The following is a 239,243-nucleotide window of genomic DNA, read 5'->3' as shown; positions in this document are numbered from 1 at the left end:
GATGTGCACAATTTCAACCTATCCATCCACTCTGTGTGCATTTGTGCTACAGCTCAGGGCACAGGAACAGAAAGAAGCTAAAGTTGAGTGAGTTGAGTGACTTTAGAAAGGATTTCAGCAGGAGTTTGGATGGAATGGTAGTGTCCTGCATACTGGAATCTCGCAATAAATACAATATGGTGAGATGTGTTTTCACGCCTGTGATGGAGATGCCAACTAGGTTCCAAATCCTAGGGGTGGAGAGTGTGGTGGGCTCAGCAGGAGCAACCTTCTAAAGAACAGAGGTCCATGCAATCACAGCTGCTCAAAAAGTTGACTCCACAGGCTGTAAAGAAAGTCCTTGCCAGGTGCAATGGCACATGGCTAATCCCAGCAGCTCAGGAGGCTGAGGCAGAAGGATCATAAGTTCAAGGTCAGCCTCAGCAACTTATCAAGACCCTGTCTCAAAATTTACAAATGGACTGGGGATGTGGTTTGGGTTGAGCGCCCTTAGGTTCAATCCCTGGTACAAAAAAAAAAAAAAAAAGAGTCCTCGTCTTTGAGGTTAAACCTTCCTTCCTCATTGTAGGAAAGGCTAGCGGTGGTGAATGTTTACTTGCTGAGCATGTACCTCCCACCTGACCAATTAGAACATGTCATTTAATTCTCATGGCCCTATGAGGTATCTTTATGCCTGTTTTGCAAATGAGAAAACAAGCTCAGGAACAAAATAAGTTGCCTATGTGCACACTATAATATAAAGTTTGTTGTGAAACTTCTGAATCCAGCACCTTAGGTTTATGTGGCCTGGGGCTGGCACTCTGTTACACTTGGCTATAGCTAGATTTGCTCTCATGGGTATTTGTTTTGAAGTTAAAAATGTCCAAACTGAATAATTCCTGGAATTATATTAAAGGATTTAGATAGAATATATTCCTTTTTTTTTTTTTTTTTTTTTTTTCGGTGCTGGGGATCAAACCCAGGGCCTTGTGCTTGCAAGGCAAGCACTGTACCAACTGAGCTATCTCCCCAGCCCCTAGAATATATTCTTGGTAAAAGGAACTATGCCATGCATTTTAGTTTCAGAATACCTACTAACAGGCCTGGTGCCCAGGGGTCCCTGCTCAGGATCAGCTGTTTGATGACTGCTTGCTTATCATGCACACATTGGAATTCAGGAGATCTATCCAGATTCCTCATTTTCCAGTGAGCAAACCTTGGCAGTATGGACTCTGCATTCAACTGCCAAGGACTGAATGTCTCAGTTGGGCATATGGAAGTGCAATGCCCCTGCCCACAAGAGACCCACTTTCCAGAAAGAAACAGTCACACACTGCTGGTGCTGTCTATCTAGATGGCTGAGAGCTTTAATGGAGGGAGAGGTAAAGTGAGGGTGAGAACAGTAACCCCTGACCAAGACCTGAGGGGTCAGGGAGGCATCTGGGGAGATGACAGTGGGCTGAGCACGGAAGAACAAGTGGGAACTCAGTAGCCGAGGAGTGTGGACCAAAGCTTTCCAGGTGGAGGGACCACCAAGAGGAGCATGGGAGGAAGACATGGCATGGGGATGCCAGCATCTGAAGAGGGAGGAGAGTCTACCCTCTAAGCCCTGCTGGGGAATTTGAAAGTACCAGGAAGCAATTTTTACCTTTACTTAAAAATTTCAAGGACTGGGGATGTAGTTCAGTGGTAGAGTGCCTAGAAAGTTGAAGGCCCTGGGTTCAATCACCAGCACTACAAAACAAACAAAATATGAAAAAATGCTTGTATGTTTATTTCAGAAAACACACACGCACACGCACACGCACCCAGTCCCCCAAACACGCACACCTTCCTCACCCAGAGTTGGGAGGAAACTTCCTTGGGGAGACTTTGGGCATTTCAGGCCCATATGGTGACTAGTTGGATTTGGATACTAGAAAATGCCCCTGGTAGCAGGTGAATAAGGTGATCCCCTGGCCTCCAGAACCCTCAGGAATGTGTTCTAGTTCTGTCTGTCTCTCTCCTGCACTTTTGTAAAACTAGAGATAAGCCCAAGTGTTCAGAATGTCCCCATTCAGTTTGTGAAGGGGAGGGGGCAGAGAAGAGGGTCATGGTTTAGTTGATGTATCCAAGTGATGGAGGGAGGCCACTCCAAATAGGCAATTGAAGAAGTAAAGATGGGGCAGAATGGATTGAAGCCTCTGGCACATGGGTGATGGGAGGGCCCTTGGATACCTCCAGAGTTCTCTTGTTGCTAGGGATTAAAATCATTGTCTATTTCCCTGGAGGTTGTTGGAGTCGGGCATTCACCTTGGCTCAGGGTTGAAGTTCCAGGGTTCACCAGCAGGTGGGGCCCTGTGCCCACCCTTGGAAGCACTATGGTAACCAGTTATGACCTCCAGAGCCGCAGGGCGGAAGTTGGGAAAAAAGGGAAGGAAATCATTCTGACTTCTTGGGCACCCTGCCAGGTACTTGGTGTTGTCTGCCTCAATTTCCCCAAAGAGTATCGAGAGAGGGTTGGTAGTATCTTCATTTTACAGATGGAGAACTTAAGGTTCAGAGCACACAGATCATGGTCATCCGCAGGCATGGGTTAAAGTAGGAGTTCGTACCTGTCCCTGATGTGTTGGAGTGTGAACCACATAGGCAGCTCCTGACTCAGGCTGTTGCCCCATCTGCTCTAGAGTCAGAGAGTGTTCTGGATTTTGGTCTTTTTCTGATTTCTCTCTTACTCAGTTTCCTACCCCTTATGCTGCCATCACTGGTCCCTTTGTGGTAGGTGGGGCTAAGTATTAAGTCTGTATACCTAGGCCAGGTCAAGGCCAGGGAGCTCTTCACGGACCCTTGCACTCACTGCTTGGGCACACGGTTCCCAAGAGGAAGTGCAGGTGAGATGCCAGAGGCAGGCGCCCAGTAGAAGGGAACCTCCCAGCCTGACCGCCTTGGCTCCTGCCACATCCCACCGCCTTCTCACTCCTGCAGCTCTGTGCAGCCTGTCTTCCCTCACCCCGGACACTGTCCCCGTCTACTCCTCTGGGCCATTCACAGCAGCATTCAAACTTGCCAATATTCTCACTGTAATGGAAGACAAAGAAGCCAGGCACAGTGCAGCACACCTGTAACCCGGCAACAGGGAAGGCTGAGGCAGGAGGAGCAGAAGCTCGAGGTCGGCCTCTAGAAACTAAAAAGGACCAGGGCTGGAGGTGTGGCTCAGTGGTAGAGCGCTTGTCTGGCATGCATGAGGCCCTGGGTTGGATCCTTAGTGCTGCAAAAATAAATAAAAAGACCCAGCATAGTACTCTGGGTCACAGTGGTCTGGCAGCAGCTGTACTCTGGAACCAGAACCCCCAAAGGTGGAGACAGCAACCTGGCCCAGGGACTCAAACCTCTGAGGCTGTTATGGAGGGTCACTAGAGAAAATCCAAGCCAGTGTCACCATTGCATGCTCCAGCAGGACTCCAGGGCAAGCGGTTCAGTTTTGTCACAGTAACCCCAACCACCCCCGCCCCTCAGACTCTGGCCCAGATGAGGGGTGAGCACCTTCACCCAGGTCTGTGGGCTCAGCTCTGCCTCCCACATGCCTCTCCCACCTCTCATTGCCACAGGCTGGGCCCCATCCCGCCCCCTCCCTGCCCTGCCGCACCAGACCCTTCTACACCTGGACCAGAATCTTGGGAAAAGGCAATTCACATCACATCACTCTCATCTCCAAAATTTCCAGGACAAAGGCCAAGCTCATTTCTGAGCCCCGCATGACTGGTTCCTCCCTGCCTCCCACTCGATTTCTTTCACTTCCGCAACTTGCTCTCTGTGTCTCTGCCCTTTGTCACTCAGTCACCCAGCACTTCCTCTGGGCAGCCTTCACTGGTTCCCAGGCTGCAGAAGGAAGGGCCCCCTTGAGTAATTCTCACCTACTGCCTGTTTCCTGGCAGCCTCATGCAGGCCCTAAGCATGTGGGCATGTTTGAGATGGTTCCTCCTTCTCCCCCACAGGCCCCTGGACCTCTCCCACCAGTGGGCAGCTAACACCACCCTCCCTCCAGCCAGAAGGAGCAGCCTGCGTCCTGAGCTGTGGCCCTTCACCTGCACCACCATATGACCGCAGCCCTGAACTGGGGCTCAGGAGTGCTGGAGAAGACACCATGGAACTGAAGTTTCAGAGAAAGTCTGAAACCCTCAGGGGAGGTAGAAGCTATGAGGAGACAGAGCAAGGGGTTTCTGTGGGGAGGGCTTGGAGATCTGAGAAGGGGAACTTGCCAGAAGGGCCTTTCTGCTCCCAGCTACATGCGCGGAGCTGTTCTCGTCCTTCTCCTGGCTGTGGGCTTCAGGCACATGGCTTACCTCTCCAGGTGGCAGTCTTCCTGTCTGTGAAATGGAAAGAAGGAGAAAGCTTGCATCTCAGGATGTTATGAGCTTAGAGCCAGCAAGGTTTCCCTCCCAGGGTGCCAGGCCCCCCTCACCAACCCCATATGCAGGAAGATTCAAGTTTATGTCATGTCCGGGCTGGGGAATGGTCAGAACAGACATAGCTAGAGGGGACAGAGGACATCGGGGCAGGCATGCTGCCTGTGGGCAGTAAGGCAGGGTCTTGGGACTGGGAAGTTCTAAGGAACAGAGGAAGAAGGACCGAAGATCTTCAACTTCAATCTTGTCCCTTTGCAGCTGGGAAAACTAAGACTTGAGAGAGGGTCACAGCTATTGCCTGAGTGTTACCTGGATACTAATTTGTCCTGCAGTCCTGGGAAGGGACTGTGACTAAGATGAGTCAGGTACTCAGGCTCTGAACTTCCCAGGGAATGTCCCTCTCCCCTGGGGGAGGGGGTCCCTCTCATGGACCTGGAGGATATATGGCTGAAGGAGTTGGTGAGAGCCCACATTCCAGAATCCTCCAGTCAACTATTCAACAAATGCCAAGCTCTGTGGATACATGTGAGAAAAAGACATGCCTGGCCATCGTGAGACTCAGGCTGACTAGGAAGAGATATTAAGAAGAGAAACCGTAGAGCCAGGCATGGTGACACACACCTATAATTCCAGCAATTGGGAGGTTGAGGCAGGAGGATCGAAAGTTCGAGGCCAGCCTCAGCAATTTAGCAAGACCCTGTCTCAGAAATTAAAAGGACTGGGGATGTAACTCAGTGGTAAAGTGCCCCTGGGTTCAATTCCCAGTACTGAGAGAGAGAGAGAGAGAGAATGTGAAAGAGCATTTTATGCACTATGCTTTCTGTGTGTAAGAGTGCAACAGAGAGGTACTCTGCCTGGGAGTGCAGGGGAGTCTTTTAGAGTGTGTGATGCTTAAATTGACACTAACGGTGAGAGTCACCCAGAGAGGTTGCGTATATTCCAGTGGAGGAAGGGCCTGTGAAACGTCCCAGGATGGGAAACGCACAGCCCAGTCTAGAAGGCCCTGAGTTCGCCTTTTCAAGAGAGCAGAGTACAGGCTTCTTTCCATTTTTTCCCTCCAAAATCACCATCCAAGGAGGAAAACAAGAAATAGGAGCTCCATTTTCTAGGAAGACTTTTTGTTCCGCCTTGTTTTTTGTTTTTATGACGTGGAGACCACGACGAACTCCAGGCTGGCCTTGAATTCTTGGGCTCCAGTGATCCTCCACCTCGGCCTCCCCAAGCTCTGGGACTGTACACGAGCTCCCCTGCACCCAGCCACACCCAAGGAGAGAGATGCTTCTGGCCTTAAACTACAATATTACAGAAAATGTCAAATGCTCCTGATTCCTGTGTGACATTATTAAATAATGCGGTCTTTTATTGGGTTCTAAACCTTGAGGCCTTCTCTTCAGGCCTGCTCTTCTTTGTTGTTGTTGTTGTTGTTAGTTGTACATGACAGTAGAATGTACTTCCATACATCATACATACGTGGAGTATAACTTCCCATTCTTGTGGTTGTACCTGATGTAGTTTCTCTGGTCGCGCGTTCATGTATGAACACAGGAAAGTGATGTCCCATTCATTCTACTGTCTCATGCCCACACCCCTTTATCCCCCTTATCTAATCCAGAGAACTTCTTCCCTCCCCTGGCCCTTATTGTGTGTTAGCATCCAAATGTCAGAGAGAACATTAGCAGGCCTTCTCTTTCTTATAGTGCGAACAGATGCAAGGCCAATTCCTGGCTCTAGGAATGAAAATATTTCTTGTTAACAGCTATTTCAAAAGTCAACCTCATAAAGATGAAATGAAACTGTCCTTTCTCCTCTGAAGTCACAGAAACAGAAATATTTGCTGTTCCTATCCCCAAATTGAGTTTAATGGAGCAGGGGTGCAGGGCAGGGGTAGCTCAGTGGTAGAGTGTTTGCCCAGCATAGAGGAGGCCTTGGGATCAATCTCAACAGCAGAAAAAAAAGAAAAGAGAAAGATAGCTGGGCATAGTGGTGCACACCTGTAATCCCAGTGGCTTAGGAGTCTGAGGCAGCAGGATCTCAAGTTCAAGCCTCAGCCTCAGCAACTCAGTGAGGCCCTAAGCAACTCAGCAAGGCCCTAAGCAACTCAGCAAGACCCTATCCCTAATCAAAAAAGGGCTGGAGATGTGGCTCAGTGGTTAAGTACCCCTGGGTTCAATCCCCAGTGCCAAAAAAAAAAAAAAAAAGAAAAAGAATGATAGCCGTTTAAAAATCAGATATAAGGGTCAAACAGGAACTTTCACAAGAGCATCAGTCTTGTTTTCCTGATCAACATGGCCATTTGCAAGATGATTGGTTTAAAAAATAAATTAGCCCTGTTACTATAAATCTGTTCCAGAAAGATCTGTTTATACAAGCCCTGAAAGACAACCAGATTCTGGATTCCACATTGCTCTGCTCCCTGTGGAAGGAACTGTTACGTACCAAAAATTGAGTCTGCGACGGCAATTGGCTATCTTAAGCAGCTGAGCCATGAGAATTTGAGCCATGTTAAATTGACATCCCATAGTAACTCCTAAGCTTTTTCCTTTGGAAGGGTGAGTCAAAGCAGGTTTTTGGCAACTCCCTACTCCTACTTGATCTATGACAAACATGAAATAACAGGATGCAGCTAATAGAGGGACTTTAAAGAAATTTCTGGAAATAAAATATAGAAAAATCAGGATATTTTTAAAATGGTAGAATTTTAACAGTGATCCACATCGTGCTTTGAACATAACCCTTGCTGCTCTGCCACCGTGGCTTGTTTTACTTATTTTTATTTTATTATTTTTTTATTTTTGGTGCCAGGGGTGCTTAACTACTGAGTCACATCCCCAGCCCTTTTTTATGTTTTATTTAGAGACAGGGTCTCGCTAAGTTTGCTTGAGGCTGACTTTGAACTTGTGATCCTCCTGCCTCAGCCTCCCAAGTTGCTGGGTTTACAGGCGTTTGGCATTGTGCCTGACTCACCGTGGCTTGTTTTAAGACTACCCCCCGTTTCTCTTCTCCTCTACTACTTCCCAATCATGAGGAAAGCAAGATTGACCTTCTTCCCATCCTAGGCTGAGTTATCCATCCTTGAATTCACAGACCTCAGGAATGAAGGACTCCAGTCTTGGGAGTTGGCACCTGTGGATCCAAGAAATAACCATCTCGTGAGAACACAAATGAATTACCTACTCCTACCCAGCAGAGCTGGAGTGTAGCCTTTGAATCCCTCTTGAAAAACCTTCTCTTCCCCCTGACAGAATCACAGCCTCTGGGACAGGAGTCCCCTGTGTTTCTCCTTTGCTAGCAAAGCAATAAAACATCTTTTTCCGTTTTCTCAAAACCTTGTCCTTCTTATTGGATTGGCATCAGGGACAAGGACCAAGCTTGATGAAGTCTAGTCAGGTCCAGGAAGACAAACACTACATGTTCTCACTTACACATGGAAGCTAAAGCTGATCACAAAGAAGCAGAGAATAGAGTAGCGGTGACCGGAGCCTGGGAAGGGTACGGGACAGCCAGGGACCACCACGAAGACAGCAGTGGCACCCTGAGGCCTCCACCTATTACCCATTGCAAGTACGGTGCGTGTTCTTCCCTCCCAGTTCTCTCTCCCGAACCATCTTCCCAACCCCAGAAACCAGCTGTACCATGAAAGTCAGGATGACTTCACCAGCATGTCTCCAAGAATAAACTAAATAAGAAAATGAAACTATTGGGGGTCACCACAAAAGGCAGAAGGCAGACTCCTGGGCCTGTGATTCATTAAAGCATGGTACGAGCTGAGCACAGTGGCATGCACCTGCAACCCCAGTGACTCAGGAGGCTCAGGCAGGAGACATGTCCCAGGCCAGACTCAATAACTTAGTGAGAGACCCTGTCTCAAAATAAAAAATAAAAATAAAAACAGACTTGGAATGTGGTTCAGTGGTTGAACACCCCTGGGTTCAATCCCTGGTATAAAAAAATAATAAATAAATAAATAAATGTGCTCTCTGGGCAGCTACCACAGCCCAACCTAACACAAGACGGAGACAGTGCTCGATGGCAGTTCCTGGGACAAATTAACTGCCCATTCCTCAAGGTCAGGAGCCAGGATGTTTGCACAAGAAAAAACAAAACATCTTTTGAAGCCCGAACCCCGGACAATGAAAATTACCAAATCAGTCCACCCAGAGAATCAATAAAAGCTTACATCTCCCTGTGTCCTTTGACTGAAGCTCCAATTAAGGCCTGGCCTCTATGTGTCCCAAAACTTGGTTCAGTCTCTTTTCTGTCATTGACATACCAAAGATCCCCTCTCCGTCAACAACTGTGGTGTGGGAAGGATGGAGAGAAGATGGTCAGTGGGTGCTACGGAGTGGGCGCTGGAAAAATAACTTCTGCCCTCTGGCACAGTAGGGTAACTAGGGTGGCAATAATTACTTGACTGTTTTTTTTTTTTTTTTTATTTCTAAATCCTGGTACTGGGGATTAAACCCAGGGGTGCTTTACCACTCAACTATGTCCCCAGTCCTTTTCAGTATTTATTTTGAGATAGTATCTCCCTGAGTTCTGAAGCAGGCCTCAAAGCTTTGATACTCCTGCCTCAGCCTCTTGAGTAGCTGGGATTACAGGTTACTGTGCCTGTGTTAATTGACTATTTCAAAACAGCAGAGAGGATTTTGAATATTCCCAACTCAAGGAAATAATATTTGTCTGAAGTGATAGATATACCTGTTACCCTAAATCTGATCATTAAACATTGCATACTTGTATCGAAATGCCACACTATTCCATAAATATGTGCGATTACTATGTGCCAATTAAAAATATATTAACATAAAAAGAAGATAAAAATCTACAAAATCTTCTAGAAAGTAGAACAAAAGGGTAACGAGATTAAAAAAAAAATGGGTCCAGAAGATCCAACATTTGACTTAAAGGAGCCCCTGAAAGAAAAAATAAAACAAAAAACCACAGAATTTTCCAGAACTGAGAAGCACGAATCTCCAGATTTTAAAAATCCACAGAATCCCAGAAGCAAGAATGAAAGCTCCTCCTTTTATTTATTTTTATTTTTTGGTACCAGGAATCAAACCTAAGTCATGTCCCCAGTCCTTTTTATTTTTTACTTGGAGGCAGGGTCTTGAAAGGTTACTCCGGGCTTTGCTAAATTGTGGAGGCTGGCTTTGAACTTGGTGCTCCTCCAGCCTCAGCCTCCCCAGCCACTGGGATTGCACATGTGCCACTGTCCCCAGCTTCCCCCTCCTCTTAGTAGCAGGATTATATTCCATTGTCTATATTTCACTACATTTTGTTTATTCATGCATCCATCCGTGGACATGGGTTAGTTCTATTGGCTCCTGTGAACGCAGGGTACATAACTGCTTTGAACATCTCCTGCAGACACTATTTTCAATTCTTTTGGGTATCCACCCAGGAATGGATACGCTGAATCATAATGGTAATTGCATTTTTGTTCATTCAGAAGTTTTTAATAAGGGCTGGAGTTGTGGTTCAGTGGTAGCACGCTCGCCTAGCATATGTGAAGCCCTGGGTTCCATCCTCAGCACCACATAAAAATAAAGGTATTGTGTGCACCTACAACTAAAAAATTTATATATAAAAAAAGTTTTTAATGAAAAAACCCACCATTTTTAAAATCTTGACAACTTTTTAACTTTTTTTTTTACCTTGAATTGAACTCAGGTCACATCCCCAGTCCTACTTTGTATTTTATTTAGAGACAGGGTTTCACTAAGTTGCTTGAGACAGGGTCTCACTGAGTTGCTTAGCGCCTCACTTTCGCTGAGGCTGGCTTTGAACTCACGATCCTGCCTCAGCCTCCCGAGCCGCTGGGTCTACAGGCGTGCGCCACCGGTGGCGCCCGGCTACTTTACTTAACTTTTTACTTAACTTTTGCTGAAAGGAGACAACGGCCCAGCTGCTGCCTAGTTGTCGGAAATCGCACGGAAGTTTTTGTAGCGTTTTTAGAACAAAGCCCGACCCCGCTCTCTGAGCCTGGCCCAAGTCTCCGCTCTCAGGCTCAGGGCTGGGATCCCATCGAGAGATGCACCTGGCACGGTGAGCAGGGCTCAGCTGCCAGTCACTCCCAGGGAGGAAGCCACAGGGGCCAAATGCCCTTTGGGGTGGCTGCGGTTGTCGCTTAGCGGCTGAGCACTTGTCTAGCCCGAGGAGACCCTGGGTTCCATCCTGGCATCTCCAAAAAATGGGAAGGAAAAGAAAGAAAGAAAGTGGCTCTGCGCCGCTTCCGCGTGCAGGTTTCGCTCGCGCTGCGTTCTGGCCCTGCCCTCCACCGGCCGCTCGCCCGGCTCAGCCCCTGCCTCCCAATTCCTGCTCCTGCGACATCTGTCTCCGGACCCCAGGGTTGCTGAACCAGGCCTGCTCTGCAGGCTGCACGGTACACCAACCTCTGAAAGCACCCGTTTTGCAAAAGAGAGCGTTGATTCACCAGGCGAACGAGTGCAGAAATAGCATAGTTCAGATCCACCTCCCGGAGGGGACTTGGGGACATTTCTGCTGGACAGGTGGTTGGAAGTTAGGAAGAAACCCGCGGTTTGAGCGAGTTCGATCAGACTTCATCAGCTGTCACCTTCCTGGCCCACAGGAGGGAGGTGTTACCCTTACCTCTAACATTGGAGATTTTCCCCTGTTGGTATGGGGGATTGAACCCAGAGGTGCTTACCACTGAACCACATTGCCAGCCCTTTATATATGTGTGTGTAATATATATATTGTTGTTGTTTGTTGTTGTTGTTGTTGTAGATGGGCACAAAACCTTTTTATTTCATTTATATTATATATGGTGCTGAGAATTGAACCCAGGGCCTCACATGTGCTAGGCAAGCACTCTACCACTGAGCGACAGTCACAGCCCCTTTATTTTATTTTGACACAGGGTCCCACTATGTTGCTTAGGGCCTACCTAAGTTGCTGAAGCTGGACTTGAACTTTCAATCCTCCTCTACCTCAGCCTCCTGAGTCCATGGGATTACAGGTACGCAGCAGCATGCCTGACTAACTGGTGATTTTTAAATTTTATTTATTTATTTTGGTACCAGGGATTGAACGCAGGGGTTTTAACCACTGAGTAACATCCCCCGCCCTTTTTAAATGTTTTATTTAGGGACAGGGTCGTGCTGAGTTGTGAAATGCCTCACTAAATTGCTGAGGCTGGGTTTGAACTCAAAATCCTCCTACCTCAGTCTCCCAAGCCACCGGATTAAAGGCATGCGCCACCGCAACTGGCTAACGCTGGTGATTTTTGAAAGTCAACTAAAAGCAAGAAATGACTGGGTGTAGCAAGCTCAGCAGTAGGGTACATGGTTAGCATGTGTCACTCCCTGGGTTCCACTCCAGTACTGCAAAAGTACATTTTTTTTTAAAGCAAGTCATGCTAGGCACAGTGGCACATGCCTGTAATCCAGTGACTTGAGAGGCTGAGGCAGGAGGATCACAAATTCAAGTCCACTCTAACACCCTAGTGAGACCCTAAGCAGTTTAGTGAGACCCTACACAAAATAAAAAATAAAAAGGGCTGGGGAGATGTGGCTCAGTGGTTAAGTGTCCCTGGGTTCAATTCCTGGTACCAAAAATAAAAAATAATTTTAAAAAATCCAAGTCATGGGGGTGGGGATGTGGCTCAGTTGGTAGAGTGCCTGCCTCGCATGCACAAGGCCCTGGGTTCAATCCCCAGCACCGCAAAAAAAAAAAAAAAAAAAAAAAAAAAAAAATGACCCAAGTCATTAAGGGCAGGCAAAGTGAGTTGAGAGGGTTTACTCCAGTTTTCCCTCCTTTTCGCCATCGCCTTAGGGCTCCTCCTCCCTCTCTTTCCCCTCCCCTCCTGTCTTCTCTCCCACCTCCTCTCACCTTCCTCCCTGCACAAAGGCTCTGAAGGTCCTTGTCTGTCTCCTGTTCATATAGTCAAGGCACCAGGAGAGCTTGGGTCACCTTGGGGCGCAGCTAGTCCCTCCTGGTGAGCACCCGTGGGTGGGGGGACATACCCACAGCTAAGCATCTCTTTCCAAAAGTGGTTCCTGGGGAGCATCTGTGAGGGGAGGGAGCCCCATCCCCAGACCTTCCCCAGGATGTCCCCGTGGGGAGCTGTTCTTATTACCTTGGTTAATATCAAAGTACTCAAGGCATGTTATGGAGAAATCTAGGAAACAGATAAAAGGTTACAGATGACCTTTGTCACCATTGTTCCCAACCTTTGTGTTTCTGTTCCTCCATGGACATATTGTGCAACCGCAAGAAAAGTTTCCCACTCGGTCCCATTTTCTAAATTAGGAAGTGAGGTGACTGAAGAAGTGAGGTGAGACTTTGAGATGTGTCAGAGGAACAGGAAGCTTTTGGGAAATGATATCAAGTGCTTGGCATGTGCCCAGGAACCTGTCTTGCAATGTCATTTTTGCCAACACCCCAGCTCCTGACAGTCCCTATTGTACAGAGGAGACTGAGGCTCAGAGAGGCTAAGGAACTTCAAGGTCATTCAGCTAAGGAGTGGTATGGCCAAGATTTGAGCCCAGTTGTCTCCAAAACCCTTTAAAAAAAAAAATCTTCATCTTCTACTGCAATTCTGGGCAAAACTGGACCAAGCAGAAATCCATGAGGCTTCCACAGTTGACTGAAACATGTGGAAAAGACAAGAGAAATTGCTATTTTCTTTGGTCTGCAGGAAGAAGCCTGGACAGTTGGGCTGAAATCCTAGCATCTTGACTTTGCATGACTTTATACAAATGCCTTTACTTTTATTTTTTCTTTCTTTTCTTTTTTGATGCTGGGGATTGAACCCAGAAACTCTTTTTATTTTTAAAATTTTTGCGGGGGAGATACTAGAGATTGAATTCAGGGCACTCAACCACTGAGCCACATCCCCAGCCCTATTTTGTATTTTATTTAGAGACAGAGTCTCACTGACTTGCTTAGCACCTCACCATTGCTGAGGCTGGCTTTGATCCTCCTGCATCAGCCTCCTGAGCTGCTGGGATTATAGGCATGTGCCACTGCTCCTGGCTCCCTTTTATTTTTTTATTTTGAGACAAGGCCTCATTAAGTTGCTGAGCCTCCTGCCTCAGCCTCCCAAGTCACTAGGACTACAGGTGTGCAACCCCATGCCCAGTCAAACCCCTTCACTTTTCAGTCTCCCCATCTGTAAGTAATGTTTGCCTTGCCTGAGTGTGGGGAGGAGTAAGTGAGAGAACGTCTGCATAGGGCTTGCTCTGTACAGGTGCTATGGGAATCCACCTATTGGTGTTGCTGGAAACAGACAAGTGGTCCCCTCCCTGTCCCCTCTGGTCAGCTGACCCTCCTGGGCCCAGGCCTCCTGTATTCCTCTGTGTGTCCTTCCTCTCAGCTCTTACAAAGTCCTTCTCTTCTATGTCATCTGATCCAGCAGAGGCCCGGCAGACTGTCTTCATTACTAAAACACGCCCTCGGGGCGGCTGGGGTTGTGGCTCAGTGGCAGAGCCCTTGCCTAGCGTGTGTGAGGACCTGGGTTCGATTCTCAGCACCCACATATAAATAAATAAATAAAATAAAGGTCCCCCTTTGGCTTACTGTGTGTGAGGCCTGTGACCCATGATGGGGTAGGGGCAAGGCAGGTGTATAGCCAGGCCTCTGCCTTTTAGGAGCCAACTGTCTGACTGCTGAGGAAACAGGAAGCAAATAGTTGCACAAATAAATATATAACTAACATTACTTTTATTATTTTTGTGGCACTAAGGACAGAACCCAGGGGTGCTTGACCACAGAATTATATCTCCAGCCCTTTTTTAATTTTTAATTCTTGAGTCGGAGCCTCCTTGTATTGAGGGCCTTGCTAAGTTGCTGAAGCTGGCCTCGAACTCATGATCCTTCGGCCTCAGCCTCCCAAATAACTGGGATTACAGGTGTGCGTCATCATGTCTTACAAAGTCCTTTTCTTCTATGTCATCTGATCCAGCAGAGGCACGGCAGACTGTCTTCATTACTAAAACACGCCCTCAACTAAAACATGCCAACAACTGTGTTTCCTAGAACCTGGAAAAATGCTCATGAGATGAAGGCAAGACACAATAGGGAATCTGGAATTTTCTGTTGAATGTTATCAGCCAGGAGCATCTCCTTGAAGGTTAGGACTGGATTTGATTTCAGCCGAGTCCTGGGGTAAGCCGTGGTGTCCATAAATGTTTATTCAAGGAAAGAAAAAGACAAACAAAAGTAATAGAGAACCCAGTGGCCTGGGACACTCCCAGAACCCAGATCTTGGTTTTTCCAATCGAAAGAATGAGGCCCTGGGAAGAAATGACGGATCCTGGGGCAGGGGCAGGCCCAGAGCAAGACCAGCCTGGAGCACCCTGCGTCACCCACAGGAGCAGGTGCTCCGCAGGCAGAACAGGGCTGGGGTCGTGGCCCCGTGGTAGAGCACTCACCTCGCATGTGTGAGGCTCTGCATTCAATTCTCAGCACCACATAAAAATAAAATAAAGGTATGGTGTTCACCTAAAGCTAAAAAATATTTTTTAGAAAGACAAAACATTTATCTAACTCCAATTAGAATGGCTATTATCAAGAACACAAGCAATAAGTGTTGGCATGGATGTGGGGGGAAAAGGTACACTCATACATTGCTGGTGGAGTTGCAAATTGGTGCAGCCACTCTGCAAAGCAGTATGGAGATTCCTCAGAAAGCTTGGCATGGAACCACCATTTGACCCAGCTATCCCACTCCTTGGTTTCTACCCAAAGGTCTTAAAATCAGCATACTACAGTGATGCAGCCACATCAATGTTCATAGCAGCTCAATTCACAATAGCTAGATTGTGGAACCAAACTAGATGCCCTTCAATTGATGACTGGATAAAGAAACTGTGGTATATATACACAATGGAATATTACTAAGTCATAAAGAAGAATAAAGTTATGGCATTTGCTGGTAAATGGATGGAGTTGGAGAATATCATGCTAAGTGAAATAAGCCAAGCCCAAAAATCCAAAGGCTGAATGTTTTTTTCTGATAAGTGGATGACAATACATTATGAGGGAGATTGTGGGGGGCAAGAGAAGAATGAAGGAACTTTGGATAGTGTAGAGGAAAATGGAGCAGGGGGGGAAGGAAAGATAGACTGAGACAGACAACAGTACCCTATGTATATGTATGGTTACATGAATGGTATGAATCTACATTGTGTACAACCACAGAAATGAAAAGTTGTTCCAAATTTGTGTACAATGAATCAAAATGCAGTCTGTAAAAATTAAAAATTTTAATTAAAAAAAAGACAAAACAATGCTGCAGGTCGAAGAGAGGCAGGGGCCACCCAGAGGGAACTCCCAAAGCTGGGAATTAGAGCAACAAAGTGAATAATACAGTATTGAATTATTAGTCTAGCCATAAAATAAATGTTCGTGAGTCTGTACTGACATAAGTAAATGATTGAGTGAATAAATGAATGGAGAAATAAATAATGAGGAAGAGGAGACAAGTCTTCCTTAGAGAATTCCAAATAACTTACCTGGATGCTTCCCCTCTAGCTTTCCCCTGAGGGTGAGCAGATTTAGCGACTTGTTTCCAAAGGACAGGGGTCAGAAAGGGAAAGCAGAGATTTTAATGTGGAGAAATCTGAAAACAGCAGTTCAACCAAACCATTGAGGTCACCATCATCAGTGACATCAATGGATATGTCACCTGCTCCCCAATAATGATGTCATGCGAAGGGCACTTCAGCTCTGCAGTATTCTCCCCAAAATCCATAACCCTAAGGTCAAAAGTGGAACAAGGGAAGACAAACATTCATGACAGGAGCCGTGGTGACTAAATTTCTGCAGCAGGAGAAGGACGTTAATAGGAAAACAGATAAAATCCCCGTAAGTCTGCAGCTTAGTTACAGCCACGTAATGCTATTTGTTTTCACAAACACACCGTGGTAATGTGAAATGGAAAGGGAAATGAGTTGTGTGATATTTAAGAGAGTTGTGCTATTTTTGCAAATTTTACAATAAATCAAAAATTGAGGGGGTGGGGGTGTAGATCAGTCGCCTAGCATGCATGAGGCCCTGGATTCATTTCCAGGACTGCAAAAAAATTAAAAACAAAAGCAACTGAGACATCAGGTGTGGTGACACATGCCTGTAACTCCAGAAACTAGGGAAGCAGAGGCAGGAGAATTGCAAGTTTGCGGTGAGCCCAGCAAGTTAGTCAGACCCTGTCTCAAAATAAAAAATAAAATATAATAGAGGCCTGGGGATTTATCTCAGTGGTAGAGTGCCCCTGGGTTCAATCCCCAGCACTGTAAATAATAATAATAATAATAATAATAATAATAATAATAATAATAACAATAATAATAATAATGGTAATAATAATAAGAAAAGGCTGGGAATGTGGCTCAGTGGTAGAGCACTTGCCTAGCATGCATGAAACCCTGGGTTTAATCCCCAGTATCTACCCACTAAAGCAATTTGAAAATAATTGAAAAGTTCTTTACAGGCAGAATGAAGACTAGGAAAGAAATCAAAAACAGTAAAATGTTGCTATGCTGGGCAAAGAATGCCCCGTTTTTGTCAAATGATCCTTAATTCAGACTTATTCCTTGTATTTAAAATGTTTATTACCTCTGATTGGAAGTCTTCTATTAGGCCGAGAGTGATAGTGCACACCTGTAATTCCAGCTCCTGGGAGACTAAGGCAGGAGGACCACAGGTTCCGGGCCAACCTTAGCAACTTAGTGAGACCTTGTCTCAAAAACTGTAAAGGGTTGGGGATGCAACTCAGTGGTAGAGTGAGTCCCTGCGTTCCATCCCTAGTACCGAAAAAAAAAAAAATCTCCTATTAGTTTTATAGTAATAAAAAAACTAAATAAAGCATTTTACACAATACTTTTGTCAATCATCTCATTGAATCCTCACAAACAGCTAAGAAAAGATTATTTCCCTGTCTTCTAGGTGAGGATATTGAGGTTCAAAAAATCAGTATGATTTGCCTAAGGACTTATAACAAACCAGAGGATCATCTGGGATTTGAACCTATGTTGGTCTGGATGCAGAAATGGCAAAGCTTTAGGCCATTCATGGAGTCAGAAGTGGGTGGTCTGTCTCCCAGGCACATTCCTCTTTAGTCCAAGGAAGAATATTTTTGGGGGGAGAGGGAGTTGAACTCAGGGGCAACCGACTTCTGAGCCACATCCCCAGCCCTATTTTGTATTGTATTTAGAGACAGGGTCTTGCTGAGTTGCTTAGCATCACCTCCCTTTTGCTGAGGCTGGCTTTGAACTTGCAATCCTCCTGCCTCAGCCTCCCTGAGCTGCTGGGAATAGAGGCATGCCCCACCTTTCCCAGCCCAAGGGAGAATTTTTAACTTGAATTGGCCAAAGGGTATGGGCATCCTGAAAAAGTAGTGAGTTCCCTATCACTAAGGATGTCCAAACAGAGAACCACTGAGTGTCCTGGAGGGGGATCCAGGAGAACTGACAGTGTACCTTCTTCCTCCGACCTAACTGGCAGGACTGTCCCTACTAGGAGATGCAGAACTACACAAGGCGGGCTGTGTTGCCTCATTGGAATCGCTGGCACCGTGGAGGGACCTCTTCTTAGTCTTCAGTATTGCCCCTACCCAGCGGGGCACATCACTGTCACACTGGAGAGGAGGGGACAGCCTTTATTCCTTAAACCCCTTAAGTGTCCTGATCCAAATGCTCTAAATCTCACATTGGACCAATGTGAGAGATAAGTATTATGACAGCATTTTGTTTAATTTATTCATTTATTTTGGTACTGGGGATTAAACAGAGGGGAGCTTTACCACTGAACTACATCCCTAGTTCTTTATTTAAAAAATCATTTTAAACCGGGCGCAGTGGCACACGCCTGTAATTCCAGCGACTTGGCAGGCTGGGTCAGGAAGATCCCAAGTTCAAAATCAGCCTCAGCAACTTAGCCAGGCTCTCAGCAACTTACCGAGACCCTGTCTCAAAATGAAAAATAGAAAGGGCTGAGGATGTGGCTCAGTGGTTAAGCGCCCCTGGGTTCAATCCCTGGCTCCAAAAAATATGTACATATGTATACCGTGTGTATATGTGTAATTCACACACACTTGTAACACACATGGATTTACAGACGTGCACCGTGGCGTCTGGCTCAAGGCGCCAGGTCCCACCTCTCAGACCCGGATCCCTGCAAGCCCTTGGAGAGTCGGGGCGGAGCTTCGAGTGGGCGTGGCTGTGGGCTTCCGTGGGGCAGCGCTTCTGTGGGCGGGGCGCCCGGTTCTCCCGGGTGGGTGGGCTGGGCCACTAGGTCTGCGCCCAGAGCCGCGGGGACCATGGAGCCGGTGCCGCTGCAGGACTTCGTGCGCGCGGTGGACCCCGCCTCCCTCCCGCGCGTGCTGCGGGTCTACTCCGGAGTCTACTTGGAGGGTGAGTGGGCCCGGCTCTCTCTAGGTGTGGGGCGAGGGCGTTATAACCCAGGGAGCAGCAAACCAGGCTCGAGCGCTGACGCCGCCGCTGCTCATTTGGCGCCACAATCAACCCCTGTGCGCCTCAGCTTTTGCTTCCGTGGAATGGGGGACCGCTGACCTGTCTCGCAGGGTGGGGATGCGAAGTCAGTGAGTTCGGCTCGGAAGGTGGGTGGAAGCGAGCCAAGACCTGGTGGAACCAGGACTGCAGACTTGCCCTTCCATGAGCCGGACTGTGCGTGCCCAGGGAGAGGCGTTAGGGCGCTCTTGAGTGTTGCTGTGGCTTGGCGGTGGTGCTGGAGTCTGCACTCAAGGGCTTGAACATGCCCGGCCAGTGCTTCTGTTACCGAGCTACATCCCAGCCCCCACTGCTTACGTGACAGGTCCGTTCTTCCACCTGTGTGCCCTCTCACACCTCCCACTGTCTTCCCTCTGTGCTCCCTCTCATCTTGGCCGTTCGCTGGATGATGGGCAGTACCTGATCTGACGGTTCTCCAGTTTTCAACTTTAATGGCTCTTACTCCGGGAAGACGTGCCTGCTCTTCGCGTCTTGGCACACCTGTACAGTGCTCCCTGCCCACAGACCCCTGTTCACAGCAGAGGCACAGTGACTAGTTATTGCCTGGAAAAACTAGAGGGATTGACAGACAGCAGAAGGAGAGGAGACAGGGCAGCGAATGGGAAGTCAGCTGCTCCGTGGGGAGGGAGAAACTCTCCAAAGTGCGAGAAAGGGCGGTGGAGGAGAGGGAGCCGGGAGATGCAGGGGCGGCGCGGGCTCCTAACTGCTGCACAGTACTTGGCAGGAGTGCCTGCCCCATCCTGCTCCCGCTCTGGAGGAGCTCTTGCTCTGCCACAGTCATTTCCTGCAGTGTTCTGAGGGCCCAAATGGGATCCCAGCCTAAGGCTGAGACACATGGAGGACCGCATGTCTTGGGGGGCACACCTCACCATGGGTCTCTCCAGGTCCTTTTGGAGGATCTGAAGGATTTGGGTTCAAGTTCTGACTCCACTTCTGGGGGCTTCTTGCAGACAGGCACCTGGGATCTGTTTGTTTGCCCCCCCCAGCCTGGGACCAAGCTCCTCTGTCCCCCCTGCTTTCTCCCTTGCCCATGTCACAATACTTGTTTCCTCATTCTGCCGGACCTGGGGTGGGAAGTGGCGGAAGCTGGAGTGACGTGATTAGAGAAGAGCCTGACAGGGTGTGCGTGTGCATGGATGGGGTGAGTGTGGAGGAGGGGCAGTTGGTGATACCATAGGGGCAGGCACAGGGCAGGGGACTCCGGACTGGTTGACCACGTGGTCAGGAGCGCTGATTTTGGAGGCAACTACCTTGGCCTTGACCCCCAGTTCTGCCTCCTGTTACTTGATCATCTAAGTCATTACTCAGAAGGAGGAACTGCTCATCTCCCCAGGGCACTCACAAGTTTAATATACAGTGAGGCACCTGCAGCACTTAGAGAGGGTTGGGTATGCGTAGCTGCACAACTGCTGCTCTTGCCAGCCAGGAGGGCCCACACCCTCACATTGCTGACAGAACTGGGGCGAGCCAGGGTGCAACTTCCTGGGGTAAGAATAAGGTTCTCACTGAAGAAGACCTTAGAAGATGGGACGCTTGCCCATGTTCTTGGATAGGCAGAATGAATACTGTCAAATTGGCCTTATTATCGAAAGTGCTATTCAGATTTAATGCCATTTCTATTAAAATTCCAATGATGTTCTTCAAAGAAATAGAAAAAGCAGTCATGAAATTCATTTGAAAAAAATAAGAGGCCCAGAATAGCCAAAGCAATCCTTAGCAAGAAAAGTGACACAGGAGGCATCACAGTAACAGACTTTAGCTATAGTAACAAAACCCACATGGAATTGGCACCAAAGGAGACAGACATGAAGACCAATGGTACAGAATAGAAGACACTGAGGCAAACCCACATAAACCCACATAAATCTCATACTAGACAAAGGCACCATAACATACATTGGAGAAAAGATAGCCGCTTCAACAAATGGTGCTGGGAAAATTGGAAATTCATATGTAGTAGATTGAAATTGAACCCCCATATCTCATCCTGCATAAAACTCTACTCAAAGTGGATCAAGGACCTAGGCATTAAACCAGAGACCCTCTGCTTAATAGAAGAAAATGTAGGCCCAACTCTTGATCATGTCAGCTTAGGAGCCAAATTCCTCAATAAGACTCCTAAAGCACAAGAAGTAAAATAAAGGATCAATAAATGGGATGGTATCAAACTAAAACTCTTCTTCACAGCAAAGGAATGTGAAGAGAGAGTCTACAGAATGGGAGAAAATCCTTGCCACCTGTACTTCAGATAGAGTATTAATCTCCAGGATATACAAAGAACTCAAAAGACTTAACACCAAAAAAAAAAAAAAAAAAAAAAAAAAACCAAAAACCCAAATAACCCAATCAATAAATGGGCAAAGGAACTGAACAGGTACTTCACAGGAGAAGAAATACAAGTAGACAACAAACATATGAAAAATGTCCAATATCTCTAGCATTTGGAGAAATGCAAATTAAAATTACACTGAGATTCCATCTCACTCCAGTCAGAATGGCAATTATCAAGAAAACAAGTAACAATAAATGGTGGCAAGGATGTGGGGGAAAATGTTCACTCATACATTGCTGGTGGGACTGCAAATTGGTGCAATTACTATGGAAAGCAGTATGGAAATACCTCAGAAAACTTGAAATGGAACCACCATTTGACCCAAATATCCCACTTTTCTTATACCCAAGGGCCTTAAAATCAGCATATTACAGTGATGCAGTCACATCAATGTTTATAGCAGTTCAATTCACATAAACTAAGCTATGGAACCAACCTAGCTTCATTCCAAATGGGAATGAAGGGAAGGGAGGGAGGATGGGAATAGGAAAGACTGTAGAATGAATCAGACATCACTTTCCTATGTTCATATATGAATACATGACCAGTGAAACTCCACATCACGTCCAGTCACAAGCATGGGATCCTAATTAGAGTAAGTTATGCTCCATGTATGTATAATGTTCAAATACACTCTACTGTCACGTGTCTCTAAAAAGAACAAATTAAAAAATGAATCAAAAAAAAAAAAAAAAAAGCAAGGCTCTCTGGGCCAGTGTGGGGGATTCTACTGAGGCTGCCTTGGGAGTGGGGTGGGGTCAGGTGGCCTCAAGGCCTCCCACCTGCAGCTTCCTGTCTGCCATTAGTTGGACAGGGAGCCTATGCATTCTATATGGTGAGAGATCTTTATTGTGCGTCTTCTAAATTCTCTGCATGACTTCAGCGATTTAAACCAGGAAAGTAGAGCTGCCAAACCTGCAGGTGGCACCTGGAACTTGGCCACTGCCTTACCCAGTCAGTGTCCTCCGCTGTCTACTGTGCTTCCTTTAGAAACCACTCATCGGCCTCAGCCTTAGGAGGCTGAGGCAGGAGGATCGTGAGTTCAAAGCCAACCTAAGCAACTCAGCGAGACCCTGTCTTTAAATAAAACATTTTTAAAAAGGGCTGGAAATGTGGCTCAGTGATTAAGTGCTCCTGGGTTCAATCCCCAGTAGCGCCCCCCCACCCCCCCAAAAAAATTTAAGGAATAAAAGCAACTCATCTGGCCTGGAGTGGTGGTGCATGTGCAATCCCATGATTCAGGAGGCTGAGACAGGAGAATTGCAAGCTTGAGGCCAGTCTCATCAACTTAGCAAGGCCTAAGGAAGACTCTGTCTCAAAAATAAAAAATAAAAAGGGTAGAGGATATGGCTCAGTGGTAAAGCATCCTTGGGTTAAATCCCTGATACCAAAAAAAAAAAAAAAAAATGCATTTGAAGGAGAAAGCAAGGTGTTAGAAGGATGGGGTGCTTACCTGTGTGAACTGCAGGAACCCCTGACCCTCTCTGAGCCCCTACAGTCAGGGAGTTGAGGTTCACTGGGTTCTCTACTCCTTCCTGGCTTTAACATATACCGCCCAGTGCAGCCAAACTCGGTACCAGTGAGGGACCAAGGGGGATTAGAAAAGAAAGACTCATACATGCAGATTATGAAGAAAATAGCTGGGATCAGGTGGAATACTGCTCTCTGATGGAGAAGCAGCTCTAAAGAGTCATACCAGCAATCTTTATTTATATATGTCTTTTTTTTTTTGATACGAAGGATGTTTGTATTTTATTTAAAGACAGGATCTTACTGAGTTGCTTAGCACCTCACTTTTGCTGAGGCTGCCTTTGAATTTTTGATCCTTGTGCCTCAGCCTCCCCTTCTGCCTCAGCCTCCTGAGCCCCTGGGATTACAGGCAGGCACCATGGTGCCCAGTAAGCATTATTCTCTGTACTCAGAACTAGTAACAGCTGTGCAGCTTTTCCACAGTTGCAAGGTGTAATGTTAGGAGCTTTGTGTAGCACTCAAGGCACTGTTTAAAGTTACTGGGAAGCGGGCGGGCTCAGGAGTAGCTGAGCCCGTGAAACACTGTGGTTGTCTAGCATAAGAATTCCTCTATGCCCAGGAACTGTGTGCCTCAGATCAAGGTTGGAGCTCATAAGACTGTTGCACGGAGCCTCCTCGGTAGGGGCGTGACCATAGCAGCGAGGCATCCTGTGTCCTTGCTCAGACGTTCCCATGGCCATGAGGTCACCAGAGACACCTGTTCTCAGTCCTGTTCTCCCATTCTCTGTCACCTCTCTCCACAGTCTACTCAGAGGCCAGGCCCTGTGCTGGCTGCAGTGATGCTGAGCTGGTCAGTCCTACCTGTGAGCTCACGCTAGGAGGCCTGGCCATGTGAGAAGGCCAGAGAAGGCACCGCAGGGGGTGTATGCAATGCTAAAAGAAAGCGACCACAGGGCTATGCTGCCTGCGGGTGGCTGAGCCAGCTGGCCGTAGGAGGGGTGGGCTAGGGAATTTTGTGCAATTTGTGCGAAGACAGCAGAGCAGAGCTCGTAGGGAACAGGCCACAGGCCACCCAGGGGTTGGCCCTTGCTAAATGGGGAAACTGAGTCCATGTCTCCACAGGCTCCATCTATGAGATTGCTGGGAATGAATGCTGCCTCTCCACAGGGGACCTGATCAAGGTCACCCAGGTTCGCCTCCAGAAGGTGGTCTGTGAGGACCCAAGAACAGGTCAGATCTTGGAGCTCGCCCCCGACTTTCAAGGTAAGGAGGACACCTGAGCCTCCCCGGCACCCTCCAGGCATGCCCGTGGGTCACTCGGGGTGTGCCTGCTGATCCCAGTACCCACTCCCACCCCTCTGGCTTTACACATGAGGTCTCAAGGCCAAGGATGAATGACCTCAGGGCGGTCTGATACTCTGATCACATCAGCTTCTGTTCCGGGTCTTTGCCGGGTGCCAGTCTGTGTTCACTCACACATTCACCCATCAAACACCAGCCAACACCCACATGTGCCAGGCCCTCCCAGGGGCAGGAGTGTGGAACTCAGGATGAGAGGTGACAACAGTTGAAGTAGGCATACTTTAGAGAGGACTCTGGGTGCAGAAACCTGCCCTGCCAGTGCTCTGGAAGGCCTCCTGGGAGAGGATCTCAGCTCAAGGGAGTGGCACATGGACATTTGGTGTTCAGGAAACCCCAGGGCACTCAGTGATCACAGGAGACGTGCAGCATGGCAGATGTGGGCCCAGACCTTGCAAGTGAGCATTAGGCTTGATGTGAGGATTAGAGCTGAATGTGTGTAGTGAACAGGGCTGGCACGAGCAGGCATACTCTGGGGACTTCTCTGGGCTGATGGAAAGGGCGTGGCTTGCCGGTGAGAAGTTGAGGGAGATGAGCCTGTGAGGTGGTCACACAATTTGATCTCTCTCTTTTTTTTTTTTTTTTGGTACCAGGGATTGAACTTGGGGCCACTTTACCACAGAGTCACATCCTCAGCCCTTTTTATTTTTTATTTTGAAACAGAGTCTCACTAAGTTGCTTAGAGTCTTGCTGAATTGCTGGGGCTGGTCTTGAACTTGGGATCCTCCTGCCTCCTGAATTTCTGGGGTGGGTCAACCCACCCAGCTTGGACTCTATTTTGAAGGTACTGAGGAGTCAATGAGTTTTTTTTTTTTTTTTTTTAAGGAATTAATTTTTTTTTAATTTTTAGTTTTACAGACTTCATTTTGGTTTATTATACACAAATGGGGTACAACCTTTTATTTCTATGGTTGTACACAATGTAGATTCACACCATTCTTGTAATAATACATATACATAGGGTAATACTGTCTGTCTCAGTCTACTATCTTTCCTTCCCCTCCCCCCTCCCCCCTCCCCCCTCCCGCCCCATTTTCCTCTACACCATCCAGAGTTCCTTCATTCTTCTCTCCGCACTCCCCAGTCCCCCTCGTTATGTGTTGTCATCCACTTATCAGAGAAAACATTTAGCCTTTGGTTTTTTGGGCTTGGCCTATTTCACTTAGCATGATATTCTCCAACTTCATCCATTTACCAGCAAATGCCATAACTTTATTCTTCTTTATGACTGAGTAATATTCCATTGTGCATATATACCACAGTTTCTTTATCCATTCATCAATTGAAGAGCATCTCAGCAAGATTTTTAAATATGCAAGTGACTTTTGTTTGTTTGTTTCTGGTGCTGGGAATTGAACTTCCCAGGCCCTCTTTAGTTTTTATTTTGAGGCAGGGCCTTGCTACATGGCCCAGGCTGGCCTGCAACTTGCCGTTCTTCTGCCTCAGCTTCCCAAGTAGCTGGAATTACAGGCCTGTGCCTCGCCTGTTCTATTTCTTTCGTCTCCTTCAGGCTGGACTGTTTCCTCAGCCTTTCTTTGTCTTGATGTGGACATTTTGAAGACTTCAGGTCAGAATTTTTTTTTTCTTTCTGGTGCTGGGGATGAAACGCATGGATGGAACCCAACGCCTTGCCCATACATGCTAAGTACACACTCTCCCACTGGCCCTGGACCAGTACTTTGGTAGACTGCCCCTCAGTCCGGGGTTCATGATGTTTCCTTGATTGAAGTTGTGGGTTTGGGCTGGAAACCATCGTTTGGCAGTGGGCGTTTGGGTCACTCTGGCAGATGCCTGGTTGCTGGCCGGTGGTGTGGCGGAAGAGCAGTCAGACGTGCTGGCAGACAGGACGAGGGGTAGAGTGGAGGCCTGAGAACACTTTGGTCAGTAATTCCTGGAGTTCTAGTTTGGGAGAGGGACTGTGGCACTACCCCGGGTGTGGGGTTGGAGCTGTGGTGAAGCTTCAGGTGGAAATGTCAAGTTGGCAAACAGGCAGATAGGGGCCTTGAAGCGGGAGAACGTGGACGTCGCCAGTGTCTTCTGGGGAAGGGGGCGCTGTTCTGTTCTCTGCCTCTGGTGACAGTCCCTTGTGTCACCACTTCTGACCCTCACTGTCCATTCACACACTGTCACTGTGCCTTCTGTCCTTCAGTTCTGCAGCCTGGATGTCCAGATGGAGGCCCACCTCAGGGGATGGGTATCCTCGGGGGATTCTGGCTGGGTTATCTGCAGGGCCCAACCGGGACCTGGACCCAGTGAGACCTGCACCGCCCCCCGACTTTCCCTCCTTCTGAATCCCACAGGCCACTTCAGCCCCCTCACCAGCCCCCAGAGCTACACAACCCTGGAGGAGCTTGTCTCTGCTGCAACTCAGCACTCCCTGCACCTGCCCATCTACTTCACATCAACCCACAGCATTGCCACAAAGGACAGGGTGGTGACTGAGGACCAGCCCCTCATGCTTGAGGCTGTGGAAATGCACCTTGGGACCCACTGTGCACGCTGTGTCTTGGGCTCAGGGGCCCAGCGGGTTGTCCTGCACCTGCCCCTGTCCCAGAAGGGGACCTTCTGGAGGTGGAAGTCTGGTACCCCCCAAACCCTGCTCCAGGTCCTGCAGGACCCAGCCTATAAGGATGGCATGTTCACCTGCCCAAGCATTCCCTGGCACTCCCTGATCCTAAGGCCCCAGTATGAGGTTCAAGCCATCATGCACAGTGAGTTGCCTGGGCAGGGGGAGGGGTGGGCGGGGGATCGAGGGCCCTGGGGAGTGGGTGTGATGGAAGACATCATCCCTCCATGGGGGGATGTCTCCCGTACTCTTAGGGGTAACAGGTGGCTTGCCCAGTATATGCAATGTAACAAATTAAAGTGCCCAATTAAGTGGGGAATTTGGTGTAAAAGGAGATAAGAAAATGGGATAAACATGAGTGAGGCCCCATGAGCTTTCTAGAATTGGCAGAAGTTGGGTTCTGAGCGTGCAGCAGCTAGTACAGAGACAGTACTGCCAAGCGAAAAGCTGACCAGTTGTTTGGGAAGAACATTTCCTGACTTGGGAAGAGCAGGACTGCTCCTGAAGGTCCCCTCTCTTGAGTGACAGAGGATGCTATCCGAGCGAACCCCCAGCTGTTTCGCCTTGTCTCTCAGAGCAGGCTGGTGGCGGCATGCAGATCAGGGCTGAGGAAACAGGCAGAAGCTGGCTGGGGCTGGTTGGGGAGAGGCCAAGGGGGAGCGAGGTGGAGTGGGGCTGGCCTTCTTTCCTGGAGCAGATTGTCTGCAGCTCTGCTCGCTGGCATTTACCTGCACAGCAGTTAGGGCTGCCTGCAAACCATAGTGCCAAGTGTGATTCTTCAGCCTTTCTTTTTAAGAAGGTGGTGCTGGAGATGGAACCCAGGGCCTTGCACAGAGTGGGCAAGCACTCGAACACTGAGCTGCACCCAGGTCCTAAATTTTTTTCTGATGGAAAAATTCAAACGTATCAAAGCAGGGGGAAGTGAAAGGAGCCCCATGACCTGCCATCCAGCATTACGGTGACCACTCATAATCCGTTTGGTTTCATTTCTGCTCAACCCCACTCTGCCTGCCTACCTGATTATTTCAAGGCAGACCCCAGATATATATATTTTTTTGGTACTGGAAATTGAACTCATGAACTCTACCACTGAGCCACATCCCCAGCTCTTTTCGAGACAGGCTCTCATTAAATTGCCAAGGCTGGCCTCAAACTTGTAATCCTCTTGCCTCAGCCTCCCGAGTTGCTGGGATTACAGGTGCTTGCCACTGCTTCAGGCTCCTGAATCTTTTGACAGACCTGTATGGGGTCAAACAGATTTTCTTGCTTTCTGGTATAAGGTGTTCTTAATTTTTTTCCCTTTCTTTTCTTTCTTTTCTTTTTGTGGTGCTGGGGATTGAACCCAGGGCCTTGTGCAGCCACTCTACCAATTGAGCTACATCCCCAGCCCTGGTATAAGGTGTTCTAGGCTTTCTTGAATACTTCCTCTCCAGGAACTGAAATTCTTGCCAGGATGCCCTGAACCCACTCTGGGAAATGGTAGTGAGACCACAGTCTGGGGATCCAGGGACTGAGTGGCGGCTGAGGCTTGGCAGTTGTCCTGAATAATGAGGCAGCTCAGGTTACTATTTCGAAGAAAAAACAAAACAGTATAATGAACCCTCCACATGAACATCTCCCAGCTTCAACCAATAATCAGCTCATCTGGCATGGAGCAAAAGTATCAACCATATGACCTGAGGGAAGTGCCACCCTCTAAGCCTCAGTGTCCTCATCTCTAAAACAGAGAGAGTATCCTATGCCCTGTTTTTCATTGTGTGATCAAACCACACAGTGGATGGACCAGTTTTCTTCATGGTCTTTGCGAGCCACCTCTTGAGTTTACTGAAAATTAGTGTCTGAAGAAGAAATAAGTCACCCAAAGACACATTTAAAGTGTTTTTTTTTCAATTGTTTTATCTTTCTGTTTAAATGCAGAAAGGATTTGGAAAGGCAGTTTATAAAATTATATTCAAAATTAAATTAAAATTTAAAAAGTGCTTGAACTGATTAGATATTGGCTGGTATTGAGGAATTATCAATTATTTAGAGGCAGTGGTGGCATTTAAAAAATTTTTAATTATCCCTTTTAGAGAGAACACTGAAATAGCCACTTGTGGCATGATGTCATTATTCTGATTCGGAACCTACTATAGGGGGAGTAGCCAGGGACACAGATGGAAGCAAATGGGCCACGAGTTAAAGTTGAAGCTGGATGTTGGGTACATGGGGTGCCCTATACTATTCTATTAATGTTCAAAATAGTGATTTTGTTAAAAAAAAAATAGGTTGAAGGAAAAGAGAGGGCAAAGAATCTAGAATAATAGGAAAATGCTGGTAGGAAAGAAAAGATACAAACAGGAAGGAGAGCCGCAAGCGTGACGAAGCTCCTTGCCTGGGGTGGGGTCCATCACTGGGGCTGTGTGGTGCGCCCCTGAACTGACCTCCCCCCACAGTGCGCAGAACCATTGTCAAGATCCCCTCCACGCTGGAGGTCGAAGTACAGGATGTCACTGCCTCCTCCCAGCATGTCCACTTCATCAAACCACTGCTGCTGAGTGAGGCCCTGGCCCAGGGAGGCCCCTTCCCCCTGTCCACGGAGATCCTGGAAGTTCCAGAGGGGCCCCCCATCTTTCTCAGCCCGTGGGTGGGCTCTCTGTGTAAAGGCCAGAAGCTTTGCATCTATGGCCTGGCCTCACCACCATGGCGGGTCCTGGCCTCAAGCAAGGGCCGGAAGGTGCCCAGACACTTTATGATCTCTGCGGACTACAAGGGCAAGCTGCGGCTCCGGCCAAGGGAGTTCCCTACAGCCTATGACCTCCTGGGTGCTCTCCAGCCAGGCCAGCCCCTCCGGGTGGTGGCCACAAGAGACTGTGAAGGGGACGAGGAGGAGAATCCTGAGTTCTCTTCCCTGGCTGTGGGAGACCGGCTGGAGGTGCTAGGGTCTGGCCAAGTCTATGGGGCCCAAGGCCAGGATGTTGGAGTCTTGGTTTGTCAGCGGCTGAGTGACCAGACTGGGGAGGAAAAGGAAGAAGACTATGAAGAGGTGGAAGAGCGAGAACGGATTCTGCTGCCCCTCTACACCCCTGGTGGTTTCGTGGAGGAGATGAATGACAGCCGGCGCTATAGCCTGGCGGATCTAGCTGCCCAGTTCTCACTGCCCTGTGAGGTCAAGGTGGTGGCCAAGGACTCCAGCAACCCTGCCGACCCTCTGGTCTCCTTCCCTGGTCTGCGGCTGGAGGAGAAGATCACAGAGCCGTTCTTGGTGGTGGGCCTGGACTCCCAGCCTGGGAGGTACTTCGAGATCCCTCCCCGCTGGATGGACCTGACTGTGGTGGAGGCCAAGAGGCAGCCAGACCAGCTGGCTGGGCCACTGCCCGTGGCTACAGTGGAGGAGCTGGCGAATGCTTTCTACTACAACCTTCGGAAATTACCAGCCTGTGAGAACCAAGCACCCCCTCCCAGGCCCCCGAAAAGTCAGGGCCTCAGTGAGCAGAGAACAAGCGGCAAGGAGGGAGGCATCAAGGTACCGATTTAACTGAAATGGGCAGGGAGGGGTCGCCTCGCGGGCTCACGGGGGTGCTTCTGTTCCTTCTTTGCCAGATTTCTCTTATGGTGTAGAACTCACAGTTTGCACCCACATGCTTTGCACCCATTGTCTCATTCAGTCCTCACCATCCTGGGGCTGTTGTGATTATTCCTATTTTACACTTGAGGACACAAGGACCTAGGCCCTGAGATTCGCCCCAAGTCCAGTTAGTAAGTGGGAGGCCGGAACTTGAGCATGAACATTCTGATTCCAAGTTTGCAGTTCTTTTCCTTTCTCTGCCACCTGCTGTCACTCTGGAGTTTGAGCCTCAGCCTTGTTCAGACACTGTTCCAGCAGCCTCGCTGAGCCCTCCTCCATGGCTCCGAGAATGGCCTCCCCAATCCTTCTTTGGTCATTGCTGGGCCTTGGCTCCATGTGCTGAAACCTTCAGTGGCTCCACATGGCATCAGTGTCCTGAGTGAACTCCAGCCTGGCCTTCCCGGGCCATTTCCCAACACCCATCCGCAGTCCCCTCTCCAGCCACCGAAGGGCTCCTGAAGCCTCCCACAAGGTGCCAGGACTCCCATGTGCAGTCCTTTGGCCAGCACTGTCCTTCTGTGGCGTGAGGCGAGGCTCACGTTCCCCGGGGCAGAGCTGCCCTGCTGGGGCGGGGGCACGTTTTCAGTTTCGCTCATCCCTCTGGCTAGAGAGTTGGTGGCAGGGGCCAGGGGCCGGGGACAGGAACTGCAGCTGCTGCAAGGCCAGTGAGCTCCACTGAGCCGAACCACAGGGAATCACAGGTGTGAGGAAAGACCCAGGCAGAGTCAGGAGGCCAATTCACATCCCAGACACGCTCCATGGCCAGCACAAGCTGCTCCTCCAAGCATGCTTTCCCAAGGGCAGGCCTGAGGTGTCCTCACCAGCACTGCTGCTAGCTGCCTTCCCAGGGGCGCTCACTCCCGGCAGGTCCTCTACAGCACCAGCCCACCCCACTCTGTATGCCTCGGGCAGGAACCAGTTCCTTTCCCTCCCCGCTGTGGTGCTGGGTGTGTTTATGTTTTTCATCACTATGACCAAAATACCTGTGTGAACAACCTAAGATGGGGAAAAGTTTGTTTTGGGCTCATGGTTTCAGAGAGTTAAGTCCATAGCCGGCTAACTCATTGCTCTGGGCTCGAGGTGAGGCAGAACATCATGGCGGGAGGGCTTGGTGGAGAGCTACTCAGTTCATGGTAGCCAGGAATCAGAGATCAAGGAACCAGGGACAAAATATAATCCATAAGGCCACACTCCACTGACCTACTTCCTCAGAGTAGCTGGGACTATAGGCGTGTGCCACCATGCCCAGCAGAAACCGATATTCTTTTTTTTTCCATTGAGAAAACAGGCACAGAGAGGCAAGTTCACCCTGAGCTCATAGTTAGGAAGTGGTAGGGCTGGGTTTGAAGTCAGGTCTGACTGTACAGCCTGTGCACCTAACTTCTGTGCTTGGCCTAGAAAAGGAGCAGAGAGCTATAAAACAAATGCTTTGTAAACTGTAACAAGCATGCTGTTTGTCGGGACCTTGGGACTTGTGCTTTGTCAGTAGCCATACAGCCGTGGAAGTTAGGAAGATCAGTCCTGAATGGTCTCGTCCCCAGCAGGGTCTCATATCTCTGGGGCAGGGGTGAGGAGTCATTTTTTGACAGGCTAGACTGGGGTCCCTGAAACATAGGCCTGTGACAGTGCTGGCAAACACAGCACAAAGCACTGAGAGCCTCTGCTCGCAGGGAGTGACCAACCAAGTCACTGCTGTTACCCAGAAACTTTCCTCTCCAGACATCGGCTCTCCCTTGCTGATCTGGGGACTGGGACTGTTCACTCTCTAAAGCAAGGTATGGTGAAAAGGCTACTGGCTTCAGAGGTCACAGATGTGGTTTGGTGGCCCGTGGGGAGAGCTGACAAGGCACGCTCTCCCTTCATTCGTAAATGGAGAACTGAAACAGAGCCTGTTCAGAGGGTCACTTGAGGACTGTGTGCACACATGCATGGCCCGTGGTAGTTTATAAAAGTCCTCTTCCCCCTGGGAGCCCTGGCCCAGCAGCTTTGTCCTGAAGCTGTGATTATCTTCTTGCGGTATCTCCACTTTGCTTCCCCCCAACCACAGATATAAAGGACATTCACTTGCCCCCTATATGGACAATCCTAGGTATAGATAACCCTGTATTTAGTCCCCAACCCTATATTTTCTACCCTGCTAAGTATTTCATGTGCTTGTACCAAAACCAAGCTTCCTGGGAAGTCCTATCCTGAAAAGAAGTAATAGAGAGAAGTGACACTGTAGGTTAATTATATAGACTCCGCTGCCATTCCTTGGGACCTTGTTAATTTCTGCTTTTTTTCTCCCAGTCTTCTAAAGTCTTAGAACCAAAGTGTCCTAAGACCCCTCTGCTGCCCAAAGCTAAGGCGAAGACCTTGCCAGAGTTTTACAAGGACAAATCAGATATGTACAGCAAGACTACCGCCCACAAGGGCCTTAGACCCACTAAGTTCCAAACACAGGATCCAGGTGAGTCCCTTCAAGTCCCTGCCCATCTTGTCCTTGCTTCTCCCCTTCCCACCCTGTTCCTCTGCTGCTCAGTACATCAGGCAAATACACTGTTCTCGCTCCTGTGGTCCCAATTTGAGGACCGAGCCAGGAAGATCCTTCGTCTTTCTCCTGTTAGGCTGCAGAGCCCCGGCAAAGAACCAAGTTCAGTCCCCAATACACTACCCTTCCCATGGTACACAGGACAAATGAAGTGGCTGTGGTGTTCAGAGAACAAATTGTGGTTTCTGGGCTACCAAGGACCTTAGAACATTCAGGCCAACCCCTTCCCTAGTTAAGGGAGGAAACTAAAGAGGGGAAGGAACTTGCCTAATGCCAGAGTCTCACTGACTTGAACGCTTTTGCAGATATGGATGAACATGATTATGAAGAAATAGTCGAACACTTTCGGAAAACCATGTAGGTGCTGAAGGAGCTGAGCTTCCTAACTGCTGCATCTTGGGGATTAAGGACACCCGCCCACCCGTGCAAGCCTCTGAAACCTGGCACAAGGTTTCACAGCAATCAGACCCAGGCAGGGAAGGGAATGAACAGCAGATTGCAACAGCTCCTCACACGTGGCTCCCTCCACCTGAGCTTTGGCATCCAGAAGAGCTACCTAGGTTCTACTCAGTCTTGCGTCTGTCCCTATCAGTTGTCCCACTGGTGGTGCAGGGAAGTCAGAAAGGCCACCACCCTTCTCTGGGTAAAGGGGACTGTCTTGACCATGCTGCATTGAGAGCCCTTCATGTTTGCCACCCCTCCCAGGTTCTTAGCCCCTCAGAGACAAAGACTGTGTCACCCTCATCTTGGTAGCACCTAGCACATGATCAGCACTTGCTTAATGGGGCTTATATTAATATATGTGGCATTTGGCTTCAAGAACAAAATCTTAGGGCCTTGGTTCTCAAAAGCTGGTGCTGGAACTATGGCAGCCAATTCAAAAAGAACCTTATGAGGGGCTGGGGATGTAGCTCGGTTGGTAGAGCACTCCCTAGCATGCATGAAGCCCTGGGTTCGATTCCCAGCAAAACACACACACAAACTTTATGGGGACCCAAAGCTGTGGAAGACTGGCAGGTTTCAACAGGTGGTTCTAAGATATTGTAAAAGTTGTGACTATTCAAGATTGTTTCTTCTAAAACCTTACAATAAAAGTGACATCTGGACTTTTTCTTTTGGTGCTGGGATTGAACTCAGGAACACTTTAATTTTTTGAGACAGGGTCTAAATTGCTTAGGATATCACTAAGTTGCTGAGGCTGGCCTCAAACTTGTGATCCTTCTATCTCAGCCTCTGGAGTTGCTGGAATTACAGGCATGTGCCACCACACCTGGCTGGACTTTTGTATGAATGATCTTTTCTTAAGTTCTGCCCATGTGCCAGGCCCTTTACAAACCATATCCAAATCCATAATTCCTGGAGGCAGACAATGGCTTGATTTTCAAGATTAGGAAAAAGATCGAGGGATCAAGTGCCTCAGGAGGAAGATTAGTGCAGTGATAAAGGGTGAGTTCCCCAAAAGCAAGAGCCTAGGTTAGATTCCCATCTTGCCATCTACCAGCTGTAACTATGAGCAAGTTGTTTTAACTGGGGATTGAACCCAGGGGTGTTCTACCACTAAGCGATATCCCCTACCCTTTTTAAAAATTTTGAGACATGGTTTTGCTAAGTTGCTGAGGTTGGCCTCAATTAGTAATCCTCCTGCCTCAGCCTCCAGTGTTACCAGGATTACAGACATGCAACATCACACCCAGCTAAGCTTGTTTCTTGACACATAAAACTAACAGTTACCTACCTAACAATACTGTTTTAAGGATCAAATAAGATAATCTTTATAAAGCATTTAGCCCAGTACCTGGCACACAGTACTCAGTAAACATGTCAGTAGTAGCACTGTTGACCAATTGTCATGTAGCTGTGTCTGTCTCTAGTCTGTGTTCTTCCCACACCAGTACACAGTCTTCTAGTCATGAAATTCATACCATGTTCAAAATATGCCATACCCAACTAGGTACTATGGTATGTGCCTGTAATCCCAGTGAACTGGAAAGCAGAGGGTCAAAAGCTTGAGGTCAGCCTCAGCAACTCAGTGAGACTCTGTCTCAAAATAAGATGGAAGATGGCGGCCTAGAGGGCGGCTGCGTTTCACGTTGCTCCAGGACGCAAGATTCAAAAGAGGAGATAGTGAGAGACTTGGGACCAACTCAAAGCCGCCGGGGGAGTCTCTCCCATTGGGGAGGCGTCCCGGATGGGGCGGTAGCCCCGGAACGCAGGGAATTTGTGAAGTAGAGTTGCTCGGCGAGACGCCCCTCCCCCCACTGGAGCGGTAAACACGGACAACTGGGATCATCGTAGAGGAGGCGGCTCAGCACAGCGCTTGGACTCCGAGCAACCACTGGGGCTCCGGGCGGCTGCCTGAGGAGGAGCTGCGTGGCGAGCTGTTTGGACTCAGAACGATCGCTTCTGAACACCGGGGGGCTGCCCGGAGAAAGAGGAGGAACGTGGCGGGTCGCTTGGTCTAGGAGTGACTGCACCAGAGCCACAGGCGGTTGCCAGAGGAGGAGGCGAGTGGTGAGTTGATTGGACTAAAAGCGACTGCTCCTGAACACCGGTGGCCTGCCTGGAGGAGGAGCGCGGTGGGTCACTTGGTCTGGAGCCACTGCTCCTGAACACCCGGGGGGCTACCCCGAGGAGGAGGAGGAGGAACAGGGCGGGTCACTTGGACTCGGAGTGACTGCCTAGGGCTATGGGCGGTTGGCGGGAGGAGGAGACGCAAAGTGAGTTGCTTGAACTCCTAGTGACTGCGTCGGAAACCGGGCCGCTGTCCGGAGGAGGAGGTGTGTGGCAGGTCTCTGGGTCTCGGAGCTATTGTACGGGGCTCCAGGTGGCGACTCAGAGGAGGGGCCGCATAGCCAGGCGATTAGGTGCAGAGCAGGGTCCCAGGAGCTAGGTGGCTTCTTGCTGGAAGAGCCGTACAGAGACACGCCTAGGGGCGGAGCGAAGTTTCCAGGACTGCAGGCAGCTTCTCTGGGAGAGGCAGCCTAAGGAGACTTGCCTGCGAAGGGTGAGGCTCCCGGGCCCAGGAGGTAGGTCCGGGCCCCTGGGAACATTGCAGAGGAAGACAGCCCAGCCCAGGTGGTAGTTGTAGATTGAGGGGAACCTCTAGGAGGGGAACTGATCAGCAAGACGTCCCCACCGAGTGAGTCTTCCCTGCCGGGGGAGGTTTTCCCACAGGGACGGTAAAACCAGAGACACAGGCACAAACAAGACTTGCCTCAGCCCGCAGCCTAGTTCCCCATTGGATGACCATTGGTCAACAAGTGGAGGCACCTCTGCCCACTAGCAGGGAATATACGCCACCTGAGGGTCACCATCCCTAGAGAGGCAGCTTCTTCGTGGAGCTCCGCATTATCAACTTCCTCCAAGACTTCAGGCTACTGAAGGATAAGAGGGGATATACTAGCAATCTTCAGGGACATTACAAGTCGATAGAGGAAATCTGCAATATCTTAATGACCCACTGATTCCTGAACAATATGAGAAAACAAGGGAAGAAAATGCCCCAAACAAATCTAGATGTTACATCAATAAAATCCAACGACAGCATGGCAGAAGAAATGACAGAAAGGGACTTCAGAATGTACATAATTAAAATGATCAGGGAAGCAAACGATGAGATGAAAGAGCAAATGCAGGCATTGAATGATAGCACCAATCGACAGTTAACAGAGCAAATTCAGGAAGCAAAAGATCATTTCAATAAAGAGTTAGAGATATTGAAAAAGAACCAAACGGAAATCCTTGAAATGAAGGAAACAATAAACCAAATTAAGAACTCCATAGAAAGCATAACCAATAGGATAGAACACCTGGAAGACAGAACTTCAGATATTGAAGACAAAATGTTTAACCTCGAAAACAAAGTTGAACAAACAGAGAAGATGGTAAGAAATCATGAACAGAATCTCCAAGAACTATGGGATATCATGAAAAGGCCAAATTTGAGAATTATTGGGATTGAGGAAGGCTTAGAGAAATAAACCAAAGGAATGAACAATCTATTCAATGAAATAATATCAGAAAATTTCCCAAATCTGAAGAATGAAATGGAAAATCAAGTCCAAGAGGCTTATAGGACTCCAAATACACAAAATTACAACAGACCCACACCAAGGCACATTATAATGAAAATACCTAACATACAAAATAAAGACAGAATTTTAAAGGCTGTGAGAGAAAAGAACCAAATTACATTCAGGGGGAAACCAATACGGATATCAGCAGATTTTTCAATCCAGACCCTAAAAGCTAGAAGGGCCTGGAACAACATTTTTCAAGCTCTGAAAGAAAATGGATGCCAACCAAGAATCTTATACCCAGCAAAACTTACCTTCGAATTTGACAATGAAATAAAATCATTCCATGATAAACAAAAGCTAAAAGAATTTACAAAAAGAAAGCCAGCATTACAGAACATTCTCAGCAAAATATTTCATGAGGAAGAGATAAAAAACAAAGAAGCAAATCAGCAAAGGGAGGAATTATCCTAAAGGAACTGTCAAATAAAGGAGGAACCAAGATGTGTCAAAAATTTTAAATATGAACCAAATGACCGGGAATACAAATCATATCTCAATAATAACCCTGAATGTCAATGGCCTGAATTCATCAATCAAAAGACATAGACTGGCAGATTGGATTAAAAAGAAAGATCCAACAATATGTTGCCTGCAAGAGACTCACCTCATAGAAAGAGATACCCATAGACTAAAGGTGAAAGGATGGGGAAAAACATACCATGCATATGGACTCAGCAAAAAAGCTGGAGTATCCATCCTCATTTCAGATAATGTGGACTTTAAGCCAAAGTTAGTCAGAAGGGATAAAGAAGGACATTTCATATTGCTTAAGGGAAGCATAAATCAGCAAGATATAACAATCATAAACATCTATGCCCCAAACAGTGGCTCATCCATGTATGTCAAACAAATCCTTCTCAATTTTAGAAACCAAATAGACCATAACACAATAATACTAGGTGATTTTAACACGCCTCTTTCACCACTGGACAGATCTTCCAAACAAAAATTGAACAAAGAAACCATAGATCTCAATAACACAATCAATAATTTAGACTTAACAGACATTTATAGAATATACCATCCAACCAAGAGCGAATACACTTTCTTCTCAGCAGCACATGGATCCTTCTCTAAAATAGACCATATATTATGCCACAAAGCTAATGTCAGCAAATACAAGAAGATAGAGACACTACCTTGTATTCTATCAGATCATGATGGATTGAAGTTAGAAATAAATGAAAGAGTAAAAAACAGAAACTACTCCAACACCTGGAGATTAAACAATATGCTATTATATGATGAATGGATAACAGAAGATATTAGGAAGGAAATTAAAAAATTCTTAGAGGTAAACGAGAACAAAGAAACATCATATCAAAATCTCTGGGACACTATGAAAGCAGTACTTAGAGGAAGATTTATTTCATGGAGCGCATTTAATAAAAGAAGTAAAACTCAAAAAATAAATGACCTGACACTACAGCTCAAAGCCCTAGAAAAAGAAGAACTGACCAACACCAAAAGTAGTAGAAGACAGGAAATAGTTAAACTGAGAGCTGAAATCAACGAAATTGAAACAAAAGAAACAATACAAAAAATTGACAAAATAAATAGTTGGTTCTTCGAAAAATAAACAAAATTGATAAACCTTTAGCCACACTAACAAAGAGAAGATGAGAAAAAACCCAAATCACTAAAATTTGGAATGAACAAGGAAATATCACAACAGACACGACTGAAATACAAAACATAATTAGAAGCTATTTTGAAAACCTATACTCCAACAAAATAGAAAATTTCGAAGACATCAACAGGTTTCTAGAAACATATGAATTGCCTAAACTGAACGAGAAGGACATACACAATTTAAATAGACCAATTTCAAGTAATGAAATAGAAGAAGTCATCAAAAGCCTACCAACAAAGAAAAGTCCAGGACCAGATGGGTTCTCAGCCGAGTTCTACAAAACCTTTAAAGAAGAGCTCATTCCAATACTTCTCAAAGTATTCCATAAAATAGAAGAGGAGGGAACCCTCCCAAACTCATTCTATGAAGCCAATATTACCCTGATACCTAACCCAGACAGAGACACATCGAGGAAAGAAAATTTCAGACCAATATCCTTAATGAACATCGACGCAAAAATTCTCAACAAAATTTTAGCAAATGGCATACAAAAACATATTAAAAAGATAGTGCACCATGATCAAGTGGGTTTCATCCCAGGGATGCAAGGTTGGTTCAACATCAGGAAATCAATAAATGTAATTCACCATATCAATAGACTTAAAGTCAAGAATCACATGATTATTTCAATAGATGCAGAAAAAGCATTCGATAAAAGACAGCACCCCTTCATGCTCAAAACACTAGAAAAAATAGGGATAGTGGGAACATTCCTTAACATTGTAAAGGTCATCTACGCTAAGCCCATGGCTAATATCATTCTAAATGGTGAAAAACTGAAAGCATTCCCTCTAAAAACTGGAACAAGGCAGGGATGCCCTCTTTCACCACTTCTATTCAATATTGTCCTTGAAACTCTAGCCAGAGCAATTAGACAGACCAAAGAAATTAAAGGGATACGAATAGGAAAAGAAGAACTCAAACTATTCCTATTTGCTGATGATATGATTGTATACTTAGAGGAACCAGGAAATTCCACCAGAAAACTTTTAGACTCATAAATGAATTCAGTAAAGTAGCGGGATATAAGATCAATGCACATAAATCTAAGGCATTTCTATATATAAGCGATGAATCTTCAGAAAGAGAAATTAGGAAAACTACCCCATTCACGATAGCTTCGAAAAAAATAAAATACTTGGGAATCAATCTCACAAAAGAGGTGAAAGACCTCTACAATGAGAACTACAGAACACTAAAGAAAGAAATTAAAGAAAACCTCAGAAGATGGAAAGATCTCCCATGTTCTTGGATAGGAAGAATTAATATTGTCAAAATGGCCATACTACCAAAAGTGCTATACAGATTCAATGCAATTCCAATTAAAATCCCAATGATGTACCTTACAGAAATAGAGCAAGCAATTATGAAATTCATCTGGAAGAATAAAAAGCTCAGAATAGCTAAAGCAATCCTTGGCAGAAAGAGTGAAGCAGGGGGTATCGCTATACCAGATCTTCAACTCTACTACAAAGCAATAGTAACAAAAACAGCATGGTATTGGTACCAAAATAGAAAGGTGGATCAATGGTACAGAATAGAGGACACGGACACAAACCCAAATAAATACAATTTTCTCATACTAGACAAAGGGGTCAAAAATATGCAATGGAGAAAAGATAGCCTCTTCAACAAATGGTGCTGGGAGAATTGGAAATCCATATGCAACAGAATGAAACTAAACCCATATCTCTCACCATGCACGAAACTAAACTCAAAATGGATTAAGGACCTCGGAATCAGACCAGAGACCCTGCATCTTATAGAAGAAAAAGTAGGTCCAGAGCTTCAACATGTCGGCTTAGGACCAGACTTCCTCAACAGGTCTCCCATAGCACAAGAAATAAAAGCAAGAATCAATAACTGGGATAGATTCAAACTAAAAAGCTTTCTCTCAGCAAAGGAAACTATCAGCAATGCGAAGAAAGAGCCTACAGAGTGGGAGAAAATCTTTGCCAATCATACTTCAGATAGAGCACTAATCTCCAGGATCTATAAAGAACTCAAAAAACTCTACACCAAGAATGCAAATAATCCAATCGACAAATGGGCTAAGGAAATGAATAGACACTTCACAGAAGAAGATCTACAAGCAATCAACAAACATATGGAAAAACGTTCAACATCTCTAGTAATAAGAGAAATGCAAATCAAAACCACCCTAAGATTCCATCTCACCCCAATTAGAATGGCGATTATCAAGAATACAAGCAACAACAGGTATTGGCGAGGATGTGGGGAGAAAGGTACACTCATACATTGCTGGTGGGGCTGCAAACTAGTGCAGCCACTCTGGAAAGCAGTGTGGAGACTCCTTAGAAAACTTGGAATGGAACCACCATTTGACCCAGCTATCCCACTCCTTGGCCTATACCCAAAGGACTTAAAATCAGCATATTACAGAGATACAGCCACATCAATGTTCATAGCTGCTCAGTTCACAATAGCCAGATTGTGGAACCAATCTAGATGTCCTTCAATTGATAAATGGATAAAGAAAATGTGGTATACCTTGTAAGCACAAGGCCCTGAGCTCGATCCCCAGCACCCAAAAAAAAAAAAAAAAAAAAAAAAGAAAATGTGGTATATATATATACAATGGAATATTACTCACCCATAAAGAATGATAAAATTATGGCATTTGCAGGCAAATGGATGAAACTGGAGAATATCATGCTAAGTGAGATAAGCCAATCTCAAAAAACTAAAGGAAGAATGATACTGCTAATAAGTGGATGATGACACATAATGGGGGTGGGAAGGGTTAGTGTTGGGGTTGGAGTTGGGTTTAGGGAGGGGGGCAGGAATGGAGGAAGGAAGGACTGTATAGAGGGTGGGGAAGGGTGGGAGGGGTGGGGGGTAAGGGAAAAAAATGGCAGAACGAATCAAACAACATTACCCTATGTAAATTTATGATTACACAAACGGTATGCCTTTATGCCATGTACAGGCAGAGAAACATGTATCCCATTTGTTTACAATTAAAAAAAAAAAAAAAAGATGTAGGTCATGGTAGGGCACCCCTGGCTCAATACCCAGTTCCAAGAAAAAAAGGGGCCCTACACTACAGAGACGGTATGCTGGCTGCAGAGTCTCCCCTGTACAGTGCAGGAGAGATAAGGAAACAAATACAAACTCGTTTTTGCAGAGATAACCTCAGCTTTGAAGGTCACCATTTTCAGAAGGTGCTGGGACTTTGGTTTGTCAGCTGATAGTCACGGAATTAAACATCAGGTCAGCAGTGAAGACAAAACATAAAAGATATTCTGAATCTCCAACCGAGGGAGGAGTTGAGGGTGAGTTCCACCTCCTGGGTTCCAGGCACTGTGCTTCATGTGTCCTCCTTTGCCTGCTCCTCTCTGGGCTGTGGACCTCTTTTGCTTCCCAGGTCTTCCAGCCACTACACTCCCGTATGAGTTCTCTAGGTGACTTCTGACTGGCTCTCAGGGGTTGCAGCAATCCTAGTGTTGGCATCCCACCCTCAATGGCCCATCAGTTCCCATGCCCTCCTCCAGAGAGATCAATCCACACTGCACAGGACCCTCAGGAAGACAGTACTATGGGAGAAGTAGTAAGACTGAGATAGAAAGTTTCTCCTTTGCCTTGAACCCCTGGGGCCTGGAGGCCAAATGCCAGTTTTCATTTCCATGTTTGCATTCAATATTGGCACAAAATTGAGCAAGATAAATATCAAAGCCACAAGAGGAGGGCAGACAGTTCCTACAAACGGACTTCTGAGTAACCAAATGCTCAGTGTGGAGAAAAGCAGCAATTTCCCAGGAGCACAAGCAGGGCTTAAAAGGAAAACATACCTAAAAACCACAACTGTTGACTGTTTTCTTATTGGAGCAAAGAGGGTTGGCAGGGAACTGGAGGCAGATACTGGTGTGTGGATGCTTTTGCCTTTTTACCTCTTGAATAAGCTCCTGGGGGAGGTTGGGAGGGTGTTACAAAGGGTCTGGGGACTCCCCCCATGAGCCGTGGTCTCCCGAGTGAGTGCCTACAGGAGTTCACAGGACATCCAATGCAAACACAAAATTGGAAAATAGGTACTAGTAGATCCCTTCATATTTACCCCCCCTTTTTTTTTGGTACCAGGGATTGAACCCAGGGGCACTTAACTACTGAACTACATCCCCAAACCTTGTTTCTATTTTTTAATGCTTTACAAGGTATAATATATTAATAGAATAATATATGTAGGGGAGATAGCTCAGTTGGTAGAGTGCCTGCCTTGTAAGCACAAGGCCCTGGGTTCGATCCCCAGCACCCCCCCCCCCCCAAAAAAAGTAAATAATTGCTAAATAAATTCATATAAAAATAAAATAAATACAAAAATCTTTTCTCCTCGGTACTAGGTGTTAAACCCAGGGGTACTCTACAACTGAGCTACATCACCAGCCCTTTTTATTATTTATTCTGAGACAGGGTGGTTAAGTTGCCCTGTCTGGCCTCAAATTTGCAATCCTCCTGCCTCAGCTTCCCAAGTTGCTAGGATTATAGGATGTGTTAATGTGCCCACCTGGTTCAAAAATTTTTCATTACTGAGTTTTTAAATGTCGCCCCAACTGTGTTTTATCTTTTTTCTTCATGGGGCCTCATTTCCCACCGGTAGACCTGGGAGATTCTCCCAAGAGTAGGCTGGACACACTGTGCTAGGCTGACACTGGGGGTTTCTAAGAACTTGGGTTATACTGCTGTCTTAATGTGCCAAAAGCATTCTGTACATCAGACATTGTCAGGTGACCACAGATGCCCAAGATGCAAATTCTTCCTGCCTGCACAGAGCAGAAGCTCTACAAAGGCCTAAGTTCCACTTGGCCAAGGAATGGCCTGGCTTGCTCTCCAGACTGCTTGGCCCCACAGGCCCCTGCAGTGCTCAGAAATCCCACAACTCCCGGGAGACCATGAAATGCCAATGTGGCAGGGAGGTCAGTATCACTGAGTCTATTCTATGCTCTAGGGAATGCTGCCCCAGCAAGTACCATGACACCAATCTCTCTTCTTTTTTTTTTCTTTTTTGGAGGAGGGAGAAGGGTACTGAGGATTGAATCCAGGGCCATTTACCATTGAGCAACATCCCCACCACCCCCTTTTTTTTATTAAAATCTTTTTTATTTTTACAGACTGCATTTTGATTCATTGTACACAAATGGGGTACAACTTTTCATTTCGATGGTTGTACACAATGTAGATTCACACCATTCATAAAAATATGGAACACATCACGAATTTGTGTGTCATCCTTGCCCAGGGGTCATGCTAATCTTCTCTGTATCGTTCCAATTTTAGTATATGTGCTGCCGAAGCGAAAACTCCTTTATTTTTTACTTTGAGACAGGGTCTTGCTAAGTTTCCCAGGCTGGTCTTAAACTTGTGATCATCCTGATTTAGCCTTCCAAGTCACTGAGATAACAGGCCTGCACCACTATGCCCAGCTTATTCCAATCTCTTCTTGTGCTTTATATCCCTAGTACTGGACCAATGAGTTGCCACAGTTGGTATCCAACACTTAATCAATTAATGAACAAGTTCTGTTAATTGATAAGTCATCATCTGAATTCTATGAAAAGAATAAAGACTTAAACCTAGGCCAGGCATGGCAGCCCAATGACTTTAGGTTGAGGCAGGAGTACCACAAGTTTGATGTCAGCCCAGGAAACTTAGCAAGACACTGAAAATAAAAAATGAAAAAAGTAGGGCTGGGGATATAGCTCAATGGGTAGAGTGCTTGCCTTGAATGCATAAGGCCATGGGTTCAATCCCTGGCACAACAACAAAAAAAAAGCAGGAGATACAGCTCAGTGGTAGAGTACCCCTGAGTTCAATCCCCAGTACCAAAAACAAACAAAAAAACACCCCCAAAATAACAACAAAAACCTGAACATAGTCCTAGAATCACTGCTACAGCTTTGCCATCTGAAAGGGAAGCCTGATAGTCTGATAACTAGAAAGAGAAGTTGTTCACCCATTAAAGTAGCCTATCACACACTCCAAATTCAAATTTTTTTTTAACCTGCTTTTAGCCACAGTTCTTTCTTCTTTGTCCAGGAACGGGCATATGTGCAAATAACATAGTGGTTGACCAAGCTTTAAGCATTTGCATAACAACTCAGACAGGAACTACTGTGCATATACAGAAAATAAGTGGATGCTCACTGTGGGCAGACAAAGAACCCACTGCCCTGTCTGGGCAGGGGTAGAGCCTTCTTCAGACAGTTATTAGATCTCATTTAGAAAGAGTTAAAGCAGGTATAAAGTTCTTATTTGCATGTTATACTTCATTAACTTTGTCTTAACATTATGTCTTTCATTCAAGATGTAGTTTATTTTCTGGAGTTGTCAAAAACATCTTTGAACTACTTTTCTCTCCCACAAGAAATAACTGAATAAGTTGGCTAAAAAAAAGTCATAGGCCTTTGGAAAGTCTCACCTTGAGAACAAATCAGAGGTAATTCAAGTCAGTTACAGGATCATATAGTGCTAGAGTTAAAGTTAAGGTCTAGTTTATAACCCCTACTAATGAAAGTGTCACAAATTTTACGGATCTTATTCAATCTGCACAATAAACCTCTAAGGAAATAAGTTTTCTCTCCATAAAAGGGGAAATGAATGTTTTTTGAAATGACATGGTTTTTTCAGGCACAGTGGCTCACGCCTGTAATCCCAGCAGTTCCAGAGGCTGAAGCAGGAAGATTGTGAGTTCAAGGTTAGCCTCAGCAACTTAGTGAGGCCCTAAGCAACTCAGCGAGACCTTGTCTCTAAGTAAATTATAAAAAAGGGCTGGAGATGTGCCTCAGTGGTTAAGCATCCCTAGGTTCAATCCATGGTACCAAAGTGGGGGTGATGGAAGAAATGACACAGATGACCTACTCAAGATCCTAACTAAAATGTGGGAGCCAAGACTGAAATACAAGTTTCACTATGCTATACTGCCATCAATGATAAAGTAGCATCATAGCAGCTTAGAAAGAAAAATAACATTTTCATAAGCTACAATAACAGAACTTTTTTATTTAACATTTCTTCCCCTCCTCCATCCTATGATGCCAGCATGCTAAACCTCATGTTTACATAAACCCACCTTCAGCAGCAGACAAGGCAAGAAGGGGAAGGAAAGTGCAATTTTGAAAGTAACACCACAGAACCAGAGTGGGAAACAAACAGAGGGCAGTGGGTTCCTTGGCTGGTGCTCTGCCCACAGACCCTCATCCTGCTCATAGTCTTTGAACAGGAAACATTCAAGAACAGAAACTCCCAGGTGTTAACTCTCTTGGTAGCCTCCCTCTTCTAATCTCATTTATCCTGGTGTCCTAATGAGCTAACTTGAAACTTAAGAAATGCCACCCTGGTTTACATCCCTGTCAATTGTCCATCTCCCTTTGAGCTTCAAATCCACAAAATACAAAAACAGAAAAGCAGTCGGTAAGTTTCAAGAGAGCTGAAACTCTTTACAGATGAATTTCCTTCCTGGAAGTCACCTGTCCAAAACATATGCACAGCTGGAGGCAACAGACTGTGCAGACAGATCCATCTGGAAATATCTCAGGTACCCAATGAGATCCAGTTATTCTGCATCTGTGGATTTAAAGTGATCATCATCCACAGTAGAATAGATGTGCCCCTCGTTGCTAAGAAAATCCACAGCTTGCCTAGAAAGAAAAAAAACGGGGGGAGGGCGGTCATTTTAAAACCAGTGTACTAGAAAGGAACCTGCCTGGCTGGGTGTGGTGCTGCACACCTGTAATCCAGGTAATTCCAGCTTGGGAGCCTGAAGTAGTAGGATTGCAAATTTAAAGTCAGCCTCAGTAACAGCGATGCCCTAAGCAAAGAAAGGAAGGAAGGAAACTGCCTTTTGAATATGGCCAAATATGTAAACATTACCTACTTCTGCACTTTGTATCTTTGCTAAGAATAAGTCACGTAAGCCAGTCTGCTCATACAAGGCTCTTGCAGGGAGAATGTCACTAATACTGTATAACAGGTCATCTAGACAAAGGTTACTAGGGTTGCCTTGGATTGCTCTCCCAAATTGTGAAAAGGCAAGAAAATACAGCCTCACTTAAATACCAGTCTAAGCAAAGTGGAACAAGATTCTAAAGCTGTAGTATAGCTTGCACATTAAATCTTATAGCATACACAGAAGTCTCTCTCTCTCTCTCTCTCTTTTTTTTTTTTGGTATTAGGGACAGAAGCCAGGAGCACTTTACCACTGAGCTACATCCCCAGACCTTTTTATTTGGAGACAGGGTCTTGCTAAGTTGCTTGGGGCCTTGATAAATGGCTGTGGCTAATCTCAAACTTGTGATCCTACTGCCTCAGCCTCCTGAATAGCTGAGATTACAAATAAGGACCACCCAAATTTTATAGGCTGTCAATATGTGATGGAGATTCTGTAGCTCTACATCACAATAATTCTGAGATAGGAACTATTATCGTCATTTTATAGGACAGGAGCTGAAAACACACCTCAGCAATTTTTTCCCTTTTCTTTGGTACTAGGGACTGAACTAAGCAGTGCTCAGGAGCTACCTTTCAATTCTTTCTATTTTCTATTGTGAGACAGGGTCTTACTACGTTGCTAGGGCTGGCCTCAACTTGCAATCCTCTTGCCTCAGTCACCAAATGGCTGGGATTACAGGCATGGGCCATCATGCCCTGTACATCAGCATTTTTAACCTTGGCCTAGAATATCAATTGATCTATAGTAACGACTATTACAAGCACCATCACACTCAATTTGTTCTATTAACTTATTATGCTGGAGTCAAGAGACTGCTTATCTAAAATGGAATCAGGTCAAGAATATAGGAAGGACTGTCTAATGGCTTCAGGTTCAGATAGCTTAATCACTCATATGTCTACAGGGGGGACAGGAACACCAAAGGCATTGAATGTGTACCTGATGACCAGGAGCTAGGACTCCTTCAGAGTAAACCCCAGGAAACATTAGATTAATTTTTGCTCAGAATTATATCCTTCACACATAATACACCTTAGTGTTTGCAGAATGAGCAAATGAATCAGTGATGATGGGCAGTGCTATCTTTGTGAGTTCTTTTTTAGTTCTTCCTGGGTTGAGTCATTTCCCTTCTTTCAATAGGAACAGCTCTACTTTTTTTAAACTCACTTCTCATTACCAGGAAATACTAGAGAGGTGAAATGGTATAATTCTGGAGCCCTAGCTCATGGTAACCAACACTTACTTGATTGAAGCTACAGGCATGTGTTGGAGCTGGGTCCTGAGATCCTGAAAATTCAATCCTTCAGGTCTTGGGCAAGCCTTAATCAAATTCAGCACCTAACAATTCACATTAAAAAGATTTTACCAAAAACTCAAGTTCCCCTTTATCTATTTATAACAGGAAAAACAAAACAAAACAAAACAAAACCAGGCACTAAGTTAACCTTAGTATATTAACAAAGTAATTAATTTAGGATTGTCTGTTTTTCAAATTTTTGGAGCCACTAGGGAGATTACCTGGTTTTGGGCCACAGTGAGGCCATTTGTTGGCATGAAGCTATTCCCACTGAAGTTTCCTGCTTCCCCCATTCCTGGATTGCTGATAGGTGCTCTCCCTACTGAGGGCTGAATTAAGAAATAAGTTCACAACATTAGAAAATTCACAAAGTTAAACATGGTCTTTGCTACCTCACATAACTTGTTTTTAAGTAGCAAGAAGCACTTTAAAAGTTTTCCTAGTTAACAACTGCTTACGTGGGAAGGGACAGTTATTATCTAATGAACACTTCATAGAATGGGAAGGTCATTCTCTACTGCACATAATATTTAAAAAAAAGGAAGAAATTCCTGGCTCTTCCTTTTCCCTCTCATGTGAGAGGAACCAGAGAAAAAGAAACACCAAGAACAAAATTACCCAGAGATTTGGCATAATGAGTTCCTCAGGGCTCAATCATTCAAACATTTACGGGTTGTCATAAAGCAGGGAGAGAAAAGGAGACCCAGTCCCCATCATCTTCTCTTTCCTTCCGCGCCCCCCCCTTTTTTATCCATCGAACTTCTCAAATGAGTAGTCTACAACCACTACTTTAATTTCCCTTCTCCTTAGTTACTCCTCTGCCCATCACTATTTGGGTTCTCCCAAATACAATACCTCTGAAACCATTCCCACCAAAGTCACCAATGACTTTTCAACCAACTAGCCACACCTTAGTCCTCACAACACGTGACCTCTCAGAAGCAAAGCCTGTTGACCTTAGTTCTCTTGAAATGTTTTCTTCCCTAGGCTGCTGGACACCACATTCTTCTGGGTCTCCGTTTACCTCTTAAACTGAACCTACTCAGTATTGCTCATCAGCTTCCTCTTCTACTTCTCTCCCCAAAAGGCTAACAATTCCCCAAGAGTTTCATCTCAGGCCTCCTAAAGTCTTAAATCCTCACTGCCAACCACCTACAAATCTCAGACATTACCAAAAAATAAAAATAAAAAATAATTATTACATTCCTCCCCAAATCTGCTTGCCCTGCTATATGCCACCTCTACTGCAAACATAAGCCCAAATCCAATCCTGTGGATCTGAGCCATCTGTAAGTGGCCATGCTTTTACCTTCTACAAAGTCATAAGAGCCTAGTAATCAAGCCGATCCTCCTTAGCCTAGACTCCTGACTGGAACTTCAGCCTCTATCTAGTCTCTCAAACTCCAATCAACCTTCCCCATTGCTACAAGTCATAGGTTTCTATGATCAATTCATTCCTCCACTTAAAAGCGTTCAAGTAGCTCCCTCTGCCTGTGAAAATACAAAACATCTATACATTCAAGATACCACAAAAGAAATCAAAATCTGTATTTAATTCTTATCCATGCCTTCTCAACACCTTTTACTCCCCAGCTGCACCTGGACTTCTTACCATCCTGAAACATAACTCTGACCTAAACATGTTGTGTCCTGTCCTGGATGCTCTTCCCCTGGGTCCGCCTGGTAAACACTCTCCTCATTCTTCAAAGTCCAACTAACTTAATTCCTGTCTCTGCAGAGCCTTCACTGATGTTCCCCAAGCCAGTTAGCTATTTTCTTCCTTCTTGGCTTCAACCCTTGGTTCCTTTCCTATGACAAAACCCCATGCACTCTTTGCATGTCACTTTCCTATATAAGCTGGTAGACATGTATCTGCCATCAATATTTCATCTATTGAACTGAATAAATAAGACTGACAAAGGATCAAAAATAGTATATACTCACAGCAGATACAAGAATAATGTGGAAGCACATCATAAGAAATCCTATTCAGTCAGGAGGTTTATTAATACAACAGACGTCTATTAAATGCCCACCATATATTTGTTATTTTAAGCAAAATTCAATCATCATCCCTTGTTTTTAAGCTAGATGCCTTTACGCTGCCTCCTGGTAAAACAGGAGGCTTACATTTTACAAACCAGCAATACTAAATTGCATGCTATTTCTTAACCAAATACCTTTGCTGAAAAGATCTCACTTTCTGCTTCAGATGGTTCGCCTTTCTGTTTATTCATTTGTGGTGCTGGGGATCAAACCCAGGGCCTCATGCAAGTGCTTTACCACTGAGCTACATCCCTAATCCTAGGGGGGCTTTCTTAATGTCCACATCCAGATCTGAAATCCTTCTCTGTGGTCTCATGCACTTGCCACTTATCAATGCTTTCATGGGGATAAGGGATCTGAACCCCCCCCACTCTGTAATATAATCCTCAATATTATTGTTATACTCATAGTTTTTATCCCTAACCACTCATTCTCACTTTAAAACCATTTTTACCATATATGACAGTTAGACTTTCTACCCAATCCCACTTTCTTTAACCCACTCCCTGCATCATCTACCAAAGCTCCTTACCTGGCTGTTGGATTTGCTCAGCACCATGTGTGCGTTGACTACTTCCAGGATATGTGTGGTGAATTCGTTCATATCCTCCAGGGGCATGATCTTAAAGGCTACCAGACTCTTTTTGTTCTATTAGAATAAAGAGGAAAATGTAGTAAAGGATGAGCAAATTCAACTTAATTTCTGGTCAAAACATTGTAGCTTTTTTCTTGCTTATATTTTGCCGATATGAGGAAAATATCTGTTATATCCTTAAAATTTTTAACTTGGGGCAACCCAAATATAGTCAATAATGAAGAAACAAACAAAACTAGCTCAGAGATGTTCATGCCTTGCTCAAGGTACTAAACCAAGCAGAGTCTAGTTTCCTGACTAAATCCAGTATATTCCCTTCTACACTAACGGACACCACAACTGGCGATTATAGACAAAGTCTATTCCCTACCATTCTGCTACTTTTATATTAAGGTGAAAAACATTTCCTCTTGAAAAAGAGAATAATAAAATAATTCTCATTAATCATGAAGACTTAATTATTAAGTGTCATGTATTAACCCATACATGAATCCAAAAATTATTTCATGCAAATACATTTAAATTGCCATTTTATTCTGACCTTACCTGAAAGGACCTCAGGTGGCCAGCCACTTTCACATATGTTTCTGGAGGAACTACAGTATTTTCACCACTGGTGTCCTAGCAGAGAAAATACAAATCACCAAGTTTTAGTGATGCTGGTGAAAGCCTCTCTTTCTCTTTCTATACATAAGTTACATTTCTAACTTTCTATACATAAGTTACATTTCTAACTTATGTAAAGAAAGAGAAAGTTATAAATGAAATGGCATTAACTAGTTGTCTTGCCTTTTAGAACTTACATTTTTGTAAAACTCAAAAACTTGAATAAAATATCTAAGGGTAATTTCCAGTCTCAAAGTTCTGTCATACACATCACGAAAAGCAAATAGTTGCAGGGCATGGTGGTGCATGCCTACAATCCCAGAGACTCAGGAGGCTGAGGCAGGAAGATAGCAAGTTCAAAGCTAGCCTCAGCAACTTAGCAAGACCCTGTCTCAAAATAAAAAATGAAAAGGATTGGGGATGTGGCTCAGGGGTAGAGCATGCCTGGGTTCAATCCCTGGCACCAAAACAAACCAGATACAATACTCTTCTGGTACTCGATGCTCTCAGGCACATACTTTTCTGGTGGATAGTTCTCAGCAAAGCATTCTACTTTTAGGAGCTTAAGGAAATAATTAAAAACATGCAGTAAGATTTAAATCCATCATAGTATAATTTAAAATACTGAAAAATTTAAGGCATTCTTTTTATTTTGAATTTCAAACCATCCTTTTAATTTGCTACCAGGCTAAAAGGCAGGAATGGCAACTACAGCAGTTTCAGGAAATTACATACTTCATATTATTATTATTATTATTTTTTTTTTCCGTGCTACTGGGGATTGAACCCAGGGCCTTGTGCTTGCCAGGCAAGCACTCTACCACTGAGCTATATCCCCAGCCCCATACTTCACATTATTGATAGCAATAAGGCAGACTCCTATTCACTGTTGAGGAAGAAGGGTCTCAAGTAGAGGAAAATAAACACTAAAATGTTAACAATGGTCAACTGGGATAATGACAAATGATTGTACTATCTCTTCTTTCTTTCTTTGGTACTAGGAATTGAGCCCAGGGGCATTCTACCAATGAGCTACATCTCCAGTCCTTTTCATTTTTTGAGACACGGTATCAGTAAGTTGCTGAGGCTAGCCTCGAACTTGCAATTCTCCTGCCTTAGCATTCCAAGTCATCGGGATCAGAGGCATTGCCACCAGGCCTGCCTATTTCTTTTTTTGAGTTTCCTAGAACATGTACATATTACTTATATTAGCTGACTTTTAAATTTCTTTCTTTCTTTAAAGCATTTTATTTAGTTTTAGTTTTAGTTTTTTGGTGGTACTGGGGATTGAACCCGGGGCCTTGTATATGCTAGGCAAATGCTCAATTGCTTAGTTACATTGCCAACTAAATTTCTTTTCTGATTTATTTAAATATACGACTTTAGAAAACTGCTGGGAGTGATGGTAGATGCCTGTAATCTCAGATACTTGTGAAGCTAAAACAGAAGGATTGTAAATTTGAGGCCAGCCAAATTTGGCTGAGGATGTAGCTCAGGGGTAGAGTACCTGTCTAACACGTGAGAGGTCCTGAGTTTAATTCCTAGAATGTCAGGGGGTGGAGGGGGGACCCAGAAACACTTATAATCCTGGGCTATCAACTTTTCTTCTTCTAAGCCTTTGTAGTTCCACATATAGTTGTTTGTTTGTTTGTTTGTACTGGGGACTGAACCCGGGGTACTTAACCACTGAGCCAAATCCCCTGCCCTTTTTTGTATTTTATTTAGAGACAGGGTCTCACTGAATTGCTTAGGGCCTTGCTAAGAGATGCTGAGACTGGCTTTGAACTTGTGACCTTCCTATCTCCAGTCTCCCAAGACATTGGGATTATAGGCATGCACCACTGTGCTCAGCTCCACATAGGGCATTTTAAAACCATGTAGGAAAAGGACAACTGGATCTCTACATATCTCCTTTTACCAAAATGTATTCCAAACAGATTTAAATCTAATTATAAAAAGAAACCACAGAAATTGAAGGAAATAAGGATAATTAAAATATAATACTCTGGCGCTATAGTTCAGTGGCAGAATGTTTGCCTAATCTCCAGCACTACCAAAAATCAAAAAACAAAATGAAAAAAACACTACAGAAGTGGTTTGCAATTATGCTAAGAGGCTACTGTTTTTCAAGCTTTTATAGACAAAAATAAACACTCCTGAGGGTGGGGGAATCAAATGACTTAAGAGAAAATTTATAGGTAGTATCTCTGTTTTTTTGCATTTACAAAGGGCTGCTTTGTGGCATAATATATGGTCTATTTTCAAGAAGGTTCCATGTGCTGCTGAGAAGTGTATTCGCTTGTTGATGGATGTAATATTCTACATATGTCTGTTGAGTTTAAGTTATTGATTGTGTTATTGAGTTCTATGATTTATTTGTTTAGTTTTTGTTTGGAAGATCTATCCAGTGGTGACAGCAGTGTGTTAAAGTCACCCAGAATTCTTGTGTTGTGGTCTATTTGATTCCTGGAATTGAGAAGGATTTGTCTGATGTAAATGAATGCACCATTGTTTGGGGCATAAATATTTACGATTGTTATGTCTTCCTGATTTATGGTTTCCTTAAGCAGTATGAAATGTCCTTTATCCCTTCTGACTAACTCTGGCTTGAAGTCTACTTTATCTGAAATAAGGATGGAAACCCTCGCTTTTTTACTGAGTTCATGAGCGTGGTAGGTTTTTCCCATCCTTTAGTCTGTGGATGTCCTTATTTATAAGATGAATCTCTTGAAAGTAGCATATTGTTGGGTCTTTCCTTTTAATCCAATCTGCCAGTCTATATCTTTTGACTGATAAGTTTAGGCCATTAATGTTCAGGGTTATTACTGAGATATGATTTGTATTCCCAGTCATTTGGGGAGAAAATTTATAAAATCCACAAATTAACATTAAACACTAAAAAATAATAAATAAATTTAATCTTGGGCTGCAGATGAGGCTCAGCAGTAGAGTGCTTGCCTAGCATGCAAAAGATCCTGAGTTTAATCCCTAACGCCACAAAAAAGAACAAAAAAACCTCACAAAAAGTCCTTCTAAAACCAAAGAAATACAAATAAAAATGAGCAAATTCTCACAGAAAAGACAATTTTTAAAAACTATCATACCAGGGGCTGGGGCTATAGCTCAGTGGCCAAAGGGCTTGCCTAGCATGTGTAAGGCACTGGGTTCGATCCTTAGCACCACAGAAAAATAAATAAATAAAGGTATGCTGTTCATCTACAACTACCAAAATATAAAAAAATAAAAACCAAACTATCATACCAGTAAAAAATGTAAGATTCACAAAACTATTAGAAAAGTTATGGAGGTGTAGCCTTTTCCCCCATAGGCTTCTAAAAAAGGCTGCAACTTCCAAGAAACCAACAGCTGAGAAGAAAATAGCAGAAAAGAAACCTGTTGCAGAAAAGAAAAAGTCTGTTGTGTAAACTCTTAAAATCTGTTTTATTCCATAAGTTCAAATAATTTGGGATAGTTTATTTTGAATAAAGAGCTGATCAAGTATGCAGTGACAAACAAACAAAAAAAAGGGTGTGGAGGAAAAAAAAGGGTGTGGAGACTAGCTGGGTGCTCTCACGCACTACTGAAGAATAAACTTGTACATTTATGGAAGGCAGTAAAAAAGTAAAATTATTATTTCCCCCCAGAAATCCTGATTTTAGGAATTCATCTTAAGGAGAATACTTTTGTTATCATGAAGAAATGTATTTAAAAATACTCATGGGGGGCTGGGGACATAACTCAGTTATAAGCATTTCCCTAGTACATGTGAGGGCCCTGGGTTCAGATCTCCACCACCACAAAAACAAAACAAAACAAACAAAAAACCTGCCGGGGCACTGTCTACTTAGAAACAAGTTAAATGTTTCCTAATAGGGTCTACTGTTACTATGGGTCTATCTTACTTATGATATAAGAAGTAACAAAAAATAATGATTAAAGTCTACATTTATTATTAAAAAATCAGTTCTACAACATACTTTTGCATGAAAAGAGAAGATTACAAAACAGTTGCATAACGTATCACCCTTTTTTGGTAAAAATGTATGCATACAACGCTATGTACAGATGTTCAAGACAGATATATGAAAGGCTAGTTACCAAAATGTGTTATAATAGTCAGTTCTGGGAAATGAGATTCCAGGTGATTTTTAAAATGTTTTTATTTTGTGTGTGTGGTGCCAGGAATCACATATGCTAAGCAAGCACTCTACTACCAAGCTATGTCCCCAGCCCTTAAAATGTTATAAGCAAGCATGGCATGTTTTGTATGAGCATGTAGTATTACGTATCTGTAGTAACCCCCCCGCCCGGACTTGATGGCAGGGACTGTATCTTTTCATCTTTGTATACCTGGAACCAAGCTCAGTTTGGTTCACCACTGGCACTTGAATAATAACTATTAAATGAACTGTCCTCTATTTTTCTGGTAAGCAAAAGATAAACCATAACTACCAAGTTATTTATCCACAGATGACTTGTGGTTTTTGAAGTAAAAATAGCTTTTAAAATGTCTATATCCAAATTTTCTATAATGAATACATTTTAAAACCCACAAAACTGGGTGAGGTGGCACACACCTATAGTCCCAGTTATTGAAGAGGTTAAGGCAGGAGAATCACTTGACCTCAGGAGTTTGGCCATCCTGTGCAACACAGCAAGATCCCCATCTCACAAAACATGAGACAATAAAAAAAATATATAAAATAAAAAGGATAAAAAAGCTTGTACTCAGGCTGGGATTGTAGCTCAGTGGTAGAGTGCTCGCCATGCTAGCACATGTGAGGCACTGAGTTCAATCCTCAGCACCACATATAAATAAATAAATAAATAATATTGTGTTTACCTACAACTTAAAAGAAAAAAACATGAATTCTTTTTTATTCTCTTTTCTCCATTTTTATATGCTCATATTATTTTATAAGAATACAGCTAAGCAATGCATACTATCTTGTAACATATTTTTCTCTCTCAACAATTTATGGAAAACAATTCTTTTTGACAACATACATTTCTAAATCATTTGCAGAATTTTTTTTTTTTTTTCTGGTACCAGGGATTGAGTACAGGGGCACTTTACCATTGAGCTACATCCCAGCATCCCAGTTCTCTTCATCTTTTTTTTTTTTTTTAACATATTTTTTAATTGTAGGTGGAAACAATACCTTTATTTTTTATTTTTATGTGGTGCTAAGTATCAAACCCAAGGCCTCATGTGTGCTAGATGAGCATGCTACCACTGAGCCACAACCCCAGCACTCATTTTTTTTTTTTTTAACTTTGTAGTTGTAGATGGACAGCATGTTTTATTTTGTTTACTTTTCTGTGGTGCTGAGAATCGAACCCAGTACCTCACACATGCTAGGCAAGCATTCTGCCACTGAGCTACAGCCCCAGTCCAAGCCCTCATTTTTTTTATTTTAAAAAAGGCTTAGTTGCCAAGGCTGGTCTCAAACTCATGATCCTCCTGCCTCAGTTTCCCAAGCAGCTGAGATTACACGCATATAACACCATGCCAAGATCAACATTCTTAAACTGAATCTTTGTATGTCTTGAATTATTTCCTTAATGGAAATATGGTATTCAAGTTCAACATTTTTTGACTGATTATTCTGATACAGACCAATTTTTGAGAAAAGTTATACCAATTTATACTCATACTCTCAAGGTTTTATGGCATCAATTTCCTTAGAAAAACGATGACAAATCATTCATTGTTTAAGTGCCTCTAAGTAGCAGAGGTATTGTGCTAGTTGCTATTCTCATGAGAACTGGATAATGTTGGGTTTTTTCCCCCTTTGCCAGCCTATAAATTAAAAATGGTATTTTAATGTTTACTAAATCTGCGTTTGTTACTGCTGTCACCATTTGTGCTTTGTCTTTCATGAATTATCAGTGCATCTTTTGTTGTTCACTTCTGTAAGGTGCAGTTGCTTTTTTTTCCTTTTCTTTCTTTTTTTTTGTGGTGCTGGGGATTGAACCCAAGGCCTCACATAAGTTAGGCAAGCACTCTACCACTGAGCTATATCCCTAACCCCTAACCCCTAGAGAGTTGTATTTTTGGTGTATGTGTGTGTATTTTTTTTTTTTTTTTTAGTTGTAGGTAGACACAATGCCTTTATTTATGTGATGCTGAGGCTCGAACCCAGGGCCTCACACGTGCTAGGCAAGTGCTCTACCATTGATCTACAGCCCCAGCCCCCTTGTAGAGTTTTTTATTAATTAAAAATTTAGGGCTGGGGTTGTAGCTCAGTGGTAGAGCACTTGCCTAGTATGTGTGAGGCACTGGGTTTGATACTCAGCACCACACAAAAATAAAATAAATAAATAAATAAAATAAAGGTCCACTGACAACTAAAAAAATGTTTAAAAAAATTTTTTAAGATGTTTGTTAAATGTGTAAATATTCTTCCCATTCATCTACACAATATTTACTCAAGGCCTGGGAATACAGTAGTAACCAAGATAAAAATCCTCATGAAATTTACATTCTACTATCTTTTGCACTTCCCTTTTAATTTTATTTACAGTATTTTGGGAAATTTAGATTTTAAACTTTCATGTAGTCAAATGTTTTTTCACTTTAGGATTTCTGCCTTTCTTATTTTGCTTATGTATTATTTTTATAAGAAAAGCCTTTAAAAGGTAAGACTAAAAAAAGACCTCAACATCTCCAAAGTAACCCCACCCTAATCCCAAAACAGTCACTTACATCTGTGTCCACCCACTGGCGAACATCCATGGGTGCAGCTGTCATGTCATCTATTTTGTAAACAATATTGGTTGGAGCCTTCTCTGCATGTCTGATTATTCCCACAATAGTGACCTAGGTAGGTTAGGAGTGAAAAATACAAGAGTTCAATTTTTCTGGAAACCAAAGCAACATTTATATACTTTTAAAAGAAGTCTTATTTCATTTTTTTCATGATTTTTTTTTTTTTTTTTTTTTTTTTGTGGTGCTGGGGATTGAACCCAGGGCCTTGTGCTTGCAAGGCAAGCACCCTACCGACTGAGCTATCTCCCCAGTCCTTTTTTCATGATTAAGTGACTTTTCTACAAATTCTTTTACACACCTGTGAAATTTCAACATTCCCAATTTTGAACACTTCATCAACCAGAGTAGCAGAAAGTAGCTGAGATATGGTACAGGGTACAATCTGCTGGGCTCGGGCTCTCTGAAGAGAAAAAGAATACATAAATTAAACAGAGAATAACAACTACAGCTGATTTAATATTCACCATGTGCCAGGTAGTTTAAGTATATCGGAACACGTAACTTTCAAAATGAACCACATTATCCTTGTTTTACAGACAGAAAGTAACTAAGGGCATAAAGCTAACAAATGCTTTGGAATTTAAACACATTTATCTAACTCCAAAGTTCTTACACAGTGAGTCTGTTGCACTGTGGATTCTCCTAAATGTGCAGACCCAAAGGGAGATAAGATGGTTTGCTGCCAGAACAGACCTTTAAGAAGACCACAGCTTTAGGGTAGAAGGCAGGCTGTTCAGGACACTGATGAGATGACATGGTATTGGGAAAGGGTTTGAGAAATAACCAGCAGAGAGAGGACTTTAGAGTTCTTCTACTCTCCTAATAAAATGTAACAAAAGTTGGAAGTATAGCTTTCTTTAGGACAGATGTTCCAACAATCAGATGGAACTTCTGAGGAAAATGAGGTAAGAGTTTAGCCATGCTGGACATTTTAATGGGGAGAAGACAGGATGGACAGAAGATTCTACTTAGGACACTCAAATCATATCCTGAAGCAGTGTGCCTGACAACAGTATAAACTCTTATCTTTGCCTATTGCTGAGAAGAGGTAGTCTGGGTGACATAAAGATAAGTAAGACAGGATTTGCCAGATATATGTGTATATATTTTTTTTAATCTTTTTTTTTTTTTTTTTGGTGGTTCTGGGGAGTGTACTCGGAGGTACTTTATCACTAAGCTACATCTCCTGCCCTTTATTTTTAAATTTGAGACAGGATTTCCCTAAGTTACTGAGGCTAGCCTCAAACTTAAGAGTCTTCTTGAGAGGTAGTAGCATATGGGTTAATTTTTATTTTTTTATTATTTTTTATTTTTGTGGTACTGGGTCAAACCAGGTGGTGGTGGCACATCCAGAGTTATGGAGCTGGAATTTGAGTACAGGTCTAGAGGACTTTTTGACTCCACAACCCACATCCTTGCTGCTTTTCTGTGTTGGTCCCTAGTTTATGCTGAAAATACTATGAAGATCTCAGTTATGAAAGGTAAAAACAGAAATAGAGTTTGAGACATAAATCCTAGAACCTCTGCAAATAATATAAATATTTTTTAATGAACACAATGCAAGTTATTTTTTTATTTTTATGTGGTGCTGAGGATCAAACCCAGTGCCTCACACATGCTAGGCAAGTGCTCTACCACAGAGCTACAGCCTCAGCCCTAAATATTAATATAGTATATAATACCACCTATACAATGGTGGTATAGGAGATAGCAGTATAGATGGATGCAGAGGAGACAGAAGTTTTGCATGACAGGTCTGACCTGACCCTCCAGAGCCCTGCCTCCCTTGGCACTCCTCTCCTCTCCACTCCCCTCCTAAGGTCTGAGTTCTGTCCCAGTTCCTAACTTCCCTCTGGAGCTCATTTTTTTTGGAGTCCAGTGAGGTGGTGTGGGGAAGAGGGGGATCAGTGCAGCAGAGGAGGTGGTACCAGGAAGGTCTGGAAAGAAAGCTATGTACCCTCCTGGGGGCACCTCCTCAGCTTCCCTTTCCTGCCCCCAGAGTGCTTGGACAGATGTGGAGATACTCAGCTTGAAGCTGTGGCCACTTTGCTGAAAATGAGTATATCTACCTTTCAAGTCCTAAACAAAACATACAATGTATATAAAGTGCTAATACCAATCTCTGTACATAGTGGGTATTCAATAAATATTAATACTCCTCTGATTTAAAAAAAGTTACACATGGGTAATTGTTGAGGTGTTAATGTCTTCAAATTCATCTGAAATCAGATATTTCTTGTCTTTTTTTAGCATGTGTTGTATGTCCGGCATTGATCAGAAGCGTCTTTCGTTTGCTCAATGACAGTACCTGCGCAAGCGTGTTTAATTTTTTAAAAAATTAAATATTCAAAACATTATGAACCACAGGCTACTCTAACAGTACTGTATGAAAATCACCATTTTTATAGGTAAGAAATGGTCAGTATTGGAAATTTCAATAAAATATAACGAATTTATACTCCATAGGAAACATCTTAGAGACGGCTTTTATTTAACTTACTAACCATCATTCTTTTCTGAAAAGCTGTCTTAATATCTAGCCCGAGCTGAGATTTTAAGATTAAAAATTCTAATAACTGGAAGGGAGATAAATAGTTAAGTTTGAGAAGAAAAGATGAGAACTAGTAATCTATCTCCTGTTTTCTCTTTCAAGAAAGACAAAATTGGAGAAGTGAAATCCCAGGGGCTGGGAACATAGCTCAGTGGTAAAGCACTTATTGCACAAGGCCCTGGGTTCCATCCCCAGCACTGCAAAACATTTTTTTTTTTTGAAATTTTAAAAATAGAGACAGTTAATTCCTCTCTCATTTTCCAGAAAAAGGAAGCAACAACAAAGAGAAGCTGTTGCTCACCAGATTTTTAATCTGCCCAGCATATGTGCATTCTCTGCTTCCAATTACTCTCTAGCTATGTCCTTAAATACAACTGAATCTCTGCTGTACACTGGAATAAACACCTTACACAACTATATGAAATAATTCATATTAAAAATATAAAGCATTGACCAAATGTATAGGAATTATCAGTGAAATTTGCCCCCTCCACACAGACTCCTGAATTAAAAGTTTTAGGTAAAGGCTTATCATTCTGTACACCAAACATGCAACCTGTTCATAATGAATTTTAACACATCTGACACCTACAGAGAAGTCAAATCAACTCTGTATTTATATGATGAAATCAATGGCATGTGGTTTAAAGAGTGAATAAACATTTAGATAGCTCTACATGTTCTCTTATCAATTTTCGGATCCATCCTGTGATATCACCATCATCAGACGTGAAAAATGAAGGGTCACAGGCTTCAAGTTGCTTCACCAAAGTCACACTGCCACTTAAAATGCAAAATTAATTCTGTAGCCTACGTATACTGGCTCTAAAACCCATGTTCTTTTTAATAATAACATCTGGGACCGTTTATTCAAAGTGACAACGGGGCAGGCACTTTGTATTTAAGTCTCACTACAATCTTTTAAGGAATGCATTAACCTCATTCAGTGGGTGCCAAACTAACTCCCAAGAAGGTTAATAATATTCCACTGTCTCATTGTTCTTTATGTAGGACATCTATACAAACTTAAATTGAGTGATTTTACAGATGTCCTATAAATTTTATCAGTTTTTATAGGTGTTCTGTATCTAAGACAATGGGACACAATGGGTTAAGAAATGTATGTAATGCCACCCTGCAAGTAAAATTATAGAGAACCATGCTCTTTCCACTGCAGTCTGTCACCGCCCCACATTTAATTAGAAAACGCCTCTGAATACAGAAACAATGTAAAACAAGTTATTAACTCCAAGTTCAGAGCTTTTCCACAAGACTGATTCACTAGCTATGATAAAGTTCAAAACAAAGCCTTAGAAACAGCGGATGCGAAATTAGGGAAAATGTCATGTTTAAAGTTCACAGCACCTAATTAATTACAAGAGACACGGGAAATAATCAGTTCGTGTTTAACACCCTTCCTTCGCCTCAAAATTCTCTCTTACGGACAGTGCAGAGCTTCAGAAGGGAAGGGAATAAAACAAAACAAAGTCCTTCGACTTACGGATTTCTTTTCCGCCTGAGAAGCCGTCGGCGATCCGAAGCCCCCCGGGGACTGAGTGTAGCTGCTGGCTCCCCCAAAGGCGGAGGAGCTGCTGTAGCTTTCAAATCCACCTGGTTTTGAACAACAGCGTTAGTACCTGTGCTGCCTGCCGGCTCTGAAAGCCCCGCGATTCCCAGAAACTGCTGGCCTCCCGGATGCTGTCCCCTCGCCCGCGTCTGCTCCTCCACACTCCCCGCGCCACCCGCCGCCACCCGCCTCTCCGAGGCTCGGCCTCTGGCTAAATCCTCCAGCGACTCTCCTCCCCCCGTCCGACCCGTCATTACTATTCCACATATTGGTCGCGATTTCTTTGGGAAAGAAGTCCAGAACGTTCCGGTCCGCTGAGCTCGCCGAACACCTCAGAACCCTGTTGCTGCGACAGCGTTGTTTCTACTTTTCTCTGGCGCCACAAACTCCTTCCCGCGAATGACGGAGCCAGTGAGCGCCCAGGGCGTTTCTCGCTTGGGCCAATCAACGCTCACGAATCCTACGCTTTTTCCTGCCTCCTCTTGCCAGGATTCCAAACACGCGCACGGCGCAAGTGGAACCCGAAGCCTCTGCGGCCATCTTTACCAAGGGCACAACCTGCCGCGACGGCAAAAGAAAGGAGGCGCGAGATGCTGATAGGACGGTGTCTAAAGAAAACAACCAATCAAAACAACACTTCCGCAATACGTGACTTCCTCCCTCGTCAGGTGTGCGACCCCTTACGTCACTTCCTTAGCGCGCTGTCCTGGAGTTCCCGCCAAACTATCGCTAGGCAGACGACGCTTGGTTCAAATTGCTATTTGTACAATTCCAGATTTGATGGCCTGGCCCCGTGGTCATGTGGCATTTGCACCGTGCTAGCCTCACAGCATCTCGTGAGGTTGCTTGTTCTTTATCAAATTCTCTTCCTGTAACGCTGTCCACCTGCTGGTCCTGATTCTCCCCAGTGAGGCTGTAGGAAACCAACACCCTCCTACCTAGGACTGCCTTTTTCTTTTTTCTCTTTCTTTTCTCTCTCTCTCTTTTTTTTTTTTTTTTGTATAAGGGATTGAATCCAGGGGCGTTTAACCACTGAGCCACATCCCCAGCCCTTTTTTAATGTTTTATTAGAGACACGGTCTCACTCAGTTGCTAAGTGCCTGGTTAAATTGCTGAGGCTGGCTTTGAACTCGCAATCCTCCTGCCTTAGCCTCCCAAGCCCCTGGGATTACAGGCAGGCAGGCGCCAGGGCGCCCAGCTTTTTTTTTTTTTTTTTTTTTTTTTTTTTTAAACCGTGTTAGGGATAGAACCCAGTGCCTCACACATGCTAAGCAACCGCTCTACCACTGAGCTACAATCCCAGTCCCCCTAACCCCTTTTAAGACAGGGTCTTGCTAAGTTCCTGATGCTGGCCTCAAAGTTTTGATCCTTCTGCCTCAGCCTCCGAGTAGCTAGGATTAGGGGTGTGGGCTACCACACCCAGGCACGCTCCAGTGACCTTTGACCTTTAAGATCTCACCAATGTACCTGACCATCCTGGTGAGACTGAGTCGTCAGCCTCAGTTACAACTACTAAATAGAGGAGCTGGGAGCAGTCTCAACTCTACATGACTTCTAAACCCAAGTCTTTCCCACAATGCTTTGTCTTTTCTTACGCATTTTTTTTCTTTTTCTTTCTTTCTTTTTTTTTTTTTTTTTTTTTTTTTTTTTGTCCATTCCCTCAACCTTGTTAGCACTTGGGCCCTCAAACACTCAGTACTTTGGCACTGTTGTCAATCAAACAGTAACATAAAGGGGCTTCTAGTCACCTTTTCTAAAAAGTGTTTGCAATTTGTGTGTGGTGCTGGGCATGGAACCCAAGGGGCTCTCATGCTCTGCAAATGCTCTACCACTGAGCTACAAACCCAACCATTGCGGTTTTAGACTATCTCAGGGAAGAGTGTACCCAGGAAGACTGATGTGAAGAGAGAAATCTACAAAGGGGTGATAGTGCCCAATCTGGTTCTATGAATGCATATCTTGTACCAAGAGATGTGTTAACCCTGCACTGACTGTCATTGTGAACTTGGGTGACAAGGAGCTATCTAGGTGAAGAACCAGAAACAGAAGCATGTTTCCTCAGTGAATATTTGTGCCCATATTGTCAGCTGTGGCCAAATTCAGAATTTCTCTATGAGATTTTTGTTTGTTGTTGTTTTGTTTTTATTTTGGCACTGGGTATTGAGCACAGGGATGCTCTATCTCTGAGATACATCCCTAGCTCTCCTTTGTTTTTAAGACAGGGTCTCGCTAAGTTGTTGAGGCTGACCTCGAACTTAGGATCCTTCTGCTTCACCTTTCTGAGTAGCTGGGATTACAGGCATGCACCTCTGCACCTGGCTGTCTTTGAGATCTTTTTTTTTTTTTTTTTTTTTTTTTGTGGTACTGGGGATCGAACTCAGGGCCTTGTGCTTGCGAGGCAAGCACTCTACCAGCTGAGCTATCTCCCCAGCCCAGTCTTTGAGATCTTTAAAGAGCACCATTACAAAAAACTTAGAAGAAACAACTATATGGTAGAATTTGAGGCATCCCAGGTTCCATCATCCAGTATTTATTCTTTTGGATCAGTCACTGCTTCAGAAGAAATATTTTGAATAATTATTCTATGATTTTTTTCATTCCCCTGCTCCAAAACTTTCAGTGGCTCCCTATGACCTATAGGAAAAAGTTCAAGGTTCTTACAATGGCATCCAAACTGGGTACCATCACAGTTATGATTTTACATTTATCTGTATGAATCTGCCTAGCCTCTTTCTCTCACTAAACTGTAAACTTCTTTGTTCGTGATATTTTCACCATCTCCTGGCTCTGTATCTGGCCGCTTATTAAACATTTGTTTGAAGAATGAGTAGATGGATGTATGAGGGCAAAAGAGCAACGTGCCTTTGCTTTCGACTGCTTGAGCCCATGTCAGCCTTCGTAGAGTCTGTCCTGACCCCATTCCTGACCTTCTTGAACTAAGGTCTCTGTGAACTTGAACCCAATATCTACCAGAGCTACAGCCTGCTTTCCCAGAGGTTCTGAGGCCAGAAATGGACAAAGTTCATTGGCACCTGAGAGGGCCCCCCGCCCCACACACTCCTCTGAGGGTTTTGCCACCAGGGTGTGTGTTTTATGTACACTGTTGAGTTGACAGGATTGAAAGGGCTATACGAAAATGAATGTGAAGAATGCTTGCCTCTAGTCAGTGGTATCCCAACACACATTTACCTTAGGTGATGGGAATTTTCTGGAAATTACAGTTGCCAAGAGTCAAATAAGTGCTTTGGGTTATTTGAAGAAGGGGATGCTTTGTACTTAAGAAAGCAAAGTCCAAATCATTAAGATTTCTTTATCTGTTTACTTTCCCAGCAAACCTAGCACAGGCTGGGCCAGCTGCCCACTACCATTTTGGTAACAGGCTCCCGGCAGAGGGCTGAGTGGGACAGAAACCCCCTCTGACTCCACTCTGCAGACTGTGTTCATCAGGGATAAGAGCATCTTTTCCTTTCCCTCCTCCCTGCCTTTCTTCTTTCCATTTTGTTTGCTTATGTTTTTATCTTTGTGGTGCTGGGAATCCAACCTGAGCCTCAGTCTAGGCAAGGGGCCTACCACTGAGAATCTTTTGCTAATTCACACAGAGGCCTAGAGGAGTGCTTTTTAAAACTTTCACAAAGATGTCTTATAGGTTAATGGTGGTGATGGTGATGGGGCTTTTGGGAATACTGACCAAAAAGCTGAGTGTTTAAAGGAAGCCCCTGCACCCAGCCACAAGCGACTGGGATTCTGGTACGCCTCGGATGAGTTTATGAGAAACTCTTATGTCCCCTGTTCTCCCCATCATTCCAATTTTGAGCCTCATTGCTGCCAATTCCCTGCTCAGCCCTGGGGAGGTGGCGGCCCTAGACTCCTCACCTGCCCTCCCCCACCAGTCCCATTGGTTACCTTCCAAGAGGACCTCAGGGTGCCCTAGAAGCCTTCCAGCAGTTGTGAATCAGGCCACAGATTTGCATAAAAGAAAATTCAAGCAACTTTATTTTTGTTAAATCAATGGTAATTGACCTCTGGACCCCCTGCACTCTGGACTGACTGGCAGAAAATTCAGTCTCTATGATTATTTTGATGGTTCCTTTCTGCTTGGGGTGACCCATGGCCCTGAAGAGGGACGGAGCTTTAGTTTTTAGTGGCTCATAGGCACTGCTGATATAGGCTGTGCTGTTCCTGGGGGCCACGGTTCTGCTGCAGCCCTGCCCTGGCGCTTTGTGGATTCATCGGTGTGGTGTCCATTCCTCTGCTGAATGCAAGCGGAACGAGGACAGAGGCTTTCATTACTCACCACAGTGTCTATGGGGCCTAGAGCCTAATCCACACTCAGTATTTACTATAAAGGTCACCCCGTCCCCTTAGGTGACAACATGGTGCTGGCTGAGCTTCTCTTCCTGATTTTACTCCTCATAACTTCTTCCGCTGGCACGAACTGGCACCCAATCGGTGCTTAACACCCCGCCCAGACCCCTAGCAACAAGGCTCACCCAATCAACCATCACCCTGTCCCCTAGCAACATGACTCACCCAATCAGTCATTGCCCCGCCCCCCAGCAACAAGGCTCTCCCAATCAACTCTCACCCCATTTCATGCCCCAACCAATCAGTCTCTTCCCAGCCCTATATAAGTGTGTGCATTTTAAAAATAAAGCAGGACTTCTCCAGTGATTAGCTTTGGACTGTGGCCCGTGCGCTTCTTTCATTTACTGAACTCAAGTAAATGTCCAAGGATCTGGATCTGCTTTCTCCTAGAGACAACCTGGACTCTTCTGTCTGCCACCCTGACTGGTTCCCCACCGCCCTATTTTCACTATCCTCTCCAAGAGATCAGAGAACAAAAGCCCGGAGCTGGCTATCTGCAAGGAGCTATGGCTTTCCACCCTGCCCTGTCCCCTATCCCCCACAAAGGATCCTGGCTACCTATTTGGAACAGAGTTTTAAAATATAGCTGTAGAACTGGGAATGTAGCTCAGTGGTAGAATGTAGCCTGCCCAGCGTATGTGAGTCTCTGGGTTCAACCCCTAGCACTGGAACAGGGGAGGTGAGAACACAAATTACCCAACTGATCATAGTCATAGATCATAGTCATAGTCTAGGTAATTCCTCCCTACCAGTACTTATTAGTTTCTTAATGTAGACTCTCACCACTCTTCATGAGGATTTCTGCTATGGTTTGAATTTTTTTTTTTTTTTAAATTTTAGTTGTAGATGGACACAATACTTTTATTTATTTATTTTTATGTGGTGCGAAGGATCGAACCCAGTGCCTCACACATGCTGGGCAAGTGCTCTACCACTGAACTGCAACTCCAGCCTGGTTTGAATGTTTGTCTGATCCAAAACTCATGTTGATCCAAGTGGCTCAGGAGGCTGAGGCAGAAGGATTGCAGGTTTGAAGCCAGCCTCAGTAACTTAGTGAGGCCCTAAGCAACCTAGAGAAATCCTGTCTTAACATAAAAAGGGCTGAGAATGTGGCTTAGTGGTTAAGCACTCCTTGGTTCAATTCATGGTACCAAAACAAACCAAAACCAAAACCAAAAATCTCATGTTGAAATTTGGTTGCTATTGTGGAAGTTTTGAGAGGAGAAGTTAATATCCTTATTTATAAAAGAGCAAGTTTAACCTTTTGTCCCTTGGCCCTTTGGACTTCTGCCCTGTGAGGATCCAACATCTCCCCCTCAAGGATGGGTGTAGTGGATGTAGTGTGCAAAGTACCATCTTGGCAGACAGAATGGTCTCACTAGACACCAATCATGCCAGCACTTTGACCTGAGACTTCGTAGCTTCTAGGCATGTGCACCAATAAGTTTCTGCTCTTCATAAATTATCCAGACTCAGGTGTTCTGTTATAGCAGCACAAAATGGACTAAGAATTTTTCTGCCTCAGGCTCTTTGCTGTTCTCCCCTAAAATCCATCTTCTACAGTCAGTCAATCTTTCTTAAATGCAAATTGGTTTGTGTCCAGTTCCTAATTAAGACTCTTCCATGGCTCCCATAGCTCTTAGCTCAAACAGCTGAGCATATCTGGTTCCTGCCTGCTTTCTCTTTCCTTTCTCTTTCTCTTGCCCCAGGAGCCCAAGCCCAACAATATCCGATAATACTCCCTGCAATGCTTCATTATCTCACTGCTTTTTTTTTTTTTTTTTATCTTTTTTCTTTTTCTTTTGCAGTACTGCACATACTAGGCTGGTGCTGTACTACTGAAGTACATGCCTAGCCATGGAAATATTTTTTATGACAGAGACTCATTAAATTGCCCCGGGGCCAACCTCAAACTTGTAATCCTCCTGCTCCAGTCTCTGAAGTAGCTGAGAGTACAGGCATAATCCTGTCTGGCTATATTGCTGCCTTACTAGATATAAGTATCAGAACTGGGAAAAAAAAAAAAAAAAAAAAAAAAAAAAAAGGCAGAGATGCTGAAGCATCCCAGGGTGTGCTCATCTGTTTGGGCTCAGAGCTGGGGGAGACACAGAAGAGTCTCAAGATCAAGAAGTAACACAATTTGTGTTTTAGAAAAGTGGCTCCTTCTTCCTGGGTCACCCTCCTCCCTAGTTTTCCCCTTCTGCTAACTCCTGCTTGTGCATTAAGATTAAGCTGGTTGCTGGGCTGGGGTTTGGCTCAGTGGTAGAGTGCTTGCCTTGCACGGGTGAGGCACTGGGTTCAATCCTCAGCACCACTTAAAAAAATAAACAAGTCAATAAAGATATTGTGTATATCTAAAAAAAAAAAAAAATATATATATATATATATATATATATATATATATATGAAAGAAGATTAAGCTGGTTGGGGTTGTTGGTGTAGCTCAGTAGTAGAGTGCTTGTCTAGCAAGAGTGAGGCGCCCTGGGTTTGATCCTCAGCATGCGAACAACAAAGCAGAGGGATTAATCCTGTGTTACCTCCTCCCTGAAGATTCTCACCTTCCTCTGTCTGAGTCAGATCCCTCCGCTGGGCTTGTCATTTTACTTAACCTGCTCAACTGTGATCCAGTGGTTTACGCGTGGCCTCTGCAGGTCAGGCGCTAACCAGTCCCACCATTTCCTAACTACACGATCCTGGCAGTGGATGGATGACAGTAAGTTTTGGTTCAATTGTGTTTGAGCATCTTCTATTAGCAGTTAAGTTCCTTTGATGGCCAAAGCCAGCCATTTCATATAGTTTTGTCAGTTCTACTGGGATGGGGTAATGTAACTCAGAAAGTGGATATTTGCATCCCAGTGACTGAGGTTAGGCGAATTTCCTGGAGATTGCAGTTGTGGGTTGGATTGAAACATCTCCAATCCTACTGAATTATTTTAAAATTACAGAGATTATACACTCTTGCCCATAATACCTCCGTATATCTCTAAAAGATATGGACCCTTTCTAACACGCATGACCTGGCAAGATACCTTGCAAGAGTGCAAAGGCCGGCCCTTCTGCCCAGACCGGTACAGCTCCTCCGCCCAGCCCAGCTCACACCCTGCTGGGCAAAGGAGGAAAAGCAAGAGGAGACTGCCGCCCTGGGTCACTTGGAACACAGGTACAGGGCAGGCAGTTCAGCTCAGGCACATGGCCTGCAACAACTAGCTGGGAAGTCTGCCTGAGCAGTTCTGGAGGACCCACGGCTGCTGTGAGGGGGCTGCCGAGCATGAGGCTGCTCAGCTGGCTGTTTTTCCTGGCCCCCTGGGGAGCTGCCAGGGCTGAACCAGGTAGGGCGTCAGGAATGCCTGCGATGTCTTTGTTTTGTACTGTGAACTTGGGTTCCTGTAGGTGCTGGAAGTTGCTCACAGGAAACAAAGTGCTGCTAAAAATAGCAAGGTAGGGAGGCGGGTGGAGAGTGGCAGAGCCAAGGAGGGTGCTATTGGAAGCCTGAAGGTTTTAAATGGGGCCAGGGATAGGACACTGACTTTGGTAATGGCCCGTGTGTATAAGAGCCGGTGGATTGGTAGAGTAGAAGGTGGCTGGAAAGATTCATAAACTCATTCAGAAAACCCTGGGGGAGGACTGGGGGCAGCTTAGTGGTAGAGTGCTTGCCCAACATGTGCAAGATCCTGGATTTGATTCCCAGCTCCGCCGAACAGAACAAAGCAATAAAAGCCTTGGTGGTGGGCCTGCTCTATGCATCCATTATTCCAGGAGCCAGGAAGAAGGCAGAGAGGAAGGCAAAGTCCTGGTTCTCCTGGATCAGTCCTTCACCTGGGAAGAATCAAACAGAAACCCAGATAAACAAATGCATAGTATTCCAGGAGATGATAAGCATTATGGAGAATAAGAAAATATAATAGGGAATGCAGGAAAGGGGAGCAGGTACAGAGTGGTCAGAGAAGAGCTGTCTAAGTGACATTTGAATAGATTCCTGAGACTGTGAGGGAGAGAACCACGTGGATGTCAGGAGAACATTCCAGTAAGAGGCCAGAGGGTGCACAAGCCCCAAAGCGGATGCACAGGTGATGTGCACGAGGAGCAACAAGGAAGCCATTGTGGGTGGAGCACAGTGGACAAAGGGATGACAGTGTGGAGCTGGGACCAGCTCACGGGTAACCTTGCAGACAATTTTAAGGACTAGGCCATTGCTCAAAGTGAAATGGAATTCATTCCAAGGTTTTAGGCATAGTGTGAACTGACTTGGACTATTGTATTGAGAAGAGACTGTAAGGGGTCAGGGAGTGTAACTAACTTGTTCACCTGAGACTTTCCTCCTTAAAGTCCACTGCTTTGGGCACTTTCTTTGTCCTAGGCAAACTGAATGGTTGGTCTCCTGCTAAAGGAGAAGAGACAAGAGAGGGTGGAGCTGGGAGCAGGTAGTAGGAGCAGGGGTGGAGGGAAATGCTCCAATCTGTATAAGATTGGCTGTGGGGTGCCTGGTGCGGTGGCACATGCCTGTAATCCCAGTGACTTGGAGGTTGAGGCAAGAGGATTGCAAGTTTGAGTTCAGGCTCAGCAATTTAGGGAGTCCCTGTCTCAAAATAAAAAAATAAAAAGAGCTGGGGATGTGGCTCAGTGGTTAAGCATCCCTGGGTTAAACCCCAGTACAAAAAAAAAAAAAGAGGGAGAGAAGAAGGATCAAAGGTGAAGGGTGATGCCAATGTTTTGGGTCTCAGCAAATGGAAGGAATAACAGTCCTTTGTAAGGTGAGGACAACTGAGTTTCAGGACTCAGTTCTCCTTGGCTGGAGTCCAAAGGGTCAGCGTCTCCTAAGGAGCTCCTCTGGTCAGTTCACTTTCTTAGACGCTACCTAACAATAAAGGGGACCCTGCTAGTGTGACCAGGCATCCCCAGAGGCCAGCAAGGAAGAACCAGTGTTAGGTGGTCAGGAGTTCAGAGCAAAATGCCTGGGAAGGACTGACCTTCAGAAACTGAGACTCAAAGGTGGAAAGTACCTTTGGGAAAAGCCCTGAGAGGACTGGGTGGTTCCCTGAGAGGGCAGCCTGCTCAGGAGAAGGCTGAGAATGGCAGTCCTTCTTCTGCCCTAGAGACAGAGACCCGGACACCTCCCGGGGACTTGACACTGCAGTCCCAGACTTTGTGGTCTGGGAATGATAGGAAGAATCTTCCTCCCCTTCCCTCTTTCATTTTGAAATATTTTCTTAGAAGTCCAAATGCCAATGAGCACTTTCACTCCAGCCTAGGGAATCTCCTTCCTCCCCAAATGCACAAAGATGTTCATTGTAGCATTTTTTACAATAATAAAAAATTGTCAGCAAGAATGAAATAGCTGAGCCTGGCACGGTGGTGCACCCCTGTAATCCCAGCAGCTTGGGAGGCTGAGGCAGGAGGATTTCGAGTTCAAAGCCAGCCTCAGAAATGGGGAGGCGCTAAGCAACTCAGTGAGACCCTGACTCTAAATAAAATACAAAATAGGGCTGGGGATGTGGCTCAGTGGTCAAGTGCCCCTGAGTTCAATCCTTGGTACCAAAAAAAAAAAAAAAAAAAAAAAAAAAAAGAATAAAGAATGAAATAGCTGAATAGATCACAGTATAACCATCTGGTGGAAAGATTTCAAGACAACGCAGCGAGACTAAAAACAAGTAATATTTAGTAAGTACTTATGTGCCAGTCACCATTAAAGTTTCTACATATATTATTTTTCCATAATACCCTAATGACAGCTTTGGGAAGTATTATCATTCCCATTTTATAGACAAGGAAACTGAACTTTAGAGAAAAAACAAGCCCAGGGTTACACATCTACTAAGTGTCTGAGTCTGGACATAAACCCAGGCTGTCCAGTTACACTCTGTTTATAATATAATGCTATATAAATACAAACAAACCACTAAGGAAAATAGCAAGGTTTAACACTCAAGACTTACGATGGGGTCAGACTTGGTATTAGGCACTTGGCATATGCTGTCCTTTTGAAACTTATTTGAAAAATAAAAGAAAAAAAACGTATTTATTAATTTTATTATTGAGTCAGGGTTTCACTATATTGCCCAGGATGGCTTTGAACTCCTGGGGCTGAAGTAATCCTCCTGCTTTGGCCTCCTGAGGAGCTGGAATTCAGGTGCACACCACCCTGCCTAACTTCATTTGATTTGGATAGCCTCTGTAAAGTAGGTACTGTTATTTTTATTTTATTTTATTTTATTTCATGGTGCTGGGGATTGAACCCAGGGACTCATGCTTGTGAGGCAAGCACTCTGCCAACTGAGCTATATCCCCAGCCCCAACTGTTACCCTTACAATCATTTTGCAGATAAGGAGTCCTGGGGGGACAGAGCACTTGCCTGAAATCAGCCGCAGTAAGCTTTGTATCTGTGCACACATCCTTTTGGAATTTTTTTTTTTTTTAAAGATGGGGGTCTTACTAAGTTGCCCAGGCTGGCCTGGAACTTGGCTATTCTCTTACCTCAGCCTCCAGAATAACTGGTATTAGAGATGCATGCCACCATATGTGGCTAGAATGGTAGGTTTTCTTCAAACTTGCGGGAATATACAATCTAATTTTTTTTTTTTAAATGGTGGTGCAGGGGATTGAACCCAGGGCACCGTGCTTTCGAGGCAAGCACTCTACCAACTGAGCTATATCCCCAGCCCATACACATCTAATTTTAAAACGAAAGTAATTTTAAAATAATTCCACAGCACCTGCCAGACTTTCTTTTTTTTCTTCAGATCCCATGTCTTCCTGAAGTCCAGGAGAACACTGAGACACCCAATCAGAGAGCAGTCTTCTCTGCTTTGCATGAAGTCGAGGGGCTTCTACCTCTGCCTTCCTTGGCCAAGAGTTCGGGTGGGGGGCAACTGCTGGCTCCTTCTCTCCACCACAAACCTGTCCTGTGCTTCAAATTGCAGAAAAACAGAAAAGTTCTCCCAGGGCAAGTTAGCATGGTAGGAAAACAGCCTCTCAAGGCCAAGGGAGCAGGACCAGCCAGGCAAGGGGACTGATGGCCCCCTGTAGTATCTGGCGGAGCCTCTGCCTCCTTATCTAACTTGGGGAGCTGCGGTGAGGGGAGTAGTCCATGTAGATAGCGCAGGGACAGCCAGTGTTGGCTTCAACAAAAGAACCCTGTATGCCTTCTTTCACAGAGCACGAGTTACAATCCAAGTGCTTTGGGGTTATTGCTGAGCCTCAATAGCCGAGCACTGAAATGAGGATCAGGATCCTTTTGTGCTGTGGCTTATGATACAATAACAGCCAAAAGTCATGGTATCACAGAGAGTTAGAACTGGGAGGGCCCACAGAGAACCTTGTTCAATGCTCTCCTCTCACGCAAGAGAGAGCGGGGACGGGGAGGGGGAAGGAGGAGGAGGAGGAAGAGAGAGAGAGAAGAGAAGAGAAGCGAAGAGAAGTGGAGAAGAGAAAAGGAGAGAGGGAAAAAGGGAGAGTGAGAGAGAAGAAACTAAGGCCCAAAGGCTAATTGGCCCAGGGAATGCGCCCCAGCTAGCTTGCTCATCCCATAGCCAGGTGCTCTATAGGAGATAACTCTCAACCACACGATCTACCTTTGCTGAGGGCATTCTTGCTCTCATCTTCCAGATGAGGAAACTGAGGCTCAGCTAGGGAACTACCTGGCTCAGGTCACCATTGCCTATGTGGAGGAGGCAGGATTCAAAATAAGATTTCCATGATTGCAAATTTCATGCATGCTCTTGCAAAAACAACCCACTGCCCTAAGCCAGTGGGTTGGATCCTGCTCTGGTCCTGCCTTGAATACCTATGTGATTTTGAGACTCTCTTTTGCTGTCTGTAAAGGAGGGACAATAATGGAGGAGAGATTAAGTGTTATAGTTAAGTGAGATCATGTACGCGCATATGATAAACTGCTGTAAAAGTTTAAAGGACCACATATGCAGCGTTCCTAAAGATAGATACAGATAGATATAGATGTAGGTAGATAGATAGAGAGATACAGATATAAATATAGATATCTCCAAGGTCATATTGACAGCTCATGGCAGAGGACAGTGCACTGTGATCATTTCTGTTCTTGAGAGGTTGAGGCAGGAGGATCACAGGTTTGAAGCCAGCCTGGGCAATTTAGCAAGACCCTCCCTAAAGATAAAAAATAAAAATACTTGAGGATGTAGCTCAGTGATAGAGTACCCTGGGTTCAATCCCCACTATTGCAAATAAAAATAAAAAATAAAAACTCAGTATGTGAGTTTACTGTAAAAGATTTAAGCAGTACAAGTTTGTATAAAGCCTCCTCATTTTAACAAGATACCCAGGTGAGGCATCTTCAGAGTGAAGTTTGGGAAGCTCTGGTCTAAAAGGTAGTGCTAGAATACAAAATTCCTTATACCCTGCCAGCCTTGCTCCTGGGATGGTATGTTGGAATTTTTCTCCACAAGCTATTTCTTGATCATTATTTTATTTGATGCTCTGGGAACAGGCCAGATGTCAACAATCTTGGGCTCAACAAAGCCAAATGGCTTGCCCAAAGTCCCTTGGGCAATACATGAAAGAGCTTGGATTAGAAACCAGATGACCAGAACTCAGTGATAGAGCTTTGTTTAACACGCAAGGCCCGGGTTAGAACCCCAGCACCACAAAAACAAGCAAAGAAAATAACTTAAACACCAGAAAGAAATCAGTTGGCTCCCTCCTGTCTGGGTGCTCCCACCCTGGGTCCTGAGGCCCAGAATTTCTCCAACACATGCTAATTAGGGCTTCCTTCCTTTGGAGTAGGGCCTGAACCCTTACCACCTGTGGACAGTTCCAAAGAAACCCTTGGTTCCCATTCTCTTATGGATATGAGTATTGTGACAGCCTCCTTCTTCCCCCTGGGCTCAAGTCAGCCAGCACGACCTTAGCCAGATGCTGTGACATGCACCTGTAGCCCCAGCTGCTCGGGAGACTGAGGCAGAAGGATCACTTGAGCCTAGGAGTTGAAGGTCAGCCTGGGCAACATAGTGAGAACCCATCTCACGAAAAAAGAAAAAAAAAAAGGTGGGATGGGGGTGGGGGCTGAGGGTGAAGGTGTAACTCCGTGGAAAAGCACTTGTCTGGCAAGTGCAGGGCCCTGGGTTTGATCCCCAGCAACACACACACACACACACACAGGAAAAGAAAGAAGAAAAGAAGAAAATCCCCACCACACAAATAGTTGCAAGGATGCAGTGATGCAAGCATTTGAAGGGCCAGGAGCCTAGCTAATGTTCTCCATGTACTTCCTGTTGGAATCATCCCGCCCATGGTCCGAGAACATATTGGCACTGTTCTAGGTGCTCAGGACCCAGAAGGGAACAAGACAGGCTCTGTGCTCTCATGAGCTGACACTGTGCCCTGGGAGAAGGGATGATGAGCAAGGCAGCCAGATAACTTCATACGTGAGAGCGCTCCAAAGAAACTAAAAGTGGGGGAGGCTTAGCTAGGATTGTGTGGGGAGTGCGGCCTGGGCTGAAGTGGTCAGGGAAGGCTTCTTTGAGGAGGTCACCTTTGGGTTGAGGCCTGACTGAGGAGGAACAAGCAACCACATGAGGACTGGGGAAGGCGAGGCGAGGCTGGGAAGCCAGGAAAGAGGCCCTGTGAGGAGCATGAGCCAGGACTGAGTGGACAGAGCCGGGCTTAGCAGCAGAGGAGGTCACTGAGATTCCTGCTTCCACAACAAGGTGACTGGAGCCCAAGAAGGCACTCTGCTATTCTTTCCACAGTCCTGGCTGCCTCTGAAGTCAGGCCTTGGGGGCTACGTGCACACACACATACCCAACAGTAGGGGGTGCCGTGGAGGCTGGAATAAGTTTCCGGTCTACACAGACAACACATGAGTCTTTGTCATCAGACAGGAGTTTTGGGGTTGGGGAAATGTCCACCGTGGGCTGATGTCAAATGGGCCCCATTGCTCAATTTCTGTGGCTAATTGAGAAACAACCTACTTGAAGCAGGTAGCTTCTGTCATGGTCAGGGAAGTGAGGGAGCCACGCCCCTGAGAGAAGGACCAGGACCTCTTGTTGCATCAGCCTGGCCAGCCTAACCTGAGACTTGGACGCAGGTGTGACCCACTCAGCTTAGGTCCAGGGGCTTGGAAAGCTACCACCTGTGCCCACCTACTAATTAGAACAGGGCAGTTTGATGCTTTACTCTGGCTTGGGTTTTGCCCCCACCATAGGAATGATTTCAAATATATTAGAGATCACAGTATGTGTGAAAGGGCTATCTTCCCCCCATGATTAACAACAATGCAGTTTCAAAATGCCGACATACGTTGTCCACAAAAAAGCACATCTAAAATAAAATGACAGGAGGCTCCCCTGTGTGAGGCACTGGGTTCGATCCTCAGCACCACATAAAAATAAAGAAATAAAATAAAGGTATTGTGGTCCATCTACAACTAAAAAAATATATGAAATGGCAATATTTTTACTCCCTTAGCAATCACATCTCCCTGGGAGGGAATCTGAGCCATACGCCCCCCCGACCATTGACCATAGGATCTCCGGCACGTTGGCCTGAGTCTTAGCTTCTCTATCTAAAATAGGATAATGATCAAAACCTCCCAGGGCTGTGGTGAAGATGCTGTGCAGTGCACAAGGGAGGGGTAATGACTTGCTTAATCAGTCATTTACACCTTAGTGTGAATAAGTTTCGGATCCTTTTCTGAGGCTAGGTTTAGATCAGTAGAGTTGGGCAAGAGCTCAAGAATATCCAGGAGGAAAATCAAGGAGTGAGAGTCAGGGACCTGTCCTGGAGTCACACCAAATGTCCTGTGGCTTGGGTGAGGCCCTGACTGTCAAGCCGTGAAATCAACAGAAGCAGCCCAGACTCAAAGGCCCAGGTTCAGCTTCCTGGGATGAGGGATGTTGACCGTGTGCTGTAAGTGACCAGAAAGTGGAGGAGGAAGGGACAGTAGTGGCGGAAAGTGAGGCTATCTCAGCCTTTGCCCTAATCTTAGCTAGAAACACAGGATTCAGGGGACAGGTCAGACCTGGTCAACCCTCCTTAAATAAGCAGTCGTTAAAGCTGCTTATGCCGGGTACACAGGAGAAACCCACTTTCTTTGGCCTGCTTCTTTGGATTCTTTTCTCCATATTTCCCCAAGAGGGTTTCGGCACTTCAGCTTCCCTTGGTTTGGAGCTGGGTGCAGTCAGCCATGTTAGAGAAGGGATCGCTCCCAGCTGCTTGAGTTGCCACCCTGAATCCGGGTTTACAGTGGGTTCGCCTGCGCTGGAAACAGCCCAAGCCAAAATCACCTTCCTCTTCTCTGATCTAGGACTCTTAGACTTAGATATGCTGTACATATCCCATGGGTTTTTTTTTTTTGCTGGTATTCATTAGTAAGATCTTCCAATTCACTGGGGTATAAGCCTTCTCCAGTTCAGATTTTTGTATATATTCCACTGGCAAATGACAGGATCTGGCCATAACGATGGGCTCAGAGAGTGACCTTGCTTGCCTGGGAGTCACACAGTCCATATGTGGCTCCAGAGCCTAAGCACTAACCTCTTTTTTCTCTTGCTTTTGCTTGAAAACCAGCACCCTACTCTGAGCACCTTGAGGGTCATGTAGCCCGACCCCCCATATGGCCACTCTGGATGCTGGGGTGAGCAATAGAAAGGGTCTTGTCAAGGGGCACAGGTCAGGGAGGGAGCAAGCATGTTCTCTGCACCACTCAGTGCCATCCTGGGCAAAGCCAGGTTGTTGGGCCCTCTTTATCAAACCTGGGTACCCAGAGAAGGCCTCCATCCACCTGTGCAGCACATCCACCTCAGTCCAGGTTCCTCTGAACTTCTGTCCTGTTCAAGCTCAAAGAGGGACCAACATTGAGGGAAGGTCTCTTTTCCCCTGCAGGAAAGTTCTGGCACATCTCTGACCTGCACCTTGACCCCAACTACACGGTATCCGAAGACCCCCTCCAGGTGTGCCCATCAGCGGGCTCCCAGCCGGTGCCCATTGCAGGCCCCTGGGGTGACTACCTCTGTGATTCTCCTTGGGCCCTCATCAATTCCTCCATCTACGCCATGAAGGAGATAGAGCCGGAGCCAGACTTCATTCTCTGGACGGGGTAAGAACGGTCACGACAGCAGCTCCCTTTCCTTGGACCCCTGCCAACTGGGTCTCTTACCCACATTGGCTCCTTTAGTTCTCACATCGGTCCTGTTTCAAGGACTTATGTAATTTGGCCAAGGGACCCTGGCTGATTCCAGACTGCCCTCAACCTCCGTATTCTGGCCCCAGTGGAACATAGTCTTCACTGGAGCCGGGGACATGCGGGTGGCCTGTCTGGGCACCCAAAGAACTCCCAGGTTTTAAGCTAGGGAGGGACACAAGAGCCACTCCCCTTGTGTTTTAGTGACTCTAAGCCTGAGAGATTCAAATCCAGGGAGGGAAGAGGAGACAAGAATTGAAAGTGGTCCGGCATTGGGGCCAAGTGTTCTGGTCAGCTGCATGCCACCCTGGGCTTTCCAGTGGCCCTAGAGAGTACTCACAGGTCGGGGTACTGCTTGTTATGGGGCAGCTTGAGGGGTGATTCCCCTCAGCCACAGAGACTCAATTCCTGCTCCTCCTGCAAGGATGCAGCTGCAAGACCTTCAGCTTCCCTGGGCACTTGTCTTCTCCTCACTCAAGAGTCGCACATGCCTTCACCTGCTCCCTTGTTTGGTAGGTCAACCTGTCACATGACCTGGGGTAGACACTGGGGGTCGGGGATGACAAGCACAGATTTGCCTTCAAGGAGCTCACAGTCTTGCAGGCCATGCAGAAAAGCCCCCATTGACCATGACACCTCAGGGAGGAGAGAGGGTCACCTGGGGCATATGGGAGCTTCACAGGACACGTGACCCATCTGGCAGAATTGGAGAGGACATCCTCCAACAAGTGGTGAACCAGGGGAGCTGGTGAGAAGGGCTGGAGGGACCTCAGACTTGGTGTCCCTTTGCCAACTTCCATGGACACTTGTAGAAGGCAGGATGAAGCCCACAATGCCCCTAGCTCTCTCTCACTGTGACGTGGCAGTGGCCAGGAATGACCCTCAGATGGACCCTGTAGTTGGCAGGGAAAAAGGAAAGGCTAGACATTCAAGAAATGTGGCGGTGCCAGGTACAGTGACTCACGCCTGTGGCTTCATCTACAGGAGAGGCCAAGCAGGAGGTTCACAAGTTCAAGGGCAGCCTGGGTAACTTAGTGAGACCCTGTCTCAAAATAAAATATAGAAAGGGCTGGGGATGTAGCTCAGTGGTAGAGCACCCTGAGTTCAGTCTCTCGTACCACAAGAATGAGTAAATAAATAAATAAATAAATAAATAAATAAATAAATAAGTAAATATTTTTAAAATGTGACGGTGTCTCAGGAGAGGCCTAGCTGCCTGGGTCCTGACTTCCTTGCACTCAGGAATCAATCTAAATAAGAGTGAGCTTGAGTTCATGACCTTGGACACAGGATCCCTTGAGAGGTCTTGCTAGAGGAGCTTCTGATTTTTCTGAGAGGGGCCTTTGGGGAAATGCATAACATTCTGAACGACTTGATCCCTCTGGAAAAGGCTTTGGGAAATTCATGATCTTTCACAGAGGCACTTTTTTTTTTTTCTTTTCTGGGAATCCTCTAGGACCTTACAGAGGTAAGTGATATGGCATGATAGAGATGATCTCTAGGACCCTTTAGAAATCTTTATTTATAAAGAAGTTTCCTTCGCCAAGAAAGTTGCAATCCCTTGCAGAATAACCCATGGAAACTGGATTTGTTTTCTGTGAGACAGATTAAATTCTCCAAACTAGAAAAAGAAAAAAAAGTGGAATTTTGATTCCATGTCTTTCCTGGCCTGTCCCCAAGGGTCTGTCAGGACTAAACAGCAACTTTTACTGTCTTCACAAGAGTATCAGAGACATGGTAGAATGTGAGCACAGGCCCTGGGGCCAGGATGACTGCATTAAAATCTTGACTCCTCACTTTCTAATTTATCCATTTAGGTGCAATTTCTTACCTTTTTGTTCCTTCCGTGTTTCTTTTTTTTTTCTTTTTCTTTCTTTCTTTTTTTTTTTTTTCTTTTTTTTTTTTGTGATGCTGGGGATTGAACCCAGGGCCTCATGCTTGCGAGACAAGCCACTCTACCAACTGAGCTATATCCCCAGCCCTGTTCTGTGTTTCTTTTTTTTATTTATTTATTTATATTTTTTTATTGTAAACAAATGGTATGCATGTTGTTTCTCTGTTTGTACATGGCGTAAAGGCATATCATTTGTGTAATCATAAATTTACATAGGGTGATGTTGTTTGATTCATTCTGTTATTTTTTCCCTTCCCTCCCACCCCTCCCACCCCTCTTTTCCCTCTATACAGTCCTTCCTTCCTCCATTCTTGCCCCCCTCACTAACCCTAACTCTAACCCTAACACTAACCCCTCCCACCCCCCATTATGTGTCATCATCCACTTATCAGTGAGATCATTCGTCCTTTGGTTTTTTGAGATTGGCTTATCTCACTTAGCATGATATTCTCCAATTTCATCCATTTGCCTGCAAATGCCATAATTTTATCATTCTTTATGGCTGAGTAATATTCCATTGTATATATATATATATACCACAGTTTCTTTATCCATTCATCAATTGAAGGATATCTAGGTTGGTTCCACAATCTGGCTATTGTGAACTGAGCAGCTATGAACATTGATGTGGCTGTATCTCTGTAGTATGCTGATTTTAAGTCCTTTGGGTATAGGCCAAGGAGTGGGATAGCTGGGTCAAATGGTGGGTCCATTCCAAGTTTTCTAAGGAGTCTCCACACTGCTTTCCAGAGTGGCTGCACTAGTTTGCAGCCCCACCAGCAATGTATGAGTGTACCTTTCTCCCCACATCCTCGCCAATACCTGTTGTTGCTTGTATTCTTGATAATCGCCATTCTAATTGGGGTGAGATGGAATCTTAGGGTGGTTTTGATTTGCATTTCTCTTATTACTAGAGATGTTGAACATTTTTCCATATGTTTGTTGATTGCTTGTAGATCTTCTGTGAAGTGTCTATTCATTTCCTTAGCCCATTTGTCGATTGGATTATTTGCATTCTTGGTGTAGAGTTTTTTGAGTTCTTTATAGATTCTGGAGATTAGTGCTCTATCTGAAGTATGATTGGCAAAGATTTTCTCCCACTCTGTAGGCTCTTTCTTTGCATTGCTGATAGTTTCCTTTGCTGGGAGAAAGTTTTTTAGTTTGAATCTATCCCAGTTATTGATTCTTGCTTTTATTTCTTGTGCTATGGGAGTCCTGTTGAGGAAGTCTGGTCCTAAGCCAACATGTTGAAGCTCTGGACCTACTTTTTCTTCTATAAGATGCAAGGTCTCTGGTCTGATTCTGAGATCCTTAATCCATTTTGAGTTTAGTTTCGTGCATGGTGAGAGATATGGGTTTAGTTTCATTCTGTTGCGTATGGATTTCCAATTCTCCAAGCACCATTTGTTGAAGAGGCTATCTTTTCTCCATTGCATATTTTTGGCACCTTTGTCTAGTATGAGAAAATTGTATTTATTTGGGTTTGTGTCCGTGTCCTCTATTCTGTACCATTGATCCACCTTTCTATTTTGGTACCAATACCATGCCGTTTTTGTTACTATTGCTTTGTAGTAGAGTTGAAGATCTGGTATTGCGATACCCCCTGCTTCACTCTTTCTGCTAAGGATTGCTTTAGTTATTCTGGGTTTTTTATTCTTCCAGATGAATTTCATAATTGCTTGTTCTATTTCTGTAAGGTACATCATTGGGATTTTAATTGGAATTGCATTGAATCTGTATAGCACTTTTGTTAGTATGGCCATTTTGACAATATTAATTCTTCCTATCCAAGAACATGGGAGATCTTTCCATCTTCTAAGGTTTTCTTTAATTTCTTTCTTTAGTGTTCTGTAGTTCTCATTGTAGAGGTCTTTCACCTCTTTTGTGAGATTGATTCCCAAGTATTTTATTCTTTTCGATGCTATTGTGAATGGGGTAGTTTTCCTAATTTCTCTTTCTGAAGATTCATCTCTTATGTATAAAAATGCCTTAGATTTATGTGCATTGATCTTATATCCCACTACTTTACTGAATTCACTTATGAAATCTAAAAGTTTTCTGGTGGAATTTCCTGGTTCCTCTAAGTATACAATCATATCATCAGCAAATAGGGATAGTTTGAGTTCTTCTTTTCCTATTCGTATTCCTTTAATTTCTTTGGTCTGTCTAATTGCTCTGGCTAGAGTTTCAAGGACAATATTGAATAGAAGTGGTGAAAGAGGGCATCCCTGCCTTGTTACAGTTTTTAGGGGGAATGCTTTCAGTTTTTCACCATTTACAATGATATTAGCCATGGGCTTAGCATAGATGGCCTTTACAATGTTAAGGAATGTTCCCACTATCCCTATTTTTTCTAGTGTTTTGAGCATGAAGGGGTGCTGTCTTTTATCGAATGCTTTTTCTGCATCTATTGAAATAATCATGTGATTCTTGACTTTAAGTCTATTGATATGGTGAATTACATTTATTGATTTCCTGATGTTGAACCAACCTTGCATCCCTGGGATGAAACTCACTTGATCATGGTGCACTATCTTTTTAATATGTTTTTGTATGCCATTTGCTAAAATTTTGTTGAGAATTTTTGCGTCGATGTTCATTAAGGATATTGGTCTGAAATTTTCTTTCCTCGATGTGTCTCTGTCTGGGTTAGGTATCAGGGTAATATTGGCTTCATAGAATGAGTTTGGGAGGGTTCCCTCCTCTTCTATTTTATGGAATACTTTGAGAAGTATTGGAATGAGCTCTTCTTTAAAGATTTTGTAGAACTCGGCTGAGAACCCATCTGGTCCTGGACTTTTCTTTATTGGTAGGCTTTTGATGACCTCTTCTATTTCATTACTTGAAATTGGTCTATTTAAATTGTGTATGTCCTCCTCGTTCAGTTTAGGCAATTCATATGTCTCTAGAAACCTGTTGATGTCTTCGAAATTTTCTATTTTGTTGGAGTATAGATTTTCAAAATAGCTTCTAATTATGTTTTGTATTTCAGTCGTGTCTGTTGTGATATTTCCTTGTTCATTCCAAATTTTAGTGAGGTGAGTCTCTTGCAGGCAACATATTGTTGGATCTTTCTTTTTAATCCAATCTGCCAGTCTATGTCTTTTGATTGATGAATTCAGGCCGTTGACATTCAGGATTATTATTGAGATATGATTTATATTCCCGGTCATTTGGTTCATTTTTAAAATTTTATTTATTTATTTATTTATTTTTTTGACACACCTCGGTTCCTCCTTTATTTGACAGTTCCTTTAGGATAATTCCTCCCTTTGCTGATTTGCTTCTTTATTTTTTATCTCTTCCTCATGGAATATTTTGCTGAGAATGTTCTGTAATGCTGGCTTTCTTTTTGTAAATTCTTTTAGCTTTTGTTTATCATGGAATGATTTTATTTCATCGTCAAATTTGAAGGTAAGTTTTGCTGGGTATAAGATTCTTGGTTGGCATCCATTTTCTTTCAGAGCTTGAAAAATGTTGTTCCAGGCCCTTCTAGCTTTTAGGGTCTGGATTGAAAAATCTGCTGATATCCGTATTGGTTTCCCCCTGAATGTAATTTGGTTCTTTTCTCTCACAGCCTTTAAAATTCTGTCTTTGTTTTGTATGTTAGGTATTTTCATTATAATGTGCCTTGGTGTGGGTCTGTTGTAATTTTGTGTATTTGGAGTCCTATAAGCCTCTTGGACTTGATTTTCCATTTCATTCTTCAGATTTGGGAAATTTTCTGATATTATTTCATTGAATAGATTGTTCATTCCTTTGGTTTGTTTCTCTAAGCCTTCCTCAATCCCAATAATTCTCAAATTTGGCCTTTTCATGATATCCCATAGTTCTTGGAGATTCTGTTCATGATTTCTTACCATCTTCTCTGTTTGTTCAACTTTGTTTTCAAGGTTAAATATTTTGTCTTCAATATCTGAGGTTCTGTCTTCCAGGTGTTCTATCCTATTGGTTATGCTTTCTATGGAGTTCTTAATTTGGTTTATTGTTTCCTTCATTTCAAGGATTTCTGTTTGGTTTTTTTTCAATATCTCTAACTCTTGAAATGATCTTTTGCTTCCTGCATTTGCTCTTTTAACTGTCGATTGATGCTATCATTCAATGCCTGCATTTGCTCTTTCATCTCATCATTCAATGCCTGCATTTGGTCTTTCATCTCATCGTTTGCTTCCCTGATCATTTTAATTATGTACATTCTGAAGTCCCTTTCTGTCATTTCTTCTGCCATGCTGTCATTGGATTTTATTGATGTAACATCTAGATTTGTTTGGGGCATTTTCTTCCCTTGTTTTCTCATATTGTTCAGGAATCAGTGGGTCATTAAGATATTGCAGATTTCCTCTATTGACTTATAATGTCCCTAAAGATTGCTAGTATATCCCCTCTTATCCTTCAGTAGCCTGCAGTCTTGGAGGAAGTTGATAATGCGGTGCTCCACAAGGAAGCTGCCTCTCTAGGGTTGGTGACCCTCAGGTGGGGTATATTCCCTGCTAGTGGGCAGAGGTGCCTCCACTTGTTGACCAATGGTCATCCAAAGGGGAACTAGGCTGCGGGCTGAGGCAAGACCTGTTTGAGCCTGTGTCTCTGGTTTTACTGTCCTTGTGGGAAAACCTCACCCGGCAGGGAAGACTCACCCGTTGGGGAGGTCTCGCTGGTCAGTTCCCCTCCTAGAGGTTCCCCTCAATCTACAACTACCACCTGGGCTGGGCTGTCTTCCTTTGCAACGTTCCCAGGGGCCCGGACCTACCTCCTGGGCCTGGGAGCCTCACCCTTCGCAGACGAGTCTCCTTAGGCTGCCTCTCCTCAGAGAATCTGCCCGCAGTCCTGGAACCTTCGCTCCGCCCCTAGGTGTGTCTCTGTGCGGCTCTTCCAGCAAGAAGCCACCTAGCTCCTGGGACCCTGCTCTGCACCTAATCACCTGGCTATGCAGCCCCTCCTCTGAGTCGCCACCTGGAGCCCCGTACAATAGCTCCGAGACCCAGAGACCCGCCACACACCTCCTCCTCCGGACAGCGGCCCGGTTTCCGACGCAGTCACTAGGAGTCCAAGCAACTCGCTCCGCATCTCCTCCTCCCGCCAACTGCCCATAGCCCTAGGCAGTCACTCCAAGTCCAAGTGACGCCCCCCGCTCCTCCTCCTCCTCGGGGTAGCCCCCCGCTTGTTCAGGAGTGGTCGCTGGGAGACCAAGCGACCCACCATGCTCCTCCTACGGGCAGGCCACCGGTGTTCAGGAGCGGTCGCCTTGAGTCCAAACAACTCACCACTGGCCTCCTACCCTGGCAACTGCCTGTGGCTCCAATGCAGTCACTCCCAGACCAAGCGACTCGCCGCGCTTCTCCTCTTCCTCCGAGCAACCCTCCCCCGGTGTTCAGAAGCGGTCGCTCTGAGTCCAAACAGCTCGCCATGCAGCTCCTCCTTTGGCAACTGCCTGCAGCTCTGATCTGTTCTGTGTTTCTTTATCTGTCAAATGGACCTAGCAATAGAACCTATGTTGTAGGGTTATTGTTAGTGAATACAGCTATTGTATTAGTCTGTTTTATGTTGTTGTAACAAAATACCTGAGACTTGGTACTTTATAATGAAAAAAAGTTTATTTAGCTCACAGTTGTGAAGATTCAAGAGCATAATACTGGTATCTGCTCATCTCCAGTGAGGGCCTTCTGGCTGCATTACAACACAGTGATGGCATCATGGTGGGAGCACAAAGAGGGGGTAATTGCATGGCAAGGTAGGAAGCCAGAGAGACCAGAAGCCAAGCTCACCTTCTTTTTTTTTTCTGCTTGGGGGACTGAACCCAGCGCAGTTATAACTGAGCTACATCCCCAGACCTTTTTATTCTGCATTTTGCTAAGTTGCTGAAGCTGGCCTCGAACTTGCTATTCTCCCTTTGTCTCCCCAGATGATGAAATTCTAGGCATGAGCCACCAACTTGCAAGCTTGCTGTTTTTATAACAACCCACTTGGCAGGAACTAACTGGGGTCCTGTGAGAACTACATTAATACTTCCTGAGGGCACACACACACCCACTAGGGCCCCCAACCTCTTAAAGGTTCTACTACCTCCCAACATTACCCCACTGGGGACCAAGCTTCCAGTGCATGAACCTCTGGGGGACACACTCAAACCATATCCAAACTAAGCACAAGCCTGGTATGGTAGAGCATTCCTATAATCCCAGAGCCTCACAAGGCTGAGTCAGGAGGATCACAAGTTTGAGGCCAAGCTCAGCAACTTAGTGAGACCCTAAGCAACTTAGTGAGACCCTGTGTCAAAATTAAAAAATAAGAAGGGTTGGGGATGTGGCTCAGTGGTTAAGTGCCCCTGGATCAATCTCCAGTACCAAAAAAAAAAAAAAAGAGAGAAGAAAGGAAAGTATCCAGCACAAAATAAGCCTGCATGAGCCCTTAGTGGCAGCAGTAGCCCTAATAATTAGCATTAAGCTAATGAACTTCCCTGGGTGAGAACCTGGGCAGCCGCTGCCTCCCTCAGTCTGGTTGAGCAGAGGCCTTAGGACGTAGATTCTCTGGATGACCCCACCTGCTCCTACCCTTCCAAACTCTGCCTGTCACCGTTCTCCTTCTCTCTCCCCATTTTTAGGTGAACCCAAGAATTTAGGCCAGTTGAGTGGGGGACAAAATGGCCCTGGGCCTGCCCCAGAGAAGATCTGAACCTCGTGATTGGAAGCCAGCTCCAGCTTCCTTAGAGCTCTTTAGGGAGAGTAATAGAATTCAGAGATGCCTCTCAACCCTGAGCTCCTAGGGCTTGAGGTGGGACTGAAACTCCTGAGTTTTCGTCCTGAAATGATAATATAGAGATACAAAATGCTGCTGCAACAATGGGATTCAGTCAATGGAGGCCCTCACCAGAACCTGCACCAGACAGTTTGGACTGCCAGTCTCCAAAACTGTGAGCTAAATAAACCTCTTTTCTTTAGAAAGTAATAATGCTAATAACTAATATTAATGGCAACCTATCAGATGCTATTAATACATTATGTATATGTATGTGTGTATATATATATATAAGCTCATGCAGGCTTATTTTGTGCTGGATACTTTCCTTTCTTCTTTTTTTTTTTTTTTTTTTTGGTACTGGAGATTGATCCAGGGGCACTTAACCACTGAGCCACATCCCCATCCCTTCTTATTTTTTAATTTTGACACAGGGTCTCATCAATACTCTGAATTGGTACCTATTATCCCCTATTTTATAGATGAGCTAATAGAGGCTCAGAGAGGTTAAGAGCCAGCCAGGGACCCACAGCAGGCAAATGGCAGAGCCCATGTTGGAACTCTTCTGTCTCTGCTCCAGCCTGACTATTCCCCTTCATGTGGACATCTGAGGCCCAGTTCCACAGCTTTCTTCTCATTGCAGAGTTGTCCCTTCCTCCTCTTGTGTCCCTGCCCCAGTTCCTGACCCCAAACCGGCTCCGTGGTGTTTTTCAGGGATGACACGCCTCACGTGCCTGATGAGAAGCTGGGAGAGGCAGCTGTGCTGGAAATCGTGGGGCGCCTGACCAGCCTCCTCAGGGAGGTCTTTCCAGGTAAGACCCTGCCATTGATTGGTCCCCACAGTGTCGTTTCTTGAGCCCCAGCTGGTGCCTGGCACAGGGCATAACAGCAGGTGAGGCCTAAAGTTAATGCTTTTATCCTTTGACCATGATGGCTGCTGGCCAGGTCCTGTGCCAGGTGCTTCGCAGTGACCACTTCTTACCTTCTGCACAATCCTGCAAGGGACGTGGAAGGAGATGCCTGGCATTCACTCCCTCTGCTCCTTCTTGTTTGAACATTAGACTCACAATCCTTTCTCATTATGTCTACACTTAAATGATGCAGGTGTCTTGGAGAAGCATCATGTGGGCTCACACACATGTCCTGCTGTGTCCCTGGAGTTGGCATCTGCTGTCCTCAAACCTCCAGGGTGCCAGGGCTTCTAGGAGAAGCTGATTTCTAGCCAAGGGACTGTCTCTGTGCTTTCGAGGCCTTGTGATCCTGGCAGAGCAGACAGGGATGGAGAGGGAATGAGGCAGTGGCCTTAGGGGATACAACAGGGAGAAGAGGGGCTGTGTGCCCCATCTCCGTTGCATATGTGTGTAAGCAGGCTCTGCCAAGTACAAGGTCCTGAGGCCTGAACTGGGCCCACAGGCTGCCAGCTGGGGACTTGAGAGAGCTGCCCACTAGCTGCCAGCCCCCTCCTCCTTCAGTTCTGGTACTGCTGCTCCTTCTAAGGGTCTTAGTCATGGGTCCCCAGAACCCAGTCGTGGAATAATGATAATAAGAATAAAAAACACCTGCATTAATAACTGAGGTAAGTGTCCACACTGAGAATTTCACATCTTAGCTCATTCATTGTCATCATGGTCCCAGAGAGGTAAGCTGTCACCTGCTTACCTTTACTGCTGGGGTCAAGTCCACTGGTCAAGGTCATGTGGCAAGGGTGAGGCCCCAAGTCCTCCCCTTAACATACAACAACCAGGTCAAGGAGATGCCTGGATGCTTCCAGCTTATTTACCTCAACCCAGCATGCCCAACCCAGGTGTGCTTGGGCTTGTTCATCCTCCAGCAGAGGTCACTACTTAGGGTCAAACCAGGACATCCCCCTCACCTGGCAATAGGTACTGTTACTCCCAATGCATACACAGGGAACTGTGACTCCAAGTCACTTTCTAGGGAAGGCTTCGAACTCAGATCCAACTTCGAGCCTCTTTCCTCTGCTCCACATGGAGCTTCTACGATGGAAGTGAAATAATGAATACGAAAATGTTTTACTGACTATGATTTAATACACAAATATAAATGGTAAGATTTTGTAATCTGTGTCATCCTGGCACATTTATTAAATGTCTTAATATCCAAGATGCCACTGACTATATGATGTGTCATTATTTTATGTTATGGTCAAGAAGACAATGCTGCCAGTTAAGAATGACACTGTGCTTTCTCATGGTCACCAGGGGAAAGACACAACTCACCTTTAGAGATGTTAAAATGAGACCAAAATGGAAGAGAAAAAAAATGGGGCGTCATCTTATTGGAGAATTATAACAACACAGGCCAAGCGCCAAGCAGAACACCTCCCATTTTATAAATAAGTCAAGCAGCTTGCTTGAGAGAAGTCAGGGTTCTGGGGCTGTAGCTCAGTGCTAAGGCACTTGCCTAGCATGCACCCAGCCCTGGGAGTGACCTCCAGCAGCACAAAAGAATTTTTAAAAATTAAAAAAAAGAGGAGGAAGGAACCCAGCTTGAGATTCCGTGTTCCACATCCCATCTTCTTCCAGCCGTGTTCCATCTGCATTACCCACCAGCCACTGAGAACACTGGTCCTGCAGCGCACAGGGTTATAAAGTTAACAACAACAACAGAACGGGCAGCAGTTCTCACTGCCACATCCTGACTGACAGTCTCATCTAGCCTCTGTTTTCTCCATGTGAAAAAAGGAGAACAATGGGGCCTGTCCCTGCCCCTGGGTTGTTATGAGGGTGAAATCAGGTAACCCATTCACTCATCTGGTCAATCAACAAATATTTATTGAGCACGTACTATGGGTGAAACACCCTTCTAGGGGCTGGGGATATGGCAGTAAACAGGATACCGGGTCATGCCTTGACAGAGCTGACATGTCCACAGTCCAGTTGTGCCAGGGCAGTGGGGTAGGTTGCTAAAAGGCCAAACGAAGGGCCCAGAGGCCATGTACAAGACACGTGGTTTGTTGGGGAAAGTTCCCAAGAGATCAGTGACTGCTCCAAGGGGGGGGTCCAGTGTCCACAGGCTGACAGCCTCTCTTCCCTCAGGGCCTCTGTCACCCAGTGCCTCCTCTCCCCCACGACGTTTGTCTAGTGGCAACTGACTGGCTGAATGGCGCGGATCCTTCCCGTGGTGCTCTTGGTTCTGCACCTGTCCCCACATAGAGGAGTTCCGTATGTTGGGCTGCAGAAGCAGAGACACTAGCTTCGTTCAGCACTAGCTTCCTTCGCCTGTCCTGGCGCATGTGCATGAAAGTAGCTTTCTACAGCTTTCTCCGGACCGCCCTAGTCCCCGGGTCGCATAAGAGAGAGCCAGAGCCCTTCAGGATAAAGTGTATCTGGAGCTTCTGGCCCAGGCTTCCTGTCATGGTTCCCTTAACTTGGCTAGGTCTTGGGCACAGAAAGGGGCCATTCAGGGACATATGTTTTACTGTTCCCCCTTTCTTTAGGGATGATACAGGAGCTTACATTTGCACGGAGTCTGGCACACGGCAGTAGTTAAAAAAAATTGGAGTGATTCCTTCCCTTCTTATCTGCCTCTGGGACTTGTGCTTTTTCTTAAAATAATTCTTGCTTTTATTTTTCCTTCATTTTTTTTTTTGCAGAGTTGGGGATTGAATCCAGTGCCTTGTGCACAATAGGCAAAGGCTGTACCACTGAGCTACGCCCCCAGCCTTCCGAGGATTCTTAGTGGCTGTTGGCATGTACTTTTGAGAGGCGCTTCCAGGCAGTTACAGTAAAGTTCTCAACAACCTCCTACTGAGGCAGAGCTCTGTGCGTTTCCAGATCCTGTAGGTTATACATGGCAAAGGGCTTGTCAGAGGTATTTCCCAGCCTGGAATTGGAGGCTGCTGCCTCTCATGGTTGTTCAGGATCACTCCCAGATTTATATATGAGCAAGGCCTGTGTCTCTGAGCACAGGAGGGTTCCCACCCCCACACTCAGGGTTTTTATTTATTATCAAATATTTGTTGTGCACCTACTATGTGTTAGACATAGAACCTAAAATAAAATAAAAGCTGTAATAATAAGGCTGTTAAAAAGGAGGGAATACGTCTGCTAGGCTCCCCTGTACCTCCTGTTCTTATTCATAGGCCACTTCCTCAGGGAGACGTCCCCTAACCCCCACTTCCAAGTCACTGTTATCACTCCTATAGCAAGTGCCCCCCTCTTTTTTTAACAGCGCTCACACCTCTACTCAATATCTGTAGGTCCTCTGGGATGGGGCGTGGGAACCTGGTTCCCAGTTCCATGTATTGACATATAGTTAGTGTTCAATAAAAAATTGTTGACTTCATGAATGAGGGAAACTCCTAAGGCCTCCCAGAGTGAATGAGGCTGCTTCCCTAAAAGTAAGATGGATCTGGAATTGACAAGAACAGGGAACACTAAGGTATCAAGTGGCTGATGATGCTAATGAATTACTTAGACCCTGTAACTCTCCCCTTATCATCCGGGGCCTCCTTTCTGACCAGAAAATTTTCCGCTGGGAATGGGATTAGGATTAGGTAATTCATTGCTCTTCCTTCTCAGACCTGAGCAAAGTTCAGGCAGATTCTATCAAATGTGGTTTTCTACTATTTATCTTTGTGGTTTCTTCATCCGTGTTATCACTTGTCCCCATCAGCTCTGATGGCCAGTGGTTGACTGAAAATGGCTAACTCCATCAAGTCTTTTGCATATTTTAAAAATATTTCTTCTTTTCCTCCCAGACACTAAAGTCTACGCAGCTTTGGGAAATCATGACTTTCACCCTAAAAACCAGTTCCCAGCAGGGAGCAACAACATCTACAATCATGTAGCAGAATTATGGAGACCATGGCTTAGTAACGAATCCATAACTCTCTTCAAAGAAGGTATGAACACCATTTGCTGCCACGAAGAGCACTTACTGTTCGCTAGGACCTGATCTAATTTCATCTTCACAACAACCCCTTGAAATAGGTCCTGATTTTGTCCCTATTTTACAGATTAGGAGACTGAGGCCTGAAGATACCAAGTCACTTGGTTGAGGTCACGAGGCTTAGCAAAGGCAGGCTTGAGAGCAGAATCCAGGACAGACTCTAAAGTCTGTGCTCTTAACCTCACAGCATTACTAATGATCATAAGCCAAGATGTATTCAGCATCTACAGTTTGCCAGACTGTGTCTTTAGCATGGCTCTAGAATCTTTGCAGCAACCCTAGGAAAGAGCAGAGCCCTCCAGCTCAAGCTGCTATCATGGACATTGTGGGCTGGATACTTCTTTCTTATAGAGGGCCATCCTCTATAAGAGTATTATAGGATGTTTAGCCTCAACCCTGGCTTCTATCCACTAGATGCCACTAACACACCAGTTGTGACAACCAACAATGTCTCTGGACATTGTCAAATGTTCCCTGGGGTCAAAAATTTCCTGGTTGAGAACCTCTGGTCTAGAGACCCAGCCGACCCCAGGGGTGCCTGACCCTTCTCTTCCTTTTCCTCTGTCTCCTGCTGCTGGGACTCCCCACGGGTCAAAACCAAACAAGTCAGCAGCATAGACGCCGGTTGCTTTAGTCTGAACAGGTCCGCTCCTCGGACAGACAGCCGAGTGGAGGAGGGTGGACGGCCGATCTAGATGGGCAAGCACACATCACTGTTACTCCATATAATCGAGGAATTACAGCATAGAGAGTGACGTAACTTCCTCAAGTTGCACAGCTAATGAGTGACAGAGCCTTTGCTCTTACTCCTCGATGCCACCCGGAGGGCAAAGGTGGGAAGGAGAGGGTGGGAGAGTGAGGTGGAGCTGGGCAGAAGCCCCCTTCAGGTTCTCCCTGGCTGTGACATCCTAGGTGCCTTCTATTCTGAGAAGTTGCCAGGTGGGAGCAGGGCAGGGCGAATCGTGGTCCTCAACACCAACCTGTACTACAGCAACAACGAGCAGACAGCCGGCCTGGCCGACCCGGGCCTGCAGTTCCAGTGGCTGGAGGACGTGCTGACCAACGCGTCCCGGGCTGGGGAGATGGTAAGGGCTCGTGCTTCTTCCTCTTTCCCCTCGGGGTTACTTCCTGAACACGCTTCCCTCTTGGCACAAACTCATCCGCCCACCCTGAGATGCTCACATCATGGAGGGGGCTGCTTCTACTCTCACGGCAGCCCTGTGGGCTAGGGTCCCAGAGCTGGTGCAGATGAAGACCCCGAGGCCCACAGGAGCAGCGATGATGCCAAGTCACACAGTAGGTGAGAGTAGGAGGTAGGACCCCAGTCTCCAGACCCCAAGTTCTGAGCTCTTTCCACTGCTGCCACACCACAGCGGCACCTGGACTGCGCACGAGATCTCAGGGGGATGCCCCAGCCTTGAGCCGTGCCCATCTAATCTGCTGGGTTGGCCGCTCGAGGCCTGGCAGTGTCTCGTGTGCCTGAGTTCTGGCACTGCCCAGCATGTTCCAGGAGGGCATCTCGGCTGGTGCTTGTGGGCACTCATGATGCCAAGTTCAGGACTTTTAAAGGACTTTTAATAGCACCAGGTAGATGCTATTCCTGATGAGAAAGCTGAGACTCGGAGAGTGACACACAACTGATGTCCAAGCAGCAGTTTGACTCCAAAGCTCATATTCTTAATCCTGTCCCCTGTTCTATCTCCTGCAAAGGTGGCCAGGTGGCCAGGGATTATCAGCTGAGCGACTCAGGGAGTGTAAGACATGAGCAGACATGACCACATAGCATAGGCTATATAAGAACGCCCAAGCTCCCTGAGAAGACGGGTCTCGGAAGGATCCGAAAGGCTTCATGGAGGAGGCGGTCTTGGAGCAATGTTCGGAAGTAGGGGCAGGATTTATAGAACTGAAAACAAGAAGGGTCCTCCAGTGGGCAGGCAAGGCATGGACAAAGACACAGAGGTGGGAAGGCACGTGACACACTTGTTTTGGGAGGTAGAGATAATGCCCGAACCTGCCCAGGAGAGAGAACGGGAGGAATGTCAGGGAGGAGATGCTTTTGAGCTGCCCACCTGCCTCTGGGGGTTGTAAGAGGCAGAACTGAGGATCTGGAGAGAACGCCTCTGTCCCGGGGCACCCCTTCCTCACAGGTGTACATTATTGGCCATGTGCCCCCGGGCTTCTTTGAGAAGACACAGAACAAGGCCTGGTTCCGGGAGGGCTTCAACGAGGAGTACGTGAAGGTGGTCCAGAAGCACCATCGAGTCATAGCAGGGCAGTTTTTTGGGCACCACCACACCGACAGCTTCCGGATGTTCTATGATGACACAGGTACTCAGTCTGGAGGGCGGATGCAGCATGCCCACCTCCTCCTCTCACCAACCTCTCTCAGTCCCACTTTCTCTCTCCTACAAGGTGCCCCCATAAGTGTCATGTTCCTCACACCTGGGGTCACCCCCTGGAAAACCACATTACCCGGAGTCGTCAATGGGGCCAACAATCCAGGCATCCGAGTGTTGGAGTACGACAGAGCCACCCTGAGCCTGCAGGTCAGGGGCTCTGGGACTGCTGGGGCCAGAGGAGGAGGGTGGGAGGGACTTCCCTAACTCTGAGCTAGCCAGCTACCTGCTACAGACCCGCGAGCTTCAGGAAGGTCAAATTACTTCCACTCTTCTCAAACTCAGGTTCAGAACCCCGGAGCTGCCTGCCATTAAGGCAGGTCAATTCTTCCCCAAATCTCCCTTTGGTTGGGTCGTTGCCATAGCCTCCTTCTCTGTTTTCCCGCCTCCCACCCTGTCCTGTGATAAGCCACCCGCTACACACAAAGAAGGGATTCATCTTTCTAAAGCACCGCTTGCTTCTCTCCTCAAAAACCTCCACATGAGTGGGATGCCTTGGCACCTGCCTGGCATCCCAGCGACTTGGAGGGCTGAGAGAGGAGGATGGAAAATTCGAGGTCAGCCTTGGCAACTTAGTGAGGCCCTAAGTAACTTAGCAAGACCCTATCTCAAAAATAAAAAGGGTTGGATGTAGCTCAGTGGTAAAGTACCTCTGGATCCAAGTAATCCCAGTTAAAAAAAAAAAAAAAAGAAAAGAAAAGAAAAACAAGCAAACAAGAAACCCTCCAAATGTCACCCCAATGCCCTTGAGATAAAGTTGGATCTCCTTGGCTTGGTATTTGAGGCTTCCCACAGTCTGGCCTCAGCCCCATTGCCCACCTCTTCCCAAATACTGAGTAGGCTCCAGGCCCCAACTTGTCAAGCAAGCCCGCCTTCCAAGATGTGTTGTGATTGTTGAAATGCCAAAGAAACTCTAGTCCTTCATCTGTTCAGCCAAGTGTTGGACATGAAGCCTCTGCCACGTGCCCTGTTTTGGCTCAGGAGATGCATAGGAGAGCAAAACAAGCTCACTGCTCTCCTAGACCTGATGTTCTGACAGGAGAGGGACAATGAATGAATAGGTTAAATCAAGAAGGAACAGAGAGAAGAGCTAGGAAGAAAAAACAGGATGAGGAGAGGGTAGCAATGGTTAAGGGGTTTGTGTGCTGTTAGAACAGGGAAAGCGTCACAGGCAAGGTGACATTTGGGTTCTGAGTCAATTGACAGACTGAGCCAGGTGGGGATCTTGGGAAGGTGGAGGGAACAGTCAGTGAGAGACCCTGGCTGGGAACATGCTGGGGCATTAGGGGAAGAACAAGGAGGCCAGAGTGGAAGGCAAAAGGGAAGAGTGGAAGGGGCGGGTCAGGTCATGGGGGCCACAAGGAGGTCTTGGAATTGGTAGGGTTTGGGACACAGCATGAAATATTCTGACTTACAGTTTTACAGAATCACCATGTGTGCTTGCCAAGAACAGGTTCCCAGGGCCACGGGGAGAGGCAGAGGGGCGGTTAGGATGTAAGTGTCATAGAAACCAACTGCGAGATGATGGTGGCGTGGGCCAGGGTGGTGGCGGGGCGCTGGTGAGAAGGATCTGATCCCAGAGGTATTCTGGAAGCAGAGTAGCTAGGATGTGCTAGTGAACTGGTGTGGGATATAGGGCATGACAGAGAAATGAAGGAGGATTCTGAGGCTTTTGGCTTGAGCATGGAAGGATGAGGTTGCTGGGTAGTGAGACAGGATGACTGCAGGAAGATGAGGTTTCAGAGAGAAGATCAGAGGGAAGATCCAGTTTGGCATCCAAGTAAAAATAGCCAGGGGAAGCCAGGCATGGAGGCAACCACCTGTAATCCCAGTGACTTGGGAGGCTGAGGCAGGAGGATCACAAGTTTGAGGCCAGATTGGGCAACTTGGTGAGACCCTGTCTCAAAAATAAAAAAAATAAAATGGGTTGGGGAGGAACACAGTGGTAGAATACCCCTGGGTTCAATCCCTCATACAAAAGAAGAAAGAAAAAAAGAAAAAGAAGCCAGGAAGAGGTAAGTTGGAGAAGGGTATTTAAGGTCAGGGACAGGAAGAGATCATTTAGGTTCTTTTTTTTTTTTTTTTTTTTTTTTTAAGATAATGCTTGCTTGCTTTATGTATGTATGTATGTATGGTGCTGAGGATCAAACCCAGGGCCTCACACATGCCAGGCAAGCAGTCTACCACTGAGCCACAACCTCAACCCCTGATTCTTGGTTCTAGTGCAGAACAAGAAGCCTGAGGATTTTTAGAATGTGGCTTGGGGCTGAGGATGTGGCTTGGGGTGAGGATGTAGCATGGTGAGGCCCTGGGTTCCATCCCCAGCAGTGTAGCCTGGCCTCCAGGTTGACACTCAGCTGCTCCTTTTGTACATGCAAGTGATACTGTAATGTGCCCAGCGTGTCAGCAGCCATCTGTACATGGCAGATCTTCATAACAATCTCCAGTGGTCACAAATGTAGCTGGAAAGTGTTAGACCAATTAACCCTTCAGATACTAGACCTGAAGATGCTTCTGGGCCCTCGGGAGTCTTGCTTGCGTGTATTCTACATCCCCATCAACGACAGTTCTATAAGCTCTGTCAACTAGGTACTCCCTCATGGAACAGAAAATACAGGCAGTGGGGCAAACAACCGGGGTCCTAATTCCACCCGTGCCACTGTATTCCCCTGCTCAAGTGAATTAACTTCTTCAGGCTTTCCGTTGCCTCATCAGTGAAATGGGGTAAAAAGCAGGTTACCTCATCAGACCCAATCAGAGGATGTCTGCCAAGCATACCTGGTAGGTTGTTAAACGTGCACTAATAGCAGTTACTATTACGACTGTAAAGAATCTGGGGGCAAATGCAAAGTATAGGATTGGGGGTGCAAGTAAACAACTGCTCACGCTCACCTGAACCCGTACCCCTCTCCAGGACATGGTGACCTACTTCATGAACCTAAGCCAGGCGAACTTACAGGAGAGCCCACGCTGGGAGCTGGAGTACCGGCTGACCGAGGCCTACGGGGTGCCAGATGCGGGCGCTGGCTCCATGCACACTGCGCTGACTGGCATCGCCACTGACCAGGGCACGTTGCAGCGTTACTACGTATACAACTCGGTCAGCTACGACTTGTCGGCCTGTGGTGAGGCTTGCCGGGCGGAGCACGTGTGTGCCATCCAACAGGTTGCCTTCGATGCCTACGCCACCTGCCTAAATGCTTTTGGCATTGCACTCACGCCCTTGCTGACGCTCCTGCTGGCGTCGTTTCTGGGCCTGCACGTGCTATTAGCACAGTGACCTTGGTTGCCCCTTGCTGAGCTCATCTTCCTCCAGATAAATTGGAGCAGACTCACCCACCGGAGACCTGAACTTCACCGCCATTTCCCCACATCCGAGGGGAGTAAACTAGAACGGGCCACCGGATCAGGAAATGAAGCCCCAAAGACTCCTCCAGAAGCACATTTCTTTCAAGTTTCATGTTTTATCCACGAAAGAATGCTCCTGGTGCATTTTATTCCGTACATTATTCCTTTTAGTACATAAATGTTTAAAGTGACTCACTTGCAGCTACTAAACATGGTTCCCACCTCGCACTCAAACACCTAATGAAATGAGCCACCATGAAGATGCGCCCTGTCGCTCCTGTGCTGCTGATGGATCCCCCCTCGAGTCTAAACTGAGCACGCGTAGTTTGCAAAATCCCGCCTTTAGGGGTCAGAATGTGCCTTTGCTTCCTCGTTTGGGTTTGCAACAATGCAGGCATGAAGGATCACAGCTGTAGCCTGGGCTCTAGGCTCTCGTTTTCCCGCCATTCTCTCCTTCTGGAGCCTTGAGGCTCCCGAAATGTAAAAGTAGGCAATTAGAAGCCCGCCGAGCCAAAGGCGTAGGTCTTCCAGGCCCTAGCGGCTCCACTGGGCTGGTCCGGGAAACCCCAAGGGCTGACCACAGGACCAGATCCGGGGGCGCCGTACGGGCTGCGGAAGGACTGGCCCGAGGGCCCGGCCACTCCACCGGCTTCGCTCCTCCCCGGACGGGGCGGGACGGGGAAGTCCCGCCCAATCGGCCCTGGCCCGGGGCCGCCCGTAGGGCTGCTCGCGCCTCCTTGCTGCGACTGCGACCCCGGGATCGAGCTTGGGTCCCAGGGGCCAAGGGAAGCGAGGGGGCGGAGGCAGGCGGGACATGCCCTGGTCGTCCCGCGCCGCTCTCCTCCGGGACCTGGTCTTGGGCGTGTTGGGCACCGCTGCCTTCCTGCTCGACCTGGGCGCGGACTTGTGGGCCGCCGGCCAGTATGCGCTCAGCGGCCGCTACCTGTGGGCCGCGCTGGTGCTGGCGCTGCTGGTCCTCGCCTCGGTGGCGCTGCAGCTCTTCAGCTGGATCTGGCTGCGCGCCGACCCCGCCGGCCTGCACGAGTCGCAGCCTCCCCGCCGCTGCCTGGCGCTGCTGCACTTCCTGCAGCTGGGCTACCTGTACAGGTGAGCGCCGCGCTCTCGGAAAGGGGAGGGAGATCGGTACTTCCTGCAGCTGGGCTACTAGGACAGGCGAGACCCCGACACCCTGAAGGGGGTGGCAGGAGAGGATGGGCTCCCAGAAGAGGAACCAGACTCTGCACACCTCCTCAGCAGGTGAGCCTCCAGACCCCAGGAAGGAGAATCCGGGCCGGGAGCCCCCAGAGCTCATCTAGCCCTACCCTTCAGGCGCAGGTGAAGAAACCGATGTTCAGAGAAGAGGGAAAGAGGGCTTGGCAGCCAGATTTCTCTGGGGTCCGTGTCTGGCTGTGCCACCTGGGACCTTTCTGCGTTTCTCTGAGCCTCGGTTTTCTCCTCTAAGGAAAGTGGCAGTTGCGGAGAGAGGTCGGGCAGGCAGGTGAGTTGTGAGGAGTCAGTGGAAGAGAGTGGTACCTCAGGCTGAGCTGGCGCTGTTCAGGACCAATGATCCTTTCAGCCCTGCAGGGCCATGGGCAGGTCACTGACCTTTCCAGGCCTGTTTACTCGTTGTTGCCGTGGGGACCATAATAGTGTCCACTTCTCTTTTGTGAGGATTAAATGAAATGACACCTGTAAATTGTCCTGGCACAGAGTAAGCATCCCACAAATGACTCAGCTAGCTTCATGAGTACCTGTGAGTTTTGGTAGCCCTGACCCGCTAGAGCATACCCATTCCCTCTCCCCCTCTCTCCCAGTTGTGTGCTGTCCCTCAACACTGGCTTCCCATCCCCAGACAGGCAGAGGTGCGCTGGGCGCCATGGTGAACTCCTATAATCCCAGTGACTCTGGCGGCTGAGGCAGAAATATCAAAAGTTGAGGCCAGCCTCAGCAACTAAGAGAGGCCTAAAGCAACTTAGTTAGACAAACAAACAAACAAGAAAAGGACTGGGAATGTGGCTCAGGGGTAAAGTGCCTCTGACTCAATCCCCAGTACCATTAAAAAAAAAAAATAGGGAGAGATGATGCAGTTTGTCCCATCCAATGTCCCTGGAGCCGGCCAGGGCTGGGCACAGACAGGCTGGGTCTCAGAAAATATGTGCAGACTATGCTCCTTTTCAGAATTAGCAGCGCCCTGTAGGAAAGGGGAGACTGAAAACAAGGGTCGGAGCCGTGCCATGAAGTCAGGACTTCATTATGTGGTCTAGGTTAGGATGGCTGGAGGCGGAATTCGCCTTGGAGTCCAGTTTTCACAATTCTGTTCGGATCTTGCCTTGACGAAGCTCAGTCTCCAGAAGGAGAGAGCGGAGGGACTGCAGAGACGCCAGTAAAACCCAGGCGCCGGGGAGGGGCACTGAGTACAGTCTCGGAGGCCTCCCGGGGCCTGCGTTCGTGAGTGCTTGGTGCATCTTGCCTTCTCCTGTTTCTGCTGAGCTTTGGCTTGAAAATGGGGTCTCTGTTCCTGCCTGTGACAAGGCTGAAGTGGGGGCTCCTGTTGAGGCATGGGAGGACCCAGGGCTGAAGCTCCTGTGAGGGAGAGCCTCAGCAGAGCCCCGCCTGCCTGTTGCTCAGTGTGTTTCAGGTCTATACAGGCAAGTGGCAGCGGCTGTCTGAAGGATGAATTTGCTCAGAGGGAGTGGGCTCTCTTCCCAGAGCCAAGGGAGATCAGTTCTAGGTGCAGAACTATTTCTCCCCTCGTGCCAGTTGCTCCCTGAGGCCTGTCTGCCCATCCTCGGGACACCTTAACTCTGTCTCCGTCTCTATCCCCACCCCACCGAGCCAGCCTCCCACCATTCCTCCCTGGGGATTGAACCCAGGGCACTTTGTCATTGAGCTATATCCCCAGCCCTTTTTATTTTGAGACAGGGTCTTGCTAAGTTGCTTAGGGCCTCTCCAAGTTGTTGAGGCTGGCCTCAAACTTGGAATCCTCCTGTCTCAACCTCCCAAGTCACGAGGATTTTAGGTGCGTACCACTGTGCCTGGCTCCAGCAGCCTCTTAACTGGGATTGCTGCTCCACTGTAACCCTTCTAACCCTTCCTGCTCTTCCCAGCTAGTGTCTTTCTAAAGCACAGTGTGATCCCATCTTGCCCATGCTCAGAAGCTCTCCATAGTCCCCTTTGCCCACAGGATCCAGGACATTCTTAGGCATAGTGAAATTGAGACCTATGTCTTGGACAGTTTTACAGCATGCCTTTCAAATCCAAAAGTTTTGGGTCCAATTCTGATTCCCCTCTATTAGCTTCTTGATACCATTTCCCCAAATGTAAAATGGGGCTCTTGTGAGGGGTAAGTAGGACAAGGGTTGTGATGTTCTGACCAGCAGGAGTAGAGGTTGTGTTTAATCCCAATTTACAGATGAGGTTCAGAGAAGTCAGGTCGCTTACCCAAGTCCCCCTACCATGTAAGTGGACAAGCCAGGAATGGAGCCTGTCTGCATCCACCAGACGGGTAGAAGACCGGGGAATTCACAGGACACTGACCTGGCCCTGTGGGCATCTATGTGTGTGTGTTGCCTAGGTGTCTGCAGGGGCTGCGGCAGGGCCTGTCAGTGTGGCAGCAGGAGGTGCCCTCTGAGTTTGACCTGGCTTATGCCGACTTCCTGTCCTTGGACATCAGCATGCTGCGGCTCTTTGAGACCTTCCTGGAGACGACACCACAGCTCACACTGGTGTTGGCCATCATGCTGCAGAGTGGCCGGGCTGAATACTACCAGTGTGAGTGCCAGGCCAGCAGCTGGCCCCCCTTTTGTGGCTTAGCAGAATTTCCCTCCCATGTCAGCAGTATTTTCGCTTTTTTTAAATGACCATTGAGAAAATAGGAGACCAAGCTTTAGACAGTGGATCTGGGTTCAAATCTAAAGTTAATCTTTAGCTGCATGAGTTTGAAAGAATGCCCAACCTCTCCGAGTATCAATTTGTTCTCATACTCGGATGCAGTGGCACCTGCCTGTAATCCCAGTTACTTAGGAGGCTGAGGCAGGAGGATTGCAAGTTCAAGACCAATCTTGGCAACTTAGCAAGACCCTGTCTCAAAATGAAAAATAAAAATGACCAGGGATATAACTCAGTGGTAAAGTGTCCCTGGGTTGACTCTGCAGTACCAAAAAAAAAAAAAAAAGAAAGAAAAAAAAATCCTACCTCATAGAGCTGATGAAAGGATTAAATGGGGTGCTACATGTAATATTCAGTGCCTGGCATAGAATAAATCTTAATTATAATTTTTACTATTTTGATGATATTAGATAAAGCATGTATGGTGCCTGATACAAAATAAGCAACTTGAGATTCAATTTATTGAGTACCTTTGTACATTCAAGTTTTTAGTGAGCATCTCTTCTGTACCCATAACTGCTGGAGACAGAGTAGTGAGTATAATTCATGGAGCCTCTGCCCTGCCAGGATGTGTGACTATAAAACAAATAGTCACAATAAATGTGCTGAGTGACTGGAAGACGGAGAGGTAGGCTGGGCTTCATTAATCACTGGGAGAGTTGTGCAGTAAGGAGCCTTGGGAGGGTTTCTCGTAAAGGGGAAGTAATTTGCTCAAGGTCAAGGGTGGCCACGCTGGAGTCCACCTCACAGCTCATTCAGAGTCCAGGGCCTCCCCTTTGCCTTTGCCACCCCTGCAGATCTCAAAGACCCCTGCTAAAAATACCACCGCCTCCCAAGGAACCCAGTCTCCACCCTGCCATCAATTCAGTGTGACCCAGGAGAGGCTGTCTCCACTTTATATGAGAGGAAAGAGGTACAAAAAGGTGAAGTGCCAGCCTGGGCCGGTCGGCTCTCACTGGGCACTTTTTTTTTTTTTTTTTTTTTTTTTTTCCTGTTTGAGGGTGTTAAACTATCTAGGAGCAGAGCCAAGTGGAGACAGCCTATACCATATATTGGATGGGGGAGACTGATCTTCTCAACTTTTTATTTAGCAAACATTTATTATCCCAAAGGAACAGATCTGCCTGCCAGTCCTTTTTTCTTTCTTTTTTTTTTTTTTTTTTTTTTTTGGTACCAGGGATTAAACTCAGGGGCACTCGACCACTGAGCCACATCCCCAACCCTATTTTGTATTTTATTTAGAGACAGGGTTTCACTGAGTTGCTTAGTACCTCACCGTTGCTGAGGCTGGCTTTGAACTCGAAATCCTCCTGTCTCAGCCTCCGAGCCGCTGGGATTACAGGCATGTGCCACTGTGCCCTGCCTGCCTGCCTTTGGCAGTTCTGGGGATCAAACCCAGGACCTTATACCTGCTACACAAGTGCTTTACCACTGAGCTACATTTCCAGCACTTTTTATTTAATTTTGAGACAGGGTCTTGCTAAGTTGCCCAGGCTGGCCTTAAACTTTCAAGCCTCCTGTCCCAATCTCTCCAGTAGCTGGGATTATGGATGTGAGCCCCTGTGGCCAGCCAGAAGGTTTTCTACCCTCCAGGAACTTAGAAATAAGGAAATAGATAGTTACTGTGTGATCAGACTCCAGGCAGAAGTGGGTGGGGTACAATAAGGACGCCTGACACACAGTGTGTGGGGTGGGGTTGAGATGGGTGACCCTAGTGGATATTTAGGCAGGGCTTGTAGGGTGAGGAGGGGTCAAGGGATGTGGGGCATGTTCTTCTGGCTAACCTAATGACCTGGAAAAGCTTGTCAAAGTCACAGACTGTGGCATGCTGGAAAAACTGGCAAAACATCAGCTCTGCTCAGACCCAGGAGGTGGGTGGTTAGAGAGAGGGATGACCACAGATCTGATGGTAACAGTAGATACCCAGTAAACATCAATTGATTGAATGAGGTGGATGGGGACAGGGGAAGAAGCATTCTAGATATTCCACTTCTTCCATCTCTGCTCAGAGGTCCTAGTGCTTCCAGTCCAGGTTGGGTAATCAGGATGTGGGATAAGACCCTCATTTGCCAACTTGTTGATCTTGGGAAAGCAAGAACAGGGTGAGGCTGTGTGTGGAGGGGAGCCGAGGGGAATGAGGAGAACTTCTGCCATGCAGCAGGGACATCTCTTGTAGCCTGAGGACAGCTGCAGGCAGAGGCCATGGAATATCCTGCCTCACTTTCTGACATGGAGAAATCAGCCTCTTTCTGATGGCCGATTTTCAGACCCAAGAAAAACTTAGGCTCTTCCGGGAAAGGGAGGGTTATGGGGTCCTAGAAGATGCCTTAGGGTACAGCTGAGGCCCAAGGGTACCAAATGCTGGGTGTCTCTTTTTAAGTTTCATACCGTCTCATCCTTGAAAGATGTCCCCAGGATAGCACCTGAAAGTAAAGCCTTCTGGTGAGCCCTCTGGTAGTGTGAACTTCTGGAATGATCTGGCCCTGCAGTTTCCCTGTCTCTAAGTGGGGGCATTCTAATACAGTTGCTAGGAGGGCATCCAGGGTACCTTTGTGCCAGGGGAGGGGGATGCCAGGCAGGCTGCCCACAGAACTCACTGTCTCCTCTTGTTCTCCGTAGGGGTCAGCATCTGCACGTCCTTCTTGGGCATCTCGTGGGCACTGCTGGACTACCACCGGGCCTTGCGCACCTGCCTTCCCTCCAAGCCCCTCCTGAGCCTGGGCTCCTCTGTCATCTACTTCCTGTGGAACCTGCTGCTGCTGTGGCCCCGAGTCCTGGCCGTGGCCCTGTTCTCAGCCCTTTTCCCCCACTACGTGGCCCTGCACTTTCTGGGCTTGTGGCTGGTGCTGCTGCTCTGGATCTGGCTCCAGGGCACAGACTTTATGCCAGACCCTGTCTCCGAGTGGCTGTACCGGGCGACGGTGGCCACCATCCTGTATTTCGCCTGGTTCAATGTATCTGAGGGCCATACCCGCGGCCGGGCCACCATTCACCTGGCATTCCTCCTAAGTGACAGTGTTCTGCTGGCAATCACTTGGGTGACTCATAGCACCTGGCTGCCAGGCGAGATCCCTCTGCAGATGTGGCTTCCTGTGGGAGGCGTCTGCTTACTTTTGGGTCTGGCTCTGCGCCTCATCTATTACCGCTGGCTCCACCCTAGCTGCCGCTGGGAGCCTGACCGGGTGGATGGGGCCCGAAGTCTATTTCCTTTGGCCCAGGGTCAGCTGCCTCAGAATAGGCGCATGACTCATTTGGCTCGAAACTTTTTCCCCAAGGCTAAGGATCAGGCTGCTCTGCCAAGGAAGGGAGAGGTGAATGGGGTCCTTTGAGGCAGGGTCAGACCAGCCACGGGAGAGTTCACAGTGTGATAAAAGGAGAAGGCCAAGGCCCTGGAAGGCCAAGGGTGCTAATCATTATGTACGAGACACTTTGGGAGGAAAGAAGGGAACTCCTTTTCTCCTTCTCCCCAACCAGTATAGCTGGTGTCCCCAGAGCTTCCCATTGCTGGTCTTCAAAGCACTTGGTGGAAGTGCAAGGCCAGCTTGGGTTTCCCTGTCCTGCCTAGAAGCCCCCAGGACACCTGGGGAAGTTTTCCCTGCACCACCCCATTTGTTCAATTCATTCAGCACATGTTTACTGAGAGCACTTTATGTGCTGGGAACATTTTTCTAACTGTGGAACCAGCTGCTGCTCTTTAGCTTCACCCCTTCCTGCTCCAGCCAATCCTGGGTAGGAACTCAAAGGCTGGAGGCCAGGGACGCCCAACTCCGCGCGGCCCCTGCCAGCCCCTGCAGGGTCTTAGCGCAGCTGTTCCGACCTCAGATGGGGCTGCCTTTCACTCAAGTGCCTTGTGGACCTGTGGTCTGGACCATGCACAGCCGTGGAGTATTTTTATTTGTTAACCAGTGCACCTCCTACCTCAGAGTTGATGTGAGAGAAAGAGAATGTGTACAAACGTGTTGCTGCCAGTGAGGAAACACGTGTTATTTTTGTTTAACAGTATTATTAGGTTATTATTAAAACCTCGTGAAATCCTCTAACGCCTGTGTCATTAAACTAATGCCTCCTGGAAAAAAGGGATCAGGGATGTGAAATCCCTTAAAATTGGGACAGAGTAGCAAGCTGACTTAAGTCCACTTCTCAAACTTGTTCTCCAAATTTTAGGAGCTGGCGAGCCACATGGGCTTGCAGATTCAGTGGGGCGTCAGAACCTAGATCTGGGTGGACTTGGTGCTTTCTCTTACCATCGGCTCTGCTGCCAGGCCTGGCGGGAGCAGCTGGAAGCATCTTTAGGGTTAGGAAGTGAGTGTGAGAAGCCAGGTGCAGGAGGCTCTTTGTTGGGAACTCTTCAAGGTTAAGTGGGAAGATGGCTTTGGGAATATAGAGGTGAGCAATGGTCTCAGGAAGGTGAAACCTTTAGCTGCTCTGAGAAGTCTGGGTTGGAAAAATAAGGAACAGGAAGAGGACACTGGAGTCAGAAGAAAAATTTCATTACCACCATGATGGCATCTGGGATCGTTTAGTTCTGTTATTCATTTATTGTAGTGGAGACACAATAAACAGGATTATTAAAACATTTAATATTTGAGATAGTGTTAAGTGCTGAAAGAAACCAGAGCAGGGTGGGGAAGGTTAGAGGGAGCCTGTGTTCGTAGGTTGGGAATGGGAGTTAACAACTTTAGAAAGAATGGCCAAGGGAGAACCTTCAGCAGTGACGAGCCTGCTGCTTATAAGTGCGATCACGAGCAGGACCTGGAGTCACTGCTGAGGGAAGGAGTGTTGCAGACACTGTTTCTGAGGACCGCTCTCCCACTGGGTGAAGGAGTACTTGTGGTGGTGTTGGCCTGGAGCTGAGGATCACCCAGAGCTGAAGGCCTGGCACCAGGAAGAGGATCCGGGAAGATGATACCTGGGACTTTGACTTACATACAATGCAGAAAGGATCCTGCAAATCCTTCAGTCCTCCAGACTTCTGAATTTCACAGACCAGTAAAAAGGCTAACATGAGAATGGGCATGGAGGTGTACATCTGCAATTCCAGTGACTAGGGAGACTGAGGCCAGAGAGTTCAAAGTTTGAGGCCAGCCTAGGCAAACACTAGGTCTCAAAATTAAAAATAAAGGGCTGGTCATACTATAGTGATGTGACCACATCAGTGTTCATAGCAGCTCAATTCACAATAGCTAAGCTATGGAACCAACCTAGGTGCCCTTCAACAGATGAATGGATATAGAATATGTGGTACATATACCCAATGGAATATTATTCAGCCATAAAGAATAAAATTATGGCATTTGCCAGTAAATGGATGGAACTGGAGACTCACGCTTAGTGAAATAAGCCAATCCCAAAAAACCAAAGGCCAAATATTCTCTCTGCTATGCAGATGGAGTGGGGGAGGAGTGGAGGTTCACTGGATTGGATGGGGAATGAGGGGAATGGGAATAGGAAAGACTGTAGAATGAATGAGATGTAACTTTCCTATGTTCATATATGAATACCTGACCAGTGCAACTCCACATCACGAGAATGGGAAGTCATACACCATGTAGGTGTGACATATCAAAATACACTCTACTATCATGTATAACTAAAAGGAACAAAAAAAATTAAAAAAATAAAGGGCTGGAAATGTAGCTCAGTGGGAGTACTTGCTTAGAATGCACAAGGCCCTGGTTTCAATCTCTAGCAACTTGTGTGGGCGCATGCACACACACAGGCAAAAAAAAAAAAAAAAAAGGCTAACATGGTTGCCAATTTAACATCAGCAAAAAAGGGCATTAAAAACAAACCCCATCTTTTATCTTCATCATCTCATAAAGGACATAATCATTTCAGAATGAAGGGTCATTCTGTTAATTGAATACATCTAACCACACACACATAAATTAAGTCACTGTCATTTTCTTTCAGTCATTCAAAGGCTTAAGACCTAGAGAAGGCAGAGGCTTGGTCAAGGTTTAGTGCCCAACCTCACCCTAGAATAGGCTTTAGGAATTTCCACCAAAATAGTAAAATACTACTTTACTTTTCTTTTCTTTCTTTCTTTCTTTCTTTCTTTTGTTTATTAAAACATTCTTTTTTCTAATTGGTTATTCATGACAGTGGAATGCATTTTCACACACTGTACACAAATGGAGCATAACTTCTCATTCCACTGACTGTACATGGTGCTTAGTCATACCAGTAGTGTAATCATACATGTAATAATGTCTGTCTGAATCCACCATCCTTCCCATCCCCACTACCCTACTCCTCCCCTCATTCCCCTCTGCACGACCCAAAGTTCCTTCATTCTTCCCTATCCACCCACAACTATGGATCACCTTCCGCTTATCAGAGAAAACATTTGGCCTTTGGTTTTTAGGGTTTGACTTATTTCACTTCGTGTGATATTCTCTAGTTCCATCCATTTACCTGCAAATGCCATAATTTCATTCTTCTTTAAGACTGAGTAATATTCCATTATGTATATGTACCACATTTTCTTTATCCATTCTTCTGTTGAAGGGCATCTATGTTGGTTCTATATTTTAGCTATAATGAGTTGAGCTGCTGTAAACATTGATGTGACTGCGTCACTATAGTATGCTGATTTTAATTTTGGGGGCTATAAACTGAGGAGTGGGGTAGCTGGGTCAAATGGTGGTTCCATTCCAAGTTTTCTGAGGAATCTCCATACTGCTTTCTATAGTAGTTGCACCAATCTGCAGTTCCACCGGCAGTGTATAAGTGTACCTTTTCCCCTACATCCTCACCAATACTTATTATTGTTTGTATTCTTGATAACTGCCATTCTACCTGGAGTGAAATGAAATCTTGTAGCTTTAATTTTGCATTTCTCTAATTGCTAGAGATGATGAACATATTTTCATATGTTTGTTGATCGATTGTATTTCTTCTGTGAAGTGTCTGTTCAGTTCCTTAGCCCATTGATTGATTGGGTTATTTGTTTTGTGTGTGTGTGTTAAGTTTTTTAAGTTCTTTATCCTGGAGATTAGTGCTCCATCTGAGGTGCATGTGGTAAAGATTTTCTCCCAATCTGTAGACTCCCCTTTCATGTTATTGTTTCCTTTGCTGAGAAGATTTTTAGTTTGAATCCATCCCATTTATTGATTCTTAATTTTACTTCTTGCACTTTAGGAGTCTTGTTAAGGAAGTTAGGTCCTAAACTGATCTGATGAAGATATGGGCCTACTTTTTCTTTCATTAGGTGCAGGGTCTCTGTTCTAGTGCCTAAGTCTTTGATTCATTTTGAGTTGATTTTTGTTTTGTGCAGGGTGAGAAATAGAGGTTTAATTTATTTCACTTTGTTACACATGGATTTCCAGTTTTCTCAACATCATTTGTTGAATAGTCTATCTTTTCTCCAATGTATGTTTATGGCACCTTTGTCTCGTATGAGACAACTGTATTTATGTGGGTTTGTCTCTGTGTTTTCTATTTTGTACCATTGGTCTACATGTCTATTTTGGTGCCAATACCATGCTTGTTTTGATACTATAGCTCTGTAGTATAGTTTAAGGTCTGGTAGCGTGATGCCTCTTGCTTCATTCTTTTTGCTAAGGATTGCCTTGGCTATTCTGGGATTCTTATTTTTCCAAATGAATTTCATGATTGCTCTTTCTAGTTGTATGAAGAATGTTATTGGGATTTTAATAGGAATTGCATTGAATCTGTATGACACTTTTGGTAGTATGGCCATTTTGACAATATTAATTCTGCCTATCCAAGAACAAGGGAGATCTTTCCATCTTCTAAGGTCTTCTTTAATTTCTTTCTTTAGTGTTCTGTAGTTTTCATTGTAGAGGTCTTTCACCTCTTTTGTTAGATTGATTCCCAAGTTTTTTTTTTTTTTAGGCTATTGTGAATGGGGTAGTTTTCCTAATTTCTCTTGCAGTGGATTCATTGCTTATGTATAGAAATGCATTTGATTTATGGGTATTGATTTTATATCCTGCTACTTTACTGAATTCATTTATGAGTTCTACAAGTTTTCTGGTGGATTTTTTTTGATCTTCTAAATATAGAATCATGTCATCAGCAAATAGTGATAGTTTGAGTTCTTATCCTATCCCTTTAATTTCTTTCTGATTGCTCTGGTTAGAGTTTCAAGAACAGTGTTGAATAGAAGTGGTGAAAAAGGGCATCCCTGTCTTGTTCCAATTTTTAAAGCGAATGCTTTCAGTTTCTCTCTGTTTAGAATGATTTTGGTCATGGACTTAGCAAGATGGCTTTTACAATGTTGTGGTTTGTTCCTACTATCCCTAGTTTTCTAGTGTTTTGAACATGAAGAGGTGCTGTATTTCATCAAGTGCTTTTTCTGCATCTATTGAGATAATCATATGATTCTTGTCTTTAAGTCTACTGATGTGATGAATTACATTTATTGATTTCCATATGTTGAACCAACCTTGCATTCCAGGGATAAACCCCACTTGATCGTGGTGCACTATCTTTTAAGTGTTTTTGTATGTGATTTGCCAGAATTTTATTGAGAATTTTTGCATCTGTATTCATCAGGGATATTGGTCTTAAGTTTTCTTTCCTTGATGTGTCTTTGTCCAGTTTTGGTATCAGGGTGATACTAGCCTCATAGAATGAGTTTGGAAGAGTGCCCTACTTTTCTATTTCCTGGAATAATTTGAGAAGTACTGGTGTTAATTCTTCTTTGAAGGTGTTGTAGAACTCAGCTGAGAATCTGGTACTGGGCTTTTTTTTTTTTTTTTGATTCATAGGCTTTTGATGGCATCTTCTGTTTCACAGTTTGAAATTGGTCTGTTTAAATTGTTTATGTCCTCTGGCTTCAATTTTGGCAGATCATATGTTTCTAGAAATTTGTTGATGTCTTTGAGATTGTCTATTTTCTTTGAGTATAAATTTTCAAAATTGTTTCTCATTATCTTCTGTATTTCAGTAGTGTCCATCATGATATTTCCTTTTCAACATGAATTTTAGTAATTTGAATTTTCTCTCCTTATATTTGTTAGTGTGGTTAAGGGTTTATCAATTTTATTTATATTTTCAAAGAACCAACTTTTTGCTTTGTCAATTTTTTCTTTTATTTCAATTTCACTGATTTCAGCTCTGATTTTAATTATTTCCTGTCTTCTGCTGGTTTTGGTGTTGATTTGTTCTTCTTTTTCTAGGACTTTGAGATGTAATGTTAGGTCATTTTTTGTTCAATTTTTATTCTTTTAATGTATGAGCTCAATGCAATGAACTTTCCTCTTAGCACTGCCTTCTTGGTGTCGCAGAGATTTTAATATATCAGAATCAGTGTTCCCATTTACCTTTAAGTATTTTTTTATTTCCTCCCTGATTTCTTTTTTTATCCATTCATCATTCAATAGCATGCCATTTAGTCTCCAGGTGTTGGAGTAGCTTTTTTTTAATTTTATCATTGATTTCTAGTTTCATTCCATTATGATCTGATAGAATGCAGGGTAGTATTTCTATTTTTTTTGTAGTTGCTAAGAGTTGCTTTGTGGCATAACATATGGTCTATTTTAGAGAAGGATCCATGTGTTGCTGAGAAGAAATTGTATTCACTCAATGATGGATAAAATATTCTATATATGTCTGTTAAGTATAAAAAATTGATTGTATTATTTAATTCTATAGTTTGTTTAGTGTTTGTTTGGAAGATCTACCCGGTGGTGAGGTGTGTTAAAGTCTCCTCATATTATTGTGTTGTGGTCTATTTAATTCTTGAAATTGAGAAGGGTTTGTTTGATGTACGTAGATACTCCATTGTTTGGGGCATATATATTTATGATTGTTATATCTTGTTGATTTATGATTCCCTTAAGCAGTATGAAATGTCTTTCTTCGTCTCTTCTAACTTTGGTTTGAAGTCCACTTTTTCTGATATGAGAATGCTTGTTTATGCAGTCCACATGAGTGATGTTTTTTCCCAACCTTTTACCTTTGGTCTGTGGATGTCCTTTCCAAGGAGGTGAGTCTCTTGAAGATAGCATATTGTTGGGTCTTTTTTAAAAAATCCAATCTGTCAGTCTGTCTTTTGATTGATGAGTTTAGGCCACTAACATTCAATGTTATTATTGAGATGTGATTTGTTGTTCCAGGTCATTTTGGCTTATTTTTGGTTTTTAACTTGACTTAATTTCTCCTTTGATTGATCTTTCCTTTAGTGTAGTTCCTCCCTTTGCTGGTTTTCATTTTTTTTTTTTCATTTCCTCTTCATGGAATATTTTGCTGAGAATGTTCTATAGTGCAGGCTTCCTAGTTGTGAATTCTTTTGTTTATCATGGAAGGTTTTTATTTCATCTTCAAATCTGAAGCTTAATTTTGCTGGATACAAAATTCTCAGTTGAAATTCATTTTCTTTCAGAGCTTGATATATATTATTCCAGGACCTCCTGATGTTGAGGGTCTGGGCTGAGAAATCATTAAATCCAAATTGGTTTCCCCCTATATATAATTTGATTTTTTTCTCTCACAGCCTTTAAAATTCTATCCTTATTCTGTATGTTAGTCATTCTCATTATAATGTGCCTTGGTGTGAGTCTGCTATTAATTTTGTACATTTAATTTGGGGTCCTGTAAGTCTTTTGTAGTTGATTTTCCATTTCATTCTTTAGATTTGGTAAGTTTTCTGATGTCATTGAAAAGATTGTGCATTCCTTTGGTTTGTATCTCCATACCATCATCTATTCTGATAAATCTTAAATTTGGTCTTTTCATGTTATCCCATATTTCTTGGAAGTTCTGTTCATGGTTTCTTACCATCTTCTCTGTGTGGTCGACTTTATTTTGTAGAGTATATATTTTGTCTTCATTGTCTGAGGTTCTGTATTCCAAGTGGTCTAGTCTGTTGGAGATACTTTCCATTGAATTTTTAATTTGGTTTATTCTTTTCTTCATTTTGAGGATTTCTGCTTGATTCCTTTAAAAAACTTTTTTATAGTTGTAGAGGGACAGCATGCCTTTATTTATTTTTATGTGGTGCTGAGAATCAAACCCAGTGCCTCACACATGCTAGGTAAGCGCTCTGCCAATGAGCTACAGCCCCAGTCCTCTGCTTGATTCCTTTTTATGATCTCTGCCTCTTTATTGATCTTTCACTTCCTGTATTTTCTCTCCAATACTATCCTGTATTTCGAAGATCAATCTATGTATTTTCTAAACTCCTTCTCTGACATTCCTTCTACTATGTTGTCTGTGGATTCTATTGCTGAAACATCTTGGTTTGTTTGAGGCACTTTGTTCCCTAGTTTTTTCATGTTGTGTGTCTTCCATCTAGTGGTGTGGAGCAGAGGCAGTAGAGATTCTACCCTGTAGTCTTATAGTGTCCCTGAAGGCTTCCAGTATCTCACCTTTAAGGGGGAAACCAATATTAACAGTACCCAATACAAACAATGTACCACCTTAAACCAATGGCTTCTATTAAGGCATTTACAGTTTTGTTGCAATAAACAGAAAAAGTGTTCAACTATCATCTACAATATAAACAGTAAGTTTGCTAAAAGGGTTTACCATTTCAAATGATGGACAATGAAGGAACACAATTAACGTAAGATGTGATGTTTACGAGGGAGAAGGAGAGAAGATAGAGGTAAAAGTTTATAGTAAGAGTGAGTCAGGTATTAATAGAGGTTAGCTGTTAGTATGGGAGGAGAAAGAGAATCCAGGGAGACAGGTTGGTAAGAGAAAAAATATATACTAATTTTAAAAAAAGTAAAAATATAAGAACACACAACAAAACTGCAACATACTATTCAGACGTCCCATTCTTCAATACGTTGATGCATGAAAAATATTTGGATTCAAAGATGGCAGAGGTGTGAGAGAAAGGGTGGGGAAAAAAAAAAAAAAAAAGGAAAGTCTCAATGGAAAACTGAATGATTGCTTCCACTGGCTTTCAAAAGTTTTCTCAGCTTCCTTTCTCTGCCAATAGTGGGTGCTGGACTGGTTGGGTGGGTGAGCCAATAGCAAGATGCCCTCACACCCTCTTCCAGTCTTCCCACCTGGGGTAGCTGGCCCCTTCCATCTCTGCACACTTCAGGACTCACTGAGGTGGACAGAGCCCAGATGTTTCTCCAACCTGTGCTCTCCCTGGGGAACTGCCCTCAGTCTCTGGCTTTCCACAACTTGCCAGACCTAGACCGGCCCCACACACCCAGCTGCAACCTGATGGACCTGGGCTTCAGCTTCCCCAGGCCCTGTCTTGCTGCAGTCCCAAGATCTCAATGCCCTTTCAACTTGCAGAGAGACCACCAGGGTCACGCTCACAAAGGAGCAACCCTGCAAAGAGGCAGCCAGATGGCGGCCACTTATCACACCGAGCAGAAAGACCTCAGGTGCAACAGACCTGCAGGGACCCAATATATTTCCAGGTCCTGGCCTGTGTCCCCAGACTGAGGTGGCTGTGCCCCAAGATGGTGGCAGTGGCAGCGGCAAACTTGCAGGTCCAGATCGGTGTCCCAAGATGGCTGTGACCGCATGTAACCAAACCTGCGGGTACTGTGACAATGGACTTCCAGGCAACAACAGCAGGCAACAGGCGATTCGCTGGCGGTCTGCAGGTTAACACTACTTTTCCACCATAATTATCCTTGTCATGCAAAGATGAGGCCCAGGGAATCGGTCATCTTTCCCAATAAAAGACCTAGTGTTTTAGGCAACTCCCCATTTCTCCACACCAAATCCCAAAGATGTGCTTCAAACTTTATTTGGGGGTAAGCTCTCATTTATACTGTCTAGATGAAACTGTCATATGATGGATGTATTATAATGTACTACTGTAAAAGCTATGGAACTCGGCAGTTGATTCATTTTTGTGAGTGTATACTTCTTTTTTTTTTTGGTAATGCTGGACATCTAACCAGAACCTGGTGCAGGCTAGGCAAGTAGTACCACTGAACTGCATCCCCAGCCCCATTTGTGTATATTTGTAAACTTTATAGCATCAAGAATTTTAAGCAGGGTGCAGTAGCACACACCTGTAATCCCAGCAGCTCAGGAGGCTGAAGCAGGAGGAGCAGGTCGCAGACCAGCCTCAGCAACTTAGTAAGGCTCTAAGCAATGTAGTGAGACCCTGTCTCAAAATAAAGGGGCTGGGGATGTGGCTCAGTGGTTAAGTGCTCCGGGGTTCAATCCCCAGTATCAGTGGGGAGGGAGGAGTTTTCACATTACTTGCAAATATTTTCCTTGAAGATTTTTTTTTTATTTTTTTTTGCGGTGCTGGGGATCGAACCCAGGGCCTTGTGCTTACAAGGCAAGCACTCTACCGACTGAGCTATCTCCCCAGCCCTTCCTTGAAGATTTCTAACAAGAATCTTTTCAAATTTGAAGAAACTTGCTGATTTTTACCTGTCATTAAACAGCTTTCAAGAGAAATGTGTATGCTTTATTAGTTTTATTAGGGTGAGATGGAGATGTTCATTTACTCTATGGGCAAAGAAACTGAATAACACCTCTAACGTACACTTATAACTGAGAAGGAATATAAGCAACTATCAGGTTTTCAACTCTGGTTCAAAATTGGCACTTAATAATGAATAATAAAAAGATTCAATAAATAGAATAAAACGCAGCTTCCTATTTTCTGGGCACATTGATTTGGGGGAAAATACAATTTACAGTCTGACATGTATGGTACTTGGAAACAGAATCTAATTCTAATTTCCTTCATTGAAAATAAAAGGGAAAAAAGTTTTGTGCCTGTTTTCTAGACCAGTGGGGGACAAACAGACCTGAATCTGAAGAAATGAAATGAGAAAAGTAGTTGATATGACATGAAATCAGGCCAAATCACAGGAGGTTTGATATCAGTTTGTCAGTTTTATTGCTTTTATTAAGCTCAACACAGCAAATATTGATTTCTCTCTTTAATAATTAAAGTTCAGCACATTTGACAGCAAATGAAATTTCTTATTCCAGTTCTAAACCTTAAAAAGCAATGTCATTTAGAAACATTTCAGAAATAAATGCTCCCTTGCGAATTACTTAAAAATATTTATTTTACTTTTCCCATGTATGCTTATTTATACTAAGTGGTTAGTTTTTTACTTTTACTTTCTTGGTGAAATTAATGACCCAGTTATTGAAAAGGTGACACCTTTCTAATGACTTCTTCAGAATACTTATGAAGCCCTGATTAGGAGCCTGCATGGTTGGCCAACTGAGCTGATCCTATTTAGAAAAGACACAGGAGAAAACTGTATAGAAAATAAAAACTTTATTTTTTTCAAGTTTATAAGATAGTTCCCATTACATATAACATTATGGTCAAGGATTCTACAGCCACGAATGCCCGCAGTCACATAAATATATCCAATCCAATCCATGTCTTTCCAGCTAAAAGAGGCATCTGAAGTCCAGAAAGTCATGTGTGGAGTAGAGGTCGTCCTTAATGGGATGGCTCCTGTCAGTGCACTACGAAGCAGCCAAGGAGCCTTGCTTGCTAGAGCTGACTCAACAGAGGAAGGGACAGACACCCGTTTTCAGGGCTGGGATACAACTCAATTTTCCCTCTTGTGATTAAGATGTTCTAGAATCTCAGAATTCTGGCTTCTATAGTATATACCTGGGGAGTTCTAACTTCCAGATGAAAAAGGAAACCAATTTAGTGGTAAGAAATAGAAGCTTGCTAAAGGAGGGGCCCTAATTGCTGCCTGCAGAGGAGTGAGGAGAGGTAGGCCCCACGCTCACCGCTCACTGGCCTAGGCATGGCTCTCCCAGAAGAGGGGGCCGTGCTGGGCCCTGTGCTCCTCTGTCAGTCAGTGGCACTGACACCCATTCAAGGCAGTGAGCATCTAGAAGCTCCATGTGCTGCAGTTGGAGTCTGCTAATCAGATCCTACATGGAGCTGTGGAGTTTGTATAAACTGCGAACAAGCTGTGGCAAGTCTCTTGGGACACTAGCTCTGTCCCCCAACTTGTGGAGCAGAAGACAGGAACACCCCCAAATCAAACAAAAGCCCAAATAGGCATCTAAAATCTGCAGTAGGCGTCCATTCTCCTGGACACCACCAGCTGCCCCAGGGGCAATGGACAGGGTGATGCTAAGGCACGGTCAGTTTTACATTCGAAAGTCAAGCCACCTCTTATCCCAGGGCACACCAACACCTCCAGAGTCACTAATAGACAGTCCTCTCCATGAGACGTCCAGACCATCTTACAGAGCCATAATGCCTGGTTGTGGGAGGACTTCTCAACCGGTTAATCTCACACGCACTCTTTCCAGTGAAGAGGGCTTCCCCTTGATCAAAGGACCCACCAGCATCCTTTGGCCTCAGCTTCCAACTCTCTTGATATTACACACTTATTTTCCTTTCCAGGTCTTTGTGCCAAGGAGGAGAAGACAGTAAGAAGGGTAGTGTTCCCTGGATGATTTCTCTTGGTGGAGATAGCTAAGAAGTTCTTGCTTTCTGTCTGCCCCCTGAATGAGGGTAGGAGCCACCAGAAAGGTATAGAGGCTGTTCTCATCTCTTGGCCAAGTTCAAGGTCCTTTTGGAAAGAGCTAAGCATGGGCAGTCAGATCAAGAGGAAAAAGGCCATTAAAAAGGGGAGTCCAAGTCATATTCTAAGAATAAAGAGCCTGCCATAGGTGGGGAAAAGGAACATTTGTGTTACCTGTATGTGTGAGAGGGTGCCACTGTGCAACTTCATAAACCTTAAGCACAGCACAGCAGGTGGTCTTTGTCCAGGGCAAAAAACCAATACCTAAACTGGCAATGTGGCATGAAAGTAAAATCCACCCTAGAGTTTTCTAAGATGGGCCATCAAGCAAGGCAGAGCAGTATCTGGCCAGTTGTGCTGAACACAGACCCAGAAGGGTCTGCCTCAGACTCCATCTCCCTCTTCCCACACCCACCTGGAAACAAGGCCAAGAAGTGGCCAAGTGATGAGCACCAACTTCAGCTCCTTTCCCTAAACTTCCTTCCTAAACTCTGAGGCATGAGGCACTGTCCATCAGTTCTGAAGGAATGTGTGCCAGCCTTGCTGTTGCTCTCTGGGTGACTTGGCACTCCTTGTGCTACAATATCTCTTAAAATGGGTGCACAGCATCTCTGCGGATAAGCAGTTACAGCTGGGGTTGGTCACAGATCTCCTCCCGAGGACCAAGCTGCTTCTTTGAGGTGCTTATTCAACCACCTCTTTCAGTTCTAACAGAAGTTTCTCACATCTGAGCAGGTGCCCAGCTTGGTCCTGGAGAGATGGGGCATCCAATAAACATGGCTGGGCTAGAAGGCTGGGACTAGGGCCTGAAGTAAGGGAGACAGCACCCTCATTTAAATCAGGAAAGTCTTTCTGATCTCCTGGCTTCCCGTTTTAGAATGGGATTTGAGAAACAGGGTATTCCATGGGAAACTGAGTTGGATTACAGTCATCTGATCTCCAGCTCCAGGCAGAGATCTGGGTACACACATGCCTGGGATACCCTGCATGTGGCTGAAGGGTTTCCTTGAAGAAGTAGTTATAAGCCTGTTCTTTGTCTTGATTTGAATTGAGTCCAATGGGCAGGGACTGGCTGACGCACTGAAGTGGATGTGAAGCGCAGAGGGCAGGAAGGGGTCAGAGCCCAGCATCTGATGACTAATACAGAAGAGGCTGCAGGTTGTGCATCTGGTGGGAAAGGGTGCTTCTCTGCAGAAGGAAGAGGTGGAATCTTCCTGTCTCAAGAGCCAAGGAAGGTGAAATTCCAATAAGCCCAAGTCCCTTCCCTCCAGTTTGGAGGCTAAACCTCTTGGGATGTAGCCTCTGAATTAAGTTGAAGGCTTAGGATTTACTTCTAAGGGAAGGAGATTCCAGGGTTGTGCCATATGGTTAAAAAGAAGAGGGACTGGCAAGGGGGCTGAGGCTTGCATGATGGGAAATGCCAAAGGCCAGGCTCCACAGATGGAAAGGAACCATCCTAGAGAGCAGAACACTGGAGCAGCTGAGGAGGTGGTGCCGACACAGAGAGGTATTTTAGATATTTCAATTACTATATTCATGAAAACATTACATGTCCCTTTCTTGCTAGAAAAAGAAAAGGGGGGGGGGCGGAATCCTGCTTCAGAGACCAGACCCTTACCTATAAAAATAACGTACAGATTCACTGGAAAGAAGTTCTACAGCTAAGAAGATCCTAAAGACTGCAAGAGATGTTCTTATAAAACTGCTGCATTTATGCTATCACAAGAGAAGCTCTCAGTCTGGTCATGGAATAAGAGTACAACTCTGCCCCAAGAATTTCCTTTTCTTTTTTTTCTTTCTTTGAAACAAAACAGAAGAAATAAAAGTAACTGTAGCTGCAGCGGGTCCACTGTGCTCTCATCCGACTGTCTGCAAGGATGAACACGGGGCTGCAGCTCACTCGGAGCGAAAATGGTTGGTTCTGATTGTGTTCTCGCCAGCATTCCATGGAGAGAGAAAAAGAGAGGGAGAGAGAGGAGGATGGGAAGGAAGTTCCCAGTTGGTTCTGGTCTCTGGCTCCCTTCAGGAATGAAAAGGAGCCCATGAGGAAGACTCCTCATTTCAGTTCTTAGAGAAAATCAAGCTCCAAAGCCTGGTGAAGGGACACTAGGTCTCCATGGTTTGTGATCCTCCAGAACGGCATGTTGTGCTGGAAGAGAGGGAGGACACCTGGTTAACCCAACTCCTTTTGGGAGCTTCTACTTACCCATATGCCTTCCTCCACATCCCTTTCTCTCAGGTGCTTGGTAACCCACCCCACAGGGCTGCCATTAGGGTGAAATAAGTCATGTGTACAAAAACCCTGTACATCACAGGATACTTTACAAATGAGAGGAATTTTTATTAGGCTTCAGTAGTAACTGTGCTTTCATGCTCCAATTATTATATGAGGTCTTCAGGATCATATAAAATAACCCAGAAAATAAATCAGAATTAAGATAACACTGATCAGAAATAAGATAACATTATCAAGACAATTTCCTACAAGTTTCAGAACTATAGGGCCCAAATTTTGTCCATGTCCAAGAGGTAGAATATATAGATCCAGAAAATAATAATCCCGTATCATGTGGTCAGAATAAGGTCAAGATACTGTGTGCTTTTCTGGAAGTCACAAACTCAAAGGAGGGTTTAGATATACCCAAGTACTGGATATACCCACGTACCATGAAGTTGAAGGCAATTATTTTTACTGATTGTTTTATTCAAATTGGACACAGTTCTTTTGACACATAGCTGTTTTTTTCAGGTCAGTGGCTCCTGCATAATATTTAAAAGGGTATAGTACAAAGAAAAGGAAGTAGATTTGTTATACTACATTCAGGAAAGCCAGGCTAGGACCAATAAGTGAAAGGTAAGAGACAGGAACTTTTTCTGGGTGTGGTGGCGCATGCCTGTAATCTCCGTGGCTTGGGAGGCTGAAGCAGGAGGATCGAGAAGAGTTCAAAGCCAGACTCAGCAAAAGCGAAGCACTAAGCAACCCAATGAGACCCTGTCTCTAAATAAAATACAAAATAGGGCTGGGGATGTGGTTCGGTGACTGAGTGCCCCTGAATTCAAACCCCTGTATCCTCCCCCACCAAAAAATAGAAACTTTTGTCCAATGGAAGGAGGAACACCCTAACAGCTTCAATGACCCCACAATGGAACAGACTACCTGGGAATCGGTGTCTTCACCCTTGGGTATTTATGCATGCAGGGACCAGAGTTTTCTGTCAGGCTGTGGTAAAGATCATTTACAGGGTAGAGGTTGGATTGGGTGAAGCACTAAAGCATTTCCAGTGGGTATATCTAATTTTATTTTATTCTTTTTTTGTGGTGCTGGGGATGAACTTGAAGCCTTGTGCATGCTAGGCAAGCACTCTAACATTGAGCTACATCCCCAGCTCCTACATTTTATGGTAGATGATTACAGACACGAGCCTTGAGATTTCAGCTCTGCTAATGACTCGTCCTTCTCCCCAGCTCTCTTTTACAGACTGAGAAGTACTGACACTTTCACTCAGTGGTGTCTTCCCCAAAGAGGGGAACAAGAAGTACTTTAGAATGAAAGCTTCAGTGACAACATATGCGAAAAAGCAAAGGTTCCTGAATAGCTAATAATGTGTCAAGTGAAAACATAATGAAGCCAGCGGCACAAGCCTGTAATCCTAGTGACTTGAGAACTGAGGCAGGAGGATCACAAGTTCAATACCAGTCTAGATGACTTAGTGGGACCCCGTCTCAAATTAAAAAAAAAAAAAAAAAGGGTTGAGGACGTAGCTTGGAGGTAGAGCACCCCTGGGTTCAATCTCCTGTAACTGGAAAAACCCAAAACAAAACCAAAAACTAAAGAAAAAAGAAGGATGACATGGCGTTGGGACCTGTACTGTAAAGTTTGTGAATACAAACTTTTTGGGGCTTAAAAGCAGGAAGGACTTTCTCTACAAAAGCAACTCCAAATTGATTGTACCATTTTTGTTTGTTTATTTTTTGAGATTCTGAAGTCTGGAGAAGTCAGAATGATTTGCCTTTTTGCAATCAAGTCTGATGTGCCTTCTCAGATGAAGATGGAAGATGGGGCCCATCTCAGGTTTAGTGATGGGATCCCTGTAACAGGTCTGGAAGCTTTTAAAATTCTTGTGTGGCAGGAAGGAGTGGGAAGAAGATCTACCAATTTAGAGGGAAAATTCCCTTTGAGGAAAAAAATGATTGTCTTTCTCTTTCTTTAGAGTAAAGTACTAATACACAATAGATTGCTACAGTTTTATAGTTTTTTAAAAATATTTTTTAGTTATAGATGGACATAATATATTTATTTTATTTATTTATTTTTATGTGGTGCTGAGGATAGAACCCAGGGCCTCACACATGCCAGGCAAGCACTCTACCACTGAGCCACAACCCAGCCCCAATTCTGTAGTTTTACCATTTTTCTAATTGTTCCATGCATAACTATGTAGACTATTTTTTTTAATCAGTTACCTGTTTGGCTGCAATCTCTTCATCTCGTCCATCTCCAATCACTACATATGTGACTTTCTTTCCAAATCTTGACACAATTCTCTCAAAGCAACTCTCCTTACCTGATGAGAAGAAGAAATTTCCTATTAGGATATTTTTTCCTATCTTTTTTTCCCGTACCAAAGGACAGAATTTGCTGCTCCATTCACCTGTCAGTGCTTAGACAGACTAAGCAGCAGTGCAGTTTGTTTGGTGGGAGTTAGGGGTAGAAGCCAGAGATCTAGTAGGCCCCTCTGTCCAAAGAATGTGAAACTGGCATTACAACCACCAGCACCATCACAACAGCAACTTATTTTAACCTTTACATTGAGGGTGAAGGTCCTAAGATCTTAATGTAAAGGACTTTATAAAAACGGGAAGAGATGGGTCTAGGCTGTGTGATTGCTGTGAATACCACAACTCTCTTCCTGTACATCTCCTGTACGATGGGTATCATTCCCTACTTTTCAGGTAATCATGGAACTTTGTAGGTTTGGTGACTTGCCTCAGATTACAAACAAGCTAGTAGCTAGAATTGGGATTTGAAATCCAACTCCCAGTTCTGGTTATTGTGCCATGATGAATGACACATGTATGTATGTTTTTTTTTTTTTTTTTTGGGTACTGGGATTGAACCCAGGGGCGCTTTATCTCTGAGCTATATACCCAGTGCTCTTTTTTCAATTTAATTTTTAAAAATTTTTACAGACTGCATTTTGATTCACTGTACACAAATGGGACACAACATTTCATTTCTATGGTTGACCACAATGTAGATCCACACCACTCATGTAATCATACATATACATAGAGGAATACTGTCTCATTCTACTATCCTTCCCCCACTCCCTCCTGCCCTTTTCCTCTACACCATCCAAAGTGTAATTCTGAGACACGGTTTCGCTAAGTTGCTGAGGCTGGCCTTGAACTTGTGATCCTCCTGCCTCAGGATCCTGTGCTGCTGGGATTACATGTGTGTACTACTGCACCCAGCATGATGAATGGTTTTTTATAAGAAATAAAAGTTAAATCATAAGGCCTTGATTTCTTTAAAAATAAATGACAGACAAAAAAGTCATTTCCTTCCAACTCTTAATTTTTCAGAAATGGTCCTGGTCATAGATCTTGTCAGAGGAGCTCCAGAGTAAAACAGAAAAGTTAACAAGTAACATGACAGCTACATTTGCCACATCCGGAATTTCCTCACTTACTATACTTTCTGGCTGCAACTGAGATATTGCATCACTATAATTGACCTTGGGAAGTAAGTGATAGAAATCTACTGCAGATAGTTCTAAGAAACAATTGGGTGTATCGAAATTCAAATTCCATCTGGAACCAACATCTAAAACATGCACACATGATAACACCGTGGGAAAGATATTTTCTGTGTATAAATGAAAGGAAATTAAATCCCTTCTTGCTCTTTCTTTATTATCTCTTGTACTTTATTTCTGTGCTTCTGCCTGCTTCAGTTAAGTAAGGTCCTAACTTTGCTTCCTTCATCATCCTACTCCATTAGCCTTCTCATTCTTTGTTCTTGCCAGATTCAGAAACACTTAGCACCAGGATTCCTGTCAAAAGATAAAGGGGCTTCCTCCTCAAGACATGTGACTGCCACCTGCTGGAAAATGACTGTAATACGTAACAAAGACTGATTTAAGAATATATACCTCTGTACTCAGAAGTCCTGATTGCTTCATCTGAGCATCTACAAGCCTATGTGGCACCTCAAAACAGATGGATGGTCTCCTGGACAAGACACTAATACACTCTGGGTTTCAGCCTTTATAATATAAGTCTTGTTTTAGAGCACTTACGTGCTTTTAGTGCTAATATTTCATTATAGCCCAGTCATGTCTTACATTCCGCAGAAACATTCAATTGTTGTTTGTTGAGTAAATGCATATTAATTTCACACATGATTCATGGAGGACTGTAGTCCATGTATTGAGCCGTGATTTAGTTGAAACAGTAAACAATCCAACTAATAATGAATACTTATCACAGTCAATGTGTTGAACAGAACCATTACACCTTTACAAATCAGGGACTGGTCAAGTCTCCAGACCCATGATCTAATGCAATCTGTCTATAGAAGAGAACTTGAGTCCGATTTCAGATTTTCTCCTAAGAACTAGTAAAACAAACCTCATATTTAGGGTTAAGGACCCAGAGACATTTTCACAGTCCTGGCATGCACTGATGAAGGATGAAATATCCTCTTGAAAGTTCCCTCTAAAAGGATTATGAGACTAAGAGACTTATTAACTCCACGTAAAGTATGTAGCTACATACATGAATAAAACGACTCCAACAAAGTTGGTAAAATACTTGTGTTTTCATTCTCAGAACAATCCTGGGCATGAGCTTTTCTGTCCAGGAGGAAAGAGGCTAGTCAGTTTAACACAAGTCCAGTAACTGAACATGGTGAACTGTAAGATCAACCAAACTGTTGGAGAATATTAGTTCCTGGGTTTTCTCTATCAAAAACACTTTGGCATTTCCAGAATGAATCTGAGAATTCTCCATAATGTCCAAGATCACAGAATGACCATTAAGAGAATCATAATTTTCTAATCATTTTGGAGATACTGAAAAAACATCTTGCTCCCATTTCATAGTTCTGTGAAGGAAAGCCTTGAACCTCCCACTGCAGTTACCATGGTAATAGATTCCACTGCAGCTCTGTAAGTTAGCTGGGGGTGAACTGAGACTGAGGAAAACCACCAAATAAGAACAGTTACTGTCATAGAGAATAAAATTGTTTCCATTAGTCTGATGAGCCTGTGGGTGTCAGGATTCAGTGTAATAAGGACTACAGAAAATCTACCTTTCAGGCATGAGAGGTCACAATGAATGCTCTGGGTTCTTATGAAGTGCACAATCAAGTAGCAGCAACATTGGCTATATCTGAAGGGAGCCTTCAGGTCCATTTCCCCACTACCCAGTCCCTTATAAATAGAATATTCAACCATATGAAAAAGTATGGAGAATTAAAAAACCATAGTAGTGGGTGTAGGCAGTAACTAAACTACCTACTAAAAACTCAGTTTGGTCAAATATTTTTTTTAATTTAAAAAATATTTTTTAAGTTGTAGATGGACACAATACCTTTATTTATTTATATATGATGCTGAGGATTGAACCCAGTGCCTCACACACGCAAGGCAAGGGTTCTACCACTGAGCCACGATCCCAGCCCAGCTTTGTCAAATCTTAACACTTCAACAACACCTGCAATCCAAGTGAGTTGGGAGGATGAAGCAGAAGAATCGAAAGTTTGAGGCAAGACCTTTAGCAACGCAGCAAGAACTTGTCTCAAAAAAATACAAAGGACTGGTAGTTCAGTGTCCTTGGGTTCAATCCCCAGTACCAAAACCAAAAGCCTGGCATGGTGGCGTAAGCCTGTAACTCCAATAATTTACAAGGCCAAGGCAGGAGGATTGCATGTTCCAGGTCAGCCTCAGCAACTTAGTGACAGTTTGTTTCAAAATGGACTGGGACTTAGCTAAACAGTAAAATGCTCCTGGGTTTAATCCCCAGTATAAAAAAAAAAAAAACAAAAAAACAAAAAAACAAACAAACAAAAACCCACCACAACAAAAGCCCTTAACATCCCACAGTTGCTTTAGATTAGAATAAGATATTATAGATTTACTTAGAATTTACATTGCACCACTAAAATGCAAACATTTAAAAACCTTGATATAAATGTCACATACTCTACATTATCTGTCTGCAATGTGTTTTTTGTGTTCAACAATGTTTTTCACACTAATCTTGTCATACTTCACAGGTGTTATTGAAGTTCTAATTCAGTTCATTCACCAAACTCTGGGAACTAAATCTAGAGCCTCACTTGTGCTAGGCAAGGGGGGCCTACCGCTGAACCACATCTCCAGCCCTAGTTCATTTACTTTTGCAAAATACTATTTATTGTTTGAATATTTCTATTTACCTATTTTCTGTATATGGACAGGTTCAAAATTAATTATTTTCCATTATAAATAAGGCTGAATAATCCTTGCAAATATCTCATTATGCATGTGAGAATTACTTAAGTCCAAGGGTCAGGAAACTTTCTGCAGAGTCAGGATAAATATTTCAGATTTTGCAGGTCATATGGTCTCTGTTACAACTATTCAACTCTGCTTGCAGTGTGAAAACAGTTATATAAGTGAAATCGCATAGTCATATGATCATGCACATCTCAAACTGTACTAGATATTAACAAACTGTTCTCCAAAAGAGATTATATACATTTTTAATCACACCTGCAGAGTAAGACTTACATTACTTTCACAAAGCTTGTCATTTAAATTTTTGTCTGACAGATGAGAAATGCACCACATTTTAAATTACATTTCCTTAATCTGTAGCTTAATTGGTGAGGCTAAGGAATTTTTCATAAGTTTACTGACAGCTTGTTTTTCTTTTACTACAAACTATCTGTTTTAAGAGTTTTGCCTATTTTTGTACAGGCAAAATTATTTGTCATTTATTGATTTGCAGGAGTTCCTTATGGATTTTATGTATCAATTGCCAATTAAATGTGTTACAAATATCTTCTCTCCCAGTCTGTGACTTGTCTGGTTGTCTCACTGTATAAAAAATTAAAAGCTTCATGCAGTCAAAATGTTCTTCTTTTTCCCCCTTTTGTACCTCTTGACTTTTGTAAAAGATATTACAGATACTCTTCTATATTTCTTCCTGAAAAATCAAGTTTTGCTTTCCATTTTTTTTTTTTTTTTTTGGTGGGGGGTACTGGGCACTGAACCCAGGAGCACCACTGAGCTACATCCCTAACCCTTTTTATTTTTTTATTTGACACAGGGTCTCACTAAATTACTTCGGGTCTTGCTAAATCCCTGAGGCTGGATTTGAACTTGGGATCCTCCTGCCTTAGCCTCCTGAGTTATTGGGATTACAGGCATGAGTTACCACACCATGCTCATGTTAAATTTTGTTTTTGGTACAGGACATTGAACTCAGGGGTGCTCAACCACTGAGCCACATCCCCAGTCCTATTTTTGTATTTTTGAGAGACAGGGTCTCACTGAGTTGCTTAGCATGTCGCCATTGCTAAGGCTGGCTTTGAGCTCCCAATCCTCCTGTTTCAGCCTCCCGAGCCACTGGGATTACAGGTGTGAGCCACCACACTCAGCTCATGTTAAATTTTAATCTATCTGGAATTGAACTGACTCGTTCTCAGCCTCCATTGCTATCACCTGGTCCAAGCCAAACATGATCACAGGCAGAATTATTATAGTAACCTCCTAACTTGTCTCCTAGCTATTTGTCTCAAGACCCTGCACAGCAGCAAGACTAATCTGTTTAAAGTACGAGTCCAATCATGTCACTCTTCTCAAAACCTTACAACAGCATTTTATTCAACAAGGCCCTACAGAATCTCCCTGCTGTTTCCTTCAACTTCTCTGATCTATTTCTTACTATTCTTTTCTCCCTTGCACTTCTTTGAACATGTTGCCAACCTTTTCCACTTTTCATTTCCTCTTCTTGGTTGGCTGTTCTCTAAAACATCATCTCTTTCAGGTCTCTGTTCAAAAGATATCTACCTGTTGACAGGCCTTCCCTAGTATTATTTAAAATATGGCCCTTGGCCTGGGAATGTAGGTCAGTGGTAGAGCACTGGGTTTGATCCCCAGCACCACAAAAAAATAAATGACAACTAAAACAAAATTATAACCCTACCTTCTTTCTTAATTTTTTTCCCCATAGTATTCATTACTATCTGTTATGTTTTACTTACTTGTTTCCTGACTGCCTCCTCCCAATACACCAGGAATTTTCTCCCCCCATACTCCCTCATTGTTGTATTCCCCCTAGGTCTAGAACAATGCCTGGCATGTAAAAGGTGATCGTATTTTTTTTTTTTTTTTTTTGCGGTGCTGGGGATTGAACTCAGGGCCTGAAGCTTGGAAGGCAAGCATTCTACCAACTGAGCTATATCCCCAGCCTGTGATCATACATTTTTGAAGGAGAGGCAGAAGAAATGTCAATAGGATTTGATAAGATTTACTTATAGCTTTCAGATTCTGTAATATTAAAAAAATTAGATTTTTTTTTAATGGAGAAAGTTGATCCACAGGTGTGTAGTAGATTAAAAAATAAATCACCACAACTCATCTTTTTTTTTTTTTTAGGAACTGGGGATTGAACCCAGGGGGGCTTAACCACTGAGCCACATCCCCTGTCCTTTTATATTTTATTTAGAGACAGAGTCTTGCTAAGTTGCTTAGGGTCTCACTGAGTTGTTGAGGCTGGTTTTGAACTCTCCATCCTCCTGCCTCAGTCTCCTAAACCTCTTGGATTACAGGCATGTGCCACCACCCCACCCAGCTTCACAACTCATCTTTAAACTCCTGAGACTTTTCCTTTACTATAATAGGGAAGAAGGAATCACATACAAAGACCAAAAGGGATGGGGAAATGGGATGGTTGTCACTACTCTTTCCACAGACCATGTGCAACACACAAGTGGAGTGGGAAGGTCTGCTACCCTCTCAGCTGCACAAGCTGATTTATGTAAACATAGTGTCAATTCCTTCAGTAAGTACTTACTGAAAATCTAGCATTTCATTTTTATTACTTCCCTTATAAATTCTCATTTTATATGAGAAAATAATATCTAGAAATATGACAATTTGCTTATAGTAAAAGCTAGTAAGTGGAGGAACCAGACTTGAATCCTAGTCCTTCTTTTTCACTTTCTTTTTAAAAAACTGTAGTAAAATATGTGCAACATAGTGAGAACCCATCTCTTAAAAAAAAATAATAACCTAAAATTTCTCCCTTGGCTCAATCCTCAGTATTGCCAAAAACCAAAACACAAAAACACCATAGAATTTACTAATTTAACCTTTAACACTTTTTTAGATTGCAGCACACAAACACATAAAATTCACAACTTAGTCATTTTTTAAAGGTAGTTAGTGCACATTGTTGTGCAACAGACCTCCAGAACTTTCCATCATGCAAAACTAAAATTCTATTCTACTCTAAAATTCTATTCTACTCCCTATTTCCTTCCTCCCCCAATCCCTAATAATAACAATGTTTTACTGTTTTAAGAATTTTACTACCCTAGGTACCACATATAAATGGAATTTATATATATATTATATATATATAATTTTTTTTTTTCCTTGTGGTGCTGGGGATTGAACCTAGGGCCTTGTGCATGCAAGGCAGGCACCCTATCAACTGAGCTATATCCCCAGCCCTATATTTTCTTTTTGTGACTGTCTTATTTTACTTAACATAATAGCTTCAAGATTTATCCAAATTGCAGCATGTGACAGGATTCCTTTTCCTTTTAGGCTGAGTAATAGTTCAATTATTACAGTCACAACACATTTTGCCTATCTATTCATCCACTGATGGAACACTGGTTTGCTTCTTCTTCTTGGCTATTATGAATAATGCTGCCATGAAAATGAGTTTGTAAATATCTTTTTGAGACCCTGCTTCTGGATATTTGGACACAACTCAAGAAGCTTAGCATCAATTCTTTTGCATATTTACCCAGAAGTGGGACTGCTGCCTCACATGTTAGTCCTATTTTTAATTTTTTTGAGGAACCATCATACTGCTTTCCACAGTAGTTGAATCATTTTACAGTCTCACCAAGAGTGCACCCCAGTTTAAATTTTTCCACATACTTTTCAAGACTTGTTATTTTCTGTTTTTTGGTAACAGTCATCCTACTGGGTGTGAGGGATTTTAACCATATTTAAGTATACACTTTAGTCCTTGATTTTTAATCCAGTGCTTCTTCTATTGTACTGTATACTCCCTGTGAAAAAGAGAAACTTGAAACGATGGATGGATAAAAAAATACATAATTTGTAAGCTAGAAATTATGTTCTTTCAAATATGACAAAAGAAAGAAGCATATTCACGTAAATTATTAGCTGTGAGTTCTTGAGTAAGCAATATAACTGACAAGCCTCAACTTCCTCACTGAAAATGCCAGACAACTGCTGTATGGATATTATATACAAAGTTTCTCACAAAGGAGTTGGTAAATAATATACAAATAGTAGAAAGTTTTATTGTAAGGCCAGTGACGAGAAAGAGAATAGAAACCATACCAATTTTGGTAGCACTATAGATGTTTTCAATAGGAAATATTTCTCCTAGTCCATATAGGAGAACCTTGGCCAGGGCTGGAACCAGCTGGGTGGTTGTGATCAGAACATTCACACAATTCTTTCTATAAGGGAACAAGAAGGAAAAGAAAAGAAAAAAAAAAAAAAAAAAAAAAGGTGAAACTAAACCAACTGGGGAGCAATAATTTATATGTGCCAACTTTTTAGGATCTAACTATTAAAAATTAATCTCAAAGGGACTGGTATTATCATTTAGTACCAATGTTTAGTTATTACTCTTAATACGTCAGGTCTTCTTTTCCTTTGATACTGGGGACTGAATTCAGGGGTGCTTTAACACTGAGCTCACCCCCAGCCCTTTTAATTTTTTGAGACAGGGTTGCCTGTGTTGCTAAGGCTGCCCTTGAACTTGTAATCCTCCTACCTCAGCCTCCCAAGTAGCTGGGATTGCAGGCATGCATCACTGTGCTCAGTTCAGGTCTTATTTTCTATAATCAAAGGGCAAAGATAATATATATATATATATATTGGTCTCTCAGTAAACAAAGCACAGCAACTTAATTCATGACTTATTTCCCTGCTGACCATGCTGTAGTTCACTGCAACTTGTTAGCAAATACTAACTCAAGTCACCAATACCATACTTTACAAAACAAATTAACAACAGAGTTCTCACTTACTGTTCTATTTAGTCTGAATATAAGTTAGCCCATAAATGAAATGATTTAAGTTCTCTTTGCTTTTCACAATAGCTACTCAGAGTCTAGAAAATATTAATTCCATGAGTCCTTTACTTTCACCAGATATTGACCCCTCAGTGACTGTTTATTTGGTGGTAGATTTGGAATCACTGCTTTGAGAGAAGGAACAATAGCATATTGGTATAAATATGGCTGCATTTATTTCCTAGTCTTAAGCTTCAAGTTGATATCTCCCTAATCTGCTTAATGTATCCTTTTTCTTTTGAATTTCTTTCCTTCTTGAGTGGGTCCAGGTACATTTCTTAGAACTTTCTGTATGTAGGATATTTGTGATAAGTCTCCTAACGATATTCTTTGATTCATTTCCTGGGCTGGAGATTATAGATTACTGAGTTTTAGTTTGTGAACAAAACCAACGGGACAGAAAAATGTTCTCTTAAAACTCTAGGGTGTGAGCCAGGGTAATAGCTCAGTAGTACAGTGCTTGCCTAGCACAGGTCAAGGGTTTGATCCTTGACACCACATAGAAACAAATAAATAAAAAATAAAGGTTAAATTCTTAAAAAACAATGACAGCAACAACAATAAAAAAAAACCCTCTAGGGTATGCTGTTAACATAAAAAGACCTTGCCTCCCACCTAAGTACTTCCCTGAATCATTTAAACACACCTCACCCCTACCCCAAGCCTTATTTTAGGGTTATATGGAAGGATAGAAAAGTGTCTCTCTGAGAGGATGAGACTGAAAAGAATCATTTCCATACCTGGATTGGATGAGAAGTAAGGATTTTAATGCAGTTCCTAACCAGGAATCAGTTAAAACTTCAATTTCTGCTCTTAATCTCTGTAGTGCTTCCTTTCTCTGGGGACTGAGGAGGCCTTTGGAAACAAAAGTAGACATATTTATCATTTGACATCATATACTTTTTGATACTCAAAAAGCAACTTACAAATTTAATTTAGAAATAGTGTAAAGCCCTGAACAATATATTTCTCTTCTTGGGGAAACCTTAGAGTACTGCTACTCAAAATGCCATTTTGACTTTCTTCATCAAAATGTTTTATTAGGGAGCACAATAACAAGATCAGCTGGTAGAAACAGCACAATCAGATTATGGTACAAGTTCCTTTTTTCATCACCAACTCTATAATCTGCAGATTGGAAGACCACACTTGAGTAGCATGCTTTAGAACAGGAGGATATAAAGAACCAAAGGAGAAATGAGCATTACAGCTGGAAGAGTTTTCAGCATTTCTAATCTCTTTAAAAAAGTAAAGTCCAATGGGCAAAGACAGCCTGCTAAGATTACACAGCAAGTTAAGAGTTTATGGTCTCAGGCAGTCTTTCCAACACCACGACTCCATGGTGATTTCAAGTCCATCTACCTCAGAACATGGCAGTCAGGACTCCAGGTTGAATAACAATTTTTCTGTACTTCACTCATTTCTGAAATAACTGCTGTTAGTAAGAAACTAAAACACTAAGACTGTATAATTAAAACAAAACAGAACTCATATGATAGAAGCACTTCATTAGACACCTGAGTTACAATATGCAAACAGCTAGTCTGGTTCAGAATTTTCTGTAGTGAAGGTTAAAAAAATAATAATAATAATCCTGTGTTCTGTTAACAATACTCCATAAAACAGAAGGCATTTTGTGAAGAGTACTAGGAGTATAATTTATTTTCAAATTGATGGTTTCATAATGCAAGCCTAGAATTAGATGACTCTTTCATTTAACATTTTGGATAAAACAAAGCAACAAAACCAGTACCATATACTTAACTAAGAATATGATATGGCACTTTTGTTAAATTATGCTGTAACAAAACACACACTTCTGTTCTCCAAAGACGGCTCAGGGAACTCTGATAGAGGACTGCAACACTTTCTTCAGGAAACTAAGTCTTGGTACTAGGACAAGGAAAAGATCATAGACTTAAGTTGCATATGAAAACTAACAAAACAAAGGCTAATGCATGTAAAAGAAGAGAAGTAAAAAGACTTGAGGAGTTGCCAAAATAAAAAGCATGGTTGTGTCATGAGAACACATAATAAAAAAGGATATCTGAAAAGAGAAAATTAGATTTCTAAAATTTGGAAGCCCATAATTTTCATGTGGAATTAGGAGGGGTGTAACAGGAATGAACCAAAATGAACTTCAAAGCTGTTTCTACTTTCACCATTCTGTAAGGCAACACAGTGTAGGAAGAAGGCTCTTGACTGGAGGAATATACCTACTGTGGTTTTAATCTGGAATGTCCTCCAAAAGCTCATGTGCTGAAGGCATGGTCCTGGTGCAGTAGTGTTAGAAGTGGGGCTGTGCTGGGCGCGGAGGCACATGCCTGCGATCCCAGTGGCTTGGGAGGCTGAGGCAGGAGGATTACAAGTTCAAAGCCAGCCTCAGCAACTCAGCAAGACCCTAAGCAATTTAGTGAGACCCTGTCTCTAAATAAAATGCAAAAGAGGGTTGAGGATGTGGTTCAGTAGTTAAGCACCCCTGGGTTCAATTCTCTGTATCAAAAAAAGAAAAAAGAAAAGAAGTAGGACTGTTGGGAAGTGATTGAATCATGATGGTTCTGACCTCATTAATGGATTAATCCATTGGTGGATTTATAGCTGAATGACATATTGGGAAGTGGTGGAAACTGGGAGGTGATTTCTTGTTGAAGGGAGTAGATTCTTGGGGGGTGTGCCCTTGGGGACTATATCTTGTCCCCAGTGCCTACCTCTCTGTCTCTGCTTCCTGGCCATCCTAAAGTGAGCAGCTTTGCTCCTCCATGACCTTCTGCAATAATGTACTGTCACACCACAAAGCCCAGAAATAATGGAACCAGTCAACCATGGATTGAAACCTCTGAAACTATGAGCCAAAATAATCTTTCCTCCTTTAAGCTGATTTTCTCAGGTGTTTTGTCATAGTGATGAAAAATTAACATAACACTCCAGTGTATGTAATTCCTGAAACATCATGCAACATTTTTATGTGTGTACTCTGGTGGGGGATGGTTCATAGGTTTAAATATTTTCCTCATAAAAGGTACCTTGCTCAAAAAGAAATGGCACAAAGTGTACTAGACCAAAAGTAGGGATGTGGTATGGCGACTAAGTTGCTATGTGATCATAGATATGCTGTTCCCTCCCCTTACTGCCTCTACGATGAATGTTAATTTCTCATCTTCCAAATGAGGTATTTAGATTAGATCTCTAATGTCCCTTCTAATTTGAACAATTTATGATTAATCAATTTCAAAAAATAGATTTTTAGGCATAGTTACACATGACATTTAAAATATTTTTGGGTAGAAATAATTTCCAAGGTCTTTCAAATTACAACATATTAAAATTGCCAACCTGTAATCCGAGACCTAGTTTTTCATTCACTACAAACATAGTAACTATTCTACTTGACTTGTCCTGATGGTTATAGAAATCAGTCCTCCAAAATCTGGCACCCTATTAAATAATATTGACAATGGTTGTGACTCAAGAATAAAAACATGTCATTAAACATAATCTACATAAATCATTTCCTTTAAAACGTCATCTAAAGAGAACAAGAGAACTTTCCAAAGTTATGACAAGAGAAATTAGAAATGCAGAGCTTTCTTTATTATTCTACCATTTAGTCTAATGTCCATTAGAAGTATCGAGCTTCTTCCCCAAAGGGTTTCAATCACATCTGTGTTTTTTCAAATACAGAGTTAACAAGCGGCTATGGAATAAATTAATAAGCAGTTGCCAGGGTTATCTAAGGAATCCTTGGAAAGGAAAGTAGGAAATCAGGAAGAAACAGAATTAGACTGATTGTATGCCACACTTACCACCCACGTTGCTTTTATGCTTATCATAAATTTCTCTCACTTTTCGGTAGCGGAAAGCCAGTTTTCTCATCCAATCCACACCTCCCTGGACACCCACAGAGGAACCATGGCTACCACTGCCTCCTGAGCCACTGAAGCCATCTGTTGAGAAACTATAGTTGCTGCAAAGAGAGGATAATGAAAATTAAAATATATACAGCATGATGTTTTTGGTTGAGTGCTATCTGAGATTCTCTTATTCCTAATATCTGATAAATAAAGCTGTGGTTTTAAGCATTTTCTCACTAACCTTTGTATGTCAGGGTTCTACCTTTAATTAGTCTTCTGTTTCAATCCTATTACTTCCATCAAAGAAAGGCCTGAGAACTGAGTATGGCGCAGTTCATTAATAGGCCCAGTGGCACATTTCTGTAATCCAGTGACTCAGGAGGCTGAGGCAGGAGGATCACAAGTTCAAGCCTCAGCAACTTAGTGAGACCCTGTCTCAAAACATAAAGGGCTAGGGATGTGGTTTAGTAGTAGAACACCCTGGGTTCAATTAAAGGGGAAAAAAAAAAAAAAAAAAAGCAACAGCTTAGCACACATAAGGCCCTGGGTTCAATACCTAGCACCCGACTCCCACGTCCTCTCAAAAAAAAAAAAAAAAGAGAGAGAAAGGAAAAGAAAAGTACAAAAACTCAAGCACCAGTATCTCCTAGAGGTTGGCTTGAGATACAGCATCTTTTTTCATTAATGTCAGAGAATACTACAGAATGAAAAAAAGTGAAATACAAAATTGATGAATACAACTATATAAAAAAGACAAATGTTAAAATAATGGAAGGAAATAACCCAAAATGCTAATAATGGCAGATGGTTTTCTTCAGTGATCTATTGGCTGCTTTAAAACATGTCCACAGGTTGGGGTTGTGGCTCAGTGTTGAGTACATTTGCCTAGCATGGGTGAGGCCCTGGTTTTGATTCTTAGCACCACATAAAAATAAAGGCATTGTGTCCACCTACAACTAAAAAATTTATTTAAATTAATAAATAAATTAATTAATTAAGTCCACAATTTCCTTGATACTCCTTTCTTCTAATTCTGTTCCCCTTGGGTACCGACTATAATTAGAATGCAAATAGAAGGTGGTAAAAGTGAGTGTCAGGCTACAGAGACTAGGCTTCTTTTGCTCTTTCTTGTAGTACTTGTTCTGGAAAAAGCCTGCTGTCATGTGAGGATACTTCCCCATGAAGAACCACAACCTCCTGTCATTGGCTATATCTGAGACTTAAAACAGGCCCTTTAGCTTCTGTCAAGTCCTTAGATGATGGAAGCTCCAGCTTACACCTAGTTTCCAGAGACCCTAAGAACTACCTAGGAAAGCTGCTTTCAAGTTCCTGACATACAGAAACTGTGAGATAATAAACAGTTAATTTTTGTTTTCTTTTGTGGTATTAGAGATTGAAACCAGGGATGCTCTATTACTGAGCTACACTTCCAGCCCCTTTTAATTTTAAGACAGTATCTTGCTAAGTTGCTGAGGCTGGCCTTGAATTTGCTATCCTTCTGCCTTGGCCTCACAAGTCACTGGGATTAAGGTGGGTACCACTGTACTTGGCCAGTTGTTTCATGCTACTAATTCTGGGGGTAATTTATTATGTAGCAGATAATTAATACAGTTATATAAACTGGGAAGAACTAATATTTCATAAGTAAAGATTTAAAAATGAGTGGCAGAATTCAAGATAATTTGGCTCAATCAAAAGTCAAAATAGCATTCACTATATTAAATGTGAGATTCTATATTAAAAAATTAAAGTTATCAAGACATAAAATATGTAATTATTGGTAGCCACATGTACAAAAGGAAAAATGTGGGATTCAAAGTAGATTATAAGTTGCTTGACTAACAAACATGTTTTTTAATTTTTTTTAAATATATTTTTTAGTTGTTGATGGACCTTTATTTATTTATTTTTTTCATTTATTTACATGCAGTGCTGAGAATCGAACCCAGTGCCTCACACATGCTAGGCAAGCACTCTACCACTGAGCCACAACCCCAGTCCCTCATTCTTTTTCTTAAAAAGACTAATAAAGTCTTGTAAGAGTGATGCCCTCATGGCTGTACAATGCATAATATGCACAAGTGGATGCTGCTTCTCAAAGTGAAATCTCTCAAGCTTCTCAGCTCTATATTAGGTCCTTACTAAGGTGATAGATATTTCTACTTCTGCCATGTATTTGAGAAATCACAGAAGGGATACTTAATTTTAGGATAGTTCACAGGAAAGAATATTCTACCTAAGAAAAAGGAGAAAACTTAAAACAAATGAACATGAAAAGATGCAAGAGTTCTTTTTTCTAAGTCTTTAAATATAAAGTAGATAAATTTTTGGATAATTCTTAGCTATGATTCCTAAGCCAGAAAACAGTAACCAAGAGAGGAATAAGGAGACTGAGCATGCATTCTGCCACTGAGACTTCCCTGGTTTAGTTTTTGCTATAATAGAATGGCTAAAAATGTCTTTCTAAAGGGATACTCCTGACAACACCAGGCTCCTGAAGTTAAGTTTCCCTGAAGAAACTTAAAATATTTGATGTTTATTTGCACCTAAACTACACAGTCTGGAAGCACACTTTCTCCTGTCTCATAATCTTTGCAGAGAGTAGTATATCCTTTACTCTGTAATGCTGTTTCCTCATTCCATCACTGTTACCCACTCTTAAGGTCCTATTCAAATAAAACTCCACTGAGAAGGCCTTTCCACTGTTGGCACCAACTGTTTCTCTCACCCCATCAGAATTTCTTCTCTGTTCTCCATCACATTTTCTACTGCCATTCTCTCAAACTGTATGTCATTGTTAACTATGCTTGTTTCTGTCTCCTCTAATAGACTGAAATTTTTTCATCTTTCTTTTCCTCTGAACCCAGACAGTATCTTGCACATAACAGGTGTACTGGTGTTCAAAATATCATTGTATTTATCACCTCAAGTCTTGGCCATTGTCATCAGAAGCCACATCTTCCACATGCACCTGGTCACACTCCTGTTAAAAGACAAAACATTATTTTAATCAGGGGGTAGGTATAGAAATGCTATCACCATCATGACATTATAAAGTGACCATGTACAATGGCGGGATAATGAAATACCTTCTGGTCTCTTAGGTGTGGAGAATCACTCACACTTACCACCCCCCTTTGCTGTATAACTTCCTTTACAGCCTGATACAATCCCACAGCTTGACATTGTGACATCTTCCTTAACTACCCCATCTTTCATTTCTGCTCTTATCTCAGTGGTTCATTTCTGCAGCTCATAAGGATAAGCACAACCTCTCTTATACTATCAGGTGTGCCTATGCCCTACACTAGACTGTAAATCCTGTTAGAGCAGGCCCTTTAGGGAAGAACCCACATCTTATATACCCTTTGCATTCTTCTATTCTAGTTCAGTGACCTTATGCAGCATGTATGCAATTAATTTTGTAGATGAAACAGATGCTGGTGGAATATGGACCAAAAGTGAGAATGACTGAAACTGAAATTTACAAATTCAAATATAAGTTTAAGAAGAGGTCATCTAAACCAATCTCATATTCTAAAAAGGAAGTATAATGATCTTCTTAGGATAATACAACTGATGAGTGGTAGAAAGAGACAAGAAAAAACCTAGGTCTTCTGCTTCTAATCCAAGGTTCCTTCTACCAAGTGCATGCTACTACTGACATAAAATGCCACCCCCTGCCTAACTGTTGGTTGTACTCCTGACACCACTAGGGTACCTATGTTAGAATCCTCTGGGGAAGTTTTTTAAAAATGCATATTCTTGAGTCCATCCCAGACCTACTTGAATCAGAATTTCTGGGAGTGAAGTCTTAGAATCTCCATTTTTAAGAAGATCCCCAGGTGATTCTTATGCCCCCTAAAGTTGAGAATCACTGACCTGGGGGGGCAGGAACACATTCAGGTCAAATTCTTCACAGAACTTTCAGTCCTGAGTGAGGACTATGTCTAGAAAATCATTACAAATACAATTTGGCAATAATTATTGGTACATAGTAGGTTTTCAATAAATGTTTGCTGAATTAAAAACTATGCTGTCCTAATTTATCAACACATGAAGTTGAGGAAAAATTAAAGCATTATGGAATTTCAATAAAAGCACTGGAGTTTAGAGTCATATTAATTTAATTTGCTGGAGAACTATATGTTGAATAGAACTAGATTATATTTAAAGAGAAGTAGGATTACTCTGTGTTTGTAAAATGTTGTTTTAATTTACTATAAAATCTTCAGTATTTTTTAAAAACTAGGTAATACATAATGTACACATTTCAGAATTCAATCATACAAAGTGAAAAGTCTGGTCCTTTCTGTTTCCCAATAACCCATTCGCTGAGCCAGAACGACTATTAGTTTCTTGTGTAGGACGACAGATTAACTATGGCCCAGGATGGGAATGTAACTTTCCCAACTTGAAATTCATACTCTGGTCTTCAGACTCCAGGTCTGTGCTCCCTCTACTATACCATATTTACCTCAAAGGTACCTCCAATATCAAAGCAAAAAAAATAACTTTACCATGAAGCTCTTAGTGTTTCCTGATTTTCCTGGTACCTAACCATAAAATGATTCTGTGTATCAAGCTTAATTTACACACGGATAATAAATGTATAAAAATACAATGAGCTAGAGCAATTATTTATAGACTGGCCAAATCAAGGGATTATCTTTTAGGAAGGTAAAATTGAAAAACAGACAAAATATAATTGAGAGTACAAATAATCAAGCCTATTATATATTATTTAATACTTATTAATAAACTAGAATATTGGTTTATATTTCAGGGTTTTGACTAAAGGGTTGGCATTTCCCTTAATACTATATCTTCCAAATAAGCAAACAAAAATGAAAAATTTGAGCCAATAAAACTGAGGAAAAGAATGAAGACTGTAGATTCAACCTTGACATTATTTCTCCAAGACTACGTATGCTCATGGCTGCTAGCCTGTCCAGCCTGACTCTGTAGTACCTAGCCTCCTATCCTCACCCTAGCTAAATATGTACCTTCCAAATTCAACAGGCATAGGGTCTAAAATGATCGAAAAAAAAGCTCACTGAAGCACAGAAACAATTTGACACACTTACTTCTAAGTCATTGAAAAATAGATGTGTATCAGCCACTTCAAAAATCATTTCTTCCATTGTTAAACCTGAGCCAATCACTACTGTTGGGTCCTGAAAGACAGTAAGAGAAAAAGATATTTGACTTGGTAATCACAGTACTGGTTCTGATTTTCAAATGTTTCAAAATTATTTTGGGTCAAGGCCAAAACAAGGGTCATTAACAGTTCTTCAAGTATTAATAATATTTCACTGACATTTCTAAGAATGTGGAATTGTTCAATAGAGAGGATGTGGGCAATCAGAATTTCAAGACTCTACTTTGTAGAAACTAGTATTTTCATAAAAGTAAAGGCAATACATTCTAAACAAAGAATATGTTTAAAAAAATAACTCACTGCTTTATAGTCTAAAACTCTATACATCATTTGTTTTGGTGTTTTCCTCCACTTAAAACAATTTGCTTAATTTTATGGGAAATTCCCTGTTCCAGAAGAAGTCCTAACTACTGCTAATATGAGATGCATTATTTCCCCCTCAATACCCATCACACATACAACATAACATCAGACATCTAACAATTTCAACAACCAGAAAGTAAAGAAAGGTGGAAGAGTCAAAATATTTACAGGAAAACCAAGGCAAGCAGCTTTAAGATGAACCATCAATCCTTCACTGGGAGGCTGTATTTTTAAAGCCATCTTAGTAATGTAACTTATGAGTTCAGATCAGCTGGCCAGCCTAGATAGCAAGAGCCTGTGGAAGCACTCCTAGAAAAAACTCTAGTGATAACACAAAATAATGGGAGGGGTAAGATAGCAAAGGAGGTAGATAAAATTTGTTCCCTGAATCTGAAAAATATGATTCTGGAGATAATTTGACATAAAAATACAGTCCCAATCTTCTCCAAACAGCTAATTATTCTGCTAAAATTGATATTTACATTGAATATTAAACAAATTTTGTTAGGTATATTTATTTCTTAAAAAGCATGCAATCTATTTTAGAAAGATATTTTATCTATATACTTTATTTATGTCTACCACTTATTTAGTTAAATGAAATGCTCAGTTTGGGTTATCATAAGTAACTTAAGGTGCTGGGTGTGGTGATGCATGCCTATAATTCCAGCAACTTGGGAGGCTGAGGCAGAAGAATTGCAATAAGGCTAGCTTGGACAAACTAGCAAACCCCTGTCTCAAAATAAAAAATTAAAAGGACTTGAGATGTAACTCAGAGGTAGAATACCCTTGTGTTCAATTCCCAGAACCCAAAATGAAACAAAACAAAACAAAACAAAACAACCATGTAACTGAAGGTTTAATAAATCATATCTCTGGAACATAGAATCCTGAGACTCTACTGTTTTGAGCCTATACTCTAATCTTTATAAAATGCAACTTCAATTCAAACAACTTCAGCTTTCAATACTGGTCCTAGGTCTAATATCTGGCTTTACCATCAACTCTACTTGACCATGTAGCTTGCCTGGTGAAAGCCATCTGGTGAATTTTTACATGAGAAGTTAAAAGCCAACAGGGTAAGACGAGGTAGCTGAAAAAAATTTTCTGCTCATAAAGTCAGAAGAGGGATAGTTATAACAAAAGAATACTCAAATTACCTTTCCATACTTCTGGGCATAGGATCCAGTAAGAAGGGAGTGGAAGATGATGATGGTTTCATCCAAGTCCCACAGAAATACCCGCTGAAGGAAGAAAATATAAAACATGATGATAATAAAAACAATAGAATGAAATGAGAAATCAGTAACAGAAGGAAAATACTACAATTCATAAGTGTGGGTGAATTTAAATAACATAATCTTAAATAATGGGAAGAAATTTTAAGTGGAATTAGAAAATACCCTGAGCTGAATGAAAACACAAATACAATATTAAAACTTCTGAGATACAATGAAAGTCGTATAAACAGGGATATTAAAACTGAAAGTACATACATTAAAAAGAAAGAGGGGGCGGGGTTATGGTTCAGGGGTAGAGTGCTTGCCTAGCATGTGTGAGGCACTGCGTTTGAATCTCAGCACCATATATAAATAAGTAAAATAAAGGTCCATTTTTTTAGTTAAAAAAAAATCTTAAAAAAAAAAAAAGAAAAAGAAAAAGAAAGAGGGCTGGGGCTGCAGCTCAGTGGTTGAGTGTAAGCCTTGAAAACACAAGGCCCTTGGAATAATTCCCTGGCATCAAAAAGAAAAAGAATGATCTCAAATCTAAAAACCACATTGTACATCGGGACCAGATGAAGAAGAGAAAACGAAGCCTAAAGCCAGTGGAAAGAAGTGAATAAAGCTAAAGTGGAAACAATTAAAATAGAAAAAGAATAGAGAAAAGCCAATGAAACCAAGAGTTGGATCTTTGAGAATATCTACAAAATTGACAACCTTTAGCTAGACTGAATAAAAAGAAAAAAAAAAAAAAAAAAAAAAAAAAAACAGAACACCAAGATTACTAAAATCAGACATGAAAGTGGAGACATGATTACTGATTTCATATTTACAGAAATAAAAAGGATTATAAGAGGATACAGTGAAAAGTTGTATACCAACAAACTAGGTAACCCAAATGAAATGGTCAAATTCCCAGAAACACACAACACAAAGTACCTAAATCAAGAAGAAACAGAAAATCTGATTAAGACATAAATAGTAAGGAGATTGAATTAATAATTTAAAACATTCCAACAAAGAAAAGCCCAGGACCTGACGGTTTCATTTGTGAATTGTACCAAACATTTAAGTAAGAATGGGGGTGGGGGTGGGGGGCAGACATAGCTTAGTGGTAGAACATTTGCCTAGCATGTGCAAGGCCCAGGGTTTAATTCTGCCACCACAAAAAGAAAAAAAGAGAGAGAGAGAGAGAGAGAGAGAGAGAGAGAGAGAGAGAGAGAGAGAGAGAGAGATAGATTTAACACCAATAATCTTCTCAAAACACTCCTAATTTGTGCAATGAGACCAACATTACCCTGTCAGACTACACTTGTAGGAAAACTATAGAAATTTTAAAAAGATTATCCTTCACAACAATTGATGCAAAAACTTTAACAAAATAATAGCAAACCAAATTCAGCAACATATTAAAATAACTATACACTGTGACCAAGTGGGACTAGTTCTTGGTTCATTCAACATATAAAAATAAACATATTAAAAGAAGATGAAAAAACACATGATAATCTCAATTGATGCAGAAAATGCATTGGACAGAATTCAGCATCCTTTGATGAAAAAAACAATTCAGTAAACTAGGAATAGTTTGCAATATGATAAAGGCTATATATCAAAAATCCGCAGCTAAGATCATACATGGTTGTAAAAGACTAAAAGTTTTATCCATCAGATGAGGAATATGCTAGGATGCCTTTTCATCACTTTCATTCAACACAGTAATGGAAGTTCTATCCAGAGCCCTTTGGTAAGAAAAGGGGGGGGAGACACCCCATTGCAAAAGATGAAATATGTTTGCAGATGACATAATCTAAATTGTAAAAAAAAAAAAAAAAAACCTAAGGAACACACAAAAAAATTGAAATCAGCTGTTATTTCTGTACATATGCAATAAATAATGAGAAAATGAAATTTAAAAAGCAGTAAACAGCATTAAAGAATAAAATACTTAGGAATAAATTTAACCAAGGAAGCAAAAGACTTGTACTGTATGCTGAAAAACATTAGGATATTAAGAAGACATAACCTAATACATGGCAAAGACTCATGTTCACTGATTGGAAGACTTAATACTGTTAAGATGGCAATACTACAAACCAGTCTAAAGATTCAATGTGATTACCATCAAAATCACTATAGTGTTTTTAAACACATAGAAAAACTCATCCTGAAATTCCTATGGAATTCCAAGACCCGAAATACTCAAAACACCCTTGAAAAAGAACAGAACTGAAGGATTAACATTTCCAAATTTTGACACTTACTACAAAAAGCTTCAGTAATTTAAAGAAAGATATTGAGGAAGACCTTAGAATATGGAAAGAGCTCCTGTGTTCTTGGATAGGCAGAATTAATATTATCAAAATGGCCATACTTCCAAAGGTGCTGTACAGATTTAATGCAATTCCAATTAAAATCCCAATGGCATTACTCATAGAAATAGAGAAAGCAATCATGAAATTCATCTGGAAAAACAAAAGACCCAGAATAGCCAAAGCAATCCTGGGCAGGAAGAGTGATGCAGAAGGTATCACTATACCAGACCTTAAACTATACTACAGAGCTATAGTAACAAAAATGGCATGGTGCTGGGGAGATAGCTCAGTTGGTAGAGTGCTCGCCTCGCAAGCACAAGGCCCTGGGTTCAATCCCCAGCACCACAAAAAAAACACAAAAAAACAAACAAACAAAAAAGGCATGGTATTGGCACCAAAATAGACAGGTAGACCAATAGTACAGAATAGAAGACAGAGAGAGATACCCACATAAGTACCACTTATCTCATACTAGACAAAGGTGCCAAAAACTTACATTGGAGAAAAGATAGCCCCTTCAACAAATGGTGCTGGCAAAACTGGAAATTCATATGCAGTAAAATGAAATTAAACTCCCATCTCTCAAAACTCAATTCAAAATAGATCAAAGATCTAGGAATTAGACCTGAGACCCTTCACCAAATAGAAGAAAAAGTAGGCCCAAATCATCATCATGTTGGCTTAGGACCAGATGTCCTTAACAAAGACCACCAGAGTGCAAGACATAAAAGCAAGAATCAATAAATGGGATGGATTCAAACTAAAAAGCTTTTTCTCAGCAAACAATAATGTGAAAAGAGAGCATACAGAGTGGGAGAAAATCTTTTCCACACACACTTCAGACAGAGCATTCATCTCCAAAGTTTATAAAGAACTTAAAAAACTTTACACTAAAAATACAAAGAACCCAATCAATAAATAGGCTAAGGAACTGGGCAGACACTTCACAGAAGATATACAGGTGATCAACAAATATATGAAAAAGAGCTCATAATCTCTAGTAATTAGAGAAACGCACATTAAAACCACCCTAAGATTTCATCTAACTCCAATTAGAATGGCTATTATCAAGAACACAAGCAACAATAAGTGTTGGCGTGGATGTGGGGAAAAAGGCACACTCATATATTGCTGGTGGAATTGCAAATCGGTGCAGTCACTCTGGAAAGCAGTATGGAGATTCCTCAGAAAACTTGGAATGGAATCACCATTTGACCCAGCTATTCCACTCCTCGGTTTATACCCAAAGGACTTAAAATCAGCATACTACAGTGATGCAGCCTCATCAATATTCATAGCTGCTCAATTCACAATAGCTAGATTGTGGAACCAACTGAGACGCCCTTCAATTGATTAATGGATAAAGAAACTGTGGTATATATACATGATGCAATATTACTCAGCCATAAATAAGAATAAAATTATGGCATTTGCTGGTAAATGGATGGAGTTAGAGAATATCATGTTAAGTGAAATAAGCCAAGTCCAAAAAACCAAAGGCCAAATGTTTTCTCTGATAAGAGGATGATGATATGTAACGGGGATTGGGGGTGGCAAGACAAGAACGGAGGAACTTTGGATGGTATAGAGGAAAATGGGGCGGGAGCGGGTAGGGGAAAGAGACAGTAGACTGAGACAGACAGTATTACCCTATGTATATGTATGATTACATGAATGGTATGAATCTACACTGTGCACAACCACAGAAATGAAAAGTCGTACCCCATTTGTGTACAATGAATCAAAATGTAGTCTGTAAAAATAAAAATTAAGAAAAAATAAAAGGAAAAAAAATGATTAAAAAAAAGAAAAGAAAAAGCTTCAGTAATCAAAACAGTGTTGTACTAGTATGTAGACTAGTAAGACAGAGCTGAGGCCAGAAATAAACTCTCACAAATTAATTTGATAAGGACCAAAAATCAAAAATTATTCAATGGAGAAAGGAAGATTATTTATTTATTTATTTATTTTTTGTGGTGCTGGGGATCAGACCTAGGATCTCATACATGTTAGGCAAGGACTCTACCACTGAGCTAGACCCCCAGTCCAGGAAAGTCTTTTCAACAAATGGTGCTGGGAAAACTGGACATCCAAAAGTATAAGAATTAGATCTTATGTAAAATTAACTCAAAATAAATCAAACACCTAAATTTAACAATAAACATCTTAGAAGAAACAGATATTAAAACTTTTGGGGCTGGGGAGATAGCTCAGTTGGTAGAGTGCTGGGTTTGATCCCCGGCACCGCAAAAAAAAGAAAATTAAAAAAAAAAAAACCAAAAAAAACCTTTTGTGCTCAAAGGACATAAATCAAAAGTATAACTTGATGTAGAATGTTTGCCTAGCATGCTCTGGACCCTGGGTTTGATCCCCAGCACTGCAAATGAATGAATGAATGAATAAATCACACACACACACACACACACACACACACACACACACAGAAAGAGAGAGAGAGAGAGAGAGAGAGAAAGAGAGAGAGAGAGATAGAAAGGAAGGAAGGAAGCCCAATAGAATGGGAGAAAATATTTCTGATTAATAATCTGGAATATATTACTCAACAACAAAAAAATCCATTTAGAAAATGGGCAGAGAGCCAGGAGCCATGGCTTATGCCTATACACCCAGTTACTACAGAAGCTGAGGCAGGAGAATCTCTTGAGTTCAGGGAGTTTGAGACCAGCCTGGGCAACACAGCAACACTCCACCTCAGGATGGGAGAAAGGAGGGAAGGAGTTTAAAAGATTTGAAAATACATAAATGACCAATAAGCACATGGAAAGATGCTAAATATCATTGGTCAATAGGGAAATGTAAATCAAAACCATAATGAGATATCACTTCATATCCATTAGGATGGCTACTATAAAAAAATGGGAAATAACAAGTGTGATGAAGATGTAGACAAGCTGGAACCTTTGTAAACTGCTGGTGGGAATGAAAAACTGTAGAAAAATATAGTGGTTCCTTAAAAAACCGAAGATGGACTATGATCAAAATTAACACTCCTATTAGTCTTTGTGTAACTCAAAAGAACTGAAAAGATGGACAAGAGGGACTCAAACAGGTAACTGCACACAGTATTCAAAGAAGTACTCATAATAGCTCAAAGGTGAAAAACCATAAGTGCCCTTCAATAGGTGAATGGATAAAACAAAACATGACATAACACACACCCACACATGCACGTATACAAACTGCAATATTATTTGGTCATTTAAAGGAATGAAATTTTGATATATACTACAACAAAGATAAACTGTAAAAGCGTTACGCTTAGTAAAATAAGTCTGACACAAGAGAATAAATATTGTATGATTCCACTTACATGAGGTATGTAGAATAAGCAAATTCAAGAAGCAGAAAAAAGAATGGTGGTTGCCATGGGCTAGCAGAATGGTAGTATGGGGAGTTATGGCTGAATGGGTGTAGAGATTTTGTCTAGAATCATGAAAGAGTTCTGGAAACATAGAGTGGTGATGGTTATACAATACTGAGAATGTATTTATGACAATGAATTGTACACTTAAAAATAGTTAAAAATAATGAAATTTTACAACATGTATATTTCACTACAATTTTTAAAAATGAGTGAGTTCTCAGTATTTCCTAAGAAATATATCAAAAAAAAAAAAAAAAAAAAAAAAGAAATATATCAACATTTTAGTTTCTCTTTCATCTTCTTTTGTTCCTTCCCCAGGAATGAAAAAGAAAATAGGCTCTAAACATGGCTTCAATTTACCTATGTCTTAGGGCACCTATCAATATATTTATGTTCAAATATATCTTTTTCCTTTATTAAATAATCACATTTTAGAAAAATTAAAACTCCACTATTGTTAGAATTTTTTCTATCTTTCTAGTCTTTTTAATAATGAAGTCAAACATATGTCCATAACAAATTCCCACAGTGCTTATAGGCACAGAATAAATCAGTGCCAATGTCATAAAGTTACCAGATCTGTTTGTGTGTCTCAAAGACACTCGGGTTTGAAGCTCTCATTTTCCTTTTAGATTTCTAAATGGACAACAGTATGACAACACTTGTGGCTCCCTCTGCTTTCCAAATAAAATGCACTGTTCTTTCTGTTTTCCTCTGGAATACAGAGAATTGTTTGTTCTTTTCATTAAAAAATCACCTGGCTACCTAAATTCAGCAAAGTTTTTTCAATGCTTTGGTGAAAAGCATCTGAAAATGATACGGTAAGTTATAGACATGGAGAAACTTTGTTTTTCTTACTATTTTTCTAACTTAGTTGGTCAATGTAGCTTCTCTTGCATAGGAATTAAAGGACACACGACATACAACCACATCATCTCTGAGTTTCAGATATGTGTTTCAAAAATTTAAGAAGCAAGAAAAAACAAATGAGTTTCTTCTCATACTTCCAATTCACTGTCTTGGGAAGAACTGGTATCAGCTTTCCTCTTGCCCCGGTTTTTGCCAGTCATGTTTTTCCTGGACTGATCATCAGCATCTTTACTTGGTGTAGTCTGGGACAAAGGTGGGCTTGTAGAAGTGTCTCCTGGAAAGGAAAAGTGGGACATATGCTGCCAGTAGTCACAGCCTATATGAACAAAGGCCAGATTCTTTGCCCTAATGAGTCATAACTCAGGGGATAGAGTTTAGAAAATTAGACCTTATGTAAAGCAATCTGGGAATGTAGATCTAGGCAGTAAGCACCTACAGTGGCTAACATAAAGAGTCACAATCATGCTTTATGTGCATACCTTCTGACTGAGTTCCCAGAAGTTATTTTTTCATATAAGTTCATACTGTGTTGCCTAGGCCAGTCTCAAACTGCCTCAGCATTGCAAGTAGCTGGAACTATAGGCATGAGCCATTATACATGGCTCATCAAGTTATTTTTGCTGACCTCTGCCCCCGCCCACACACAAAAAAAGACCCTGAATCTGCTCTAACTACTGGATCAGGGTTTGCCAATTTGGCACAACTGACATTTTGGGCTAGTTAATTTTTTTTGTCAAGGGGGATGTCTTGTATTTAACTAAGCAGTATTCCTGATCTCTACTCACTGGGTGCCAGTAGCATCCCCAACACAATGTGACAACCAAAAATGTTTCCATGTTACCCAAATGTTCCCCAGGGGGCAAAATCATCTCCAGCTAAAACCATAGCTCTAGATCTATTTAATAATTTGTAATAAAATACAGAAGGCAGTAGGATATGTTAAAACATTCTATAAGGATAAAATAAATTACAAGGGGAAAAAACAGATGGGGGAATTTGAAGGCTAAAAGAGGGCAGGGTCAGAATACAGTCTTTCCACTGTCAGTACTTTTCTGTTCTTAGTATCAGGCAGACATCAGCCACCTGTGACTCACTGTAGCCTGCTTCCAAAGTTTACTCACCTGGGAGGGGAAAGCCAAGAGCATGATGAAAGCAGCTTATACAGGAACAAAATCATCTTCACTTTCACCTGAAAACATCTGTTGGATTAAATGCCCTTAAGCCAGTTTTCTGAGCTGTGATACTTACCAGAGGAAAGTCTCTGGGCTGCTGGCGCAGGTACCATGACACTGGGTTTCTCTGTCTGGTATGTGGTAGTTGCTAATGTGGTACTCTCAGCATCACTGTTAGTCTGGCCTGTGACTCCAAAGCTGGAGCTAGGGTAGCAAGTCTGGTACTGATTCTGACCAAGAATGGTATAGGTGGGATAGTCCTGTAGGCCAAAGGGAATAAGGGAGGAAGCCAAGACTCTTAGAAAGAGCACATGTTGCTGGGTGGTGGCAACATACCTGCAATTCTGGCAATCTGGGAGGCTGAGGCAGGAGGATTTCAAATTCAAAGCCAGCCTCAGCAACTTGGTCAGGCCCTGAGCAACTTAGTAAGACCCTGTCTCAAAATAAAATATAAAAAAGGGCTTGGGATATGGCTCAGTGGTTAAGTGCCTTTGGATTCAATCCCTGATACTGCGGAGTGGGGGATTGGGGGGGCGGGATATGTACATTAATTTCAACCCAAGGGTTGCTTCTCCCTCTTATTCATAATTATTTTCCTAAAACATTAATTTGACTTCTCATTTACCTATCTAGCAGTCTCTCCAACAAACACAATGACTTTAAAAATGCATTCTCTAGAAACATGAGACCAGAAAAAAAGCTTTCAAGAGCTGTCTTTGGGATAAGGAAGGCTGAGAGGGAAGGTTCTTGTGCACACTTATACACAATGTCCTTTTTTCTGATCTAACACATCTCCCCACCAATTTTATGTACTGAATCTCTGCACAGAATTTTTAAAGGAAAATGTCTATTATTTAACAAGTTTATAAACCACTGCATTAAAGGTAGTGTTTCTAAGGACAAATGAACTTTTTTTTTTTTTTTTAGTTGTGGATGGACCTTTATTTAGTTTATTTATTTATATGCAGTGCTGAGGATCGAACCCAGTGCCTCACACATGCTAGGCAAATGCTCTACCACTGAGCCAGAACCCCAACCAGGACAAATGAATTTTTAAAATATATGTATCCTACACTGAAGTTTCCTATTTTAAAAATTAAGTCTCTTTTTAGAGTTTTCTTTAAAAGTGAAGTTTCCCCAAAATATTGGGAGGAAACTTGGTCATTTCATAAGCACATATATGCCAAAACTTATCAAACTATACAATTTAAATCTGTATAGTTTGTTGACGCCCATTATATCTTAACAGAGCTGTAAAATAAAATTGAGTATGACACACCTTCAAAAAATTCCAACGACACTGACATTAGTGACAAGTAGGAAGACACTAGTTGACCAAACTAACTTTTTTTCCATCTTTCTTTCCTTTTTTTCCTCCTGTCATAGTACTCGAATTACAGGCGTGTGCCACTGTGCCCAATTATGACTTAGATTCTTTAGGCAACATAATATAGCTTATGTGACTCAGAAAACGGGAACTCTCAAAGTCAAACCAACAGTAAAAACAAGAAAAGGTTCCAAGCAGGTGAGTAACTTCATAAATCGTGGCATTTGGGGAAAAATTTAATCAGACAGTGTTTTAGAGAATGGACAAGTACAGGGGAAAAACTGGAGACGAAATAAGCATTTAACCAAGGTAAATTAGGATTAATGGGGCGGGGGGACCCAAAGTAACAGAAATGATGGCAAAACATACAAAGGAAGGGAAGAATTTGAGAAATGGCTGGATTAGGGAAAGGTAGGAGGAAAAAAAGTGAAAATTGTATCAGTCTGATTTTAGGACTTGGTTTATTAAGGGAAAAAAATGATGCCAATGACAAGAGGTATTAAGAAAAAGAGGTTATACTTCTGGAAGAAAAGGAGGCAGAAGAAAGGTTAGAACAAGATTCTAGATATGCTGAACTTAAGGAAACAGCAGGACATCAAAGAAAAAGCAACCACCGATCAGCTGGAAGCCTGTAAACATCATGTGGCCCAGAATCTTCATCTTAGAGACAGTTATGAGTATGGTTAAACACTCCTGAGGATGAATTTTTTTTTTTTTTTTTTTTTTGGGTGCTGGGGATCAAACTCAGGGCCTTGTTGCTTACAAGGCAAGCACTCTACTGACTGAGCTATCTCCCCAGCCCCGGATGAAATTATTAAATGCAGAAAAACTAAATAGAGATGGTTCGTGTTAGAAGACAGAATAAAAAGGAAGAGGTGTGAAAGCCTGGGGATGTAGCTCAGTGGAAGAGCACTCACCTAGCATCATGTGCAAGGCCCTGCAATCAATCCCCAACAGAGGGTGCGGGGCGGGGAGAGAAAGGAGAAGAGGCGAGGTGAGGAGAGAGAGAGAAGAGAGATGGAGACAGAAGACAGAGAGAGAAGAGATAGAGAGAGAGAAGGAGGGAGAGAGAGAGAGAGAGAGAGAGAGAGAGAGAGAGAGAGAGAAGAGAAGAGATCTGAAGAGGAAAGAGAGTTCCTACGAGCGTGGTGCTAGGTACAAAATTAGAAACTCAATAAATATCTGTAGACTAAAAGAAAGAATAAATGCAAGGACAGTGAAACACAGAAAATGAACCAGAAGAGTAAAGTTAATTATGGCCAGAAAGTTTCACAGAGATAGTAGTGATATCACTACAGAGAAAAACAACACCAAACCAAACCAAACCAAACAAAACAAAAAACCTCTAAAACATTGAAGATGTTGCCAGTAATTTTCTAAGCAGAGTTAATGTTAACAGTGATCAAGACCAGATCACAAAGAATTCACAAAGAAATGAGTGGTTAAAAGTGGAAGTACTATTTACTCATTCCACAAATGTTTATGGAGTATCTTTGATGTGAGTGCCAGGCCTTTTTTATAGGCTTTGGGGAATATATAAGTGAACAAAATACAAAAATAAATCCTAACCTTCGTGGAGCTTATGTTGGGGAAGGTTAGGAGGTAAAAATACATATGATAGATAAATCAGCACCATATTCTAGACAGGCTTAGTAGAGAACAAGAGACACTGATGGCAGTCTAAGAAGTCATCTAGGGTTCAGTTCTGAGGGCATCCAGAAAAAGGGTTCCATAACCCCTATTATTCCTGGTTGTTTCTTAGATGGGCAAACTGACCAGGGAAAGAAGAGAGGAAGAGCAAGTCACATAAACTATACTGTACCTGGTTTGAGATGCTGGCAACTGCTGCTGCTGGGATATTGGCAATTGTGGATGAAGTGGATATCAGGCTGGCATTTGTGCTTGAAGCTACAGAATTGAGAGTGTAAGAGATATTAGTTAAAGATACTATGTAAAAGCCTAGAAGACACTGAAAAATACATTGTCTTAAGTGAACACATCACAAGGAGATAAGGAACTAAATTAGCAACAGAAACAAATGCTCATTTTGCTTGTTTGCATATCATACCTCAATTTAGACTTGATTAGAAACAAAACACTTCAAACGTCTCTCTGTTTCAACTTGAGTCTTCAACTCTTCCTACTAAAGTCCTAGAAGGATACATATACATTTCACAGCTCATACTAAGGATACCAATGAAATCAGAACTAACCCAAATCATTCCACTTCATCTTCTCTAGAAGCTGAAAAAGGACTCACCTGCAATGTGACCTACTAACCATCAGGGGAGCTCTGGTAAATCCTACACTGTGGTATTATCATTTATTGTCACTTGCCTCAAGTTGTGCCTTTCCTGATGCAAGATGATTATTCTGAGAAACAATGATGGTTCTCCAAAATCTAAAGTGCTTGGAAATTACTTCTTGGGCTCTACTCAAATAATGGATTATTAATGAGGATCAAAAAGCATCACGATCTGGCATTTAGAGACTTTATTAATGAACACAGAAAAACTCAGAATATATTAAATATATTCTAGTCAGGAAAAATGGTAAAACTACTTGGACTGACTTTCTTAAGATAAGGAATTTGGATTAAGCTGTACATTTCTGAAACACAGAATCCACCAGGGATTTAGAAGCCCTCAGTGACTAGTAAATAACACAAGGACTTCTGTCAATGTAACTGATGTGAGGTAACGGTTTTGAACTCTTTTCCCCCACTTATCATAAACACTCACACATGGTTTCTACTGTAGTCGTAAGTACCCCGAGGGTCCACCACTGGGTAGGGCTGACTATCAACTCCATTAGGGACTATCAATAAGAAAACCTCCATTAAAAACAGGACTGGAGGGCTGGGTTGTAGCTCAGTGACACAGTACTTGCCTAGCATGTGTGAGGCACTGGGTTCAATCCTCAGCACTGCATATAAATAAATAAAGTAAAGGTCCATCGACAACTAAAAAAAAAAAAAAAAAATTAAAAAAAAATTAGGATTGGAGCTAGGCGTGGTGGTATATGTCTATAATCCCAGTGGCTTGGGAGGCTGAAGGAGGACTGCAAGTTGGAAGACAGCCTCAGCAATTTAGTGAAGCCCTAAACAACTTATGGAGACCCTGTCTCAAAATAAAAAATAAAAAAGGACTGGGGATGTGGCTCATTGGTTAAGAGCCCCTGGGTTCAATCCTTGGTACAAAAATAAAAACAAACTAACAAACAAACAAACCAGGACGGAGGAAAAAATAAAGCAGAAAGCACATTGGTCAAAATCAGAGAGAGATGCTTCATCCCCTTCCCTGAGGGTACTCTACTTAGAAGACAGCCTAGAAGAGATTACAGTCAGTACCACTACTGCTGCAACCCCAGCTTAGAGAAGAAACTGGCACAAAGGAGTAGTTAATGTTAGTTATTCAGAATCACAAAGCTAATAGCAGATAATCAAGATGACAACTTGGATCTTCCAATTCTTCATGCAGTGCTTTTTCCTCAATCACTGGCTGAGCTAGGGATTAAATTTCCTGTCTATCCAGGGTGACTTTCTTTTCTACAGTACTCTTGTCCCTTGGGTAATAAAGGACTCTTAAGAGCTTACTTTAAGATAACAACTAAATGAAATAAATTTTATAACCTAACAAATGGTATTTTCTTCCCATCAATATTCACCTTACCCCATTCTTTTTCCTAAAATGAAGTATCAGAAAAAGACAGTTTTTAGAGTAGATAATTTCATAAATAGTTTTAATCATTCTTGTGGGAAAAGATTTTTGACTAGTTTACAGATTCTATTATCAGGACGTTATCCTAGGAGGTTTGCAGTAAAACAAAGTGAACACAGGTGACTTCAGGTGGGGGAGAAAATAAAGAACTTATTTCTCTCTCCCAGGAAAGTTCATTTCTAGATCAATTTTCCTTTGGCCCCGAATCTGGCATATACTTCTGTTTTTCTCATATAGATGTTTGATTCTGTTCAACCTTCTCAATAATTTACTAATGACTGAAGGTGCAAATGCAATCTAACAAAGTGGTTATGGAATATGAACAATCTTCAACTGGGCATGGTGGCACATGCCTGTAATCTCAGCAACCCAGGAGACTGAGGCAGGAGGACTGCAAGTTCAAAGCTAGCGTCAGCAATTTAGTGAGGTTGAAGCAATTCAGTGAGATGCAGTCTCTATAAATATAACAAAGTCTGGGGATGTGGGCTCAGTGGTTAAGCAACCCTGGGTTCAATCCCTGGTCAAAAAAAAGGAAAGGAAAAGAAAGAAAAAAGAAATTTAAAATCTTCCACTTACTAAATTGGGCTGGTGGTGAAAAAGGAGACATTACAAACAACTGGTCATGTACTCTACTTATTCTTGCTAGGAATCTCAGTAACTTGATTTACTAGTTGATAAGTATCTGAACGTTAAACAAGTACCACAGTACAAATCACAAATTTCTCCCAGCAATAATGACTTAGGGTATCTTGGTCTACTAATCTAGAAAGTTCACAGGGTTCAATAACATTTTTTCTTCAACATAACCAAATCATTTCTAACGTGTCATTCATTCATTCATTCAGCAGAACAGCAAGTATATCAGGGTCAACTATATGCTACAAGATGTTCCAGTCACTAAGGAATAAAACAGTGAGCAAGACAAAGTCCCTGACCTCATGGAGTTTAAATTCTAGTGAGGGATGTTAGTCAGTAATTAAATAATACCTAAAGTCTCTGTAACTATCACCAAACCCACAGTGAACTCATCTAAAAATGCAAAACTACTGTATGTCCTATGCCATATAAAACAATGACTAAAAATCCAGAAATTAAAAAAAAATGTACTGATTATTTTGCATACATATCTATATATGTGTACCTACAGATATAGAAAAATGTGCTGGTTTCCACAAAGACAATAGGGTTAAAAAACAAAAGCAGCAACAACATATTTTGTTGAATAAAAAATTCAAGTGGTAGCTATTATTATATACCTAAAGGCTATTAGAATTCTAAATACCAGTGGCATGGCCAACTGTAAGTGGGTAGTCCCCACTCCTGTTCTGATAATTGGGTTGCAAAATCATACAAGGACAAAGCTTGTAAGAACCATGCCCCATTAAGTCAACCTAATATAGTCAACATATAACTTTGATCCAAAGACATGGTTACAGACTGGTGAGCGGCATAGCAGAATTAAGTGATACAGTCCCAAGGTTGGAAAGTTAACCCAAGCGGTAATGGCACATAAAAGTTTGTGTAAGATTTAGTTTTTACCCACCTGTCTAATTTTATAACATGTCACCATCTACCTTGCTCTGACTTTCTCTGAGTTACTCAAAAATAAGACAAGGTCTCTATCATTCCAGGAACTCTGCAAAATTGTTCTGTCTGGACTGTTCTTCCCTCCAGCCTTCCTGGCATGATGGCGTTTCTCCTCAGCATGTCTCACTTCCTCAGAGGCTCTCTCTGACCTTTCTATTAAACAAGTCCTTGGGTTGGGGTTGTGGCTCAGTGGTACAGCACTTGCCTAGCACATGTGAGGTACCAGATTTGATCCTCAGCACCACATAAAAATAAATAAATAACGGTTTTAAAAAAAAGTCCTTTCTTGCTTTTCCAATCATAGCAATATATTTTGTTTTTCTTTCAGAGTACTTTTCAATCTTATTTATTTACTTAACTGCTTGTTTTTTTGTTTTTTTTTCTCCCATGGCTAGTTCCACAAATGAATACCTATTATTTTATCAACTTTAGCACCTAGCAAGGCAACTGACATATGGTAGATGACATTCAATACAGTTGTAGAATGCACTAGGTGTGAGTGCCAAAACCACTATCTTCTGCTAGAGGCTGACAGTTGAGTGGATTACTAAAATTTACTGTCAGTATGTGACCAACATGCCTGACGGAAAACTCAACCAAATCCTTTGAGGCCTAGTAGAAACAGTGCATATTTGGTTAATTCACTCATTTATCTCTCAGATACTTATGGAGTGCAACTACTGTTTCATGTGTGTGAGCTGCATCAATGTTCAAAACAAAGAAACCTGTCCACAAGGAACTTAGTAAATCAAAGTAATAAAAATTTCCCGATCAAGGTGTCTCATGTTTGGAGTGGAAATTTACAGCAGTAGCATGGAATGATTTATGTGATAATGGATTAAATTCAAGAAGAACTCATGATTAATTTAACATAGACACACACTATTATATATAGAAATATTTTTACATATGTGTACTTACATGGATTAGTATACATACACATATTTCTTTCTCTGTTAACTTAAAGAAACTCAAAGAAATGACACCAAACCAGGTGGAGTGGCACACTTCTATAATCCCAAATATTGGAACAAACAAACAAAGATCAACAGTTTTAGGAGGAAGGCCACAGAGGTCAAATGCTTTTTCCATCACATGTCATAAATCATGGGGATAGTATGTACACTTGACATGTGATGGAAAAAGCATTTGACCTCTGGCCTTCCACCTCTGTGGCCTTCCTCCTAAAAATCTATAACCCCAATCTAATCATAAGAAAAATATCAGATGAATTCCAGTAAAGGAATATCTTAAAATATACATGACTAATACTCTTCAAAACTCTCAAGGTCATCAAAAACAAAGCAAGCCTGAGAAACTGCAAAATCTAGAGGAACCTAAATGTAATGTGGTATCCTAGATGAGATCCTGGAACACAAGAAAGACTTCAGATAAAAATTAAGGAAATCTGAATAAACTATGTACTTAACTGGTTCTTTAATTGTAACAAATACAACATATTAATGTAAGGTGTAAATAATAGGGGAAAGTATCTGCAGGGTATGTGGGAAGATATATGAAAACTCTCAGTACTACCTGTTCAATTTTCTGTAAATCTAAAACTATACTAAAAATAAACTCTATTCATAAAAACAAAACAAAACAAAAACTCCTGGTCAAAGAAATAGACTATTGTGAATAGTTTACCAACAAGAGTAGAGCACAAAGACATTTAATAAAATTAATTGAGTTAAAATTAATTCCGAAACATCTTAATTTTGGCACTTGACTGTTATTTAATTAGTTAAGCCACCTCAAATGAAGAAAATGACTAAAGACAGGTTCACACAGGCACCAGGAAAAGACTGATACAAAAAGTCAGATCTGACCACTACCCTAGGGATTAGGAGAGAAAAGAAGTCAGACCTATTTATTCAACGAATTTTTATAAGCACACAAGAGTTGTCCTTTCTCACAATGGTACAACTGAGGTATAAACTTAAGAAAAGGTTTTGATTAGAATTAATCAAGTCAGAAGAGGAATTTGTGAGATAATTTCCCTTATTTCCCCAGGGAAGATGGGTTGCTGTCAATGCCTGGGGACAGGATAAGTAAATATTGTCATTTTGACTACTTTAACAGAATTGAGGCAGGGGTGGCAAGTGACTTGAAAGCGGATTACAAGTTGGAGACCAGCCTCAGCAACTTAGTAAAAACCTTCGACAACTTAGAGAGATCCTGTCTCAAAATAAAAAATAAAAGGACTAGGGATGTATCTCGGTGGCAAAGTACCCCTAAGGTTCAATCCCTCAGTACCAAAAAAATAAAAATTAAAAATTGATACACTGTATTTGTCTTTATTCTGTTGAAAGACTAAGTAGTTACTTAGTTGGAAAGCAGCAGCCTTGGATAACTACCCTTCATTACCATGTTAAAATAAAGGTAAAGTTGGGGAGAGGTGGGAGAGAGTGATAATGAGGAACCCAGGCAATTCAAATTCACCAATAATATCCATATTTCTTTTTAGCCAATAGTTTTTCTACCAACTTTTTCTTCAGAATAAATGGCAAAAATTGACAACCTGGGGCTAGGGTTGTGGCTCAGAGGTAAAGTGCTTGCCTGGCATGTGTGAGACACTGGGTTTGATCCTCAGCACAATACAAATAAATAAATAAAGGTATTGTGTCCATTAAAAAAAAAAATTGACAACCTAATAGTTAATTTCTGCCTTATTTTCTACCCTGTGCCAAAGTACTAATGAATAATAAAATGGGTCAACAGGTTAACCAAAATCTGGGAGGAAAAATAAATTTAGATTATCTGTTAGTATAGATTTTCAAATATACCTGGAAGGGTTGATACTGATACCATGATTTCAATATTGAGTATCTAACAACTGTATTCATGATCTGGAGTCAGAATACCCAACTTATATCTTGACTTAATTATTTATTTACTCTATGACTTTGAGAAGTTACTTAGCTTTTCTGTGCCTCAGATTCTCCATCTGCAAAATGGGGTTAAAAGTACCTCCTTATTATGTTGTTATAAAGATTACATGAGTAAGCTGGGCATGGTGGCACATGCAGCAATCTCAGCTACTCAGGAGGTTGAGGCAGGGGGATAGCAAGTTCCAAGGTAGCCTGGAAATCTAGTGAGATCCTATCTCAGGAAAAAAAAAAAAAAAGGGCCAGGTGCTAGGCATATGGCTTAATTAGAGAGTGCCTGCCTAGCACGTGTGAGGCCCTAAGTTCAATCCCCAGTACTAAAAAAATTACATGCGTAACACCTATCCAATTCTTAGAACAATACTGAGAATACAATAAGCACTTACTAAATACCAGTAATTATCATTAATTGCAAAATGAAGAAAACCAGGTTAACCAATAGAAAGGAAAAATATATACTAACACATAACAAGTAAGGATAGTGGTTACTGATGTTTAAGGTTTGTTTTTCGTTTTTTTGGCGGGGTGGGGGGAGAGGTACCAGAGATTGAACCCAGGGGCACTAAATCACTGAGCCATAACCCCAGTCTTTTTTTTTAATTTTGAGACAGGGTCTCACTAAGTTACTTAGGATCTTGCTAAATTGCTGAAGCTGGCTTTGAACCTGCAATCCTCCTGCCTCAGCCTCCTGAGTCACTAGGATTACAGGTATGTGCCACCATGCCCAGACTGGAAGAAATATTTTTATGATGCTTTTAAAGCAATGGATCCTAACTTACCCCAGAAAATAACTTTTTGTTTTACAAGGAGGGAGAAGTAAATATAGGTACCAGATTCTTCAAATTCAAGATACAAGTAAAGAAGAGTGGTGGTTCTCCATGTTGGTAGAAAGTTATTAATATAAAAGAAGGGATCCTTACTCTCACAACTAAGGTGTAGCCATCAGGAATAAACCTATTTAGGAGAGACATGGCTACTAGGTTGCCCACAGTTAGACTTAAGAGGTCTATTAACCTAGAGAAGTATTTCATAAAAATGAAAAGGAAAGTAGGGTGCTGTGGTACACACCTATAGTCTCCATTATTCAGGAGGCTGAGGTAGGAGGACTGCTTGAGCCCAAGAGTTCAAGGCCAACCTGGGCAACATAGTGAGACCCTGTCTTAGGGGAGGGGGGGGAAAAAAAAAAGGAGGTAGTGATGATAGACAAAGTCATGTTCTTGAGTTTTTCCCTCTTGATTTGTCCCCAGTTTAGAAAGTAAGAAGAGAGAGAGGAGCCCAAGAAAGAAGAGAACATAAAGAGGAGACTTGATAAACGATAAATGAACATAGTGACCAAATCTGCTCCCAGGAGACCAAACAGTAGATCCCATTAAACTGACAATCAAAATATTTTGTTAAATTTACATAATTTTTTATCACTCAAATTCATATTTTAACAGTACCTCACACAAGTTTTGGCTGTTCATCACTTATTCATCTAGTACCCGTTTATAAGAAATAAAAAGTCAGGAAAAAGGCAGATGAGATGCCAGGTACATAGACACCACTTCCAGAACAGAGCAATGAATGACAAACTGCACTGGATTTGGTAGAGTAGGCAATTAATTCCAAAGAGTCTTTGAGTTTTTTTGTTTTCTTTCCTAATTGTGCTGATATAATTTATCATCTTTTAAAAGAACAACTCAGGAAAGTAAAGTTATTTGAGTTTAAGTTTAATGCTCTGCTTTACATTCTGAAACAGGAATAATAATGAACTTTTTGAGTAAGGAAATACTCTCACCAAGAAGTACTGAATGGGGATAGGTGCAACAAAGCCATAGCAGAAAAGCAGCACACACCTCACATAGCATAATTGGACAATTCACACACAAGAGGTCGGCATATTCAGGCTCATGGAGTCTTCTATTCACTTATAGGATAAAATGCCACTGAGAACAGACTAGAACGCAATCAGAGAGGTTTTCTGGACACCAACATAAAAAAGGGAAGGCTTCAATCTACTAAGCAGCTCACATTCAAAGGCTACACTACTTACAAACCATACTCTTCAGCTCTGATTTGCCTAACACAAAAAGCATGCACATATCACTCTTTTCTACTTTAGAAGAGAGAGCTCCTGTATTATCCAATTTATTTGGATATACAGGTAGATTTAAAATTTCAAAAAACAATAATAATAATTAAATAACACACACACAACCATGCCTATTTACCTTGAATGGGATAAGAATAATGTGCTGGGCTTGGCTGGCTTGTGGTTAACCCTGTAGTGCAGGTAAGAACACTGTGTTGACTTGGAGATGGAGTCTGAATTAAACCACTTTCAGGTTTCATACCTGGCCACAATGCACCTGAATCAGATAAATTGGACCAATTACAAACAACACACTGGGACTGAGGAGCATGGTTATGCTTTCAATTATTAGCCAGTAGGTTTAAAATCTAAATCTTAAAACAAAAATAAAATTTGCTTGTAAGAGAAAATGAAAGATTCTCCCACTTGTAATACACCACAAGCAAATACACTTTCAAAGAATTAGGAGATGGGGTCATAGAAACAAAAATCCTGCTAAAACCCCCAAGATGGTGTTTGTGTGTGTGTGTGTGGGGGGGGTGTATACACATACACACATACATTCATTTCAATGATTAGGGGTAACTGACCAGGGTTCAGAAAGAGTTACTGACATCAAACTGGAGTGTCTGTCATAAAGAGTGTCTAATGTTCATTTATCTAAATCATCAAGGTAGGAGACAATATGGACAACTTCCACATAAGTCTAAAATCTACTTACCCATTAAATAAGCACTGAATTTTTCTAAAATGTATTAAATACTTGTTTCTTAAGCTGATTATTTGTAACCTTTTTTCTTTGATTATGCAAGACATACCTGTTTGATTTTTATAAATTAAAAATATTACAGAAATATGTAACTGGAAAAAAAGTAAAATATAATTAGGTTGTTTAGCTACTGTTAATAGTTTGCAGAAGAGTCACCCAGATTTCTACACATTTACTAATCTTTCTTATTTTTCATAAAAACAGATCATTTTATACATATCATGCATAATTTACATTTTCATAAAATATCTGAGAGACATCTCTCCATGTCATAACATATAATCTGTTATGTCATTATTCATAACTGTTCACTTTTTTTTTTTTTGTACCAGGCATTGAACCCAGGGGCACTTAACCACTGAGCCACATCCTCAGCTCTTTTTTTTTTTTTTTTTTTTAATTTTATTTTGAGACAGGGTCTCACTAAGTTGCTGAGGCTGGCTTTGAACTTGCAATCCTCCTGCCTCAGTCTCCCAAGTCGCTGAAATTACAGGCATGCGCCTCTGTGCTTGGCTTACTTTTATTTTTATTATAATGCTTCTGAGTGACTATCTTCCCAAAATATATTTATTGCTTTCCTGTCTTCTTAACAGGAAGGAAACAGTGAATAGATGTTTCTCAGAATTATTATTTACAAACATCAATATTATGCTGTGATATATAAATATTAGAGTAGATGCTATTATAATACAAAGATATTTACTTAGTACTAAATAAAACTTGCTAATAGTTCTATGATTTTTAGGTTCTGAAATCATTCTTTTTTTCCCTGATGTGTCACTTCTTTACAATCTCCCATCTTTGTTTGGCTACACCTCCCTTTTAATTTGTAGTAACTAGGAAACCATAAACAAAGATTTTGTACATGACAGCCTAAGGGTATCTTCTGTGAGTGAAATACTCATGAGTGCATAGATACGGTGACAATTCTGGCTATAAAAAGGCTATTTTGTTAAAAAAACAAAAATAAAAACAAAAACAATTGACTAGTTTTTCCACTATGTTCCGAATAGTTTATGGTAGATGGATCACTATAGCTGAAGCTGATAATTAGGCATTTTCCATGTACAAAATCAGTACTAACATCAAAAATGGCTTCATAATCAACATTAGTTCATTTCATTTACTCCTAATCTGATAAGAAATCGATATCCAACTAATAAAAGCAATAAAAATACTTAAATAATAAGGACATCTGATTCACCAGGATGCTAAAATACCTCAGTGCAATTTGGATTTGTCAAATCTGTTGGTAAGTAAATCTAATAGTAAAGGGAAATGTGAAAATTTTAGGTTGACCTTGGAATACGGTAACTGCTTTGTCTCAAACTCTTAATGCACAAAAATGGAAAATGTCATATTCTTTTCTTATCTATGAACTTCATGAAATAATTTATTTGAGGAGATGGAATAATAGTAACATCTCTAGCATGAATTAGAATTGCCTCTTCTGCTTATTTCATGATCATTTAACTACACCTTGTCTAGGTCACCCAGTCCTAAGGTAATTCTTGCTATGTTTGATTATCAACAATAAAAATGTTCGAAGATTTTATTTATTTATTTATAGATGGTACTGGGGATTGAACCCACAGGTGCTTTAACACTAAGCTACATCCCCAGTCCCTTCTGTTTTTTATTTTGAGACAGGGTCTCACTAAGTTGTTGAAGCTAGCCTCAAACTCGCCATCCTCCTCTGCCTGAGCCTCTTAAGTTACTGAGATTACAGGCGTGTGCCACTACGCCTAGTGAAGATATTACTTTTAAAACACATATGATGTGAAATGTGAATATCAGTGCCAAAATTCTTGGTAGTTATGTATCATTTTTTTGGGAAGCAGATTACAATTTAAATGTCACAACTGTCATATATATTGTAATCAATGTAGTATCTTTTTCTAAGTAGGTTATGACCCTGAGGTATTAGATTTGTGAACATATTATTATACTATACTAAAGCAATATCTCATTAAACAGTGTATCAAGTGAGAATGTTTTTATTATTCAGTGTATTTGTGAGTTAAATTTTATTTCTATATTCAAACTGTAAGATATTTATATGCTGGTCCCTCTTATAAGGGCACATACATTATTGTCCAGAAACACAAAGAGATATTTAATATAAAATTATTTTATGATGAGTAGATAAATAGAAGACAATACAAATACTGCCTCCAGTATCACTGTAGCCCTGTTCTTCAGGCATGTAAATATCTTCCACTAAAGGCACCTTGCCCAGAATTTCCAGTTAATAGGTAGCATGACCAAATAAATGGTGTGAGTATTTAGAACTACTGCCCACAACAAGTGAGAAAACCAAACTCTGGTTTCTTGACTCTTGGTACATTGTGCCAAACCTACAACTAGAAAGCTTTTCAAGCTCTTTCAGGCACCAAGAGCTTGCTGTTGAGGGATACAGGAAAAGAAAGTCTGTACCTGAGTGTTAGTCTTCAGATGCCCCAGGGCGAGGTCTTATCAAAAATGCTACCACTCTAATCTGATCACTCTAATCTGATAGTATATATCAGAGTAGTGGTTCTTTAGAATTAGTTTGGAAATTAGTTTAGTTAGGAAATGAAGGGCACGCATACTAGAAAAAAATATATGAAAGAACATATTGCTTTGCTGATTTAATAACTCATTTGGATGACCTATTTCATATACTAATAGTTTAATCTGAGCATTATTCCTGATTATACAAGAAGTAAAGGTGTACTGTAGCAAATTAGGGAAATGCAGAAAGTATAAAGAAAAAAATCACAGTCTCACCTCACACACAAAAAATACAGGCAGTTCTCACTTTGCAAGGGCCTACGTTAGCTGACACCTGTGCATACTGGAACCATCTTTGCTTTCCATTTCTGTGGTAACTGAGATCAAATCTGTAGTGCCCACACTATTAAAATTCACATTTATTTCTTCCAAATTATTCTCCATGCACATATTTGTAAAAATATTAAATAGATATTATACTGTTTTCAGTTTTACATACTTTTAAAAAATTTAATAATACTGTTCTCTCAAGATTCCAAAAAGTTTTTTTTAGAATATCATTCATTTATAATGGCTACAGAGTTTTACACTGTATGGATAAACTGCAATTTGACACATACCCTTCTATTACATATGTAGGTTGCTTCCAATTTTTTTGCTATTATAAGTAAGGTTGTAATGACTATCTTAGTAAATTTTTTTATCGCTAGTTAGTTCCATAGGATAAATTCCCAGCAGTGAAATCAGTGAGTGAAATGAAATGAACCATCCTTAAACACATCCCCAAGTCTTCAACTCACATTAAAATTCTTTTAAAGTAAATCATAAGAGCAGCAACTAAGAACATATTGTATATAACCCCTAGAAATAAATCAGCATCCTTTTCCTCACATAAAATTCTTCAGATCACTAGAAGTTAAGACTTGTAATCCCTTTTCCAATTCTACCATCCCACCCAACTTCTATATAGTTCAGGAAGGAAAATGATTAGCATTCCTCTTCCTTTAAAGATTGTTCTTAACAAACCTTCCTAAAATTTCTTCTAGTCTTTTCTCCTTTCTTTGAGAGGAAAAACTAATTTCAGACATGATTCTGAGACTATCTTTTGATACAGTTGTGAATTTGTAAGTCCCTCTGGAATTAAACAGATGTAGGTTCAATTTTAATACTGGGTGTTTACCAATTATATGACTTTGGGTTAGTGATTTAACCAAGTCTTAGTTTTCCCACCTATAAAAAGTGAAAATGCTACTACTTACCTCTTAGGACTGTTCTGAGACAATAATATATAGTGTGAAATACTTATTCTTAGCATATTGCTTGGCATAGTAAGCACTCAAAAAATAGGTTATTATAATGGGATTTTTTTCAAGACCTATTTACACCTGGAATAAAATAACAGACTAGCTAATCTGAACACAGGCAGTATCAAAATCTTACTTTCAAAAGAAATAATGTTTTCTTAATTTTAAGTGAACAAACTGCCAAAAGGCATATGTTAAAACCTAAGAAAATGTCTTTTAATAATACAGTAACTTTCAAAAGCATTACAAACATCTCTTATATGTCTCTGGAGAAAATCTGAGAATATGCTACATCTATCAATCACATTACCTCAACCTAAATTGCTCCCCAGTAAGTGTCATACATTACTTAAAGTCAAGTTAATGATTATCTGTCTCTCTCAATTACTGAGAGATGAATTTATTTAACACAAGTCTTTCTATTTCCAAATACTAAACAAAATCAGATCAAGGGTGCCTTAATTACCAAATTTTCTTTACAACATAAATAATGTTTCCTCCAAGTTTTTAACAGAGATCTATTCACAGAATATTCTTTTTAATAAAAGGAAAATAAATGATCATAAAAGATATCATAATACCTAGGATCTATATGCATATGGTATTATGTTAGGCATTCCATAAACTGAATTCAGAGATAATGGGAATCTTATTTCATATATAACAGCAGGAATGATCAACTGTTCAAAATGTTATAAATGGTTTGGGCTTGCTAATAATAAATTCAAATCAAAATACAGGGTAAAAAATGTGAAAATAATTACTTTATAATCATTAACTGTTCAAAAATTAGTTTTAATATACACAAAAAGAAATAATCACCAAAATATTCTCACAGGATTCTCTTTAAATATATCACTAAGAAGCCAGGTGCAGAGGCACACTTCTGTAAACCCAGTGAATTGGGAGGCTGAGGCAGGAGGATTGCAAGTTTGAAAACAACCTCAGGAACTTAATGAGGCCCTAAATAACTTAGCGAGAACCTGTTTCAAAATAAAAAATTTTTAAAAGGATTGGGGATGTGGCTCATTTGTTAAGCACCCCTGGGTTCAATCACTGGTCCAAAAAAAAAAAAAAAAATCACAAAGATAAGATGTTAGTATACTGGTTGGTAGTGAAGGGCACTGAGACATAAAAGTACAAATGGGGAAAAGAGAATTTGTTTTCTTTCTCTCATACAGTTATGAACTATTACATATTAAAAATTATCCTCAATTTTTATTTCTAGCATTTACTAGGAGCCAAAGATTGCCAACAAGCCTAAAAGTACGAAAGCTATCATTAGCCAGACGCAGTGTCACATGCCTGTAAACCCAGTGGCTCTGGAGGCTGAGGTGCCAAGCAACTCAGGAAGACCCTGTCTCTAAATAAAATACAAAACGGGGCTGGGGATGTGACTCAATGGTTGAGTGCCCCCTGAGTTCAATCCCTGGGTACCAAAAAAAAAAAAAAAAAAAGAAAAAAGAAAGAGCAGGCAACACTAACACATCCAGAATTTATGTGGTCATTTCTTTGGAAAATTTTTCTAATTCCCAGCTTGTTTAAATAAAGTCCACAAAGATATAATTTGATTAACATATTATATATTTAAAATATTTCTCTCAATTTTCTAACACCAGTGCTAGAAAAACAAAGAAGGGGCAATAAAGTGTACTGTGTAAGGCTATCAATTTACACATATATAGAAAATCGGCATAGATATTAGGTGCCCAAAGAACCTCAAATTAACTTCTGGTAAATCACTCTGATCTGCAGTTCAGGTCCAAGATACCTAAAACCAATGAAAATAATTTCCTACGTACATGAAAAGGTTATACAAAATTGGGGATTTCCCCCATTTTAAGATGATTTCTGGTTTAGCAGAACATTTGACCAGTTTGGGGCTGAGGTGGGCAGAGGCAGGAAAGAGAGAAATTGGCCAAAACCAAAACCCAAAACCCACAAACCATAGAGTAAGTTATGAGGCAGATGTTATCTGGATATTAAGACTACCCGGTTTTAGCAGAAAATTGGCCATCTCAAAATATGCTTACCTAACTATGCTATAGATAAAGTAAGTTAAATCAATAGTAATTCCTCAAAGAGTTTTTCAAAAACTTGAAGATTTTAAGCTTCAGACTCAAAACTTTGGAAGTAGCTAAATTTTGGTGGGTTAATAAATGAGTACTGAAAAACAAAGATTTTATATCATATGCATTAAACATGTTATATACTCAACTTCTGAGTAAGTACTCTGTAAAAGATGACACATCTTCCAGTTTCCTGATTAGCCATGCTTGCTTTTGTAAGTTTCTGGGGTATAAAATCAACATTCTTAGAAACTGCTTACAACAGAATGCCTTACCAAAAGGAGGTAGTCCATAAGTTTGTGTTGCCTGAGGGTAGACAGCATAGGGTTGAGACTGCTGTAGTGTCTGGTACTGAGTCTGCCCAGGGTAAGCAGTTTCCGAAACAGGAACTGACAGGATATGTGCATAAGGTCTGGAAAAATTCAAGAAAACAAAAACTTTTATGTTTGATTTATTGTAGTAATAAAAAATACGTAAAATAGCTAATAATACTAAAATCAAAGAATCAGGAATAAGGTAGCTTATCTTCCACATAAAATGGCTCTCATGGTCAGAAAGCTGAATGTTTTTTTTTTCTTTTTCAGGTTCTACTACATCCACCTAAGGAAAAACATTATGGACAACTTAATACTTTCAAATATCCTTCCAAGAGCCAATTATCACCTTACAACATCCATGATGTACTACATACAAGGCCCTATGTGAGGCACAAGGATTAAAAATGTTTATGCTCTTATTTATGTCTACATACATAATAAAATCCTGAAATAACAGAAACCTGGGTAGAAAAGGATTGGCAATTGGATCTCATTCTCCACCTAGCTCCTTAGGCCAAACTAATGTTCTGAGAGGGAAAGTGGGCTTGGAAAAGAGGATGTGGCTGATTAAGGCAAGCAACCATATCAGAAAATAGAGGGTAGGGATGAGCTCCAAAATTCTCCTATCAATCTTACAAAACAAGAGCCATGTTAACTAATAAAATCTGGGATGTTCCAGACAGGACTTTATCTCCCCACTGATATTTAAGTAAGAACAAAATCATCACCAGTTGATGGCAACCACATCAAGAATTGTTAAGGATATGAATTCAGCAGTGAAGTCCCTGGGACTTCATACAATGGATAGCTGACCTGATCATTTCATCCATTCTATTAATGTTTAAGTATCAGTTACTCTATCTGGCAAATTATGAAGTACTTAAAATGCAAGGAAAAAATGCTATTTGTATTATTTATGTTATAAAAAAAAAAAGGGCAGAGAGTATACACATTTTAGCAGAGGAAAAGTTTTTTTCAACTTTGGAGGAAGAAGACAATAAGGCTACAAAGAAATGATATGTGAGCTGAGCAGATAGTGCATACACAAATAGGAGAGAAAGGGTACTGTTCTAAAAGAAATTTTTCTAAGGGTGTTTCTAAAAGAAAAAAAATAAAGGGGGGCGGGTGTTCTAGAAAGCAAAAAGTCCTGGAACGGGTACAGAGGAAGGAAAGCAAGGGTTTCAGTCTCCAAGGAAGAAAAATTTTATTATTAAGGGAAATATATTGAGAAGGGAAGTAACGAGCAAAAGAAAGATAAAGCAAAGCCCCTGAATGCCAGGTGAAAAGAGTTCAGATACATCTGAAACAACTGGGAGGCACTGAATTGCTCAGCAAAGAATGATAAGGTCACAGCTATTCTCTAATAAAGGTTAGTTGACATTGCTTTTTAAAATTGAATTAGAAGGGGGTGAAGCTGCAATGGAGGTCTAGTTAAAAAAAGATCACAATGCAATGGTTTTGATACATAGTAAGGTCTGAATTAAGACAAAAGGTACAGTTAAAATGTCTTGAATGGAGCAGGTATGTAAATACTTTATGAATGAATTGGGCATATGCAACATATTTATGACTCAGTGAACTCCAAGAGACTGTATACATAGCCAGATCTGAGCTCAGGAAACAGTTCTGGTAACAGTTGCTATTCAAGTCATATAGGAAAAATCTGAAATATTAGTGACCTTGGATGGATTCATTTTCAGATATGAGAAAGATCATGGTATCCTTTTTCATCTGTCTGCAGAGCTCAAAAATCAAATGTGTTTTCACATTTATTATCTAATTTCTTCATAATGATCCCACAGAATAGATTTAATTATTTCACAGAAGAAAACCACATGAAAATGACCGGGCAAGGTCATTAGTGTTAATATCAGATTAGAATCAAAAAACTCATTGAGTTGACTTTTTAGTTTACTTTTTAACTAATACAAAATTCAATAGGTAAAAATGGGCACAACTAGAAAAAAATGCCAATTTCTTTTTAAAACAGCTTCATCAGGCATCTCTTACCTATTACCAATTTCTTTATGTGTCCTACATTTGTAATGCATAAGAATATATCCTGGCTTAATAATGCATGTACAGGTCCACTCTTCATTAACGCACAATTGGTGACTTGGTATATACACTGTTCTGCACCTACCCATTTTGAGATGCCTAACCTGGTTGGTTTTAAATGCTGACCTTACCTTTGAAGGCCCTAAACCTTACCTCTTAGTTACTTCGACCCACCAAAACTGTCCAACTTTAAGCTCAATTGTACTCTGAGGACATTCCTCAAACAAAAAAATGAACACAATTTAGGCTGAGAAGTCCTAATTTGGGGTCATCTTGAGGTGTTTATCTGATATGTAGGTCAAGGTAGAGGAAAGAGAATGATCAGAGGTCAATCAGTAATATGCTTTGATCACTAACACTATTTTCCACTTTCAGTGCCTACTCATTTACAGTGAGATCCTGTGTAATAGTAATCTATTCCAGGCAACTATCTACTTTTTAAAAGGATGTTACAGCCAGGCGTGATGGTGCATGACTGTAATCCCAGTGGCTTGGGAGGCTGAGGCAGGAGGATTGCAAGTTCGAAGTCAGCCTCAGCAACTTACTAAGGCCCTAAGCAACTCAGTGAGACCCTGTCTCTCATTAAAATATAAAAAAGGGTGGGGATGTGGCTCAGTGGTTAAGTGCCTCTGGGTTCAATCCCTGGTTAAAAAAAATTACATAGCCAGGTACAGTGGTAATGTGCTACTCAGGGTTCAGGCAGGAGGATCACAACTCCAAGGCCAGCCTGGGCAACTTATAGGGACCCCATCTTAAAAAGTAAAAAGGGCCAGGGATGTAGCTCAGTAGAGAGTGCCCCTAAGCGCTCAATGCCCAATACCACCAAAAAAAAAAAAAAGGATTCTACACAGATTATATTTAGAGAAAATAAAAATTGGAATAAAGACAGAAAGAGCAAGAGAAGTGAAAATAAGTTAAATATCAAATTAAGTTTTGCAATGAACCTATAGAAAAGTTATACATATATTTCAGAAATAATTATTTAACTTACTTTGCAGAATACATTTGTGAGGTATAATCATTGGATGAGCGAGGGATGTAATCGGTGCATGTCATAACTGAAAAAAAGATAATATCATCAGGTAAAAAAGTTAGAACATTTCAAAAATGAAATGGAAAAATTGCACATTTCACTGCAATTTCACTGTATAGTCTTTCAAACTAAATTAACAGAATACAGTTTGGATACCAGACAGTTTGAAAGACTGTAGCGGAAAATGCCCTTTTGTATTTATAGACCTGTTTGTAGACTTTCAGAGACAATAAAAGAATTGAGAATGTGGGGGGTCAGGGATATGGAAAAGAGTCAAAGGCTGGTACCAATTATCTATACCTTCACCCATCAATGATCTAAACCATAGATAAAGTAATTCCCTAAGCTCTGAGCTGTGCTCACTGGAAAACTTAAAAAACAAAATTGTTTTTTTATGTTGTATAACAATATACAACATAACAATATACTTCTTCAGCTTATTCATTCTCTGGTTGCTTATTCTATCCTTAGTGAAAGATCATCAGAATTATCTGCAAATATTTTGGCAAGTACCCAATCTTTTTAGAAAACTGTTGTTACTTCTGTGTATAATCAATGGCAGAATAGATGCAAGTACAGTACTGCTTTTTCTGATGAGTAGTAAAGGCTTTGTTTACATTTGGCAAAGAAGAAACTGATGTCATGCTGTGATAAACTGTCAAGTAAAGTGACTTTACCAGGTGATGTCCTCTTGACCCCCATGACTTTACATGGAAATAGCTGCTGTAAAGCTGTGATCTCATGATTACATCTGAGATAAATGTAAATAATTCACTCGAGTTTGATAGGTAGATAAATGCCATTCTTTAGGCACTATTTCAGTTCATATTGTAGACAGTTAACATCACAAAATGCTTTCATCATACTCCTGAACTATTCAAGAACTTCCTTTAACATCTATAAAAACAAGTTTACTCTATTATGAACAGGGACAGAAGGTGAACCAACTAACTTTGTGTCTAGCTAGGTTCAAGGAAAGAGTATCTGACCCTGGTCAAGAGCAGTCTTGGCCAAGAGTAAGGCAATCAAGGACTAGGGCTATAGCTCAGTGGTAGAACACTTGTCTACTATGTGTGAAGCACTGAGTTCAATCCTGAGTATCACATAAAAATAAATAAAATAAAGATATTACATTGATCCACAATTAAAAATATTTTTAAAAAAGAGTAAGGCAATCAATACCTGTGAGCTTATTACAGAAGATACCATCCAATGCCATTGTTTGAGGTCTTTAAAAATAATTATTGGACACTTGAAGGTCATATTCATCTATAACCATGTCAAAAATGAAGGGGAGATTTTTAATATCCATCATATATAATGAAAGGTAAGATCATTTTTTTTTTTTTTTTTTTTTTGCGGTGCTGGGGATTAAACCCAGGGCCTTGTGATTGTGAGGCAGGCACTTTACTAACTGAGCCATATCCCCAGCCCAGATCATTTGAATTCTACATGATTCCCACTCTGATGATGGGTACCTGACAAAACTCAAACCTTTATCCTCCTCAAATTTAATTTAATTCTAGAGGATATCAACAAAATATTATGGGAAACTTAGGCCAATTTTAACACTCCTAAAGAATGAACAAAGCTTGATCTTGGCAATACTTGGGAATCATGAAAGGATTATAATGAGTCAAGGCATAATCTATCATTATAAATAGGAGGATAAGGGAAGTAATATGTTGGCTTAGACTAGAATAGCAATAGTGAGGATGAGGCCAAGGCTTTGAAATACACTCTGAAGGGCACAACAATGATGTTCTGGTGGGTTTGGATGTAGGACATAAGGAAAACATGGAAATGCAGGATGGTTTCTAGGTTTTAGTTTGAGAGTGGTGAGACAGTGATCTCTCTTCCTATGATGAACTAGTCTGGGAGATGAACAGATTTGATGGGAGCTTGAGGAATCTAAAGCTCTTTCTTAGGCATTTTAAGTATGAATTTCCTTTCAGCCTTCTAAGTAAAGATCTCAAAAAGGTAGCTGTATATTCAAATGAAATCAGAGGAGATGTCAGACTGGAAATAAATTTGAGATTCATTAATAAATATGTTAGATGTTAAAAGTAATGTAATGAATGGGAGGATTCTGAAAGAGAAATGATTGCAGCTTTAGAACTAAGCCCTGAGGCCCATCAGCACAGGAAGAAAGGGCCATCAAAGGAGAAAGGTAGGAGAAAACATGGTGGGAGGCAAAACATAAGAGAGAAATTTCTATCACAATTGGCAATAAGAAAGTAACAGATGACCCTGACAGGAGCAGTGGGAACATGAAGCTAAATTTTAGTAGGCTAAAGAGTGAATGAGAGATGAGGAAGTAAGGGCAACTCTTCTCAGAGGTTCTGATATGCCACAAAACAGAGAGAAAGTCTACAAATAACATGTGGAGCCTAAGGGGGCACTTGTTGATGTGTGAAGATGGTAGATACCAGAGCATATCTCTACTCTCAGGAAGGATAAAGAAGAAAAGAATGTGATGATGCAGGAGCAATGGGAGGATAACAACAGTACTGAAGTCCTTCTGAAAAGTGAGAGGATAGACTATGACAGGAGTGAGAATACTTCTTCCATTCCAACAAGAAGGAAGTAAGAAAATAGGGGAGATCTGAAGACGTGGTGGTGTTAAGAAGACAAGGGAGTTTCCTGTTCAATAGCTTTTACTGAAGAAGGCACACACCAGTCAAGAGTAAGGAAAAGTGTGGGGAACTGGAGAATATCATGCTAAGTGAAATAAGCCAATCCCCCAAAACCAAAGGCCAAATGTTTTCTCTGATAAGCAGATGCCGATCCACAGTGGGGATGGGGGGGGGGGGGTAGGGAAGAATGAAGGAACTTTGGGTTATGCAGAGGGGAGTCAGGAGAGGGGTGGGAGAGTGGGGATGGGAAGGACGGTAGATTGAGACAGACACTATTACCCTATATACATGTATTTACACCACTAGTGTGACTCAGCACCATGTACAGCCAGAGGAATGAGAAGTTACGCTCCATTAGGACAATGTGTCAAACTACATTCTACTATCATGTATAACCAATTAGAACAAATTTTAAAAAATGAAAAAAAAAGAGCAAGGAAAAGTGAGTATTGGTTCTTTGAGAGGGGAAGTAGTGTAAAATATTAAAAAGCAGAATTTATCAAGGAAATGTAGGATTTCAAAGCACACTGGGTGCCCACCTGAGGTCCTGTGCTATGACTAGTATAACTAGTCACTTAGGTACATAATTCTATCCAATAATGTTATTTGTGTACATTTATGGGGAAGGTGGAGAGTTGGGTTAAATTAGGACTGGAGTATAACAAAGAGAATATAAAGGTAGGAAAAGGGTTTATTATTAAAAGTTATTGAAAGTATTTGTAAGGGAATCATTAAAATAAATGAACAGAGAATCTATGCTCAGTAAATAGGAAAATTAAAATGAGAGAGATGATGGGTAACGGCTAAGTCATCAACATGAATATTAAAATCAGAGCACAACAAAGGTTAGGATGGAGAAAAAACAGAGAGGATCTAGTTTTGTTTTTTAACCAGGGACTGAACCCAGGGGTGCACTGAGCCACAGCCCCACCCTTTTTAATATTTTATTTAGAGACAGTGTCTCACTGAGCTGCTTAGGGTCTTGCTTTGCTAAGGTTGGCTTTGAACTTGAGATCCTTCTGCCTCAGCCTACAGGGCCACTGGGATTACAGGAGTGCACCACCACGCCCAGCCAGAGGATCTAGTCTTTAAAGAATAAAATGGCTGGAAGTTCTAAGGTAAAGGAAATGGGAAGGAAGGTATAGATAAAGACTTCAAAGGACCAAGAGTTTTGAAGGAAAAATGCAGAGAAATTATTTGGAAGGAGCAAAAAGACTCAATTTACTTTCTGGCTCTGGTATGAGATTTTAGAGACTAGGTCTTTTTCTAGGAATCAGGACACTCAAGAAATCAGAGGAAACATTACATTGATTAGAACAATTTCTCATATATATATATATATATATATCAGACTCACCTAGTAACTTCTTGAAAATGAAGATTTCCCATCCATATTAGACCTACTGAATAATAATCCCTGAAAGTGAGCCTAGAATTCTATATTATGAACAAGGATTTCAGATAATTCTTATGTCTTACGCTAACAGTTTAAGAACCATTGAAATAAAATCACCTCTGAGGAAATAACATATATAACTCACAATAAGAAAAAAAAAAAATTAGGGCTGGGGAGATAGCTCGGCTGGTAGAGTGCTTGCCTTGCAAGCACAAGGCCATGAGTTTGATCCCTAGTACCGCAAAAAAAAAAAAAAAAAAAAAAAAAAATTAAAGTTATGCTTTTAAAAAAAACAAAGTATATAAGATTAACTGTCTTAAGAAATATTTCCAAAATAAGTGCCTTTTTAAAAACTGTCTTACACAAATTTATTCTTTTTAAAGTATGTGATAAAATATGGAAGAGCATAGCTATTTAACTTTAGGAAGGACTACTCATCCTGGGGAGAAAAATTTAGCAGAGTAAGCAAGTTTGCTAGACAAAGCTATGTCTCTATAAGAAAAAAAACAGAACACTAGCCGGGTAAAGTGGCACACGCCTGTAATCCCAACAGCTTGGGAAGCTGAGGTAGGAGGATTGTGAGTTCAAAGCCAGCCTCAGCAATTTAGTGAGGCCCTAAGCAACTCAGTGAGACCCTGTCTCTAAATAAAATATAAAAAAGGGCTGGAGATGTGGCCCTGGGTTTGATAAAAAGAAAAAACAAAACACTATATAATTTTCTTTTGTCGAATACATAAATATAACCATTCTACAGAAGAGTGAAAGTTGGTACATGGACGGTTTATCTCATTAGGCCGGATCTTCCTCAGGGCCCAGGGGACTTTTTTTCTTGACTAAGACTGGTACGTAGGATCACTTGGTTTTATTATAAAGGCAGAAAATACCAAGTCCTCCAGAGGAGCCATCAGGGGTGGGCCCACAAACTTTTCTGATTTTGAGAAAGGCACTATTACCTTTAGAACATTCAACCTCAAAACAAAAATGAAATCACTGAGTGTGACTGCTTGGATAGGAAGATTCCATGTGATTTTTTTTCTAGCTGATATGTTAATAAAGCTTATAGGAAAACACAAGTATGCACACACAAAGACTAGGAGAACCTTCTGGATATTCTAGAACAATCCAGACAATTAGTAAAACCCAATTATATAAGAAGAGCATTACTTGGTTATAGGAATGCCACTTCCATCATGCATAGTACTTACTTTCCTCTGACATGGTAAGGTTTGAAGCAAGGCTCGATGTTTCAGGTTTCTGGTCACTGACATCCGGGCTGCTTACTTGACTGGGAGAACCAAAATGAATACATTAGCCCCTGATTGATCTGTTCCATTGCTAAAAGTGATGAGATTAAACTATTTCCTCCTAGGCCATACAAGCAAGAGGCAAGGTAATTCTTCAAGATATCCTTATTTGTGGTTTATAGCAACTACATGAAAAGAGCTAGGGGCAGGGCTGGTACCCTCAGCATCCTACAGTTCTTTCTCATGACCCTAGATACCTTTGGGGGGAAAATACACACACACATCACACACATATACATATGTATATATATGAGTGTGTATATACATTTTATGCATATATATGTATACACACACACACACACACACACACACACACACATATTTGTTGTTAAATCTAGGACCGGGCAACTTTGTTTTTCTTTTTTGCAGTGCCTGGTTCTCACACATGCTAGGCAAGTGCTCAACCACTGAGCTACATGTTCTCAGCTTTTTTTTTTTAACATGTAGAAAAATTAAGAGAATTCTTTTAAATATATTTTTTAAGTTGTAGATAGACACGATAACTTTATTTTACTTATTTATTTATGTGATGCTGAGGCTCGAACCCAGTGCCTCACATGTGCTAGGCAAGTGTTCTACCACTGAGCCACAACTCTAGCCCCAAATTAAGAGAAAATGTAAAAGGTAAACCATGTGAATTGGGAGGACATGTCATTGTTAGCTACTGTAATGTTGGGGAGAGTACACTGAAATTCTGGGATGTAAATCATTCCAACATGAGTCCCTCACAATGCTTCCCTTTTCCTCCTACTTCACATTGCACTCTCTAGTAATACCCTACTAGTATAGCATACTGATTAAGAGTAAAGATTCTACAGTGATAATCAAGTGTATCTTCCATTCTTCTAATAACTAGCTCTATGACCTTGGACAGGTCACAGAACTTCTCTGTCCTACTTTTTTGAACTGTCAATGAGGATAAAAATAGACCCTATTCATAGGGTTGCTATGAGGATAATGACTTAATATCTTAAAGTACTTAGAGCAAAGCTAGAACACAGTTAAGCACAATATAACTGGAACTATTATTATATTACTACTTCTTTCCGGCCCACATGCCCCCTTCCCATATTCATGCTTTCTAGAAAGAAACCTGCTTTGCTCTCCCATTCTTTAAGGAGAGGTGAAGGACAAAGTACCATAGACTCCATATATCTGGAAAGATAACATTGACTAATCAGAGGTTTCGGTAGTTTCTACATAAGAATATTAAAATTCTCCTGTAATTTTTTAAACTCACCTCTAATATTGAAGTATTAAAGAAGGTTTTTTTCTGGTATATTTTGAATGTCCAGTTAATTTTTTCTTAGATGCATTTATTTTTAAAGCTAAATTCTTTGATGAAGTTTATTTAAATGCTTACCTTTTTGAAACAGCATTTAATGTACTAACCAAGATGTGACTATGAGAATTGAAGGGAAAGGGGAAGAAGTCATATGAAGTAGTTTTATCAGTGTTTCCCCAAACTGCTGAATCATTATAATTATCTGAATGGTAAAAAAATGACTTGAGCCCCATCTCATACTTAATTAAATAGAATTCTCGGGGGAAAGGCATAAACTGGACCAGAATTTCACATTTCTGGTTTATCTTCTATGTGTACCTGGATAAGTCTAGGGCTCACTCCATGGTTAAATACTATTTCTAAATTGAAGACTATTTCCAGATCCTGTATCTTAGAAGTGCTATCTGTATAGCCTAATACACACTGAGCCAATTCCTAAGATTCTTCGATCCTATAATCTTATGTTACAGCAAAATCCCCTACATACATCAACTGAGAATCTATAGGTTAAAGAGAAAAATAGTGCAAAAACAGTAAATTATAAGATGAAAAAAGTTTAGAGATGGATAGTGTTGATGGTTGCATAATAGTGAAAGTACTTAAACGTCACTGAATTATACACTTAAAATGGTTTAAATGGTAAATTTTATATTATGTATAATCATAATTTTTAAAAATGAAGGAACAGTAAGAGATCATTACAGAAAAAGACAACAGTGGGAAGTTCTCAAGTACAAAGAGAGGTTAAACTTGGATAAAAGCAGAATTAAAGCTGGGTATGGTGGCACTTGCCTGTAATCCCAGCAACTCAGGAGCTGAGGCAGGAGGATCACAAGTTCAAGGCCAGCCTGGACAACTTAGCCAAGTGCTGTCTCAAAAAGTAAATAAAAAGGGTTGGGAATATAACTCCCAGTGTCATAGAGCACCTCTGGGTTCAATCAGAAAAACAAAAAAAGAATTAATTCCACAGGGAAAAAGCACAGAGTATCTAGAGAAGGAGGTATTGTGTTAGACAAGCGAGGTATTCTTATCTAATTGTCCCAATTTCTCTTTGAATTAGGGAGCAAAATCCACAGCTGAGTGAATGATAGCAGCGGGGAGGGAAGGGAAAAGGCAAAGGACAGGAGGGAAGGAAGGAATTAAGATAATTTTAGAGACTGGGAAATCATACACAGCAGGAATGCTGTGTACATGCCTCAGATGTAATCATGAATGGAAACTAAGACCAGTCAGCACAGTTTTTCTCTTACAATGTTAGAGTAATTGAGAATATACGTAGAAGAGGTGAATAGTTTGGTTAAGCAAAGTTGTGATTTTGCAAGGCAAGAATGATACAGGAAAAAAGAGAAGAGAGTTAAGAATATTTGGAAGGCACTGATTACAGTAGTACATCTTATAATTTAAGCAGCACAAGGAAGAAAGTGAAGTTCTTTTTGAGGAAAGGGGTATAGTGGTTAAGAGTGAAAATGTGACAGATCATGATTGGAAGTGTGAGACATCATATGGCTAGCATGGTGGTTCTGGCATAAATGAGCTGGAATCCTAGTGTGTGGTAAAAGAACAGGATTCTTAAGATTAATGTGTTAGAAGTGATGCAGTTACTGGCTTTCATAGTTGGTGGACAAATGATAGAAGATAAGAACTGTGGAAAAATGAAAACCAAAGTGTCATAGAAATCAGATCATGAGGAACAAACAAAGTTGTTTCTATAAAGGGGGTAAAGTTATTGACTAAGGCATCTCATACCCATTTGATAAAACCAAACTTCTTGGATTTCCCTTATTTTGGCTCGAGCTTCCTCTTTCCTTTTTAAAATCTATTTATTTATTAATTTATTTGGGGGATACCAGGGATTGAACTCAGGAGCATTTGATCACTGAGTCACACCCCTAGCCCTATTTTGTATTTTATTTAGAGACAGGTTTTTACTGAGTTGCTTAGTACCTCGCTTTTGCTGAGGCTGGCTTTGGACTTGAGATCCTCCTGCCTCAGCTTCCTGAGCCACTGGGATTACAGGTATGCACTTGGCTCATTCTTCTCCTTCTGTATACTGTGCATTTGTCTGAAGAATATGGCATATTTTATTTTTACCATCAAGCCTCCCCTATATAGTGCCTGCTGTGTGTGTGTGTGTGTGTGTATGACACAAGTTCAGTATGTTGAATAAATAATAAGTGCATAAGAAAAATAAAATCACCACATGTATTTTGGGAAAAAGCTGTTTTGGAGGGAAAATTTTTTGCTATTTTGCTCAGGTTGGTTTTGAACTCTTGAGCTCATGTGGTCCTACTTTAGAGAAAAATTTTAGTCTTAAACCAAATAAATTCAAAATGTAAAGGCTGCTGGTAAGAATCTTAAAGATGGCAGTCAACCTAAATGCCCATATACCAATCTACATGTGAAAAAAAATTGAAGTATATCATTAAAAAGAAATTCAAGCCAGGCATGGTGACACACCTCTTGTAATCCTAGCCATTTGGGACACTAAGGCAGGAGGATCACAGGTTTGAGGTCAGACTGGGCAACTTAGTTAGACTCTGTCTCAAAAATAAAATTTAAGAAATTCAACTTTACATACCTTAAAGTTTGCTCTCCTGGTTCCTGCATCTTGGCTTTTTTCACCTGCAAAAACAAATACACAAACAAATTAATGCCATGGTCTATTTTTGAAATTATCTAGCTGTTCAAATATGATTGGCCCCTGTATCCTTAGGGGATTAGTTCCAGAACAGATACCAAAATCCAGAAATTCTTAAGTCCCTTACATAAATGGTACAGTATTTGCATGTAACCTATGTATATTTTCTATGTACTTTAAATCATCTCCAGATTACTTATTTTACTTAATATAATATAAATACTATGTAAATCACTGTTATATTGCTTAGGGAATAATGACAAGGAAAAGTCTGTACATGTACAACAGAGATGCAATTTTTTTCTCCAATATTTCCAATATGGAGTTGGTTGAATCTATAGATATGAATCCCAGAGATACAGAGGGGCAATTATCTATTAATTAATATATTAGAGTAACTTTCATTTTGTTTTGCTTAGATTTATTTATTCATCCTTAATTTTTAGAAGTGACTTCTTTTTCACACTGAGGTTTTTTTTGGTTTTTTTGTTTTTCTTTTTTTTTGCTAGGGGGAGTGATACTGGGTATTATAGTTCACTTTACCACTGAGCTACATTCACGGTCCTTTTGTTTTTTCATTTTAACACAGAGTTTCACTAAGTTGCAAAGACTTGCCTCAAACTTGTGATCCTCCTGCCTCAGCCTCCCAAGTAGCTGGGATTACAGGTGTGCATCATCATTTTTTTAATATCTTAATTTGATCTATTTTTATGTGGTTCTGAGGCTCGAACCCAGTGCCTCACACTGTGGTAAGTGCTCTACCACTGAATCACAACCCCAGCTCACATCTATTCTTTCTAATGAAACAAGTGTTTTTTTAGACTCAAAGTAAAGTATTTACCAGGAGTTTTACTCAATGTAGGATGTTTAGCAGGATAAAGTATTCAAACTTAGATACAAACTACTTGGTTTTACTTTGTAATAGACACATTATATTTAAACAGTAAGTAGAGCAACCTAGACACCCAGTTACTATTTCCCAGATATGTTTTCATACTTAAGTTGCTTAAGTGCCAAAAATTAAATTTTATTACTAGGTTACCAGTAATTAAAAAAAAAAAAATCTTCACACAATTCTGGTTTTTCTTCCACATTTCACTTTTTCTACTTCCTCCAGGGGGAAGGCATTTCCATCAATAGTTTAAGAGTTCACAAATGAAAGATCAATGATTAAAACTAATGAATTTCCCTGTTTTCATATTACAAAGAATCTAAATTTAGAGCTCTCTGGTAAGAAAAACTGGTTATAACAGCTATATGTTTAGTATGGTTAGTCATTCAAATTATGAATATTTAAAAGTATTTGAAGGTAACAAAAGAAGGCAAAAGCTCTGCTAGATAATCTGAAAAAATATTAGGTGAAAAATTAGCTATTTAATATGATTAACATTTCAGAGAAGGTAAATAATAAATGTAAGGCCCATAAAATTTCTCATTATGAAAATACACAATCACAAAGTAAAATAAAACCAAACACTTTTTGTTTTGTTTTGTTTTTTGCTTATGGCATGTCAACTTACATTATATCAATACTGCTTTAATTTTATAGATGTCAGCAAAGAAAAAAGAAAGAAAAGGGGAAAAAAAATCTGAATTTAAAAACCAAAATTATAGAGGCATTTGAAGTAAAAACCAAAACAAAAACCTGGAAGTAGATAAATCCTTACCAACTATGGTGTTACGCACAAAAGTAGTAAAGAAGAAAATAGAAGTGATTACACAAAAATTCAAAACTTTTGTATGATAGTAAATACCATAAAACCAACTAAGAACTTTGAAGGATTCCAATATGGCATGCACACTGTGACCAAAAACAAACAAACAACAACAAAAAAATCCAACTATTATAAATGTATAACATAATCTCCCTGGGAAGGGATGGGATAAAATGATTTGACCTGAGTAATGCTGGAAAACAATGTTTTGACTAGAAACTGTCAAACTAAAGATAGGAAAAATTCAACTATCTAGTTTATTTACCTGTCATAATTTCAAAAATAACAAAATATCAACTATTGTTACAATATTCACAAATGAAAGATCATCTTCCTACCTGAAGATGATAGTTACACAAGGTCAAATAATTATGTACTTTCACAATAGGGGGATAAATTTATTTTTAGTATACCCGAAGATTCTTTTTATTATCAAAGAAATATATTAATGAGCTGATTGGTTGATTAACCAAAATAACGTATAGTCTCCAAAAAAACAAAACAAATTTAAAAAAAGAAAATTAGAGTATTCACCTAATGACATTATAGCCATTGTAATGGTGTTTGTGGATGCTGGTATAAACCAAGCCCTATGAAAGTATAACATGCCAATTATGTACAATATGCTATACTGGATAACAACAACTATTTTACTAGTTTATATACTTACTCTCATGACAGCTAGTGGCCTAGCCAAACTGGTAAATACCCTGTGATATATTTTCCAATGTTAAATATCTGTAAAAGGAATTCTGGTCATAGTCATTCTACCATTCATTCAACACAGTACTCTCTACCAAGTCTTCCTGATAGAAACATAATGATAAACAAAATACAGCCCTTGATCTCAAAGAATTTATAGTCTAGTTGAAAAGACAGATGAGAAAATAGGTCATAAAACAATGAGATTAAAGGTTCTGATAGATGTGTAAGGTCTCTGGAAAACAGAGAAAGGGTACCAGTCTATTTTTCAGGGTAGGTGACCAGGGAATATAGGGACATAGTAAGGTAAAAAGCTGGAAACACTTCTTGGAGGAAATATTGTCTAAGACAGTTTTTTCTGACTGCATGTGGAAAATATATTCCTACTAGTTAATACGAACAGTAACATTCTGATTTTAATTCTCTTACGAACTTGAGGGAGACTGTAGATTTAGCCAGTCTTTCAGCAGGAACTTATGTTGAGAGTAGGAGGAAGCATACACAAGGAGCACAGTTCGAGTCCCTCCCTGGACCGTCAGACGGAGAGTAGGAGGAAATATACTGATTCACATACAACAAAAAACAAGTGTAAAAAGGTTCACAGGTAAGAGAGAACATAAAAATGCACTAAAAATTCACTATAACTGGGAGTAATAAGTCTGAGGGAAGGGATGGTAAAATTAGGTAAAATGAGGTAAACAGAAGCCTATTTGTGAAGGGCCTTATAAATCAGATTAAAGAGTTCAATGTTATTTTGAGAGTAACAAGGAGACTTCAAGTATTACCAAGATAACATAATCTGCTTTGATTTTTAGAAAGATTATTCTGATAAAGTATAAATGGAAAATGAATAGAAAGGGGACAACCCTAAATGTAAAAAACCCTGAAGAGGCTCTTAAATTAATTATGTAAGAGGTGGCCTAAAAATAATTCCCAGAGTAGACTAAAGAAAGTAAAGCTCGCATCTGGACTGTGCTGGTCCCACTTGATTATTACAAATAATTTTTTCAGCTCTGTCTAATTTCAGGAATCAGAAAAAAAAAAAAACCGCTTAATCTAAGTCCATGAAATACAAAACCATATATGTTTGTATAAATACATGTACACATATATAATGTGAAAATATTTCTATTAATATATACTTACACCTACTGAAAATCTGATAACAAATGAAGAAATAAAATTTCATCTACTTAATCTTTTTTATCCTTTATACAAATAGGACACAAAACTGGCATCCTTTAGTCACATCATCACAAGGACAGAAAATAAAATGGATGATAACTATACCTATTTTTGGAGGAAGAGGCATTTCTAGTAAGTAATACTAACAGGCCCACACTCAGCTAATTTTTAAAAATCACTTGAGTTTAAGTAAGTTTGTTATTAGAGGCAACCTTGTAGAAATGCAAGAATCCTATCTATATATGGGCGATACTCTCTTCAACTGACAATTGTGCAGTATAAAGAGTAGCACTAGGCCAAGTGCCAGAGCCCAAGCCGACGGTCACAGCTCCTCAGCAGGCTGAGGAAGGAGGATCACAAGTTTGAGGCAACTTAGTGAGACCCTGTCTCAAACTTTAAAAAAAGAGTGCTGGGAATATAGCTTAGTGGTAGAGCATCCCTGGGTTTAGTCCACAGTGTTATGAAAGAGAAAAAAATTTAAAATAATAACAAAAAAAAAACACCACTGGACCAAGTCCAAGAAGTATCTACGGACTAGGGAACGTCAGTAGGGTAAAGTGCCTGCTTAGCATGTGCAAAGCCCTGGGTTCAATCCCCAGGACCACAAGAGGAAAACAAACACTTTACACTGTGCAATTTATATAGTGAAAGTCCCTGAAGAAGTAATCGTATTACCCTTTGATACTTTAAAATATTATTTTTTCTACCTATCATCACACAGATACTTGATCCATTTATATTCTAAAATTTGAAGCTATCAATTAAAAGTTTCTGGTGATTGTCCTATCAATTTCTAAGTATCCACAAAGCTCTGTTCAATAATCTGTTTTAAAATGCTGTCATTAATCAGCATTAAACTAGCACTAGTCTCTAGCTTCCAACACCTAATTCCTCCCTGCTACCACTTTTAAATAAAAAGAAAATCAAAACAAAACAGTGCAATATTTCTTTATATTCAGTTTCAAGTCCCTTTTCAGAGATAAACACTGGTTTGGCAAATGTTTGCAAGTTTCAGGTCTATGGAATTAAAACTTCCATCATGAGCCTGGAGGATTAGATTCATTAGGTGCTTGCTTATAAATATGAGACTAAAATTGATTCTTTTAAAATTCAGGTATGTTACCCTTTACAGTTTATTCATTATTTCCCTTGACAGAGAAGACAAAAAGAAATTTGGAGTTGAGTCAGTCATTCTCTCTTCACTTCTTGTTTCACCTCTATCTTCTCATTCTCCAAGTCCCTAACACAGTTTTAAAGGTTCTTTCTGATGGTCTCAAGAATGTTTCCCAAGTTCCACTTCTTTTCTATGTTTTAGTTTAGATTGCACTTTGGCTAAAATCATGTAGTACTTATTTTGTCTACAGCAAGTATAACTAATTTCTTTTTTAAAAGGTGGAATACAAAAGGAATGCATGCTTTAAGGAAAAAATCCAAACCATACAGATGTGTACCAAATAAATATAAAGATTTATTCTGCTCCATACATTGACATAATCAGGATTAAGTTTGGTATACAACCATCTAAGAATTTCTATGTATATATATGCCCTTTTAAAACTTGAATTCAAGTAGCCACAAAGGAGTTTTTTTAATGCTTCCAATTTCTCAGGAATGGTCTTGTTTTATGCCTCTTATCCTCAAACTAAGTCTGGTTAGTGCTCCCTTTCACTTCAAAAGAGTCCCAGTTTGGACAATATTATGAGTTGCTTCAGAGTAGTTAAAACAGATGAAGACTGGGAGAAAATGACTGAGTGATTTCAAGGTAAACAGAAGCATTCCTGTTTGCAGGGAGTTGAGGATTGATAATAATGAAGAAAAAGTAAAGTTAATGTTTCATTGTGAATGATAACCTGAACAAAATTTTTAGGTAGAATATGAAAGTAGAAGAAAAACAAGAGAAGGCGATAGATAATTCAATAAGAAGAGTAAAGAACAATGAAATTAAAATAACTTTAAATAATATAGATCCAAATAATAATAATGTTCACCAGAATAATGTTCTCCCTTTATATAGGTAAAAAATAAAGAGTAAAATCTGGACTCTATCATCAATTTGAAATAGGGCCATCCTTTCCACTCATATTTTAGATCTCTACTACAGCTATGAAAAGCCCTTTTTCTCCTCCAAGTGTGACATTTACTCTTCATAGTCTATTTTTAACAGTTAACAAGTGTTTTGTGTTTTCTTAGATTCTATAATTGTCTATTTGGCATCCATTAATAACAGGGTCAAACCAAAGGTCAAAGCTGTTTACTCCTCCCCTGCAATCCAGAGCCTATATCCTGAACCACTTTCCTTAACTCTCATTCACCAAGCCCTTACGTCTCCTGCCCTAAATCAAACCAGGACCAGGTATGGGACTACTAGGGACAGCCCTAGGCTTGCTAGAATTACTTAAATTAGCAAATCATACTCTGTCCTACCTTGGCTTTCCTGTGGAAACCCCAACGTCTACGTCTATGTCTTCCCTTGGATCTTTTCTGTGTCCTGACTGACACTGGTGCTTCCCCCTATGGCCCATGGGGGGAAGTTTCCAGGGAAACTATGTATAACATTGAACTTTTTTTTCAATGGCACTGACCCTTTCATGGTGTCACACACTCTTACAAATTTAGACCTGCTTACCAATCAGTAAGGAATTGATGACCAAAGGCAATAACCATTTATAGTCAGCAGCAAATTTAATTTAAAGTGCTTCAATTTCTTACCTTCCTCTGAATCAGGTTTTGCATATCATTGATACAGAAGTTGAATAAAATGACAAGGAAACGAAGCAGAGTAGAAGAGATGACTTGTCAGCAGGTCATCCTCATTCTCATTACCTTAAATAGGTAAGGAGTAACTAACAATACCCATTTCGACAGTATGTTGACACGCAAAAGTATTTTGAAAATATGAGTAATTTTTTGTCCTACTATATTAAACATTCAATGACATAGTTTTATTTGGTACATATAGTACCAAGTTATTTGTATCAATGATGTGTATCCTACATACACATCTCAGTTCAGGATGCTTTTTAATCCTGTTTCCCTGATTATTGATGTCCTACCAAGGATAAGGGATCACATTTCAAATGTTTCAAAAGGTCCTTTTATTAGTTGCTTGTGTCTTCATAGTTTCTTACTTATTTCAACCAAAAGGGCTAAAAGAATAATGCAAAGTAATCATCAGTATGTAATTCTCAACATAAAGAAAAATATTAAAAATGTATTAAAATATTTCATTATTTAGGTGGAAGTTGGTGTCTGCCCTTTTGTGATATAAAGAACACATCTAGAGCACACACAAAATACATCCTATTATCTGTTTTCAAATCAAAATTTTTTAGGTTGGATTTTCATAAAGATAAGTAAATAAGGCAGGAACAGCACACACAACTGTAATCGCAGTAACAACTCAGGAGGCAGAGGCAGGAGGATCACAAGTTTTTGCAAAACCCTGTCTCAAAACTATAAGGGGTTGGGGACGTGACTCAGTGCTAGCGCACCCCTGGGCTTAGTTCCCAGTGACAAAAAAAAAAAGAAAAAGAAAAAGAAAAAGAAGAGTAAACAGATATTACTCTGTATTGTCTCTTTAAGAAGCCCACTTAGGACAGCAAATCGAATTAGTATTTACCTGACTTCAGAAAAAGAAACTGAACATAAAAGGAAAAGACTCTTTTAACATAAACTTATTTTGAAAGAATGACACCTCTAGGCTAGGAGTGTACCCAGTGGTAGAGTGCTTGCTTAGCACATGTGAAGTCCCCTCTGGTTCCATCCCCAGCACCACCAAACAAAAGAAAACAATGGGAAAAACAAAACAAACAACAACAACCAAAAAACACACTTGCTTCCATTTCTTAATGTGAAAAGGTTAAAAAACAAAAGAAGTCATGACAAAGCAAAAAACCCATATCATTTGGAAACAAATTTTTTAAGAAAATAAGAATTCAATCTAGTTTTTAGGGTCTTACCTATTATAAAAATTACTTAGTGATCAAATTATACTTTACTCACTACTACTTTTTTTTAAAAAATAAGTCAAGTAGGGAAGTTTAGGTAAAAATAAAATTTCCTGATGGAAACAGTGATGTCTGATTGGTAAACAGACATCCTTTTTTATTTTCTTAAAACTGTAACAGTAAGCACTGATTTTTTTAAAGAAAAATACACAATATGTGCATTGTAATGCTAAATTTTCTAAAAAATTTCTTAGCATTGTTAGTCAAATATAAGTTTAAGAATATATAATATTGTTTTCTTAGAGGGAAACTAAGAAGGAGTCTTTTTCTTATTTTCATTTTAAATTTGGAATATATAACTGATTTTAAATCCCAGGTGCTGGGGACTGAACTCAGTGCCTCATATATAATATGCAAGTACTCCACCACTGACCCACATCCCCAGTCCAGAATTAGCTTTTCTACAATTTTAAATTGTTAAAGGAAATACTTACTGGTTGCTCTGGTAAATCTTGCTCTTCTTCCATGAGGGCTAATATTTCTTTATTATACTTATGTGACTGGGTTACAAGTCTCTCTCCACAGTCTTCACAATCTGCTTTAAAAAAGAGGGGAATTCAAAGCTTTATATACTCTTAAAGTATTATCATTGAGGTCATCAGAGAATAATTTTTTAATATTTTGCTACCCCATGCTTTCTACATTAGTTCCAATCTCAAAAATCTCAACTTGCACGTGGCTTTTCAAACTGACATGCTGCACCAAGTTAAGAGAGGTGTACACAATGACTTTTATAATACCTTGCAAAAGCCGACACGTGGAACCACTTTTGCTGGTTACTATAGTACCTAATGAATTAAACATTTTATAATGACAGCCATGTGCAGATAATAAAACAAAAAAAAATTTTTAAGGATTAGAGTTACATTTAAAATGATAGAGACTGGCCTAGCAAGTCAGTATGTTATGATAACATCTAACCTGCTTTAATGTGGAACATTTACATAACTGTTAACAAAGACACACAAAATCACAGTAAATAGGGCAAACTGGAATATCAATTAAATAAATTCACAACCAACTATCTGTCTATATGAAGTGCATTTAAAGGAAAATTTAATTCTTCTGGATATCAATAATGAAAATAAGTAAAGTGAAATCTTAATATTTGAATTTAGGAAAAATAATCATGTAAAGTTAGGATCAAATTTAATTCTGAAATAATGAGCTTCCATTAAATATACTACCTAATAAATTATTTAAGCAAAATCTTTATCTTTTCAGACTCTGCTCTTCCTGTCTTAATTTTCAAACAAGTAAAAGAAAGAAAAATAGGATTCTAAGCCCCGCAATTTAATGCCTCCTTTCTATGCCCTACTGACAGGAGACAGAAATTTAAAAACTAAACATGTTATAAAAATGAAAAACTCTATTTCTATTTAACTAAAATAAGAATGGTTCACCTCCCAAGCAGATGTGATTGTTTATGCTCTTAAAGTCACACCTGCTTTCATTTCTTCTACTAACCACTGTACCCACAGAAAGCTTAAGTGAATATAGAATCTTGAAGAAATAATGAAAATAGCTAGGTACGGTGACGCATGCCTGTAATCTCAGCTCCTCAGGAGGCTGAGGCAGAAGAACTGCAAGTTCGAGGCTAGCTTGGACAACGCAGCAAGATCCTATCTCAAAATAAAAATTACCAAGGGCTGGGGATGTTGTTTAGTGGTAGAGTGTTCCCTGGTTCAATTCCTAGTACTGAAAAAAGAAAAAAATAATGAAAATAGAGAAATTAATATGAATAGGAAAACAAAAAGCTTCACTTGTGCCAGGACCACCATTCTATTACACTATTTTGCTGCAATACACTTCATTTTACAGTCACACTTCAGAACAGGAAAGGGAGAGAAAACACGTGTTAGGGAACAATGAGATGACACACATTACTCCCGGCCCTGGTCTAGAATGTCAAAAGAAAATAAAAGTTTAAAGGTCAGAAGTACTCAATGTACTCACGTGTAGCTCATACACACAGCCTCAAAAGCTAAGTTCTACATGACGCAGATAGTGCTGTAGAATTACAGGGTGCAAAACTACAGCCCATGGGAAGATCTTCCCTGTCCTGTTTTGCTCAATTCAGAAAAGCATAATCAATGTGACCATGAAATGGATTCACAACTATGAAAGATTCAACATTTTTGTTTTACCAGTTTATATCTTAGTTTTAAATTGAAATGTCTTCACTGTATGAGATTATAGTATTATCCAAATGTACATTACATACATAAATAATTTCAACCCCTAAGAAAGTAAAACAGGGCCAAATCATTAGGGAAATGTAATAAAGCCTTAGACAACTCGTTTGCTGAATTTTTGTGTGACCAATTCTTATCTACACAAACAGTGATAATACTCCATGTTTTCCCCAATCGAGGGACATGAAAGTAAAACTGTAATCTCTAATTTGTATATTTTTTTAGAAGGAAGATGGGGGAAGGGTTATAAAACCCATCTCTGGGTTATAAATAAGGATACTTAATACATGCCTTAATTTTGATTTTAAACACAAAAACTAATTTATTTCAAAAAGTCTGAGCAACATTAAAATACAACATGAGAATACAGGATTTTTAATTGGTGTAAAAGGATATGAATTCTAAAAAGTAAGAAACCATATCTAAATAGTGGGAAAATACAAAACTAAATATTAAAATCCTGAATTTTGTTTTTTAGAAGTAAAATAACTGATTTATAGAAAGAGAGAAATACGTTATTTTTCTTGAGTGTATAGTCTATGGTAAGTAGTAGGACAACCTTCTTTGTGGGAAACATTAGAAAGTACTCCTTTCCCCTCTCCTATTTTTTCCTTTGAAAATAAGCACCTCTTGTTGTTTCCACCTTAAAAATTACCATTATTTTCTCAACTTTTCAATTTAGTGGAATAGAAAAAGCATATTTTTTAAGAAAATAACTTAAAAATCAGGCTTGATATCTTAAATCGGTCAATGACTACCAATGATTTTAATTGTTTCAAGACACAAAAAAGCAACCTACAAAGAAAGAATATGATTTATTGCAGAATCTCCTGGGATTTCTACTGGCCACATATTTGATAAGATTGCAAGCATACATTCTGGCTCAAAATGTATTATTGATGATAAATTATGTAATTCTATCACACCATGCATCTAAAGATTACTTTGCATCAATACAGTATTCTCATTTCTTCCAGTAATTTGTAATCTGAAACATAAGAACCTACCAAATACAAGAATATAATTTTATTCCCTTGATCAATGTGGTAAAACTTTAAAATTTTATTTTATGGTTCTAGGGATCAAACTTAGAGCCTTCCACATGCTAAAAGGCATGAACTCTATCACTGAGCTACATCCCAAGTCCTAAAACTTCTAATATTAAGATTTCACATCAATTTTTGCAAATGGCATGTGCTATACAATCAAAAGTCATATTCACTAGCAGTGAGATGAAATTGTTGTGTAATGCATACACAATGTTCCAGTACTTAATAATAAAAGTTTTAGTGTTCTCATTTCAATGTTAGTTCTAGAGTTTGTTATTTATTTTACCATTAATGAGACCAGACATTATTCTACATTCAATGAGATTTTCTTTTAAAATATCAAATACGGCAATGGCAATGACAGAAGTAGAAAGATGATTTTTAATGGAATTAAAATATATTCAAAACTTAAGTCAAACAGTTGATGAGATTACAAAACACACACTAAATTAATTTTTTAGTTATGTACATTTAGGGCATTTGAACAGTAAAGTTTTTCTACAACTTTTACTTTCAGTTTTTAGTAATGGTTTCTAAATACACTTGTTTTATCAACTTTTTTGGACACAGACCTTGTTAGTATCCGTATGCCTTCATAGACAGAATTCAGGGAAAATATAAAATTGAGAATAAAAATAGTATTTCTTAAAACTTCACATTTTCCATCTGCAAATATTGACGACGATAAAAAAAAAAAAAAAAAAAAAAAAAAAAAACAGAAACTGGTTTGATTCAAAAAAGTCACAAAAATTTATTTTGAGATGGGGTACATGTTGTTTGAAATGGGCAACATGTTGTAACCCCTGGCTGTCTGAAATTACTGGCCTCAAGAAATCCTTGTGTCTCAGTTACTGGTGTAGCTGGGACTGCCAGCATAAGCCACAGCGCCTGGCCAATGTAATTTTAAAATACAGTGCAATTTCACATGTTCAAAAATAAAGGAAGATCCTTTTAAAATACGGCAGCTACAACTTGTATTTTCACTCCTTAGAAGTTAAAAGGAAATAATCTATAATGTATACTTTATTTCAAATTTCTAATAAGATTTCTACCTCAGAATGTCTGTTTTATACCAGCTTCAACACATTATTTACCTAGTAATTACAAATAGCCACAAGCAAGAACTCAGAAACCTAGTTGCTTCCATGTGTTTTTATAATTCTCAGTAAGCTTGGGAAAGGCAATTGTGTGTATGTGTGTGTGTGTGTGTGTGTGTGTGTATGAAAGCACAGAATAAAGATCAAATTGTTTTCAGTGAAAACAAAATATATATCAATCTTAATTACAACTGCAATAGAAGTGTCTAAATAGAGAAGAGTGTTCTAGAACAAAAACTTGCATGCAACTACTGGTGTAGAGATGTTCAGGGGATGATGAAATATCTTTGATACAGTTCTACATGGAAAGCAGGTAGCCCACAAATTTATCATTGACTAAATTTTAATTTAGAAGTTCACTTACTACCCTTCCAAAGTGATTTTCAGAACACACCAAAGAAAATGCTACAGGTGTTTCCCTGGGAAAAATTAATAGCATCCTCCCAACAATAAAAAATTATATAGAAATAATAGTTATAAATAATAGTAGCCTGAAGAAGTATCGAAAATGTAGTGTGTCATTAGTTTAGGCTTTTATTTATATTTTAAAGTTTTGTTGTTATTGTTGTTGTTTTTAGTTGTAGGTGAACACAGTACCTTTATTTTATTTTTTATGTGGTGCTGTGGACGGAACCCAGGGATTCATGTGGGCTAGGTGAGAGCACTACTACTGAGCCACAACCCCAGCCCCTTGTTGTTATTTTTCAAGCAGAATCTTGCTAGGTTGCCCAGGCTTGCCTCAAAATCCTGGGCTCAAGCTATCTTCCTGCCTCAGTCTCCCAGGTAGCTAGAATTACAGGCGTCCTGCCACCACCGCACCTAGTTGTTTATTAATGTATGAGTTACTTTTGGACTTAAAGAAATAGCTAATTAGTAAACAACTACTATGACATCCTCAAATATACTTTGTGTACTTAATGGTGGAGCATTTGCCTATCATGGGAAGCCCTGGGTTCAATCCCCAGTACAAGGGAAATCAAACAAACCTCTTCCAATGATTTTAAGATGGTTGCTTCAAATATTATTATTCAACAATTACTGATCTATTCTATGGGATGTATTAATGAATTCATAAACAAGTGTTCTGATACTCAAAGTTCCAAACCTAAAGCCAAAAGACAGCAGTTCAAAATAAATTCTAACTTATAAATTACTAGGAAGCCTTATAAGACAAAGGCAGAAAAGACATCACGAAAATAATTTCAACACATAAGAAAATATTTCTGTAATCATTTGTGGAACAGTGCTTATTACCAATGTTAGTAGGATGACACTAAGTAGGAATTTGGGTTTCATAATCTATAGAATATATACATTAGTATTCAAATAAGAAGTAAACATGGGGCTGGAGTTGAGGCTCAGTAGTAGAGCACTTGCCTAGCCTGTGTGAGGTACTGGGTTTGATTCTCAGCACCACATATAAATAAAAGAATAAAATGTCTATTAACATCTAAAAATTTTTTTAAAAAGAGCTAAACAGAGGTTTATTGCAATACTTATATTGCAAATTAAGTAAAAAATAACAATAAACATTTGGGGAAAAGAAGAGAATAAAAGAGGTAAAAAAGGAAGACCTCTCCTACCCTATACTAGTCTTTAAAACCAATTATAGGGGGAAGGATAAGAGAACTAGCATTTACTTAACATAATATACCAAGTATTTTTACCTTCACTGTTTCACCAAATTTATCTCCACAATTATGCTAAGACATAGGCGGTATGTTACAGATAGGGCATCTGTAAAAGATTTTAAAAATCTGTCCCAGAATAGCAATTAAGCTCTATGTTGAAGTGAATATACATAATAAAAAGACTAGAGAACAGTGATGATGGCTGCACATTGTCAATGTACCTAATGCTACCAAACTTTATACTTAAAATGGTTAAAATACTTAATTTTATCACAATTATGCACACACAAAAAAAACTCAAATGAGACTAGAAAAGTCAAGCTCAAGATCAAATTCTAGAAAGTATTTGAAATATGAAATAAATGGAGAAACAATGATATTTAAAAAAATACTGTCATAAAAACTGAATATCAATATGGAGACAACATATTCACATCACACACTCTGATCGATTATAAATAGATAAGTGACTAAACATTTTTAAAATTTTGAAGAAAACAGAAAGGTATATGTATCTCATCTATGGAAATGAGATGAATTTATCAGCAGTAGAAGAAACCATAAGCAAGAAATCAACAAATCCAATTATGTACAATAAACTCATGCAATGAAAAAAACAATGGAGGCAATGTCTGCAATAATTACCACAAAGCTTGATATCTATAATAAAACCAAACCAAGTCAACATTTGCTGATCATCTATCAAACAATGACCACAGAAACCTGTCAAAGGATACAAAAGGTAGTTTAACTACACCTCAAAGATCCACTCAGCACTTAAGAAACAAGAACCTTACTACCAAGTGAAGAAATACAAAGTGTAGTATTTTTATTTTTTTCAATCTTTTAAAGGCATTTTTATTGAGGTAGAATTTATATACAGCAAAATTCACTTTTTACCGGGGTTGGGGTGTGATGCTAGGAATTGAACACAGGGCTTTGTGCATGCTAGGCATACACTCTACCACTGAGCCACATCCATAGCCCCTAAAATTCACTTTTAAAGAATATACCTCAATGAAGTTTAACAGAGTAAGGTATATTTTCATCCCCCTAGCAAATTCTTTCATGTTCCTTTGCAATCAGTTCCCTTCTCCAGCCTTAGTTCCTAATCTGACTTTGGTTCCTGTAGATTTGCTTTGCCGTATGTCTTCTAAATGGAATCATACAGTACGTATGTGACCTTTGGTGTCTGGACTCTTTCTTCTAAGCATAATACTTCTGAGATTTATTCATGTTGTTAGATGGATCAAGAGCCATTCTTTTTTATTGTTGAATAATACTCCATTGTATGGATGTATCCCAGTTTGCTTTTTTGTTTTGTTTTGTGGTACTGGGGATTAACCCATAGTGTGGGGGAAGGGGTGTTCCACTGAGCTACATCCCCAGCCCTTTTTATTTTTATCTTAAAACTGGGTCTCACTCCTTTGCCCAGGCTGGCCTTGAACTTAAGATGCTCCTGCCTCAGTCTTCAAAGCAGCAGGGATTACAGGCGAATACCACTGCACCAGGCCTCAACTTGTTTATTAATTTAGGAGCTAAAGAACATTGGGTTGTTTATAAAAATTGTAATATTTAAAAAATACTACTTTGTACCTATCGAACTACCAAAAATGAACTTAAACAACAAAATCTAAAGTTACTTGAGCTATAAGAAGATAAAACATAGCTATAAAAATCACATGTATCTTCGGATTGTTCCTTAGGCAAGAGTATAAAAGCTCATAAAATTGGTTATGGCTTCACCTAAATAATTATCTTAGATATTTTCCCAAGAATTACACACAAGGGGGGAAAAAAACAAACTGTTTTTAAAAGTAATATAGCTGGTCCCAGGGGTGCACACCTATAGACACAGCTGCTCAGGAGGCTGAGGAGGAAGAATCACTTGAGCCCAGTTGTTTGAGGCCACCCTAGGCAACATAGCAAGATTCTTTCTCTCAAGCAAAACAAAACAATGTAAGTTTGTTGTTCACCAAAATTAAAAATTAAAAAACAACCAACTTGTATGGAATGGTTTAATTACATTATAATTCAATTGAATATTTCATATTAAAAAACTTATTTCAATATAAGCTTATTTTAAGGTGAAAACATAAGTTTTTACATTATTTTAACAACAGCTTACATATAATTTGATAAAAATTCAAAAGTACATAAAATTGTATATTCAAATGTTTATATAGGAAAATGTTTAAGTACCTGTTAAAAATGCTTCTAGAAGAGTGGTCAAGACATTAAGCTAAAATTGAACATAAATTCTGAATTATTGCCCCAACTTTTTCCTCATGAAAAAAATCTCAACTCTGAGGGAAAAACAACTTAATTTTTGAGGGAAAAAAAAATGATGCTCCTTTATCCTCAAAATCTTAAAAGAAACTCAACAATAACACAAGCAGGAAGATTGATACAATTTTCTTCCTCTTATTTCTTTCATAAGCAAACAAGTTACTTAAACACTGCACACAAATGCAGGGTTGCTTCATTTTATGATTCTGAGCTAAAACATTGAACTTCCAAAAGTTAAAAGAATTTGCTATTTGAAGAGTTTTTCTCTTGCTAACACAAGAAATTACATAAGATGCCACAAGGGACACAGAGTATTGTAGATTGTTGGTAGTCATCATTATTTTAAGGCTGAAGAAATCAAACCCAAGGGATGAAGACACTGGCTCAGGAACCTGCTAAGCAGCACACTCAGTGGCAGATCCTAACTCTGAGTTCCCCTGTCTGAAGCTCTTTCCCCCTTCATAAAGAATTGAGCAAATGACCCTCCTCTTTGAAAATTATATTTCTAATATTATTACATTAGTTTGCTTATTCCTTTTCTTTCACCAAATCTCTATGTTATATTCTTTGATCTTCAATCTAGGGTATAACAATAAGTCTGTAAAGTTTTAAAATGTTTTAAATTTATAAACGCAAAACTTTTTCACTATGTAAGTTAGCACTGCAAGGACCTCCTAAAAATCCAAAAATAAGATTCTTTTTATATTAGTTAAAATTCCCTATAGAATCTAGCAAAAATAAGTTTGATTTCTTTTTATAATATAAGTCCTTCGTTTATGAATGTACAAATTTCTATTTGCTGCTAATGAATTAATTTTAACAAGATACATGAATAAATTATTTTACCATTTCTAGGCAAAAAACATGACTTCAGAAGAACAAAATCTCTCCTAACCCACTAAAACCTGTTATTGGTGAGAGTTCCCTGCTTATTAATTAATAATTAATGAGTTCTTCAAAAGTATTCTTATGACTCCTATTTATGCCTTGTAAATCTGGCAATTTATTTATGCCTTGTAAATCTGGCAATTTACAATTCTGTTAAAACCCTTCATTTTACCTTGTCCAGGATTCCTGCAAAATCCTTATCTTAAATTTCACAATAACACAGACAGACCACTTTATTCTTCTTTGTATCTAACAGAACGCAGCAAGCATTCAAAAGGCTCTTGGTTCCTATAAATATTTACTCAGAACCAGTTCATTAAGAACAGTCAACAGGGGGAGATAGCTCAGTTGGTAGAGTGCTTGCCTTGCAAGCACAAGGCCCTGGGTTCGATCCCCAGCACCGCAAAAAAAAAAAAAAAAACAGTCAACAGGTATGATGGCACATGCCTATAAGCCCAGAAACTCTGGAGACTGAAGCAGGAAGATGGCAAGTTCAAGGCCAGCCCCAGCAACTTTGTGAGACCCTGTCTCAAAATTATAAAAAAAAAAAAAAAAGAAGGGCTGGGGATATGGAGATATGGCTTAGTGGTAGAGAGCTTCTGGGCTCAAACCCCAGAACCAAAAACAAACAAAAGCCTTCAAAGTATTTAGAGGCACAATAACTTCACTTTTCCCATTTTCACCAGGGTGCCTAAGTCAAAACTTTGATTCTTTACAATATTTTCTTAAAGAGTATTGATCACTTTTTAAAAATTTTTTTTTCTTTTTTTTTTAGTTGTTGATAGACCTTTGTTTCATTTATTTATATGTGGTGCTAAGAAACAAATGAACTCAGGGCAACACACATGCTAGGCAAGCTCTCTACCACTGAGCTACAACCCCAGCCCCTACAGTGTTTTTTAAAACCAATTCAAGGAATATCATGTTGAAGTCTGTGTTAACTAAAAAGTTCCTTCAAATATAACAATTAAATATTTCATATGAAATTTTAACATTACATGAATAACAAGGGATCATATAAACTACTTATTTCTGGGTTAAGAGCCCTTACATTTCTCCCCTTTAACTGGCTAAAGTTTTTAAACTAAACAAGAAAGAGAAGGCAGAAGAGAAGGGGGAAGGGGAGAATCGGAAGAAAAGAGGTTAACTGGGTAAGAATCTTCTTCCCCAAACACACATACACACAGCTATCACAAAACAGATTTCTGGCAAAAGTAGGGTCCACAGTCTAATGCCCAGAGGTGTGAATGGTACCTTACTTGGGAAAAGTGTGTTTGCAGATATAATTAAATTAAGGATTTCCAGGCAAGATTATTCTGGATTATCTGGGTAGATCCTAAATGCCATTACAATTGACCTTATAGAGGAAAAGATGTAAATATAATACACAGAGAGGAAAAGGCATGTAAACATGAACAGACCAGAGTGATAACTACCAAGAAATGGCAGTCTCTTCCAGAAGCTGGAAGAGAAAAAACAATTTCCTCTAGAGCCTCTGGAGGGAGTGCCACCCTGCTAGCACCTCAGACTTCTATCCTTTTAACTGTGAGAGAATTTATTTCTGTTGTTTAAAGTCTCCAAATTTGGTCCAGAGTCTGTAATCCCTGTGACTCAGGAGACTGAGGCAGGAGGATGGCAAATTCCAGACCAGTTTCAGCAAATTAGCAAGACTCTGTCCCAAAAAATAAAAAGGGCTAGGGCTGTAGCTCAGTAATAGAGCATCCTTGGGTTCAATCCCCAGTATGTGGGGTTCGGAGCATGTCCAATCTTGGAAATTTGTTATAGAAGACACAGGAAATTAACACATTTAGCAAAGAAATTTGTATTTTTGGTTTGTTTTTGCTATTACCTCTTTGCTTGGGCTTGTTGGCCATCTCCTGGCCACTGAATGAAATACACAAGCTGAAAACGTAAGTGGGAAACGAAAAATATGTAAAGAAGATAACAGAACTTGACTGTACATACACTTAAAAAGGATCTTTCAAACATTTAGAAAAATGGGGTGAACACAAAACAATTAAAAACTTTCCAATTTGCCTCTCCAAAGACCTGTCATATAACTCCAAAGTTAGTATTCTCCTGCTTTCACTCTGGGTCAAACCCTGAATTTAAGCAGTTGAAGAAACACTCAGGTAACAGTAATACTGTCCGTTCTGGGTTCTTCATGGATCTTGAGAAGCCTTACAGATATTTCCAATGTCTTCAGAACAAATTCAAGTACCATTATTTATAAGATGACATGAAATTGGCATATGTATCTATCTACTTGATATGTTTTGTTTGTGAATTCAATATACTGCTACATTGAATACATAACTCCTCCTTTCTGGTTGATCTTAACCACCAATCTTAGGCAAACTATGCTGCAAGATTGAAGACTATTTTTCTAACTTCAAGTTCATAATTCGTTTTGAGAGTTTTACATAACTCTCACATTAGACATTTTGTGTTCTCTACTGAATGATATGCTGCTCCATAAAAGCAGTTATTAGACATTTGTTAACTTTGAAACACTGCTATGCACTGTATCAAGAATATTGATAAGAGCTGGCCTGTACTCCCAGTGACTCAGAAGGTTGAAGCAAGAGGATTATAAATTCAAGGCCAACCTCAGCAATTTAGCAAGACCTTGTCTAAAATAAAAAAGGCCTGGAATGTATCTCAGTGGTAAAGTGTCCCTGAGTTCAATCTCCTATTCCCAACCCCTGCCACACACACAAATTATGTATTGATGAATATGCCTGTAAACCCAGCCGCTCCAGAAGTTGAGGCAGGAGGATCACAAATTCGAGACCAGCCCAGGCAATTTAACAAGCCCTATCTCAAAATAAAATTTAAAAATGACTGGGGATGTTTGCCCAGCATATGCTAGGTAGGCCCTGGATTCAATCCTCAAGACCACAAAAATAAATAAATACACCATAGGATGGCACTGAACGATCAGAATTCTTGTCATTAGAAAACCATGACTTTTCTACAATAAATGACTTTTTTTTCCTTGTTTCTTTCTTTCTTTGGAACTCTTTCTTTTTTATATATCTTGAATAAACCTCTAAATTCTTTCTAAACAAAATATTCATAGAATATATCAAGCTGGAAGAAAAACACTGAAATAGAATCCATGGCATATTATACCAGGTTATAAAGACATACTCTGAAAGAAATCATAATTGTTTTGGTCACTATGTGTCAAAATTCATGCGAGTGTTGAGTATACTATTTAATTGAACACTAAAATGTACATATCAAAATAATGAAAATATGAAGCATTAGCTAATTTCATCAACAAAAGTAAAGTAAACGAGAAGGGCAAAATTTAGGAATTTACTAATTTTCTTGATAAAGACTCCTAATTGAGGCAATTTTCCCAAGAGATTCTTTCTACTGTTTTCTGACTGCCTAAACGACAGATTCCAAACTCCAGGCCAGCAGTCCCAAATCCTGGAATCTCCTCAATGCAACACAAAAAGAATGATACATCAAAAGAAAGTACAGCCAGGAGCAGTGGTGCATACCTATAATCCCAGCGACTGGGGAGGCTGAGATAGGAGAATGAAAGCTCAAGGCCAGTCTCAGCAATTTAGAGACACTCCAAGGAAATTAGTGAGACCCCGTCTCAAAGAAAAAAGAAAAGTACATGACATTTAAAGCATTTTGGGACAGATATAAACTCAAAAAGGATTCTTGCAAAATACAGAACCAAACTAGTATCTTATAAAATCAATTATAACATGTTACAGCCAGAAATTAAAATTAAAATTAAATTACACTAAATGCAAGGTGATATCCTGAACTGGATGCTGAATAGAAAAAGGGCACTATGGGAAAAGTAATGAAATCTGAATAAAGTCTGGAGTGTACTAAATAATAATGTGTCCATGTTTATTGACAACCGTGCCACATTTAAGTCAGATGGTAACAAAAGGAAAACCTGATGGGGATAAATGGGATGGGAACCCTCTTTTCTAGCTCTAAGAAGAAGTAGAAGCTAAGTAGAAGTCTAATTCAAAGCCTATATACCCTTAAATTCCATTTATATGACATTCTTTTTTAAATTTTTTATTCATTTATTTTCTGTAAGGGATTGAACCCAGGGGTGCTAAACCACTGAGCCACATCCCCAGTCCTTTTTTATATTTTATTTAGAGACAAGGTCTCACTAAGTGCCTTGCTAATCTGCTGAGGCTGGCTTTGAACTCAAGATCCTCCTGCCTCATCCCCCAGAGTTGCTGGGATTACAGGTGTGCTATGACATCCTTTATATGACATTACTATAGGAACAGAAAACAGATCAGTGGTTGCCAGGTGTTAGGGATGGAGGAAGGAGTTGGCTACAAAAAGGCAAAAGAGAACTTTTGGGGGATGATATAACTACTCTGTATCTTGATTGTGGTGCCAGTTACACAATTTTAAGCATTTTAAAAACTCACACATGTACACTTAAAAGGAAGAATCTTCTGTATATAAGCTATAGCTCAAAAATTTTAATGGGTTGGATATTTAGAAAGAAAATCACATATGAAATTGATAAAATTCTATGACTGGCCAGGCATGGTGGCACCAGCAGCTTGGGAGGCTGAGGCAGGAGAATCACAAACCAGCCTCAGCAACTTAGCGAGGCTCTGAGCAACTTAGTGAGACCCTGTCTCAAAACAAAAAATAAAAAGGGCTGGTGCTGGGGATATGGCTCAGTGGTTAAGTGTCCCTGGGTTTAATCCCCAGTACTAAAACAAAAAATAAAAAACCCTATGAGTATAATGCAAATAAATAAAATTATAAACACAGCTGGACCAACAGTTTTTAAGTACAGAGATCTGAAATGTTGGCTGACAAAATTATAAACAGTTGGGTCAACAGTTTATTTATGAGTACAGAGATTTCAAACACTGGCTAATAAAATTGTAAACACACTTGGATCAACAGCTTATTTATGACTAAAGAGATTTAAAATATAAACTATGTTACCTGATATCATCAAAACAGAAGAGTTTTTCCATTAGATGACTTAAATAAGGTCCAATTTTATACAATCTTATTATTTTAAATGTGACTACAGTGACAGAACAATATTACCACTTTAAATCATTAGAGACCTATACAACATATAATCATTCAGAAACAATTACACCTAAAATAGATGCTGATATTCACTTAAAAAAAGAAAAACTTAAGACTTCTAGACTTAAGAACTGTGAGAAAATAAATTTGTTATTTAAGTCACCCAGACTGTGATATTCTGTTAGGGCAAACTGGGCAAACTAATATAGTTCTCATACCATCCTTCAGTTCTTTAGATATGGTTTCCTTTAGTTAGTCTTTGCCTAGTTAAATCCAACATCTGTGCTTCCTCAGAGGTAGTGTCTATTTTACTACTTTATTCCCTGCATATGGGCCCATATTTTATTGTTTCTTTGCAAGTCTTGTAAAACTCTTTTGAAAACCAGGCATAAATAATGTAATGTGCAACTCTGGAAATCAGATTCTCTGTGATTTGCTGTTGTTACAGTTTATTGTTTATTTCCTTTAGTAATCTGTCTGAACTAATTATGAAAGTTTGGATTCTTTGTCATATGTAACCACTGAAGTCTCTGCCATTAGTTGTTAGCTAACGAATGGACAGAGATTTCCTTAGATGGCTGACACCAATATGTCTCCCAGTCTACTGATAGGCTCTACATATATATTAGGGCACGCCTTTTACACTTAGTCAAACAGTTTCTAACTGTTAGCCTTCACTTCCCGCTTGCACAGAACCTCAAGATCAACCACAACTGACAGCTTAGGGCCTTCTTTGATCTTTCTTAAGCATAGATACAGCCCCACACATGTGCACAGTCTTCTAGATTCCCAAAATCTTATCAGTTTTACAAATTCCCTTAAGGTCATCTCATTACCCAGCTTTTCCTTTCAAGCTTTTGAATCAGCCTGTTGTTTGCCCAACCATTACTCACCATCACAGGCACTAGAGGTATTAAACAATTGCTTCCAATTGTTTTCAGGGAACATTTGGAGTGGGTGGGTAGGCTGTTTATACTGGGTGACCTCCAAGCCAGGTCAAATACAGATGGTCTTGTGAATGAGGTTACCAGATATGTAAAATAATGACAATTCTTGAGGAAAGGAACTTTAAAGAAGTTCCAAACTCATTCTGTTCCTTCCAGTGGCCAGTTTTTACCAGACAATAGCTGTCAAGCAAGAGAATGACATGACTTGATTTGCATATACTGAATGCTATATGAAGACTGTAAGGAAATATATGCCTTCCTTAGGCAGACTGTTCAATGTGTCTGAAAAGCATTTCCCTGGGCTTTATCCAGGGACAAACAGATGCTCAACATGAGAGCAAGTACCAGGAAACAGATGAATTCTCTAGATACTCTTCCATTCTTCATATTTGTTTACTTGAAGTCTGAAACTTCTATATATACTTTCTGCTGTGATTTCTTCACCTAGTTTCTCCATCAATCCAATCTGTTTCCTATTTTTCAAAAAAAAAAAAATTTAAATCTCATCAGTTGAAGCCAACCTTTGTTGATTTGACACCTTTTAAAAAATAGCTCACATACCTACTTAGAATCCTTAGTACTCATAGTCCTGCAGAGGTAGACACAAACATCCAGGCGATCTATACTCAGCTGGCCTCCCTTCAAGGCTCCCTTTACAGTGATCCTAAGAGAGGCTTCCAGCTTTCACAACCTGGGCAACAGCACAAAACACATGTCTATGGCCAAAAAAACTGCAACCACCTACACTACAGATGACCTGATGTACTTTTGACTGATGACTTTAAGCCATCACCATGCTGGTCAGCTCCTTCCATAAATAAACAGCCCAGCCAACTGACTGTGGTAAAGTTGGTGAATTCTTCTGGCTACTTTATTTGGGAGGCATGACTGACTAACATGTCATAGTACTGTCAGCTGTAAAGATATTTATAGTAACTTTACACTTAGCAGAATACATGGAACATACTGAGAAAGTTATATATACAGGCTGTACCAAAATCTTAGTAAGAAAGATACTTTATCAGGAATAGAACTGTTTTTATAATATTTAACATTACTTCTTAGAAATCTCCCTTTGAAGTAATAAAACTATCCTTAATAAAAATTAAAACAAAATTTTGCCAGCAGTGATGCATACCTGTAATCCCAGTTTCTTGGGAGGCTGAGGCAGGAGGATTATAAACTCAAGGTCGGCCTCACCAACACAGGGAGACCCTGTTTCAGAATAAAAAAAATAAAAAGAACTGGCAGTGTAGCTCAGTGGAAAAGTGCCCCCTGTGTTTAGGGTTTAATCCCCAACACCGCCCCCCCCAAAATTAATAAATTCCACACAAGCTTTCAATAAAATAGGGAGATGTGTTCCACAGAAAAAATTCCAAAATCATAGTAAAAAAAAAAAAAAATATTGAAAAGGAACTGGTTAATCTGAATTTTGTGTCAAAGTGATCTTAGTAAGTCAAAAGTTCTACTACATTCCTTCCAGCACTCCTCAGACTTCCCTTCAGTTTTTAGTAACCTGTCAGTCACAGAACATTAGAATTCCTCTAATGTTTGGAGAGCCAGAGTTCACAGAACTCAAAAGCTTGAGAGCTTATTTGGAGGTTCTAGCAGGGAGCACAGTTACTCGCGATCTCCTTGACCAAAGAATGGTCTTCTTCTATTGGGGAAGGCTGTCCTTTGACCCAGGTGCAGCTTCACAGGAAGGCACATGGAGCAGTGAGGGAGGAAGGGGATACCCTCCTAGCCAGCCAGATCAGCTGAATCAACCCTGGGGATGAATGGGGTGACAGATGTCACAGTCAGATTGCTCTCACATCCCAGATCCCACAGAACTTAAAAACTTGGTATCTTTGTCCTTTAATCTGTGAAGTGAATATTTTTAACAGGATCACATTATTTTTTTTCTATAGGTGCTGGAGACTGACTCATGGGATTATACTCCAACATAAATATCTTAGAAATGTGTTGCTTCTAGTTATACAGAAAAAATGTACCACATTTAACCTGTTTTCTAACATTATATCATTCTATATGTCTTTTATCTTATCAATATATCAATCCTACACAAATCTGAATAACATTTGAATATTTACTATGTACTATACTTATGGAAAGAAGTCTTTTGAAATTATATATTTTTAGCTGTCAAAAGAACCACAAAATCTAGGTTCAGCTCTTTTACTAATGTTATACTTCTCTAAAACTTATTTATTCCTTTGAAAAACCTGTAAAACAAAAAGCTATCACTCATAGTTTCAATGTTGTCAACTCATTGTTTTACCCTTTTCACCAAAATTCATCTAAGCAAGAAGTAGATTTGGCAAACATAAGAAATTTTTAGACATAAACTCTGGAACCAGACCACTTAGGTCCGTATTAGTTCTGCTACTAATGAATGGTATAGGAATTTTTTTTTTTTTGATACGTGATTTTTGACACAATACCTTCATTTCATTTATTTTGCCTCACATGTGCTCAGCCAGCACTCTGCTATCGTGCTACAACCCCAGCCTTGGTATAGTATCTTTTTTTTTTTTGCAGTACGGGGGATCGAACCCAGGGCCTTATGCTTGCAAGGCAAGCACTCTACCAACTGAGCTATCTCCCCAGCCCTTGGTATAGTATCTTAAGACAAGTTATTCAACTTTCCTAGGCCTCAGTTACTTCACTGATAAAATGTGAATAGCAATGTGCCTTTCTCATAACTTATTATAAGTACTGCATAAGTTAATATCTATAAAACTCTTAAAACACATAATAAGGCATAATGTGTGTTATGGTTTAGATATTAGGTATCCCCCAAAAGCTCACATATGAGACAATGAAAGAAGCTTAGATGTGAAATGATTGGGTTATGGGAGTCTTAATCAGTGTAGGGATTAACTGGGTGGTTAACTGTAGGCAGGCAGGGTGTGGCTGGAAAAGGTGGGTCTTTGGAGGTGTGCCTTTGGGGTTTATATTTTGTCCTTGTTGAGCACAGTTGTCTCTCTGCTTCTTGACGGTCATGTCTTGAACCACTTTCCCCCTCCACACTCTTCTGTCATGATGTTCTGCCTCACCTTGGGCCCAGAGTAGTGGAGCTGACCATCTACAAACTGAAACCTCTGAAACGGAAAGTGCCAAATAATCTTTTCCTCCACTAAAATTGTTCGTGTTAGGTCTCTTGGTCACAGGTGTGGAAAAGCATAGGATAAACAGAAAAGAAACCTGGTCTGTGAAAATCAATCCACTAACTAGTTTCTCTCAGATTTTTCCAAATGGCAAAATACTAGAACTATTAAGGATAAGATCCAAATAATAAGAGCTTCCTATGAGAGATTAAATAAATTGGGCCTGTACCCCTGAAACCCTCTGTCACTTGACTTTGATTCCAAAACTCTACACAAGAACTTTCCATCCAGGTCCAAAAGAAATGTTTTCAAACTCCTGGGATTTAAAAAAAAAAAAAAAAAAAAAAAAAAAAACTCCTGGGATTATCATTAAATGTCAATCACATTACATTATTCAGCAAATACATAGAACTCATCAAAGTCACAAATACTCTCAGGAGATCCAACTGTGAGTCAACACTATTAATAGCTAACATTTATAGAATGCTTTTTTAATGGGTCAGGCACTGTTCTATAATACAATTTTAATTCTTTCAAAATATCTATAAGATAGGTGCTATTTAGTATCATTACCATTTTACAGATGAGAAAACTGAGGCAGAAAGAGTAATTTGCTCAAGATTATACATATCTAGTAAGTGACCAACCTGGGATTCAAGCTCAGGTGGGATAGCTTCTTCAAAGCCTGAACACTCAATCCACAGCTATTTTGCCTCATAATGAAACAGCACAGACAACACTAATGATTTTAAAAGTCAAATGAACTGAAAATGTGTGATAGGCCATGCTAGAGTCACCAACAGCCAGGTATTGAGAAGATACTGAAAAGAAGTCAAGTTTTCTTTATTGGTTTTGTTCTCTCAGGTCTCCCAAGTGAGTATAAGTTAATACAAGTAAACTGCTTTAAATAGTGCCTGGCACATAGTAAGCACTCATTAAGTGTTAAGAGGTAGAACTGGTAAAAATAGTAGAGTACACTTACTGACCCTGTCTCACTCTAATGGCTGGAACAGGCTAGGAACTATTGCCATCTCTACCATCTTTGCCCCCTCTGTGATTTCAGGAAATGATCTGGGGCAACAAATAATGCAGTCCACCATCACAAACCTCAATCATGTTACTTTCACCTGACCACAAATACACAAGCAAACTGCTTCATTACTCAGATCTCTTTTCTTGGTTTACAAAACCTGGAATAGAGTCAGGAGGAATGTAGAATAAAGCAGCTTTATAACCTCTTGACTAGGTGCCAAAAACAGAAACAATACTTGTGATAAGCAACTGAATGGACCTAAATATTGATTGTTGGATGGAAACTGGCAAAGGATTCTAACGACAGAAGCTTGGTATAAGACTGAGAGCATTTTCAAATTCATGATTCTAGATTACCAGTTTTTTGTGCCTAGATCTGGTAAAGAAAGGGGATGAGAATAACAGTATCAGGATAATTGTTCATAATTTTTTAGGTTAAATGCTTAACAAACAACTTAGCAAGTCCCTAAGCAACTTAGTGAGACCCTATCTCAAAGTAAAAAGATTTTTGGAAAAGTGGGGGAAGGTGTGCACCTGGGGATGTGGCTCAGTGGTTAAGTACCCCTGAGTTCAATCCCCCATACAAAAAACAAACTTTACAGAATCTAAACCAAAGTACATTTCAGGAAAGAAAAAACAAACAAACAAATAAAACAAAAACTAGCAAATCCAAACATGTCAATCCCAAAAAGACAATGATGGAAAAAAAAAAGTCAATAAAATTTTGAAAATGCAGGTATACTGGATTATTAAATTATCACAGCAACTTAGTGAATGAAGATGAGCAGTGTGTTTTAAATGAAATAAAACAAAATACAATAGAAAATATTAGGAACTTGAGGTACACCTCAGTGGTAGAGCACTTGCCTAGCATGCGCAAGCCTGGATTTGATCCCCCCGTACCCAAACAAAAAAAAATATGTATATACATATTATAATATACCACCAGTAGTAAAAAGAAATGTGGTTTCACAAAATTTGTTTCAGTTTTAAACACTAATATGTACCTATGTGATTACGAGCATTAACAATGTAAAATGCATCTTATAGTAAGCCATGTTCAAAAAAACTTTAAAAGTCACTTTTCCAGAAATAAACTGACCCATCAAAAAAGAAGGAAAATACCCACTTCAAACTATATACAAAGGTTTTGGTGGTTCTATAAATTACAGTTTTATTTAAAGCAAGCCTCTGAAAGAGAACAAAAAAGGAAAATGTCTGTGTATGAATCAAAAGTTCAAGGTTTAGACCTAAACACCCAAAATTTCTCAAATGTAAGTTACCAACACTAAAAATACACAACAGGAGGGCAGGGGGTGTAGCTCAGTAGTAGAGGACTTGATCAAATACATATACACAACAGAACTAAAAGGAGATAAAGTGAAGACTTTCAATTTATCTATTTAATGGCCACCAAATATGAGAGATGGCTATTTATTCTCTGCAAAGCTCTAGTTCTCACTCCCAAGAACACTTAATCTGTCAGTATTATCTCATCACTGCTACCTAACATATAGCCAAGGAAGACCACGGAAAAGCAGATTTGAAATTTTCTGCTTTAAATTATCACAGATGTTTCCTAAATCTGACATCTTTTCATGTAAGAGAGAAAAATTCAGTAAGGTACCAACACAATGATTACTAGGGTATTTTTTTATGAGACATTTATGTACTATTTTTTCATCCTAAAATGTTCTCTAAAGTCTGACATGTTCCAAGAAAAAAATTCATACACACATATTTTAGATTATGCTGTCAGCAGGGTAAGATTATCATATTCATATCATCAAACTAGTCAGAAAACATTAACATCACTGTGCTAAATTAAAGTTTCCTCTTATTTTGAAAGCAGGAGGGGAGTAACAGATGAAGCTGACCTAAATCTTCTTTAGTATGGAAACCAAAGCGGAAAGTATAATTCCACATAAGCGTTAATCATTCTAAAAGTGCTGATCACAACAAACTACCAATTTTCCTAAACTCAGTAATTGCTACATTATTAAATTTCAGATGAAAGAAAAATATTAAAAATTTAAAAGATAAGATATTGTCAAACCCTCATATAAAAGAGAATTCATTCGAACCAAAAGGTGAATGTATAAGCAAAGGTAAAGGACACCTAAATCCCAACAAGTCTCCGTAGCAAAGCTTACTTTTTTCACTTTTCATAACTACAGCCAAGGGAGAAAAAGTCAAGACAAAAGCTACTATTAAAAAAAAGTGCACTTAATTAATATGCCTGAATTAATAAGAGGAGTTAAATAAGAATTAAATAAGTAGTATTTCTAATCAAGTACTAGTTATTACTAGAATTATAATTTTTCTGTTAACCAGATTCCATGATTCTCAACTCTTCAAAATATTCAGAAAAATAATGTATCACTATCTGAATACAAGACTAAGACACAATCATCTTCTTCCCCCAGATGGCAATTAAAATGTTTTCATTTGGAATAATAAAGGCACAAAAGAATAATACAATATTATTATATTTTAAATGGGCATTATTTGCATTTTTCAGTTTAATGAGGAACTGGTTTTAGAAACATTCTCTTTTCTAAAGTACAAATACAAACACTATTACACTAGGTAAATATATTACTACATATCACTATATTTAGAACATGGTAGTCCTAAAAAGATGGTGTAGTTAAATTTTGCACAAATTTTCAAATATGGAAATGAGACCAGAGGTAAGTCAGAAATTTCAGTTTCAGTCTTCTGTTTTATACTCCAGAGTTATAAGAATGTTAAGATTTTACCATTTAAAGACTACTATATATTTAATACTCTGCAGATCAAAGACAGTAAAAACATAAATATATGTGTATACACACACACACACACACACATATACACAAGAAAACTTCAAGGGGGCATTTTATTAAAAACACTGCCTTTTCCCTGCATACTGTCCCAGCAACCCAGGAAGCTGAGGTAGAAGGATCACCAGTCTCAGCAATTTAAAGCAAATTAGCAAGACCTACCTCAAAATAAAAAATAAAAAAAGGCTAGGGATGTGGCTGTGTGGTAGTGAAATACCCCTGGATTCAACCCCAGAAGCAAAAAAAAAAATAAAAGAACAATGCCTTTTCTCCAAATAACTCCAAAGTAATTTCCATAAGATAATGATACTAAAAGGGAAAGGGATTTGATCAATTTGCTTTCTAATATATAGTTTTTGAAATCCGAGAAATACAGGTAGTAAAGGGGTTTATACTTTGTTTTATGTCACCATTAATAAAAAGATCAGGTAAAACCTTTCTCAAAGGTTCCCAACCAAAATGAATATTCTTTTTGTTTCAGAGAAATTTGATTTTCTTTAAACCTTAACCTATAAAGAAACAACTGAAGTAGTAAACCCTTGTACAAAAAAATATCAGAAAGACTAAATTCAAATTCAAATCTAAATTGCTGTTATTTTGGGCAAGTTATATAACCTTTGTGTTTCCCTTTCTTCACATGTAAAATGAGGATAATAAGAATAGTACTTACTTCATAGGTATAAGAATTAAAGCATTAATACATAGGGGCTGAGAACGTAGCTCAGTGACAAAGTGCTTGCCTAGCTCTCATGGGCAATGCCAGTTGAGCCCAGTACTACACACACACACACACACACACACACACACACACACACGAGTTAAAATAGGTACACCAAAAAAAGTTTCTTGTCCAGTACCATGGTGCATGCCTGTAATCCCAGCCACTCAGGGGGCTGAGGCAGGAGGACTGCAAGTTCAAAGCCAGCCTCAGTCCAAAAACAAAACAAAACAAAACAAAACAAAACAAAACAAAAAGTTTCTCTTACTTTTTCACCATTATGAATTTTTACACTTCAGTTGTAAAAAAGTTCCCCAAATAAAAATTATTTAATTGCACCTATAAAGAAAGAACATGATTTTACATTAGGCTGTGATGCAGATTCACACAAGAACCTTAAAACCCACAAATGATGAGAAATCACTGCTTTCAAAGCAATAGAAAATCATAATATCTAATTAAAAATTATATGCCATCATCACTACTAAATTAGTAACATTTCCTTTGGTCCCCAGAACTGGGGAAAAAAAAAAAAAGTCACACTTTTTCAGGATTATTGTAATTCTTTTTTTTTTTTTTTTGGAAGGGGCCCCACTGGGGATTGAACCCAGGGGCTACTTAACCACTGAGCAACATCCTCGGTTATTTTTTATTTTGAGACAGGGTCTCACTAAGTTGCTTAGGTTCTACTAAATTTCTGAGGCTGGCCTTAAATCTATGATCCTCCTGCCTCAGCCTCCTGAGTCACTGGGATTACAGGCATATGCCACTGCGTCTGGCTAGGATTTATTTTAATTCTAATTATGTTAAGTATTATATTTAAAAAAAAAAACTTTTTTAGTAGTCAATGGACCTTTATTTTATTTATTTATATGCGGTGCTGAGATTCGTACCCAGTACCTCACACATGCTAGGCAAGTGCTCCACTACTGAGCTACAGCTACAGCACTAAGTATTATATTCTTATATTTAATTCTGAAATGCACAATAAGATCAAATTCAGAATTTAAATGTAAGGGGTTGAACCTCTGTAGTCCTACCTACTCAGAAGGCTGACGTGGGAGGATTATTTTAGTTCAAGAGTTCAGGACTAGCCTGGACAACTTAGTGAATCTGACTCAATTAAAAAAAAAAAAAAAAAAGAATTCAAATATAATTGTCAGTCCTATAGAATGTCACCTAGTTCACATGAACCCAGTCTAAATATGTATATAATATGTATATGTATTATAATACAGAGTTGGTGCCCAAATTATATTTTGCTGATAAAAAATGTATTGCAAAGATACAATAGTTATTGATAAGTATTTTCTAGGGAGATAAAAAACCTAGACCTAGTTGGTACCAACATTAATAACCAAGCTAATAAGTTAAAGTGCATCCAATACTATCTGTAGTAAGATCTTTAAGATTTTAAATGCTGACTACCTTGGGCTGATTTATTAACTCATTTAAAGTAAGTCAGTATTACTTAAACTATACATTTCCTTTTCTGATTCAGAATGCTTTTGCATAGTCAAAAGGGGAAAAGTTAAAGACAAATGAGTTCCATGTTTTGTCTGTTTTTTTAATTTACAATAAATAACAGAAAATATCTTAATTACTTCTACATTTAATAAGTAGCTATCCTAGGACTTAGTTGATGGGACTAAAAAATAATCAAGATGATGATGTGTTTCTTTTATTTGCTGTTTTCTGACAATAAAAAAATATCAATATCAATAGGATAGTTTGATTCATACATCCTATATAGGTGCATACACTTGTATTTTAATAAGACAGAAAGTCCACTTATTTTATTTTTCACTCTACTATAAATATAACAATTCGACCCTTTAGTATAAACCAATTAGCTGATATATAGCAAGAATAAACTGTTCCTAGCATTTTAAAATATACATTTCTATTTGAACTATTCTTCCTCCACTTAAATCATGCATGAGCTAAAATATCCTGCAGTATATGCAGTACACAAAAATCTTTCAAAAAGAGGATGAAGTCATGAAGCAGTACTTAGGCAGATGACAAAAACCACAATACAGCAAGGTACAAATGGTAAGGACATGTTGGAGGTGTATTTTGTTTTTTAAATATTTAAAGCTATATCTTCCTTAAAACACATCAAAGTGTTCAAGGACAAAAATTAAAAGATGCAAGACAAAGTACAATACTAAGAAAGATGGTGGGGCTGGGGATATAGCTCAGTTGGTAGAGTGCTTGCCTTACAAGCATAAGGCCCTGGGTTCGATCCCCAGCACCACCAAAAAAAAAAAAAAAAAAAAAAAAAAAAATTATCAGCCCCAAATAAACAACTAATATGCAGAAATGTGTTTTAAATTGAGCTCTCAGATTTACAAACTAAGACTTTACCAAACTAAGGTAGAAATTTCTATAGAAAACTAAGAGTGAGTCCAGCATGGTGGCACACACCTATAATTCCAGCTACTCCTGAGACCTAGGCCAGCCTGGAGCACCTAATTAGTGAGAAACGGTGTCAAAATAAAAAGCTGGGAATGTAGCTCAGTGGCACAGTGCAGGGTTGAAGGTTCCGGCGACACTGGCACTAAGCTGTCTTCAGTGATTTGGGAGGGGTTGGTAGCTGGGTAAGAGGGGCAGGCTTCTCAATAAAGTCTATTCAGTGTTCTGGACTAAGACCAACAGCACCAGCAAAACTGCTTCAATGAGAATGTAGAATGCTCACTTCACTTGGAGGGTTCTATGAAGAATTCATATCATAATAGGCCAAAGTCATTTTAAAAGAAAAAAGAGAGACTCCTAAAACTTTTCAATTTCTACTTCTGCACAAATAGTTTCTTTCTCTAGTCCCTCTTTAAAGGCAAAATAATTTTGGCACAGATTTAAAAATCTGTTTCATATTTTTCTGATCCTAATAGCTTCATTCTTATGACATAAACATTTTAAATGACCTACTAAATAATATATTGTGTTCTCCATCCTACAGCTTCTGATGGAACTAAAATTCACTATTCTAATGAGTATATGAGTATATGTACCAGACTTCTTTATTTAAAAAAAAAACAAAAAACCTTAGGCCTGCAGGTTAGTGCACACTTGTAATTCCAGAGACTTAGGAGGCTTAGACAGGAGAATTCGAGAATGGCATCAGCAACTTAGCAAGACCCTGTCTCAAAAATAAAATTTAAATGGCTGGGCATGTAGCTCAGTGATACAGGACCCCTGTGTTCAATCCCTAGTCTTAGGGTCACAGGATGTCTTGGGAAAATACATCAATTCTTTTACGCCTTGATTTCCTTATGGATAAAATAAAGGGCTATGTTTGAACTCTATGGTTTCCTCCAACTGTAAACTCTACAGAAATCTATGTAGGTTTAAACTTGGACATGCTCAAGAAATACAGAATTCAGAAATGAGAAAGGTTAAAAGATGGTCTGGCATCAACCCAAATACGGGTCTATCTACAGAGCTGCCATGGCTTTGAAAAAAAAATTCACAAACCTAGTGGTAAGGAAGCAATTGGAGTTAGGCATGCTCAGCAGGGTTAGGTTTCAAAGGATGGGAAATGGGGCTGGGGTTGTGGCTCAGTGGTAGCACGCTCGCCTGGGTTCGATTCCTCAGCACCACATAAAAAAAATAAAATAAGGGTATTGCGTCCACCTACGACTTACAAAAAAAAAAAAAGGATGGGAAATGATGGCCAGGTTGAACAAAAGTCATTTCCAATGCAGGTGCTGAGGAGGAGGTACAAATAAAAATGCAAATGGCCTTCCCTCAGCAGTTAAGTTTTGAAAGCCAACCAGAAGGGTCCTTCTTTGTGGCGTCTAGGACTAACATGGCCAACTTCCAAAGTCCTTTGCTAAAAATAGGCGAAGGGAAAGCCCAATTTTGGAATAAGTTAAGGTCTATTCTGCACTCTCATATACATATACGTATCATATAATGAGGGAGAACTTGGCCAACAGAAAAGCAGATACTGTCGTTGTATTTGTTCTATTCACATTTATTTTATTTTTATTTATTTATTTATTTATTTATTTATTTTATTATTGTACACAAATGGGATACATGTTGTTTCTCTATTTGTACATGGCGTAAAGGCATACCATTTGTGTAATCATAAATTTACATAGGGTAATGTTTGATTCATTCACATTTAAATACTAAATTTTAGACTGTGATTTATTACAGAAACTGCTCACACAACAAATGAAGACCTTTGCAATGAAATGCTACACATACATCATAAATGTAACAAAAATAAAACTTATCCAAATCCTGTATCTCAAAATGTATCTTAGATACCAAAATTTGACAAGTAGGAAACCAACTATCATAAATCCAGTTCTTTCGTGTTATAGATAATTAAACACCTCCATGAGAAATTTAAGATAGATGACGTGCCTCAAAAAAAGATGATTTCAAGACTAAGATGCTAATGATCATGAAAAACCAAGTTAGAACATTTTAATAAGTAAATTATTGTAAGATGTGGTTTATGAAGAAAAGACAAACAGAAAACGTATTATTATGGTAAAGATGAAAAAAACTGTATAAGAAGCAAAGATAGGGGATACATATCAGGATACTGCATTCAATTAAAATTACATTGAAATTACCATAGTGAGCAGGTTAGTGATGGCAATCGTTTCAGTAAAAACATACAAAAATTTTTGACAATGAGCTTATAAACTTGAGGCTAACAATCTCCCAAGAAACTCCATCATCTGTCATAGCAACTGTCTTCTAAGTAAAGCCCATGCAGAACAGAACTGACCGTCCCAGAACATCCGCATTTTTGCCCCAGCTGTGCACATCCACTCTCCTGGGATAGCGAACACAAAACTGACAGAACTTCCTCATGACTTGTCAATTAACAAGATCACACAAGCCCAACCGCTAGCAGCACCGTGTGCCTGCCACCTGTTAGCTGCTCTTGAGAGAGCCCCAAAACCGAGCTCCAGCAAAGAACTGGGAACGCCTTTGTTGTTGTCTAGCTACGGAAGCTACCAGAGTTCAGTCTAAATCCGCGTCTGGAAGTAAAACTGCCCCTAGCTTGGGGAAGTCTTCCCAGACTGGGGCTTTGGCAAAGCCTCTTCTAGCTTAGACGAAGCACTAATGTCATTTACCAGTCCCAGGAGTGGGGAAGGGTCAAAGGTGCGGAAAGTTGGGGGACGGGGATCTAAGATCTTAGGAAAGGGTCAGTTTCGCAGAGGAGGAGGGTGAGCACGACGAGGAGGTGGGCCGTCCCGCTGGGTGAAAGAACAGTGAAATCCCAGCTCAGGGATCGAAGAAGAAAGGAGCTAAAATGAGACCAGGAGGAAAACGGAGAGACGGGGGGTGAGGCGAAAGACGAGAAATTCGAGTTTTAAAGGGGCTGGTGAGACTGAGGAAAGAAAGGCCAAACTGAGGTGAAAGAGGCGAGGCCAGCGTGAAGGAAAGGGCTGAGATGAGGGAAGCACTGCAGAGACAAGGGACAGGCGGAGAGACCCCCACCCACAAGGACAGGGGCAGAACTCTTGACCCGTCTTCCTGCAGGATGTACTCGACTGGCCGCGCTCAGACCCTGTCGGCAGCGGAGACTCACCCAAAGGCTGCAGAAGTCCCACAGCAAGACATGGGGACCGGTCCAGACCCACGGTAGAACCAGCAGAGTGGAGGAAACCGCGGCGTTAGCGTAACCCGGATGCGCATCCCTAGGAACCGGAAGTAAGCGACCAGGGTCACCTCGCAGTCTACACCCCGTTCAGACCAGAAGCCCCTGGGCGCGTGAGTCGGGCCTCGAGGGGCGGGGAAGGGACTAGGCCCCGCCCACTCCGCGGCCTCGGCGAGCCCCGCCCCTGGTCACGCCCAGCTTGGCGCACCCGAGTAGCCAAGGTTGAGCTGGTCATTGCTGCTCTGCTGAGCTACAGTAGAAAAGATAGCGAATACTACAGCCCTGTTTTTCAAGGAGGTCTTTTAAAAATCCGTGTAATCCCTGCCTCCCCAAAGGGAACGTGAGGAGAAATGCTGGATTTAGAAAAACTGTAGGAGTTAGAATAGGTGGGAAGTTTGGGAAGACGCTTGGAGGCTAGCCCAAGATGATTTTTTTTTAACCCCAGTTTATTCTAATATTTCTTTGAGCTCACAGTTAACCTCAGTTCATGCACAACTGTCTTCAGAAACGAAATTTTTTAATACTTCGTTAATTTTAAATTACAACCCAAATATAGACAAAGAGCAAGGTTGAATTCAGGTTTTGTGGAGACCCGAAGTTTATTCAATTTAGGAGACCCTGTTTAAGAAAAAGAATCCAAAATTACAAGCACAATATTAGATATAGAAGTGAGTTTTTTATAATGAGAAAAGAAATCACAATTTTTTAAAAATCACAAATTAAAAATCCAGAAAAAAGCCTGGTGTGATGGTGCGCACCTGTAATTCCAGCTACTCAGGAGGTTGAGGCAGTTTGAGGCCAAACTGGGAAACTTGGACCCTGTTTCAAAATAAAAATAATTTATGGGATATAGCCCACTAGTACAGTATCCCCTGGGTTCAATCCCCAGTACCACCAATAAATAAATAAATACTTAAAGATCCAGAGAAAAACCACTATCTTATTACTGTCTTTTACATCTCTAAATACATTTTTCTACATTTTTTGACTGTATATTAATTGCTCAATGCTTTTTATGACAATTTGCCAACATCATTTGGTAAGATCCTTAACTCCTCTTTCTCACACCCCACTTCTAATTCACCAGCATCATCTATAGGGGCCACTTTCAAAATCTGTCCAGAATCTGTTAATTTATTATCTCTGTTGTTATAAGCCACAACTATGACTCTGAGTGTCCTCTTTATACCCCTTTCCTCCCACAATCTGGTAACACAGTAGCGGTGGTTGGTGTTCAACCCTAGGGCTGCAAAGGCCCAAGCATACAGTTTTCTAATTCCAAAGAAAGAACTTGTGTGACAGGTTGACATATTTGACTCCATGGAAATGTTATAGGCCAGGTTATATAGGCAATGACTAAACAGACTCCATTTCATCTTGAGACTCTATGTTACGTAGGAAATGCTTCTCCCCTGGGAACGCCCCGCCTCTGTACCTGTCAACACAGTTGCTTAGCATGATTTGTTTGGCAATACAAAATGACGGAAATGGCAATTCTTGTATGATGAAAAATTGTTCTCTTTTTGATTCCTAGTTTCCTAAACAATGTACCATGTTAATGGTGATGTCAACAGTGATTGTTTAGATGTTAGTAACCATACTTTAGTTTGTACCTAAGTAAGGTCATTTTGACCCCCTTCCCCTCTGCTAATGATTTCAGATTCCATGATGTTAGTTTGTAATTTTGAATCATAGCAACGGACACTTATAATTGATGTGCCGATTTATGGTATAAAAACCCTGCAACCTATGGTCAGGATGTTCTCCCAATAGCCATTTTTTGGGGCATTGTGTGAGACAGTCAGCCAGCTGACTTAATAAAGACTCTCAAATTTGGATTTCTCAGTGGTGATTAATCTGTTCTTAAGTTGCGACATAACTCTTGGAAGACTTGACAAGAGGATTTAGGCATTTTGTTACTTACACAGTCCTGGGTGGGAGGAAGGTCAGGATAAAATGCATCCATCACCACACTGTGCCTACAAGCAGGGAAAATATATGGAAGATAACTTGCATGCCAGCTGCACATGTGGGTTTTTCCAGAGGTTTTATGAGCACATGACTGACTTCACAACCAAGGTCATCCTGCTTTGATTCCCATCTAGAGATCGGAGATAAGAGAAGTGACCGGTTTCCCTCCTCCTTGCCCTGCTCAACACATTCTTGGGAGTCCTTCTTATTTCACCTTCAGAAACAGCAAGCCATCTAATACTGATCTGGGTTTACCCCAACAGGTGGGCTCCTGCTAAAACGTTAGTCAGATCATGTCCCTCTTCCAATGAATTCCTGTCTTGGAGTGAAAACCAAATGCTTACACTGACCTACAGGACCCTCAAGATTTGACAACCCCAAGTACAACTCTAACTTCTCCCACTCTGTCATTGGTCCCCTGAAGGTACACTGACCTCTTTGCTGTTCTTCAGACCTGCAGGTAGTCTCAGGGCCTTTGTGCTTCCCGTTTCTTGTGCCTGAAGTGTTTTTCCCCCCAGACACCTGCACCAATCACCCTGGAACACAATTATCCTCCTTGTACTTTCTACCCCAGTTTCCCACATAATTTTTCTCTAATAAATGTTGTCCCATCCAACAAGTAACTTGTAAACTTGGTTTAATGTCCCTTCCTCCTCATAAGAATGTAAGTTCCATGAGGGTGTGGGTGTTTGGCTCTTTGGTTCATGAATGTATTTTAGCACCAGAACAGAACCTGGCATGTTGTAGGTGCCAATAAATGTTTGTTGAATGAAAGATGAATTACTCATTTATTTGGGGGTGAGTCGCTCATTAATTTGCTTTTGTTGTTCTGAAACCATGCAAACTTAACCACCAACTCCACCAGGGGGAGACCATGAGCAAACAATGCAACATCCCCAGAAAAGTTATTCCTGAAGCATTTAGGGTACATACTACATGATTCTAAAACAGAGGTATAAAAAAGCTCACAAATTCCTCTCCAAAGCAGAGAAGACTGTATCTCACTAGCAAAAAAACAAAACAAAACAAAACAAAACAAAACAAAAAACAAACAAAAAAACAACTTTCAATGTGTTTACAGTCCTTTGAGAATAAATTCCAGGTTCCTTACTATGGTCCATAAGGCCCTCCTTGGCCTACCCTTCCCTTCTCTCAAATGGCATGCCCAGACTCCTTCCCCTCACGTGTCCTGGCTCCAGTCATGCTGATACTTTTTTCTCTTTCCTTTGCAAACCAAAATTTCTTGCCTCAAGACCTACTGTTCCCCTGTCTCTCTCCCCAACCTTCCAGTGCCTGGTTTCTTAGTCTGGTCTCAGTTAAATTTCACCTCTGAAGGCCTCCTGCCATCTCCTGTCAGTCTTCTTTCTAAAGTAACTCCCTCACCCCTTCTACACATTTATCATTTTTTCACGTTCCTATTGCCACTTTCAATTCTCTGGTTTGCTTGTTTATTATCTATCACTAAAAAGTGGGGTCTGTCTCTCTTGTTCACTGCCTAATTCATGTTACTACAGGAGTGCTTGGCTTATGGTGGATGCTAAATAAACAGAACAAAGTAATTATTAATATTTACTGAAATTTTACTATGTGTCACTGACTTTACATTGTAAACATATAAGTGCTTGCAGTTCTTTTTTAATTTTCCCACCAAACTTGGAAGGTGTTATGATAATCATTTTACAGGTGAGAAAACTGAGGCAGGCAAAAGTTTTGTATTCCCTAAGACATACTTGGATTCAGGTTATCACTACATAATAAACTATCTCAAAACTCAATGACTTAAAAAAAAAAAAAAAAAAAAAAAAAAAAAAAAAAAAAAAAAACTCAATGACTTGAAACAACAACTCTATTATTTCCTTTGTTTGTTTGGGTTTTGTTGTGTTCGGTTTGGTTTTGTGGTGCTGGGGATGGAACCTAGGGTTTTGCACATGCCAAGCAAGCACACTACCACCAAGTTACACTCCTGGCCCAACCACCGTCTTATGTCTCACATATTTGAAGTCAGGAATTTAATCAGGGCTCAGCTGAGTGATTCCTCCGTTCCATACAATATCAAGCAGAGTCAGTCAGTGGTATTCTAGCTGTCAGCCTAGTAGGCTAGTCTGGAGGGTCCAACTCAGTCTTACTCATGAGACTGACCCTTAAAGGAATTGGTTGAAAGGCTGGGCTCAGCCAGCCCTGCTCTCCATGTAGTCTGAGAGTCTTGCCATGTGATCTCTCCATCAAGATATCTGAATGTCTAACATGACAATCGATGATGTCTCCCTGGAGACAAGTTGCAGAAACTGTCATTCTTTTAAATCTGACCTGGAAACTGGCATAGCATTACTTCTATCCCAGTCTATTAGTCAAAGCAATCATAGACCTTGCCTAAACTCAAGGGAGGTAACATACATGCCACCTGTGTTGGGTGGGATGTCAAGGAATGTGTAGCCTTCTTCCATCACCACAAAATATTTTCTTTGCCCCCTTTCTCTGACTCCTTTTCTCCCCAGATCTGTTAGAATAACTTAGACTTATTGCCATTTCTGTAATCTATTTGATATTCACTAAAAGAGTTCCTGAGAAAACATTCATTGTGGTGTGTATCTCCCTGTTTATTTAGCAACTACTTTGTAATAGCTTAAGCTCTGAAGACAGAGTAAAAAATAAATCAGGGCTGAGATCATGGCTCAGTGCTGGAGCACTTGCCTAGCACATGTGAGGCACTGGGTTTGATCCTCAGCACCACATACAAAACTAAATAAAATAAAGTTATTATTTTACAAATCCACTTTAAAATAAATAAATAAATCAGACAAAAATCCCTGCCCTCACGGAGTTTCCGTTCTAATCAATCCATAGGCAGAAACACAGTGTTGAAGCTCAACTGAGAGTCATCATCCTTTTCCATTTCATTCCAGGGAACTTCCTATACTGAAGAGGAAGGGCTCACATTTCTCTTTTTCAAAATGACATTTCTAGCTGAGTGTGGTGGCATGTGTGAATGTGATTCCAGCTCTTTGGGAAGCTGAGGCAGGAGGATGGCTTGAGCCCAGGAGTTAGGGGCCAGTCTAGGCAACATAATAAGACCCCATATCAAAAAAATGTTCTCTTGGACTCAGATGCAAACTAGATATTGTCAATTAGATGCTCCTGGGTAAGATTTGCAAGGTAGAGTTGAGGAGGAGGCATTTTCCTCCCGGTTGGCTATTTCTGTTGGCCTTTATGATTATCAATAGAGACACGGGGCTTTCTGTAGCAGGATGTCAGTTTCTAGTCCCCTTCCATGAATTGATTTTTGTTCTGGGGTTTAAACCGGGGGCACTTAACCACTGAGCAACATCTCTAGCCCTTTATTTTTTATTTTTTATTTTGGGACAGGGTCTTGCTAAGTTGCTTAGGGCCTTACTAAGTTGCTTAGGGCCTCACTAAGTTGCTGAGGCTGGCCTCCTGCCTCAGCCTCCCGAACTGCTGAGAGCATATGTTTTTCTGGATTGTCCTCCAAGACAATATGCAATAGCTCCACAGCTTTCCAGGCTTGGGCAGACATGCTGAACTCCCTGGCCATGAGAAAACCAAGAGCAGAATGCTGTTTTGTAGCAGATGTTAAGCCTTAGTAGCCATAAACTACTTAGACACTTGGGAAGCAGCATATCCCAGTGCACTAGCTGCATCAAAGTGTGCATGGCTGGGTCCCTTCCTGTTCCCTAGCAATGTTTGGCTATGAAATGGGAGTAAGAATATTTTTCCTGACTCATAGTGCACTATAAACTATACAGTACTATACGCATAGAAGCTATCACTTTTATCTACATCAGTGGCTCTTAAAGTGTGATCTGGGGTTCCCCTGGAGTTCTCCAAGACACTCTCAGGGAGTAAATGAAATCAAAACTTCTTTATGAATCAGGCTTGATGGTGCACACCTGTAATCCCAGCTACTTGGGAGGCTGAGGCAGGAGGATCACCAGTTCAAGGTCCTCCTGAGCCATTAGAAAAACCCTGTCTCAAAATTAAAAAGGACTGGGGATATAACTCAGTGATAGAGCACTTGCCCACCATGTGCAAAGCCCTGGTTTCAATCCTAGTACCAGAAATACAAACCTTCTTTACTGTTTTAACAATAATACTAGGGCTGGGAATATAGGTCAGTGGGTAGAGTGCTTTGCTTGCAAGCACAAGGTCCTGGGCTCAATCCCCAGCACCGCATTAAAAAAAAAAAAACAATAATACTTAACCCAGGGGTTAGGGATATGGCTCAGTGGTAGGGTACTTGTCAATCACAGGTGAGTGCTGGTTTGATTCCCAGCACTGAAAAAGAGAAAAGGAAAAAAAAAAAACAAAAAAAACCTAATCCATTATTTGCCTTTTTCATTCTTCCAAAAGCACATAAGGAGCTTTCCAAACTATATGATGAAGTCCTTGAGGATGAAAGTGATGTAGTTTGCGAATTTATTGTTCGTAAATACTGACATTGTGGAAAGACATAAATGTGTCCAATCTATATCAATGGCATAGCTCGCTTACAACATGTAGCCCATATTAACGAAAGGTCTTTGGGGTCCTCAGTAATTTTTAAGAGTGTTAAGAGATCCTGACACATTTGAGCGCTGCTACCCAGGGTCACTGTGTTTGCTCATTCTTGTGCTCTCTGCAGCAGCCCCCACTTTGACCATTTCTGGATGCCTGATTCCACACGTGGTCCTGCTGCTGCTGTGTCCAGCCCTCTTTTACTAGGATGCCTTTCTATTTTGATTAACACACTTGAGACAGTATCTTCTTGCACAGATGTCTGATAACAGCTGTCTTGGCACAGCCTCAGGACTCCACATAACTGTGATCTGTTCTCATGAACAATGTTAGACCGGCAGACCAGTCCCTTGCCTTATAGCTGCTGAATTATTATTTCTAGCTGGACTCATTTTGTTTCCTGGTTACTGTCCCTGCCTTCACCCTACTGAGCACTAGTCTGACCCATGCTAGCCTCCTGTTCCTACTCTTGATTTCTCTCCTGTTCAGATAACCCTTTGCTGCAGAAATCACTTGTCAGCTGCCCACAACAAAACTAAGCCATCCCCACCCTTATCCCTGTCCAATTCCAGAATGTGAGCTGGGTCAAACTGAGGTCACTCAAAGGCTTCCTGCTGACCAGATAATGGATTAATATTTGCTTTTAAATATGGTGACATGTTCCCCCAAGAATGTCATTATCTGTGCCTTTATATTTTGTAATCACTAAACTTAAAACATAAACTGTTTGCAATGTTGTGGGTAGAACTAAGGAAACTATTAATTCTTATGTCATATGTATCTGCCCAGGTTGGGTTTTTTCCTTCCTTCTCCCTGCTTCTTCTTTTTCTATAGTAAGGATGTATAGGGATTGAGCACAAGGACTCTGGAGACAGAGTGCATGTTTGAATCCCAGCTCTCGCCCCGACAGTTGTGTCTGTTATTGTGAAAAGACACAAACATGTCCAGTCTGTGAACAGGTCAAGAAATCTCTTAGATCAGATTATCTCTCTGTGCCTCAATTTTCTCCTAGGTAAAGTAGAAATTTTTTAAAGTAGCACTATCCATAGAAAGAGAGAGAGAGAGAGAAAGGACCTATGAGGATTAATATATGTAAAGTGCTTAGAAATATGCCAGATAGGGCTGGGGATATAGCACAGGTGTGGAGCACTTACCTAGCATATGTAAGGTCCTGGGTTCAATCCCCAGCACCACACACATACACACACACACAAACACACACACATGCAAATTTCCAGATACATATAATATATAAGTGATTAAAAATCAGAAAAGAATGAAAACTCCCAGGTGCAGTAGTGCATGCCTGTAATCCCAGTGTCTCGGGATGGAGGTTGAGGCAGGAGGATCATGAGTTCAAAGCCAGCTTCAGCAATGGCGAGGCCCTAAGCAACTCAGTGAGACCCCGTCTCTAAATAAAATACGAAATAGGGTTGGGGATGTGGCTCAGTGGTTGAGTGCCCCTGAGTTCAATCCCCAGTATTCCTGCCCCCCACCCCGTCAAAAAAGAAAGAAAGAAAGAAAGAAAGAAAGAAAGAAAGAAAGAAAGAAAGAAAGAAAACTATGAAGTTTTCATATTTGTATGATTTATTTATTTAGTTTCCTTTTGTGGCATGGGATCATGCCACAAGCAGATCATGGATGCTTTACCATCTAACTACATTCTCAAACCTTCTCTTAATTTTTTTTTTTTTTTAATTTTGAGACAGGGCCATGCTACATTGCCCAGACTGGTCTCAAACTTACCAAAATGGCCTTGAACTTGTACCTAGCCTCCCGAGTAACTGGGATTATAGGTGTGCACCAGGGTGTCTGGTGCTTTCATGAGTTTAGAGATATGGAAAAAGCTATAATAAATCTTAAAGTACTGATTTTCGTCAGGAAACTTGAGGTGAGACACAATTAACCTAAGTGCCTCAAAGAGTGCCAAGCACTGGTTATCTGTCTGTGTAGAAAGATTAAGAAAGAAGGGTAGTGAATTTTTACATGAGAAGTACCATAAAATTTAAGCTAAATCTACATGAGTTGTGAATCATGTCATTTGCAAGAATAAACTGCCTTTTAATTGAAGAGAAAAAGAACCTTTCTATAATATTAAATTACTTTTTTAATAATTCCAGGTACATGAAACCCTGAAGCTAGTAATTTTTATTATAAGAAATTACCATTTTAAATGAATGTTTGTGACAGAAAACAGTGGTTATTCATTTAAAATGGTAACCTGCTAGGTGTGGAGGAGCAAGCCTATAATCCCAGGGACTTGGGAGGCTGAGGCAGTAGGATTGAAAGTTCAAAGCCAGCTTCAGCAATTTAGCAAGACCCTGTCTCAAGATAAAAAATAAAAAGGGCTGGGAATGTAACTCGGTGGTAAAGTGTCCCTGGGTTCAACCTCCAGTGCCAAAAACAAACAATAAAAAAGTGGTAAACTGTGTTTGTTAACAGTGTTAATTTTACTCCAACTTGGTAACAAATTAACCTCTTGTGCTCTTGTGATCTTATCTTACTGATCTAAACATAATTAAATTGGACAGTATAAAAGTCTGGAAAGATTCTCTTAAACTTGGGAATAGATCTAAATACATTCCTGCAAGTGAAAAAAAAGTGATAAAATAAATACAGCAGTAACAAATTAAGGCCGAGCTGTAGCTTAATGGTAGAGAATAGGTTTAGCATGCATGAGGTCTTGAGTTTAATCCCCGACACCAAAAAAAAAAAAAAAAAAAAAAGCAATGCATAAAATGAAATACGTACTACAACATGAATGAACTCTGAAAATATTATGCACAGCATAGAGAAAATTCCTAGCATGAAAAACTATTGCTTTTATGTGACAGTTGAATATTTTCCGGGCAAGAGACAAATTACAACTGTGAAATGAGTTGTGAACCATAAAACCAATAAAAAGCATTCTGATTTAGCAATTGCGAGGTGAGAGAGGAATTACGTTGACTCCCTTTCTTGAATTCAGTCCCACTTTCCTCCCAAAGTAGGATATGGGAGAGAAAATAGAAAAAGATTCTCTGGCTCTGACTAGTAATCTCTCAAAAATATGGCTGCTATTTATTCTATTTATGGAGCATCCATCCTTCCCCCGCCCTGTGTTAACCCTTCAGGTGCATCCCTTCACCGAACCTCCCAACGACACAATTATTATCTAATATTTGAATGAATATACCCTGGTTATCTTCACTTTCCAGAAAACTGGGGCTCAAGGTTGTGAAACCACTAAGCTGAAGTCCCAGAAGTCCTAGAGGTAGGATGTAAAAACACGTGTGACACTGCGGCAGTGGGGCAGGAGCACCAGGCAAGTGAAGAAGCCAAGGAGCTCCCAGCTCCAGTCTCGCATTAGCATCCCCGGGGTTTAAGACCCGCCCCCCGAGGTTCCTGAACCAATCCGAGAAAGGCCAATGGATATTGACCAAGTCTGTTTGTCTCCATCCACTCTGGACCCAAGAGCTTCCACAACCCTCCACTGCTGGCTCCCGAGGCACCTAACCTCTCCCGAAGGTCTGGGTGAGCTCTAGCCGCCTCTGTGTCCCATCCTCCCAAGTTATGTCACCTGCAAAGTACTGCTTCTCCATGGGCATCATCCCCAGGTACTAGACTTCTCTGCCTTTCTCCTTGACTTAGGAAAGCCTAATGGTTAAATTAAGCAAGGGTCTTACGGTTGAACAGAGCTTCATTGCAGTCTCTCCTTCACCACTAACTGTAAGATTCTTCATCTTCAGGGTACTGGAAGAGGAATGGTAAATCTATAGATTTGAATGTGATTTGTCCCTTAAAGTTTCACCTTTGAGTTGTGGACCATGCTGAAAGCTTGGTCCACATTGAGGTGTTGGAGCCTTTAAGAGGTGGGACCTAGTGAGAGTTAATTAGGTCATGGGGCCTCCACCTTCCTGAATGGATTAATACTGGTCTTTGGGCAGAGTGGGTTAGATCTCACAGGAGTGAGTTAGATCTCAAGACAGTGAGTTATAAAGCAAAGCCACCCCATGTGCTTAGCCTCTTCTACACACAGCCATTTCTTTTTCTGTTCCTCTGCCTTCTGTCACAGTCAAGGGGGTCATGCCAGGATACAGGCTCCCTGCTATTTGGATCTTCCAGTCTCCAGAATCATAAGCCAGATAAACTTCTCTATTTATGAAGCACCCAGTCTCCAGTGTTTTGTTATAGCAGCAGAAAATGGACTAATACCGTAGTCCTGCCTTTTTAGTAGGATGGTTGTGAGGATAAAATGCACTAACCTTTAGAAAACATCTGGTACGGTGCTGGGCACTTTGTAAGCACTCAATAGACAGAGTGCTCATTCTTAGGATTTTCATTGTTATCTAACCATGCCATAATCTATCCAGCTTCTCAGTCTCAATTTTCTGATTTGAGGCCTACATTTCATATCTTCTCTTTTCAGTATTTCTTCTCTCTCTCTCTCTCTCTCTCTCTTTATATATATATAGATAGATAGATAGATAGATAGATAGATATGCCTATCTATAGATGGATATACATATATATTCAGAGACCTATCTATAGATGGAGAGATTTACATACACATATACATATATATATATTCTTATACACATATCTCTCTCTCTCCATATATATATATATATATATATATATATATATATATATATATATATATCCAACCCTGGAGGACTCTCAGCTCACTGGGTCTTCTTCAACTATACAGACCTCCCAGAATCAAAAATTTGACCTGACTGACTTTTCACTTATTAAACTTGTTTCCAGGTGGACATTTGCTGCAATGCCCAGCACTTTTTACCTAGAACTTGAATGCAGGTGGTAGACCTCTGAGAGAACCAATAAAGGATGGAGAGATAGGGGCAGGGCTCGAACCTGCACTCTCAAGTCCGTTGGGCCTGACCTGGAACTCGCAGGCTGCCAGGCACGGGCACACTACTTCACATCTCTGAACCTCCACTTCCTTAGCTGGAAAGTGGAAAGTCTCACCATTCACTCGCAGGGGCGTTATGAGGATTCTGTGAGGTAGAGCTGGAAGTCCCGTGTGCCTAGCACAGAATAAGCATGGATATGTTAGTGTCCTTCTGTCCAGTAGCCCATCGCTATCTTGAAATATGGTCAACAGCATCCGAAGAGAAAGGCCCCACCTCTGAGGAAATGGCAAGGCTCTGCTTTTCCTATTGGTGCTGGGGATTGAACCCAGGGCCTTATGCTTGTGATGCAAGCACTCTACCAACTGAGCTATCTCCCCAGCCCTCTCTGAACCTCAGTCATTCTGAAGTTGGGAGTGGGAAGTGGGAAGACACAGGGCAGAAAAGCTGTTCCCAGGGACATGACCTACCCCAAAGTGGCCCTGCTCAGATGCCACTTGGGCAAGAACCAGACTTACTGATTGGAAAAACACATCTGAGAGCTGGGGACACAACATGGTGGCAGAGCGCTCGTCTATGCACAAGTCCTGGGTTCGATCCCCAGCATTGCAAAACAAAAGAAAACCACGTCCACCCTGGGCACCACCACCTCAGGAAGAATTCTCCAAGACTTTAAAAATTGCAGTAAAAATGACTCGTGAGGGCTGGGGTTGTGGCTCAGTGGTACAGCCCTTGCCTAGTATGTGTGAGGCACTGGGTTTGATACTCAGCACCACACAAAAATAAATAAAGATCCATTGACAACTAAAAAATATGTGTGTTTTTAAAAAGATTCACGAGTTAGAGAATAGAACTTCTGAGGAAAATTACAGAATCTTGATTGGGTTAAGGAAGTAAAGGGTAGAGGGGACAGGAGTGGAGAGGGGCTGCTGAGAAACCCAATTCAAAGAGGCAGAGCCAGCTCAGCCTGGTGGCTTACACCTGTACTCCCAGCTATTTGAGGGGCTGAGGCAGCAGAATGACTGGAGCCCAGCAGTCTGGGGCCAGCCTGGGCAACATAGTGAGACCTGGTCTAAAAAAAAAAAAAAAAATAGGCAGAACCAAAGAACACTGGTAAGTCCATGCTGCAGATTGGGAGGGCAAGTGGCAGGGTATCAGAAGGGACTTGACAAATCCACTGAAGCAGAAGCAGAAAATGGGGGACCCTTCTTAAGGAAAAGCATGAAAAATTATACACATAAAATCACTAGGGTCTTTAAAAAGGGTTTGTGAAGGTGAGGGATCCTGAAGTCTAAGATCTGCTGACTTCACAGTAAATTTACCTCTAACCAGGAACATGCCAAGTCATGGGGTTGGGGACATGACTCAAAGTCATGCCTAGTGTTCATACGGCCCTGGTTTCTATCCCCAGCACCACACACACACACACACACACACACACACACACGTACCTGCCTAGTGTTCATACGGCCCTGGTTTCCATCCCCAGCACCACACACACACACACACACACACACACACACACACACACACACACAGTATGTGCTGGTAACATGGATTTGGGAAGTAGTCTTTGTTTGTTCTATAACCCTATCTGGAAAGTCCTTCTCTCTCTTCTTCCCCTAAACCATGCCTTCTTAGTCTGAAAAATGCAACAGAAGCCAGCCCTCCTCTCAGGAATCCTACCAGGTATGACCCTTTCCCACCACAGTGACGTCGTGCCCCACCTCCGTGTGCACACCTGCCACACACTGTGCCTTTCTGAGCCATTTCACTGTGTTAGTTATTTACTGGGGTGTGGCAAATTCTTCCAAAAACCAGAGCTGGAAGCAACACATATTCAGTAGCTCACAGTTTCTATGACTCAGGCATCCAGGAGTGACTTTGCTGTGTCCTTTGTTAGCCTAAGGCCTGACTGGAAGAGATCTGCCTCCTACCTCACATAGTGATGGTAACAGGATTCAGTTCCCCTCAGGTTGCTGGATTAAGGTCTCAGTTCCTCAAGCGCTGCTGGCAGAGGCCTCCCTAGGTTCCTTGCCAAGTGTAGGCCTCTCCATCGGGCAAGTGTGGCAGCTGCTTCATCAGAGTGGAGCAAGTGAAAAGGAAAGAGAGAAGGTGTTAGCAAGATGGAAGAAGCCACAGTCCTTTGTTAATCTACTCACAGAAGGGACAGCCTTCTATAATTTGTGTCATATTCCAATCATTAGAAGCGACTCACTGGGTCCAGTCCATACTTGTGGATAGGGAATCCCACAAGGGTGTGAGATACCAGGAGGCCAGGATCATGGAGATCTGAAACTGCCTACCACAACTATTTGCTCCTTCTTTTTTTTAATATTACTTTTAAAATAACTTTATTTATTTATATGTGGTGCTGAGAATAGAGTCCAGTGCCTCACACATGCTAGGCAAGTGCTCTGCCACTGAGCCACAACCCCAGCCCCCTATAGCTTCTTCTTACATTGCCTATCGCCCTGGCTGGTTCTGCCATGTGAACTCCTTGAAGACAGAGATCACATTTTACTCAGCTCCTACTGCCGCTTAGTGCCTACCATAAGCCTCTTATGCTTGTTAAGTGTATGGATGATAAATAAATGAATGGCTGGTAACCCAGAGATGGAACCAAAGGCAAGTGTCTCATGTTACTTAAGAGAGAATGCTATTTATTATCTTTTGATGCAACCATCTCACGATTAGAAAATTAAAGACATATTCAGAAATATAATTATAAGGACGTGTTTAGAGGTTTGGTGTCAAAGATGTTCATGACAGCATTGTTTATTATGGCAAAATGCCCCCTGAAAAACAAACACAATAGAGCATTTACCTAGCATGTGCAAGGCCCTGGTTATTATCCCCTGCACCACAAAAACAAACAAAACACAAAAACAACATGTAAATTATCAGAATGTCCATAGATAAAGGATTTATTAAATGCATTATGCTAAAACCATACAGTGGATATTCTGTAGTCTTTAAAACGAAAAATGCTGCACAATATTAAATAAAAAGGGAAGATGCTTTTGATACGCATGTAAAAAATCCAGAAGGATCCAATCAATTTTGAATGGTCGCAAGGTTCAGATAAGTCAATTTTAAAGTTGCTTAAACAAACATGATTTGGGTTTTTTTCACATAAGATACGTGGAGGCAGGTAGCTTTTGACCTTAATTCTCTCTGGCTTAGTATCACCACCTAATGCTTTCCCTAATGCTTGCCTCTCCCTGATCATAAGATGGTTGCCTCAGCTCTGGTCATCTCATCCACATTCAAAGCAAGAAGAGCAGGTATTTAGTCATGGCTGAATCTTTGCTAGCAAACCAAAAGCTTTCTCAGAAGTTCCCTAACTCTACTGATTGACTTTTCTAACTCTATTGGTTGAGTCACATGGACACTCCCAGCTACAAAAGTGACTAGAGACACTAGAAATAGAAATATCATGATTATCTTAAAAAAATTTTTATTTAGCCAGGCGTGGTAGCACACACGTGTCATCCTGTGATGGTGACAGATCTGACTCCATGAGAATGTTGTAGGCCAGACTCTAAGGGAAATGACTAAACAGACTCCATTTTGCTCTGAGACTCCATGTTATGTAGGAAATAAGCTTCTCCCATGGGAACACCCCGCCTCTGTGCTCATCATCAGTTGCTTAGCGTGACATGTTTAGCAATACAAAATGACAATTCTTTTTCTTTTAATTAAAATATTTTTTATTTTTACAGACACATTGTGATTCATTGTACACAAATGGGGGTACAACTTTTCATTTCTGTGGTTGTACACAATATATATTCATGCCATTCAGGTAATCATACATACATAGAGAGTAATACTGAATGTTTCATTCTACTGTTTTTCCATCCCCACCCCCTCCCACCCCTTTTTCCTCTACACCATCCAAAGTTCTTTCATTCTTCTCTTCCCCCTGCCACCCCCCATTGTTATACATTGTCATGTACTTATCAGAGAAAACATTCGGCCTTTGGTTTTTTGGGCTTTGCCTATTTCACTTAGCATATTTTCCAGCTTCATCCTTTTACCAGCAAATGCCATAATTTTATTCTTCTTTATGGTTGAGTAATAACATTCCCAGCAGTTTAGAGGCTGAGGCAGGAGGATTGTGAGTTCAAAGCCAACCTCAGCAAAAGTGAGTCACTAAGCAACTCAGTAAGACCCTGTTTCTAAATAAAATACAAATAGGGCTGGGGATGTGGCTCAGTAGTCGAGTGCCCCTAAGTTCAATGTCACACACAAAAAATTATTATTTATATCTGATTCTGGTCACACTAGCACCCAAACAAACTTGGAATCTATTGACGAAGATGAAGGGGAAGGGATTTGGGTAGACAATTAGCTGTTGCTCCTTTACATAGGCCACAGTCTCCTCAGTCCTTTTAGTCTCCCACCTAGATGGCTTTACAGAGCTAATCACCTGCCGAGCCTCTGAAGACTTGACCTTTCAACTCCTGGCTCAGGGTTAGAAAGTAGGAAAGATGGTTTCTCATCCGCTATTATCCATTGTTTCCCCGTTTCTTTTTTTTTTTTTTTTTTTTTTTTTTTTTTTGGGTGCTGGGGATCGAACCCAGGGCCTTGTGCTTACAAGGCAAGCACTCTACCGACTGAGCTATCTCCCCAGCCCCGTTTCCCCGTTTCTTTTAGCCAATGAAAAACAAAAACTTTTCCCAAAAAGTGCTAGGATATATGACTGCCAAGTTTGAAATCACATTTCCCAGTCTCTCTTGCAGCTAGTTGGATGTGACCACATAACTAAGTCCTCATCTTCAGAAAATGAATAAAATTGATACGAACATCAGGTCTACATCTTTTCTCAAATAGAATTTGTTTGCTAGTTGCTTCCTCTTTTCATTTTTCCTACAGGATGGAGTGTGGATGTATTGATGGAAGCATTTTTCCAAGGAAACAGCAAAGTAACAAGATAAGGACCTGTCTGTATCCCTAAATAACTACCTGCAGCAGATCCACTTACCTTCACTTATCCCAAACCATTCATATGCTTAAAGAGATGCTTAAAGTAACAAGAAAACTAGAAAAACAAACAAAAATAAAGACAAAACAAAAAAACCTGTTAGCAAAAGATTAAAAAAATATGTATCCTGTATTTTGGGATTTCTTTAATAAAGCAGCATTTTCTGTTCCCTAACTAAGAGATATATTAAAAAAAAAAAACTGCACTATGCCAGTGAGCTATAGTTAATAGTTGAAAAGGAGTTTGAGTACTTAGGTGAGTAGAGAAAGGAGTCAGATAAACTGAGGAATAGCAGAGGCTTTTATAAAGGCCTGCATTATTGGAGGAGGCAGCTGAATTATCATAGGCAGGACAGTGACAGAGCTTAGTTAGAAGCTCTACTGAACTCTGCCTTGGCCCAAAATGGAGTTAATATGGTTGGCACTGAAGCAAAATACAAAGAGCAGGTAGAAACTGAACTTTGCAGCCTACATGTGGCACAAAGTTTCAAGAAGGGTCTGTGTAGCTGTGAATTAAAGGGAAGGACCCTTGGTAAGGGTCTCTGACTCACTCACACAAAGGATTTGCTAGAAGTGTGGGGGAAGCAAACTGGTCAAGAAAAGCAGCAAGAAGCACTTGGAGAGGAGGAGAACTCCAAACTTTATTTTATGCTGGTGGACCCAGAGGAGAACAAAGACTCCAAATTCTGAGCCCTGATCCACAGTTTCTCACAATATTTATAGGTCATTTGATGTCACCTTAGACCCATCCTCTCATTGGGGCTTTTTTCCTCTTTAAAAAAAAAAAAAAAATTCCTAATCTATGCAGCTGAAGGCCTTGTGCAGAGTCTCTAACATAAAGCAAGCTCCCAGAGCAGAGAAGAAGAAATAGGGCTGGGTCTGGGGCTCAGTGGTAGCACGCAAGAGGCCCTGGGTTTGATCCTCAACACCGCGTAAAAATAAAGTAAAGGAATTGTGCCCACCTACTAGATATATATTTTTAAAAAAGAGAAGAAACAGCTCTTTTCACAAGCACCTTTTACTTTTCAAGAGGGAGTAATCAGACTCTTAGGACAGTTATTGACAATCCAAAAGGTAGGGACCCATTTTAATTAGGCTTCCTGGAGAAAGGCTGAGAGAGGGGAGTGGAACTGACCCCTTCCCCAGTCATTGGTTTCTTACCATGTTGTTGTAATTTCATTTCACAACCAGGTCTGGTTTTGCCATCACAGAAGGATACTGGGGAAATCAAAGAATCTAAGGATGGAATCGCAGCAGCTTGGGAATCCAAGGCAGGAGGATCACAAGTTTGAAACCAGCCTCAGCAATTTAGTGAGGTCCTAAGTGACTTAGCAAGACCCTGTCTCAAAATAAAAAATAAAAAGGGCTGGGGGGCTGGGGTTGTGGCTCAGTGGTAGAGCACTCAACTAGCACGTGTGAGGCCCTGGGTTCTATCCTCAGCACCACATAAAAATAAAATAAAAAGGCATTGTGTCCACCTACAACTAAAAAAATACACATAAAAAAAGATAAGCTTAAAAAAAAAAAGGCTGGGGATGTGGCTCAGTGGTTAAGCATCTGTGAGTTCAATTCCACCAAGATCAGGAAAGCTCTGGGAATTCCATTTGCAAAAACTTCTAGTTTCTTTAGGGCACTTTTCAGCGTGCAATAAATCACCTGGAAGTGTTGTTAAACCACAAATTGTTGAGGACTAGCCCCAGAGTTTCTGATTCAGTAGATGTGGGTGGAACCTGAGGTTTTGACATCTAACAGGTTCCCAGATGCTGTTGCTGCTGGTCGGGGACCACATTAAGAGAAGCTAAGCTCCAGGGGAAACACGTGAAATGACTCAGTGCCTACGGCCTTCCATCCTTGGGTGTCTTCACTTCTGGTTCCAAAGTCTTGAGAAAATCTAGCTGACCCAGGGCTGAGTCATTCCTGTGGTTCTGTGATTGGCAGCCCAGTGAGTACCACATGGAGTGGGGTCAGGGGAAGTTCCCCCAAAGAAGGAATGTTGGACATACAAAACTAGATATCTTCAAGTGGTAGCTGGACAAGCTGAATGTACACATTTCTCCATCTGGAGCAAGATTTGTTGCAGCAGCTTCTCCTCTCAGAGCAGAAAGCTCCAGAAGAAAGTAGGGGCTGTGGGGGAGGGGTGCGCTGCACCTCATTGTATTTTTCTGCCCAACAGAGGAGATTCCTACCCACCCTAGAGGTCTGTGGTCCATTTCTCAGCTGCTTTGGTGACTATAGAAACTAAAAGAGGCAGGAGATTGCACAAGGCCCATCTTGACCCGTTACGCTGCCCCTGAGGACAACAGGTCGCCATGAGTATTGTAGCTTTTCTCAACCTTGGAGACAGTGACACGAAGAGATAGTTCCTAAAAAGTCTAAACATCTTATTTTCACATCATATTTTATATGCTATAAGAAAGGAGATACTTCCTTCTGCCCTTTTTTGGTCCTGTGGGTGGCCTCAGAATTAAACCAACATAAGAGAAGAGCCACAGAAAAGTGTGCAAATTTATTTAATATTTTTACATGTCTTACACAGGAGTCTTTGGAAGGTGAATGAAGACCTAAAGAAGTTGTCAGGCCCAAACGCTTTTATTTATTTCTTCACAAAGAATGATAAATTATAGCAAAATAACCAAAGGGAGTTGGACTCGGGGCAGTAAATTGTGGGACAATGACAAGAAAATATCTGCAGGAAAGTAATGGAAGATAAGGGTGATTTAAGATTTGTCTCTACAGGCCTATTCTGGTGTCAGTCTCCAGTGTCTAGCAATGATCACTCTTCTCTTCCTCAGACAGGGAAGGTACCTTTCTCTGAGAATCTTTCAATAGATGCTTTTAGGTGGAAAGGAGAAAGAGAGCTTTTCCTGAATCTGTTTCTCAAGTGCCTTTAACTCATAAAAATTAACATGCCAAAGTGACACATTCTTGGATGGCATGTCCTAAAACCCTCCACTCACAATTTTCCTTCAGAAAAATTCTGTAGCCTGGTGGTACACACCTTTGATCCCAGTGACTTGAGGGGCTGAGGTAAGAGGATCGCAAATTTGAGGCCAGCCTCAGCAACTTAGTGAGGCCCAGTCTCAAAATTTAAGAAAAATGGAGGAGTTTCAAGATGGCGGCCTAGAGGGCAGCTGCATTTCACGCTGCTCCAGGACACAGGATTCAAAGAGGAGATAGTGAGAGACTTGGGACCAACTCAAAGCCGCCGGGTGAGTCTCTCCCGTTGGGGAGGCATCCCAGATGGGGCCGTAGCCCCGGAATGCAGGGAATTTGTGAAGTGGAGTTGCTCGGCGAGGCACCCCTCCCCCCGCTGGAGCGGTAAACACAGACAACTGGGATCATCGTAGAGGAGGCAGCTCAGCACAGCGCTTGGACTCGGAGCAACCATTGGGGCTCCGGGCGGCTGCCTGAGGAGGAGCTGCGTAGGGAGCTGTTTGGACTCAAACGATCGCTTCTGAACACCGGGGGGCTGCCTGGAGAAAGAGGAGGAGCGCGGCGGGTCACTTGGTCTAGGAGTGACTACATCAGAGCCACAGGCGGTTGCCAGAGGAGGAGCTGCGTGGCAAGCTGTTTGAACTCAGAACAACCGCTCCAGAACACTGGTGGCCTGCCTGGAGGAGGAACGCGGTGGGTCGCTTGGTCTAGGAGGGACTGCATCAGAGCTACAGGCGGTTGCCAGAGGAGGAGGCGAGTGGTGAGTTGATTGGACTAAAAGCGACTGCTCCTGAACACCGGTGGCCTGCCTGGAGGAGGAGCGCGGTGGGTCACTTGGTCTTGGAGCCACCGCTCTGAACACCCGGGGAGCTACCCCGAGGAGGTGGAGGAGGAACAGGGCGGGTCACTTGGACTCGGAGTGACTGCCTAGGGTTATGGGCAGTTGGCGGGAGGAGGAGATACGAAGCGAGATGCTTGGACTCCTAGTGACTGCGTCAGAAACCAGGCTGCTGTCCGGAGGAGGAGGTGTGTGACGGGTCTCTGGGTCTTGGAGCTATTGTACGGGGCTCCAGGTGGCGGCTCAGAGGAGGAGCCGCATAGCCAGGCGATTAGGTGCAGAGTAGGGTCCCAGGAGCTAGGTGGCTTCTTGCTGGAAGAGCCGCACAGAGACACGCCTAGGGGCGGAGCGAAGTTTCCGGGACTGCGGGCAGATTCTCTGGGAGAGGCAGCCTAAGGAGACTCGCCTGCGAAGGATGAGGCTCCCAGGCCCAGGAGGTAGGTCCGGGCCCCTGGGAACATTGCAGAGGAAGACAGCCCAGCCCAGGCGGTAGTTGTAGATTGAGGGGAACCTCTAGGAGGGGAACTGACCAGCGAGACGTTCCCACCAAGTGAGTCTTCCCTGCTGGGAGAGGTTTTCCCACAGGGACGGTAAAACCAGAGACACAGGCACAAACAGGACTTGCCTCAGCCCGCAGCCTAGTTCCCCGTTGGATGACCCCGTTGGTCAACAAGTGGAGACACCTCTGCCCACTAGCAGGGAATATACGCCACCTGAGGGTCACCACCCTAGAGAGGCAGCTTCTTCGTGGAGCTCCGCATTATCAACTTCCTCCAAGATTTCAGGCTACTGAAGGATAAGAGGGGATATACTAGCAATCTTCAGGGACATTATAAGTCGATAGAGGAAATCTGCAATATCTTAATGACCCACTGATTCCTGAACAATATGAGAAAACAAGGGAAGAAAATGCCCCAAACAAATCTAGATGTTACATCAATAGAATCCAACGACAGCATGGCAGAAGAAATGACAGAAAGGGAGTTCAGAATGTACATAATTAAAATGATTAGGGAAGCAAACGATGAGATGAAAGAGCAAATGCAGGCATTGAATGATGAGATGAAAGAGCAAATGCAGGCATTGAATGATAGCACCAATCGACAGTTAACAGAGCAAATTCAGGAAGCAAAAGATCATTTCAATAAAGAGTTAGAGATATTGAAAAAGAACCAAAGGGAAATCCTTGAAATGAAGGAAACAATAAACCAAATTAAGAACTCCATAGAAAGCATAACCAATAGGATAGAACACCTGGAAGACAGAACTTCAGATATTGAAGACAAAATGTTTAACCTCGAAAACAAAGTTGAACAAACAGAGAAGATGGTAAGAAATCATGAACAGAATCTCCAAGAACTATGGGATATCATGAAAAGGCCAAATTTGAGAATTATCAGGATTGAGGAAGGCTTAGAGAAACAAACCAAAGGAATGAACAATCTATTCAATGAAATAATATCAGAAAATTTCCCAAATCTGAAGAATGAAATGGAAAATCAAATTCAAGAGGCTTATAGGACTCCAAATACACAAAATTACAACAGACCCACACCAAGGCACATTATACTGAAAATACCTAACATACAAAACAAAGACAGAATTTTAAAGGCTGTGAGAGAAAAGAACCAAATTACATTCAGGGGGAAACCAATACGGATATCAGCAGATTTTTCAATCCAGACCCTAAAAGCTAGAAGGGCCTGGAACAACATTTTTCAAGCTCTGAAAGAAAATGGATGCCAACCAAGAATCTTATACCCAGCAAAGCTTACCTTCAAATTTGACGATGAAATAAAATCTTTCCATGATAAACAAAAGCTAAAAAAATTTACAAAAAGAAAGCCAGCATTACAGAACATTCTCCGCAAAATATTTCATGAGGAAGAAATAAAAAACAAAGAAGCAAATCAGCAAAGGGAGGAATTATCCTAAAGGAACTGTCAAATAAAGGAGGAACCAAGATGTGTCAAAAAAGAAATAAATAAAATTTTAAAAATGAACCAAATGACTGGGAATACAAATCATATCTCAATAATAACCCTGAATGTTAATGGCCTGAATTCATCAATCAAAAGACATAGACTGGCGGATTGGATTAAAAAGAAAGATCCAACAATATGTTGCCTGCAAGAGACTCACCTCATAGAAAGAGATACCCATAGACTAAAGGTGAAAGGATGGGGAAAAACATACCATGCACATGGACTCAGCAAAAAAGCTGGAGTATCCATCCTCATTTCAGATAATGTGGACTTCAAGCCAATGTTAGTCAGAAGGGATAAGGAAGGACATTTCATACTGCTTAAGGGAAGCATAAATCAGCAAGATATAACAATCATAAACATCTATGCCCCAAACAGTGGCTCATCCATGTATGTTAAACAAATCCTTCTCAATTTTAGAAACCAAATAGACCATAACACAATAATACTAGGTGATTTTAACACACCTCTCTCACCACTGGACAGATCTTCCAAACAAAAATTGAACAAAGAAACCATAGATCTCAATAACACAATCAATAATTTAGACTTAACAGACATTTATAGAATATACCATCCAACCAAGAGCGAATACACTTTCTTCTCAGCAGCACATGGATCCTTCTCTAAAATAGACCATATATTATGCCACAAAGCTAATGTCAGCAAATACAAGAAGATAGAGACACTACCTTGTATTCTATCAGATCATAATGGATTGAAGTTAGAAATAAATGAAAGAGTAAAAAACAGAAACTACTCCAACACCTGGAGATTAAACAATATGCTATTATATGATGAATGGATAACAGAAGATATTAGGAAGGAAATTAAAAAATTCTTAGAGGTAAATGAGAACAAAGAAACATCATATCAAAATCTCTGGGACACTATGAAAGCAGTACTTAGAGGAAGATTTATTTCATGGAGCACATTTAATAAAAGAAGTAAAACTCAACAAATAAACAACCTAACACTACAGCTCAAAGCCTGAGAAAAAGAAGAACAGACCAATACCAAAAGTAGTAGAAGACAGGAAATAGTTAAACTCAGAGCTGAAATCAATGAAATTGAAACAAAAGAAACAATACAAAAAATTGACAAAATAAATAGTTGGTTCTTCGAAAAAATAAACAAAATTGATAAACCTTTAGCCACACTAACGAAGAGAAGACGAGAGAAAACCCAAATCACTAAAATTCGGAATGAACAAGGAAATATCACAACAGACACGACTGAAATACAAAACATAATTAGAAGCTATTTTGAAAATCTATACTCCAACAAAATAGAAAATTTCGAAGACATCAACAGTTTCTAGAGACATATGAATTGCCTAAACTGAACGAGGAGGACATACACAATTTAAATAGACCAATTTCAAGTAATGAAATAGAAGAGGTCATCAAAAGCCTACCAACAAAGAAAAGTCCAGGACCAGATGGGTTCTCAGCTGAGTTCTACAAAACTTTTAAAGAAGAGCTCATTCCAATACTTCTCAAGGTATTCCATAAAATAGAAGAGGAGGGAACCCTCCCAAACTCATTCTATGAAGCCAATATTACCCT

At 41.2% G+C, this 239,243-nt stretch overlaps 5 protein-coding genes and 3 non-coding genes across 13 annotated transcripts; 4 read left to right on the top strand and 4 right to left on the bottom strand.

Annotated features, from left to right (window-relative positions):
- The first annotated feature begins 18,628 nt into the window (after nucleotides 1–18,628).
- Nucleotides 18,629–33,831, top strand: Themis2 (thymocyte selection associated family member 2). Of its 2 annotated transcripts, XM_047525767.1 has the most exons (6): nucleotides 18,629–18,739; nucleotides 23,781–23,921; nucleotides 26,318–26,728; nucleotides 29,019–30,088; nucleotides 32,480–32,639; nucleotides 33,026–33,831. In XM_047525767.1, exons 1-6 carry the CDS (start codon nucleotides 18,646–18,648, stop codon nucleotides 33,079–33,081), a joined length of 1,932 nt encoding a protein of 643 aa, XP_047381723.1. In that variant the 5' UTR covers nucleotides 18,629–18,645; the 3' UTR covers nucleotides 33,082–33,831. The 2 variants fall into 2 exon arrangements, with proteins under 2 accessions (XP_047381723.1, XP_047381730.1); XM_047525774.1 differs by lacking the exon at nucleotides 26,318–26,728.
- Nucleotides 33,832–43,641: 9,810 nt separating this feature from the next.
- LOC124968164 (U6 spliceosomal RNA) lies at nucleotides 43,642–43,748 on the bottom strand. Its single transcript, XR_007105642.1, has one exon. It is a non-coding gene; the product is annotated as a U6 spliceosomal RNA (small nuclear RNA).
- Nucleotides 43,749–45,421: 1,673 nt separating this feature from the next.
- Nucleotides 45,422–62,272, bottom strand: Rpa2 (replication protein A2). 2 transcript variants are annotated; one of them, XM_047556827.1, is made up of 9 exons: nucleotides 62,087–62,264; nucleotides 61,764–61,873; nucleotides 58,010–58,111; nucleotides 57,649–57,762; nucleotides 50,880–50,954; nucleotides 50,271–50,387; nucleotides 47,914–48,021; nucleotides 47,639–47,733; nucleotides 45,422–46,084 (listed from the first exon to the last, which is right to left on the bottom strand). In XM_047556827.1, exons 1-9 carry the CDS (start codon nucleotides 62,094–62,096, stop codon nucleotides 46,000–46,002), a joined length of 816 nt encoding a protein of 271 aa, XP_047412783.1. In that variant the 5' UTR covers nucleotides 62,097–62,264; the 3' UTR covers nucleotides 45,422–45,999. The 2 variants fall into 2 exon arrangements, with proteins under 2 accessions (XP_047412783.1, XP_047412789.1); XM_047556833.1 differs by lacking the exon at nucleotides 58,010–58,111 and having other exon boundaries at nucleotides 62,087–62,272.
- On the bottom strand, nucleotides 51,706–51,773 carry Trnaa-ggc (transfer RNA alanine (anticodon GGC)). Its single transcript has one exon. It is a non-coding gene; the product is annotated as a tRNA-Ala (tRNA).
- A 7,061-nt stretch (nucleotides 62,273–69,333) lies between the features above and the next one.
- On the top strand, nucleotides 69,334–98,090 carry Smpdl3b (sphingomyelin phosphodiesterase acid like 3B). Its single transcript, XM_047539920.1, has 8 exons — nucleotides 69,334–69,523; nucleotides 78,049–78,262; nucleotides 87,687–87,784; nucleotides 91,696–91,839; nucleotides 92,799–92,971; nucleotides 94,034–94,214; nucleotides 94,299–94,432; nucleotides 97,197–98,090. The coding sequence occupies exons 1-8, from the start codon at nucleotides 69,463–69,465 to the stop codon at nucleotides 97,560–97,562; spliced, it is 1,371 nt and encodes a 456-aa protein (XP_047395876.1). The 5' UTR covers nucleotides 69,334–69,462; the 3' UTR covers nucleotides 97,563–98,090.
- Nucleotides 98,091–98,302: 212 nt separating this feature from the next.
- Nucleotides 98,303–105,549, top strand: Xkr8 (XK related 8). Of its 2 annotated transcripts, XM_047540045.1 has the most exons (4): nucleotides 98,384–98,737; nucleotides 98,960–99,128; nucleotides 101,205–101,401; nucleotides 104,138–105,549. In XM_047540045.1, the coding sequence occupies exons 1-4, from the start codon at nucleotides 98,554–98,556 to the stop codon at nucleotides 104,845–104,847; spliced, it is 1,260 nt and encodes a 419-aa protein (XP_047396001.1). In that variant the 5' UTR covers nucleotides 98,384–98,553; the 3' UTR covers nucleotides 104,848–105,549. The 2 variants fall into 2 exon arrangements, with proteins under 2 accessions (XP_047396088.1, XP_047396001.1); XM_047540132.1 differs by lacking the exon at nucleotides 98,960–99,128 and having other exon boundaries at nucleotides 98,303–98,737.
- Nucleotides 105,550–115,702: 10,153 nt separating this feature from the next.
- Eya3 (EYA transcriptional coactivator and phosphatase 3) lies at nucleotides 115,703–215,673 on the bottom strand. Of its 3 annotated transcripts, none has more exons than XM_047554031.1 (18): nucleotides 215,528–215,673; nucleotides 187,560–187,660; nucleotides 179,457–179,500; nucleotides 175,495–175,574; nucleotides 170,216–170,282; nucleotides 167,125–167,261; nucleotides 160,354–160,491; nucleotides 151,769–151,854; nucleotides 148,696–148,879; nucleotides 147,582–147,721; nucleotides 140,821–140,904; nucleotides 139,224–139,313; nucleotides 137,061–137,119; nucleotides 134,089–134,249; nucleotides 131,026–131,140; nucleotides 129,543–129,664; nucleotides 121,408–121,508; nucleotides 115,703–119,092 (listed from the first exon to the last, which is right to left on the bottom strand). In XM_047554031.1, exons 2-18 carry the CDS (start codon nucleotides 187,590–187,592, stop codon nucleotides 119,012–119,014), a joined length of 1,722 nt encoding a protein of 573 aa, XP_047409987.1. In that variant the 5' UTR covers nucleotides 187,593–187,660; nucleotides 215,528–215,673; the 3' UTR covers nucleotides 115,703–119,011. The 3 variants fall into 3 exon arrangements, with proteins under 3 accessions (XP_047409987.1, XP_047409994.1, XP_047410002.1); XM_047554038.1 differs by having other exon boundaries at nucleotides 187,560–187,663; nucleotides 215,528–215,632; XM_047554046.1 differs by lacking the exon at nucleotides 160,354–160,491.
- Trnav-uac (transfer RNA valine (anticodon UAC)) lies at nucleotides 212,155–212,227 on the top strand. The gene has a single exon. It is a non-coding gene; the product is annotated as a tRNA-Val (tRNA).
- Nucleotides 215,674–239,243: the final 23,570 nt, after the last annotated feature.

Source organism: Sciurus carolinensis, chromosome 1 (genome assembly GCF_902686445.1).
Source record: "Sciurus carolinensis chromosome 1, mSciCar1.2, whole genome shotgun sequence".
Classification (NCBI taxonomy): domain Eukaryota; kingdom Metazoa; phylum Chordata; class Mammalia; order Rodentia; family Sciuridae; genus Sciurus; species Sciurus carolinensis.
This window is presented reverse-complemented; position numbering and strand designations above follow the sequence as displayed.

What these genes read in the sequence shown, in the direction of transcription:
- Themis2 (XM_047525767.1), top strand. Translation starts at nt 18,646, where the DNA reads ATGGAGCCGGTGCCGCTGCAGGACTTCGTGCGCGCGGTGGACCCCGCC. An exon ending in CTCCGGAGTCTACTTGGAGG is followed by an intron (nt 18,740 to 23,780) that starts GTGAGTGGGCCC and finishes ATGTCTCCACAG; the next exon opens with GCTCCATCTATGAGATTGCT. An exon ending in GCTCGCCCCCGACTTTCAAG is followed by an intron (nt 23,922 to 26,317) that starts GTAAGGAGGACA and finishes TGAATCCCACAG; the next exon opens with GCCACTTCAGCCCCCTCACC.
- Rpa2 (XM_047556827.1), bottom strand. An exon ending in CTCAGGCGGAAAAGAAATCC is followed by an intron (nt 58,112 to 61,763) that starts GTAAGTCGAAGG and finishes TTTTCTCTTCAG; the next exon opens with AGAGCCCGAGCCCAGCAGAT. An exon ending in GCCAGTGGGTGGACACAGAT is followed by an intron (nt 50,955 to 57,648) that starts GTAAGTGACTGT and finishes TTTCTCTGCTAG; the next exon opens with GACACCAGTGGTGAAAATAC.
- Smpdl3b (XM_047539920.1), top strand. Translation starts at nt 69,463, where the DNA reads ATGAGGCTGCTCAGCTGGCTGTTTTTCCTGGCCCCCTGGGGAGCTGCC. An exon ending in CCTCAGGGAGGTCTTTCCAG is followed by an intron (nt 87,785 to 91,695) that starts GTAAGACCCTGC and finishes TTTTCCTCCCAG; the next exon opens with ACACTAAAGTCTACGCAGCT. An exon ending in CGTCCCGGGCTGGGGAGATG is followed by an intron (nt 92,972 to 94,033) that starts GTAAGGGCTCGT and finishes CCTTCCTCACAG; the next exon opens with GTGTACATTATTGGCCATGT.
- Xkr8 (XM_047540045.1), top strand. Translation starts at nt 98,554, where the DNA reads ATGCGCTCAGCGGCCGCTACCTGTGGGCCGCGCTGGTGCTGGCGCTGC. An exon ending in CAGCTGGGCTACCTGTACAG is followed by an intron (nt 98,738 to 98,959) that starts GTGAGCGCCGCG and finishes CCTACCCTTCAG; the next exon opens with GCGCAGGTGAAGAAACCGAT. An exon ending in CCGGGCTGAATACTACCAGT is followed by an intron (nt 101,402 to 104,137) that starts GTGAGTGCCAGG and finishes TGTTCTCCGTAG; the next exon opens with GGGTCAGCATCTGCACGTCC.
- Eya3 (XM_047554031.1), bottom strand. Translation starts at nt 187,592, where the DNA reads ATGGAAGAAGAGCAAGATTTACCAGAGCAACCA. An exon ending in AAGATTTACCAGAGCAACCA is followed by an intron (nt 179,501 to 187,559) that starts GTAAGTATTTCC and finishes TTGTTTTTGCAG; the next exon opens with GTGAAAAAAGCCAAGATGCA. An exon ending in GACAATGGCCAAGACTTGAG is followed by an intron (nt 134,250 to 137,060) that starts GTGATAAATACA and finishes CTCTCTTTGCAG; the next exon opens with CAACTATAGTTTCTCAACAG.